The 288,358-nt window shown below is 46.9% G+C and overlaps 1 protein-coding gene and 1 pseudogene across 8 annotated transcripts; both read right to left on the bottom strand.

The window, feature by feature from the left end:
* Positions 1–38,016: 38,016 nt before the first annotated feature.
* Positions 38,017–199,224, bottom strand: CTIF (cap binding complex dependent translation initiation factor). Of its 8 annotated transcripts, none has more exons than XM_088653133.1 (13): positions 199,033–199,224; positions 144,885–145,097; positions 143,711–143,794; positions 138,946–139,068; positions 136,028–136,101; positions 134,722–134,826; positions 128,456–128,531; positions 105,029–105,105; positions 87,990–88,431; positions 84,606–84,905; positions 50,527–50,682; positions 42,043–42,096; positions 38,017–39,915 (listed from the first exon to the last, which is right to left on the bottom strand). In XM_088653133.1, exons 2-13 carry the CDS (start codon positions 145,062–145,064, stop codon positions 39,700–39,702), a joined length of 1,887 nt encoding a protein of 628 aa, XP_088509259.1. In that variant the 5' UTR covers positions 145,065–145,097; positions 199,033–199,224; the 3' UTR covers positions 38,017–39,699. The 8 variants fall into 8 exon arrangements, with proteins under 8 accessions (XP_088509259.1, XP_034956870.2, XP_034956866.3 ...); XM_035100979.3 differs by having other exon boundaries at positions 84,606–84,935; XM_035100975.3 differs by lacking the exon at positions 199,033–199,224 and adding an exon at positions 198,746–199,021.
* Positions 177,367–177,504, bottom strand: LOC148684479 (U2 spliceosomal RNA; annotated as a pseudogene).
* Positions 199,225–288,358: the final 89,134 nt, after the last annotated feature.

Consider the following 288,358-nt stretch of genomic DNA (forward strand, 5'->3'; position numbering starts at 1 on the left):
AAAAAGACCCGGACTCAACTGAGGTGATAAGTTTCTTAGTCGGAGCACCTGGTTGGCCACGTACGGCCCTCGTGAGAAATAGGCTTTCACTCCAGCTTCTGGAGATCCGACATCAATCTTTTCCTGTTGGTGACAGTAATCTTGCTTTGTACTGAGGCTCCAGTGTAATCAGTACTAAATCTTCTAATGATATACTGCCATTCAGTAAATTATAGCACAGCTGGGGCTCCCTCGGTGTAGCTCTGCTGAGCTGTAATTGCAGGCTGCAGTAAAACAGGCAAAAACCATGTAACTTTGGGCTGATAAATCACCCGCGAAAAATGCTTGAACTGTCAAGTGCTGATAATAGAACAGGGTCTATAATGTTTCATGTACCATGAGGGAGAATGCTAGGATGAAGGGGGAAAGTGTTCTTGCAATTTGATGTGTGTGTGTGTGTGTGCATTTTGTGATCTCGACAGAAGCCAGAGGCTTTAGTCCGTCTCCGAGACAAGGCAGGAGGTCTTCCGTAGGAACCGAAGGCGGCTGTTTCACTAGGTGGTAACTCTTCCAGATGGATATGACCTGTTGATTCATTGCCTACCAAAGTGTGGGATCTCCCAGGAGACGTTCAAGGGCCAGTTGACAACCGTATTTCCTGAAGTGGAAAAGGAACCATGAGGCGATATTCTCTCTCTCTCTCTCCATCTCCCGTGCCCTCAACCACCTGCCTCTTTCTAAATTCAATCCAGGGAGTTGTACTGGATGCCAGCTTCTTCCTCCTCCTCTTTATAGTCTCAGTATTGTCTTTGTAGAAAGCAGTAGGGATGAAGATGGGTCACAACTGGAACTAATACAGTCATACCTCAGTTTAAGTACGCTTCGGTTTGAGTACTTTCAGTTTAAGTACTCCGCGGGCCCGTCTGGAACGGATTAAGCCACTTTCCATTACTTTCAATGGGAAAGTTTGCTTCACGTTAAGTACGCTTCAGGTTAAGTACAGACTTCCAGAAAGAAGAAGACACCTTCACCCCAATATGGTTCCCCTTCATCACTTACACAGCCCAACAAGACAATGACAAATACCCACCGTCAGCATACAAATCAATATGGTTAAACTAATCAAAAGCACCCACCCACCCCCACTCACACAAGAAACCAAAGACCACCACAGCCATCCACAAATGAATAATCACACCCTATGCCAATCCCCGACCTCTCTCACCAACGAAGGAACACAGGTGAACAACAGAGAACTCACATAAACAACGCTGACACTGAACCCCTACATATATCAAGGAAAACAGAAACATAGACACCCCCCTCTTCTTCCTAATGTCTCAACAAGCAAGATTGATATGTAACAATGGAATAATTATGAGACACTGTATTACCTTTGTAAACCAAGAAAACCCTCAATAAAAATTAAAAAAAAAAAGTACAGACTTCCGGAACGAATTGTGTACTTAAACCAAGGTACCACTGTACCTGAAGGAGCGTCTCCACCCCCATCGTTCTGCCTGGACACTGAGATCCAGTGCTGAGGGCCTTCTGGCGGTTCCCTCACTGCGAGAAGCCAAGTTACAGGGAACCAGGCAGAGGGCCTTTTTGGTAGTGGCACCCGCCCTGTGGAACGCCCTCCCACCAGATGTCAAAGAGAAAAACAACTACCAGACTTTTAGGATACATCTGAAGGCAGCCCTGTTTAGGGAAGCTTTTAATGTTTAATACTGTATTTTAATATCCTGTTGGAAGCTGCCCGGAGTGGCTGGGGAAACCCAGCCAGATGGGCGGGGTATAAATATATTATTATTATTATTATTATTATTATTATTATTATTAACGCTGTCTTCAATTCCCTCAGGGTCCACCTCGTTCCACCCTTCCAGTCCCAATGGACCCCCGTCACCATCACTGGTCTAGAGGTAGGTCATGCTGAAGGAATCCAACCTGCCATGTTCTGATAGTGTGAATTCACTTTTATTGTCTATTGTTATTTTGACAAACCTAGACAGCATCTTAAAAAGCAAAGACATTACCTTGCCGACAAAGGTCCGTATAGTTAAAGCTATGGTTTTCCCAGTAGTGATGTATGGAAGTGAGAGCTGGACCATAAAGAAGGCTGATCGCCGAAGAACTGATGCTTTTGAATTATGGTGCTGGAGGAGACTCTTGAGAGTCCCATGGACTGCAAGAAGATCAAACCTATCCATTCTGAGGGAAATCAGCCCTGAGCGCTCACTGGAAGGACAGATCCTGAAGCTAAGGCTCCAATACTTTGGCCACCTCATGAGAAGAGAAGACTCCCTGGAAAAGATTGAGGGCACTAGGAGAAGGGGATGACAGAGGATGAGATGGTTGGACAGTGTTCTCGAAGCTACGAACACAAGTCTGACTAAACTGCGGGAGGCAGTGCAAGACAGGAGTGCCTGGCGCATAGCTGCCAAGTTATCCCTTTTTTAAAGGGATTTTCCCTTATGCTGAATAGGCTTCCTCGCGAGAAAAGGGAAAATTTGGCAGCTATGGCCTGGCGTGCTATGGTCCATGGGGTCACGAAGAGTCGGACACGACTAAATGACTAAACAACAACATTGTTAATTTAAGCTTCAAGCTGAATCTTAACTTTATCAACCGCTCTGTTTGGTGAGTACCCACGAAACATGTACCAGTGCTGAGACCATCTTTCCTCCTTGGACGTAAAAAGCTTTCAATATTATAGCCTTGATTATTCCGCAGTGGCAGCCACAACATACTTGAGGTAAACCAAAGTTCTTCCAATGTCTTTTCTTCCAGCATACAAATGCAGGACAGAACAGTATCTCCTCATTTTGAAAAAACATCCCTTTATACTTTGGGGGGGCTGTCAGGCAGCAGTATAAGCAATGGCGATTTTTATTTCATTTTTCTTACATTAACCAGCAACCATAGTTGTAGCAGCAACAACCGTAGTCATGGCAATTTACCTTTCTCCAGCCAAGTATTATTTCTGTAATATCTTTCTGCAAAGATATAATGATAAAATCACCAGACGTGATATTTTACTGTCATGGCTGCTGTTGCTGTTCTTGTTAGCAATATCAATACTTAAAAGAAGGAGAGGAGCAGGCAATTCCTTGCAGGACAAGCCAAGTTTGTTTGGCCAAAACTTTGGAGAATGAGCCCTGGGGCTAGACTAGAGGCATGTGATTCTGGAAGTGCCATATTGTAGGGCCGGCAGGTCCTTTCATCTGACGATAGATCTGAATGCTTGCAGCCTGAAATGCACAGCAGACACTTGTTACCGGTACATAGTGATGGCGTTTCAATAATGCAAATAAATGAGGATGAGGATCAATCAATCAATCAATCATGTTTATTTCATTTATCTCCCACCATATTTTCCAGGGAGCTCAAGATGGTGTAGATGTAGAAGATGGTTTCCCCCTTCCTAAATTAATCCCCATGACAACCTGTGTTGTAGGTTAGGCTGAGAGGCAGGGCCTCGCCCAAGGTCCCCCAGTGAGCTTCATAGTCAAATTAGGATTTGAACCCTGGACTCTTAGGTCCTAGTCCAACACTCTAACCTAGGCATCCCCAAACTTTGGCCCTCCAGATGTTTTGGACTACAATTCCCATCACTCCTGACCACTGGTCCTCTTAGCTAGGGGTCATGGGAGTTGTAGGCCAAAACATCTGGAGGGCTGAAGTTTGGGGGTGCCTGCTCTAACCACTGTACCACACTGGCAATCAATCAATCAATCAATCAAGGCTTGCTGAAGTCAGAAGGCACCGGGAAGTCCTGCTGTGTTTTTCCTCATCCTGGGTAGCAGCTGTAGTTACAGTTAGCTAGCTGTGCTGGTCTGACGTAGTCGAAACAACATAAAAAAATTCCTTCCAGTAGCACCTTAGAGACCAACTAAGTTTGTCATTGGTATGAGCTTTCGTGTGCATGCCCGAAAGAAGTGCATGGTATTTGAAGAAGTGTGCATGCACACAAAAGCTCATACCAATCACAAACTTAGTTGGTCTCTAAGGTGCTATTGGAAGGAATGTTATTATGTTGTTTTGGGTGGCAGCCTGTGAGGAAGAAGCATTTGCAGGCAGGGGTCCACAAATTCAATTGCTAGAACCAGGAAATATTAGGAAAAAGCCACTACTGTAGCTGGTTGCAGGAGATGTTTCTAAACAGTTGCTGCCAGCCCAAGGAGGCAGAAGGTGCCTCTTTCAAAATGGCCCCAGGCTTTGTCTTGTTGCTGGATGCAGCAGCACTGGTGTCAAGGAGAGGAGGTAGAATTCTGCTGCTTCTACCCCATCATTGTCTGCAAATATGACATGAAGGTTGGCAACAGCAACCCTGCTGTGTGGGAATCCCTTGCAAATGACCGCAATGCCTAGAGACATACAAGTTGTGTATCCACAGCAGTGACCAGAGGAGAAATGATCTCTGGGAGGAGCGCAGAGTGGTGCGTCTGCAGTAGCACAACAACCAGACGCCTTCATCTGCCCCAGCTGCAACAAAACATGTCTCTACACAACCACAGCAGGTGCTGTAACCTTCCAACAGTTTGACTTCACTCACAAAGGCACACTCTTCTTCCATCGTCTCCCGAGACAGACGGATGCCAGCAACTAGGTTGCATGTACTAAGAGAAACACTTACATTGCCTCTGAGGGGCAGGGGGCAAGAAAACTGAACCTCACTGACCACTGGAAACAACATTTGTCTACCAAACGCAGCCAAAATGTGTGGACCCCTCTTTGGGAGGGCTTTGTCACCAGCAGAAGGTCACATACAGACTAAACCCAGGCAGTCAACTGCTGTCTCTCCCTCAAATTCTTGCCAGTGCCTCTCTCGCCCTGGAGAACAGCAGGAGGAGAAGGCAGACAGGCTTATGAGCACAGAACATTCTCTGTAATAATTATCATTAACGGACATAGTGCAGGCCTATAGCACTTGTTACACACCAGGCCAGACACAACCCATCATTTGTGCACGGAGGCCAGAAAACCCCTCTGTTTGCACAACAACAGCAGCAGTCATTATGAAGATGTTTCTTGTCAGGCAGGGAGCAAAACCAGAAGTTCATTAAGCAGTGCCTCAAGGTCATAGCTCACAAAAGCCATCCCGGCTTCTGATTTGATCCTGGAATGTCCCTATTTCCACCACCAGTGCTGCTGAGCTTGGAGAGGAGGGTGAACGGCCGCTTGTCTCGAGTGGCGGCAGCTGCAGCTGCGAGGGAGCAACCCGTTGCCCCTTCATGGCCACCGCTGCCGGCCTCCTCCCTTGGGCAGCTCGTAGTGACTGCTGGAGAGCAGGTGAAGAGGAGGAGAGGCTGCCACTATCGAGGCCCTGCCCTGCATGGCAAACTGGCTCTGAGGGGCAGGCAGAGGGCAGGACCGCTCTGGGTGGGAAGAAAGGGGGAGGAGAGAGCACTGAGGACACACACACACACACACACACACAGTGGTACCTCAGGTTAAGTACTTAATTGGTTCCAGAAGTCCGTACTTAACCTGAAGCGAACTTTCCCATTGAAAGTAATGAAAAGTGGATTAATCCGTTCCAGACGATGAAAAACACCCCCTAAAACAGCAATTTAACATGAATTCTACTAACAAGATTATTGATCCATAAAATGAAGGCAATAATCAATGTACTGTACTATAAAATAAATACCGGTAAGACAGTATTGTAGATGGGAAAAAAATTAACATTTACAGTGGTATCTTGGGTTAAGTACTGAATTGGTTCCGGGGTGCCATTCACTCCCCAAAAAGTACTTAATCCAAGCGACGATAGTGCACATGTGCGAAGCACCAATAGAGCACTTCTGCGCATGCGTGGACTGTGCAGATCGCTTCTGCGCATGTGCGCGTGGCGGAACCCGAAAGTAAACACTTCTGGGTCCGCGGAGTACTGAAAGAACTCAAACTGAAGTGTACTTAAACCGAGGTACGACTGTATATATAAAGATACGTTGTTCATCTGCGTCTACTCTTACCCCTTTCTAAAATTTATTTATTGGTGTGGGTTTCTCTTTTTGTAAATCTATCAAATAATAAAATAAACGTGGTATTAAGGGTTTTTCCTTAGAATGGTGGCGTGTCCTGTGTCCCATTGATGTTGTGGTGGGGGCACCTGCCCTTCTTCTGATAAGAAATGCTCTACAGGTGGGGGATGAAAATGGGGGTGTTTGAGGAGGGTCAGTTTGTGGAGTTGGTGTGTGTGTGAAATGTCCCTATTTTCATCCGAGGAATGTTGGAGGGTATGCAATGGGCCGACTCAGTAGAAGGCAACTTCCTACGGAGGCATGTGCTTGGCTCTGTGGATCACGAGTTGTGATGGCCTGAGGCGGCGCCGACAAAGCCTGTGCGGTGGCTTGCAAATTTCGACAGAGATTTGCCGCAGAAGGGAAAGTCAGATGAAGGATTAAAGGAAGAGCAGAGAGAATTGCCAAGAGTGAGAAAAGGAAGAAAAGCTTCGTGTCCATGGAGGCTGCACTCATTCCGTGCCAAGAGAGCCCCGCGATGGCAGAGTCTAATGCCATAACATTCAGGCACAATTCTCTCCTAAGATGAAAACAACCACTAATATTCCTTGTGAGAGACATCTCCATAATTACTGCTGTTATTATTGTTGCTGCCGTGCCTCTCTCTCTCTCATACACAGTACACACACTCTCTCTCAGTCATCAGACAGGCTGTGGTGCTCTTTGATGATCGGCAATGGCGAGGAGGCGAGGCAAAGTGCCTTCAAACCATCTTTGTATTAACGTCCCAGAGACTGAGGTTCTCATTATGTCATCTGCCCCAACTCCCTTGGCAAGGAAGCTTGTTTTCGCACTGGGTTCCTTGCGGAAAACACGAAGGTAGGCGGAAACACAAGCTATCTTGGAAAAATCTGCTTCTCCCAAACGCACAGTTGCTGGTTGAACCGTAATTTGGGGTGGGGATTTGCGGGGCAGAATCCATGGCCATGTGAAGGGCTAACCATTCCTTCCTGCCTGTGGCATCTCCCTTGGCACTCTTCCCTCCAAGCTCTTCTTTCGCCATCCCAGCTGTCTGTCACTTGGCCGGTAGGATGTGCTGGTGAGGAACTCCAAAAGAAAAGGCTTGGGGGATAATTGGCAACTGGGTGAAGAATTAAAGCATCGCCTTCCCACCTTCTGATTCTTCTTGCAAATGAGGTGAAAATGGGGCTGGAAATGGTCTGGAATGGGAATGGGATTTGCTGCAATTTTTTTTTGCCCCCAATCAGGAATGGAACTCACGCAATAGCTATTGTATTCACTGCCATGTGCTTGCAAACATTATGCAAATAATGGCTCTATTTTCTGCATTATTTTGATTGAAATGACTTCTTGATGGGCCCTTCTAGCTCTCTCTTTACTTGAAGCCAAACTCAGACTGGACAAAATTTTGCACAACATTTGCGTATTATATATATGCATGCATATGTGCTCTCTCTCTCGCTCTCTCCTCACACACACACACACACACACTTGTACATTGCTTTTCATGAAAATAATTATTTTCAAACAGAGGGTGCCTTCGAACAGAGGGCTTTCTCTGACAGCCCTTCAAACAGAGGAGGGCCCTCTCTAAAATAGGACACACGGCCACCCTAGCAGCAAACCCCCACTTATAAAAACCTTCCATTGGCGCCAGTGCTTCAAAGGTGGTGGCGGCCAAAGTCACCCACTTTTAATTCTCAGCACGTCCATTGTTGGTTTGGAGCCCCCAAAATGTTTTTTCCCATGAGGGAATGCAGCCTTTTAGGCTGTTTAGGTAGCTGGGGAACTACTGCAACTTTTAACACGAAAGGGTAGCAAAATGTTATTTAGTTACTGTTGTTGCATTTTTACTCTCAGAGACAAGCTCTGGTGCGGTTCTCTGCATCAGGCGGCAAAATAACTTGGCCGGCGTTCGGCTCTGTGAACCTTGATGTGTATTCCTATTTCACCTCAGGTGAAACAAAATGTCCTGGGCGCCATCTTCCTTTCCCACCATCTGACAAGGCCCCCCAGGCCTAGCCAAAATGGCTGCCAGCCGAAGCGCTTAGCTCCACACAAAAGGTTACCACCGTAGATCGGGCGCGTTTCATTATGACCTGCCCTTTCCCTCACCTGGAGAGTCTGAATGGGAGACAATAAGCGAAGCCTAGCTAGTCTCCTTTGTTTGCAACACCATCTCCAAACAAACAGGCCTTTGGAAATTTCCCACGAGTGACTTTTGCTGAATGAAAGAAAGTGAGGGATGATATTGCAAGCAGGGAGACATCAAAGGGGAAAGCGACTCTCCTCTCAGCCTGTCTGTGTCTGCCATCGGTAATGTGCAGGGATCATCTGGGCAGAAGCTTCACGTAATGACAAAGGATGTCTTAGGCCTTCCAGGAGTACTTCACACACCCCCACCTGCCTCTCTTGTCTGGCAGGAAAAAACGCTCTGACAACTGACAAGCCTCCATTTAATCATTTAGCTTTAATTAAAGGCAGTTGCTGTCGCAGCAAAACCTTTCACTGGAACTTGTGAACTGAATGAGACCTCTAGGTCCATCTAATTCAAGATTGCCTCTTCTGCCAGGGTCTCAGGCAGAGGGGCTGCACACACACCGTATGTTTAAAGCATATTTAAAGTACCCTACCCACTGAATAAGGGACGCAGGTGGCGTTGTGGTCTAAACCACTGAGCCTAGGGCTTGCTGATCAGAAGGTAGGCGGTTCGAATCCCCACGACGGGGTGAGCTCCCGTTGCTCAGCCCCAGCTCCTGCCAACCTCGCAGTTCGAAAGCACGTCAAAGTGCAAGTAGATAAATAGGTACCGCTCCGACGGGAAGGTAAACGGCATTTCCGTGCGCTGCTCTGGTTCGCCAGAAGCAGTTTAGCCATGCTGGCCACATGACCCGGAAGCTGTAAGCCAGCTCCCTTGGCCAGTAAAGCGAGATGAGCGCCACGACCCCAGAGTCCGCGACTGGACCTAATGGTCAGGGGTCCCTTTACCCAGCAGCGGAGCTTCATTCGGAGAGCAGGCACGCTGCCCCCAGGTATGTGGCGCGCGTTCTGGGGGCGGGGCGTGCATTTTGGGGGTGGGCAGTTGCGGTGGCACCCCTGGGATCGCGCCGCCCGGGGGTGCCCTTCTCCCACCACCCCTATCTTCCTACACCCCTGCCTTTACCTTTACCTTTACTACAATGTCAGAGAGGGTGAGATTGCTGCCGAGCGATACCAGTGACTCTGTGACTTAAAGGTGGCTTTTTATGCCGTGTCACCTAGGAAGATTAGGAAGAAAGAGCTGGGTGGGCTAGTGGTCAATTGCAAAGGGGACTCTGAGATCTAATTTGCGCATTTTATTTGAGAATCACTTTTTATTTTGTGTAATAAGGAATTTTGGTGGATTTGATCATGGTTTTACTGCATATGTAGCCGTTCCTCCCTTCTTTGGATGATGCCGTGGTCTTTGGCTAGCGCTATAAAAGTTTATGTATGTATAAACCTGTACTGTACTGATGCTTATAGAACAGCACAGGGAATAAATTATGCAAATGAGCGTCTGAATGAATGAATGAAATTCCTCCCTAGGAATAATTCCCAAAGGGAATTAACATGCAGCCATCACACTGAGCAGGCAAAAGTCCCAGCAAACTGAAATGATAGATATTCAGCAGCTGTCGGTGAAAGACAAGGTAGGTGATACATTTGTTTAAAGGGCAAATTCAATGGGTGTTTGGTTTTTTTATGCTGTCCTCAAGATACAAGAGAAGCTTCTCCTCCCAGTGAAAGCTGTACATCATTGATAGAACCTTAACTTCTATAACACCCTGAACGCCTCTGAACAGCAAATGCTGTTGGGTCAAGCCCCAGCGAACTGGAAGAGCAAGGCCACCAAAAACATAATTAATAAGTGAAAAGGTAATTGCCTCACTTTTGAGCTGCTAGAATCTCTTCCTCCCTGTGCCGAGTGTCAGAATAAAGCTGCAGTGGTTCTTCGGAGTTAAAACTGAACATTGACGATCCTGTGGAAGATCATACAGAAACAGAACGACTTTTTTAAATAAAAAAATCTCCCATCACCCCCATCACTGGGCACTGCAACTAAAACGAGGCTTCCAAATATGGCTCGCTGTGCAAAATCAAGCAACAAGACAGTCCCTGCCTCCAGGCTGACAATCTGAACTGACGTGACACAAAAGGAAATGGGTTGGGAGGGAAGAGGAAGTGAACAAACTTGGGCAACGTACCCTTTCTTGGGCAGGCAATTTTGTTTAGTGCCTAAAACAGTCCGGCACCTGGCTTTAGATCCCACTTCTGACACAAAAGGGGGCTTTAGGCAAGGTGTTCTTTCCCCAGTACACTGATTCCCAACTTCAAAATAGGACCAAGGAGGCATTTTGCTGAAGCTGTGGGAGCATTTGCAGGAGATGACCCTAACCCTTTGTTTGACTTGGAAATGCTTCCCGTCCCCCTTCTCCTGGGCATTGGGGTTGGGGACAGGGTTTAGGTTGTTTTTGTTTTTATTATGCACTAGCTGGCCCTGCACGCGTTGCTGTGCGTTAGTCTGTGAAATAGAGGGTAGTAGCCCCCTTCAGATCCCCCTGAGCCTCAGAGTCCCCCTGAGTTGAGGCGAGATACTGTGGAGAGGGAAGGTTTCATCCCTGTGTCTCCCCCCCCCCCTGTTCTGACTCAGTTGATGATGTCCTTATTTGGTTTGTGGGTGTGGTGTAGATTTCACAGGAAGGGAGGGGGTGTAGGAGGAGGAGCTGAGGGAATAACGCCACTTGAGGGCGCTGTTTGACTTGGTGGAAAACCAGGTATATATCTGCCCAGGTGTGAGATTTGAGGGATTTTCTTTTCCAACAACGCTCGGGGAGTGGCCTGGATCGTTGTGTCAAAATTTCAGGACGATCGGTCAAGCGGTTACGGAGAAAAGTGGGACACACACTTTCATGATTTTTACATTTTTATATATATAGATTTTGTGTTTTTATATTATGATTCTATGTTGTAACCACCCTGAGACCTGTGGGTATAGGGTGGTATACAATTTATTATTATTATTTTATTATTATTTACTTTTAAGGACTCCCTCTCCTGTAGTGCTCCAAAATCAGAAGGGGCAAAGGGTGGGCATTTTCCTGGGGGTGGGGGTGGAAGCATTTGCTTGGGAGAATAGATGGACATGGAAGAGGCATGCACCTTGCCCCATTTCTCAGTAACTTAGCAGATGTGGGGTTGGGACTGTGCTGTAGCCAAAATGCCTTGATAGGTCCTAATACTGAGCATAAATAATGTGCAATAAAATGGATACCTGGAGAGGCTCTAAGTGGGATGCTGGCAGAGAGAAGCTCCCCTTCATGCTCAGAAGAGAAATTTAACAGGGCGGGTCGGGGCTCTCCATCCCTATCTTGCCAGTACTCTATTTTGATTTTTGCACTCTAGCAACCTTAGTGGGCTTGTTGACAACGCTGTGTTAGGGGTGCAAGGGGAATTGTTACACCATGCTTAAACTCAAAAGGTTACGGTTCTTTTTGTATAGCCAGGTCACCTGAAGACAGAAACTCCCTTTGGATTTTGAGAGGCACACACACAGAATCACTCTCGCTCCCCCCCAAAGCCTGCGAATGCTTAGGAAATGTGTCATCATTTGGAGACAGTCTGCCCGAACAGCCCTTTCACCTAAGTGTTCCTGTTCAAGGAAGTGTCAGGCGGCCCCTCCAGCACATTCCTTAAAGATGCTGTCAAATGGCTTTAAAAAAACAACAACCCACCACCCACCCAACCTACTGTCCTTTTGCAATAAACTTTCAAAAGATTGCTGGGCAGTGTAGAAGACAAAGAAACTGTTGGAGGTTTCAGGTGATTACCAGTAAGATGGTATCTGCTTGAGAAAGGCAGCTCTAACTGCACTTATAACAGGCTTACTTGCCTGTCCCTTTTAAACATTCCTAGGGGTTCTGTATCTGAAATAGGGAAATGTTACCAGACAGAATATTACACACACACTTTCTAGAAATGACGGTGCTTGGCTGAATCACCGCTGGCTGCTCGACCGGAGGGTAGCAGCAGCGACATATTTTTGGGTTCATGTCTTAAGACTACTTGGACTACTGCAATGCGCTCTACGTGGGGCTACCTTTGAAGGTGACCCGGAAACTACAACTAATCCAGAATGCGGCAGCTAGACTGGTGATTGGGAGCGGCCGCCGAGACCATATAACACCGGTCCTGAAATACCTACATTGACTCCCAGTACGTTTCTGAGCACAATTCAAAGTGTTGGTGCTGACCTTTAAAGCCCTAAATGGCCTCGGTCAAGTATACCTGAAGGAGAGTCTCCACCCCCATCGTTCAGCCTGGACACTGAGATCCAGTGCTGAGGGCCTTCTGGTGGTTCCCTCACTGTGAGAAGCAAAGCTACAGGGAAGCAGGCAGAGGGCCTTCTTGGTAGCGGCACCTGCCCTGTAGAACGCCCTCCCATCAGATGTCAAAGAGATAAACAACTACCTGACATTTAGAAAGCATCTGAAGGCAGCCCTGTTTAGGGAAGTTTTTAATGTGTGACATTTTAATGTATTTTGGAAGCCACCCAGAGTGGCTGGGGAAACCCAGCCGGATGGGCGGGGTACAAATATTATTATTATTATTATTATTATTATTATTATTATTATTATTAAGAACGTAAGAAAAAGTCCTGCTGGATCAAGCCAAAGGCCCAACTAGTCCATCACCTTAGTCTCTCTGTGGCCGATGAGATAACACTCGCCCCACTTGGCAGTAAAACAAAGGCATAGTGGGCAGTAGCCATTGATAGCTTTATCTTCTGTGATAATGGCCATCGTTAATTGCTAGCAGTGAGCCATCATAGAGTGAGAGAGCTCCCACATCACTGGTTGTCAACTGAATACTTTCTCCAGTACTGGGTTCCGCAATTTAAGGAGGATGTTCTAGGGCTACCATACGTCTAGAACTTCCCGGATATAGCCGGGATTTATCTGTTGAAAATGGCTGACTTTTCCAAAAGCGACCAAAACGCCCAGGAAAACCCGGGTGTATGGCAGCCCACATCGGTAATGTTGGTAACTTTCATGGAATATAGCCCCCCTCAAAAAAATCCTTTTTTTATAAATGAAATTATTCCAATAAAGTATTTTTTTAAAAGGGAAGTGTTGCTTCTTTGTGCCCTCACGAACTTCCCAGAACAATTCGTCTGGCCCCTAGGAATTCTGGCCTCGATGAGCTAAAAACATCAGAGGAGCCTCTTTGTAATATATTGTTATTGGATTTTCTATTACAGCAGCTATTACATCAAATCAAAACCACAAAACTACAAAAGAAAAACAAAACAACAGAGTACAGAGTTGAATACAGGAAGAAGACAATGCTACCTCATAAACAAGCATCCTTAGCTACGCATAGCTGCCAAGTTTTCCCTTTTCTCGCGAGGAAGCCTATTCAGCATAAGGGAAAATCCCTTAAAATAAGGGATAACTTGGCAGCTATGTAGCTACGGCCATAGAGGATGAAACAATTATTTTAGAGAGGGAGGATCAGCCTGGTATTATCATGTTCTTTTTGCGGGGAATGGCCTTTCTATTAACACCAGCTGTAGTCACATGGGCATGGCCAAGGGGGCCACAAATATTACTGAAAAGCATTGAAAGGACTCAAATATCTGAGGTTCTGCCCCCCCCCCCCACAATGTCCTATTTACCGGGTATTTTTACCCGTGATTTCCCAAGAAAAGCTCAACAACTTTGGCTTCCTTTCCTAACAAAAATCCAGGCTACGCCTATGCGTAGTCATGTGTTGAATAGAAGGTTGCTAATCAATAACAAAGTGGGCTGTATTTGTCCTTCCCTGAGCTTTTTAAACAGCTACTCCGCTTCTCTGAGTCAGTATAACCTCTTTGGATTAGACTAAGGGGCCAACTGGTACAGCATCTCGTTCTCTCTGGCCAAGCAGATGCCTCTTCTGGGAAGCCGACAAGCTGGACATGAGCACAAGCGCACTCTAACCAACTGTGATGTCCGGCGACTGGTATTCAGAAGCATAGCACCTCCAGCAGTGAAGGCTGAGCGAAGCCACTGTTGGCATGGACCGATAGCGGACAAGGCGTTTCTTATGCCCAGCCAGTAGACTAGAAATCTTGACACCGCTGAGATAACGTGCCGTAGTGGGCCCAAGCATTTTTGCCACCTGAAGCAAAGACCTAACAGCAAATCCCCACCCATGCTTTAACAAATGTTAATGTACCCTTGTCCCGAACCACACGGTACCTGCCGGCAAGTCCTGCTGGTGTACATCTCACGGTAGATGCTAGCGCGTAGCCCAAAGTCCAGTCAGGTCATGTTCCAGCCTGCAGAAGGACAGTCCCACGGCATTCACGACATGGTCCAACCAACCAACACAGGAAGTTGAGCAGACACAGCATCGCAGCTCTGCATGCTGATTGCAGCATCTGGACTGGATGAGGCCAGTGACCCTCACCTGTTCAGAACCTACTCCAGCTGAGGAATCACTCACTTCCTCCCAGAGCTAGCGAGCCCCACCTGGCCAGCTAGGGAGCTGGGCTGTGGGCACTTGCCTACCTCTGCCACCTACAGCATAACTCCCTATGTCTCAGAGCCTGCCGGGTTTGTGGAGACAAGGGCCTCTCTGGCTCTGGTGATGGGTCCTGCTGCTCCGGTTCCTGTGCGATGACCCCCATTCCCTCACCATCTTCTGTCGCCCCGTGAGTAGTTTCTACACCCTCCTCTCCATCTCCACCCCCAGTCATACCTGCCAAGTTGCTGTCAGAGAAATAAGGGACCGGGCCGGAAATAGCAGACTGGAAGTAGCGCTGTCGCCATTTTGGAACTGGGCGGAGCGTGCTCAGAAGTGACTTTTGATGCTGCTTTGCCCAGTTCCAAAATGGCCGTCGCGCCAGAAGTCGCACTGCAGCCATTTTGGAACTGGGCAGAGCAGCATCAAAAGTCGCTTCTGAGCATGCTCCGCCCAGTTCCAAAATGGCCGCCGCGCCAGAATAAACCGAGGAAAAACAAAAAAATCCGTTTTTTCAGCTAGGAACAGCTGGAAAAACGGGGATTTCCCGGGGAATACGGGAGACTTGGCAGCTATGCCCCCAGTTTGCCATGGTGTGTCCTGGTCCCAGCTACACCCCTCGCCAACATCCCTTTCCTCCTCCCTGCTGTCCTGCAGGTTCATGACAACCATTCAGATATCACTGTCTGCCTTCACCTAGGGCTTGTCCACATTTAAGCATGATTTAGCTGTTAATCCACAGCAATTTGAACTAGATGAAAGCCGTCCAGGCCCCCCACAGATTTGAACCTGTGTACAAGCAGCAACTTGCGTCTTTCCCATTCATACCAGTAGGTATGCCCTTTTGAGTTTGTCCCAACCTTCTATTTTTTATTATTATTCTATTATGCTAATTAAATGCTTACAATGCTTTTTTTTTGTTTTGTTTTAAAAGTCTCAGCCCAGGAAGGGTGCAAAACCACACCGTCACACAATTGTAAATTCCCATCACAAAATTGCTTGTAGGTTTTTTTTAAAAAAACAAAGTTTTTTATTAAAGATTTTTTTGTAACACAAATCAAACAAATAAGGAAAAGTACACATAGCGGGTCCACTTTCAGTGCAGTCTTTTTCACTCTTTGATACGAGACATTATTGTCTACCTAGACTTTGGGGGGAAAGAGGGGTGAGAGGGAGAGGATTGGTGGCTGGTGATATTTTCATTCTATTACATAGCGTTTGTGCAAGGGTTCTGTGTCCGTGTCCCATGGGTAGGTCCTTTATTTATATAGTTATTTGTTTTTATTGGCGTTGTGAGAGATTGGAGGGTCCAGGTTTTGGTTGGCTGTGTTCAGTTGGTTGCATTGTGGCTTCTTTGTATGTCGGCGGGGTGGGTGGGTTGTTGTGCCAAGTTAGGCATATTGAGTTGTTTGTTGTTGTGGAGGCGGGGTAGGTCATTGTCTTGTTGCTGCATATGTGCTAAAGGGGAACCACACTGGGGTTAAGGCGGCTTCCTTTGCTTGTCACCATGCTAGTTTAAGTCAGTTGGTTAATTTTGCTTGTACAGTTTTCTGGTTTTGTGCAAATCTGAGGGATTACTTATTGTCTACCCTCCTCTTTCGAGGGACCCAGGTGGCGCTGTGGGTTAAACCACTGAGCCTAGGGCTTGCTGATCAGAAGGTTGGCGGTTCGAATCCCTGTGACGGGGTGAGCTCCCGTTGCTCGGTCCCAGCTCCTGCCAACCTAGCAATTCGAAAGCACGTCAAAATGCAAGCACGTCAAAATGCAAGTAGATAAATAGGAACCGCTACAGCGGGAAGGTAAACGGCGTTTCCATGTGCTGCTCTGCTTCACCAGAAGTGGCTTTGTCATGCTGGCCACATGACCTGGATGCTATACGCCGGCTCCCTCGGCCAATAATGCGAGATGAGCGCGCAACCCCAGAGTCGGTCACGACTGGACCTAATGGTCAGGGGTCCCTTTTTACCCTGCTCTTTCAGGAGCAATGGAAACAGAAGCACAAGTGAAAAAGATGAACGGAATTGTAAATTCTTGGCACACACCTTTCATATCAATTATCTGTGCAATATCTGGTGTAGAATTTTTTTAAATGTGGTTTGCATGTGCAGCTTTCTGGTTTTGTGCAAAACTGAGGGTTCAGAAGTAAAATATATATGTTTAGGTACATGCAGGGAATATTTATTTGCACAGCCAGAAAATAAATTAAAGCATTGAGGAAAGGGGAGTAAAAGGAAGTGACGACTGATCCACCCACCCTAAAACACCAAAAGAAATAATGTGCAACCCCAAGTAGAGCGGTTTGGAGCCTGATTTCCCCAAATTTATTACCGCCGTGTCAGATAAATCTGAACTTAAAGGGAGAAAGCATCAATATTGGTGCTGCTTGAAGGTACCAGCATGTGGACTACACAGATTAAATAAGAATGGGAAAGCAAACAGCTGCAAGCACACAGTAAACTATGGTTTGCAAAAGCCCCTAGCCTTTGCTCACGAAACCCGTCACTCCTGAAACAGGTCGTTTCACCCCTAAAGGATGTCAGGGCTGCCGCTGATAATATGTGTTATTAGAATCATCACCAGATATATGATTTTTACCAGCCCTTGCAAGTTTTGTTCCGCTGGGCCAATATGGCTACCTGTTTGTTTGTTTTTCAATACTGAGGAACTTTGGCAGCATTCCTGCTAATTAGAATAATTAGCTGGGGGTGCGGACGGAACAGGTTCAGTCGAGGAAGCAAAGAATCGATTACAGGAAGTAATCGTTAAATGTCACCTTTTGCAAAATAATATTGCAAAATTATGCAAATCGGTTTGCGCAATAATTATAGCTATTCCCCACCTCGGGCAATATATACTTCGAAGTTTGTCCTCCTCCAAGCTATATGGTATGTGTATAATTACCTTGTAGACATGGTATTCACATAAGTTTCCTGCTCGGTTACAGACACTCACACAAACATAATCACTCTTATCTTCCTGGTCCTCTCCCACACTTTTATCATTAAACTACATAGGCATTAATATTTTTTCCCCCAGGCCATCCGTTCTGTTTTTTTTAGGAGTGCAGTGAAGGAAGCTGCCTCATACTAAGTCAAGTATATAGGAGTATAGCATCTAGATCAAGGGAAGTAATAGTACCACTGTATTCTGCTCTGGTCAGACCTCACCTGGAGTACTGTGTCCAGTTCTGGGCACCACAGTTCAAGAAGGACACTGACAAGCTGGAACGTGTCCAGAAGAGGGCAACCAAAATGGTCAAAGGCTTGGAAACAATGCCTTATGAGGAACGGCTTAGGGAGCTGGGTATGTTTAGCCTGGAGAATAGAAGGTTGAGGGGTGATATGACAGCCATGTTCAAATATATAAAAGGATGTAATATAGAGGAGGGGAAAAGGTTGTTTTCTGCTGCTCCAGAGAAGCGGACACGGAGCAATGGATTCAAACTACAAGAAAGAAGATTCCACCTAAACATTAGGAAGAACTTCCTGACAGTAAGAGCTGTTCGGCAGTGGAATTTGCTACCAAGGAGTGTGGTGGAGTCTCCTTCTTTGGAGGTCTTTAAGCAGAGGCTTGACAGGCATATGTCAAGAATGCTTTGATGGTGTTTCCTGCTTGGCAGGGGGTTGGACTGGATGGCCCTTGTGGTCTCTTCCAACTCTATGATTCTATGAAATGTTTGGTCAATCCACTCAGTGTTGTCTACAGACTGGCAGCAGCCCTTGGTGCCACCAGATGGGTCTCCCTCAGTTCTGCCAGAAGCCGCTGGGCACTAAACCCAGCACCTTTTGCATGCAAGGTTGAATGCTGTGCCACTGAGCTAAGGTACCACACGGGCACCGTTAAGGTGTGGTCTGTCTCATTCCACAAAACTCACACAGGCTGCTCAAAACTGCAAGAAAACGCCTGCAACCTAGTTTGGTTACCCTAGGTGAAAATTGATTTTGCTCCACTTCTCCCACCCCAAAAGCTTCTATAAAGGCATGATAGGGTTTCGGTTTGGGTGGAACTGCGCCTTCTCGCTTCAAAGGTATTCCCAACTATGGCTATCTCATATGTCTATCTAGCTCAGTAGTGTCTGCTCTGACTGGCAGCAGCGCCACAACATTTTATCACAACACTCCATCACTCCATCACTAGTGACTAATCCTTTCTTAACTGGACATGCTACTTGCCCCACACTTCAGACCTTGCTTGGTAGAGGTTCTCTCTGTGGGGCACTTTCTCTAGCCCCCCGCCCCCCCAATCCTGCCATTCCAGCCAGCTGCCTGAGCTGCCAATTAAGTTGGACTAGACCTTTACAGTTGCCAAGAAATCCCAACTCCTACAAAAACTCAAAGACTTGAGTTCGAAACTGGATATGAAAATCTAAGGCAACAAATAGTTAGCATAAATTCATTCATTTGCACAAAAATATCCTGTATTATTGCAATTTTGAACAAGCCTCCTATGCATGTTTGGAGGAATGGAACAGATTGCTCCGTTAAGTTGAGGAATGAGGGAGGCATCCTGATCTGCAAAGATGAGTTTGATGGTTAAAATTACTATTTCGGTTGCTGCAGCTCCCGAACAGTCCTGGGCTTAAGATCCAGACAGCGGTAGCTCTATTTTCTTTAGCCTGACCTCCACATTTATAGAGAGATGACTTATTAATGGTGTTAGTGGCGGATCAAACATTACTAATTGATGCAGCCAATTTGTTTCCTCTGAATCAAAGTTTAATCAGGAAAGCTGGCCTCGAGGATTTCAAACGAGAGAAAAGGGAGAGTGTGTGCCAAGGGCTGAGAGAGACAGAGAGAGTGAGGGACTGCCGAAAACCAGGAGGATATCTATAATGGAGGAGAAATGTTTGCTGCTCTGAGTCTAGTGCAAATGCAGAGCTTGGCTGCTTCAAGCCTTTCACCTGGTGGAGACAGGACTGTCTCGGCCTTACATTTGCCAAATGCGGTGATGCACAAAGTAGGACACTTTTGCCCATGCTGCTGGCCAATGACAAGCCTTAAAAAGCTACCTTGGTCACAAGGTGGTAAGGGCAAGTCTTTCTTCAAGGAGAAATATATCAAGCAGAAGGAAGAAGTTGGAAGAGAGCTGCTCTTTCCCACTCCCCCTTTCAGCTGGTCAACACCCTTTCTTATTGCTAGGGACGCGGGTGGTGCTGTGGTCTAAACCACTGAGACTCTTGGGCTTGCCGATCAGAAGGTTGGCGGTTCGAATCCCTGCGACGGAGTGAGCTCCCGTTGCTCTGTCCCAGCTCCTGCCAACGTAGCAGTTTGAAAGCATGCCAGCGCAAGTAGATAAATAGGTACCGCTGTGGCGGGAAGATAAAGGGCGTTTCTGTGCGCTCTGGTTTCCGTCACGGTGTTCCGTTGCGCTAGAAGCGGTTTAGTCATGCTGGCCACAAGACCTGGAAAGCTGTCTGTGGACAAACGCCAGCTTCCTCAGAGCACTGCAACCCCATAGTCGCCTTTGAGTGGACATAACCATCCAGCGATCCTTTACATGTTTATTATTATTATTATTGCTTGGAGATCTTTCCACTCCATGGATGGGGCAGGACCAAGACCCATTGCGACTTTCCTTCCCTGGCCTCTAAAGGCAAAGGGGCAATGGCATAGCTGTCAATTTTTCCCTTTTCTCGTGAGGAAGCCTATTCGGCATAAGGGAATTTCCCTTTAAAAAAGGGAGAACGTGACAGTTATGGGCAATGGCCCCTCCCTCTCTCGCTGCTCCTCAACCACCAAATCCTCCACATTGTCCTCTGGTGGCAACTGCCGCTCTAACTCTGAGCCGGTCAGGATTGCAGAGCTCATGACACCTTTTATTTTATTTTTAATGTGCATTTGTAGCCGATTCCATGGCTTTGATGTATGTTTTGCATGCACTTAGCTGTGTCACGAGGTGATAAATTTGTACATGTGGACTGATTCCAGTCACTCGTGCACAATCGCTGTTTGCTGAGGTCTGGAACAGATGTAAATTTTCCCAAGAAATGCTAACAGCAATATTAAGTATAATGGCTTCCCGTGGTGCCAGCCCTGTAAATAAAGAAGAACAGGTTGCACTATTCTCCCCGCAACCCCAGCTGTTGAGCAAATGATGCAATAGGTGGCCTGAGACCCAGCTGCCTGTCCCTACACCCAGGCATGAACAAAGAAAAAGGGGTGCAACTCTTGGGAACCTCCAGCCTGTGCCCATATATGTTGACATGTGGGTCTTGGTGGGTAAGGAAGGATGGCAAAAAGCCGAGGGAGGAGTTGACTGGAGGCAGAGCCAACATGGTATGTTATTTATATAGGGGCTGCCAATTTACATGGTATTTTACAGTGCGCCAGGTATAGTAGGTAACCAGTATTGAACTGCAGAGATGAAAGAGGATATCATTAACCTCCTCCAATATTTTTTGGCAAGGGGCATACCTGACAAGTTGCTGTCGGAGAAATAAGGGACCAGGCCGGAAGTAGCAGGCCGGAAGTAGCGCTGCCGCCATTTTGGAACTGGGCGGAGCATGCTCAGAAGTGACTTTTGATGCTGCTTTGCCCAGTTCCAAAATGGCCGCCGCGCCAGGAGTCTCACTGCAGCCATTTTGGAACTGGGCAGAGCAGCATTAAAAGTCGCTTCTGAGCATGCTCCGCCCAGTTCCAAAATGGCCGCCGCGCCAGAATAAACCGGGAAAAAACAAAAAAATCTGTTTTTTCAGCTAGGAACAGCTGGAAAAATGGGGATTTCCCGGGGAATACGGGAGACTTGGCAGCTATGGCAGGGGGCAGTGCCCCCCAATATTGAGGGGGCTGCACCCCTCCATGCTGGGCACCCTCCATGCACCCCATTGCCAGCCTCTCATGAACCAGGAGGCGGCTCGGCTGTGACGAGTGCAGGAGATCTTTGCTTCGTTCAAGGAAGCGCAGAGATTGCCCTCCATCCATGGCATCAAGTGACATGTCACGTTACATGTCATGTGACCATGATTGCACCCCCTCAATGTGGGGGCAAGTCGGCACCCCTGAGTGGTGCAATGTGTCGGTGCATCTGGCTGTTAACCAGAAAGGCGGCTAGTGGTTGGAGCCCACCCAGAGATAGCTGTGGGCAGGATTTCCCCAATGCAGGGGACATGAAGACCTTTGAGGTGCCTTCAGACTCTATGATTCTACGATTCTGGGAGCCCAACAGAGCAGGATTGATGCGGGGGAGGCACAACTTACTTCCCTAGTACTACTCTCTGAGTACCCCAGGAGGAGTAACTCCACCACTTCCAAGGTTGCCCCATCTCCTTGACTTAGAACCAGGGTGGAGTGGGAAACTGAGGTCTCTGGGAGCTGCATGGCCCTCTTTAGACCACACCCCTCACCTGCTCTGCTTCCTACTCTCCTGTCTTTTTGCTTGACTGGAATATGTCCTTGAACTGTGACCATGCCTCTTGCTTGCCTATACAGAGGACAGAGAGGGGTGCAGGTTGTAGAAACTAGCCTACTGTATAAAGGTAATATGTATAGCTATTGCTCCACCCACTTTGGCCTCTAGCACCACCCATCACTAGTATTTGGCTCCTGGGACCATGCCAAGAAGGGAATGTAGCCCTCAGGCTAAAAAGCATTCCTCACTCCTGATGTCAGGAAGCCAGCCAGCAATAAATCACACAGTGTATGTAATGTTAACTCTTTATTAGAAGAAGCAAGGCCTTCTCAGTAGCTCCTGTGAGTCAGTTGTGGAGGCTGTGGATCCCTGCCTTCCCACAGCTCCTTCTCTCCCGGGTGCTTCCCAAGCAATCTGAGACTATGCCAACGTACCTGTCTTTGCTCCTCCCTCTTCATACCTCTTCTGGTCCTGGGAGACCAGCATGGGAGGGGAGCTTGTCGCAGCAGGAGGAGGACACCCTGGCTTCTTCACCAGCCTGATTCATATCTGCCTCTTGGCCCCGCTCCTCTCTTATTTCAGCTTCTGGACTTCTTTCTGCCACAGACTCTCCCTGCTCATAGGGTTCTGTTCCCTCTTCAGCTTCCTCCCAGGCTTCTCCCTCTTCTTCCTCTGACTATTCATCATTGTCCCACCACCACTCCCTGGGCTCTGAGCCTTCTTCCCGTGGGGGGTGTCCCCAGCTGGAGCCTCCCACCATTCCTCTGTGTCTAGCAAGTCCTTGACACCTGACTTGGAAGGCAATTGCTTGAAGATGGTGCCCCAAGGCCAATGTGACAAAGAAGCAAGCTTGGCCACAGACAATGTCTCTATGCCAGTTGTCCTCGGTGGGGCAAGAGAGATCCGTCAGAGGCTGAGCTCCTGGCTCATCGGCTGTGACCTCTGGACCGTCCAAGCGCACGCAGCATCTTCCTTCTCCAGGAAGATCTTTCCCTGCAAGCCTGCAAAGCACTAGCAAGCCCTTTCCAAAGGGAGTGGAAGGAGCCTGCCTTGTTGTGCGCTGCTCCGCAGTGACAGTAATGCACAGGATTACAGAGCAAAGATAGATTTTACTGGAAAGATGAAAGGAAATTGCATCTTTAATAATTTAACTTGGGCAGTTTGGAGGGAGCCGCCAGGTTGTGGTCTTGGTGCCGTCAGAAAAATCCCACCATCTGTTCCTGGAAATCTGGCTGGCTCCACCACCCAGCCAGAAAGACCACAGGAGGCTCTGTTTTCTCATTAAAAAGGGACAGTGAATACTCCACCGTGTCTAGACCAGGGTGAAAGGTTAAAACGCTGCAATCCCTGGAACATGTTAAAGTGATATCCCTGGCCAAAAGGGAGGTGGGGGAAAGATATGATAGAAAAATGTAAATGAATAAATAAAACTAATCTATAGAGCTGGAACCGACACAGGCAGATAAGAGCGGTTCTTTCTGTCTCCGTTAATAACTGTCGAATCCTCTTTTATCTTCCAATGCTGCTACTTATGTTTGAAACTGCACGTTGCTTTATGGTCTATGCGTTGTGAGGTTAGTTCTGTTAGCTGCCCTTTGCGCCTGTGGAGATGAGTCTGAGTTGGTCACTGGCAAAGGTGACACCTGATCCTGAGCGAACCACAATTTCTCCACTTGTCTTTTTGAGTTGTTGCGGAAGCCTAGTCAAAACGTCTTCCTTGCACTGCATAAAAGAAAAGAAAAGAAGGCCTACTTTTTCCATAAACCTTCCCTCTGAATAGATGAGTTACAGTGATCAAGGCAATATGAAAAAAGGTAACTAACAGAAATGGTTTGTCGACAGCAGCACACACCTCTTGCTTGTAAAAGGATGTTTTCAGATATTGTGGCCACACAAACCAGCTCTTTCTGCATCACAGACTACAGATGGCTAAAAGCAAAGTGTCTCCGTGACTGAATACAATTTCTCTTGTCAAAACCTTTTTGAAAACAACATCTCTTGGATCACCCCTATTCACACGCCTGGTGATCCTCTGAAAGAACTCTAAAAGGTCAGTGAGGAAGGACTTATATTTGCAGAAGCCATGCTGATTCTTCTTCAGCAAAATATATCCTTCTGTGTGCTGTATCCTTTAATAATGCTTTCCTCCAATTCACCTGAAAATAACATCAAGCTAACTAGGCCTGTAGTTTTCTGGATCAACCTCAGATCCCTTTTATAAAATAGGCTCTATGGCAACCATTTCCCAGTCCTTCTGGGCCTGGTGATTTGCCTGTCTTTAATTTCTCCATAAGGTCTGGACCTTCATCTTTTGTCAGTACCGTTTGCTTCAGTTCCTCAGACTCCATTCCTGAAGATATATTTGCCATTCATCTTCTGCAGTGAAGTCAGATGCAAAAACAAACATTCAGTGCAGTGTCTTTGCAATCTTCTGTGATTATTTTCTGTTAGCACATATTTCATTCTTGCTATCCAATGGCCCAACTGCCTCCCTAGCTAATCATCTGCCTTGGATATATTGAAAAGTTTTCTTTTTATTGCTGGTCTCAATCAGGAGCAGATGGTGTGGTTGGTTGGCAGTGCTCACCTGAACTCCCGGTAATTCACTGATGCCTACCAGGAGGGACAGTGGGAGGCGCCTGGCGGTGGAAAGATCTGTGCTGTGCAGATGCACTGGGAGGAGTGGGTGGCGCTGTGGTCTAAACCACTGAGCCTCTTGGGCTTGCTGATCAGAAGGTCGGTGGTTCGAATCCCCGCGACGGGGTGTCCCAGCCCCTGCCAACCTAGCAGTTTGAAAGCACGTCAAAGTGCAAGTAGATAAATAGGTACCACTCCAGCGGGAAGGTAAACGGTGTTTCCATGCACTCTGGCTTGTGTTGCGGTGTTCCATTGTGGTTTAGTCCTGCTGGCCACATGACCTGGAAAGCTGTCTGTGGACAAACACCAGCTCCCTTGGCCTGAAAGTGAGATGAGCGCTGCAACCCCATAGTCGCCTTTGACTGGACTTAACCCTCCAGGGCTCCTTTACCCTTTTTACCTTTACTGGGAGGAGCATAGGATTGGCTGTCCCTGCCACTTAGCTCCTCCGCCTCTCCTCATTGGGCAAAATGTTCATTTTGTGAAGGAAGCCTTTTTTTCTCAGATAGCTTTCTTGGTTCTTCTTGTTAACCTCTTAGACTTGGTGGTACTTGCGATATACATTACAGGTGAGCTTCGAAGATCATGGTTTTGAGTAACCCCAAAGCACTCTGCAAAGTTTTGACCCTCTTGAGTTTCCATTTCAACTTTCTTCCCCCCCCCTTCCCTCATTTACTTGCTCTTCGGAAGTGAAATGGGGCTGTGTGTTGGACATTTCCAGCAATTTCCCCCTTACCTGTAAATTAAATTTTATTTGGTTATTGTTTCCAGTCTATTTAATACTGCTTACGTATTGCACTTGTTCCTGGGTCCCACTTGGCATTAAGTGCAGGGTCGCTTGCCCTCTTGCATCCATTTAGAGCAGGCACCCCCAAACTTCGGCCCCCCAGATGTTTTGGACTACAATTCTCATCTTCCCTGACCACTGGTCCTGTTAGCTAGGGATCATGGGAGTTGTAGCCCAAAACATCTGGAGGACCGCAGCTTGGGGATGCCTGATTTAGAGTATCTAGAAATGTTCTCTTCTTTATTGCAACCAGAATATGGCATTTATCCAGCGAGGATAACTGAAGTCACCTTTTACTAAAAACACTTCTTTCTTTGGATGTCTCTCTGATTTCATTTTCCACCTGAAAGTCATTCTGATAACATTCCCGGGACTAAATATTTTTGGAACTTGGCGTAGTCACACACAATGATTCCATGGAGGAGTTTGTCCCCATTAGATGATGATGGCAGACGGCTACATTCAGTGCCTTCCTTGGACGTGTCTGCAGTCTACCGTCTCCTACAAATGGTCCTTGAGATAGTTGGGAGGTTCTAGCAGAGCAAAGCGGCTGTTGTATTTCCTTGACTGAAGACCAATATGCTCCTCCAAATGGGATGGCAAATCCTCTTCCACTGAGCACACGACTTCTGGAGGGATGCAAATGGAGTTGCGAGGGAGGCAGGGGACACATACCTGCCAAGTTGCTGTCCGAGAAATAAGGGACCGGGCCGGAAGTAGCAGACCGGAATTAGCACTGCCGCCATTTTGGAACTGGGCGGAGCATGCTCAGAAGTGACTTTTGATGCTGCTTTACCCAGTTCCAAAATGGCCGCCGCGTCAGAAGTCGCACTGCAGCCATTTTGGAACTGGGCAGAGCAGCATCAAAAGTCGCTTCTGAGCATGCTCCACCCAGTTCCAAAATGGCCGCCGCACCAGAATAAACCGGGAAAAAACAAAAAAATCTGTTTTTTCAGCTAAGAACAGCTGGAAAAATGGGGATTTCCCGGAGAATACAGGAGACTTGGCAGCTATGAGGGGACATCCAACTTGCCAAATAACCCTCACATTCCAGAGTCTTTCTAGTTTGTTTGATATTACGTATTCTCTCCCAGGAGCATAGAATTAAATCATTTCCAGCATGGTTCTCTCCTTTCTATCAGGCTTCTGCTGTGCCCAGGAATCTAACCTCCTATGGCGTTTTAGGTGTGTTGGGGTGGGTGGGTTATTGGTTTATTTTTATTATGTATTTTGTGTTCTCATTTTGTATTTTTATGTTGTGAGCCACCCTGTGATTTTCGGATGAAAGGCAGTATACAAATTTCAACAACAACTTCCCCTTTAAAACAAGGCACATTAGGTTGGTTTTTTTTAATATTTGCTTTTATTGTTTGTAAGTCACTTTGAGTTCTGTTTTTTTTTAAAGTGACTAATAAATGTAATTAATAATACTGACAACTTCAGGGTGCTCAATTCAAGTTTGTTTGGCGCTTGTGTGCAACAAACCTGCTTCCCCAAAAGATTGGACATTTTCTGATAAGGAAAGTGATGGGAAAATGCATTTGCTTGATCGAGGGGTCAGCAAACGTTTCCAGCAGGGGCCCGGTCCACTGTCCCTCAGACCTTGTGGGGGTGGACTATATTTTGGAAAAAAATATATGAACGAATTCCTATGCCCCACAAATAATCCAGAGATACGTTTTAAATAAAAGGACACATTCTACTCATGTAAAAACACACTGATTCCTAGACCGCCTGTGGGCCGGATTGAGAGGGCGATTGGGCTGGACCTGGCCCCGGGCCTTAGTTTGCCTACCCATGGCTTGATGCAGGCACCCCCAAACTTCGGCCCTCCAGATGTTTTGGACTACAATTCCCATCTTCCCTGACCACTGGTCCTGTTAGCTAGGGATCATGGGAGTTGTAGGCCAAAACATCTGGAGGGCCGAAGTTTGGGGATGCCTGGGCATCATCTAATCTCTGCAAACGAGTCAATAAACAAGCTGATGGCAAGTGACCATAGAATTCCTCCAGAAAAGACAAGGCCTACTTTCCCACCATTCTGCTGCAACTCCCCTCTTCATAACAGTAATGTGTGGTACTTCATCCATGCCTAACAGATGGGAGGGGGGGCAGTGTTGCAGTGTGAGGGGAGCATCTCTGCTGTTGTTCACCCTCCTTTAAAAAAAACGAAATAAGGGATTGAGTTAGATATCTGATCCACTTTCAGTAAACATTTGTACCGATTAGCTGATTGGAAGGAATATTGGGTGGGTGAGATGAAGTGCTTGTCCACACTTTGTCCCATGACCAGAAAGCGGGGGTCCAACCTTTGCCCTCCTGATTTCCACAGGAAACCCCACTCTTTAGTGAGAAATCAGGACAAAGAAAACCCAATTGCTGTTTGCTCTGATTCATCCCTAAACTGGGGGTTTTCTGGGGGTGGAGAGTGGAAGGGCAAATGGATGTGTGGACATTGGGCATAACCAGGATCAATTTTTTTGGGGGGGGGGCAGAACCAAGCTATCTGCAATGTGACTGGTTCGTTAGTTAAGTATTTTTCTTATTTACTTGATGGGGGGGCAGTTTCCCCCTGCCCCCCTTGGCTAGGCCCATGGGTGTGAATGAGCCAAAATCAATCCTCCCCAAAAGGATAACCTGGAGAATTCCAGCTTTGCATATTCAATGTCGGCTGCTGAAGCTGGCTGGGTTCATAGGACCCTAGGGCCAGGGGTGTGTGTTTTTGCCCTCCCCATAAAATATTTGAGGGGTTCTCCCCCCAAGTTGCTGGGCATTGCCATTCATATGGTGTGTGTGCACCGCATCATGTGATCGTTTATGTTGGGTGGGGCTTACCTGCCCCCTTCCCAATATTTTGTTCAAGTTGGCTAGGTAAGAACCCAGTGCGGAGAGCATTTGTACTGCCCCTGGCTTGACTGGGGCGAGTGTGTAGAAAGGGCACAGATTTTTTTTAGCATGGTTGCAGAGAGAAAGGAGACAAAGCATGACAGAGACAAAAAGGATGTGAGCGCTGGATGTTCCTTCTTTGATGCTTAGAAGGGAAGCAATGCCAACACTGAAGGAAAAAAACGCATAGGCCATGAATAGGATTACGTTTTTTCCCCCAGAGTCACCACAATGACGGCCTTTTCCTTGAATTCCATCCAATACCATGTTTAATATAATAGATCACACAGATTAAAGGAAAACACTTCTGAGCAAGAATGATTGGTTTCTTTTGCACGCAGAAACACAAAGTGCTTTTTTCTTTTCAAATGCACCTGGGCGCATGTTCAGAGATGCTCAAGTGTGGGAGGGGAACATTATTCCTGCTATTGTATTCCTCTTTATGGCCCAGTTTAGACATTCACTGAATCACAGGGCAGCACTTTTCCTGCACCTGCTCTGTCTTCAGGCATGTTTGAACGATCTCCTGCAGGGAGAAAAAGCCTTCCTGTTAATGGAGACATCCCATAACCAGGAGGAGGCTATATGCTGCCCAGTTCCTTCAGGTTTTCTGTGTGCAGGTTGGGAGAGCATTCAAATGTGCAAATGGCCTCCTGTGGCTTGATGTGATGCGGTCCAGGAAGAGGAATAGTTTTGATTCATGTATGGGCTCTATTCAGCCCTGCCAATAACACCCAGCATTTAACGGTTAAGAGTTTGGGGAGACCAGGGTTCAAATCCCCACTCAACAGTGAAGCTCAATAGGTGGCCTTGTGCCAATCACTCAACTGAACCTACCTCACAGGGTCGTTGTGAGAATAAAATGGAGAGCGGGAGAATTATATACATCACCCCTTGAGCTCCTTGGAGTGAGGGGGGATTTATTATTATGTAATAATGCCAGCAGTAACAGTAATGATTTGGGCTGGTTCAGGGAAGCCCACTGCAAAATCAAATCAAATTCACAGATCGTGCTTGTTTAAAGCCCTAAATGGCCTCGGTCCTGTATACCTGAAGGAGCGTCTCCACCTCCATCATTCTGCCTGGACACTGAGGTCCAGCACCGAGGGCCTTCTGGCGGTTCCCTCGTTGTGAGAAGCCAAGTTGCAGGGAACTAGGCAGAGGGCCTTCTCGGTGGTGGCGCCTGCCCTGTGGAACGCCCTCCCAACAGATGTCAAAGAGGAATACAACTAACAGATTTTTAGAAGACATCTGTTCAGGGAGGCTTTTAATGTTTAATAGATTATTGTGTTTTATTTTTCTGTTGAAAGCCGCCCAGAGTGGCTGGGGAAACCCAGCCAGATGGGTGGGGTATAAATAATAAATTATTATTATTATTATATAAATGGTGGCACTTCTCTGCCTGCCAGAACATACCTCTGTGATAGAATTGGAGAGTTGGAAGGGACCCCGAGGATAATCTAGTCCAATCCCCTGCAATGCAGGAATATGCAGCTGCCCCATACGGGGATCGAACCCACCACCTTGGTGTTATCAGCACCATGCTCTAACCCACTGAGCTATGAGTGACCCAATATCTAAGCTGTGAAATTCGGCATCATTCCCACCAAAGGCAGACTGGGAGTTGTAGTTCATTGAAGGTCTTCTCCCAGAAAAAAAAAAGCATTCTCATGTCCCTGGGAGAAGCATAGTGGCCGCTAATGCGCAACGCAACTTGATTTGGCCACTTTTAAAAGTGAAAAAAAGGGTTCCATCCAGACCCAGGGTAGGGTGCATTCCTTACCACTGCCCAGAAGCCAACAGGGCAGCCATAAGGATTTGGGATAGCACATATGGTCCCTGAGAAACCCCCGCCCCCAGTGGAAACTTCAGCCATCTTAAATGTAATAATGGTGCACCAGAAGTGATGGATGGATGAGGAAAGGACATGTTGGGATGGCCTTGAAAACGTAGCTTTCAAAGCCACCCACGCTGCTTTGTTTTCTAGCTTAATGGGGCTTACTCCATGGTAAATGGAGATAGGATTGCTGTCTAATGCTGTTTAATTGTGTGATGGTTTCGGTAGCATGCTCAGCCCTCTCCACTGCAATTGAAAGCGACTGTTGTAAATTTCTGTCTGTGTTTCGTGTGTGGTTAGCATTTAAAGACTGGAGTCGCTGGAAAAAGCATATGGATGCTGCTTGCTGGATCCGGCACACAAATGAACAATACAGTCCGTTCCAGCTGTTCTAAAAGTAAAAAAAAATGGCTCCATCCAAACCCAGGGGTTTTGTCCTCCCCCCCCCCCTGTAATGGCTTCCTTTCTCCCATTCTTCATTCCAAGCCAAACAAAATACGCAAGTCCTTTAAGACCACCAGAACTGATACCACATATCAACAGAGATGGCAAACTGTCGAGCTTGAAACTTTTATTACTCAGATGATGTATTTTATAGCATACAGCGGTTCGGGATGTTCCATAAACAAAACTGAATTGCCATGAAGAATTGTCCTCTCCCTTCCCTTAACAGTCTATTAAATGTTGGAAATGACGGGAGCGCTTTCTCCCCAGCCGCCTTCCTCTTATTACAAACATCTAAGTCTCCCCAGTTCCAGGATGTTTTGTTTTTTTTAATTTTTTAATAATATTTTTTAAACAAAAGCACTTAAAAAAACCCAAAATATGATAAATGATTAAATTAAATGTTGGTTTTCAAACAAAATAAATACATTTTTTTTGCAATTAAAAAAAATCGTTAATGTAACTCTGTGTTCTAAAGAAAACCACTGCTTCATACTTTTTGACACAGGATTTTGATAGCTTAAATGTTAACTTATTCTGCAGACCCCAGATATGTATCCAGGTTGATAGGTAGGAGTATTAATGATTAGCCAGTTTAAGAAAACAATTAGCTTTAAATAAATTAAAAACAACGACACCAGACATATCCATGGGGTGGGGGTGGAATAAGAACCAGGGCTGCAATCCAACGCATACATTTTGCGGAGGTAGACCCCATTGTGCTAAGGATCGCAACAGAGATGAGTAAGGATGCTCACATGATCACTTAAGCTACCGGTGTGTTTTTTTGTCCTTATCCAACAGGCAGGCTTTGAGGGAGACCTGCCATTTCACCTGGTCTTCGCCGAGTGTCCTGGATTTTGATCGAGATGCGGTAAGAACTTTTGCTCAGCACTGCAGCCGAATGGAAAAGGAACACACACACACACCCCGCCCCAAAAGGTTCTGCATTTGTATTTCACGCCAATAGTGTTCCTGTGTTGCTATCTCGTTCTGGAAAGGCAAAGGGCTACTACTGCCCGTTTCCCCTCTTGAGAAGACCTATTTGTTCCTACTCCGTCCCCAGTCAATGACCACATACCACCCAAGCGCATGGGAAACATTTTATTGCTTGAGCCAACTGCACTATGTAGCCTGCTCACTAGTGAGAGGGTGGGTTGTTCCAGCCCTTGGATCAGAGTGCAGATAGCCTAATGGCTGCCCCCAAAATAGAGAATTTAAGAAGTCCTGATATACGTGACCCAGTGTTGTGAGATCATAGGGAATAAAAAGGGGACTCACCACCCATATATATTATGATTATTATTTTTAAAAACCCCCATCAAAACCCTTGAGCAGAGAGCAATATTAAACCATATTAATTTAACCCTGAACTGGCACAATTCACACGAGCGGCTCAGGACTGTGATCATGCTCCCATAAAATCTTTAGGACGAGTGGAGGAAACTCGCTTCTCCCTGTTCATGCAAACCCACTTGTCAAACGAAAGGGTAGCTAAAAGCATTCCAGAGTTTGCCTGGTGTGCATTAGCTGGTCCTGTACTTGAATTCTTCTGAAACATTGCGGTAATTGTGAGAACAGAACAAGGGGTGGCCTTTCATTCCAGATTAGCATTCAGAGTAAAGAAGACAGTTCCCTTAAGAGTTGCTCTGTATGAGATTCCCAAGGGAGGGTTGCTACATAAGTCTTAAGATCCTTCAGTGAAAACAAACAAACAAACAAACTGGGGTTGGGTACCACCATAAAGTGTTTACAAAGAAATAAGCTGTTCCGCTCTACCACAATATGCTGAAATATCAATTCATTCCTGGTATAGAAAGGAGAAGGCCAGGCCAATCACTTAATTTTCTCCTGGGCTGGCAGACTTTTACATTTTACCCCCCCCCCCCCCAAAAAAAATCACCATGCTGTCACACTCAAGCGTGACCAAGAAACAAGGTTCGAGAAAGAGCTGTGAAGCAGGTTTGATTCTCACCGAGTCCCCAGGGACAGAGGCCAACTTTAGCCCACCCCCCTTGTGCTATCCCCAAGTGCACTTCTTCCTTGATCCTACAGAAGTCAATAGAATTGGTTGCCCATCACTCTTATGGGAAATTACATTACTGTGCCACTAGCTAAGGCAGGCATAGGCAACCTTGGCTCTCCAGATGTTTAGGAACTACAACTCCCATGATCCCTAGCTAACAGGGCCAGTGGTCAGGGATCATGGGAGTTGCAGTTTAGTGGGGTTCAGTCATGATATGTAAGTGTAAATGTATGCAATGCTATCTGGCCCTTTATCCAAATGCAGCTAATATTCACAGAATTGTAAAGTTGGAAGCAACCCCAAGGGTCATCTAGTTCAACCCCCTGCGATGCAGGAATCTCAACTAAAGCATCCATGACAGAGGGCCACTCAGCCTCTGCTTAAAAACCTCCAAGGAAGGAGAAACCACCACATCTTCTGGGAGTCCGTTCCACTGTCTAAAAGCTCTCAGTGTCATAAAGTTATTCCTTTTGTTTAGTCGGAATCGCCTTTCTTTTAACTTTAGCCGTTGGTTTGGGTCCTAGCCTCCAGAGCAGGAGAAAACAACCTTGCTCCCTCTTCCATGTAATAGCTCTTTAGATATTTGAAGATGGCCATCATATTTCCTCTCAGTCTTCCCTTATCTAGCCCAAACATACCCAACTTCCTCAACCATTCCTCATAAGGCTTGGTTTCCATATCACTGATCATCTTGGGTTGCCCTCCTCTGCACACGTTCCAGCTTGTCATTATCCTTCTTAAATTGTGGTGCTCAGAACCGGACACAGTATTCCAGGTGTGGTCTGGCTAAGGCAGAATAACAGAGCAGTACAATGGCTTCCCTTGATCTGGACATTATACTTCTGTTGATGCAGCCTAGAATAGCACCAGCTTTGCTTTTCTGCTGCTGCATCACACTGTTGACTCATGTTAAGCTTGTCGTCCACCAAGACCTTCAGATCCTTTTCACATTACAGTCATACCTCAGGTTACAGACGCTTCAGGTTGCGTCTTTTTGGGTTGTGCACCGCGCGAACCCAGAAGTACCCGAACGGGTTACTTCCGGGTTTTGGCGCTTGCACATGCGCAGACACGCTAAATCGCACTTTGCGCACATGCAGAAGCGCCAAATTGCGACACGCATGTGCGTAGACGCGGCACTGCAGGTTGCGAACGTGCCTCCCGCACGGATCACGTTCGCAACCCGAGGGTCCACTGTAGTAAGACCCTCACATCTTATATTTTTGCAGCTGGTTATTCCTGCCTAAGTGCAGAACCTTACATTTGTCCCTGCTGAAAGTCATTTTGTTATTTTGGGCCCAGTTCTCCAATCTGTTAAGGTCATTTTGAATTCTGACTCTATCTTCTGTGGCATTAGCTACCCCTCCAAGTTTGGTGTCATCTGCAAATTTGATGGGCACCCCCTCAATTCCTTCATCCAAGTCATTTATAAAGACGTTGAACAACAACGGGTCCAAGATAGAACCCTGTGGCACCCCACTTGCCACTTTTTTCCAGGATGATGAACCATTGATGATCTCTTTGGGTTCAGTCAGTCAACCGGCTACAAATCCACGATACAGTTACCTTGCCCAGTCCATGTTACCAGCTTCTCTGCAAGAACATCATGCGGAACTTTGTCAAAAGCCTTCCTGGATGGTGATGTAGCTGATTTATTCCATATTGAGCTTGGCAGAGGCATCTCAACTAAATAAGAGATTGTCTTGCTGGAACAGCCCAAAGTTGTTCTACTGCAGGGTTCTGTCTATAAAAGATACTACAAAGATTCTGTCTCAGAGAAGCTCAGGGAAGGAGGGCATTGAGGTCTAATGCTTTCCCTTTTGGGCTTGCCTGCAGCACCTGACATTTCTGAGGTATACTGCAACTGCAAGTGGAGGTTCCATTTACTTGAGGAAAAGCACCCCCCCCCATGCATGCACAACGAATATTATCTGAATCAGCCCTTGGTGGTGGTTGTGGTTGTTGTTATATTTTAAAAGCAACAACACACCAACAATTTGTTGATGTCTGAGGGCTCAGGAGAAGCCGTTTATAATTTTTACCAACGTTTAGATTTCCACAGATGAGTGGAACAATCAGAACATCAGATTAAATAATCAAGACACTGGCTGAAATTAAAATTGGAGGATGCTTACATATAAATTAGTCATGGAAGGGCACTGGGACACACCGCTATCGGGAGATGAACACAGATGTTGCCCACTGGAGGCCGAGGAGGAAACCCAGGACTACAGAAGGAAGTAATTGGACCGAATCCATTAAGGTTGCGTATCTGGGTCCACGGCTGCTATTCAAAAGCAATCTCTATTAAAGGCCATCCCTGACCGGAGCTTTCATGGCTGGCGGCAGCAAAGCACTTTAACAGAATTACCGTCATGCGGCTTTTGCTTTCCCTCTTCATAGTCCAAGAAAATTGCAAGTGATTAAGTGAAAATTTAGGGCTTTCGAAAGGCAGTAAAATATAGGTCTGCACTGGGGTAGGCCCTGCCTCTGCCCTCCATTTAATATTTTTCATAGGTCAAACGGAAAGCACTGAATGGAACAGAGGAGGAATGCTGCACTTCCATATATGACACGAGGCAGTTTGTGGCCGGATTAATTCTTTGTTGTGTTCTACCTCTTTGCTCCCTTCCAATTAAAGCAGGAGAAGAGATTCTTCCATTTGCTTAAACCAAGAAAGAGTGCACAGGGTTGTAGTTGGTTGTTGTTGTTTTTGGGCAATAGTGACGGGTGGAAAACAAGTTTGCAAGGGCCACCGAGGCTGAAATTACCTCTAAAAACTTGGGTGTCACACAGATTAGCAGGTGTTTTGGGGCAGGCGGCAGCGAAGTGGCAAACAACTGGGAAAGCGACCCCAAATTGCAGCTCAACAAGGGCGATGAAGGCTGATGCCCTTCGCGAAGGCCCCAGGCCGCCTCAGAAAGTCTCACCACGAGGTTTCAAACTGGGAGCCTACATGTGGCAAATCTTAATTTTAGGGTGACTTGCAGTGAAACAGCACACACACTTCCCCTGTCCTCTGCTCCCAGTTGAAGAGCAAGGAAGACTGCCTGCTAAGAGTTAGCAGTCGATGGTTTCCTCCCCTCCTCTATGAATTTCTCTTATCCTCCCTTCTAAGCGAATGGCCCTTGCGGTATTTTATGGCTGCGGGAGCTCCCAGCCTCTCACTGTTTTCGGGTGGGATCCAGCCTCTCACTGTCAAATTCGTGGTTGCACAAATGTTGCTGGTTTGATTTCCTTGTGCGGCTAACCCACTTCTTTCTCACCAGGAAAATGACAAGGAAGTGCACTGATATGTTTTATCAATGGCTGCCATAGCTGCCAAGTCTCCCATATTCTCCGGGAAATCCCCGTTTTTCCCAGCTGTTCTTAGCTGAAAAAACAGATTTTTTTTGTTTTTTCCCGGTTTATTGTGGCGCGGCAGCCATTTTGGAACTGGGCGGAGCATGCTCAGAAGCGACTTTTGATGCTGCTCTGCCCAGTTCCAAAATGGCTGCAGTGAGACTTCTGGCGTGGCGGCCATTTTGGAACTGGGCAAAGCAGCATCAAAAGTCACTTCTGAGCATGCTCCGCCCAGTTCCAAAATGGTGGCAGCGCTACTTCCGGTCTACTACTTCCGGCCCGGTCCCTTATTTCTCGGACAGCAACTTGGCAGGTATGATGGCTGCTGCACCAAGGATTGGCAGGTGCAAGCATGCCTCTGCCAGTCCCTGGGAAGCAGCTGTTGGAGAAAGCCATTGCCCTTTGCCTTCTGCTTGTGGTCTTCACACAGGTTTCTGGGCGGCCAACGTGTGAAATCGGCTACTGGACCAGATAGGCCTTGGGGGTGTGAGCTTTCGATGCAGAAAACCTGGTTTAAAACCAGATTTGCCACTTCTTTAATGGTACCCCAAAATTTGCCACTGACAGTGAAGTTCCTCACCCAGTCTAGCAGCAAAGGGGTGGGCCCTGCGAGATTCTTTTACAGAACTACTTTCCCCTTGGGATGTAAAGACTAAAGCCATGACGGTTAAAAACAGGTTGATTGAAGTCTGCAATGGAGATGTGCTCATAGCTAACTTCTAGGTTGGGACGTCCTCACTTTAGGTTTCTCCCTATGATGGTGCTTGAAAAATCCCTGAGCTTTTGGTGGAACTGGAAGGACTGGGGGCCCAATCCACTGGATGCCCAGACTATTCCAAGGAAACCAACACCACAATATAAGGGTCTTCAGGGGGATCAAGCCCTTGGGCTAATACAGGGCCGGTCCAGGAGGAATGTCTGCCCTAGATCCTGAATCCTCAATCCTGTCTGTGCTGTTGAGACAACTCCTGTGTAGTGGAACCAAGGTGGCCTATGCATGCTTGATCTTTTACGTCGGTCCATTTAAAAGTGTTGGTGTTGACCAGGCACCCCCAAACTGCGGCCCTCCAGATGTTTTGGCCTACAACTCCCACGATCCCTAGCTAACAGGACCAGTGGTCAGGGATGATGGGAATTGTAGTCCAAAACATCTGTAGGGCCAAAATTTGGTGATGCCTGGTGTTGACCCTTAAAGCATTATATATGTCCGGGGACTCCTAAATCTAAAGAGACACCTTAACCTTATATGAACCTGCCCACACCTTGAGATTGTCAACTGAGGACTCTGTGTGCCACCTCCGAGGGAGACCTAGAAGGTGACAACGAGGGAACGGGCCTTTTCTGCAGCAGCTCCCATTGATGGAATGCTTTCTGCAGGGAGGCTCACCTGGCACCAACTTTGCCACCTACCGGTGCCAAGCAATGGCATTTTGGGTTTTCTCAGGTATCAGGACAGCCCCAATGACTGGAGGTTTCCATTGTTTTCACCACTGAGTTTTATTCTTCTTGTGAATCGCTTCAGGGCTTGTTGTTGTCGGAAGGGATTCACAAATCCAATAAACTGAAATGTAAACCTTAACCACGGTTAACAACATGAAGTGCCATGACTTGCACCAGGCCTCATCCTGCCTCACAACTAAGTTTGATACTGTTATCAAAAGGCCAGCAGCCATTTCTGCTGAGGAGTTCGTAACTCCCTAACTCCTTACAGACATCTGAAGGCAGCCCTTTTTAGGGAAGCTTTTAATATCTGAAGGACTATTGTATTTTAATATTTTGTTGGAAGCCGCCCAGAGTGGCTGGGGAAACCCAGCCAGATAGGTGGGGTATAAATAATACACCATCATCATTATCTAAAAACTTCATCTCACACAGAGAAAGAATCCTCTTTGGGTGGCTTATTCATTCAGAAAACTGGACTTCTAGAGTGGGAGAAATAACCAGTGGCAGGTTTCAGCTAAAACCCCATGGCTCTACAACACAATAAGTATTGGGGAAATAAATATTGGGTTGTATCTAGACCCACTGAAATTAAAGGACATGGCTAACTTAAGTCGATCAGTGTCAATGGGCTTACTCTGAATATAACTCATACTGGATACAACCCATAAAAATGAAACTCCTCTTGTCAGAACACAAAAGCCTTCCTTCCTTCCTTCCTTCCTTCCTTCCTTCCTTCCTTCCTTCCTTCCTTCCTTCCTTCCTTCCTTCCTTCCTTCCTTCCTTCCTTCCTTCCTTCCTTCCTTCCTTCCTTTTTCTCTCTGTCTCTGTCCAAAACTTCAAATACTGTACCACATACATACATACATATCTCCTCCTATTTACTGGCTTCTAAAGAACAACTTCCACCCCCCTCTTCCCACCCTGATTCCCTTTCTCGTTTCTAGGCTCAACTGTAAGGGGCCCCGGTTCAACTGCGTAATTAGGAATAAGACTGGACTTAAAAAGCCGTTTGTAAGCAGGAAAAGTGTTAACACACAAACCCCAACACAAAGGCTGAGCTGCTTCTCGATTAGCTGACAAATGCCCCCCCCCCAACCTTCAACTTCAACAGATTAGCTGCAGACTGACCGTTTCTGAAATAATCTGGCGCACCGCTCTGAATTTCATTTAAGCTATGCTCCTGTGCATGATTAAGGACCATCCACGCATTGCAACTGCTGAGAGAAACACCAGTGTTTCTTGTACTGAACTCTTAACATGTGGATATCCTCTGTCCCCGTGCACACGCTTCTTTAAACACTTGTGTACACGGCAATTTAATGATTTCCACACTTTTGTATGAAATCACTGTTAGACGTTCCCTCCAGGAAACTGGTACCAACACTGGTGTATTCTGACAGCAATTGCAATGTGTGGATTGGATTTGAGCTTTTATCTGGAAAATAAGTCCCGGTGAAATCGCCATGGGATCAGGCTGTTCATGTGAACCCACCGGCAAGAGGTTTTGTGGCTATAATACTTCTAAAGTGGTTTTGGGGTTGCGCTCCCGCTACTTCTGAAGTCCTCAAGCGACCCTCCGCTTGCGTCGTAACATTATCTTTGCTTCTCAAAACTCAAGATAGCAATTTGTCCGTCCGTTTGTATATATAAGATATATGCTATACATAATGTGCATAAAATAATACACCAATGAGAAAAAGAAAAGAAACAATACCCAGTGCAATTTTTCTTTTTTGGGTGGGGGGCAAAAAGAGAGAGAATTTTATCCCCTCTGAATGTCTAATCTGGAATGGGGGTTTCAGGGTCGGATGCAAGGGGGACGGGGACAGGAGGAAAGCGAAGGAGACAAAACCGTGAAGACAAGAGGAGTAGAAGAAAGGAGGGGGGGAAGAATGGGGGCGTCTCTTTGCCTGACAAAAGCTGTCAATTACCAGTGTCTGCTGTGGAACGTGTCTGCCTTTGTCCCCCCAAAAGACATCTGCTGCGTTCTGCCTCCTGCCAGTTGGTCACTGCAAGCCAGGAGGCGTCTGGTGAAAGCCATCCCTGCTTGGCTCTCCGCGCTCCCTATTCAAATCCGCCGTGTTCTTTCTCGAACCGAAACAATGACCCGGCGGGATGTGGAGCTGAATGAGCAATGGGGGCGGGATGGAAAAAAGGGGAGCCTCGGAACAAAAAGGGCAGGCACGGAGGGAGTGGGGTGGCGATGGCACTTGAGGACACGGCTGAAAAGAAACATGCTTCGCCCCCATGAACATATTCGTAAGCATGCTGGGAGTTTGTCGTCTTAGGTATCTTGACCACAAAAGGTCGCTGGGTCCTTTCCCTGGTTGCTGTAGCTCAGTTCCTTGCCCAAATCCTTTCTTCTCTCTCTCTCTCCTGTTGTGTTTTGCTTTCTGTTTTGTTTTTAAAGTGCGTGTCTTCCTCCTCCTGGCTCTCCACCAACCCCGCCTCCCTCTCAGGCTGTCAGTTTCTGGATTGTCTTGTTGTAGTACTGCGTGATGGGGGGAGTCAGGGGGTTCCAGTTGTTGGCGTGCAGCTCAATGACCTCGAGGAGGAGGGACCGGGTCAGCATGGACTCCGAGGGGCACAGCATCTTGTCGCGGGCAATCGCCAGGAGCTCCATCATCATCTCGGGCAGCTGCTCCTCCAGGAGCCGGCCGGTGCTTTGCAGCTGTCAAGAGAGAGAGAGAGAGAATGAGAACGGGGGTCAGATGCTGGGCGTCAAAGAGGCCCTGCCCTGCCCTGCTGCCACCAAGTCCACCTTCTCTCCCCACCTGGGAAGAAAGGAGGTGGAGAAGGGAGCCTCATCTCGTTTTGCTTTTCTTCGGGCAAGCTTATACATTTCGCACTGCCAATGAACAGCCAGGCTAAGTTCAAACAAACGGCTGGTTTTGGTGTACAAAGTCCTATATAGCTTGGGACAAGGATACCTAAACTATCATCTCATCTCTTATATACTGTGCTCTGCCAGAGAGGGCGTCCTGCAGATATTTAGTTTATTAATTCAATTTGTATACCACCCTTCATCCGTAGGTCTCAGGGCGGTTCCACATCATAAAAATACATGATAAAAGAAGACCAAAACAAACCAATGACACCCCTCCCTCCCTCTTTAGGAGGTCCAGTTCAAATGATAACAGAATACAGCCTTTAGCATGGTGGCAACTCCTCTCTGAAGGCAGATGTTTCCTCTGTTGTCTAGTGAGAATCTGCTAAAGGCCTTTTTTCAACAAGCCTTTTAAATGAACAGTTCTATCCCATTCTGTATCTGCATTGGTTTTGATTTTTTTTTTAATTGACTCTAAAAAGTATAAACATACAAAAAAAAACACCCCCAAACACAATTCAAAATCCAAATATCATGATTACTCTGCATATCCTGACTTCCCCCCACCCCTTCCATGGGTCCAAATGATAATGTTTACAACCGCATATCAATACTTGTCCAAATTTTATCCTTCCAAATTATCCATACTTTCTGTTACTTTACAAGTGGTGTTTAAAATCCTGCTAATGTTTTAAACCTGCTTACAATGGTCTTGTAAATACATTATAAACATTCCTTGTGCTGGTCGAGAACCGTAACAATAAATTAACTAACTAACTAACTAACTAACTAACTAACTAACTAACTAACTTATAAACATTCCCCATTCTTTTTTAAAGTTCTTGTCCTCTTGATTTCTGAGCTTTCCAGTTAATTTTGCCATTTCAGCATAGTCCATCAACTTGGGTTTGCCATTCTTCTCTGGTTGGGGTTGTTTCTTCTTTCCATCTTTGAATTTGTTATTGTATGAAAAACCATTTTAATTGTGCTTAAATGCATAGCTGTCAACCTTCCCTTTTCTTGCTGGAAATTCCCTTATTCCAGCGCCGTTTCCTGCTGCTATCCTGGATTGTTAGATATAAGTGTAGACTGTTCCTGGGACAGGTGAGGCTGCTGATACCTTATTTTCAAATCCAAAAGTTGACAGCTATGCTTATATGTGAGACAGTTTTAATGACTGGTGCTTTTATTTTTAAGCTCCCCCCCCCAAGTGTGCTTTTATAGGAAGAAATTCATAAATGGAAATAAACAAACAGTGACATTATTTTGATTCAGATCCTGCCTTTCAAATGCAACATCAGGGCGGCTGGACACAGCAACCCTATGGCCCTATTTGGATATTTACTCTTGCAGGATTACAATTTATTTTATTTATGGCAGTAATACCCAGGGTCATCTTTAGCATATGCAGGGTGCAAAGATCCGCCCAGCGCCCCCAAATTTAGTTTAGCCGCCCCCAAATTAACTTTCGTTGAGCTTCTTTTGTTGGGAGGGGGAAAGCCAAAGTTGTTGACCTTTTTAGGGGGGGCAAACTCAAAGTTATTGAGCTTTTTTTTGGAGGGGGTCATTCATCTGTAACAACGACACAGCTGAAAAAACTGCTTTTGTTTCTTGACTCGTCGGTACTTTGGCTCAATTGCTTTTCACTGCCGCCAATTCAGAGGGTATACAGTAGCTGTACATTTGGCACCTGGGTGCCCTGCATCCCTTGCACCCCCGGTAAAGACGGCCCTGGTAATACCCCACCTTTTTCTCCAAGCAGCTCAAGGTCTTCCAGGTCCCAGTCTATCCACTACACCATGGGTGTGTGTGTGTGAGAGGTGCAAACGATTATTGGCCAGGCTCTCCCCACCCTCTTTCCCATCCATTGACTGATTTTCAACCATAGAGAGACCAACAGAAAAACCAAAAAACCCCAGGGGGGCCAATCTCCTGGCCTGCATCTCAAAATGAAAACGTCAGTATTCGTACCTCCATTGCACAGCAAAGGACAGCGTCTTCCTTTATGTCCTGAGACTGCAACAACTGTAAAAATACAAGAAAGCAAAAAGATGCCACTTAGAAAACCCTGCCTTGTACTAGATATTTTTCTCAGCTTTCATATTAATCCGTCCATTAGATTGGGGGTGGGTGGGGAGTACCTGCGGCCTGCGGGAGACTGTTGGACTTCATCTCCCATGAGCCCCACCTAGAATGGCCAATGGTCAGGGAGGATGAGAGCTTAGTCCAGCAATGTCTGGAGCAGGCATCCCCAAACTGCGACCCTCCAGATGTTTTGGCCTACAACTCCCATGATCCCTAGCTAACAGGAGCAGTGGTCAGGGATGATGGGAATTGTAGTCCAAAACATCTGGAGGGCCAAAGTTTGGGGATGCCTAGTTTGGAGGGCTACAGCTTCCCCGTCCTTTAGACCAGCTTCCCGCAACCTTGCACCCTTCAGAATGAACAATAGTCAGTTGTCAGGGACTGGCTGGAACCCTGAAGAGTGGGGCACTGGGAGAAGTGGGGGTTGGAGACTGACTTGGAAGAAGAGGGTCAATGATCTGGGGGAGCCTGGAACAGCCCGGAGGTGAGAGGCAGAGGCAGGAGAAGCTGCAGGATTGGAGAGTAAAGAATGGGTGCAGGAGGAGAGAGAGATCAGGCTGGTGTAGAGTCAAGGCATTCCACACCTCCACCTCCACTGTCTCCTGGGACCAAGAGAGGATCGGAGCAGGGGCAGGTTACACACAGGCACAGTCATCGTCTGCTTCCACGCAGCTTGCGTGGGCAAGATACATAAGCTGAGGTCTCTGTTGCGGCAACTGTTGCGGCAACTTCTTGAACACCACAGTTCAAGAAGGATATTGACAAGCTGGAACGTGTCCAGAAGAGGGCAACCAAAATGGTCAAAGGCCTGGAAACAATGCCTTATGAGGAACGGCTTAGGGAGCTGGGTATGTTTAGCCTGGAGAAGGAAAGGTTAAGGGGTGATATGATAGCCATGTTCAAATATATAAAAGGATGTAATATAGAGGAGGGGAAAAAGTTGTTTTCTGCTGCTCCAGAGAAGCGGACACGGAGCAATGGATTCAAACCACAAGAAAGAAGATTCCACCTAAACATTAGGAAGAACTTCCTGACAGTAAGAGCTGTTCGGCAGTGGAATTCGCTACCAAGGAGTGTGGTGGAGTCTCCTTCTTTGGAGGTCTTTAAGCAGAGGCTTGACAGGCATATGTCAAGAATGCGTTGATGGTGTTTCCTGCTTGGCAGGGGGTTGGACTGGATGGCCCTTGTGGTCTCTTCCAACTCTACGATTCTATTCTCTATGATTCTAACTGCCTCAGCAGGTGCATGCCAAGGAGTAGCTGAGAGACGTAGGATGGATGGATGGACACGCCTTCCCCTAACTTAATAAGTGCACTTTTGACAATAAATAGCTAATTCCTCACTCTGGACATTCCCTGACAGCGCCATGATAGTCAGAGATGGTGGGTATTGTACTGCAAAACACGCCGAGGGCACCAGGTTGGGGAAGGTTGCTCCAGACCTTCCCTTCCCCATGGCTGTCTTCTTTGTCCACCAGGGCCACCCAAATGTCTCTGGGAGGACCCCAGGCAGGGCAGGCTGGAGACAGCCATCTCTCGCTGCTTGTCTCTTCTGCCTTTGAAGGAAGGAAATACCGGGAGCCGAGTTAATCTCCTTCATCAGGCGAGGAGCGGCCTTTGCTTTTGGAGCTAGAATAACACTGTGCAGAAGATTCCTTGGCATTCCATGTGGGAGAACCACCCAACCGGCAGACTACGTTTCCTGGCTGTCTGAAGCTGCACTAACTTTGTGAGAAGAGGATGTGACTTCATCCGAAGAACTCTGGGAAACATAAAGCACGAGAAAGACGCACACACGACCCGGGTGCAAGAGAAGGCATTCTGAAAGCTCCTCGCCCATCAAGTGATAGGGGGCTCAGTCTGTTTCCAGGCATCCCCTATGGGCAGTGCTATGCCATCCATGTTTATATTTCTCAGGAGAGGACTCTGGCAGGTCACCCCAGAGCAAGGACAAGGAAAGGGAAGTGATGAAAGCAACACCATGTGAGTGACAAAGCCTTTTCCAAGGAGATGGCATTCAGCCTCACTCATCATTCTTATTGCTTCCCCCCCCCCCCAAATATTTTAACTAGACCTGGAAATGGGAAGAGGGAGGGCATTTCCTCTGCCAGCTGGCACGACATTCCTCTTCCAGGAGCGGCTCACTGTGGGTTTACCGGTGGAGCTGAAACAGTAGCTGATCTGCAACGCTTACAGATAAAATAGCTGGTGTTGGTGCCCTTGGCACTGCAGAAGGGCCAAGCTGCCATGTCTATGAGAGGGTCAAATCCTGCCGCTGAGCAAATTACAGAGAGGAGTTCTGTATAAAGGTGCTGGACAAGCTGCTACCACACTGAAGGTTGTCTACCCTTAAGGAGGCAGTGATGTACCTCCTGTTTAAGATGTCTTTCCTGACTCCAGAATTTTGGACAACTATCGGCTAGTTGCAAATGTCTGCTTTGGGGGCAAGTGCTCAAGAAGGTGATGGTGCTTAGAGGAATATATTAAAAATACTAATCTGCCAAAAATAAAGGAGGAACAATTATTGATTCTAAATACTGTATCCAAATAACAGCTCAAGAAGTTTTAGAGGTAATAAATTGGACAAAAAGTGGTAAGTCTCCAGGGCCAGATGGACTAACGGCAAAATATGATAAAAAGTTAAGTGAACAATTAGTGAATCCATTGAAAGATGTGATGAATGAGATTTTAAAGGCAGGTGAAATCCCAGGAACATGGAAGGAAGCTTATATAACAGTAATTCCAAAACAAGTTGGTTGGTTGCATTACAGACAATTAAATGAAATGTTTAAGGAGGATTACAAAAAAGAAGTGTGCATGCACACGAAAGCTCATACCAATGACAAACTTAGTTGGTCTCTAAGTTGCTACTGGAAGGATTTTTTTTTCCAACTATGCCAGACCAACACGGCTACCTACCTTTAACTTAAAAAAAAGGGCTTAGCTATACAATTTCTAGATTTCAAAAGGAGGTTATAGAAGATGTGAAACTACTGAAGAAAGCATACAGCATTCTGCTAGAATGGGAAACGAAAGACAAGGAGGTCAAATCAGTTATGATCAAATGGGCGCAAGATATAGGACATAATATACAATTTGAGGATTGGGGGAAATTGTGGAAGGAAGGTAATGGTGCTTCAACACAAAGGGAAGCCATTTCAGTCTGTTTCCGGGCCCAGTTTTGGCACTGTGATAGCCTTGGGTGTTTTGCTTGAGGACCTTTGTCAGGAAAGGGAGAGCACATGCTTTTCAATATCTAGGTGAAGCTGCTGAGATATGTCCTCAGAGGATCTGGAACAGGGAGGAACCAATATGCACTGTTTCTCTGTTCCACCTGAGGCAGGATAGCGGCTGGATGTGGGCCAATAACCCCAAAAACCTGAATCTAGGAAAGACAGGCGCTATGGGCTGCAGGTCTTTGGGTCCATGATTTTGAGGTGGTTTTCCAGATGTGATTGAGCTCCTCTTGAAAGAGCAGGTACACATCTTGGGGTTGCTCCCTGATCCAGCTTTGTTGCTTGAAGCTCATGCAATTTCAGTGGCAAGGAGTGCCTGCTTCCAGCTCTGGCTGATCTGCCAGCTCCAGCCACTTTTGCCTTACCCCCCCTCCCTCCAGCTCCAGAATCAGAGAAGGATATATTTGAGCATTGTGGGATTCTGTCCTGCATTTGTGGCCACACAGCAATCCACAGTGCAGAAGGCAAGAGGGGCAGCAGTCTGCACCACGCGCCGTGAAGTCTCCAGTTCAAATCCTACCTCAACCATGAGCTACTAGGTGGCTTTAGTCAGGCTGTTCTCTCTCTTATCCTCAGCTTTTCCACCTGCACTATGGGGATAATAATATTGGGTATTATTTAAAAAGGGCCGTTGCAAGGATTCCTGAGATAATATACATGAAGCGCTTTGAAAAATGTAGCATTTTAAGAATGACGATGTTCAGTTTTCTAGTATGAAATGGGAGGGGAGGGGGAGGGGGAGGGAATCTGACTGTAGGGGACGTTTCTGGTTTAATGCTACAATGCCAAGGTAAAGGTAAAGGGACCCCTGACCATTAGGTCCAGTCGTGACCGACTCTGGGGTTCAGGCGCTCATCTTGCATTATTGGCCGAGGGAGCCGGCGTACAGCTTCCGGGTCATGTGGCCAGCATGACTAAGCCGCTTCTGGCGAACCAGAGCAGCACACGGAAACGCCGTTTACCTTCCCGCTGGAGCGGTACCTATTTATCTACTTGTACTTTGAGGTACTTTCGAACTGCTAGGTTGGCAGGAGCTGGGATCGAGCAATGGGAGCTCACCCCGTCGCGGGGATTCGAACCGCCAACCTTCTGATCGGCAAGCCCTAGGCTCTGTGGTTTAACCCACAGCGCCACCCGCGTCCCTACTTCAATGCCAAACAGAGCAGTAATTGTTTTTGAAACTGTTTTCAGGTTGGTGGTTTTTTGTTTTTGTTTTAATCAAGTGTATAAATCTTGTGAAATGAAAAAAACAAACAAACACGAAACAAACAATCAAACAAACAAATAAAATTTTCAGCCTCTGGGCTGCTGTGCCAGAGGAGCAGGACCCCCTCCCCACAACCCATCTCACACGTGGTGGATGTCTAAGTGACAGAGGGCCTTTTCAGTGGTGGCACCTAAATGGCTGGAACTTCTTCCCAAGGGAGACTTTCCTGGCCCCATCATTTATAGGAGGTTAAGAGTGACCAGCTCAGCTCCTTAGGGACTAATGGTGGTAACAACTAGGCCATGGGTGTGTGGCCTATACATGGATTGGGAAATCATCTTTTCAGAGGGGAAGGGCCATAGCTCACGGATGCAACCTCTGCTTTGCATGCAGGAAATCCCAGGTTCAGTCCATTGCATCTTCAGGTGGGACTGGCAATGACTCTTGCCTGATGCCCTTGAAAGCCATTGGCAGTCACTCAAACAATACTGCGCTAGATAGGCCAATGGATTGATTGGTCTAAGGTAGCTTCCTAAGATACACGCAGCAGTTTCAGAGGGCTTTTGGGAAAGCAGATAATTAATCTCTCCTATGCCCCACACCTCATTCTTGCAGTCCTCTAAACTGCAACGAGCTTTTACAGTATTGCTGTTTCGGCTGTGATTTAAAAACAAAAAAACACCAACTAAACAAACCGAAGTCTCTTGGGTAGCTGTGCTCTTCGTGATAAGTCCTGCAAGGCTACTTTTCCTTTATTTGAAACACTGCATTGTTGCGGTGCTCAATGGCTGGGATTAAACACACTCCCATAGCTTTCTAAGAATGGAAGCAAACATGAATGGAAAAAAAAGTTAAACAAAACACAGATGAAAATGAAATGACTCAGGGAAACGCTTCCTGGGGCTAGATCGCAGTTAAACTGTCTGCCTTTAATAATATAAAACTCACGAGAGCTGAGAGGGTTAGTGCAAATATTCCAAAAAGTTTTTTTTTTGCTGCCTCTTGCAAACTTTAAGAAGACTCTGCAGTGAACTGGTGGCAGCAATGGCCTGTGGGTTAACTAGCAAAATGCCTGTCCTCATCTCAGCATAGGGATTCCTATGCTTCACCACTCCTTAGCCACCTTGCCAATTCCAGCCCGTTTACTCTGTCCAATATAACATCACAATATTGCAACCTGGGAGTCACCCCAAATTAAATTATGGAACCCTTTGCCACAGGATGTGGTGAAGGTCAGCTTTGAGGGCTTCAAAAGCGGATTCGAGAAATTCATAGTGCAGAAAGATCTATCAGCGGCTCCTTGTTTCACTTGGCTAAGTGAAACCCTCCGAGTTCAGCAGCAGTAGAGCCCCTCAAATGAGCTTCTGGGGAACATCAGTAAAAAGAGATCCGCTGCACTTAGGTCCTGCTTCCCATTGGCAAGGAGCAGGATGCTAGGCTAGATGGCTCTCTGGCCTGATCCAGTCTCATCTTAACGTTTCTAAATGTGTGTGAGAATAATGGTAAGAGTGGAATTCAACCGTCGGCAAAAGGATTTCTCCTTGAGCGACAGAATTTTCTTCCCTTCTCCCAGCCTGCCCCGTAAATCTGCCCTATTGCTTCCAACAATCCCCTGGAGCAAATTTGGGGACCATGGCAGGAATCTCTCCCAATCCTACCTAGAGATGCCAGGGATGGAGCCTGGGACCTTCTGCTTGGAAGGCAGATGTTCTACCACTGAGCTATGGCCCACCTTCTCTAAGACGACGAGGGGGTGGGGGAGAGAAGGGGAGGAAGTCCTTTGTTTTGCAAGTGGAAGTCGTTCTATCCGAGTAATTATTGAGCGGAATCCTGCCCTCAGCCCTGTCTCAGGCTCCTTTCCTTGCTGCGACAGGAGACTCGACTGAGCCGAACGTTGGGAAACGGCTTTTGCACAGTAAGCCTGCAGGGCTTTTGTTTGGACCAATTATATGGTCCCTGCTGCTGTTCCTTCGTCTCCTGCTCTCCTTCCTATGGGCTCCCAGATCGCTGCAGTGCTGCAGCAACAGCAAAATTACGGTTCGGTGCAACTCTTAAATGATACAGCCTCTCCGCCTAGCATCCCTGTTCCCGTTAGGGCTCCTGAAATATTACACTGGAATACTAAATCCACTGGAATACTAAAGAAATGGGAGTGCCTGATCACCTCATCTGTCTCCTGAGAAATCTCTATGTGGGACAAGAAGCTACAGTTAGAACTGGATATGGAACAACTGATTGGTTCAAAATTGGGAAAGGAGTACAAGGTTGTATATTGTCTCCCTGCTTATTTAACTTATATGCAGAATTCATCATGCGAAAGGCTGGACTAGATGAATCCCAAGTCGGAATTAAGATTGCTGGAAGAAATATCAACAACCTCAGGTATGCAGATGACACTACCTTGATGGCAGAAAGTGAGGAGGAATTGAAGAACCTTTTAATGAGGATGAAAGAGGAGAGCGCAAAATATGGTCTGAAGCTCAACATCAAAAAAACCAAGATCATGGCCACTGGTCCCATCACCTCCTGGCAAATAGAAGGGGAAGAAATGGAGGCAGTGAGAGATTTTACTTTCTTGGGCTCCTTGATCACTGCAGATGGTGACAGTAGCCACGAAATTAAAAGACGCCTGCTTCTTGGGAGAAAAGCAATGACAAACCTAGACAGCATGTTAAAAAGCAGAGACATCACCTTGCCAACAAAGGTTCGTATAGTTAAAGCTATGGTTTTCCCAGTACAGTGGTACCTCGGTTTATGAACACAATTGGTTCCGGAAGTCTGTTCATAAACTGAAGCGTTCATAAACTGAAGCGAACTTTTCCATTGAAAGTAATGGAAAGTGAATTAATCCGTTCCAGACGGTCCGCGGAGTAAGCGTTCATAAACTGAAGCAAACTTTCCCATTGAAAGTAATGGAAAGTGGATTAATCCGTTCCAGACGGGTCCGCGGAGTACTTAAACTGAAGCGTTCATAAACTGAAGCATGGGTGTAATTGGTTCCGGAAGTCTGTTCATAAACTGAAGCGTTCATAAACTGAAGCAAACTTTCCCATTGAAAGTAATGGAAAATGAATTAATCCGTTCCAGATGGGTCCATGGCGTTCATAAACCGAAAATTCATAAACCGAGGTGTTCATAAACCGAGGTTCCACTGTAGTGATGTATGGAAGTGAGAGCTGGACCATAAAGAAGGCTGATCACCGAAGAATTGATGCTTTTGAATTATGGTGCTGGAGGACTGCATGAAGTTCAAACCTATCCATTCTGAAGGAAATCAGCCCCGAGTGCTCACTGGAAGGACAGATCCTGAAGCTGAGGCTCCAATACTTTTGGCCACCTCATGAGAAGAGAAGACTCCCTGGAAAAGACCCTGATGCTGGGAAAGATGGAGGGCACAAGGAGAAAGGGATGACAGAGGGCGAGATGGTTGGACAGTGTTCTCGAAGCTACGGACATGAGTCTGACCAAACTGCGGGAGGCAGTGCAAGACAGGAATGCCTGGCGTGCTATGGTCCATGGGGTCACAAAGAGTCGGACACGACTAAACAACTAAACAACAACAACTAAATCCACATCCATTTGCCCACAATGCTTTTCATGTGTATCCCTCCATGATAATCATTCCAAGGCAACTCTCGAGAAGGGACAAGTCAGGGCTGGGTGTCCTTCCTTCCTTCCTTCCTTCCTTCCTTCCTTCCTTCCTTCCTTCCTTCCTTCCTTCCTTCCTTCCTTCCTTCCTTCCTGTTGGTAGAAGCCCTTTGTTCTAAAAATAAAACAAGGGAAACTGGCGGAGAAAGGGCTGCACAGGGCTTATCAAGCGTTAATAAGGAAAAGGTGAGGGGGTGGCAGTCTGGAAGCTGCAAAACGGGGGCCCCATTGTCAAACATGCTGTGTGACTCGTCACTGGCTGACCCTGGAGCCGCCTTACCTCCCTGAGGCAGGTATAGATGGGGCAGACGAGGACTCGGAAGGGCTCCGCAGTGCTGCTCCTCATGGTGCCAAAGACCTCACAGAGGAAGGTGATGAAGCCCAGCCAGCGCTCCACGTCGCTCTGCTGCAGCTCTTCCCGCACGGTGAAGTCTTTCTGCAAAAAAGAAGAAGGGGAGGAAGAGACAGGGCTTCAGAATGCGGAGAGGCAGATCTCTTCCATTACAAGGTCCCAGGGGCAGGTTGCATTATTAATTCTTCTTTTTATTAAATTCATAATCAATTCATTAAATTTGTATACCGCTCTATACCTGCAGGTCTCAGGGCTGTTGCAACATAAAATCACAACATAAAGACACAAAATGAAAAACAACAACTCCTTGGAAGATTAGCAGAGCGCATAACGTGTGGGAACCGAAGCAAAATGGAAAGAGTTGGACCAGGCTTCCTCAAACTCGGCCCTCCAGATGTTTTGGACTACAATTCCCATCATCCCTGACCACTGGTCCTGTTAGCTAGGGATCATGGGAGTTGTAGTCCCAAAACATCTGGAGGTCCAGAGGTTGCCTATGCCTGAGTTGAACTATGCATCTTGCATCTTGGTGCCACATCAAAAGACATGTTATCTACGCAAAGTTTTCCGGGGAGCAAACGGGAGAAGCAGTAAGGGATAGCACAGTAAGGTTTACCACTTGTTTAATGAAGCAAGATCATCTCAGCAAAGAAATCCAGAAACTGAAGCCTATAAATAGGACAGGTGTGTCTTGTATGTACAGGTGAGTAGGCCCAACAGTGGATACAACAACTCCATCTCTCTGGCAGCCTCCTGACCTATCCCTAGTCCTCTTCCTTAGAAATCCAACGGCTGCCCCTGAAATCCCCAGCTTCTGAGGTAAAGCTTATTGTTTCTCTCTTGCTTCCTGCAACCATAAAGGTAAAGGGACCCCTGACCATTAGGTCCAGTCGTGACCGACTCTGGGGTTACGGCGCTCATCTCGCTTTATTGGCCGAGGGAGCCGGCGTATAGCTTCCAGGTCATGTGGCCAGCATGACAAAGCCGCTTCTGGCGAACCAGAGCAGCACACGGAAACGCCGTTTACCTTCCCGCTGGAGCGGTACCTATTTATCTACTTGTACTTTGAGGTACTTTCGAACTGCTAGGTTGGCAGGAGCTGGGATCGAGCAATGGGAGCTCACCCCGTCGCGGGGATTCGAACCGCCAACCTTCTGATCGGCAAGCCCTAGGCTCTGTGGTTTAACCCACAGCGCCACCCGTGTCCCTCTCCTGCAACCATGGACCACATCAATAGGTTTTGAAAGCTGCGAAGGGTCCCGTGATTTCCAAGGCATGATCCACCCCATGGATTCCGGATTATGATTTAGGCAGCAAAACAAAACAGCTGTGCTAAAGCAAAAAAATTAAAAAGGGGGGCAGAAAAGCCATGCATCCATTTGTGTGGGTTTATAAAGATTTTTGATCCCGCCCTGTCTCAAGAGCCGCCAGTGGAAAAACGCTTTAAGACACAGAAAAACAGAAGAAGGAAAACTACCCTGAACCCCACCAGGCAAATCCCAGGGGATGAAAGCCCCTTGCATGAGAGTTGCTCCCGATGGCTTCATTCCCCCCCCCCCCCCCATGGAAATACACGATTCACACATGGAAATACACCTTACACACATACAACAAGCACCACAGGAACGCATCCCTCTATGAAGATACGCCTCATACATAGTAATTAAGCTTCAGAAAATCTCTGTAGGTTGGGGGCTCCCCATCCCTGTTCTGAACCAACAAGTTGGAGAAAAAGCCTATTGTGTTAATTGGAAACGGATTCCGAGTAAGTTTTGGTAGCACCGCATTTCTGATTGTGAAGACTTTGGGCACAGGGGGGAGGCAGCCCCGACATTTTGATGGGATTCCTCTAATGCCACCCCTTAGCCCATGGGAAACTGTAGGGCGAAGATATACTACAGAGCTGCATAAAACAATTCATTTGCTAGGGCACACAACTGGCACTTGGGCAACGTGGGTTTGCTCTAAAATGTGGAAAGGTTACAAACTCGCACAACACACAAGCATATTTTAGGGCTGCGTTCTATCCACGTGTTTTGACTTTTCAGCTGAAAGCATCAGGGCTCAGAAATGCCAAACATAGGCAGGATTGTGTCCTTGATTTGGTATTTCTTTAAACTCTGCTTCCGAAGGCAAGTCCCTATACATATATATGATCTGGAAACCAAACCTTTAAAAAGTGCAAGGCAGGCCCGCTTTTCATCTTAACTAACAAATTCTGGGAGATTTTATGTTTTGACTACGGCCAGAGCAATGGGGTTTGTTGCCAGCTCAAAGGCTTCAAATAGAAAATGCACCTCTCCATATTTATCACTGGCAATGGGCTGCCATTAGCTGTAAGTAGTTCATGCTGGGTGCTTTAAAGGCTGCTGTGAAGCTGGCCAGATAACTAAAAATATGTGAACTATAACACACCGGTGATCCTTGCTGGCTTTCCGTTATTTTAAGCTCTTATTTTAAGCTCTCCTCGATGCCAATAAATCCCTTCAAAGAAAACGTTCCTAATAATACAGTTATAAAAACTCCCATTTCCCTCGATGGCTATAAGAAGGGTCCAGATAGGACTTTGAGAAACTGCATGTCTAGATGTCTGCATGTGCATATATTAGCAACGAGGAGTTCACATTTTAAAGCAATCCAACCCAGCCCTCACTTCCGGGACTTTTATGTGGATCAGAATGCCATGATCAATTAAACTACGCACTTCTCAAAATCCTGTGATGTTGTTTGGGTTAAAATAAATGCATAGAAAGACACAGTAGGTAGGAGCTTGGTTTCAATCTCAGTAGCGATGCCACACGCGTATACGTTGCCTCAATAATCCATAGAACAACCTTGTAAGGTAGGTCGGTACTATTACCACTGACATCAGAAGAGCTCTGCAGGGTCTGAGCAAAGGTCCTACATCAGTGATGGGCAACCTTTTGAGCTTGGTGTGTCAAAATTTTCCAAAAAACTGAGCATAACTCGGGTGGTGTGTCACTTTGAGGAAAAACCCCATAATTTAGTGATATTTATAGTTTACAAAACAGAGATGTATAATTGTAATATATAACTGTATTTAATAAACCAAAAACTAATTATTTAACCAAACCAAACCAAACCAAAAACCCCTTATTTATCACAAAGTGCCCAGAGTCCTTGAGCTTTTTTGGGGGGAGCTGCTGACCAAAGTTTTGGAAGTTTTTTGGGGTGTGTGTGCAAAAGTTGCTTTGCTTTTGGGGGGGTTATGCCCCAAAGCTGCTGCGCTTTTTTTGAGGGGCAAAGAGAACAGAAATAAATGACGAATAATACCTTCGCTGGAACTAACACACAGCTACCAGCAACAACAACAACAAAAGGATCCGGGTTCCAACAGCGGAGACAAGCTGTAGCGTGAGGAGGAGCGGGAGAACAAATGGGGGGGACGGACGACAACAGAGCGAATGGGCCAATGGGGCGCGTGCCAGCAGTGAGGGCTCTGTGTGTCACGCCTGACACGCGTGTCATAGGTTCAACATCACTGTCCTACATCCTGTTTCCAAAAAATGGGCAGCCAGAGGTTTTCTGGGCACCCACAAAATATTGATTGTTATGGCGGAGTATAGTGGTTACTCTAGCCTTGTAAATAGGCCCACCAAATTTACTGGCCTGCAATAATAATAATAATAATAATAATAATAATAATAATAATAATAATAATAAATTTTTATTTATACCCCGCCCTCCCCAGTCAAAACCGGGCTCAGGGCGGCTCACACCAATAAAATTACAATAAAACATAAAAAAGCAATCAATTAAAATACAGACCAAAATACAGTATTAAAATTTAAAATGCAGCCTCATTTCGAGTAGTCCACAAATTCAAGCCATGAGGGAGGAAAAACACTGTCCGCTAGCTTGCTGGAAGCCAGCAGGAGAGGGGCAAAGCTCTTGGCCAACCTCCTCACTTGCCTGAATGGAGCTCCATGCTGCTGGGCTAGAGCTTAAACGCAAAGCTAGTTTACTTTTCTCCCCGTTGGCGTAAGCACCCATTCACTTAAACAGGAGGAAGGAAAGGATGCCGTTGGGAGAAATGTGTGTGTGTGTGTGTGTGTGTGTGTGTGTGTGTGTGTGTGTGTGTGTGAACCTGCTCTCACTGACCCCATCCATTGAAAACCAAGCCTTGTGGGATTTAGCCAGCCTCTCTCCCCACAGTGTCCCATGCATGGTCTCTTGGCCATGCGAAGAGTGTGACAGAATGCTGGAAACCGGATTGTATATATAGACAGGCAGATATAGATGCCAGTCAAGAGAAATTTGTGCATGTCATGAATTCATGCGTGCAGAAATCCGGTCATGGTTCTTATTACTGCGGTTGCTTTATACAGCAGATTCTCTATGGCCCAACTGGCCACGTCACAAATAGCTCAGCCCGGCAGCCTCCGCTTCATGGTGCAAAATCCCCCTTGCTGTTAAGTTTCCCCGCCACCCCCACATTTCCCCCCCCTTTCCTTAGAAGCCCAAGGGAGGCAGCTGGAACTCCCGGGAGGCCTCTCTGACAAGTTTGTGTTGCGGTGTGAAAAGGCAGCCTGCTGCCAGATGTTAACAGAGCCAGGGCTTGGATGCTTCGCAAGGGCGGCAGGAGGAAGTGGGCTCGGGGCAGGCCGACGAGGGCTTTGGGGGGTTCCTGGATGGGGACCCCACTGTTTAGAAGCCTGTCTCACGTGTAGGTGGTAATGGGCTCGCGACACCACCCAAACAGGTTTGCAAGGAACTGCGAGTTCACAGCAATTTGTCAGACAAAGAAATCAGGGAAGCAAATGCTATACGGTCCCACCTTGGAAGTCAAACGGAATCCGTTCCGGAAGTCCAACTTCCAAAACATTTGAAAACCAAAGCGCGGCTTCTGATTGGCTGCAGGAGCCAACTCATTTCCGGGTTTGCGGCATTCGGGAACCAAAACATACGAGAACTAAGCTGTTTGAAAACTGAGGTATGACTGTATATAGGTGTGTCTGCCTTCTGTCTTTATTTAGTTATCGATCGATCGGGATCAATCTATCCATCCATCTCTACCTGTGCACACACAAACCCCAAAAAACTTCAACTCGGCCCCATTTTGAGACAAGGTGCCCTTCCACAATGCTGGTTTGTAATTTGCCCTGTTGTGTTGTGGGAAGGCATTCCAGCAGAAGCGGAAGGTGGCGATGCAGCAGAGGGGCGATTCCATGCCAACGGCGGACAAAACTGTTCCTGGATTGCATCACAGGTGACTGGAGGTGTGGGAATCATGTGCTTGAATGCTCTTTTGTATAATATAAAACTGCCCTCATGTGCCGCTCCTAGGGATCTGCGCGGGTCTCATGCAGATGAAGTAAGATTCACTCGTTTGTGGGGAGACACCGTTTTCCACAACAGGCACTAAAATGCCTGAGGCAGGTCCTGAGGGTTGCGGAATCTACCTTGGATGAAGCGTGGGCCATACTATTTGCTCCCAAGACGTTCAGATACTCAGCAACAAAGGAGGAATGAGAAGGGGGAAAAAAAAACCCCAACAACATACTGTAAATATAAGCACGTGGGAACAGCTAGATCAGGCCAGTGATTCATCTAGTCCAGCATCCTGTTAGAATCATAGAATCATAGAGTTGGAAGAGACCACAAGGGCCATCCAGTCCAACCCCCTGCCGAGCAGGAAACACCATCAAAGCATTCTTGACATATGTCTGTCAAGCCTCTGCTTAAAGACCTCCAAAAAAGGAGACTCCACCACACTTCTTGGCAGCAAATTCCACAGCTCTTACTGTCAGGAAGTTCTTCCTAATGTTTAGGTGGAATCTTCTTTCTTGTAGTTTGAATCCATTGCTCCGTGTCCGCTTCTCTGGAGCAGCAGAAAACAACCTTTCACTCTCTTCTATATGACATCCTTTTATATATTTGAACATGGCTATCATATCACCCCTTAACCTTCTCTTCTCCAGGCTAAACATACCCAGCTCCCTAAGCCGTTCCTCATAAGGCATTGTTTCCAGGCCTTTGACCATTTTGGTTGCCCTCTTCTGGACACGTTCCAGCTTGTCAGTATCCTTCTTGAACTGTTCTCATAGTGGCCAGATGGATACCTATGAGAAGCCCACATGGAGGACCTGAACACAACAGCCCTCCTCTCCCTTCCTGCAGTTTCCAGCAACTGGTATTCAGGAACATTGCTGTTTCCAATAATGGAGGAAGAACATGACCACTGGGTTTTCCGTTTCGTCTTAATTGGAAAGCCCATATAATCTTTCTCTCTCTCCAAAGGGCCCCGGAGAAAACTTACATGCACATCTGCGAAGGAGCAAGCTGGCTACTGAACATCTCCAACACCCTCTTTTCGACTCCCAAGCGCCTTCCTCTCTCATGCACGAACATGCTCGCTACGTCTTCATTTCAAGGCAGAGGTGCCAAGGAGTCTGGTGGTGGGTGCATTCAGGTCAGCAAAAATTGAGAGCAAGGGAAAGTAAGGGAGTGGGGCTCTGCGAGTGTCGGCATTTCCCCTCGCAGCCTTCTCGGCAGCCGCGGGTCTTTCACAGAAGAGACGTAACCCGATGAGGAATGTGCACAAGGACGTTCCTGTTGAGTGCGTCCACCATAGCTGCCAAGTTTTCCCTTTTCTCGCGAGGAAGCCTATTCAGCATAAGGGAAAATCCCTTAAAAAAAGGGATAACTTGGCAGCTATGGCGTCCACCACACACCGCTTGCACCCACTTCGTATTTTGCGCCTCTTCCTTCCGTTTGCCCTAAGCTCAGCTTAGGAAACTGTCCTATAATGACCCAGACCCTTGATCCATGCTAGTAGCTCAGTGCTGTCTGCACCGGAAGTGAGCTGCCCGTGGCCTCCTGGAAGCTCCAGCCAGCATGGCCAATGGTCAGAAATGGTGGGAGCTGCAGCCCACAACGTTATGACAAGCCCACCCTTGGTCTACTACACTGGCTAGCAGTGCCTCTCCAGACAGGGGACAATGCCAGCCCTACCCAGATATTGAAACATAGGACCTTCTGCATGCAAAGAACAAAGAATCACAGAGTTGGAAGGAATCCCCAAGGGTCCTCTAGTCCAATGCCCTGCTCTTCTACTGAGCTATGGTAAAGTTAAAGGACCCCTGGACGGTTAAGTCCTGTTGAATTTGACTATGGGGTGCGACGCTCATCTTGCTTTTCAGGCCGAGAGAGCCGGCGATTGTCCACAGACAGCTTTCATGTGGCCAAACCGCTTCTAGTGCAACGGGACACCGTGATGGAAGCCAGAGTGCACGGAAATGCTGTTTACCTTCCCACCACAGCGGTACTTATTTATATACCTGCTAGGTTGGCAGGAGCTGGGAAAGAGCAACGGGAGCTCAGCCTGTTGTGGGGATTCGAACCGCCGACCTTCTGATCGGCAAGCCCAAGAGGCTGGGTGGTTTAAACCACCTTTACCCATGGGGAAAATTTATAACCTATCTTAAAAACCATTGTAAAAAGTTAAAATCGTTATAACACTTGTACTGTGGTTTAATGGTGAATTTTGGATATAATGGAGATGCAAAAGATTTGGATTATTATAAAAGACACAGGAGGGAATTGTTCACAATAGAAACCCACAAAGGGGAGGAGGGAAGTCCAGGAGATTCTTTGGAGCAGGGACCCCCAAACTCGGCCCTCCAGGTGTTTTGGGACTACAACTCCCATCATCCCTAGCTAACAGGACCAGTGGTCAGGGATGATGGGAATTGTAGTCCCAAAACATCTGGAGGGCCGAGTTTGGGGATGCTTGCTTTGGAGTTTTGTTTTTATGGTGTATTCTGGATATGTAATTGTGAAACTTTGATCTGAAAAACCAAATAAATAAAGAATAAAAAAGAAAGCAAGCTGTCAGTGGTGACACCTTAACAAAATAAAATAAAATAAAAATAAACCACCTTTACCCTTTGTTACTAGAGGTGGGAATGACTACATAGCCAGAGTGGTAGTAACTAAGCATGTCATGAAATCTGAGGTGCTGTGTGAAATGGCAGACTCTGTTTAGCTGCGGTGACAAAATGCTACTGCAGGTCACATCCTCTGTGAATTCATCTAATGCTGCCTTAAAGCCCCTGGCTCCAGTTACTGGCATGACAGCTAGTTGTGCAGAATCAGCTGGCAGCTTCGGGTGGGAATGCCGGTAGTGTGGAAAGGACCCCATTTCCAGTTCCAAGTGCGGAGCCCAGAGAAGCACCAGGTAGTGTGGTGTAGTGGTTAGAGTGAAATATAGGGCTGCTGCCTTTAAAACAGTTGTAGCCAATCCCTCATAGAACTACAATTCCTAGCACTCTTAAACTACAGTTCCCAGAATTGGGTGTGTGTGTGTGTGTTTTAATGTGCTTTAAAAATATGGTGTTTACGCAGCCTAGGTTCAAATCCCCACTCACTCATGAAGCTCCCCGGGAGAACTTGGGCTGATCATTCTCTCCTGGACTAACCTACCCCACAGGGTTGTTTTGAGGAGGAAATGGGGAGCTGGGAGAACGAAAGTCGGGTGCAGCCCTTTGGTAGGATACTTCAAGATTAGGGTCCATTGTTCCTGACGGAATTTGTACGTTGCTGCAATTCAACTGCATCTCTGAATTGCAGTGTTCGAAACTCCCTTTGTTCTAGGCGCATTTTGCGACAGGGAATTTTATTAGTGCGAGCAGTTTCTGAGCTCTGGGAGCAGGACTGTGCCTAAGATTTCAGATTAAAACTGCAGAGTGGAAGGAAAGGAGGACCTCTTTCTGCCTTCCCACTTCCAGCTACTCTCTGAAGGCTAGATAAGAGACCCCTCTTAAGAATATTAGGGGGGCGGGCAGGGGAAGGACTAGACCATGTGAAAAATTAACATAACATTTTAGCTGCAGTTCATTCATTTTCAGCGCTTTGTATTCTTGTGATTAAAAAAGCGCGCCTTAAGCTGAAACTCAATATATAATAGATTTCGAAGATAAAAGTATGTACATGTTTTATTATGTAAATGATGTAAAAAATTGTCCTTTCCTTAGATGAGCAATCTGAGAGGGTGTGAACTTAACCCACAATACAGTAGCTGATGTAATAAGGGGATTATAAATTGATGCATCATCATCATCATCATTACATCATCATCATCATCATCATCATCATCATTATTATTATTATTATTGGTTCCGCTTGGCTTTTGGTCTTTCAAGAAGAATGGGGGGAGGGGAGGATGAATATAGGGTAGAATATTAGACAATAGATACAGTGGTGCCTCGCTAGACGAATTTAATTTGTTCCACGGGTCTTTTAACGAAAAATTCGTCTAGCGAATCCCATAGGAATGCATTGAAATTTTTTTTATTTTTTTTTTGCCCATAGGAACGCATTAATTGAATTTCAATGCATTCCTATGGGAAACCGCGATTCGCTAGATGAATTTTTCATAAAACGAATTCGTCTAGCGAGGCAACCTCCGCTCGAAAAATCCTTTTGTTAAGCAGGGCATTCGTTAAGCGAGGCACCACTGTATCTTAAAGTATAGTTTCTCTGTTGTACAATATTAAGTTAAAGGTACACATTTTCAATTCAATTCAATTAATGCGTTCCTATGGGCAATGTTCTTGCTAAAAAGCAGCAGTATTAAAAACATTTTGTTTGACTTTGGGGGGGGGGGAAGCGCTCCTTGACGTTCCGTTGTCGCGCCCATAAACCTAGGTTTAAGGTGCCATTTAGCTCCCAGCTTTCAAGTCTCCGTTTCTAACACTGCTGAACTACCTGCGGTGGCTGTAAAATATATATTGCACCAGCGCATTTGACAGGTACGGAAGATGCATGCGTGAAACAGCATTAGGAAGCTCTTGTCTTGTTTGTTCACACATTGATGCTTGCACCGAAGGCCGAAAAGTTTTGCAATCCGAAAAAGCAGGAGAGGATGTAACCAGAAGCGGCCGTGTCCCCTGTCTCATGCAAGCAAGAAGGCAGCGGACACCACGAGCTGGAGTTTGCCAACAGACCGCATTCTTCCTTTAAGCTTCACACTCGCAGGGTGTCCATTTTATAAGGCCGAGGTGCCGAGGAGTCTATGGGGAGCCGCCAAGTTTGGAAAGAGAGATGCAAGAGGATCTAAAAGGGTAGAGGGGGAGGGAGAGAGGGGTGGGGATGGAGAGGGAATGTACGATTCATGTGCACTTATTGGGGGGGTCCCCCCTTCTTCCTCTTCCGATACTTTTACGATCGACCGCAAGCGCAAAAGGTCAGCGATGTCAGCCAGTGCCGGATTTACATATAAGCTAAGCAAGCTATAGCTTAGGGCCCCACTCTCTTGAGGGCCCCCAAAAAAATTTAAAGGAAAATAACAACCGGATATACATTTCCAAAATAGAAGATAAAAAACAAATAAACTAAAACCTACATACAGCAACAGTGTTTTGTGCTGTGTAGGCTCCTATGGTGTAAGTAATGGGCCCCCAATCTTTTAAAGTTACAGCTTAATAATTATTTCACTTTGATAAAATACATATTTTTGTTATGTGCAGATGGCTTTAGATATCTATTAGGTCCATAAATTACCATATAGCATATATTCAACACAAAAAACAGAGACAATTTGTTGTTGACAAAGGACAGCTGGACATATAAAGGGCCCCATTACCTTCAGTAGCTTAGGGCCGCATCAGACCTAAAGACTGAGTGCAGGGTAGGGGCGATGACCTAGGTTGCGGTCACCACAAGGGAATATAACAACAACAACAACAACAACAACAACAACAACAACAACAACAACAACAACAAAAATATTATTTATATCCCACCCATTTGGCTGGGTTTCCCCAGCCACTCTGGGCGGCTTCCAACAAAATATTAAAAGTATAATACAGGCACCCCCAAACTTTGGCCCTCCAGATGTTTTGGACTACAATTCCCATCATCCCTGACCACTGGTCCTGTTAGCTAGGGATCATGGGAGTTGTAGGCCAAAACATCTGGAGGGCCAAAGTTTGGGGATGCCTGGTATAATAAAACATCAGACATTAAAAACTTCCCTAAACAGGGCTGCTTTCAGATGTCTTCCAAAAGTCAGCTAGTTATTTATTTCCTTGACATCTGATGGGAGGGCGTTCCAGAGGGCAGGTGCCACTACCGATAAGGCCCTCTGCCTAGTTCCCTGTAACTTGGCTTCTCGCAGTGAGGGAACCGCCAGAAGGCCCTCGGAGCTGGACCTCAGTGTCAGGGCTGAACGATGGGGGTGGAGACGCTCCTTCAGGAATGTCTATCCGCCAGAGGGTTGGACTAAATGCCCCCTGGGGGCCCCTTCTGTCACTACAATTTTACGATTCTACGGTCTCAACTACCTTGCTCGACTGCTGCTTGCTCTTACAACAATTCACTTGCCACAGTATGAAAGGAGGAGAAACACACGCAGTCGAAATGGAAATGGTATTAACTATGGACTAAGGCAGAGGTTTTTAAATTGTGGTTGCATGTGGCGCCCAGAAATCTTCACGTAGTCACAACTGGACCTGCGCCAGTAGCAAAATGCGCCTGGCACCTGGCTAATTTTGAACACTGGTTGCATTAGTTTACTTTTCAACAGCCTGTCTCTACTACACCAAAATGATGAGCAGGGCCGGATCAATATTTGGAGGCTGGCTAGTTTAGAGAACAAAAGGCAAGTTTTGCCTGGTGTGGGGAAAGTGGGGAGACCTTTTTCTCCCTCTCTTGTATAATACTAGATCCCATTGCCATCCAATAAAGCTGAATGGTGGGGAATTCAAGACAGACAAAAGGAATTACTTCTCCATCCGACACCCAGTTAAAACTATGGAACTCGCTTGTGATGCCAGCCGACTTAGGTAAAGGTAAAGGGACCCCTGACCATTAGGTCCAGTCGTGACCGACTCTGGGGTTGCGTGCTCATCTCGCATTATTGGCCGAGGGAGCCGGCGTACAGCTTCCAGGTCATGTGGCCAGCATGACAAAGCCGCTTCTGGTGAACCAGAGCAGCACATGGAAACGCCGTTTACCTTCCCGCTGTAGCGGTTCCTATTTATCTACTTGCATTTTGACGTGCTTTCGAACTGCTAGGTTGGCAGGAGCTGGGACCAAGCAACGGGAGCTCACCTTGTCACAGGGATTCGAACCGCCGACCTTCTGATCAGCAAGCCCTAGGCTCAGTGGTTTAACCACAGCGCCACCTGGGTTGCTGCCAGCCGACTTAGGCAGCACTAAAAGGGCATGAGACAAATTCACAGAGCGTAAGAGGATAGCAATGGCTTCCCCCAGGATCAGAGGCAGTATGTCTCCGAATACCAGTTGCTAGGGACCAAGGTAATAAAACATACCTGCACAACTGCATTGCACTCAGGCTGTACTTAGGTGTATACCTGAGTGCGTACACACCAAAGTCAAGATGCATATACTCAAGAGGTTGGGGCAATCTGAGCAGGCTGAAAGCAAAAAGTAAAGTTACCATAACTTCCGTCATAGAGCTTCAGTATGCTGATGACAACATAGTGTGCGCACGCTCAGAGGATGGCCTCCAAACCATCCTAAATATATTTGCGGAAACTTATGAAAAGCTTGGCCTATCACTCAACATCCAAAAAACCAAAGTGCTGCACCAACAAGTACAAAACAACCCCTTCTGCAGCGCCACAAATCCAACTCAGTGGTGTAACGTTGGAAAATGTTGATCACTTCTCCTATCTAGGCAGTTACCTTTCCACAAAGGCCAACATTGATGTCGAAATCCAGCATCGCCTGAGCTCTGCGAGTGCGGCTTTCTCCCGATTGAAGTGCAGTGTTTGAGGACCGGGACATTCACAGGGAAACCAAAATGCTTGTTTACAAAGCTATTGTACTACCAACCTTACTGTATGCTTGTGAAACATGGACCACTTATAAACGCCATCTCCAACTCCTCAAAAGATTCCATCAATGGTGTCTCCGAAAATTTTTACACATCACTTGGGAAGACAGGCGAACTAATGCCAGTGTACTGGAAGAAGCAAAGATCACCAGTGCTGAAGCAATGATTCTTCAACATCAGCTTTGTTGGACTGGTCATGTTGTGTGGATGCCTGATGGTCGTCTTCCAAAGCAACTACTCTATTCCGAACTTAAAAATGGAAAGCGTAATGCTGGTGGTCAACAAAAGAGGTTTAAAGACTCTTTCAAGGCAAATCTTTAAAAATGTACCGTAGTATAAACACTAACCATTGGGAAACACTGGCCTGCGAGCGCTCCAATTGGAGAACAGCCTTTACCAAAGGTGTCAAGGGCTTTGAAGACACTCGATCTCAGGACGAAAGGGAGAAACGTGCTAAGAGGAAGGTGCGCTTGGCAAATCCACACCGTGATCAACTCCCGCCCGGAAACCAATGTCCCCACTGTGGAAGGACGTGTGGATCCAGAATTGGCCTCCACAGTCACTTACGGACCCATTGTTAAAACCGTGTTTATGGAAGACAATCTTACTCAGATACGAGTGATCGCCAAAGAAGAAGAAGACTCAATAGGTTTAACTTCCTCCCTGAAATCTTTTAAAGCAGAAGCTTACCAAGATAGAACTGGCCTCTCCGAGGCACCATTTTGGAAGAGGCTTGGGATAAGATATTGTAGTGAGACGGTTCTGGGCGAGAGTCAACAATGCTCCTAGGTGCATTCCATTCTCAAAAGCAAGAAAGCAAAGCTCAAATAAACCTGCCACAATTCTCCTTTTTAAAAACTACTGCAGTTTTATTGATACAGGAGACCCACTCTTTGTACTGAAGCAAAATAATTGGTGTGCTTTGCACGTATACCTAGTACTGAGGCCCGTTTAATTGGTTGTAGCTATCGTCACTGAATCAATGAGCTGGTGACATATGCAGGTACCTCTGAGGAATGCTCAGAAATATGAGAGGTGACACCTGCAACTAATGTCCGCAGAGGTAGTAAGTCTTGCGTCTGGGCTGCAGCACATACACACACTTTCGTGACAGACTGTGCTTCCATGCAAGAAATCCCCTGTACATTAGAAAAGTAGCACACCAGGGAGAAGGGGCTTGGCCTAGGTTTGTCCCTGACACACTAGCTTTCTAATTGCGGGGAGCTGTTTTGCACGGAGGAGGCATTCAGTCATGTTGTGCTCCCACCAGCACCCCGAAGTGGCTCAGCCCAGATGCAGAAAACAAAGGGAGTCGATGGAAAGACCAAAGCTGTAGATATTTGAGGCGGTAGGGCTGTGCGAGCAATTGTAGACTCGTTTCTAAATTCTTTTGGTCGCGAAATGACAGAGGGGAAGAGAACGCAGCAACTGTTTAGTCTGCGAGGGAGCGGGGGCTGACCCAGGAGCTGGGAACATGCTGCTGTTTGGCTGAGGACTTGAGAGCAACCAGTTACACCTCTTTCCATTCTTACTGCTCCGCTTTGCTTCATCTTGCCTTTGCTTAGCTGCCTCTCTGATGTGGCCAAGAGCCATGCAAGGCCCTGCCATTAGCCCCCCTCGGCAAAGCATGATCCCAGGGCAGGGGCGAGGAAGCTAGGACTCTCTTCTGACTCCCACCAATCCCAGCCAGCACAGTCAATGGTCAGGCAAGGTGGGAGCGAGGCAGGACCGCATCAGTCTGCAGGAGGAAAGCAGCAATGCTTGCCTTTGGGTTCCCGGCTTCCCGGCCAGCCCCGCCAGCAGCTGCGACCTCCAACAGTAGTTTGATATAGAGACATTAGCAAGCTGCGAAAAACCTCCACTCGCTGACTTCTGCACACCAAGCGCGTTGTTCCAAGGTTCTCCATTCTCCACCCAGGCAAGTTCAAACTGTATTAACGGACCCAAATATACAGAGATGCCATTTCCAGCTTCCTCACGGCATCTGCCTGCCAATGGGGTTGAAAAATGCACGCTTCGGAAAGGAGATCAGGAAAAACTAATATGGACATAATATTCGATGGAGAAATAAAGGAACAATGGATGAAAATTAAAACCTCACACAGGAGGAAGAAAGGAGAACTTCACTTGCGAATCTATGAATTTACAAATGACTATATGTGTTAATACGAGTTGAAGTCAATCACTGTAGCTGTGGCATAAGAGATTTTATCAAGAGTGGATTGCATTTGGTTTGAGCAGTAGTCTGGAGGCAGAACTAAGGGGAACCAGACCTTGAAGTACAGCGCGTGGGAGGCCACATAAATTTTATAATTGGCTATGTAACTGATTTGTATTTGAATTGGTTGTTGTTGTTTAGTCGTGTCCGACTCTTCGTGACCCCATGGACCAGAGCATGCCAGGCACCCCTGTCTTCCACTGCCTCTCGCAGTTTGGTCAAACTGGTAGCTTCGAGAACACTGTCCAACCATCTCGTCCTGTGTCATCCCCTTCTCCTAGTGCCCTCATAATATGGCAAATATTGGACTTTTGTAATTAAAATTAATTTAAAAAATAACGAAAAAGGGAGGGAATGCTTGCTTTGGGATGAAATTGGGAGAAAAGAGTGTTTTAAGAGAATCTGTAGTGGGGTTTTTGTTTGAAACACGCATTTAACACAAATTACTGTGAGTTGCAAGAAATAAGCACAGAAGCTCTAAAACTGGGGTGGGGGGTGGGACCTTGTGTTTGCGGCCCCAAAGTGCTCCGCTGGCTCTTTTATCCAACTCTCCATAGCTGCAAGCTCTCCTGAGCACCCGGCTATCACTGCCAGAGTGTTTCTGCGTCTCCCAAGCTCTGCTTGCCTGGATAGGGAGAGGCCCAGGCAGGGTGGGTGTGTCGAAACTAGCCTACTCCACAATGGTGACTGTCACCTTCATTGCTCCACCCACTTTTGCCTCTGGCCACTGGCCCACCACTGGGAAGTAGCCCTGCAAAAGCTCCCCTGCCTCTCCTTCGAACCCTGGGCGGGTGGGGTAGCGGAGGCTGCCCCTTCCAGGCTCCCCTAAACGGTTCCCGCCACGTGGATACGCAAAAATTCAAGAGAGCAGGGTCTTCCAAGGAGCTCATCACCTTGCCATTTTCTGCCTCCCCTGTAGGAAGTCACCTGCTGGTTAGTCCCACTGGGTAATACCGTATCGGCAGGAGTTTTATTATCTCTGTGGTGGCTCCGTGGGACACAGTCCGGCTTTCGCTCGCCAGGGCGGCAACAGGCACAGCGTGCTTGCGGGCCGTGTGTTTGCAAAGCGATTCCAGGGGGAAACTTAATTAGCCGGTGTTCCTGCAGAATGCTTTGAATTATGCAAGCCATCTTCATTACTTTGGGTTAAAAAAGAAACCGCTCGTGCGGTTCAGACCTTGGTCTACATGCCAAAACGTCAAGCTGGATCAAATTATTGCCTCCACCAATATTATACATGCTTCCCGCCCCCCCTCCACCCCCCTTTTAAAAGCAAGGTTAATAGAGAAAAAGGCTGGGTGTTCATTAACAGCAGTCATGCTTCTTAGCTAGGCCAGAAAACACACACACACACACACACACACAGAGAGAGAGGGGGGGAGAGAGAGAGAGAGAGAGAGAGTCCGCAATGCATCCACTTCCCCCAAAAAGGTTTTCTGTGATCGGTGCATTTTAATTTCCACTTTATAAAACAAAATTCATTGAGGAAGACACTTGCAAAACACAGCACATGTTGAAATGCTTGTTTCAAGCCTGTAGCAGAGGGGGAGTGCAGTGTGTGTGTGTGTTAAGTGTCGTGTGTTTGTGTCCAGCCAGGCCCTAAAGCATAGGCGCCATCTACAGGTGGCTCAGGCCTCTACGAAGCTTCAAACATGCCACGTTATCAAGAGTGTGCACTTAGAATGGGCAAATCTCAGCTTTAAAGGCTGAATTGGAAGGAATGCTGGCGGGTAGGTGAGCAAAAGGGGAAAGCTAATGCAAGCAACCAATATATACGGTATATATGTATTTTTAAAAGCAGCCCACCTTCTCAATGCCAAATGATGACAACAAACAGCAAAGTGACTTATGGCATTGGGTTTGGATGGAGAAAATGCCATTGGGCTTCAGAGCTCCTGGGAAAGTCATTCCCCTCTGCCTCGCCAGTTTTGCTGGTTTGGTGTAATAAAATAATGCTGTCCAACTGATATAATAATAATAAACGCATGTCCAACTGAAGAGCAGACCCACTGAAATTAATGGAGCCAAGTCAGCCACGCCCATTAACATCAATGGGTCCACTCTGAGTAGGACTAGCATTGGATACAACCCTATGCTAGTTTATTGAAAGGTAAAAAGGTAAAGGACCCCTGGACGATTAATTCCAGTCAAAGGTGACTATGGGGTTGTGGCACTCATCTCGCTTTCAGGCCAAGGGAGCCGGCGTTTGTCCACAGACAGCTTTCCGGGACATGTGGCCAGCATGACTAAACCGCTTCTGGCAAAATGGAACACCGTGACGGAAACCAGAGCGCATGGAAACGCCGTTTGTTGTTTACCTTCCTGCTGCAGCGGTACCTATTTATCTACTTGCACTGGTGTGCTTTCAAACTGCTAGGTTGGCAGGAGCTGGGACAGAGCAATGGGAGCTCACCCCGTCGTGGGGATTCGAACCGCCAACCTTCTGATCAGCAAGCCCAAGATGCTCTGTGGTTTAGAGCACAGTGCCACTCGTGTCTTTTTTATTACATTACACCAGGGAGGCTGGAGAGGGTATAACTCTTAAGAGCACAGTCCCAACACATACCTGCCCTGGAGCAAGTCTCACTGAACTCAGTGGGACTTGTTTATGAGAGTTGGAAAGGACCTCGAGGGTCTAACCCCCTGCAATGCAGGAATCTCAACTAAAGCATCCATAACATATGGCCATCTAACCTCTGCTTAAAGACCTCCAATACAGGGGCCCCCACAAACTCCTGAGGCAGTCTGTTCCACTGTTCCACTGTTGAACAGCTCTTACTGTCAGAAAGTTCTTCCTGATGTTTAACACACAGCATCAATTGATGGAATCAGCTGAGACCCTTGGCCAGCCTTGGCCAACCCCCCTCCTTCCCAGTGTGCAGATTTTGTGCATGTGTGTGTTAAGATCATGGGATCCTATGCATGCACTCATGTGCTCTACTGCCAGTGTCACAGCTTAAGGCACCCCCCAAATTGTGGCACTCAAGAGAGCACCTTGGTACCTGAGCCTAGCTACCTGGAGGATCCCTGGGTCCTCTTAAGTACCACGGGGACACATTCTCACTGCCCTATTAATGGCTTTCAAAAGGGCAGTGCTCCTCTTTCTCCTGGGAAAGCTGCAAGTGATGACAGGAGCCCCTCTTGACCAGAGGTGGCAACCGACGCGCTTATCTGAGAATCTATGCTTGTCCTCCACACGAGGCGTTTGCAGCTGGAGAAGTGGCTCGGGCCGCCTTCTTCTCCTTTATACCGCAAGCCGCTGAAAATAGATCGGATGCAAATTGGTCTGGGAAACTTCAGCCTTGCTTTTGTTGATGGAACCGGCTCAAAGGAAGTGGAGCAAAACAGGCCAACAAACTCTGTGGGCTGTCGAAGGTCTTCCCTCTTCTGAGACTCTGCATTTCAGGCTTGCAGGCACAAAACAAACCCTGTTGTCTCTGCAAAGGATAACGACCCATTCTAGGGTGGTTTTCAGACCCACAGGACAGGGGTAGGCCTGCCATAAAGCAATCATTTCTAATGTAGCCTTTTTAAAAGTCTGAGGACCTTGCTGGGAAGGGGCTAGGGGCCACCCATAGGCTGTAGGTGTAGCAGGAACGGGCAATGGGCAGGACCAACGCCCCAAAGTGGGCGGGAATAGGTTTTTCTCTTTCTCTGCCACGCTCCATCTTTCACGCCTTTCCTTCTCTTTCTCCCACCTTCCGCCCCTTCTCAATCTAACCATTCTCGCTTTCTCTGCCATTGTTGTCAGAAAGGTACAGGGAGCCACACAAAGGGAGGACTGGGCCACATGCAGCTCATGGCTTGCCCTCCTCCGATTTGCACGAGTGTCCTCACCAATGGTGAGATCACAGCACCCTCACACGAAAAGCAGCCACCTAATATCCACCTCCATCACCCTCTTAAGCTTTTGGCCTCCAAGTGTTGCAGGAGAAGATCCCAGAAGGCAGCTGGCAAAGGATGAATCCTGCAGCATTGAGCTATGGTGTCTTATTAGGAGGTGAGAATGCAGGTGTTGTTTGGTGCGGGAGGTGAGCTTTAGGGGAACTTGGGCGCTGCTAACAAATGTACTGTGAACTGGTAATTGTTGTTGTTTTTGTTGTTTAGTCTTGTCCGACTCTTCGTGACCCCATGGACCATAGCACGCCAGGCACTCCTGTCTTGCACTGCCTCCCGCAGTTTGGTCAAACTCATGTTGGTAGCTTCGAGAACACTGTCCAACCATCTCGTCCTCTGTCGTCCCCTTCTCCTTGTGCCCCCCATCTTTCCCAACATCAGGGTCTTTTCCAGGGAGTCTTCTCTTCTCATGAGGTGGCCAAAGTATTGGAGCCTCAGCTTCACGATCTGTCCTTCCAGTGAGCACTCAGGGCTGATTTCCTTCAGAATGGAAAGGTTTGATCTTCTTGCAGTCATCCCACCTTTCTTCCAGTATGGAACCCAAGGCAAGCGTACACATGATTTTGAGGCAGCCTCCTATCCAGGCCTATCTGTCACATGCAACTTCCCAGGCCTCCCTCCAGACCACACCCACTTTTTCAAAGCCACGCCCCCTCAGGGGTCCTGCTTTACACCCTGAATGTCTTTGAACTCTTCACGATCTGTCCTTCCAGTGAACTCTTCACGATCTGTCAGCTTCATGATCTGTCCTTCCAGTGAGCACTCAGGGCTGATTTCCTTCAGAATGGATAGGTTTGGTCTTCTTGCAGTCCATGGGACTCTCAAGAGTCTCCTCCAGCACCATAATTCAAAAGCATCAATTCTTCGGCGATCAGCCTTCTTCATGGTCCAGCTCTCACTTCCATACATCACTACTGGGAAAACCATAGCTTTAACTATACGGACCTTTGTCGGCAAAGTGATGTCTCTGCTTTTTAAGATGCTGTCTAGGTTTGTCATTGCTTTTCTCCCAAGAAGCAGGCACCTTTTAATTTCGTGGCTGCTGTCACCATCTGCAGTGATCAAGGAGCCCAAGAAAGTAAAATCTCTCACTGCCTCCATTTCTTCCCCTTCTATTTGCCAGGAGGTGATGGGACCAGTGGCCGTGGAACTGGTAATACACGAAGTGAACCTGACTGTTAATCTTCCTGCCAAGGTCCAGATGCAGAAGAAACTGCTCCAAGAGCCATGGCATGCTATTGGGTCATCAAGAGCAGCGGGACCTCGGATATGAGGCTGGAGCTGGCTCCTTTTCCAACTCCCTAGGCTTGCAAGTTCTTACTCTGTCTCTTGGTCCAAACCTATGGCATTCTGTGAAAGGCACTTACGCAACACTCTTGAGTTGTGGCACTGTTTGAACGCCACTGGTGGTGCACGTGTGGGCAAAGGAAGAGCATAGCAGGGGATGATGATGGAAGAGTGATGGCAAGATTGACTAAGCCAAGGACTAGGCTTGCGTGGCGCTGTGGGTTAAACCACAGAGTCTAGGGCTTGCTGATCAGAAGGTCGGCGGTTCAAATCTCTGCAACGGGGTGAGCTCCCGTTGCTTGGTCCCAGCTCCTGCCCACCTAGCAGTTCAAACGCACACCAAAAGTGCAAGTAGATAAACAGGTACCGCTCCGGCGGGAAGGTAAACGGCGTTTCCGTGCGCTGCTCTGGTTCACCAGAAGCAGCTTTGTCATGCTGGCCACATGACCTGGAAGCTGTCTGCGGACAAACGCCGGCTCCCTCGGCCTATAGAGCGAGATGAGCGCCGCAACCCCAGAGTCGGTCACGACTGGACCTGATGGTCAGGGGCCCCTTTACCTTTTAGGCTTGCTCAGAGCTATTTTGCTTCTTTAGGCAAATCAAAGCAACAAATCTCGCATGACGGCAGATAGGTTTTCCTGCTCGCTGCCTCCGTATCTTGCTCCCAGCAAATGAATGGAGAAATGAGCAGAGCTCCATTCATTTGTACTAAGCTAACTAGGGAAAGCGGGCTCACGTTGTCTCAAGGGTTTGCAGTAGGGCTGTGTCACCCTTAGAAGATTGCCCCAGGCAACTCACTCTGCAGCCAGCAGGGTTGCACCAAGAGCCAACACATGCTCACCCAACCTCCCATCAATTCAACACTGCAGCCACCAAACAGATGCCCTCGGGTGCCAATTTCACCCCCACCCCCGCTGTGCACTGCCAGTAGCACACTCACAAGAAAGACCCCACTCACAAGATAAGATGCTTTTGAACAGGAAAAAACCCAGAGAGGAAATCATTTTGCATCTTATTTATGCAATGTGAAGGGACCATCTAAGGATAGCCGGCTCTTTCCGGCATTAGTTGTCTGGTGCCAGGATCTGGGATTTCCCAACGCTGCAGCCGGTTAACACCGGCAATAAAACTAAAAGGTTCAAGTTCAAGAGATTCTAGCAGACTGACCTGGATTTAAGACAGCCTTGTTTGGGAGCAGATGGCCTTGCAGACTTAATATGCATTAGACTGGCTGAGTCCTTCAGCTGGCAAGATTCAGGGCTCTTTTCCTGACTTGGGGCAGGATGCCACCCTTTGAATGACAATGCAATCTGCCCCAGGCATAGGAAAAGCCAACTGGACAGTGACCCAGGATTGGGTTTCAATGGGAGGGGAAGAAATAGCCTGAATTTTGTGCACCTCTTACAACTATTTCACATCGAATAGGCACCAGCAACATACTGGGATCGGTATGCAACACAGACATGATGGCCTTCCTTGCGCAGGAGAGGTCAGGCTGCTGTAGTGGGCACAATGTCCAGAACTGGGGACCCAAAGGACACAATGTAAAGCTTCAGAGTGACTGCATGCAGTGTTGTGCCGTGAGTTGCCAGCGTCCGGGGAAAGGCAAGTATCCTTGGCACGCCCCAGCGATTGGCTGGAATGTAGGGGCAATAGCTAGGCGACCTTCCAGAGGTTGCATGCGAGCTTCACAAAGGCTAGCCACAGTGAGATCCTTCTTTCAGGCTTCCCATAGGCATCTAGTTGGCTGGATTAAGTTGGACCTTTGGCCTGATCCTGCAGGGCTCTCTTCTAAATGGCTGAACTGGCAAATGGCAGCTTATATCTCACTTTCCTCCTACCGTGTCGTTGGCATTCGTCTGTCCCAAGAGACAATGGAGTGCGCCTCTGGGAGTGAAGTCAAACCGAAGTGGGCTCCTTGAAGCGCAAGCCTGGGCAGCATTTCTGGAAGTCCTGGGCTACCCAGATGACAAGACCCCCCATATCAGCCTCAATGATATGGTCCAAAGGAAAGCAGAGCAACACATTTGGCACCAGCTTGACTGCAGGAGTTGCCAGAAGGAGGCGTTCACAGGCATACAAGGCGCTATCCAACCGTCTCAGGGACTCTGCTTCGGATTTGTGTAGGGTTTACTCCTTAGCCTTTTCTTCTCCTGAAGCTGTCCCACAAGGCAGCAGTGGAGGTACAGGACCAGAGTTTTCCTTCTCCTAGATGGGCTACCTTCCCAGGTGGATGAACCCCATCTGCCCCACACTTCCTTCTAAAACACATGCAGAAGCCACCTTCTTGGACCCACTCTTGGTCTCCTCCACTCGATCCACCATAGCCTGTCTTCACATGCAGAGGAAGTCCCTAACTCACTGAGGGTTTAAGACCCACCAGCTACCCTCACCTGGTTATCCTACCACACAGCAGGACAACATCCCAGTCATGCTAATCTGGCCATGCCTCACCTTGCTGGGATCTAGCGCCCCTTCTCTGTTCTGAGCACAATGGGCCTTGCTCCGGACTCCCTCTTTGCTGCCTTATCCCCAGAGGCACCCAAGGGAGAGCATTACATAACACTGCAAGGAAACTTTCCGTGGCTGGACGTTGCCAGGATTCGCCCTCCCTTTAAACTCCCCCCTCTTTGCCCAAGCCAGCAGGTATAAGCAGCCTGTTCCTGAGAGCGGCTGCCGGGCGTTCTTGCCTTAGGCCGAGATTCAGCACATTGCTAGTTAGCATGACTGGGATTCTCTCGTCTGCCTGCCTGACTAGGCAGGAATCTGCCCAGCCACCCAGGCTCCCCCCCCTCCTCCCACGCTGGCTCGGGGTGACGGAAAGGATATTCACATTAGCCGCTCAGACGGGCCCAGCCCGAGAGGTGCCGCTGCTCCGCTTACACACCGGGGAAACTTTGTGGAGCCATGTGGCCAGACACTTAATATGGGCTTCTCCGATAGCTCGCTTTATCTGCATGGGACCCGGCGGAGAGCGGCTCCCGTAACATTAACAAAACACAGCGAGGAAAGCCTATCAGGAGATTAGGGAAGAAAAATATGCAAAGGCGGGCTGCTTGGCCAGACTTGGTGGGCTGTGGCAGAACATTCCCAGCTCTGAGCGAGGTCGTGTCGCAGCCGGAGGTGCCTATAGCCCTAATTGATTCCAAGCTTTCATTTTCACCTGCCTCTTTGGGCAGCCGTCCAGAACCCCCTTCTCTTCTCCTCTCTTGGCACCCCTCCTCTCCTCTGCCCCCATATCTCATGTCTCAAGGGTGGAATTTGGGTGATTGCAGACGCTTGCACACCCTGACTACCAAGGCGTGTACAAGATAAACACATCGCTACAGAATTACCCGGAGACGCTCAAGGGTAAAGGAACAAATCCCTGGTACCAGGCCGAGCCCAGGAACGCAGTAAGCTGCAGGATTTCATCCCAGTCCCCCCCCCTTTTAAACCGTCAATTATATCTATAACACTTTAATGTGCTGGGCACCTGGTGATTCTGATTTTGTTCAGTCACACAACACCCCTGTGAGGGAGGGCAAATAGGAAGCGTTTCTGTGTTTCACGGCTGGGAAATGAAAAACCAAGGGGATGTGACTTTCCTAACGTCATCCACAGAATTCAGGGCTAACCAGGAAGCCGAACCTGGCCCCAATGCTCTGTCCAGGCCACCAGGATGGACTAGATGCCCCTCAGGGACCACTTCCTACTTCTACGGCTTCTTTGTGGCCTCCCAAAAAATTTAGGGCACAGTCCATTGGGAAGCTACATCAATATGAGTATACTATAGCACCTAGATCAAGGGAAGTAATAGTACCACTGTATTCTGCTCTGGTCAGACCTCACCTGGAGTACTGTGTCCAGTTCTGGGCACCACAGTTCAAGAAGGATACTGACGAGCTGGAACGTGTCCAGAGGAGGGCAACCAAAATGGTCAAAGGCCTGGAAACGATGCCTTATGAGGAACGGGTTAGGGAGCTGGGTATGTTTAGCCTGGAGAAGAGAAGGTTAAGTGGTGATATGATAGCCCGTTGCTCGGTCCCAGCTCCTGCCAACCTAGCAGTTTGAAAGCACGTCAAAGTGCAAGTAGATAAATAGGTATCACTCCAAGCGGGAAGGTAAACGGCGTTTCCGTGCGCTGCTCTGGTTCGCCAGAAGCGGCTTTGTCATGCTGGCCACATGACCTGGAAGCTGTACGCCGGCTCCATCGGCCAATAATGCGAGATGAGCGCCGCAACCCCAGAGACGGTCACGACTGGACCTAATGGTCAGGGGTCCCTTTACCTAGCACCTAACGGTATATAATGAAGGCACCAGCCAAATCTCTTTGGGGAGAGCGTTCCACATACCCGTTCTCACGTTGCCACCTTCTGGGCCTCTTGCGGAGGAGGCACACAAAGAAGGGCCTCAGATGATGAAACTAAGGCTCCATAGGTCAAAACCAGCACTTCAAACTGGGCCCATAAACTAACTGGTAGCCAGTGCAGTTTGCTCAAGATCAATGTCATGTGCTCAAACCGTCTTGCCCTGGTGAGCAGCCTGGCTGCTGAATTCTGCACCAGCTGAGGTTTCCGAACCATCTTCAGAGGCAGCCCTATGCATAACATGTTGCAGTTATCTAACCTAGAGGTTACCAGAGCATAGATGACAGAAGCTAGGCTCTCCGTGTCCAGATTGGGGCGCAGCTGGTCCAGCAGCCCAAGCTGATGGAAGGCATTCTGGGCCACCGAGGCCGCCTGAGCCTCAAGCTATGTACCGGCTCCTTGTTTACAATGGTACCACAACATTTTAAATGCATGGTGCGAATGTGGACACGGCGTTAACGGCCGAACAACGAACGAAGCTTCCGAGTTCACAAAAGGAGAGAACTCTTTAAATCGTACTCTTGGTAACTTGCAGGAAAACTGAATCTCTAAAAAAAGAAAAAAAAGCATGGACCATTGAGCAACGGTTTGTGACATGCGATACTTCGCCAAGCGCTGGTGGGTTTTAGCATCGAGGAAGATATGGCCGAAGAGAACATTCTGGATTGTTCTGTAACCTGCTCCTCGCATGCCTAGAATTCCAGTGTGACTCGGGCCAGCTCTGATTACAAGGCTGCGCTCCCTACAGGAATTTGCTGCCTGCCACTCAGGTAACGCTGCTGCACACTGAACCTAAGGGAGCTAAACACTATAAGGCATTATGGGATGCCTGGCTAGGCTGTGCACATTTGTGCAAAGCGCACTTTGTTGTCTTAATACTGGTTAAGGGTCTTTGGGTTAACCCTGGGGCTTGCCGTGCCTTTCTCATGTACTGTATTCCCCAACTTGGCGCCCTCCAGCTATTTTGGAATGCAATTCCCATCAGTCTGACCATAGAGAACCACACACCCAGATAAACTAGACCAGCAAGCCAAGATGAGAAGTGTGAACAAGGGCTATATGTGCCTTTACACAACCTATGTGAACTGGAAATCTCAACAACAGCTCTGCAAAGTGGACTGGTAGTATCCCCATTTTACAAATGGGGAGGAAGAAGCTGAGGCAGGAAGAATAATGGATTTGTGGCTGAGGCAAGATCTGATTATTATTATATTTATTAAATTTCTATACTGTCCAAGGATCACAGGGTGGTTTACAATAGAAATTAACAACTAAATGATATTTTGGGCTGATGATGCCATCAGGAACTATCCTCTTCAGTTTAGGACACCTTAACTGCAGGACCAGGAACCCAGGTGGCGCTGTGGGTTAAACCACTGAGCCTAGGGCTTGCTGATCAGAAGGTCGGCGGTTCGAATCCCTCTGACGGGGTGAGCTCCCATTGCTCGGTCCCAGCTCCTGCCAACCTAGCAGTTCGAAAGCACATCAAAGTGCAAGTAGATAAATAGGAACCGCTACAGTGGGAAGGTAAACGGCGTTTCCGTGTGCTGCTCTGGTTCGCCAGAAGTGGCTTTGTCATGCTGGCCACATGACCTGGAAGCTATACGCCGGCTCCCTCAGCCAATAATGCGAGATGAGCGCGCAACCCCAGAGTCAGTCATGACTGGACCTAATGGTCAGGGGTCCCTTTACCTTTAACTGCAGGACCATCACAGCAAAGCTGCTAAAATCTCATGGACATAATGAGGTGATAATAATCCATGATTTCATTGTTACTCCATCCAACATGAAACATAGGCTTTCAGTTAGATTCAAACCCATCTTTGGTCTGTGGAGTTTCTTTTAAAGTAATCGTTTCATTGCATTACAAGAAAAAATAATTCTGCATGCTTCATCTGAAGGAGAGTTCTGGAGAACTGGAAAGCTTGTTCATGTGGTGGCCTTTTAGTTGGTTGAGACAAATGTGCCAATTAACTGTGATCTTCTCAAGTGGACCAAGACAACTACCTACCGCTTTTGCGCAGCCTGTAAAATAAGCTTTGATGAAAACTCTAAAAATCTATAGAGGTTCCTCTCTGTGAGAATTTCCCGATGGGAAAACCTAGCAAAACCAGGCGGAAAACAATGCACCTTGAACCCACCCCCTTGGTTGGACATCCTGCCTTTGAAGAACAAAGCCTTCCATTCAGGTAGAAAAGTATCCTGGCTCCCTTGCTACGGTTCGCAGCTTGCAGGATAGCATCAAGGACAGCTGCGCGGAAGCCATTTTGACTTCCTTTGCTGGATTCTGTCCGGCAAGTGGTGCATTTGACCTTCCTTCGTAAACTCCCGCGAGATACACAGATGAAAAGCATTCTGCGATTGTCGGGTTTTTATTATTATTAATAACGCTACTACAAACCAATCACCTGCACACAATCCTCAGGGGAGTGATTCTCAATCTGTTACAGCAGATAACTGTTCACTCACCAAAATAACTCATCAGACCTTGATAAATGATGGAGACTTCCACAATCCCCCCCTCCCGCCCTCTTGTGGAGCACAAATCATAAACCATAAAAACCTCGACACTGAGGGAGAAGGAAGTTGTAAACCCTACACTACAAAGTTAAATGCGTTTGCTTGTCTGGGTCCTTTAATGAAGCTGTTCCATTTCTATTTTATAGCTTTGCATTTGTAAATACTGTATTCATATCCACAGGATCCAAGTTCCTGGCAAACGTTTTGGTTCAAGGCCCGATCCAAAGACAGGTTTTTTTAAATGCCTGAGGCAGGAGTCACAAATGTTCTACAACCTCCCAATTCTCATTTTGGAACCTCTAGTGCCCCCATGTCGATTTATAGGAGAAGGAAATAATTCAGTTTTTAATTGCCTCAGGCTTTAAAAACATCAAGCATCAAAATCACGTCTGTCTACTTTAAGATGAGATATAGAAACACGTACATTGAGATAAAATGTGCATTTTAATGCATTTTATGATAAAAGTAATTTATGAATTTCTGTGTGGATTTTAAATCAATCAATCAATCAATCAATCAATCACAGTTTGAAGTGGAAACGGGAAGGAATGGACTTAATAAATGAAAACATGTGAACTTGACAGGGTCCAGAAACAGACCGATAGGGTATGGCATGAATTATATCACGCGCTACTGTGGAGGGAAATTACACAACCCTCAGCTGTCATATTTGGTGATGACAACCTTGTCTTTCCTCATTTTACATTTAGTTTGTCCCTCCGAGGATATGAAAGTTTGGAGAATGGAACAGATGTTAGAAAACTGGATTCTGTGAGCTGTTCACTACTAAGTGAAGAGGGCTTGCGTACCAGATGCTGACTGGCAATATTAATGTTGTTGTTGTTTAGTCGTGTCCAACTCTTCGTGACCCCATGGACCAGAGCACGCCAGGCACTCCTGCCTTCCACTGCCTCCCGCAGTTTGGTCAAACTCATGTTGGTAGCTTTGAGAACACTGTCCAACCATCTCGTCCTCTGTCGTCCCGTTCTCCTAGTGCCCTCCATCTTTCCCAACATCAGGGTCTTTTCCAGGGAGTCTTCTCTTCTCATGAGGTGGCCAAAGTATTGGAGCTTCAGCTTCACGATCTGTCCTTCCAGTGAGCACTCAGGGATGATTTCCTTCAGAATGGATAGGTTTGATCTTCTTGCAGTCATCCCACCTTTCTTCCAGTATGGAACCCAAGGCAAGCGTACACATGATTCTGAGGCAGCCTCCTATCCAGGCCTATCTGTCACATGCAACTTCCCAGGCCTCCCTCCAGCATAGCTGCCAAGTTATCCCTTTTTTACAGGGATTTTCCCTTATGCTGAATAGGCTTCCTCGCGAGAAAAGGGAAAACTTGGCAGCTATGCCCTCCAGACCACACCCACTTTTTCAAAGCCACGCCCCTCAGGGGTCCTGCTTTACACCCTGAATGTCTTTGAACTCTGGATGGATGGAGACGGATCTGTGAGATGCCCACAGAAAATCAGCTCTCACCTGTGGCTCCTAGAAGGTGTCAGCATGTGACAGTGGCCACACCTTGGGAACGCCTTTGGCTGGCTGCCTAGACCAGGTGAGGGTAGCCAATGTTAGGAACTTCCCCTGCATGCAAAGACAGGCTAAGGTGGATCGAGCAGATGAGACCAATAGTGAGTCCATTGGTCAAGAACAGGGGCCGGCGAATTTTTTAAGCTGCGGGCTGGTCCACTGTCCCTCAGATCGTGTGGCGGGCCGGAGAAGCGGTACTGGGGGAGGGGAGCTGGAAGAAGAGGCGAGGGGGGCAAGTAGTCCTCCTCCCCACCCCCTGCCACTGCGCTTACCTTCCCAGGGGCTGCCGCCGCCACCACCACCGCCACTGCTGCTGCTTCTCATGGGTAGGCAGAGCGAACTTGTCCACTGCGATGTCTGGCCCACAGGAGCACCAGGGGGCGGCGATGGAGGGAAGATGGGCAGCGCGAACGGGCTAGCTCCAGTGAGGGGCTGCTTAAAATGGCACTCAGCCATCTTAGTCCAGTCCCCTTCCTCCTCTAGGCAGGGTGGGGAGAAGCCAGGAAGAGGGAGGGAGGAGGAGATGCCGCTGTGTGGGTGTGTGGAAATGGAATGGCGCAGCCCGAACGAACAGAATCCCCACGCCAAACCACGGACAGTCTGCGGGCCAGATCCTGAAGGCAATTGAGCCTGATCTGCCCCGCGGGTCTTAGTTTGCCGACCATGGTCAAGAAGGTGGTTTATGTAAGTGCTGTAGAGGGAAATGAGGGGTAGATGGGGCTCGTCAATCTGGGAAGATAGCCCATCTAGGTGAAGGAAATCTCTGGCCCTAAACCGCCGCTGCCTTGCGGGACATCTTCAGGAGAAGAAAAGGCTAATGAGCCTATACAAATCTGCAGATGGTTGGATGGTGCCTCCTTCTGGCAACTCCTGCCACCAAGCTGGTGCCAAGCATCTTGCTCTGCTCTCCTCTGGATCACATCAGTGAGCCCGAGGGTGGGCTTGTGCCATCTGGGTAGCCCAGAAACCCCAAACACACTGTCCAGGCTTGCACCCTTCGGTGCTGCTAACACAGCCGTTTGACTTCACCCCCGGAGGCGCACTCCATTGTCTCTCAAGAGGGATGGATGCCGACAACAGCACAAAGCTAAAATTTATATTATGTTCCTCTGCCCTCGTTCGCTCCTGGTCTCTCCCACCCCTGGCAATGGTGGCCCCCAGGAAGTTGCTCAGAAGAGAATGTGTCCCTTCGGCTAAGGAAGGTTCCCCCCTCTCCAGCTTCAGACCATATCTTGGGACATGTCTCCTTTTTCACGCCCTCTTGTCTTGCGGCATCCCGGTAGTGTCAATAACTTCATACGGATCTGGCAGTTTTAGTGCTTCTCCCCTGACCCCACCTCCTCTCCCGAAAGGTATCACATCCTTCTGTTTGATGTGTTGTTAGGAACGGTTGCTAAGGAGAGAAGGCTTCTGTTACAATCCCAGTGATGCCCTCTCTATTAATATACTTTGCTATGCATACCTCAGAAGCAGACACCTCTCGGTTATAAAGAGCACGCGGATTTCAACAGAGGAATACTTTAACTTAGGTTACATACCCAGAGCTTGCAGGCAAGCCAATTATCGCCCCTCCCTCCCTCCCCACCCACAAAAACACACTCCGGCCAATGCAACTACTGGTATTTATAACAATGGTCGCCAGAAGACTCCCAGGGGGAGTATCTTTCAAACTCCACAATCACAGGTCTCCCTCCCCCACGTTCTTAGAAAATGGAATGGATTGCCGGTTCTCGATGGGGTTACACTCCCTCGAAGGAGCAGGCACTCGGCTTTGCTGCCACTGGAGGTGGCCTCAGTGGCACCAAGTGCCTTCCATCAGCTTCGGCTGGTGGCCCAGCTGCACCCCTGTCTGCACAGGGATAGCCTAGCTCAGGCATCCCCAAACTGTGGCCCTCCAGATGTTTTGGCCTACAACTCCCATGATCCCTAGCTAACAGGACCAATGGTCAGGGATGATGGGAATTGTAGTCCAAAACATCTGGAGGGCCGAAGTTTGGGGATGCCTGGCCTAGCTTCTGTCCCCTAAGCTCTGGCAACTTCTAGGTTAGATTACTGCAACACATGGGGCCACCTCGGAAGACTGTTTGGAAACTTCAGCTGGTGCAGAATTCAGTGGCCAGGTTGCTCAGATATAATGGGTTTGAACAAATGACACCCATCCTGGCCCGACTGCACCAGCTGCCAATTAGTTTCTGGGCCCAATTCTGAGCACAGCACACCGTGTATGATGGCCCACTATCATGTGAGTGAGGGGGACACACACCCTTTTTCAACTCAAGGGCTTCTTTCTGTCATGGCCAACCTTTCTGAGGGCCACATATCATAGGTGACGGACAGACGCCACTCTCCATTCTCCAATCAGGCAAGGAAGAGGCATTTTCACAGTTTAAGGAGGAGTAAAGGTAAAACAAGAGCACAGCAGGGCCAGTGAAGGTGACAGGAGCCAGCCAGTCATAAATCACACTGGACAAGTTGGAGTTAACTCTTTATGAGCAAAAGCAGGATCTAATAAGTACAACATCTCATCTCTGCCAGGCCTTTGCCCAATGAAACATTTGTGGAGAGACTGCCTTCCCACTGCTGCTGAAATCCCCTCCTCTCCAGGGTCTTCCCCAAGCAATCTGAGACTGCACCTCCATGAAGCTAACTTCTCCTTCGCCCTCTTCAGGCCTCTCCTGGTTCTGGGGACCAGGGGAGAGGGAGCTTGTTGCGGCAGGAGGGGGAGACACCCTGGCTTCTTCCCCAACCTGGCTCACCTCGGCCTCGCCTCTCTCCTCCCTTGCTTCCACTTCTGGTCTTCTCTCTGCCACCAACTCTCCCAGCTCCCTAAGCTCTGTTACCCCTTCAGCTTCCGCCACCTCCTCCTCCCAATCTTCTCCCACTGACCACTCATTAACATCCCACCACCAATTCCTGGGCTTTGAGCCTTCTTCCCTTGGGAGCTCCCCAGCTGCTTCCTCCCACCATTCCTCTGCATCCAACCAGTCCGTGGCAGAAGGGTCAGGCTGGGTAGGGCTTAGAGGGCCAGGCGGACAGGTCTGGGGGACCGCACGTGGCCCCCAGCCCCCCCAGCCCTGCCAGTGCTTGAGTGTGTTAGGCCCTCTGATGAAGCTTGCTGCGAGACTGGTTCTTGCCAGCCTGCCTAAGCCTTTGCAGCCATTTGCTTCTGAGTCCACAGGGCCTTCTTTAAAAACACGAGCATCTGTTAGGCCCATATGCGAGGGGTTCAGGTCCAGCATTCCTGCTCAGTGGCTGGGCTGAGAATTCAGAGGCTTTAGCGGTAATGAGGAAAGATGCTTATCCCTATTTATCACACCCTTGCACAGCCTGGCGACATCAGGCTAAAAAAGGTCCTTCACCCTTTGGGGATAATGCACAGGGCCTCCGCAGAGGCTTTATCCTGAATTCAATTCTGCCTTAATCCCTAGTGAGAAGGCGGTGTGAACTTAACCCCTGCTGCTGGTTCCTCCTAGCCAAAGCCTGTTTGGTGTTTTATCAGGAAGTTGGCAACAACTCACATTGATGACTGTTTTATATTCAACCTGGAAATGCTGGTGATTGAGGTTCCACCCCCAAAACCCACGTTCCCGTAAATTTTTTAGCTGCCTTGTCTTGAGGCACGTTTGGCTTTGTGATAACCCTGCCAGGTAGGTTTGGCCGACAGAAGCAGTGGCTAGTCGGTTGCCATCTCTCCAGCGCAGGAACTTGAATCAGGGTCCCCCCTGTTCACCTGCTGCACTACATGGCTCTCGCAGCTGCAAAATGACAGCTGTCACAGTCAGCACTGAACCTGGCATCCTGTTTTCTGTAGGGATCCAGCCCTGTACGGCTTTCTCCCGACTGAAGTGCAGAGTGTTTGAGGACTGGGACATTCGCAGGGAAACCAAAATGCTTGTTTACAAAGCTATTGTACTACCAACCTTACTGTATGCTTGTGAAACATGGACCACTTATAAACGCCATCTCCAGCTCCTCAAAAGATTCCATCAACAGTGTCTCCGAAAAAATTCACACATCACTTGGGAAGACAGGCGAACTAATATCAGTGTACTGGAAGAAGCAAAGATCACCTGTGTTGAAGCAATGATTCTTCAACATCAACTTCGTTGGACTGGTCATGTTGTGCGGATGCCTGATGATCGTCTTCCAAAGCAACTACTCTATTCCGAACTTAAAAATGGAAAGCGTAATGCTGGTGGTCAACAAAAGAGGTTTAAAGACTCTTTCAAGGCAAATCTTTTAAAATGTAGTATAAACACTGACAACTGGGAAACACTGGCCTGCAAGTGCTCCAATTGGAGAACAGCCTTTACCAAAGGTGTCATGGGCTTTGAAGAAGCTTGAACTCAGGAAGCAGGGGAGAAACGTGCTAAGAGGAAGGCACGCTTGGCAAATCCACACCGTGATCAACTCCCACCTAGAAACCAATGTCCCCACTGTGGAAGGACTTGTGGAATCAGAACTGGCCTCCACAGTCACTTACGGACTCATTGTTAAAACCGTGTTTATGGAAGACAATCTTACTTGGCTACGAGTGATCACCAAAGAGGAAGAAGAACCAACACCAATAATTTTTAGATGAACTCATTGTTGCTTGATCCCCAGCATGGACAAGACATATATTCACTGTATACTCAGAAGGGTTTGAAGAAACTAGGCTGACCATTCATGGCTTCCTCCAAAGAATCGTGGGAAACGTAGTTGCAGGAGTGTGTTGAGAATTTGGCATTAAGACAAACCCAGTTACGATCGTTGTACACACAGTGTATCTGAAGAAGTGTGCATGCACATGAAAGCTCATACCAATGACAAACTTAGTTGGTCTCTAAGGTGCTACTGGAAGGAATTTTTAAATTTTGTTTTGACTACGGCAGACCAACATGGCTACCTACCTGCACCTTCGGAAGCCGCCTGTCTGCTGGGCCCTTCATCCTCAGGGCAGGTATCCAAGGCTACCTAGCCTGCCCTGCCTTCCCCAAATCTATGGAGGCCGCCCATCAGTTCAAAACACAAGCAAAGTCCAAAAACCACAGAATCCGCAGTACAGATCTACCTGGTCTTACAGTGAGATGAACATGTGCCTTGGAGAGATCACACAATTGCTAAAGCGGGCATTCAAAATAGAACGGGACGCGGGCAGCGCCTATAAAATTATATCAGTCCGTCGTAACCATGAAACACTCGTGTAAACAAACACAGAAATGCTGCCCTGTGTCCCCCCTGCCCTCTCTCCCACCAATTCATTTTTCTAAAATTAATTGGGTGAGAATGGAACGAAGGAGGCAGCTCAAGCATGGTCAGAACGGATTTCTCTCTCTGTAAGCGACGGCATGCCAGTAGCAACAGCAGCAGCAAAGGGAGAGGCTGCGATTTGTCTGGTTACCTGTAGCATGTTGAGTAGGAGGCTCCGGAACTTGGTGCCTTCCACCATGAAGAGCGCCATCTTGTCGCAGAGCTTGGCGGCCATGGAGGCAAAACTGCGGTCCGTCACGGCCTTCTGGTAAATGGTCCTAACAATCTCCCCGAGCATCTCCTCGGAGTTGGTGGAGTTCTGGGCCTCCTCCATGAAGTTGGTGAGCTTGGCGTCCACCCCGCCGCTGTTGTTCCGCATGCTGTTGAGAATTTCAATTAGTTTGTCCATTTTGTTCTTTTGAGGGTTGGTGGACTCCACGGCCACTTCGTCCTGATCCGTGAAAAGGGAAAGACAAGGCATCTGTTATGCAAGGGAAACGTGGAGCGGGGGTGGGGTGGGGGGCGGGAGAAGAAAAAGGGGGGAAAGAAAAAGAAAAAAAGACAGATCAGCACAGCTGCACCAAGCAAACGACAAGTTTGGAAGCATGGAACGAAGCCTATGCAATTAAAGTTTACATCAAGCATACTGCGAAAAATCCGAAGCTGCGGTGGCGAGCACCTTAAGTTTTAACTGGGGCTTGGACGCAACACCCGAGGGCGTGTCTACACTGCACACTGAATCCCATGTAACTGTCTCAACTCAGTTGGGGCAGGGGCATGTAGCTCAGGGGCTAGATGCAGAAGGTCCCAGGTTGTATCTCTGGCATCTTCAGGTAGGACCGGGAGCAGGGGCAGAGGAAGGGGGGTGCGGTGGAGGCGGGCCGCCCCGGGTGTCACCACTGAGGTGTGGTGACAAAATGGATGGCAGCACTCACCGCGGGGCCTGCAGTGTGCCCGAGCCACGTGTCTCTCCTGGGAGAGACACGGTGGCTTGGGCATGCGCAGGCTCCGTGTTGCCCAAACAAACGCTCTACTTGCTGCCTGCCCCCCAGCTGCAGGGCGGCTTAGTGGGAGGGGGCAGGAAGACTCCTTGGAGGCCCAGCGGAGCGTCTTGCCCTGGCTGGCCCCACCCCTGGGCACAGGGCACATGCGCCGCCCCAGGCACCCGTTTGGCTTGCTCCGCCACTGATTGGGAGACAACCTTGTCTGAAACCCTGGATAGCCACTGCCAGTCAGGGCAGACAATTTGGAGTTTGATGGAGCAATGGCCTGACTCAATATAAACCATGTGTTCCTATGCTCACCAAGCAACCAACTAGAATGGCTAGGCTCAGATATGCTGAGCTTCAGAAATGGAACAGCATGAAGTGCCTATAGGCTCCTTTTCTGGGAATGAATCTTAAGGAAACCACAGCAATCAAAAGACAAACTTATTCCAAGCAAACATCTGCATGGGCCTCCAAGTCCAAAACTGTGCAGCCAAATGGGCCACTTTTTAAGGATGGGAGCTCTGTGCTTTTAACAGCCACCTAACAGAAAGAATTGAAGGAACACAGTTCTCCCAAGATCACCAATGAGATGCTGTTGTAAAGGCACAGATGTTGAATTTCTGCCTCATGTGGCAGACTAAGTATCAGGAAAAGCTTTCTGAAGGAAAGAGGTGTTGGCAGTGGAACAGACTCCTTTAGGTGGTACAGACACATTGTCCTTGGAGTTTTTTAAGCAGAGGTTGGATCTCTCATGGATGCTTTGGTTGAGGGAAATTAGCACAATAAATACTATCTTTCCATAGCTGGTTTCTGGGCACATGTCTGTGGAAATGTTTTTAAACAAGAGGTGATAGATAGGGGTGAATATATATATTGTTTTGAAGGTATTAGTCCTCATAGGCAAAAGCAACAAACAGCATAGAGTGACACCTAGTGGTAAGACGCGGCATTAGAGGACACTGCGCTGGACCCGTTAAGGCAGAAAACCAATGACATATAGCGACACCTAGTGGCAACAGCCTTCCTAATGCAAAGAGAAGAGAGAGGGCAAAGGAAATTCCGCAACAACCACTTTTTTCTATAGGATCAACCTTCCCTGAGTTCCATAGGACTCAACTCTGAACATAAAGCACATACCCTGGAAAAACATATCAGTGGTGTCATTCATATATATGTATATGTATATGTATATGTATATGTATATGTATATGTATATGTATATGTATATGTATATGTATATGTATATGTATATGTATATGTATATGTATGTATATAGCCCATGTGGGTTTGAACACAATCCATCACAGACCTTTGTGAAGATGAAAAATATACCTGCGTGATGAAAACAATACATGATGTTCCCAGTAAGGAGAACTACTAAAATGGACACCCCAGGTTGTGGCTTGGAGCCACAATATTCAGAGATGTCTGTACTGCAGGATGCTTATTGCAACTCAGGGGAAGGGTTGGTTCGCTGTGCTTGCAAACCTGGGCTTTGTGGTTTCTCAATTCCAATCCACACTTTCCCTCTCCTCCTTCTCCCCCCTGCCCATGGCTTCCTTCTTACTTAGCCTTTGCAGCATGGAATTCCTTCCCTTGCCACTGGGATAGAAAGACCCCAAGCTCTGGCTCGTGCCCATGCCAGCATCACATTAGGCTGGCACAGCAGCACCCCCACCACCCACATAATGCATAAAGGGGCCCATTGTCTGTGGGTTATGCCAAGGTAAGCCGCCTAGGGAAGGGCTGGGACGGGATTTGTTTGTCTGCTAACCTCCTGGCTGTGGGTGCTTATTTTTAATCTTCGTGGAGAAACAGGAAGTTGCTGCGTTCCCACTACACTGCGGCCATATAAGCGATGATGATAATGTCAGTGAACGCAGAGCATTTATGCAGCTAAGAATCCACAAACGCGACTCTCACTTTGAACTGGCAGGAGCTGCACGGCTCTCTCTAGCTGCTTCCACCCTTTCGCACAAGAAGTGGCTCACTTTGCTTTTTTTTGGGGGGGGGAGAGCAAAGCATACACCTGCAGTGTTTCTAGTCCTCATGGTGCGGAGTAAAATATGCATGCGAAGCCAGTTCTAAGAAGGCGTCCGGAACCAGCAAAGGCCTCGCTGAGAGCTCCAGAGATTGGAGGGCAAGGGATTTTGCCCCGCCCCTTTCTCCAAACAGCTCAGCCCTCCCTTGTGATAACTGCTGGGCATATAAGTGCACACCTACATAACAGCAGGGGCAGCAGCTTTGTCCCACTTTGCTGCTTGAGGCAAAACAGGAAGAGCTTCCTTGCCCGGCTGCTGCTGCTGCTGCCGCCACTGCAGGCCGAGAAGTGGGAGCCAATTTCGGATGAGATCCTGCCCAAAATTGGCACCGGTGCCAGCGCTGCTTCTCCGCCAGTGGTGGAGGCAGCAGGGCAGGTGGGGCACCTGCAGGAGCGCCACTCCTGGGGCTTCCGCCGCCCAAGGCAGTGGCTTCCCCCTACCTAACGTCTGGGCTGGGGGGGGGGGGGCTGCCTTTCAGTTTCCTTCAAGGGGCAAGGGAGTCACCTTCTCTTTTAGCCTCCTGCGTAGTCTGTCTTTGGAAGACTGGAGCAAGTTGATTTTGGGCCTCTCGCTTATCCGCTCGTGGAGGCTGTCTTTCCGCCTGCTCTCCGGGTCCTGGATGTACTGCGGCGACTGCCTGTCCGTGGCATCGCTGCCGCGGTGCACCTCGAGGGGGATGTGCACCGTGCAGACAGAGGCGTCCTCGATTTTCAGGTTCTCAGTCTCTTTGGCATTTCTGTGCGTCTCCTTGTCGTTGGGCGAGTGCTTCTGGTTGTGGTGCCACCGCCGGTTCTGGCTGTAGCCGTGGTGGCCGGGCCGGCCTGCGGAGTGTGGCGCCTGGCCTCCCTGCGAGGGCTTCTGGTGTTCCCTGTTGTTGTGTTTGGCGGTGCTCTGTTGATGCTCTGGGTGCTGCTGAGACTTGTTTCCCCCGGGAGCCCGTTGCCTCCTGCAAAGACAACAAGCAGAGGGGTTATTGATTTGGTCCTCTTCCTCTTCCTCCTTTTTTTATCTTTTAAATGCTTAATCTGTTAGCACATACCCCCCCCCATTTGTAATTACATAAATAATTTTTCACATTACCAAAACCTCAGTATAGATACCTTAAAAAAAATCAATCAAACTTTTTTTTTTCCTGGAGGAACAATAAAACTCCCAGAACATTTCTAATAATAATAATAATAATAATAATAATAATAATAATAATAATAATATATTATTTATACCCTGCCCATCTGGCTGGGTTTCCACAGCCACACTCTGGGCGGCTTCCAACAGAAAAATAAAACACAGTAATCTATTAAACATTAAAAGCCTCCCTGAACAGGGCTGCCTTCAATGTCTTCTAAAAGTCTGGTAGTTGTTTTCCTCTTTGACATCTGTTGGGAGGGTGTTCCACAGGGCAGGCGCCACCACCGAGAAGGCCCCCTGCCTAGTTCCCTGCAACTTGGCTTCTCGCAACGAGGGTGTCCGGGCAGAATGATGGAGGTGGAGACGCTCCTTCAGGTATACTGGACCGAGGCCATTTAGGGCTTTAAACGTCAGCACCAACACTTTGAATTGTGCTCGGAAACGTACTGGGAGCCAATATAAAGCTAAGCAGGGTCTGGTATGGTTTCAAATGGGATGGGAGAAGCACATGTCGAGATTCCTGAATTGCAGGGGGTAGGACTAGATAGAACCTGGGGTCCCTTTCCAATCCTACAATTTTATGATTCTATGAACTGAAGATAAAGAAGTGTAAAGAAATAACAATTACAGCAGGTTGAAAGCAGCACAAGCTTGGACATTATCACCGAATTTTTTGCTCCAAGCATTATAAAAAACACCCGTTTCCCCATAAACCTGTTCATATGTACTCTTTTATAATAAGGTAGCTTAATCATAGTTTGATGGACCAAATCTTCTCGATTCATTCAGATATAGTAGGAATATATATTCTTCCCCCGTAACAATTTTTAGCTATTATAATCTTAGCCGCAATTCTAAGGTGAAGCATTATTTCGTGATCATTTTCCATAATATCATCTTTTAGATAACCAAGCAGAAATATTTTAGGTTCTAAGGGGATACGGTGTCCTAATATATCAGCTATATCAGCCTGAATGGGTTTCCAGAATATTTCCAATGGATGATAATTCTGGAAGATATGCATGTGATCTGTTTTCTTTTGGTCCTTTTTGTACCTGCACCTGCATTTGGGAACACCCAAGGGCTTTAGAGCAGGCATCCCCAAACTTCGGCCCTCCAGATGTTTTGGACTACAATTCCCACCATCCCTGACCACTGGTCCTGTTAGCTAGGGATCATGGGAGTTGTAGGCCAAAACATCTGGATGCAGTTTGGGGATGCCTACTTTAGAGAAACATCTGCTGCCCAGACATTAATGACAGAACTCTATACTGACAAGCAGTGTATGGGCTTTACTCATTTATTTATTTTTTAAAAATACCCATCTACTGCAATTTCATTAATAATAATAATAATAATAATAATACAACTCAGGACAGTGTTTCTCAAACTTCGGTCTTCAGCAGTTGTTGGACTACAACTCCCATCAACTCTGACCGCTGGTCCTGTAGCTAGGGATGATGTGTGTTGTAGTCCAACAACAGCTGGGGACCCAAATTTGAGAAACATTGACGTAGGAGGTTGGAAGGCACAGAAGCTAGGAGGGTGGCAGGGCAGTTTTCGGTGGTGCAGCCTCATCTATGGAGCACTGTCCCCACAAATGACATCTCAAAACGCCAATTGAAAACGTTCTCGTTCATTTGGGCATCTGGCCTGTGATTTACTGGCCTGTGATTTATTCAATCCTGGGTAACACCCCCTCCCCTTTAGAGATCTGTTTGTTGTGCCTATGCTGTCGTTGTCATCCTTGTTGTTTTCAAAACAATTTATTTTGTGGAGGCGTCCTATCCTCCAGATCAGAGGAAGGATGCGGCAGGGGAAAAAACACTCGACAGGCAAACAAAAAGACAAACAAACAAATTGGCACCCCAGAAAACAAGATATTGCAGCAACAGGTCTTAATGTGGCAGCAATAGCCCCCCTCTGCCAGATATCATTTATTTCATTTGTGAATCGCTCCCCCCCCCCAAAAAAATCCTGAAGCGATTTAACAATAAAACGTACCTAAAAACGATTTCAAGCTCAACACATATACAGATTGTATCCTGTTCTCTCTCTCTCTCTCTCTCTCTCTCTCTCTCTCTCTCTCTCTCTCTTTTTCTTGGCGTGTGGGGTGGAGGAGGAGGATGTGCTTTAAATGTACGGAGCGTCTATAGCCTGGGACAAAACTCTCCACTCAAGTGGCTTGTTGGGAAAAGGAGAGGCTTTCGTAGATGCCAAAAGGATAACAAGAGCCTGTCTGATATGGGGTGATACATGCAGCGGCTACTTGCACAGGAACTCCTTATAGAGAACTCCTTATACTCCTTATAAGGAGTATCCTGGGCAAGAAGCTGTATTGGCGCCCCTCCTGCCCCCTTGGCAAGGAGAGCGCCCAGATGTCACGGGGCTCCCTAGCTAAAGAAACGCACACGGCAGATAGTTAACTCTGCATTGTCAAAAGCGGACACTTACAGTCGTTCCTACGACTCCAAATAACCACAGACGCCAGACCAGCGTGCTCACCCAATACCTTCTCGGGCTCTGCCTGCCTGTGCCTTTGCCGCCTGCGGGCAATTTGAGCCGGTGCAATGTGTTACCGGAGCTCAAAATGTCTGAAACCGGTATCGCGATCTGAACGCTATACTGGTTTCAGACCATTTATCAATATATTGCCCAGTTCCACTCAGCCCTATCCGAAGACACTGGGGATTTGAACCCGGGACCTTTGGCATGCAAAGCACGCACCCTCGACTAGAGAGCTACAGCCCTTCCCTTCCTGCAAAAGCTTGAAGTCGCAGCCCACCCCTAGAGCCTTTTGTTGTCGCCTAGATAAAATCTAGTACAGAAGTCAACGATCCAGTTTTGCCAAACCCTGCGAACGAGGCAGATCTCTGTCCAGTGTTGCCATAACACAGTAACTACCTCCGAGCACTACAATTGCTTTTACAACCAGAACGGCCCTGGGGTTAGGCCACCGTAATGACATACCCCTTACCACATAGATTGCATCTCTTATATTTATTTAAATCTGGGGTAAACCTACAAGCAAGTTATAACCCTAAAGTGAACAGTGGCTTTAGGGCTGCGATCCAAGCCTGCTTACTCGGGAGCAAGTGTCACTGAGATCAGCGGAAGGGGCTTCCGGTAAAATCTGTCCGTTTAAGGGTCTAATATATTTTGGTTAGAAGAAGAGGCTGATTGATGTACAGTGAATTAGACTAAGTCACTGCACCTGTGCATTTGCAAAGATGTGGAGTGCTTGCTCTCTTGCAGTACACATTTATTCGAGGCCCGAGAATGTCCAAGGACCATGTGGCCATTTCGAATGGGTTTGCAAAAATTCATCCTATCATCGCTTCTGTGTGTGCACCCCTTATCTCTTGCCTGTGTTCCCAATTTCCCTGCCTCTCCATCTAACTCTTCCCTTTTGGCTGTCTCATATCACAACCCCTGCATTCCCCTTCCTGGCTCGTGTAGGCAAACGGGGGCCCATTTACAGTCATAGCCCACTGACCACAGAGACTATGTTGGTGGAGCAGAAATACCGCCTTGTAAAAATCCAGCATGGATGCCTTCTCTGACACCCACGGTGCTCGGCCCAGTATACCTGAAGGAGCGTCTCCACCCACATCGTTTCTGCATCATTATGCCTCGTACTTACGGGACCGCCTCTCCTGGTATGCCCCACAGAGGACCCTCAGCTTCACAAATAGTAACAGCTTAAGGGTCCCAGGCCCTAAAGAAGCCAGACTATCCTCCACAAGGGCCAGGGCCTTTTCAGTGATGGCACCGACCTGGTGGAATGCTCTGTCCCATGAAACTTGATCTCCTTCCGCAAGGCCTGTAAGACAGAGTCATTCCGCCTGGCCTTCAATTTAGCCTGATCTGCCATCCCTTTTCCCTTTCCTTTTTTTATGAAGAAACCTTTCTGGGTCCCCACAACAAAATTTTCCCTGGTCTCCTTGCTGGCCTTAGCAGGACTAACTTGGCCAGTTCCATTACTTTCAATGGGAAAGTTCACTTCAGGTTAAGTACGCTTCAGGTTAAGTACAGACTTCCGGAACCAATTACACTCATACCTCGGGTTAAGTACGCTTCAGGTTGAGTATTCCGCGGACCCGCCTGGAACAGATTAATCCACTTTCCATTACTTTCAATGGGAAAGTTCGCTTCAATTTAAGTACTCCATGGACCGTCTGGAATGGATTAATCCACTTTCCATTACTTTCAATGGGAAAGTTCGCTTCAGGTTAAGTTCGCTTCAGGTTAAGTACAGACTTCCAGAACCAATTGTGTTTGTAAACCGAGGTACTACTGTACACCATAATACTACACATTTTGCATTGCAGAGGTCTGAAAAGTTAAGGGCATTTCCCTCTTGTCCCTTGCAAAAGGAAGCTAAAGGGGGGGGGGGAGAGAAAGAGATCTGTGCCTGCAAATGCAGCCTAAAATGGTGTCTTGCATCCTTTCACTGATCTTGAGACACCACAGATTTCCAAAAAGGGCCCATTATTGTCAGTTGTAACTCAGAAGATTTATAATAATAATAATAATAATAATAATAATAATAATAATAATAATAATAAATTAAGGAAATTGAAGGCCATTTAAGTTACAGAGGAGCCAGGATTTGGTGCATCTTTGAACTGTCTTCTTTTCCAGAGCTTCCATGTTATGTCGTCTGTTTCAAATTGCATTAATTAGAGCTGTGAGCGAATGGCTTCTCAAAAGTCTCCGTCCTGTTTGCAAACAGAGAACAGAGAAACCGGGAAGCCCTTTTCAACAAACTTCTTCAGGGATTTTTTTTTAATAAAAAGTTTCTTGGAAATAGCACAACTTATTTCCTTTCCCCCCTATGGTGGTGGAGGCTGCTGCCTATTGGAACGGGTAGGGTGGGAAGCTGGGAGGCCAACAGTAGGTGGCGCTAGAGCCAATGATAGGTAGAGGCAACTAACTCTGGTTTTCTTCCCATTTTCCTCCCTGCTGAATTCTACAAAGGCAAAACTGAGACCAGGGAGGAGGAAGCTGACAACTCATGCCACCTCCTAGACTGGATACAAGTAAGATGCAGAGAGGGATGGTGCCATCACATTGCTGACAATTTCATGGCATCATGACCTCCTTTTCCTCATTACAGGTGGTAGCCGTGTTGGTCTGAGTCGAAGCAAAATAGAAAAATTACTTCCTTTTTCTCAGTAGTTCTCAGGGGGGGGAATGTCTCCTGTGAAATTTCAGCTCAGCTCTAATTAAAATAGTATTTCAAAGCTTCAGTGCTTTCTTAAGCGATCACGCCGTTTTGCAAGGGGAAATCCCAATTAAAATCTGATTAAACATTTTTCACCTGCAGCTAATGAGCTGATCACAACATGAGCTGGTTCTGTTTTGGACTGTTTTGCTGGAATTCCATGTACAGGAATAGGAATAGGTCGCATTTTAACCACAGACAACTGTATATAGTAGGGCTTGCCGATCTCGTTTGTCATTTAACTCTTCAGACTCTTGAAAGTCAATCATTCCCAAGGCCTGAACGATAACCACGATGCAGAAATTTCCAAAGGAAATGGAGCTGCAGGCCAACAAGAGAGGTTCTAATTTCTTCAGGGCCTTGTAAAACCAGGGGTCTCCTCTCTCTGTGTTGACTAGCCAAGCACCCATTGCCATGAACATAGCTGCCAAGTTATCCCTTTTTTAAAGGGATTTTCCATTATGCTGAATAGGCTTCCTCGTGAGAAAAGGGAAAACTTGGCAGCTATGGCCATGAAATGCAAAGTTTGTGGGTAAGGAGCACTTGTATATTTCAAGGGGGCTGAGAAGATGCAGCAACACATGGCACCCTCCTCTTCTGCACAGGCTCATCACTAGGAGGCAGGTTACACACGGGAAGAGGGTGGTAGTTCAGCGCTTGGCATGCAGGAAGGTTGATATAAGTAATACTGAGCTGGAAGTATCAACGGCTTGACTCAGTATAGGGCAGCTTTCCCCATGTTCCTAGAAGGGAGGTTTTGCCCCTGCGGCAACAGTGACCTCTAGTGGCACCTAGTTGCCATTCATTTTTACGGAGCAAAATTAATTTGTGGGTTTATTTATTCGTCTTTTAGAAGGCATAGGTTTGCTTTTCTGCCTATCAAGCCAGCTGCCTGAGGAAAGAGCTGTGTTTGGAAGTAGCAGCCCAGATCTCCTGATCAGGAACACCTGAATCTGGCTTGGTGGTAGAGGTGGCAGCGATTCTCCCCGACAGTTTGTTCATTGCCAAGGCAGAGTCAGACAATCTCCAGAACCTGACTTAGCGTCAGGTAAGCGGTGAGGCCCACAGTGGTTTCTCCCCCTAAAAATATGTTTAGGGGTACTCTCATTTTCCTAATCATATTGAAATACCTCTAGGCCAAACTTAGATTCACAAAATATTTAGGGGTATGCGTACCCCCAGAAAAAAAGCACTGGGTGAAGGAGTTCATTCTTTTGTTCTAAGAGAGTTTCATTTAAAAAAAAAATTCCTCATTTTCAATTTTACAATAATTTCACAAAACAATATAACCAAACCATAATCATAACTTTGACTTCCCTCCCCTTCCATGGTTCATTGTTGTTTTTATCTTTTACTGCTGCGTATATTAGTTACTTCTTCTTTAATCTTAACCAATTTATAACTCATTTACCATTTCCCCCTTTAATTATTCTAATCCTGCTAACGTTTTTAGCTGTTTGCAATAAACTTTCAAATAATCCACAATTCCTCCCCATTCTTTCTTAAAAACTTCTTCCTGATCTCAAGCTCTGTTAAGTTATCCATCTTGGCATATTCCATTAATTTTGTCTGCCAGTCTCCCTTGTAGGGGCTGTATCTGCCTTCCATTTCTGGGCATATACCATCCGGGCCGCTGTAGTTGCATACATAAATAAGTTCCAATTGTTTAAACAAAGATGGGCTCTCCAAAGCCCACATTTTCAACACGTTCACACTGCTGTCTCAGCGATGCCTAAAAGGTAAAGGTAAAGGACCCCTGGATGGTTAAGTCCAGTCAAAGGCGACTATGGGGTTGCAGCGCTCATCTCGCTTTCAGGCCGAGGGAGCCACTGTTTGTCCACAGACAGCTTTCTGGGTCATGCGGCCAGCATGACTAAACTGCTTCTGGTGCAATGGGACACCGTGATGGAAGCCAGAGCGCATGGAAACGCCATTTACCTTCCCACTGCAGCGGTACCTATTTATCTACTTGCACTGGCGTGCTTTCGAACTGCTAGGTTGGGAGGAGCTGGAACAGAGCAATTGGAGCTCATCCTGTTGTGGGGATTCGAACCGCCGACCTTCCGATCAGCAAGCCCAAGAGGCTCCGTGGTTTAGACGTCAATGCTGGCTTAGTCATGTCTGCAGTTTGGAAGATGGCAGGATACCCAAGGATGTGCTCTACAGGAGCTGGCTCCCGGCACCAGATCAACTGGCAGACCAACTCTGCGTTACAAAGATGTCTGCAAACATGACATGACGGCTGGCAACATTAACCCAGTTGTGAGTTGAATCCATTGCTGACAACCGCAGTGCCTGCATCTGTAGCAGTGACCAGGGGAGGACTGACCTCTGGGAGGAGTGCAGAGAGAAGTAACTCTATGGCGCAGCTGTAGCAGCACAACCGGATGCCCTCATCTGCTCCAGATGCAACAAAACACGTCATAGCAGGTGCTGTGACCTTCCGACAGTTTGACTTCACTCACAAAGGCACACTCTTCTTCCATCGTCTCCCGAGACACACGGATGCCAGCAACTAGGTTGCATGTACTAAGAGAAACACTTACATAGCCTCTGAGGGGCAGGGGGCAAGAAAACTGAACCTCACTGACCACTGGAAACAACATTTGTCTACCAAACGCAGCCAAAATGTGTGGACCGCTGTTTGGGAGGGCTTTGTCACCAGCAGAAGGTCACATACAGACTAAACCCAGGCAGTCAACTGCTCTCTCTCCCACAAATTCTTGCCAGTGCCTCTCTCACCCTGGAGAACAGCAGGAGGAGAAGGCAGACAGGATTATGAGCACAGAACATTCTCTGTAATAATTATCATTAACGGACATAGTGCAGGCCTATAGCACTTGTTACACACCAGGCCAGACACAACCCATCATTTGTGCACAGAGGCCAGAGAACCCCTCTGTTTGCACAACAACAGCAGCAGCAGCAGTCATTATGAAGATGTTTCTTGTCAGGCAGGGAGCAAAACCAGAAGTTCATTAAGCAGTGCCTCAAGGCCATAGCTCAACAAGAAGATCTGTAACTGGAACCAGGAGCAATGATAAGAGGAAGGACCAGAACTCAGACACAGAACATCTGCTTTGCATGCAGAAGGTTGCAGGTTCAATCCCTGGGATCTGCAGATAGGGTCAGGAACACCCCCCCCCTGAAACTATGGGGAACTACTGCCAATCAGTGGAGACAATACTGAGCTAGACAGACCAATGGTTTGACTCGGTATACAGCAGCTTCCTTCTGTTTTTCCCTGTCTCCATTTCTCTCCACTTAAAAAATAAAAACTCTTTATTTTTAGATATTTAGCCATTGGGGGTTAGGATGTGTCTTCTCAATCTCTGCAAAGTGCCATGCAAACAGATAAAACAATCACGTCGACACAGGAGCAGGCAATTTGTGAATACTACTGCGATTCACAAATCTTAGTTAAGCGAAATATTTAACTTATATACCAGCCATAAGAACAAGCAATCATCTTTCTGAAGCTTGGCTTCGACGATCCCCACCCCAGTCTCAGGAATAATTCCCCTCTGGAGAAAATAACGTGTGTTATTTTAAACTTTTAAAATAAATAAATAAATAAATGCAGAGAGATTTGTTTTACTTTGCAAAGAACAAATTTGCGCTGACCTGCTTAAAATGTGCTTCGCTGGAGGAAGTGGCCATTAGCCTTCGCTGGTCAGTGGCTAAAACTGTCCCCCGGGCTTGTGTGCCAAACCAACCTTGTCCGTCAAAATTGTATTCCTTGGCACCCGGAGGAGGTCAGACCTCCTTTCTGTGGCCAACTGGCTCTTAACTGTCAAGACTGAGCGCTTGTGTTTGGCTAAACGGAGGAAGAGCTGACCTGTTTTCTGTGGTAATGGAAGGAATTCGTGCTTAGGTTGTTTTTTATAAAAAAAATGGTTGGCTTGAGTTTATGAGACACTGGACCGTCTTTTACCAGAAAACTGGTTGGAAAATCAGGTGAGGGAACATTCCTCTCTTTGACAGCCTAGCAGGAGTGTCTCCGTGTTACATTGGAGCAGACTGAGGGCAGGTACCATCCCCAAGTCTGCAATTTCAGGAGCAACATGTCTGAGCTCGTAGATCAGAACATCACTACTGCATCATTGTTAATTAACCAAAGGTGACTAATTTTAATGGTATTATTGTTTCTATCTTTTCTTCTTGGGAGAAAAGCAACGGCAAACCTAGACAGCATCTTAAAAAGCAGAGACATTACCTTGCCGACAAAGGTCCGTATAGTTAAAGCTATGGTTTTCCCAGTAGTGATGTATGGAAGTGAGAGCTGGACCGTAAAGAAGGCTGATTGCCGGAGAATTGATGCTTCTGAATTGTGGTGCTGGAGGAGACTCTTGAGAGTCCCATGGACTGCAAGAAGCTCAAACCTATCCATTCTGAAGGAAATCAGCCCTGAGTGCTCACTGGAAAGACAGATTGTGAAGCTGATGCTCCAATACTTTGGCCACCTCATGAGAAGAGAAGACTCCCTGGAAAAGACCCTGATGTTGGGAAAGATGGAGGGCACAAGGAGAAGGGGACGACAGAGGACGAGATGGCTGGACAGTGTTCTCAAAGCTACCAACATGAGTCTGAACAAACTGCGGGAGGCAGTGCAAGACAGGAGTGCCTGGCGTGCTCTGATCCATGGGGTCATAAAGAGTCAGACACGACTAAACAACTAAACAACAACAATTGTTTCTATCCATGTGTTTACAGGGTGTTTTTTCCCCCACTGGTTCTTTATTGTGTTTAATGTATACATTTTTGGTATCTATTTAAAAACAAACAAACACACGCAGAACACAACTCTGGCATCCTCTCTCCACCCACAGCATCACTATGGCAACTACGGCCAGCAATGCTTTTAAATGCACATAGAAGATGATGGCATTTGCTATGGTTTAGCACCCACGGGCTACTGTCCCTATGCAATGTGCCTTCTGAGAGTGCCATTGTGAGAGCCTAATTTTAAGGCTGCAATCTTACAAGCAGGATTATATTCCCCCCCACAATGTTCTTTTACTTTATTTACAACACAGTCCTCAACAACTCTTACATACAAACAAACCCACCACCATTGACAATTTAATTTTCAAAATTAAACTCCTATCCCCTTACACAAATAAAACTTAACATAAAAATAAATGACTTCCTTTATCCTGTAAATGGCCTCCTTATTTACTTCTTGTAAACTGTTTCTTTCATATGTGATTCTTACAATTCTTCCTAATTATGACTTAAAAAACCACAAAGTCTCCTGTGGAAATTAATCAAAACAAGTCAAGGTGTATATTTTGGGGTACTGTGTGGTAAAATATTCTCTGCATTTTCCCCATTCTTTTTGAAATTCTTGTCTAGGTTGTCCCTAATTGTCTCTGTTAATCTGGCCAATTCAGTACTGTATAATCTAATAATTTATCCTGTCATTCCTTTTTTGTTGGCACAAATTCTTTTTTCCAAGGAATATATTTCTGAGTAGACACGCAGAGTCTACACAAAGCATGTGAAATTTGCTCTGAAATCGTGTAAAATACGGGGCAAAATAGCATATTAAAAAAACTGGAGACCAGATAAGCATAGAATAATTCATTTCACCACTTCCTTGTTCCGTTCCGTACAGAATTTTTACATTATTATTCTGTGTCATTGGGCGGCTAAAGTTCTTCCACTCTCGCCGAGTTCACAAAGAGACCTGTCAACTTCTTCCGAGATCAAATGACCGGGCACCGGCTAAGTTTACTTTAAAATTATTCCCCCGCATGCCCCTGCTCACATAATCCCAGCTGGAGCCCCACAGAGTCACAACCTAGACCCTTTCACCCTTCACAGTTCTAAATAGTCTATGCATTTAAACTATTTCCCTGCCCCTCCCCCTTTTTTGTTACAGCTGTTTTTATTTACATCTCCATGAATCTTTGACCCAGGGCAATGAGCCATTCCTCTGTAGTCTCTTTATTCCCCATAAAATATTTTGCAGTAGGACTTGCAGTCAACAAACAATGGCTGTTCCAGCATCAGCCACAGTAAGCTCCTTCAGGGGCTCTCAGGAAGGATGAACTAATCCCAATTTTCCATGGCATTTGGTTACTTCCGACTTGCGGTTTTTGCAAAAATGCACGTCAAGCTCAGAAGCATACACCAAGCCCTTCGAGTGTGAGATCATCGTAACTCGTTCCCCCACATGGATCCATCACAAGAGATGTACAGCCGAATATGCGTCTAGTTGCTACAAGTCACAGTCAAATCCATCTTTCATTGCCCCTTTCCCCAGGAGAGCACATTTCTTCACTTGCCTTTTGAAAATTTCCCTTCAGACAATCTGCCTTCTGCTTTCCTTACAACCACTGGACTAATGCTGCACAGTATTTTATGACTGACCCATCTCTGCTGTCATTCTATGACATCACAGCAGCTCAGCAAATGGGTGAGAGGAGGGGCTTACAGCAATTTACATTTTCCTTTTGGATTCACAGCTGTCCATGGGGGCGCAGGTTAATTCTGTGTCCAGGGCGGCTGCCCACCAGCTCCATCTGGTACGCAGGCTGAGACCCTACCTGCCCGCAGACTGTCTCGCAAGAGTGGTGCATGCTCTAGTTATCCCCCGCTTGAACTACTGCAATGCGCTCTATGTGGGGCTACCTTTGAAGGTGACTCGGAAACTACAACTAATCCAGAATGCGGCAGCTAGACTAGTGACTGGGAGTGGCCGCCGGGACCATATAACACTGGTCCTGAAAGACCTACATTGGCTCCCAGTACATTTCCAAGCACAATCCAAAGTGTTGGTGTTGACCTTTAAAGCCCTAAACGGCCACAGACCAGTATACCTGAAGGAGGGTCTCCACCCCTATCGTCCAGCCTGGACACTGAGGTCCAGCTTCGAGGGCCTTCTGGTGGTTCTCTCACTGAGAGAAGTAAGGTTACAGGGAACCAGGCCAAGGGCCTTCTCGGTAGTGGCGCCCACACTGTGGAACACCCGCCCATCAGATATTAAGGAGAAAGATATTCCAGGGAAAGATGTCGAAGCGATTTTCCCACACCTTACCAGGCCAGACAGAATCTCATAACTACAAACACCTCATGAGCTCACTAAACTACACTATGTAAAGGGGGTGCTGCGAGGCGAAATGGACATTTTCTCAGTACCTCCTCTTCTTTGTAACCGTACCCACACGGCAGGTGAAAAAGCTGAGATTGAGAGAGTGTCTCGTCTAAGGCCACACAATGAGTTTGGGGCAAAGGTGAGATTTTTTTTTGGGGGGGGGACACAAGGACTGCCCCCTCAGCCACAATTCCTCCCGGCTGCATTTGAGGGAAGAATGAGATGGTGAGGCAGACTCCACTGGCCTGACCGGGGAAAACTGCCATCTAGCTCCCAGAACTGCCTTTGGTCATTATATAGTTTGCTGTGTAACAAAATGAAATAAATGAAACTCTGGATATACTGAGGGGAGGTATGAAAACACCTATTATTATTATTATTATATTTTATATTATTATTATTATCATCATCATCATCATCATCATCATCATACCACCCTTCATCTGTAGATCTCAGGGAGGTTCAAAGCATAAAAATACCAGATAAATAAACCGCAAAATACATATTAAGAACAAAAACAAAAACAAGCCAATAATCTCCCCCCCCCCCCACCTACAATGAACTACCTGAATACGCTTATTTTCCTCTTTCCCACCCTATTCCTTTTTTCCCCTTTTGTGTGGTGTCTCTTAAGACTTAAAGTCACTATTAAGACTGGGCGATATCTGGTTTTCATCCTTGTGATAGATCACTAGCTTAAGGAGTACTGAAGGTATTAAAAAACGCAGTCAAATGTATCGCAGCTACAAAAGGCTTTGGAGCAGCCTGTATAAACTTTAGTTTGGAGGTCGTGCGATTTGAGGTGATCCTGTCCCATTCACTTACTAAGTGCAGGAAGATGAAATGTCCTGAACTGGTTGTGTTCAAGTGTTTGTCCAGGGGCTTTGCAGATCAACACAAGAACCTTGGGCCTGACCCACTAGTACAGTGATGGGCAACCTTTTGAGCTTGGTGTGTCAAAATTTGCCAAAAAACTGAGCATAGCTTGGGCGGTGTGTCACTTCGAGAAAAAAACCATAATTTTGTGATATTTATAGTTTAAATAACAAAAATGTATAATTCTTTCCCCTTTTTTAAAAAAAAGGAAAAGGGGGAGGAAAAAATTATTGCAGTTTTTTAAAAAAATAAAAATTAAAATTAAAAAGGGGGGGAAATAAGGCAAAACCCAGAGGTTTTTCCCAGTGGGACTCTGGGCTCAGGCCTTCCTCCAACAGGTTTGCCGCTGGAAAGGTGGGCTCGGGTTGGGCCTGTGCCTCCTCGTGGGCCTCTTCAGCCCACCTCTCCGCTCACTCGGCCATGATTGCACGGCGGCGGGGCAACAGGGAAGGGGTTTCAGCTTACTTGGGTGTCTTGGGCGGCGAGGTGGCAGCGGTGGCAGCAGGGAGGTCGGGGTCGGGGTCCTCCTCCCTCCTCCAAGGGCCTCCTCCTCTCCCTTGAGGCGGGGGCGATGGGGACAGCAATGGAGCAAGCGGACCCCTGTTCTCCTTTGCCTTGTTTTCCCTTCTTTTCTCCCACCTTTCTGTGGGGGCGGCGGCAGCGGGGCTTCCTTTTTCCTCCTCCGGTCTCCGGAGTGCCTCGAGGCCGCCTGTCAGGTTCGTGGGGTGGGGGTGGGGTCCAGCAGCTCCCCGGTTGCTGCACTGTCGGCCCCCAGTGTCCAGGCGGCGGCGGCGGTTTCAGTGGCTCGGGAGCCCGTCCGGCAGCTCCTGCAGCGCAGGTCACTTTCAGGAGCTCCGCAGCTCCGTGCCAACCACCACCTTGCCTCGCCGGAAGTCCACAAGGCCCCCAGAGATGCGTCGCCTGCGGCATTCTGCCGCCGGCCAGAAGTGAGGCCTCGGCATGCGGCCTCGTGTCACCGAAAATGGCTATGTGCGTCAGTGCTGTCACGCGTGTCGTAGGTTCGCCATCACTTGGCACAAATGTTACAGGCGAAGTGTCGCATGCTGCCAGCAATCTGACCCCATGAACAGTGTAGCCACTGAGAATCTGCACCAATCCTGCGGCGCATGTTTCCTCAGAAGCCCCCATGGAGTTATTCCTAAGTAAGTGTGTACACTTTGCAGCTTAAATCAACGAATTAGAAAACAAGCCCTCCAAACTTTAAAAACAAAACAGAACAAAAATGGGAGAAAAACAATTATCTGGAGGGCCACCAGGTTCCCCATCACGGATCTTACTGAGTTCAAAACATCCATGAGCAACATTCCTTTGTTAAATAACAGGATTACAAACATGTCCCTAACTTTCCAGTAAGAGTCTTGGTCAGGTGGGCTTCCTACTGTTAGCTTGGCTTTACACTTAAATGCTCAAGTGGAGCTAGCGTGATTTTGGTTTGGTTTTTAAAGATGTTTAATTGGCTTCACATCCTGAGAAAATGGCGCCCTGCTTTCCACTGAAACCCTTGGAGTAGCTGTTGTGTTGCTGCTGCTGCTGCTGCTGTTTTTTAAACAGAAATGTTTTGTAAGCTGCTGGTGACTGACTTGCTTCATTTCCTTTGCTGCTAATTGGGTCACCTGAGATTCTCGTGAGCCCACATAGACAATGGTCAAGGATGATGGGAGTCCAGCAACAACAGGAGGGTCAAAGGTTCCCCGATTATGGGACAAAATGCTCCCCTCCTTTTCCTACATGGTCTCCAACACTCCTTGCAGGTCTACTGGCCCAGAAAAGCTGTTTCGAGAGACACAAGGAATTGAACTTTCCCAAATTTTCTTTACTGTTGCCTGGTCTTTCAACCCTGATATTGTTCGGAAGCCTTATACCAATGCCGTTCCAGACATTCTGTTCACTGCCTTTGGCACTCAAGCCAGAGCTTCCGTCCTTCAGCTTCCCTCTTCATCCTTTGGCTCTCGCTCTCCTTTATCCAGTCCTGTCCTACTTGATGGCTCGCTAAGCCAAACCATGAACACACAAGCCTGTGAGCTCTGGGAAGAGGAGAGTGTGGCTACTATGCCTGACAACAAATCCTAATTAGAGGATTCTTTTGCCCCATCTTTTTGTGCCTGCCAAACAGGCAATGCCATGCTTATGATATTTTATTCTTTTGTTAATTATGCTGTTTTAAATGTGCATTTTATATTTGACTTCACTTAGCAAATGTTTTCTTTTGAAATGTTTTAAGATTTTAAAAACTTTTTATGTTAAAATACGTATTCTGTAGTTGACCTCCTTTGTAACGTTTTATTTTGAAATCTTTAAGATAATATTTTAGTTTTCCGCTAATTATGTTGCTTTGACTGTATACTCTATATTTGACTTTCTTCAGATTTGTTTATTGATGTTTGATGGATGTTTGAATATTCTGTAAACCACGTTGAACTTTTTCTTTAAAATATACACTAAAGCGGTATATAAATGAAAATAATAATAATAATAATAATAATAATAATAATAATAATAATACTTTGCCCAACTCCACTTGTTTTGCTGCACTTTGCTAAACCATGCCTTGGAATGAACACTTGGAAAAGCTCAGCTGGTAGAACATGAGACTCTTAATCTCAGGGTTGTGGGTTCAAGCCTCAAGCTGGGAAAAAAGGGGGTTGGAATGGATGACCCTTGTCACCCTTTCCAGCACTACAATTCTTCTATGTCTTTTGAACCCAGGCTCACAGTTTGTCTTGCTCCAGGCAAAACACAAGCTGCTCATGCATTTGTACCAAAGCCACGGTCTGGCTTATCACGATGTGCAAACCAGGCCAATAACTCATCTGTCCCCTTACTTGGCCATGTACCACACCTTACCCATCTTAAAAAAAGACCTTGCCACAAGAAGCCATGTTGAATACATGCCACTTGCAACCCTCCAGGACAGGCCTCCCCAAACTGTGGCCCTCCAGATGTTTTGGACTACAATTCCCATCTTCCCCGACCACTGGTCCTGTTAGCTAGGGATCATGGGGGTTGTAGGCCAAAACATCTGGAGGGCCACAGTTTGGGGATGCCTGCTCCAGGACTTCCATCTTTGGGTTGCTTTCTGCAGACTGAAATCTCAACGAACACCTGTGATTTTAATGTGTACAGGATTTTCGTTCTTTATGCAGATAATAAACACACAAAAAGCATCGCCCGTTCAAAAAGCATTTTCCCTACCTCCGGTCATTCCTCCTCCTCCTGAACAATTTTTTGGTGTGTGCGATTTCAGCTTCGTGTGGCAGCGGGTGATAACCCTGGCAGAAAAAGGAAGGGGGAAAATAAGACAGTCATTAATTCAAAAAGAGGAGCCAGCAACACTTAAAGCTCATAAGAGGCAGGATGCTGGCGCTCCCAGGCTCTTACGATGTCCTTGTAACAGACTCAAACGCTGGCTTGAATGAATCATCCATTTCAACTTCCTTTGAGCTGCTAGAACAAAATAAACTTATTGTGACTTGGGGAGGAATCTCACACTGCTCAACACAATCAGCCTCATTGTTATGCAACTATCCGCACGTGAAAAAGAAGTTGCACCAAAAAGGTTTAATATCATCACCTTCTACGCATCCAAAAAGGCTACTCTTTTGGAATTCACCCAAGAATATTATTTATACAGCACTATCATGGTACTTCACTAAAATCAAAGAGGGCCATGCCTTTTGGATCTTTCAGCTAGCCCTCTGAATGACACAGCTCACCGAATGGGGAGAACCGAACCTCTTTGCTAGAGTTTCAGCACCAAGAAAGAGGAAAATGCAGGCTTAGCAAACTAATACTTTTAGATGCTCCATCAGTCAAGTGTTCACTGTCATATGACCTTTATTTGATCATTTATTAAATGTATAAATAGCTCAGTCACTAGAGCAGGCATAGGCAAACTCGGCCCTCCAGATGTTTTGGGACTACAATTCCCATCATCCCTGACCACGGGTCCTGTTAGCTAGGGATCATGGGAGTTGTACTCCCCAAACATCTGGAGGGCTGGGTTTGCCTATGCCTGCACTAGAGCATGAGACTCATAATCTCAGGGTCGTGGGTCCAAGCACCATGTTGGGCAAAAGATTCCTGCATTGCAGGGGCTTGGACTAAATGACCCCTGTGGTCCCTTCCCAACTCTACAATCTACGATTCTATGCTCCTTCTTCCCAAAGGGCAGCAAACACGTAAGCAATAAAATATATCAAAACATCTAAGAAGGAACCCCTCAGCTCCAATACAGATGTAGATCGGGAAGGATATGCACAGTGGTGCCTCGCAAGACGAAATTAATTCATTCCGTGAGTCGTCTTGTATTGCGAAAATTTTGTCTTGTGGTTTTCCAATGTAAACAAATCAAAGGAAAAAAAAGAATGCAAAAAAATCCGTCTTGCGAAGCACAGCCACAGAAAAATTCGTCTTGCGAGTCAACAAAACGATCGCAAAACGCTTTCGTCTTGCGAGTTTTTCGTTGTACTTTAAAAGGCTTGTTGAAAGTTAAGGCTGTATCTGCCGGAGCTCAACAGGGATTAGTTGATTTGATTTATTATACCGGTACTTCTCTGCCGCTTTTCATTCAAATGAATCCCAAAGCGGCTTGCAAATGATAAACAACAACAACATGATAGATTGAACATCACAAATACAGCATGTCATACGGGATAATTAACAAGCCATCGGTGAAGCAATTATGATCTATAAAGAAACTGTTAACAAAGGAGCAACTAAAAAAAAAAAAAGCCAGCTAAAGCAAAAGTCAGATTATATTATTAAGAAATCAACACAGCATTTATAACATATAAAACAATATCAACATTAACAAAATAGTAACCAAAAAAAATAAACTAGGTGTTCATACACCTACTCTCCACACACCCCTGACTTGTAAATCTTTCGGTATATTCATCTCATTAATATAATATGGGTTTATACAGGGTGAGACAATATTTTAGGTATCCTGGGTCACAAGTTGTACAGGGTTTTATACACATCAAAACCAGCACTTTGGACTGAGTTGGGAAAGAAACACACACACACACACACACACACACACACACACACACACACACACACACACCTCTTTTAAGTTCTATGACGTGTTTTGCTGCATTAACATGCTGCTTACTGCCTTGGCCTTTGGGCCAAAAAATGCTACATAAACAAACCACAACGTACTTTATGGCAATCCCGAAATGCAGAGACTGGCACTACAAGTCTATCCAGTACCAGGGTGTTGCAAGGTACTTGAAAGACTTGGGGCACGGCACAGATTTCCAGATGCAAAAAAACGCAGATGCAAATTTAGGCCACTGTTCGGGGGGGAGGGGGGCACTCTCGTTCCTGATTCCAGGGCTTACTTCTAGCCATGTGCACCCCAAAAGGATTTTCTGGTCACAATATTGAATGGGCTACTGTAGATTGACAGAGGCAATTAGGGGTCAAACCAAGCCAAAATTCCAAAAAGAATGGGTAAAATGTAGAGAATATCTTAAAAAGCAGTGCCCTCAAATTAATACTTGGACTTGTTTCGATTAACTTCTGCAGAAAAATCTAGGGTACTTAAGTTAAAAACAGAAAGAAAAAGGAGTAATAATGAACTAAAAAGGAGAAAGTTTACCAAAAACGAAAAAAGAACCGTGTAGAGGATGAAGGAAGTCAATTTGAAGAAAAGAAGAACTGAAATATGGTACATATATATTATTATTTGTTTTGTGTAAGTTTTCGTACATTATCATGTCTTATTTGTATTTTGTGTGTGTGTTTTGTTGTTGTTTTTCTTTTGATTCTGTACTATTATTTTCATGTTTAGTTTGGCAAGTGTGTGCGTGTTGTAAATAAACTCAAAGGATTTTCTGGTCACAGTACAATGTGTGTGGATTGGATCCTCTGCCCCAATGCTTGCAATCGCAGACCCAAATATCTGTTTTCCCCTGTGCCCATTTCATCCTCCTCACAGCAACCCCAGGGACAGGCAAGGCTGCAAGGGAGTGCCTCACAGACAACCAGCAAGATTCACCTTCACCCAGTTAAGTTCATCCACTGGCCGTTTCAGATGCTGGGGTGGCTAGAGGAATCAGCAATGCGCTCTACAGGGCAAGCGGCCACCCTGCGAGCGAGGGCAGCTTTCTCTCATTTACAACCTTCCGGGGGCCACAAGGCAGCGGCAGGTGTGTCCGGACAGGCAGAAAGCAGCACGGCCTTTGTACAATTGCAGCCATGCAAAAGAACAGAGGTTTCTGCGCAGTCCCACGCATCGTCACCCCCTGTCCAGCCAAGCAAGGAGGGAATATCACAGTTCAAGGACACGTTCTATGTAGTCAAAAGCACTAAAGGAGGGCAGAGGGTAAGGCTGCAGAAGGAAACAGCCTGCAGAGAGCTCTGAGGACCAGGTACAAAAGCCTGGGCATTTGGCCTGCGGGCCTGAGGTGACAACACCCAGCCCTCCCGCTGTAAGCAAAGTCGTTTTTTTAAAATTAAAAAAGAGGGGGGAGAGGCGGAAGGTATTGGTCCTGCTGCAAAAGACAACAGGGCACAAGATGAATTTTAACAAGGAGAAATGTAAGGTACTACACTTGGGCAAAAAAAAATGAAAGGCACAAATACAGGATGGGAGACACCTGGCTTGAGAGCAGTACATGTGAAAAGGACCTAGGAGTCTTGGTAGACCACAAACTTGACATGAGTCAGCAGTGTGATGCAGCAGCTAAAAAAGCCAATGCAATTCTGGGCTGCATCAATAGGAGTATGGCATCTAGATCTAGGGAAGTATTCTGCCCTGGTCAGACCTCACCTGGAGTACTGTGTCCAGGTCTGGGCACCACAGTTCAAGAAGGTTACTGACAAGCTGGAACGTGTCCAGAGGAGGGCAACCAAAATGGTTAAAGGCCTGGAAACGATGCCTTATGAGGAACGGCTTAGGGAGCTGGGTATGTTTAGCCTGGAGAAGAGAAGGTTAAGGGGTGATATGATAACCATGTTCAAATATATAAAAGGATGTCATATAGAGGAGGGAGAAAGGTTGTTTTCTGCTGCTCCAGAGAAGCGGACACGGAGCAATGGATTCAAACTACAAGAAAGAAGATTCCACCTAAACATTGTATTATTATTTCTTTCTTTCTATATATATTTAAAAACTCAATAAAAATTATATGAAAAAAGGGAAGAACTTCCTGACAGTAAGAGCTGTTTGGCAGTGGAATTTGCTACCAAGGAGTGTGGTGGAGTCTCCTTCTTTGGAGGTCTTTAAGCAGAGGCTTGACAGGCATATGTCAAGAATGCTTTGATGGTGTTTCCTGCTTGGCAGGGGGTTGGACTGGATGGCCCTTGTGGTCTCTTCCAACTCTATGATTCTATGATTCCTGGACCCCTAATCCAATAGGGTGCTTAAGATCATAGGAAGCTCCCTTACCAAATGTCAAGACTATTGTCCCCTTCTGCCCACTATTGCCTGCAGTGCCTGTTTAAGCCACTTAGTTAAACTGCGGAACTCGCTGCCACAGGAGGCCGGCAATGGCCGCCAACTTGGATGGCTTTAAAAGATTAGACAAATTCATGGAGAAAGGTGCTATCGGTGGCTGCTAGACACCAGGGCAGCACTGCTTCTGAATGCCAGTTGCTGGACACCATGGGAGGCGAGAGGGCTCTTGTGCTCGGGTCCTGCTTGCTGGTTTCCCCCACTCGGTCCAGTATACCTGAAGGAGCGTCTCCACCCCCATCCTTCTGCCCGGACACTGAGGTCCAGTACTGAGGGCCTTCTGGCGGTTCCCTCATTGCGAGAAGCCAAGTTGCAGGGAACCAGGCAGAGGGCCTTCTCGGTGGTGGCGCCTGCCCTGTGGAACGCCCTCCCATCAGATGTCAAAGAGAAAAACAGCTACTAGATTTTTAGAAGACATCTGAAGGCAGCCCTGTTTAGGGAGGCTTTTTAATGTTTAATAGATTATTTCATTTCATTTTTCTGTTGGAAGCTGCCCAGAGTGGCTGGGGAAACCCAGCCAGATGGGCGGGGTATAAATAAAAAATTATTATTATTATTATTATTATTATTATTATATAATGAAGGTGCCAGGTGAGCCTTCCTGGGCAGAGTGTTACAAGGAGCCACCACAGAAAAGTCTGAACTTGCTGCCAGCATTTCACAGTCTGTGATTTACACCTGCAACGCTCCCCGCCTCTTAGAGCAGGGAACCACTGGTCTAGAGAATACAGTCGTGCCTTGGAAGTCGAACGGAATCCGTTCCGGAAGTCCGTCCGACTTCCAAAACATTCAGAAACCAAAGTGTGGCTTCTGATTGGCTGCAGGAAGCTCCTGTAGCAAATCGGAAGCTGCACTGGATGTTCGGCTTCCGAAAATTGTTCGAAAACCGGAACACTCACTTCTGGGTTCCGATTGTTCGGGAGCCAAGGCGTTCAAGATCCAAGGTACAACTGTACTAAGCAATGGTTCGACCTGCAATATGGCAGCCTCCTGTGCCCCTAACACCAGTGAACAGAATAAGACACACTGGACTCCTGAGAAGGTCTTTGCAATATGCAAACCTTTCCCGCCATTGCTCCATCATAACAACAGGCTATTTCAACCATCCCAAACAGCTCTGCATAAAGGGATGCTGAAATATCTTACGGATTTAGAATACTCCAGGACTTTGTTTTGCAGGAAAGAGAGAGAGAGAGAGAAATACGCTAGTGGCTAGAACAAATGAAAAACTTTCAGGAACCCGGTGTTGCTTGCAGGAGGCAGGGAGCCGCTACCTTCCCCACTGTCAGACTCACCGGCACCCTGAACTCAGCTGCCCTTTCAAACGTTATCTCAGGTACGAGGGAGCTGCTTTGTACGTGAGCAGAAGCATTTAAATGACTTGGGCGGGTGCTAGCTGCGTGGGAGAAAATATCTAAAGGGCACCTCAGTACCCGGGTTTCCCTGGATACTAGGCTGAGAGAAACACAGTGAAGTGGGCTGCAGGAGCCGGGAACAAAGATCTGTTTTGCTACCATTCTTGCCCGAGAATGCAGCTGTGATAGAATCATAGAGTTGGGACCCCGAGAGCTATCTAGTCTAACCCAATGCAATGCAGGAATCTCAATAACATTTCAGCTCTAATGACCACCAACGGTGATTTTTATTCAAGTCCCACATTGCAATTTTCTCCTTTATACAGTGGAACCTCGGCTTTGGAGCGCCTCGGAAGCCAAACGATTTGGAACCCAAATGCCGAAAACCTGGAAGTAATTGATTCCGTTTTCAAACGTGCCTCGGAAGTCAAACAGCTTCTCCAATTTTCCCAATGGATTTTGCCAACCGCCCATTGATCCTTGGTTGTCAAACGGTCTTCCAGAATGGATTACGTTCAAAAACCGAGGTTCCACTGTATATCCAACAACTAAGATTTCATTTCAGGAATCTGATGAAGTCTTGCAGGAGTCCATGACAGCTTACGACGTAATACATTTGTTAGCATTTATTTTGCCATGAGCCTCTTTGTTGTTTTTACACAACGGTATACATTTTGCTCTGCGGTCTGTGAAAACCAGCATAGCCCTCGATAATTTGATCTATGTTATCCATTTATCACCCTTCATCATGAGGACTAGAAACATCTCTGTTTTCGTTTTAAACAGAAAGCCAGTCTCTTTCCATTTCTCTGGAAATTCCTTAGTCACATAAAATTATTTGTGTTCCCAGAGATATATGGCTACCCAACTGCAGTCAACGTCAGTTTTTAGCACCTTCAGTTAGTGCCCTGGGAACAAAGATTCTCAAAGCATGTGGCCTTTAGATACTGGCTAGAAAGTGAATGAAACCAGAGGTTTTCTTCGTACCAAATACAGGGGCCTGGATTCAAGCCTTCAGCCTCTCTCTGGGTCACAATTGCTTGCTTTGGTGTACTCAAAACGGCAAAGGTTGCATAACCTACTTTAGGAAGGAGTATAAAAATAACTCACAAAAGAAAATCCCTTTTGTTAGAAGAATCAGCCAGTCAATGCAAAAAAATCAGTTACAATCTGATCTAGGAAATCCAGAGTTCTTTTCCCATGTTACGGCTGGGAATGGAACAATACCTTGCAAGTGGATGTGACCGTAATTGTTTTAACTGATGTTATTTTAGTTTTGTTTGGGTTTATTGCTTATTTGTATGCATTTCCTGTACCGGGGGTCACATTTAAAAACAGACTCTAGTATCAGGGTACCTGCGCACTGTCCACAAAACAGGAAAGAAACCACGGTTGGCAAAATATTGGGTGCATCAAAATAACATGGAGCCCGTAAGCCAAATGATTGGGAAAGCCAACAAAAGGCACAATTTTAGAAATGAGCATTGCAAAAAGCGTAAAAGCATGTCCCTGTGGCAGATAATCATTCCTGAGTCCGCACCAGAAACTTTAGAAGTGCACAGGAAGGCTCTGAAAGAGAACAAACCCTCTACTGCAAAGGAAGCCCAAGTGAGTCCAATGAGATTTATTCCCAAGCAAAGTGAGCACAGTCTTGCAGATTTTAAAAAGGTCAGACTCATACAGGTCAAGTTGCATAAAGAAACTGTCAATGGGTACAGAATTCAGCATGTGTAGACTCTTGTCTCGATAGTTTCTTAAAAAGCAAGTTTCTAGTTCTCAGGACTACAAAAATGAATGCAAAGGGAGTTTGGGCAAGAGTGGCTGCAGAGACCGATACTGGACAGACACGTTTTGTTGCAGCTGGGGCAGATGAAGGTGTCCGGTTGCGCTGCTGCGCTGTGATAAGAGCACACCTGATGTTGCCTTTGTCCATTCTTGTTCATGCTGCCAGTACCAAAGTGGCCTGTGCGGTTGTCCCATGTGTGATGATCGTTCTCAACTCTGGCGTTGAAATCTCCCAGCAGGAATAGGTGTTTTTTGAAGTCTGGGAACCTCCTGACAGCTTTGTCCAGTTCCTTGAAAAACTGGTTTTTGGTTTGTATGTCAGAACACACAGTGGGAGCGTAGACGCTCAAGATGTTAACCAGACCAGAGGTGGTTGAGAGGCAGAGGGAACGCAAGCACTCTGAACCCTCGGTTGGCGGTTCTATTGCAGGCAGGAGGGAGTTCCTCGCTGCAAAGCCTGCACTGTCGATGTCAAGCGTTTTCACCCAACGGTCAATTGCATCATGGACACGTTCTCCTCTATCAAGGAAAAACCCCAAGTGTCCTGGAGACATCCAAGGCCAGGCCATGGACACCAGCTGCACTTGGTTTTCAGCAGACAATCGACACTGAACTGTGTTCGTGTCACAGAGAGCTACCCCAGTGCTGACTGCGCATGCGCAAGTACATACACGCAGGTGCAAAAACTGCAGGGCTCAGAAGTGCATTATTGTGAGCCCAAGGCAGAGTGAATTCTGGATTTCAAACTGCGTTTCTCATTACAATGCCGGCCAAGTGCTGATATCTTTTGCTGTCTGTTTTTCCCCCTTGTTGTTGTTTAGTCGTGTCCGACTCTTCGTGACCCCATGGACCAGAGCGCCTACACCTGCATTATTTTAGTCTGCTGGAATCATTTTTATTCAAAGTGTTGGTGCTGACCTTTTAAGCCCTAAACGGCCTTGGTCCAGTATACCTGAAAGAGCGTCTCCACCCCCATCGTTCTGCCCGGACACTAAGGTCCAGCTCCGAGGGCCTTCTGGCGGTTCCCTCGCTGCGAGAAGTGAAGTTACAGGGAACCAGGCAGAGGGCCTTCTTGGTAGTGGCGCCCGCCCTTTGGAACGCCCTCCCATCAAGCTTTCCAATTTTTAGAAGACTTCCCTCTTTAGGGAAGTTTTTAATGTCTTATTCTGTTTTTAATTTTCTGTTGAAAGCTGCCCAGGTGGGCAGGGTAGAAATAAATTATTATTATTATTATTATTATTATTATTATTATTATTATTATTATTATTATTATTATTAGAACCACCCTGAGATCTTTTGATGAAGACCTCTATATAAATCTAATAAATAAAAAAATCAAAGACGATCTACACCTGTGTTGAATTTTAGACAGATTGTTGCATTTCAGACAGCTTTCAACATTTTTTTCATGATCTGTAGATCAACATTCCCCAACCTGGTGCCCTCTAGGTGCCAGCTGACTACAGTTCCCATCCTCCTCACAATGTCTTGCTGGGACTGATGGAAATCCAACAACATAGGGGAGACTGTGATTTACTGCTTCTAAGATGTTGCGAGGAGCCGCCTTGAAAGACATCCTATAACCACATAAAACAATAAATTATAATTATAGCAGCAGATTCCCACTCTACCAAGAGGCCTTCTATATTTGCAGCTCTGGTGTTTTGGGATTTTCCATTTTCTCTTTGCCTCCCCTCCAAAGCACGTCTGGGTCCCCATAAACTTGTTCTCTTCTCTCTAGCCTGCACGTCTTGACGGCTCAACTGTCCTGGCTTGAATGAAGAACTCTGCTTTGTGGGCATATAGGAAAACACTTAAAATAAAAATTAAAAACCCGAACATTTAAAACAAATGTGTCGGTTTGCATTGGGGTGACACCAACGCTTCTCCCGTGCCCCAGAGGCGTCACGTTACTGATTTTTGCTCACCGGTTGCGTGAACTATATTAGCCGTCCACAAGGTTGGGGACAAACCCTGATACTTGCCTTGCTCCCCGTGCGTCACCACCAACTGATAAAGCAAAGGAAGATCTCCCACTAGCTAAAGAAGGCTGGAGGTTAATATAAATTCCGTGGGCTTGGCGGGGGAAATGGAGTCAAAGGCTCGACAGCAAACCACATTCTCTTTGTCTGGCAGCAGCCAGCTTCGTGGGGCTGAGTTATTGAGGAAGTTCGGCGAGGGCTATATTTGTTCCAGATGCACGTTTCCATTAACCTCTTGAAGTGGTGCTTCCCAGAGAGGAGCCCGTTCTTCATGCTTTGCTTTTCATTTTCATTTACACAATGCCGGAACAAATAACTTTAATCTTGCCGGGAGAAGTAGAGGGGCTTGGGCACGGGGGAGGGGAGGAGGGGGTAGAGATAAAAACCACCACGTAGGCGCCCAGCTCCAGAAACCAGAAATAGAAGAGAAGACTTCGCAAAAAAAGAAAAGTGTTGAGGCAAAAGGCAGGGGAAAAGGAAGGAAGGAAGGAAGGATAAGAACACACACACAGCATTTGCAATCAACCCTCTGCCTTAATTTTGTCTGAGACAATGTGTGTGTTTTTGTATTCTATTGGAAGCTGTCCAGAGTGGCTGGGGCAACCCAGTCAGATGGGCAAAGTACAAGTAATAAATTATATTATTATTAACTTTGGATTCTTTAGAAGTATATAAAAATATTTAAAAAATTGTCCAGTAGCACCGTAAAGGTAAAGGGACCCCTGACCATTAGGTCCAGTCATGACTGACTCTGGTGTTGCGGCGCTCATCTCGCGTTATTGGCCGAGGGAGCCAGCGTACAGCTTCCGGGTCATGTGGCCAGCATGACTAAGCCGCTTCTGGAGAACCAGATCAGCACACGGAAACGCCGTTTACCTTCCCGCTGTAGCGGTCCCTATTTATCTACTTGCACTTTGACGTGCTTTCGAACTGCTAGGTTTGCAGGAGCTGGGACCGAGCAACGGGAGCTCACCCCATCGTGGGATTCGAACCGCTGACCTTCTGATCAGCAAGCCCTAGGCTCAGTGGTTTAACCCAGAGCGCCACCTGTGTCCTGAATATCTGAAGAAGTGTGCATGCACACGAAAGCTCATACCAATAACAAACTTAGTTGGTCTCTAAGGTGCTACTGGACAATTTTTTAATTTCTTTTTATATACTTCTACTGCGTCAGACCAACACAGACCAACTACCTGAATTTGGATTCTTTGCAACTCTGCTGAGGATGCCTGGAGTTACGCGTCTCAAACCAGGCATGGTCACCTGCCACCTGAGTGCTGCACCCCAGTGGAATACTGCAATGTGTTCTATTTTATCATTTTATTATATTTATTTGTCACACCACCAAAAAAGCTCAAAATAATGACCCATAAAAAGGATAAAAAGGAAGAGAAAACCACCTAAAATGCACAAGCAGTATCTAAATCAGGCATCCCCTAACTGCGGCCCTCCAGATGTTTTGGCCTACAACTCCCAGCATCCCTAGCTAACAGGACCAGTGGTCGGGGAAGATGGGAATTGTAGTCCAAAACATCTGGAGGGCCGAAGTTTGGGGGATGCCTGATCTAAATGAAAAACAGGTCCGACTCAACCCTATCCCCCTAAGAGATATGCAGAAAAATAAGATCCAAAGGTCCGAGGGGAATAAGAACGTTTTTGTCTGGCACCTACAAAAATGATGGGGGCAGCATTGCAGCAACAGGGAGCCATCACTGAAAAGGCCGTTCTCATGTCTCCAACCTCTGCACTTCCCTTGAACATGGAGAAGGGTCACAGGTGAGGAGGTTTTGTGTTGGTTCATGTGGGAAGAGGTGGCCCTTGAGGTACTGGGGATCCTGAGCCAAATATGGCTTGATAGGCCAAAAGCTATACTATGAATTGGGCCCAGAAACTAACTGGCAGCCAATGCAATTGGGCCAGGATTGGTGTTACGCCCTCTGACTTTCTTGCCTCGGCGGCTGTTTCCGAACAGTCTTCAACGGCAGCCCCACACATAGTGCACTGCAGTAATCTAACCCAAAGTCATGCCTCTCAAATCACACACTGCTTTGCTTGCACCTCCGAACACACTGGCGCCTCCAAGCGGAAGCTTAGATGGCTTTCGCTGCTCGGCCGGCCCTGCGCGAGTGAACAATCTTCCCGAAATCCCCACCCAAACAAACCCTGACAAGAGGAAGCAAAGCAAACGCCTGAGGCTTCCTAGAGGAAAAGCTATTCTAACATGCTTTTCAAAAGAACGATATTGCGCTAGGCAGATGACTCCAAGCTCTCTTGCTCTCTCCTCTTACCGAACATGGTCTCCTGCCTGGGGTGATTAAGGAAAGGAGGTTCTCGTAGAATCACCTAATTGCCTAAGATGGAAACGTCCTCAATATTCACCTTGAATGGAGAAGTTACTCAGCGGCTGGAGCTGAAGGCCATAGCAACAAAACAACATAACAACAACCGGAATTACGTGATAATACACACATTTATCTGAATGGTCCTATCCTGTACATATTTACTCGGAAGCACGGCGCACTCAGTCCCAGGAGTGTTGCTCAATGTGACCAAGGTGTTTTTTATTTTATTTATTTCGCCCAATTTATAGGCTGCTTGATAGATGTTGTTGTTTAAAAAACAAAACCCACACACCCTGAAAGCAGTTAAAAAAACCAAACAATAAAACTATTACTAAGAAAAATTAACAACAGTAATCAAAGACGATAATTAAGTCAAGTTAAAATAAACAGATGTTATTATCGGAACCTGAATATAGCAGGTTCCCTTATGACACCGGGAAGCAAGTGCATGGCAGCTTTTACCAGTCGTAGAATTGTAGAGTTGGAAGGGACCCCCGAGGGTCATCAAGCCCAGCCCCATGCAATGCAGGAATTTCAACATGCAATGCCCCTCCAACGTGAAACCATACCGGACCCTGCTTAGCTTCATAAAAATGCTAGCTGTTTTATTCTTCATTTCAGAGCCTTCACATCTCTGATACCCACAACAGCTATATAAAGATAGCCAGATAGCAGGGCTGGGTGCCCTTGCCATTCTAGGAGGAAGAGCGAGGGCATTCGTGGTGAGTTCTGGCACTTCTTTTTCTAGAAAAATAGCGCAGCCAGAGAGCATTACAAGGAAGACACAAGCGGCACTGTGGTCTAAACCACCGAGCCTCTTGGGCTTGCCGATCGGAAGGTCGGTGGTTTGAATCCCTGCGATGGAGTGAGCTCCCGTCGCTCTGTCCCAGCTCCTGCCAACCTAGCAGTTCGAAAGCACATCAGTGCCAGGGCGCTGTGGTGGTAAGGTATGGCGCTTCTGTGCGCTCTGGTTTCTGTTACGGTGTCCCGTGCGCCAGAAGTGGTTTTGTCATGCCGGCCAGATGAACCCGGAAAGCTGTCTGTGGACAAGCGCCGGCTCCCTCGGCCTGAAAGCGAGATGAGCGCCGCAACCCCAGAGTCGCCTTCAACTGGACTTCACCATCCAGGGGTCCTGTAACTTTTTACCTTTGCAAGGAAGAATAATGCAAAACCCCAACCAACAAAAAGAGTCTTGTTGCTACAACCCCATCTCACTCTTGCTGTCCATTCTACCTGTCCACTTCCTCACATGTTGTCTCTATTAACCAATCCCTCCAACACAAAACCTCTCCTATTCATTATGACCCACTTACAAAGAATCACTCCCCATCTCTGAAGCACTGATGGGCTTCCTTCAGGACCACCTAATACTCCTCTACCATCTCTCACCCGGGAGGGGTCTGGAGCAGGCCCTCCCCCCTTTTTTGGGTGTGTGTGTGTGTGTGTGTGTGTGTGTGTGTGGAGCCCATAAAACTACTTCCGGTTTTCTCACTTCCAACTACACAGAATCACAGAACTGTAGAGTCGGAAGGGGCCGCGAGGGTCTTCATCCAGTCCAACCCCCTGCAACCCGGGAATCCTTTTGCCTGGAGAGAGATAATCATCGTTACATGCATGGTTTTCACTTGGGTGGGTGGGGGAAACTCCTCAGGGTGCGGAAGGCAATTCGGAGCCCAGAACTTGACACAGAAACTGGCGGCCACGATGCGAGCACAAAATGGCTCAGCCAAACTCGGGCACGCAAAATCTTTTTTTCTTGTCTAGCTGTAGAGCAAACCCGGTCCTGGCGGGTTGGCATCGCCTATGTTTGCACTAGGGTGTGAGGCAAAGCGCTCCCAGGTTACTCATTAAATGCAGGTCTGTGTGTGTGTTTCAAGGGATGTGTGGAGGAGGCCAAGGTGGAGTTTACCTTGCATATCCTGTGATATACAATAGACGCTCCCCCCCCCTCTGCATTTACAGGATTTCCCAGAGGCCCACATACACTCCCCACAGGAGAGCAGAGGGAGGGGTGGCATTTCCCTCGCCCTCCCCCAACCTCTGGTTCCCTACAGATTGTGTCAGGCAGCACGTACTTAAGGCCTGGCCGTATAGCTCTGTGAAAAGAGGGAACTTGCCCTTTTCGCGGCAACTTCCTCTCCTGCGAGAAAGCCTGTCTCCAGGAAAGCCACTCAACCTCTGAGGAAATCCTTGGCTCCAGCAACCTAAAAAGGTTGCAGCAACGTGTTACGGTGTCCATTTACATGGAGACGCTTCCCAAAGGTTGATGTTGGCCCAGGGCCACCTTTTGTCAGTTCAAGTAAACCTGTGGACGGGGATGGGGTTACGTGCAAAGCACGACGTGGAGAGGGGGGGGGGGAATAAAAATGTTTCTGTTTTGTAGAGCGATGTCTTTGGCTCAGTCAATGTATAGACCGTAGAATTGTAGAAGGGACACCAAGGGCGATCTAGTCCAACCCCCTGCAATGCAGGAATCTCAGCTAACGCATCCATGACAGATGGCCATTGAACTTCTGCATAAAAACCTCCAAGGAAGGAGAGTCCACTAGCGCCCGAGGGAGTCTGTTCTTCTGCTGAACAGCTCTTACTGTCAGAAAGTTCCTCCTGATATTTAGTTGGAGTCTCCTTTCTTGTAACTTGAAGCCATTGGTTCAAGTCCTACCCTCCAGAGCAGGAGAAAACAAGCTTGCTCCATCTTCCATGGGACAGCCCTTGAGATATTTGAAGATGGCTATCCTATCTCCTCTCAGTCTCCTCTTTTTCAGGCTAATCATACCCACCTCCCTCAACCGTTCCTCATAAGGCTTGGTTTCCAGACCACTGATCATCTTGGATGCCCCCCTCTGCACATGTTCTAGTTTGTCAACGTCCTTCTTAAACTGTGGTGCCCAAATGGGTGAAAGGACCTTTCCCACGGCTCAGGGGAGACTCGTGTTTTGAATGCCCCACTCAATAAAAGAGCAGAGAGCTAGCTTCTCAGGGAGAGGCTTCAAGGCTAGCCTTCTCCCTGACCTGCTAGCTTTCAAAGTGCAATGGGATTCTCCGGTCTCCTTCAGCATGTGGAGTCAATGCGGTAACGGTATTGGACTTCACCATACCCAACAACTGGCCATGCTGACGGGGCACCACTTTGGATAGCCCTGTCCTGCTAGGATAGCACTCAAAACGTACCATGCCTTATTTGCAGTCTGAAGCAGCACAACCAGGAGTGAGGAACTGGATCTGTATGGCGGACCAGATCTTTGTCTTCTCCACACATGCCAAAAAAAATGACAGGCAGGTGGAAACTCTCTGCTAGCTATTATCAGCCGAAGAGGATTAGGGACCAGAGTGCAAGTGGTTGCCCTGACTGGTCCAAGCACCTTGCCCACATAATAATAATAATAATAATAATAATAATAATAATAATAATAATAATAATAATAAATTATTTGTACCCTGCCCATCTGGCTGGATTTCCCCAGCCTCTCTGGGCGGCTCCCAAAAGAATATTATAAGCAAGGTAAAGCATCGAACATTAAAAACTTCCCTAAACAGGGCTGCCTTCAGATGTCTTCTAAAAGTCAGGTAGTTATTTATTTCCTTGACATCTGATGGGAGGGTGTTCCACAGGGCGGGCGCCACTACCGAGAAGGCCCTCTGCCTGGTTCCCTGTAACTTCGCTTCTCCTGAAAGAAGAATCACTTTGAATTGCGCTCGGAAACGTACTGGGAGCCAATGTAGGTCTTTCAGGACCGGTGTAATATGGTCTCGGAGGCCACTCCCAATCACCCATCTAGCCGCCGCATTCTGGATTAGTTGCAGTTTCTGGGTCACCTTCAAAGGTAGCCCCACATAGAGCGCATTGCAGTAGTCCAAGTGGGAGATAACCAGAGCATGCACCACTCCTGCTAGACAGTCCTTGCCTTGATTGCCTTGGGGTGCTGGACTTCCAGAACCTTTGAAGGCTGTAGGTTATTCCAGTCTCCTCCCAACGCTCAAAACTGGAGGCCTTGGCAGACTAGAAGCTCCTGCAGCTTCTAATATCTCTGCTAAATCACACACCAAAACCACATGTAGAGGAGATGCAGGAGGCTCAAGAGACCGACGGCTTTGTTTGGTGTAACCAAGAACAATAATTTTTAAAAATCGCACTGGGCCAGTCCAGACACCCCCCCCCCCAAGTTATGTCATGTGCCTTTGCTCTATTCTCTTAGGTCTCTAAGGCAGCATGGATAAATCTCACAATGGAAGGAAAAGGGTGTAGGAGAAAGGATCAAGTCGCTGACCCCTTTATTGTTTTTGGGCCAGAAGATAGCTTCCTCCTGGCTTCTGAACTGCCACACTGAGAATATTTTCCAGCCAAGTCGAGCCATACAGAGTCACTTTCTGATTCCTCCCCTTGCTGTCGCCTCCCAACCCGGTTTGGCTGAGCCACGGGGAGTCACAGGGTTGAGGCCCATTCACAAATACCTGCCAGATATCACGTACTTTCCCGCCCGCAGCCCCAAACACACGCAGGCAGACAGAGCCAGGAAAGGAACAGAAATCTAAGCAAACTAAAAGGAGTTTTGAATGGGTTGGTGGAGAGAAATTGTGGGGGGCGGAAGCGGGAGACTCCCAGACTGGCGCGTCAAGGTTTGAACTTGGGGGGAAAGGAATGTGTGTGCAGAAGGAGACACAGGCCGCGGGGGGGGGACCCCACCAAACACGAAAATGAAATCAAGTAAGGTTCGTATTTGCTGGTAAAGGAATAGCAAGAGGTATTTTTCAAAAAAACACAGGGCAGAATTGTATAATGATGTTTTTAAACCGAGGGTCGCCCTGAGCGGCCGACTGGAAAAACCCAAAGTGCCATGTCGCCTTTTAATTGCTAAACCAAGCATTTTAAAAAAAAATAAAACCACCACAGAAAAACGATGATGTGATTGCAAGGAAGGCTGTTCTTCACACACTGATTGGCTTATTTTCACAGTTCAACCACGCATTGCATTTCAGCTGAATTTTCCCATTTATGTTTGGCAGGAAGATTCTGCCATTTCGTAAGATTTTGTGGGTTTTTTTTGTATTTCACAAATGTATGCTGTAGAACTTACATTCTGCTGCCCCCACCAGCCACAAAGTTTTTCTGTACCATTTCATCATTAAATGGCCCCAAGTTTTAGCATGATGAGAGAGGCAGATAATCTCCTCCCTAGTCATAAGGCTTAATGAGATGAAGTGCATGCATGCTAATTGAAGCAAATGTGCCATTTAAATGTTACATGATCAGAACAATTGCACCCAGCTTGCGTGACTATTTCCCTTGATCTGGACACTATACGTCTGCTGATGCAGCCTAGAATAGCATTAGCTTTTTTTGCTACTGCATGACATTGCTGACTCAAGTTAAGACCTCTAGATCAGGCATCCCCAAACTTCGGCCCTCCAGATGTTTTGGACTACAATTCCCATCTTCCCCGACCACTGGTCCTGTTCGCTAGGGATCATGGGAGTTGTAGGCCAAAACATCTGGAGGGCCGCAGTTTGGGGATGCGTGCTCTAGATCCTTCTCACACGCATTACTGGCAATCCAGGTGTCCCCCATCTTATATTTGTGCAGCTGGTTCTTCCTGACTAAGTGCAGAACCTGACATTTGTTCTCCTTCGGCCTGAAGCGAGATGAGCACCGTACCCCATAGTCGCCTTTGAGTGGACTTAACCGTCCAGCGGTCCTTTACCTTTACCAACTGAAATTCATTTTGTTACGTTTGGGCCCCGTTTTCCAATCTGTTAAGGTCATTATGAATCCAAACTCTGTCTTCTGCGGCATTAGGTTTCATCCTTCCCAATGGCACAAACCTAAATTTCTCGTACGCCCTTGACACGTCTGGAAAATGCTGTCAATCTGGAGGCGACCTTAGCAACCAAGGAAGTTTCTGAAGTGATCCATTCTTATATGACAGCAAAAAGCTGCTTGCCCCTGTCTGCGTCAAATTAGGCCCATTTTAAAATGCAGGCCGCGTGAAACAACACACACAGGAGAGCAACTTTGCTCAAACCAGCTTACTTGCGAGCATAGAGCATTAGCACGTTTACATGGGCCCTGCCCCACATCTCTGGTGCGCTACCAACGGACATCTTGCGTCTCCTAGTTTGAACGAGGCACGTGGAGCCCCACACACTCCTTAGATGTCTGGCGTTTGTTAAAATTGGGCTTTAGTTCCACACACTTGAGAGAGAACACAAGATCCCAGACTGGAAGGGAGCACTTGACAATGGCTCCTAAGTGATTACCTGCCTGCTGCAGACAGGAAGCCAGCATTTTAAGAACTTCTGGTCTCCTATATTGTATTGGTTGCTATTTTCATAACATCAGAGGAAATGCTTAAGGGGGGGGGGGGCGAAAAAGAAAAAACAATGAAAAAAACAATGGGGGATTCAGTGAGTTACAAACCCATTTTTAGTCTCAACAGGAAACATTAACTGGTTAAGTACCAAACAAAGGATGACACATTAGCGCAGGACTTAGCAAGCAGCCCAAAGTTTAAGACGCTAATATTAGGCACCGCCAAAGAGGGAGAATGACTTTGATCATAGCTTTAAACAACAACAAAAGTTCCCCCCAACTTTTTCTACTAAAGCCAGATCTAAAGCAAATTTAGAGGGTCCTGATCAGGCGTAATGACTGTGTAGAAATGTACGGAAGCTAAAAATAAGTTTGATAAAATTTGCAAAACCGTTCACATGCTTCCAGTTTTGTGCTGGTACCGTGTTTCCCCTTTTTTAAGACACCGTCTTATAACATTTTTTCCTCAAAAAAACACACACCGTGTCTTATTTTCAGGGGATGTCTTATTTTTATTATAAAAAAATTCCTTCAGTAGCACCTTAAAGACCAACTAAGTTTTTATTTTGGTATGAGCTTTCGTGTGCATGCACACTTCCTCAGATACATGCATGCACACATACATGCACACATACATGCATGCATAATGGCTGGGAGCCACAGATGGCCTTGCCTTCTACAAATTTGTCTACTCCCATTTTAAGATCATCCATGTTGGTGGCCATCACTACCTCTTCAGTGAGCAAATTCCACACTCTTAACTAAGTAAAGAAGTCCTTTTTCCCCTGTCTGTCCTGAATCTTCCAACATTCGGTTTCATTGGATGTCTAGTGTTATGGGAGAGAAAAACTTCCCCCCTGTGTGTTTCTGTGCAGAGAGCAGCTAAGTCAGTGGTTCTCAAAGCGTGTGGCAGGAGAGGATGACAGGAAGAGGCAGGAAGATTCAAGGCCAATCGAAGGAACATTTAAACATTTCAGTGTAGCGTAGCTATACAACCAGAAAAGAGTTGGCCGTTCTTCTATCTACAGTTCTCCACGATTTATCATTGTGGATTTTCAACTTTGACAAATATGCAAGATCAGAGAAGAAAAAAGAGGCTTATTTGTGTTGATGAGATAAGAGGGTTTCTTTGTTTTTTGGTCTCAAATTAGATCCGATAGAAATGAGATTATCTGGCAAAATCAAGCTCACCGCTCTCATTGAATTTGTACTTAAGCTACATATGTAAGAGGTTCGTTTATAATTTTATTTTGGGAATTATTCATGTTCTCATGTAGCTGGATGCCCCGTGATCATACGATAAAGTAATTGCGTTCTGTGGAACAATTAATCAAGCACCATTAGGAGTTGGGTTTTTTTTTGTTTTCCAGCATATTTCTATTCAATAAGAAATTTGGAGCGGTGCAAGCAAAGGTCCAGCGCCAAGGGCCTTCTGGCGGTTCCCTCCCTGCGAGGTTACAGGGAACTAGGCAGAGGACCTTCTCTGTAGTGGCACCCGCCCTGTGGAACTCACTCCCACCAGATGTCAAGGACATAAACAACTACCCGACTTTTAGAAGACATCTGAAGGCAGCCCTGTTCAGGGAAGCTTTTAACGTTTGCTGTTTTATTGTGTTTTTAATTTTCTGTTGGGAGCTGCCCAGAGTGGCTGGCGAAACCCAGCTAGATGGGCAGGGTATAAATAATTGATGATGATGATGATGATACAATAATAATCTGTAGCCCTCCAGTTATTGCCAAATTGCAACACCCATCATTCTTGACCACTGGCTATGCGAGGTGATGCTTGTGAGTGATGGAATAATTTCAGAACTCTGCAAGCCTAAAGATTCACTGTCTCTGCAGCCTAGAGTCTGTCTGTCTGTCTGTCTGTCTGTCTGTCTGTCTGTCTGTCTGTCTGTCTGTCTGTGGAATCTAACTTTCTTGATATAAGGCAATTCACCCACTCCCAGCTGGAAGCAATATGGTCCAAGCACAGTGGCCAGCCATTTCTCTAGAAAGCTTCCCAGTCAGGAGGGCAGGACAGGCAACGAGAGGAGGGGCAGCCAGGTGCAAAGCTCTCCCTCTCACACATACACACGGATGACAAACAGCGTGCATGCATGCATGCAGGGAAACCCACAACAGCTCTGGCTTTCCCCCTCCCGAGAGCCAGGATCACAGCAGGGCACTCGTGCCAGGCTGGGTCCTGACTCTGCAGAGCAAGGCTCCTTTTGCTCGGGTAAGCCTGAAGTCAGCCGCGACGACTTCAGCGGGAAGAGCGTGCGCCCTGACCCTTGTTCAGGATGTTGTATAGAAAGGCTGCTGCTAACACATGCTATATTTCACTATTTGGGGAAAGCGACACCGGCAGTTTCCTCTCCAGAGAGCTCTCTTTAGCTGGGGGTGGGGGGTGGGGGACGACTCTCTGCCAACATCAAGCCGCCAGCTCACCACAGCGCCCTCTGCTGCAGCCTGGGGGAGGTGCACCCTTTAAAAAAAAAACTTTCCCAGAGGATAAATTGCAAGGTGAATTTATGGCATGCTTTTGTGGGGAAGGGAATAATCAGTGCCGGATTCACGTATAAGTTAAACAAGCTATAGCTTAGGGCCCCACTCTCTTGGGAGCCCCCCGCTCAAAAAAAATCACTATTAATATACTTCTTCTTAATTGTATTTCAGTTCAACAATTACTTTGATAAAATAAATCATTTGTTATTTGCTTGAAAGGCTTCTGAAGAGACGACCTGTTGCACCCTCCCCATTTGAATAAATAAATGAATAAATAAATAAATAAATAAATAAATGCATTCTTGTAATCTTTGCGTACGATTCCAAGCACACTCATTTTTGGGTCATACTGCACATTCTGTAGAACGGAATGTAACTCTGACATACAGTGGCAGGATAAGTCACAGTGTGGGTTTCTGCTGCCACCTCCTGGTTCCCGATAAGAAATGCATCCAACTCAGGGTTTCACAAATTCTGGACGTCCATTGACTCCTTTGACAAGCTTATAAAATTATCATCAAGCCCAGCCCAGATTCTTGGGAAATGTAAAGAAAGCAAATTCAAGAAATATCAATATATAACCAACACGGTTTACTCACCATTATTAGACAGCATAAAAGGCAAAGAAAAGAATTTTGCAGTATGGTCTGAGAATATTGTATTGTGGAATTGTTTTTATAAAATACAGTTTCTCACTGCCCTTTATTTCTGAGGCTCAGAGTTCCTAAATACATACCAGTATTTTGAACCTTCTAAACTTCTTTTCCTCCACAGGCCATTTTGAATCTCCTTTTGCTCTCTCTCCCCTCCCCCCCCCTTCTACTGACCCCAGTGAGTCAACATTGACCATTCTGGGAAATGTTGCCTTACTCTAACAGTCTTGGATGGAACTGCATATTAATAATAATAATAATAATAATAATAATTTATTATTTATATCCTGCCCATCTGGCTGGGTTTCCCCAGCCACTCTGGGCGGCTTCCAACAGAAAAATGAAATAAAATAATCTACCGGTATTAAACATTAAAAGCCTCCCTAAACAGGGCTGCCTTCAGATGTCTTCTAAAAATCTGGTAGCTGTTTTTCTCTTTGACATCTGATGGGAGGGCATTCCACAGGGCGGGTGCCACCACCGAGAAGGCCCTCTGCCTGGTTCCCTGCAACTTGGCTTCTCGCAACGAGGGAACCGCCAGAAGGCCCTCGGCACTGGACCTCAGTGTCCGGGCAGAACGATGGGGGTGGAGACACTCCTTCAGGTATACTGGACCCAGGCCATTTAGGGTTTTAAAGGTCAGCACCAACACTTTGAACTGTGCTCGGAAACGTACTGGGAGCCAATGTAGATCTTTCAAGACCGATGTTATGTTATGTGGTCTCGGCGGCCGCTTTTTTTCTAGAAGAAAAGCACTTCTAATTGCTATCTGGGCTGTATCAATTCTGATTGCAAGTGGGGGCACACATGGCTAAATGTTCCTTCCTACAAAAAAGGTCCCTCCACAGAGAAAATCTAGCATGTTTGGCCAAGCTAAAATACTTATTTCTTGACACACTAGCTTTCCATCCTCATCTGGTTTAGCCGGCCAGTTGAAGTCGTTCCCGGAATGTGACCACTATCGTGGGCCGGCAACTTCTAGGAGCCACAGTTGAGAGCGGAGTGCACATATGCCTTGCTGTAAAAAGAGAAAACCCTAAACTAGTGAAGAACAGCATAAAGCTACTCCTATAAACCTGCCATCGCTATTAAGATCACGCTTTTGGTGTCATATGACATCATTTCCCTTGCAGGATGAAAAAGGAGGCATGGCTTAACCTCTCCACAGGCAACATAGTCAAAGAAGAATAGAGTTTGAAGGGACCCTGAAAATCATCTAGATCAGGGGTCAGCAACCTTTTTCAGCCATGGGCCGGTCCACCGTCCCTCAGACCATGTGGTGGGCCGGACTATATCTTTTTGGGGGAAATGAAAGAATTCCTATGCCCCACAAATAACCCAGAGATGCATTTTTAAAAGGACACATTCTACTCATGTAAAAACACGCTGCTTCCCAGACCGCCCGCGGTCCGGATTGTGAAGACAATTGGGCCACATCCAGCCCACGGGCTTAGCTTGCCTACCCCAGGCCTGTCCCACTGAACTGTGGGGTTTTTTTCAGGGGGGCACCTAGCCCTGGCACTCGCCCCCAGAGCCCTGACAGCCAGAATCGTGTCGTCCTTTACTCAGACGACACAGGGCGCGCCGCCATTCATTCCGCATCAGACCGGAAGGTATGGGGCAGTATTTCAATATGAGTAGGAAAATGAGAGTACCGCTAAACGTTTTTTATTAAAAGAAAAAAAGCACTGCTTTTAATAATATATCATGCCCATACCTCTGTGGAAAATATTGCAGACACGATATAATTATACAAATCACTTTTAAAAAACAATTTTTATTAAAAAGCAATTACTTCCTGATAATTTTCTTTTAACTCACCAATGACTCTCAGTCCTCACACCTGTGTGAAAAATGACCCTGTGCTCCTCTGAGTCCACAACTAAAGGGCAGTATAACTACCCCTTATAACTGATTTCACCCCTGCCTAAAACAGCCCAGTGATGTGTTTGGTGCAACCCTTTACACTGATGTACATGGGCTTCATTCTGCAAATACCAAATGTGCTGTGTGTATTCTTACATCAAACTCAAAAATCCACAAATGCAATTTAGACAATAAAAAAAGCCCTTTACAGAACATAATGCTCCAATGACAGCAAGGAATGGTTCTTGGCCTGAATGGCCAGAGACCTGGCACGTTTCAGACACAGTTGGGAGCTTGGGGGCTGAACGGCTCTCCTGTTTGTTTGTCAAGCAGACAGAACAAGTTGTACAAAGCAGGGCTGGGAAAAGACTCACCTGCCAGGCTGGGAGAACCTTCCCTATGTCGTTGAGGTTGATTCCATCTCCGTCCTCGCTCTTCCCTTTTCCAATCCTGAGTCAGGGACAGACAAAGGGGCAAATGAACACCATGCGCAAAAATGTGTTCATGCACAGGCTGGCGGCTCATGGCTTACAAAGGAGTGACAAACAACACAAAACAAAACTTGAACTTGTATCATATGTGGTAGACTTGTAATAAGGTAAAGGCATATTGGAAAATGATACATAAGGATTTGAAGAAAATGTTTAGGTACACCTTTGTTAAAAAGCCGGAAGCATTTTTATTGGGTATTGTGGGTGAAGAGATACCAAAGGGAGATTTTTTTTTAAAAAAAACCTGTTTAAGTATGCAACAACCGCAGCAAGAATCCTTTTAGCCCAAAAATGGAAACAAGAATACCAATGAAGGAAGAGTGGCAGATGAAGATGATGGACTTTGTGGAATTAGCAAAGCTGACTGGAAAAATCCGAAACCAACGTGATCAAGCTTTCTAAAAAGGCTGGGGTAAAAGCATACGATATCTGAAGGACCATTGCAAGCAATTATCAACACTACAGCAGGGTTATAAGAAGACTTGTAATGATAATGGTCACTACCCTTTTATATTTATTTAAAATTTGTGATATTCTGAATGAGTGAAACGTAAAATGGAAAATGTATAAATGCTACGATATACAAATGAATTTTGAAAACCATGAGGCGGGAGGGAGGGAAGTCGACAGGCTCGTATGAGCAAAAGAAGTCAACACAAAGATGTGTTTAAATATCATAAAATGGAAAATTAATAAAATATTATTTAAAAAACCCACACAAAACCAAACTCAGACAGGTGTTTCTCCAAACATGGTAAATGCCGAAAAATCTTTCTTCTTCTCTCCGCCCCCCTCCCCCGCCGGTTCCAATTTTCATTTCCATGTCTTAATAATCCATCTTCCTCATCCACCAGGCCTCTGGCTGATCAACATTCAATACGCTTTTAAATGTGAGGTGGGGGGGGTGTTGTTCGTTCGCTTGTGTTATTTCTATTATGTGTTTTGTGGTTTTTATATAGACTTTTTTGGACACAGGTGGCACTGTGGGTTAAACCACAGAGCCTAGGGCTTGCCGATCAGAAGGTCGGCGGTTCGAATTCCTGTGACGGGGTGAGCTCCCGTTGCTCGGTCCCAGCTCCTGCCAACCTAGCAGTTCGAAAGCACGTCAAAGTGCAAGTAGATAAATAGGTACCGCTACAGCAGGAAGGTAAACGGTGTTTCCGTGCGCTGCTCTGGTTTCACCAGAAGCGGCTTTGTCATGCTGGCCACATGGCCTGGAAGCTGTACGCCGGCTCCCTCGGCCAATAACACGAGATGAGCAGCGCAACCCCAGAGCCGGTCACGACTGGACCTAACGGTCAGGGGTCCCTTTACCTTTTATATTGCCTTTCTATGCTGTGAACCGTCCCGCCCCTGCCCCCGAGATCTACAGACGAAGAGCAGTATACACTCAGATTTAATAAATTAAATAAACAAACTTCGCTTTCAGCTGCTGAGATGCGTACCAATGTCAACATTGTGACGCATTCCCTTCACAATAACACATTCCCAAAAGAAATCATGGCAGCTCCAGAGAAGAATAATAAGCAGAGAATAGTAATAAGCAGGTCTATGGTAGAACACAGAGGCAGCTGCAGTTTCATAGAATCATAGAGTTGGAATAGACCACGAGGGCCATCCAGTCCAACCCCCTGCCGAGCAGGAAACACCATCAAAGGATTCTTGACATATGCCTGTCAAGCCTCTGCTTAAAGGCCTCCAAAGAAGGAGACTCCACCACACTCCTTGGTAGCAAATTCCACTGCCGAACAGCTCTTACTGTCAGGAAGTTCTTCCTAATGTTTAGGTGAAATCTTCTTTCTTGTAGTTTGAATCCATTGCTCCGTGTCCGCTTCTCTGGAGCAGCAGAAAACAACCTTTCTCCCTCCTCTATATGACATCCTTTAATATATTTGAACATGGCTATCATATCACCCCTTAACCTTCTCTTCTCCAGGCTAAATACACCCAGCTCCCTAAGCCGTTCCTCATAAGGCATCGTTTCCAGGCCTTTGACCATTTTGGTTGCCCTCTTCTGGACACGTTCCAGCTTGTCAGTATCCTTCTTGAACTGTGGTGCCCAGAACTGGACACAGTACTCCAGGTGAGGTCTGAGCAGAGCAGAATACAGTGGTACTATTACTTCCCTTGATCTAGAGGCTATACTCCTATTGATGCAGCCCAGAACAGCATTGGCTTTTTTAGCTGCTGCATCACACTGCTAAGTTTGAGTTAAAGAGTGCTGGACTAGGACTGCTAAGTTTGAGTTAAAGAGTGCTGGACTAGGACCCAGGAGGCAGCGGTTCGAATCCCCAAGGCAGCCACGAAGCTTGACTGGGGTGACCTTAAGTTTACTGCCTCTCAGCCTTACCCATCTCACAAAGGTAGAAGAACCATTTATACCACCCTGAGCTCCTGGCCAAAAAAGGTATGGGTATGAGCAGTGATGGGGGAAGCCGCTCGGGCACCCAGAGCAGCAAACATGACGTGCACTCGGGAGCGGGGTGTTGCTACATAGTGCGCATGTGTGGCAACGTCCGTACGGCGCTGGAGCGGTGCTGCCACGGTGGGGTGCCGCCTTGTCACCCCTGGAGACCTGGCGCCGGGAGCGCACCGCCCCCACACTGCGACGCCATTGGGTATGGGTGAAATAAATAGCTTAGCAGGAAGGGGAGCTTATCACACACAGAGAGATGCCTCCATTCAATGCACAGAGCCCAGCAAAGGTATGCACAGTAGGGCCTTTATGGCTGCTTTCCCTTAAACAGCAGAGACAAAAATATTCCAGATGAAGCACAGAAGCAGCAGCAGTGGTGGACACATTTAAAGGTTCATCTGGCCCCTTCATTACATTTTTTAAAATAAGAAAACATCTCTTTCAGCAAGTTTTCTGGAGGAGAAGTTGGGTAAAGAACTGTTAAATGAACTCCTGCGGTTGGATTTCGTATGGAAGCGACAAATAACTTAAGGCTGCCTTTCTTCTATTGTAACTTAAGGAGTGACAGGATTGTATTCAACCTGCTTTACTATTTGCACTGATGTACATGACTCTGGGGCCCTGTAAGCAAGCAAATAAATAAGATCTACACTGCAAGCTTACACAACTTCCCCTGAAATTATCCTGGGCACTGTTTGGCCAAGTGATGCAGCTTCTCTGTTAAAGACACTTTCGCCCCCACCACCAAACTACATTTCCCAGGAGTCATTGTGGAAATGGGGAGGGGTGAGGCTTTTTAGCAAGTCCCTTTAAATCTAGAGTGTAGAGATACCCGTGGAAACATGTGCACCTATTTGTAGCCTGCACAAAAGGTCAGGAAGGCTTACTGCAATCTCTTTAAACAGCAAGAGTCCAACCAAAATAAGACGGCTGGGAGTTTCAATGCCACATGGACCACATATTTGCAGAAAAGTGTGTTCTGCTGTTATTCATCATTAAACAATGGGCAATGTGGATTTCTATGGAACTCATGGTTATAACATAACACAAACCAGAAAGACCGAAACCTTTCCCGCTGGTTGCATGCTTCCGTTTCTTTCGGAATAAAAACAGAAATTGGATTCAATGGCATTTCTTCGCAGGATTAACACTTGTTGACCCAATGTCTTTGATGTGAAAGGATTCTAAAAACCCATCACAGGATGAGACCTTGAAGCAACCACCTGCTTAACCTGTTGTACCTTAAAGTTTCAGTAGCACAAAAGAATCCTATATTCTATATGAAAGGCTGCGTGCGCGTCACAATTCTGCAGAAGTACAGGACAAAGCACAAGGTTGTTGTACCAGGTGCGAAATTTAGGTGCTTGAAAAGTTCACACCTTCCATTTCAATAGGATTTTCTAAACAGGTCTCTTGCTTCCTAGCTGCTTGGAAATGTGTTGGAACAAATTGCACAGGGCGGCCTTGGGCAGTTCGACAATGTCCACCCTTCATTTCTCCCTCTTTGAAACGGGATGTGGTACAGTAGTGCCTCGCAAGACGAATTTAATTCATTCCGCGAGTCAATTCGTTTTGCGAAAAAGTCATCTTGCGAATCGCGGTTTCCCATAGGAATGCATTGAAATTTCTTTTTTTGCCCATAGGAACGCACTAATTAAATTTCAATGCATTCCTATGGGAAACCATGATTTGCAAGACGAATTTTTTGCAAAACAAATTCGTCTTGCGAGTCACCATCAGATTGCAAGACGCATTCGTCTTGCGAAAAATTCGTCTTGCAGGGCATTCGTCTTGCGAGGTACGACTGTATTCGTCTCATAAGGCAGTGGTTGCGACAACCAAAGAGAGCAAATGTCTTTCACGCTTCTCCTTTTTTTCTTAAAACAAAAGGCACGTAATACTTTACCTCTGCTAATGTTATCACCATCCCCTAATACTGAACTCGGGTTGTCTGGCACCCTACTACCAGTCTGGATGCAAAACAAAATTAAGGAAGTGGTTTCTACAGTCAAGGGGAATTCCCCGGGAATGCAGAATTACATTGGTTAGCAAGTTAGAAGACAATTAAAAGAAACCCCACGAGATGAAACCTTCTCAAACGGTCCAACAAGGATCTACGCTAAACAAGTTTCTAGCACCTGTGGAATGTTGTGGGTGTCAGTGGTGTGTGTGTGTGTGTGTGTGTGTGTGTGTGTGTGTGTGTGTAGGAAAATAGAGGGGAGCTTGTATTGTTTGAACCCCAAACAATGCAGTGTCTCATGCGAGGAGGATTAGGGTCCGAATGCCTTGAGCCCTTCTCTGCCCATGATAAAAGGGAGGTTTCAGGAGCAGTGGAAAGTAAAAAAGGATACCCGTACTTCTTCCCTTTCTGCATCTCCAGAAACCACCCTCCGTCAATTATATGACCATGTTCAAGCCTGGAAGCACAGCTAAAGAGGACTGGATGGGTGGTGGGAAATAATGAATTGTCTTTCTCCTGAAACCACTCCTTTTCCTCTATGAGCTATAAACCAGGGGTAGGCAAACTAAGGCCCGGGGGCTGGATCCGGCCCAACCGCCTTCTAAATCCGGCCCATGGACAGTCCGGGAATCAGCGTGTTTTTACATGTTTAGGGAAGCTTTTAATGTTTAACAGACCATTGTATTTTAATATTTTGTTGGAAGCTGCCCAGAGTGGCTGGGGAAACCCAGCCAGATGGGCGGGGTATAAATAAATTATTATTATTATTATTATTATTATTATTATTATTATTATTATTATTTATGGGTAGAATAAATACTGCCAACCTAGCAGTTTGAAAGCACGTCAAAGTGCAAGTAGATCAATAGGGACCGCTCCGGCGGGAAGGTAAACGGCGTTTCCGTGCGCTGCTCTGGTTCGCCAGAAGCAGCTTTGTCATGCTGGCCACATGACCCGGTAGCTGTCTGTGGACAAACGCCAGCTCCCTTGGCCTATAGAGCGAGAAGAGCGATGCAACCCCAGAGTCGGACACGACTGGACCTGATGGTCAGGGGCCCCTTTACCTTTTTATGAGTAGAATATGCCCTTTTATTTACAATGCATCTCTGGGTTATTTGTGGGGAATAGGAATTCATTCATTATTATTTTTTTCCAAAATACAGTCCGGTCCTCCACAAGGTCTGAGGGACAGTGGACCGGCCCCCTGCTGAAAAAGTTTGCTGACCCCTGCTCTAAGCAAACTCCTGCCTCGAGTTGCGAACACCTTGCGCAGGAGCAGTCCTCTTAGAGGCTGCTGACTCACCACAAATGTGGTTAAGGGTCCCCCACTTGTTACGGCTATAGGAATCCTGGAAGCAGTCAACCAAGCTGGATAGTTCAGGAGGGAAGAGAGATGTTGGACTTGTGTCCTGTCATTGAAGGAGAAGAGGGCTATCGGAGGCTACTAGCTGGAGGAAGTGATGCTTCTGAATACCAGTTGCTGAAAACCATAGGAGGGGAAACTGTCGTGGTGCTCACGTTCTCCTTGCTAGTTTCCCATAGGCATGTGGGGTTGGTCACAGTGAGAATGGGATGCTGGGCCAGATAAGCCATTGGCCTGATCTAGCAGGCTATTTTTATGTCCTTCTCATTTGGTGGCACCTGGTTGGTCAGTCACTGTGTGACGCTGGGCGAGATGGGCCTTTGGACGACCCAGCAGGGTTCCTCTTCCAATGGCCTTTGGGTTTTCTGCCTCCCAACCAGAAAGTAAGCAAAGTCCGGCGCCCTACTCACCCTTCTCTGTCTATGTGTGGGAGAGGATGCTTGGGGGTGTTGCGGAGCTTTCTGTGGAATTGTGTGAAGTCAAGTTTTTCAGGTTGCAAGTCCCAGGTGGCACCGCTAGGAAGAAAAGAGAGGGGATGAGACACAGAGCAGTTGAATCGCACGCACGCCACAAAATGATTTTTTTAAAAGTTGTGCATGGATCTACTGAACAGGGCACTTGGGAGTTGAATGAACCACCAACCTCATGTGCTTTTATTAGACTACAGTGGGTGAATGAGGACTAGATGAGCATAGGCATTCGTTCATTGGTGCCTATTTATTTTGCAGTAGGTACCACCTTATAAGTAAGGGACCCAGGTGGCGCTGTGGGTTAAACCACTGAGCCTAGGGCTTGCTGATCAGAAGGTCAGCGGTTCGAATCCCTGTGATTGGGTGAGCTCCCCAAGCAAAAAAACCAAACCCTTCCATTAAATGACAACAATTAATTTGCATCTCGTAACCCTAAGAGAAAAAGGACGCGGGTGGCGCTGTGATTTAAAACACTGCGCTGCTTGGACTTGCCGATTGGAAGGTCAGCGGGTGAGCTTCTATTGTTTGGTCCCAGCTCCTGCCCACCTAGCAGTTCGAAAGCACGTCAAAATGCAAGTAGATAAATAGGAACCGCTACTGCGGGAAGGTAAACGGCGTTTCCGTGTGCTGCTCTGGTTCGCCAGAAGTGACTTTGTCATGCTGACCACATGACCTGGAAGCTGTTCGCCGGCTCCCTCGGCCAATAATGCGAGATGAGCGCGCAACCCCAGAGTCGGTCACGACTGGACCTAATGGTCAGGGGTCCCTTTACCTTTACCACCTTTTAAGTAGCATTTGCTTTGGTGTGAGAAGTGGAGGTTGCTTCTTCTAAAAACCTCCAGGTGGCAGGTGGCATCTTAGAATAACTTCTATTAACAGAAATAGTGAAGAGTTTTCCAAAAAGGTATCTTGCCTAATTGATTAGGGCATCTTATTTTAGTCCCCTGCCTCCCTGCACGCACACACACACACAAAAGCTTTTGAGGCAATCTGACTGATTTTAATAATCAACTGAAATGTTATAGCCCATAAAGGCAAACATCCAGCTTGTTGAAACAGTATTGGGAAGATGGCCTGGAGCTGGGAATTTTACGTTTGCTTCCTCCCAGCAACCCTCATCAACCAGAATAGATATTGCAACTGTAACGGTAGAACCTTGTAATAGCAGTGAGATTAAAAGGTTTAGAAGCAAGCAGAAAAAAATAGCAGGTAACTGGTAGGGTGACATTTTAAGAGCTGAACTGACCTGAAGGACTCGAGAGTATTGGCTGCCCAGATATCTGTTCCCAGCATGTCAAGGGAATTGTCTTTGTTGCCGTTCTAAAAAAAAAAAAGGTGTAAAATCTTCATTACTTTCAAGCAGAACGACACGTCTACCATGAAACTTGCCTTAAATAACGGAGAGTGGTTTCAGATTACCAATTTACTGAGCATTCAGCAATATTTGCTTGCACAAAGTTTGCTTATATACAAATCTAATACATGAAAATAATAGCTGAGCATTCACCCTGGTCTTCTTGTGAGATGTTTTACAGGTCTTCACGGTAGTCATTTCTTCGCCCCACTCTTCTCAATGTGTTTCGCCCCCATTACTTTCCAAATTGCAAAAAATAATAATAATAACAGTCTTATTCCTTTCCGTTGCTGGGCTAGGGCGCCAGGGCGCATTGATCCAGTTTAGCTGTGCAAACTTGAATCCCTTTCATAAAATAGCTCAGATGGTCTGGAGGCAATCCTGACATTGCTGAATCTCAGTTCCAGACAACAGTGTGAGCCAATGAAACTGAGATGTGTTTGGACAGTGAATCGGGAATAAAATTGATAAATGGGTTGTAACTGAAACCTGCCCCAGAGTACATATTGCGAGAAGCCAAGTTGCAGGGAACCAGGCAGAGGGCCTTCTCGGTAGTGGCGCCCGCCCTGTGGAATGCCCTCCCACCAGATGTCAAAGAGAAAAACAACTACAGTGGTGCCTCGCTAGACGAATTTAATTTGTTCCACGGGTCTATTCTTATAACGAAAAATTTGTCTAGCGAATCCCACAGGAATGCATTGAATTGTTTTTTTTTTAAAAAAATTGCCCATAGGAACGCATTAATTGAATTTCAATGCATTCCTATGGGAAACCGCGATTCGCTAGACGATTTTTTCGTAAAACGAATTCGTCTAGCGAGGCAACCTCCGCTAGAAAAATCATTTCTTTAAGCGAAAATTTCGTCTTACAGGGTGTTCGTTAAGCAAGGCACCACTGTACCAGATTTTTAGAAGACTTCAGAAGGCAGCCCTGTTTAGGGAGGCTTTTTAATGTTTAATTGATTCTTTTGTTTTATTTTTCTGTTGGAAGCCGCCCAGAGTGGCTGGGGAAATCCAGCCAGATTGGAAGATGAAGAGTTAAAACAGCAGATCACCCTAGCGAGATCAGGGATCTTTCCCTCATCCCTCACCCCCCCCCCCCTAACCAGAAGCAACCATATAACTGCAGGCCTGTTATTCTCCAGCAGGTGACGCTTAAAACAGATAATCAGCAATAAGTTCTGGCTGAAACAACAGTTGTAGCTGGAAGTTTCTCATTCAGACAATCATCCTTTTGATGGGCTCACAGTTTGGAGGCTAACACAACACCTAGCTTGTCGAGACAATAGAAGCTGACAACACAACAAACTAACAACTGACAACCCTCAACAAACTAAACACAGTCCACAAGCAAAGCACAACGGCTAATGAGGGCCAACTCCTCTTGTCCGTGTGATTTATCAGGTGCTGACAGGCTTCATTACCTGGGAGTGACTTAGGGCTGTGCAAATGGTGTGCTCAAGGGTTACTCAAATGATACCCACACCTTCCCCTACATTTTGGTCACAGAAGCCGTCAGCATTGCAGCTGTGGCAGTCACATTCCCTCAGGACGCTGAGCGCATGTGGACATAGTCAAACTCTCATGATGCCCAGGAGAGTCTAAAAACATGGGGCGCCACCTATTTGCAAGAGCGAAATCCCCATATAGCAAAATACTGGGCTCAAGAAGTGCACCCTTCATTATCGCTTGGCTTGCTAATGGTTTGGAAATTTTGAAACTGGACTTAACGTAAAAGTAGACTTATGGGTTGTTGTTTTTTTTAAAAAAGATCCAAATCTGTAAACCTATGCTATCCACTCAAAAGAGTTGGGGGGTCTCGCTAGCAACTATTCCAGATCTCTGTTAATTCTATTGAAGAAACATAATTCATTTTTGTTGGTCGAGTTCTTGTTCTTCTGCGCGGATAACTTTACTTTGCAACTTACACCATGTGATGCCGTTATGTTTTCTTTTCGTGTCCATTTTTTAAAAAACCAAATCAGTAAAAGAGAGAGAGAGAGACAGAGCCTGGAATTGTATGAGTAATTTTGTTTTTCTGCTGAAAAGAAAGGCGGTTTCATTTTTCAGGCATTAAGGAACTGCCTTTTCCCCCTCATAACTGTCACCCATCAGTGAGCACCCTCAAAACCACGAAGTTCCTTCTCCTGCTTGCATGATGCAAAACTCTAATTCTTAAAAAAATGTAAAAAATGTAAAAGGGAGCTAAATTTTGGGTCAACCTAACAAATTATAGCTTTTCATATAAAGATGTGTAATTTACTATCAAGTTGTAGGAACGTGGGGTGTTATAGCCACAGGACGTGGGCCCTTTTTGAGGAGTGAAGCCTAGCTCATTCAACCACAGACTCTATGCCACACAGATTACATCCACACCACACATTTAAAGCACTATAATACCACTTAAAACAGAAACAGCTCCCCCCAAAGAATCCTGGGAGCTGTAGTTTTTTAAGGGCGCTGAGTGTTGCTAGGAGACTCCTATTCTCCCCTCGCGGAACTACAGTTCCCAGAGTTTCCTGGGAATAGACTATTTGTTATATCACTCTGGGAACTGTAGCTCTGTAAGGAGGAACAGGTGGAGGGTCTCCTAGCAATGCTCAGCACCCTTAAACTACAGTTCCCAGGATTCTTTGGGGGAAATGTTTATAAAGCGGTGCGGCGGTGCTCCGAATGCGTGGATGTGGCCACACACACACCGAAGACTCATGTCCTTGCAGGATGAGGCCTGCAATGAACAGCCACCACCAGACGTCTCTTCCAGCTTTCCTAGTCTTGTCTTCCACCACCAGCAAAACCACTAGAGGATACCTTGGTTGAGTGACTGAACTGGCTGCTTCTCCCTCGGCCGCCAGACTTTGACACAGACCCATGCCTGGAGCCTGAACTAGGCTGGGATCCTGAGCTGCCACTGCTGCTGTGATCCCACTCTTCCTGGAAACATCAAAAACAACAACTCACTTTAGTTAAGGGCAACTTATCAAAGCTAATAAATGCCCTTTTTTTTGTAGGGCAGGAAGCAGGTGGGAGAGAGTTGAGCCTGGGGTGCCTAGAGACAACTGCACACCTTGGCTATTTGAAACCCTGCCTGCCCAGTAGCTTTTGCCAACATGGTGCCCACGGCTGTGCTTGCTGAGAATGCTGGACATTGCAGCCCAAAATATCTGGAGGGCAGCAGGTTGGCAAACGCTGCTTTGAAGAGAGTATAAACCCTTTCATGTGTGAACATCCCTGAAGGTTCCATACAAACAGCCTCGACGCCACGGGGAACGCACATCAAACAGGAATGCTGCCCACAAGCAGACACATTAATCTATGACACCAGTAAAAATGACTCTACTTTTCAAAGCTCTCCTTGTTCCGGTAGGCAAAATGATAACACAGTGTGCATATGCCTTTAAACAACACCTTTGCATTCATGAAGCTGAGACCATTTAAAAACATAAAGACATAGCAGAACTCTGGTGTACACACAGTACTCAGCACATACGTTTTCGAACTGCAGTGATGGGATGTGTAGTTAAAGTGATATTGGGAGGGTACTGGCTGTCCAATTCTTGCTTTGGGGGGGGGGGGAGAAGTGACCCAGGTGGGGTATGGTGCCGGTTTTAGAAGTTATGCATGGTATGAAAAAAGTCAAGAGGATTAGAGAAGGTGCCACAATAGTAGAACTTAGGTCTCCTGATGAAAATGGCTAGCAGGAGATTCAGGACAGACAAAACGAAATACAGTGGTCACCTTGGTTCTCAAACGCTTTGGTTCCCAAACGCTGAAAACCCGGCTGACGGCTATTGTTTCCAGGGTGCCTGTACCAATCAGAACCTTACCCTTGGATTTCGAACATTTCAGAAGTCAAACAGACTTCCGGAACAGATTTAAGTTTGGCGCTTTTGTTTTTGCTATTTATTTTGCGTTTTTGTGGCTTTTCCGGTGAATTTGTTTTTGTGACTGTGTGGAACCCAGTTCAGCTACTGATTGATTGATTGACTTTGTGACTGTGGAAATGGATAAACGCCCCCCATCCAAACAATGACTATCATCAGCTAAGGAAAAAAAATAATTTTTATTTTTATCATCTACAATACTGTCTTATTTATTTTATAGTACAGTACATTGATTATTGCTTTCGTTTCATGGATCAATGGTCTCGTTAGATAGTAAAATTCATGTTAACTTGCTGTTTTAGGGGTTGTTTTTAAAAGTCTGGAACGGATTAATCCGTTTTGCATTACTTTCTATGGGAAAGCACGCCTTGGTTTTGAAACGCTTTGATTTTGGAACAGACTTCTGGAACAGATTAAGTCTGAGAACCAAGGTACCACTGTATTTATTTGTGGAACGTAATATATAGAATTTGCTGCCAAAGGCTTAGATGGCCTAGAAAAAATAATAACAGTAATAGACAGATGGAGGATAGATCTCTCAGAGGCGATGCACAATCACAAATAAGCCTAGGGCAAGGAGCCCTATCTCTCAAAATGATGATGGACTACAATTCACATCATCCCTGCTCATTGGCTATGCTGCAGGGGCCAAAGTGAGTCTGAGTCCCACAACAAACGGTACCTATTTCCCGCGTGGAGCTACAATTCTCCGTGTGGTTTAACAGCCAAACCCACTTCCCAGGAAAGTCTGGGAATTGTAGCCCCGTGCGGAGAATAGGGGCATCCTAACAGCTCTGAGCACCAATAATAAACTGTACTTGCTGCAATTCTTTTCCGGGAAGCTGTGACTGTTTAAAGTGGCGTGATATCGCTTTAAATGCATAGGGCAGATGGGTCCCAATAATAACAACAACTTATTATTTGTACCCTGCCCATCTGGCTGGGTTTCCCCAGCCACTCTGGGCGGCTTCCAACAAAGATTAAAATACATTAAAATGTCACACATCAAACACTTCCCTAAACAGGGCTGCCTTCAGATGCTTTCTAAATGTCAGGTAATTGTTTATCTCTTTGACATCTGATGGGAGGGCGTTCCACAGGGTGGGTGCCACTACCGAGAAGGCCCTCTGCCTGGTTCCCTGTAGCTTTGCTTCTCGCAGTGAGGGAACCGCCAGAAGGCCCTCGGCGCTGGACCTCAGTGTCCGGGCAGAACGATGGAGGTGGAGATGCTCCTTCAGGTATACTGGACCGAGGCCTTTTAGGGCTTGAAAGGTCAGCACCAACACTTTGAATTTCAAGACCAGTGTTATGTGGTCTTGGGGGCCGCTCCCAGTCACCAGTCTAGCTGCCGCATTCTGGATTAGTTGTAGTTTCCGGGTCACTTTCAAAGGTAGCTCCATGTAGTGCGCATTGCAGTAGCCCAAGCGGGAGATAACTAGAGCATGCACAACTCTGGCGAGACAGTCTGCTGGCAGGTAGGGTCTCAGCCTGCGTACCAGGTGGAGCTGGTAGACAGCTGCCCTGGATACAGAACTGACCTGCGCCTCCATGGACAGCTGTGAGTCGAAAATGACTCCCAGGCTGTGCATCTGATCCTTCAGGGGCACAGTTACCCCATTCAGGACCGGGGAGTCCTCCACACCAGCCCGCCCCCCGGTCCCCAAAGAACAGTACTTCTGTCTTGTAAAGATTCAACCTCAATCCATTAGCAGCCATCCATCCTCCAACCGCCTCCAGGCACTCATAAAGGACTTTCACTGGTTCTGATTTAAAAGAGAGGTAGAGCTGGGTATCATCCGCATATTGATGGACACCCAGCCCAAACCCCCTGATGATCTCTCCCCTGGTTTGTGTCCTTTCCTACGATCTGTTTCTCCTCTGAAGTAATCATATCTATTACTGTAGCTCTGCCCTTCCCAAATACAATTGCCTTTACAGTCATGTTGTTGTTGTTTAGTCATTTAGTCGTGTCCGACTCTTCGTGACCCCATGGACCAGAGCACGCCAGGCACTCCTGTCTTCCACTGCCTCCCGCAGTTTGGTCAAACTCATGTTCGTAGCTTCGAGAACACTGTCCAACTATCTCGCCCTCTGTCGTCCCCTTCTCCTTGTGCCCTCCATCTTTCTCAACATCAGGGTCTTTTCCAAGGAGTCTTCTCTTCTCATGAGGTGGCCAAAGTATTGGAGCCTCAGCTTCACGATCTTAGGTATGCTTCAGGTTGAGTACTTTCAGGTTAAGTACTCCGTGGACCTGGAAGTGTTTACTTCTGGGTTCCGCTGCACAAGCAGAAGCGATCTGCGCGCTTCACTCATGCGCAGAAGTCCTCTATCAGCGCTTCGCGTGCACACACACTATCGCTGCTCGGATTAAGTACTTTTTGGGGTGCAAATGGCACCCTGGAACCAATTAAGTACTTACACCGAGGTACCACTGTATATCCAGCTCCCCCCCTTTCCCAAATTGCAGTGGGGGGGGGAGTGGGAGCACTTAACCCTTTCCTCATGGACAATGGTCCCACTGCAAATTACCTTTCCCCCAATAACTGCGGCTGGAGAAAGGAGGAGTGATGATTCGGATGCAGTCTGGAAAGAGCTGCTTTTCCCCTTCCAGCTTCAATCAGAACAGCAATGATTTGGCATTGCTAATTCTTCCGCATCTGGAAACACCCCGTTAGGATGCTTGGCAAAAGAGCTAATGAAGTTGGAGAACTTTGCTAAACCTCAACAAAACTAAGCAGCCCGACGAAGTTTGCAACCCAGCAGCTCAAGTTTGTTCATTTAGTTCAGGCATCCCCAAACTCGGCCCTCCAGATGTTTTTGGACTACAACTCCCACCATCCCTAGCTAACAAGAGCAGGGGTCAGGGATGATGGGAATTGTAGTCCCAAAACATCTGGAGGGCAGAGTTTGGGGGTGCCTGATTTAATTGATAAGATTTATATACCCCTTGATTGCAAAAACTCTAAAAGTGGCTTACAGAGAGTTAGCTCACAAACAAGCTAAGGTTTATGAAATACTGTTAATAAAAGGCTATTTTGCACTGCTGCAAGGTCTTTGTTTTGATTTAGTTAGTTTGGCTTCTGTAGCACAGTAAGTACAGGCATCAGAGTCCAAGCTGTTCCCAATAACTTTTCATGATCTAGCAAATAGCTTCGAAAGCAAACTAAGGATAACATAGACAACACTGGAAGATCACAACACAGAGGAACAAGCAGCTTTCAAAACTGGCTCCCACCAGTGCTATTTTGCTAGAAAAAGAGGTGCCAGAACTCACCAGGAATGATTCTCCTATAATGGCAATGGTGCCCACCTGAGAGGTGCCGGACGTGAGTTCTGGTGAGTTGTGGCTGTGGAAAAAAACTCCTGCCTCCCACCCAGTTCAAATGGCAGAGTAGGGTAGTTGAAAATGAAGCCACCTTCTTCAGAAGCCACCTTCTTATTTTTTCAGAAGGATCTCCCAGAAACAAAATTTCCCGAAGTCTTACATTGCAACTGAAAATTCAGATGGATTTAAGAGGGAAGGTTTGTGTGCAGTTGCCAGCAAGAACCCAAAGCCGTGCTTCAAAATCCTTTTGGGGAACATTATTTTAAGCTGTCAATGAACCTCAAGTCTTGGAGGTGAAACCTTGAGGCAAGGAAGAAAGCCACAACACACACACACATTTCCAGCGGAAGGTTCCTGTTTCCCTTACCTGGTTTTGATTATGAGGTGCTACGTTCTTGCCTCTCGAGGAGGAACGATTGCCTTCTACCTGTTCATTGCAGTCAGCTGTCCACTGAAAAAAAGAGAGAAAGGGACAGAAAGGTGCCACGTGAAACAACTGCTTTGAGGGAGCCCTGGAAAGTCAGTGCTGTAAAACTGGAAGGAGAACAACTTCACAAAGAATTTTGTTTGAGCTTGAAACTGGAGATTGAAGGGGAATCTATGCAGAAAGTTACTGCCCCACAGAATTATTTATTAGCCTGCCAGCCCACAGGTCAGCCACTTGAGGAATATCGATAGCCTAAAATTGATAGAGCTGCAGGGAATGGATAAAATTAAACAAGGGGGTGGATTGGAGCCCCCCCCCCAAAAAGCTGGTTTCCCTGCTCTAGAGGCATCGGTGGTTCATGTTGGACCAGGACCAGGGTTCAAATCCCCACTCGGCCATGAAGCTCACTGGGCGACCTTGGGCAAGTCACTGCCTCTCAACCTAACCTACCTGACAGGGTTGTTGTTTTGGGGATTAAATGCTGAGGGGGAGAACTACGCTCACTACCTTGAGCTCCTTGAAGAAAAAGTTGGGATATAAATGAAATAAATAATACAGCTGGAAGAGGAGCTTCACACGGGGGTGGGGGAGAGCTGTACACCACCTTGAGAAAAAGGTGGGATATTGTTGTTGTTGTTGATTAAATGTGTATACCATCCTTCATCTGAAGATAGCAGGGCCATTCGCGACATAACATAAAATACAAATACAAACGAGAAGAAAACCAAAAACAAGCCAATAACCTTCTCCTACAAATACATTTATAAAAGGCATTTAAAGAGGAACGTTTTTGCCTGGCGCCTAAAGGTGTATAATGAAGGTGCCAGGCAAACCTCGCCGGGGAGAGCATTCCACAAATGGGGAGCCCCTGCAGAAAAGGCCCCGTCCTCGTGCTGCTGCCCCTTCGGAGCTCTGGCTGAGGAAGCACACAAAAAGGGGCCTTAGACGATGATCGCAGGGTCTGGGTCAGTTCGTATGGGGAGAGGATATAAATGCCATTCATCATCATCATCATCATCATCATCATCATCATCATCGCAAATGTCACCTGATTTGTTGTACTCTCCCCACTGCACCTTACAGCCCCCTGTCCAAGTCGCCCACCTGTACGCACCTGCGAGACATTAGACTGTGTTTTCTCGCTCTCCCCGTCCCCTTCTGTCTTGTCCGTTAGTAAGCCTTGGACCTGATACTCCAAAACGTAGCTGTCAATGAAACGCTCCAGCTCTTCGATTTCCTGCGAACGGTTGCTCCCTGCCTCAGATGAGGCAGAAGCCGCAGAGGAATTTTCCATCACTCTGGATAGGGAGCCAAGATCGGAAGGGGCCTAAGGGCAGGAAAGAAGGAGAGAGAAGACATGGTTTTTACGTATGTGCCAATATTCGCATTCAAAAACAGAGAAGACTGAGGAACTGCTCACTTGCACTCCTCAAAGCCTGTTAGAATTTTAAAGGACCTCCCCGCTCCTCTGCATCAGCCTACAAATATCACAGGGCATTGATTAGACTTTTATCCAACTTCCTTCACCCACCCCCAAAGGAGCCTACAACACAAACCAGCAAATACAACACAAAGTTTAGAAAAAGTCCATGGGGTCACGAAGAGTCGGACACGACTAAATGACTAAACAACAACAACATTTAAAAACGACCAGTCAAATATCCTCACATAGCTGAGAACTGGGAACTGTCATTTCTTAAGGGCGGATCACTAGGACGCTCCTATCCGCCCCCCATAAACCGCGTTCGAAATCCACCAGGTGCATTTTTGCACCTGTCGGCCCCTTGCGACCAAGTGAAGATGCCTGGGTGCTGGGATGTCTCCACCATCTGTAGGTGCCTGCCTGGGGATTCTTGGACCTGGGCTGTTCTCACACACCAACAATGCATCCTTTAGAATTTTATTTGTGATATTTCATCTGCAGAATCAGAACCAATTTCAGGAATGGGGGGGGGAGCCATATTGAAAAAATATGACGTTCGAGCCGCCTGGCCCCAAAATGGCAACGAGGCATTCCATTTTGGCGATTGCAAGGAGACATTTGTTTCCAACGCTGCACATAACTATGATTCCCAACGTCCTCTGGGAAGAAAGACTGATGCTTAAACCCCTTTAAGTCAGTGGTGGGGGTGTGCCCCTTAAGCTTAGATTGGGGCGTGGATATCGGGGCACATGTTGCGGTGAGACCTGGCAACCAGACCCTGTGTCATGGGTGGGAACATTAGAGCGGCCACAACACCCTACTGGTGGTCCCTTGATCTGGGGTGCAATTGGGTCAGAGGGATGCCAATCGAAGTGATCGAGGGGCCACTATTTAACCCGGTGCACGTGCCCTGAGCTTCCTCTTTTGGGCTCAGTGCATCAGAAGACCCGCCCACCTCTCCCTATATTTAGGGCTTGCACTTGACCTTGCTATGCCGCCGTGTGTCACCTGTCGTTGGGACTGGGGCATGGCTGATTGGCTGGTGCCACTTGGGTTTCGCCTGCCGCATAGCAAATCGTCACAACTTGTAAGGTTGCGGATAGGCTCTGGTTCAGGTGGATAGGGGTGGCAGGGTGCCTAGCCAACCCTATGCTTGGATATTAGGGTGGGTCATAAAAAACTTTTTTTGGAAAATGTTTCCTCCCTTGATCTTATATCAGGCATATGGTATAAACACTACGAGTGATGAAAACATAGGAATTTGACTCATTTATTCTCAGTATGTTAAATTGTGAAGTAATAAACATAAATTTTAGGTTTTATGTAGAGCAATAATAGTTGCATACTATTATTTTCTGCAATATTTATTTATTTAAGATAAAAAATGTTGATAATTTACATGAAATACCAATGGTTTTGAACAAGTTATATGGAACAATTAAGCAAACGGTGTACTAAACAAGTAAACATAAACAATAAAACACCACTCATGTGTTGCTTCAAAACATCACATTATACTTAATTACTTAGGTATAAATTGTACTAAATGCTTACAATTTGAAATTTGACCATGTTTATACCATACGCCTGATATAAGATCAAGGGAGGAAACATTTTCCCAAAAAAGTTTTTTATGACCCACCCTATTGGATATTCCTTTAACAAGGAACACACGGATTCATGGTTGGTCAACCCTGCGAGGGGTTGTGCCCGTGCCTGAGGCCAGGGGGACGTCTGGGTGGTGGACATAGCATGTCCCCAGCTTTCCGCCATTCCAGGTGTTCACCCTTGGCTGACCTATGTTAGTGCCCTGGGTCAGCACTACCTGCAATGGTGCAGGGAGCTAGTCGAACCAGAGCCTATGCAACCACTCACGTGACTGTAATCAATAAAGTTGCGGCCTAAATTCTGCCCAAAACCAAACCAAAAATTTGAGTTGTCTGAATTTATTATCTCCACACGCAAATTGTATGAGGAGCAGACCGTGATGTTGGTTTCACACAGCGGTATACCAGTGATCAAACCGCTGCGTTCCTGAGTCCCTCTGCTAGCGGCGCAACTTCATCCAGGGGGTACTGCTGGCAGAGGGGTTTGAAACGCAGCTGTTTCACCAGCAATACACCACTGAGTGAAACCAACATCTGCCCTCATACAGCACAGAGGAAGAAACAAGTTGCAGGTGGAGGAGGGGGAGGCTTCTTCTACACCACACCTGAGCGAAGCCTGATGCTGCTGAGGAATCGGGGCTCCCTCAGCTGGGGTGGGGGGGGGAACCCTCCCACCCCCAAGGTGAGCAGGAGCCTGGGCCAGCTGCATTGGCCCTAGCCTATGAGGCAGTTGGGGGGGGAAGGGCCCCAGCTCTGGCGGTGAGCTCTGCAACGGCTTCACCCTGCGTCTAACTGGCTAAAGCCATTGCATCTTGTTTCAATAATAATAATAATAATAAATGTATTTATTTCTACTCCACCCATCTGGCTGGGTTTCCCCAGCCACTCTGGGCAGCTCCCAACAGAAAATTAAAAGCACAATAAAATGTCAAACATTAAAAACTTCCCTAAACAGGGCTGCCTTCAGATGTCTTACAAAAATCAAGATAGTTGTTTATTTCCTTGACATCTGAAAGGAGGGCATTCCACAGGGCGGGGGCCACTACCAAGAAGGCCCTCTGCCTGGCTCCCTGTAGCTTCGCTTCTCTCAGTGAGGGAACCGCCAGAAGGCCCTCAGAGCTGGACCTCAGTGGGGGTGGACTGGGCCGAGGACGTTTAGGGCTTTAAAGGTCAACACCAACACTTTGAATCGTGCTCGGAAATGGTATATCGTGGTATATTCTTCAAACCGTGATGTCTGGCTTGTGATGCACTGCGATGTTGAAAATCGAACATCGCCCAGCCCTACGCCAGACATACATGAAAGAATTAAAATAGCACAGGTGTTCCTCTTTCGCACACCTTCAGCACCCTTGAGGGGTGGTTCCATGAAGCAAGCCATTATTAGCTCCTTCCAATCTGTGCGAGCATATGCTTTGAGCCCTGTGGCAAGCCAAAGATGGCCGAACAAGAGACCCAATTACCAAGGTCAGCTAACAATGGGAAATCAAAAAGGCTCAGCACCGGGCGAGGCAAAGAAAAGAGGCGACGGCGGGGGACACATTTAGCTCTTCGAGCGGAGGAAGCCAAGAGATTCTTCCGAGCTCGGCTCTGCAGCGTTGCAGGCGGACCCCCGAAAGAAACGAAGCTGCGACAAAAGGTTTTGCTTAAACCTCCACATGAAAGTGCAGTCCATTGTAGTTCCCCCTGCAACACGACAATGGAGAGAAGCCGTTAAAGGCCGCCACTCACCAGGGCTCTTATTGCAGAACTGACAGATGGACAATGCCAAGCCAGGCATGACATATGGGAACATGAATAAACACGGCACAGGGGGTGACGGAAGAGTAAATAATTAACTGGTTCTTAGAGGATAGCGGGACAGAATGAACTGCTGACTCCGGAGTTGGGACTGCAAATGGTCCAGATTCGGGTTTTGGCTCATTGGCCGTCTTAATTTTTTTAAAAACAATGTTAATAACTGGGGATAACTCAGGACAGCATCAATTCTCTGGAACTCACTGCCTATTGACATTTAGGCAGGTGCCTTCATTGTACTGCTTTCAATGCCTGCTAAAAACTTTTCCTTTAAGACAAGCCTACCCAGACATGTAATTTTATTATGTACCATTGTGAGGGGTTTTTTAAATAATAAAAAATCTGCTAGTTTGTTATCTGTTTATTAGGTCTGCTGCGACGTAAGAGGTCCCCACCTTACGCCTTTTGTTTCCAAACCTCTCAAATTATAAAAAGCACTAATAGGGATTTCTGAGGTAACACTAAACCTCTCCACTTTTCCCTATAGCCTTATTGTAATCCCCCTATCCCTTGTGGGTTTTACAAATAAAATGAGAGTACTTTTCCAGCCTGCACATGGCCCGGTATCTTCTTAAACTCTGGGGTGAATATGAGACTATTCTCAGTGTACACACCAGTAAGGGGTTCTCCTCACTTGAGCTTTCCCCACTGTGAAGCTTTCCTACCTCCCGAGGAAACTTTGTGTCACCCTTGAACCAGTCTCCCTCTTCCTCCCCCTCTCGGTGCACTCAATGGACAACAAACTATCCTTTCTGCTTTAGATAGGTGTTTTGTCCTTTTAATGAGTATCCCCACCAGATGAGCAATAGATACCTCTGCTGGGAAGATCACTCCGACGATAGTTTAAATGGCACTTTAACTTAACATTTAATGTCTTAAAATCTTAACGATTGCGTTCAAGTTTCATGTGTACAAGCATGTGGTTTCACTAGAACTCTTCTTGTTAATCATATAATTACAGACCTAACCAATTCTTCATCTACACCTACTCTAGTACTGTAACCTACTCCACAACCTCCCACATGCTCACGCTCCCAAAACCCTCTCTCCTGATTTAACGGCTACCCATCCTCTTTAAACCCGCGGCTGTTCCGCCCCTCATGGAATGGAATGCCGTCAATCAACTAAGAGGCTGGGTTTAACACTTAACACCCTGGAGTTCTACTCAAGCCAGCCCAATCTGTCACATCTGCCATTTCTAATTGCTACTTTAAGCATTTCACACCATTTCATGAAAAACACTGATATTTTTTTTAAATGATGAAGTGGTATACAAATCATGCTAAATATAAATAAATGCATGTTCTGAACATAAAGGTGGTCAAAATCATTGTACAAGGCAAAATGGCCCTCCTAGCCCAGCCGGCACTCTTGAGTCCAGGGACCAATCTGGAGTCCGCAAGCACAGAATAAATGGTAACAGAACTACTGTGCTTTGTCCCCAGCATCTGATAATCCTGGGATGGGGAACCTATGGACCAGCGTTTGAAATTAGCCAGGCGCCAGGCGCATTTTGCAACTGGGGACTGTTAGAATGCTCTTTGAGAAGTCGTGTCGCCATGTGTGGCAACTGAAACACAAGAATAAAATTGCAACTGGACTTTGTTTTTGCGTCCATTTCCTGGGTTCCTCAAGCCAAACAGCTTTTCTTTCCTACACTGCTGTAGGCCTCCCATCGCCCCAGATCATTGGCCATGCTGGCTGGGATGGAGTTGGGAGTCGAGGTAATTGGTGGGGTTCAAATCCCTGCTCAGCCATGAAACTCACTGGGCGATCTTGGGCCAGTCATTGCTTCTCGGTCTGCCCTACCTCCCAGGGATATTATTGTGAGGAGGAGGAGGAGGAGGAGGAGGAGGAGAAGAGGAGTAGTAGTAGTAGTAGTAGTAGTTTGGATTTGATATCCCGCTTTATCACTACCCGAAGGAGTCTCAAAGCGGCTAACAATCTCCTTTTCCCTTCCTCCCCCACAACAAACACTCTGTGAGGTGGGTGGGACTGAGAGACTTCAGAGAAGTGTGACTAGCCCAAGGTCACCCAGCAGCTGCATGTGGAGGAGCGGAGACGCAAACCCGGTTCCCCAGATTACAAGTCTACCACTCTTAACCACTACACCACACTGGCTCTGGAGAAAGTGGAGAGAGTAAAAGATGCATGGACACCACACCTTGAGCTCCTCAAGGCATCCTTGATTTATAACATAAACATATTGGTTGAAAGAAAGCATTGTTTGCTCAATAACAAGCTTGTCACCTGTCAACTACTGCTCTTTAAACCGATCCGTGTTTTCTGCAAACTCGTGAATGTAGCCTTAGAGTTGACTTGCATACTCGAGGAGAGATTTTTGCCTGAAACCCTGGAAAGGCTGCTGCCAGTCTGAGATGACTGCATGGAGCTAGATGGACAAGTGGTCTGACTCTGTCTAAGGCAACTTCCTAAGTCCCTCTCTCCCTCTATGAAGGCTCGAAGAAAACCTTTTTAAGTAGGTTGTCTTCCGTTTATGAAATCTGAATTCGGGAAAGGCTGGTTGAAGGCTTCTCCACTGACACACAGAGCTGCCCATTTTGCAGAATTCTCTCTCAGCCATAGTTAGAAATCAGCAGGACCAGATCTGGCAATGGCAGGTCTTGCTGCAGCCTCCCCGCGCATAAGAGATCGGGTGGAGGCATACCCAGATAAGATGCAATCAAAGCAGAAAATGAAAAGAGCATCTCTCTCTCTCTCAAGCGCTTCCGCTCAGGGGCAGTAATAACATCCAGCGCTAACCTTTGAATAACTTAACTGCATGGAAAGGAGTTTCCCGGTTAACTTTTAATCCCCTGAAAAACACAGGTTTATAAAGGGAAAGGCCAGCAGGCCCTTAAAATATACCGCTACCAGCAGGCACCATTCTGATTACTAAAAAGTATCTCAGTCTTCCATCAGCTCCATTTGTTCCCCAAAACACACTCCAGATTTAATGCAACAGCCAGGGACAAACTACGAGGTGAGATGCTTTTGTGTGAGCAAATGCCGTGTGCCCGCCTCTGGTGTGGAACGGAGTAGAGGCACAGCAGCTCACAGCCCGTGTTTAATCCAGGAAGTGGGGGAAATGAGTAGTGCCGCTTCCTGCCAGCCTGTGCAAATGATTTCAGTTTCTAATGTATATCCCAGCATTCTTGTAAGAACACAATGCAAGGAGGCCTGCCCCCGTTATTTACTAAAGTTTGTTTCTCAAACTTGAGTCTCCAACCGTTGTTGGACTACAACTCCCACCACCCCTGACCACTGGTCCTGCTAGCTAGGGATGATGGGAGTTGTAGTCCAACAATGGTTGGAGACTCAAGTTTGAGAAACAAACCTTAGTAAAGAACGGGGGGCAGGCCTTCTTGCATTGTGTTTGAGAAACAGTGCTTAGTGAACCAGGTAGGGCTGGAAGTTACCCCCGCCTGAAATCTTGTAGGGTTGCTCCCAGTTAATTCGGATGACACTCAGCTGCAGAGACCAATAGTATGACTCTGTATCAAGACCAATGTTTGAAATTAGCCAGGTGCATTTTGCACCTGACTATCTGACATGCGACCAAGTAAAGATGGCTGGGCGCCAGGAGGTCTTCACCATCTGGAAGTACATGCCATGAGATCATTGGACCTTGACTGTTTTCACACACTAATATCACATCCTGTAGAAATCTATCAGTTATATTTTAGCTGTACCATCAGAATGAATTTCAGGAACCAAAATGCTTCATCTGTATATACTGGGCAGGAACAGTGATCAACCTTATACAGTGGTACCTCGGTTTAAGAACAGCCCTGTTTATAAACTATTCGGTTTATGAACTCCACAAAACCAGAAGTAGTGTCCCGGTTTGCGAACTTTACTTTGGTCTAAGAACGGAATCTGAATGGTGGAAGGGCACCGGCGGCGGGAGGCCTCATTAGGGTAAGTGCGCCTCGGTTTAAGAACGGTTTTGGTTTAAGAACGGACTTCCAGAACTGGTTAAGTTCCTAAACCGAGGTACCACTATAGTTATTATTGTAGCTTGTCTTCACTTACTCTCCCGCCCCCACTGCCCTGCTCACAGCTGTGAAGAATATCCCTGTGTTATGGTCCATGTCACCATTAAGAAAAAGAGGTAGGAATAGGCCAATATATATGGGAACTGTCCCTGGATCAAGTGACCTTTCTTCTTTAAAGTTCTCAAAGCTCTTAACCTAGCTCAAGGTTGTCATCTGAGCTAGCCAGATGTTTTAACTGAGAATCAACCACAGTCAGACCATCATTAGAAAAATGAAACTTTAGAGCCACCTTGTCCCAAAATGTTAACTAGACATTCCGTTTTGGTGACCATAACCTTTGGTTTAAGGAGCCAATTGGTGTCTAGCTAATATATCTAACGCTGAATTCAAGACCCCTTTCTATGCAACGTTCTGCAAATAAAGCAAGTGCTGTACCCACAAGCTATGGTCTTGTCTTTCATTCTGGATAGGCGTGGGGGACCTTTGGCACTCCAGATGTTCCTGAACTACAGCTCCCATCAGCTCCAGCAAGCATGGCCAGGAATGGTGGGTGATCATCAATAATAATTTATTATTTATACCCCGCCCATCTGGCTGGGTTCCCCCAGCCACTCTGGGTGGCTTCCAACAAAATATTAAAATACTGCAACCCATCAAACCTTAAAAGCTTCCCTAAACAGGGCTGCCTTGAGATGCCTTCTAAAGGTCTGGTAATTGTTGTTCTCTTTGAGGAGGGCATTCCACAGGGCGGGTGCCACTACCAAGAAGGCCCTCTGCTTGGTTCCCTGTAACTTGGCTTCTCGTAGCGAGGGAACCGCCAGAAGGCCCTCAGCGCTGGACCTCAGTGTCCAGGTAGGACAATGGGGGTGGAGACCCTCCTTCAGGTATACTGGACCGAGGCCGTTTAGGGCTTTAAAGGTCAGCACCAACACTTTGAATTGTGCTCGGAAACGTACCGGAGGTTCGTACTGGAGCACTTTGAATTGTGCTCGGAAACATCTGGAGGTTCTCCACACCGGCTCTAGAAATTTGGAGGCAGGAGCTATGGTGAGGCATACAAGCCAAGAAGTTACCTTTCACATTCAGGAGTTCATGTGAGAAGCATTGCCCAAGTTGTTCCACAACAATCCCTCTGGAGTCACTTCCCCCTTAAGCTCTCCTGCCACACTTCAGTCCCCGAGAAGAACTTCCAGCAATATCCCAAGCAGCCGTCTTGCTATGCTTTAGCCTCCGGTTCCTGGCTTGTATCTTTAGGTTGTAAACTCTCCTGCCAAGGTAACATGATGGGATTTGGCCTTAGCACACCTGGGCTTGCTGTGAGGTGTCAGATATGCTTAAGAAAGAGGAATGCCAAGATATAATCAGGGCTTGTACATGTTCAGTGCCAAAAGAAAGAAAGAAAAATATCCCAAGCTCTGTGTCAAGAAGAAAGCTGAATTCCACAACCAGGAAAGTTTTCGAATTATGCAATGAACAAATGTGGTTTGCAGTTTTTCCTGCACCCAGATTCAGCTTTTGAAAACCGGGCTACTAATTTAAACAAGCCATGTTGGGAGAGGAGAAGGCAGGGATATTTTGAAAATTTCTCTATTAAATTTCCGTCAAATAATGTTGAGCTTAAAAGCAATCGTTGCCTCTGCCTGAAATTCTTCCCCCACCTCTTGCACCATATGGTGGCAGCACCAAAAAGTGTTCTCGCTGTCACGCTATGGGTTTTGTTGCATGTTATGTTTTAAATTTGACTACTTTGCTCTGGATGTCGCCCAGAGAACATGCTTGTTAGGCGACTCCTAAGCTGAATTAATGATGATGATTAGAAGTAAATGAGCCGGTGGAAATTAACATGCTGCCAAGCTGAATGGGGATGGGAATATGGAGGCGAATCTAATCCTTATTTTTTTTATAAAAAAAAATCAGACATTTTTGGAAGGCTTTGATCATGAAGGAGGAAGGTCTGAGAGGAGGAGGTAGCTTGGGGGATCTGAGAATGTGCTTTGCATGCAGGAGAGTCCCAGGTTCAGGCTTGAGCTGTAATTCCTCTAAGCAAAGATGCCAACCAACATTATTAAATACTGGGCAAGGTGTTTTGAAGCAGTATTCGAAATTAGCCAGGTGCAACTGCAACCACACTTAGATCTCTGGACACCAGTTTGGCCTCATACATCTACACCTGGCTGGCCTTTCTTAAGCAGGTAAGCTTGTTTATCAGTATTTATATATATATAAATGTAGGCATTGCGTGTGGAGGTCACAGCCTTTCTCCGTAACTGCTGAACCGTAATGTACCAAATTTGGCCACAACGTTCCATGCCCATCAGGGAGGGATCTGGCACAAATTTTCCCCCCAAAAACCACACCTTTCACACCTAAAATAATGATTAAACACAAAAAGTGGCGCCCAAATTAGACGTCACCACCAGAAGCTCTGAAGACTCCAGCAGCATCCAATAGAAAGGCAGATCGCACCCTGCCGCCTCCAAAGCTGTGCTGCCAGATGACACCACAAAATTCCACAGCAACCAACTGAAAACAGTCCTTTTGCAGCAACAAGGCCCAGCTTTTTCAATAGGCCGCAGCATTGCCAAGCAGGGAAAACTGAGTAGGCTGCACCATTCAGTAGGCCACAGGCAAATACAAACAGAATAGGGCCTTTCACAACGGGGGGAGGGGTTCACACGGATGGGGCACAACAAAGGGAGGGGGGAAACACATAACCATGGGGGGGAGGACCCTGAGTCAGCCAAAGCAGTGGGGTGGAGGTGGGTTGGGACAGGGAAAACTGAGTAGGCCGCAGCATTGCCCAGCAAGGAAAAATGAGTAGGCCTCACCATTGGCCAGTAGGCCACAGGCAAAAACCAAACAGAATATGGGGCTTTCACAGTGGGGGGGGTGGTCACAGGGATGAGGCACAACAAAGGAAGGGAGGGGAAACACATAGTCATGCGGGGGGAGGAAGAACCCTGAGTCAGCCAAAGCGGGGGGGGGGGGGTTGGGACAGGGAAAACTGAGTAGGCTGCAACATTGCCCAGTACATAGCTGCCAAGTTATCCCTTTTTTAAAGGGATTTTCCCTTATGCTGAATAGGCTTCCTCGGGAGAAAAGGGAAAACTTGGCAGCTATGGAACAGTAGACCACAGGCAAAAACAAACAGAATATGGGCCTTTCACAGGGTGGGGGAATCACAGGGATGAGGCACAACAAAGGGAGGGGGAAGAAAAACACATAGCCATGGGTGGGAGGTAGGACCCTGAGTCAGCCAAAGCAGTGGGGGGTGGGGACATTTTCAGGAACACGCGTGTGGGGTGTGTGTCTTATTTTTGAACCTTACAGTAGGAGAGTCAGGGTTGGGACAGGGCAGGTGAGGGGACTCTAAAGGGAGACTCTGAAGGTCCATTTAACAGAAAAAGGTCCATTTAACACAAAAAACCCACAGCAACACATGGCCGGGCCAGCTAGTTAATAATAATAATAATAATAATAATAATAATAATAATAATAATAATAATAATATATATTTTTATTTATACCCTGCCCATCTGCCTGGGTTTATTGCATTTCTATCCCACCTTTTTCTCCAGGGAGTGTATGGTCCACCTCCCTTCCTCAGTTAATCCCTACAACGATCCTGTGAGGTAGGTTAAGAGGGCTGTGACTGACTCCAAGGTCAGTGAGCTTCATGATTGAGTAGGGATTTGAACCCTGATCTTCCAGGTCCTGGTCCGGCACTCCAACCACTACACCACCCTGGCTTCCTAGAGTTCTTCTTCCTATGGGGCAGCTCCATAAATTGAGTTGATAAATAAATATGGGGAAAACTAAAGGAGAGAAGGATCTGAAAGCATTTTCCTTGAAGCTTGACTTCCGTTTTATTCTGCATTGTTTTATTTGATGCTTTAGTGTGGTGCAAACCGCTTTGAGAATTTTTTTCTTTAAAATATAAAGCGGTGTAGAAATGAAATGAATAATGATAATAAACTTCATTGCAAAAAAAGAAAAGAAAAAAAGGCACAGATACATTCCCTTGTGGCGACCGTAACCTAGGTTTAAGGTGCCACCTGGTGATTAGCTTATATATATAAATTTCTAACAATGCTGAAGTCCTGACTTTAGGAGTTCACAGCGCCTTGCACCTGATGTCATCGTGATGTCAGGGAGCTGGCTATTTGCAGAGCCAAAAATGTCCACCACCCCTGCTGTAAAAGGCAGATTCTTCATATGCTCAGACAGCAATGCCAAGAAGAGAGACGTTAGGAGTGTAATAGCACCAATCAATCACCGAAAGGCTGGTGGCTCTTTCATTTAATTTAACATTTCTAATCTGCCCATTGCCACAGTCAATTGCAGGACAGGGTCTGATAAACTCAAATTAAAACAATAAGCTAGTCGAATTGTATCAAGGCAACAAGAAAAGTAAATAAACCACAATTTCAGAACTACGTCCTTCTAGCCCAGATGTGGGGAACTTTTGGCACGCCAGGTGTTGCTGAACTACAACTCCCATCAGCCCCAAGGGGGCTGGGAGTTGTAGCTCACCAACAACAGGAGAACCCCAGGTTCCCCACACCTGTTCTCACCTGTCCTGGACAAGTGAGTGGAAACAGTATTTGATCCCCTGCTAAATTTGCCCGTTTGCCCTCTGACAAAGAAATGACCAGTCCATAATTTTAATGGTAGCTTTATTGTAGCTGTGAGAGACAGAATAACAACAGGGGAAACCCCCAGAAACCCAGAAGACAAAAGTCAGAGATTGATGTGCATTGTAATGAGTGAAATAAGTATTTGATCCCCTATCAACCAGTCAGATGTCGGGCTACCTGGTATCTTCACTGTATGTAACGAACTGAGATTAGAAGCGCCTGCTGTAAGGGAGAGGTCTTACCTGTAATCCCAGCTCGTTACAGTACCTGTACAAAAGACACCTGTCGGCAGAAGCAATCAATCCAGCAGATTCCAAAGTAGCCATGACCAAGACCAAAGAGCTATCCAAGGATGTCAGGGACAAGATTGTAGACCTGCACAAGGCTGGACTGGGCTACAAGACTATTGCCAAGCAGCTTGGTGAGAAGGTGACAATAGTTGGTGCAATAATTCGCAAATGGAAGAAACACAAAATAACTGTCAACCTCCCTTGGTCGGGGGCTCCATGCAAGATCTCATCTTGTAGAGTTGCAATACTCAGGAGAACGGTGATGAAGCAGCCCAGAACTACACGGGGGGAACTTGTCAATGATCTCAGGGCAGCTGGGACCATAGTCACCATGAAAACAGTTGGTAACACACTACGCTGTGAAGGACTGAGATCTTGCAGAGCCCGCAAGGTCCCCTTCCTCAAAACAGCACATGTACAGGCCCGTCTGCAGTTTGCCAATGCACATCTGAATGACCCAGAGGAGAACTGGGTAAAAGTGTTGTGGTCAGATGAGACCAAAATCGAGCTCTTTGGCATCAACTCAACTTGCCGTGTTTGGAGGAGGAGGAATGCTGCCTACGACCCCAAGAACACCATCCCCATAGTCAAACATGGAGGGGGACATATTATGCTTTGGGGGTGTTTTTCTGCTAAGGGGACAGGACACCTTCACCGCATCGAAGGGACGGTGGAAGGGACCATGTATCGTCAAATCTTGGGTGAGCACCTCCTTCCCTCAGCCAGGGCACTGAAAATGGGTCAAGGATGGGTATTCCAGCATGACAATGACCCAAAACACACGGCCAAGGCAACAAAGGAGTGGCTCAGGAAGAAGCACATTAAGGTCCTGGAGTGGCTTAGCCCGTCTACAGATCTTAATCCCATCGAAAATCTGTGAATGGAGCTGAAGGTTCAAGTAGCTACACATCAGCCTCAAAATCTTACTGACATGGAGAGGATCTGCAAAGAGGAGTGGGACAAAATACCTCCTGAGATGTGTGCAAACCTGGTGGCCACCTACAAGAAACGTCTGACCTCTGTAATTGCCAACAAGGGTTTTGCCACCAAGTACTAGGTCATCTTCTGCAAAGGGATCAAATACTTATTTGACTCATTATAATGCACATCAATCTCTGTCTTCTGGGTTTCTGGGGTTTTTCCGGTTGTTATTCTGTCTCTCACAGCTACAATAAACCTAACATTAAAATTATGGACTGGTCATTTCTTTGTCAGAGGGCAAATTGGCAAATTTAGCAGGGGATAAAATACTCCCCCCCTCACTGTAAGTGTGTGGACACCATTTTAACGAGGTACAAGATTTTGGCAAGAAAATGGAGGAACCGAAGCAAAGGGTGGCAGGCCACAGCATGCAAGACGATGCATGCTTCTCCCATGTTACAAAGAGATCAGAAGATTTCCCAGTGGAAGTGACCAACAGCATGGCTGAATGTCTGAATGTTGGTGTGGCAATGAAGGCTGGTATATTTTGAAAATGGAAAGCGTAATGCTGGTGGTCAACAAAAGAGGTTTAAAGATTGTCTTAAGGCAATTAAAAAAAAAAGTAGTATAAACACCAACAATTGGGAAACAGTTGCCTGCAAGCACTCCAGTTGGGGAACAGCCTTTACCAAAGGTGTCATGGGCTTTGAAGACACTCGAACTCAGGACGCAGGGGAGAAACGTGCTAAGAGGAAGGCACGCTTGGCAAATCCACACCGTGATCAACTCCTGCCCAGAAACCAATGTCCCCACTGTGAAAAGACGTGTGGATCCAGAATTGGCCTCCACAGTCACTTACGGACTCATTGTTAAAACCGTGTTTATGGAAGACAATCTTACTCGGCTACGAGTGATCGCCAAAGAAGAAGATTTTGCTAGTATTCCAGAAGCACAGAAGCAGCATAAGACCTGGGCTGGTTCTCAGGCAGGCCCTGAGGTTTACCGGTATGTGTGTGGGACTGGGAAAGTGAATGGCCTCCTGCCAGCCATATTGGAAAATGGCACGTCTGCCTCCATCAGGCAGGGGAGCCATTTTGGCATGTACCCCAACCAGAAGGAGGCTGAAAAAGTAAGGATGAGAATCTGAAGGGCACAAGAGGTCAAGGGCTGGCCGAGACCATGAGATGATCCCTATTAGGAGAAGGTGTGAGGACAACATATGGGAATTTAGAAAAGCCATAGGGTCATGGCAAAACATGGCCAATGAAAGTGGGGGTGGGGGTGGGGCGGGGTGGGGAATATACATGGTTTGATGAGAGAAATACTTTTCTCTATCCCCTTATCAGAATTTAGATTGTAAGCATCTTTGAGGCAAGGTCTGCTCTTTTTTTATGTCTCTCTACAATGCACCCTAAAAGGTAAAGGTACCCCTGACCGTTAAGGTCCAGTCGCAGACGACCCTGGGGTTGCGGCGCTCATCTCGCTCTTTAGGCCGAGGGAGCCAGTGTTTGTCCATAGACAGCTTCCGGGTCATGTGGCCAGCATGACTAAGCCGCTTCTGGCGAACCAGAGCAGTGCACGGAAACGCCGTTTACCTTCCCGGCTATTTATCTACTTGCACTTTGATGTGCTTTTGAACTGCCAGGTGGGCAGGAGCTGGGACCGAACAACGAGAGCTCACCCCGTCGCAGGGATTCGAACCGCCAACCTTCCAATCGGCAAGCCCTAGGTTCTGTGGTTTAGACCACAGCGCCACCCACGTCCCTACAAAGCACCCTACACACCGGTAATACTGATATTCATAATGTCATGTCACCCTAGTATCCGTTCATATATCCAAAATGCTGGTTGCCAAAATGGATGCAACACAGGGCAAAACTAGAAGGAAGTTTATTAGGCAATCTGAATGAATTCATGAATATGTTACATATAACAACAGACTATTAGCAACACACACACATTCTAAGATGGAATGGTTAATTAAAATATGGCATGTCACCAAACTGAAGAGACTGGCAGTGTGTGTGTGTGTGTGTGTGTGTGTGTGTGTGTGTGTTTTAATGTAGAGAACAGTTTCTTTAAAACATTGTTCTTATGTGATATGGGGTTCTTTTGGTATTAGCTGGCAGAAAACTGACGGAGCTGGAGGCATCTTTTACATGGTAAACACTTCATTTGTTGTTTAATGACTCTGCATATTTTATAGGTGCTTGTTTGTATTTTAGCACTATTGCACAAATTTCCTCACATCGAACAGGCTGTGTTTGCATTTGCTTTTACTATGCAAAAAATATTCCATATAAGGAAAGAATGACGGGAATTTCCAGACCCAGTATTTTTTTTTTAATGAAAAATGCTGAGAGGTAAAGGTAAAGGTACCCCTGACCATTAGGTCCAGTCACAGACGACTCTGGGGTTGCAGTGCTCATCTCGCTCTTTAGGCCAAGGGAGCCGGTGTTTGTCCACAGACAGCTTCCGGGTCATGTGGCCAGCATGACTAAGTCACTTCTGGCGAACCACAGCAGCGCACGGAAGCGCATTTACCTTCCTGCTGGAGCAATACCTACCGTATTTATCTACTTGCACTTTTGACGTGCTTACGAACTGCTAGGTGGGCAGGAGCTGGGACCGAGCAACGGGAGCTCACCCCATTGCGGGGATTCAAACTGCCGACCTTCTGATCGGCAAGCCCTAGGCTCTGTGGTTTAACCCACAGCGCCACCCGCGTCCCTTATGCTGAGAGGTAATGAGCTTCACTTTTGATTGCAGGCATGGCATAGAGAAGGGTAGAAGTTGGGGCTATGGCATCGATAATTTTTCCAGGGTGGTCTGAGTTCAAAGTAAAACAATGGAAGAGTTGGATCGGGTTTGTTTCTCACAGAAAAAAAAGTGCCTGTAGATATTGCCTCATATCTCAATAAATTTATTTATTTATTTTTTTAAAAAAAGGAATACAGTTGTATCTTGATTCCCGAACACATTGGTACTCAGATGTTTTGGCTCCTGAATGCTGCAAACCCAGAAGTGAGTGTTCTGGTTTTTGAACGTTCTTTGGAACCTGAACGTCCTACCGTATGAGGCTTCTGATTGGCTGCAGGTCTTTACTGCAGCCAATCACAAGCCACGCTTTGGCTTCCAAACGTTTTGGAAGTCGAACGGACTTCCAGAACGGATTCTGTTCGACTTCCGAGGTATGACTGTACGGAGATTACGGTTCATGGAGGGGGAACCTGCCCTCTTGACCTCCCCTCTGTCAATGCCCATGGGTAGGGAATTTAACCCCTTCCAAAACTACTATTAGACCTGCTTAGGAGAGCAAACATAATACACACGCCTGCCTTTTTTTCCTGTGCAGTTAAGAGTTGCTCCTGGGACGAAAGATGACAAAAATAAGGGGAAATGTGTGTGTTGGGTGGGGTGGGGGTTACATTCCCCTCCCCCATACTCTTGCTTTGATTTTTTAAATTATAGCAGAGCCTTCCACTGCTTTAAGTTAAAAAAACACTACAAAATAAGTGTAGGGAGAATTGATCATGGATCTCCCATGTGACATCTGTTTGGAGCCCCAAGTGATATTGTTTGCCTCAACCAGTATCAGCATTTTGCCAGTAAAAGTAACGAGATGAAAACGACTGCTCTTGACAGTGTCATCTAGCTGACTGAGCAAAAGAAAATGGAGAGGGAGGGAGGGGGAAAACAGGCTGGGGTGTGTGTGTCTTTCCAAATCCAGCTGGCAAAATGCTTAGCGCTGCAAACTGGTTCAACTGCAACACAGTCCTCCAATATAGGTATGGTTCTACTTGGTCCTTGAGCTCTTTCGCACAACCCACAACCCTGCTCAGAGATCACAGACCTCTCCTCCCAAGCTTTACCCCCAAAGGTTACAGCCCCTTCCAACTCTACAATTCAACGTTTCAGGAGCAGAGTGCCCACTCTGCGTACAGGAGGACCCAAATTTAACCCCTGCCACCTCCAGTAGAAAGGACTTGAGACGATAGGAAGGATTTCTATCAAAGGTCTTTCAGAAATACTGCCAGCTATCGCTGTGGCACCAGACTTGATCAACCGTTTGTCCAATACAGAAAAGGGTGATCAAAATGATCAATACCAGTTGCTAAGAACTGCAGGTGGGGAAAGTGTTGTTGCATCCAGGCCTTGCATGTGGTCTTCCCACTGGCCTCTGTGAGAGCAGATGCTGGACTTAATGGGCCTTTGGACTTCCCTCAAGGTTCGCCAAGCTCAATCCCCTAGAGGTTGAAAGTAGGCAAGCCTAGGCAAACCTTTGTAAGAGTCAAGCCCTTCTCAAGGGAGAAGAAACCCATTTGGAATACAGGAATTGGATCTCACTAGTAGAACCTTGAAGTAGCAAGGGAGCTTCCACATACCCTGTCATTCATTTTACAAGCTTCTCTGAGTTAGGTCCTCCAGAGAGATGAGGCTGGGAAGTGAAGGCAACGTCGCCTCAGACACAGGGATGAGTCAATCTCGTCTCAGCCATTAGCAGTCCCTAAAGTGGAAAACAGTGCTGCATCCATGCCAGACTGTCTCAAAAATGCTTGATCTCTGCATTGCAAGAGACTCCATTTGGTCACAGAGCAGCACTCTGAGACCTTTGACTACCCTACAAAGGTAACTCTAGCTCCCCAAGCAAAAATCCAAACCCTTCCATTAAATGACAACAATTAATTTGCATCTTGTAACCCTAAGAGAAAAGGGATGCGGGTGGCGCTGTGGTTTAAAACACTGCGCCGCTTGGACTTGCCGCTTGGAAGGTCAACGGGTGAGCTCTTATTGTTCGGACCCAGCTCCTGCCAACCTAGCAGTTTGAAAGCACACCAGTGCCAGTAGATAAATAGGAACCGCTTCAGCGGGAAGGTAAACAGCGTTTTTGTGTGCTGCTCTGGCTTCGCCAGAAGCGGCTTAGTCATGCTGGCCACATGACCCGGAAAAACTGTCTGCAGAAGCGGACAAACGCTGGCTCCCTCGGCCAGTAAAGCGAGATGAGCGGCGCAACCCCAGAGTCGTTGTCACGGGTACCTTTACCTTTTCCTTTTAACCCTAAGAAAGGCAAGTCCAAAAGGAATAAAAAAACCACACGCCTTGCTCTGATCTAGTAGAGCTCTTCCTTTCGAGAATAGTATTCTGCTCTCACAGTGGCCAACCAAATGTCCACAAGTAGGACATGATCCCCAGCTACTGGTATCCGGAGGTTTTGCACCTTTTGATACCGACAGTAGTTTACAGCCACCATGACTAGAAGGCTTGTACTCCATGCATTTGTCAATGGTAGATGCCATCTGCATTACGTATACTGTTTGTTAAGGGCGCTGAGAGCTGTTAGGAGACCCCTATTCCCCTCCCAGAGTTCCCTGGGATGATGAACTGGTTGTTTAACTACTCTGAGAACTGTAGAATAAGGGTCTCCTAAAAACTCTCAGCACCCTTAACAAACCACAGGTCCCAGGATTCTCTGGGGGAAGTCGGTACTGTTTAAAGTGGCATGATACTACTTTAAAGGTATAGTGCAATTTGGGGCCATAAAATCATGCCTGTTGGGGGACATCCCTACATCTCGCAGCAGCAAATTGTATACCGGTAGTTTAACTATATGCTGCAAGAAGTACCTTTTTTGGTCTGATCTGAACCTTCCAACATTCAGGTTGACTGGCTGGGCCCCAATTTCGAAAACCGGGAGACATGGGCATACCCAGCATGGGGCAGGGGGGCAGCTGCCCCCCCTAGAAGCAGGGCAGCTGGAGAGGACAGGCAGGGATGCTGCCTGCTGTGCTCCGCCTCAGCCTGCTTGGCTGAAGCGAAACGGCAGCAGCGGCAGCGAAGCTGCCTCCATTGAAAAAAACCTGGACCTGGACTAACTTCAGCCCACACTCCTTCAAGTCACAGCGAGCACAGCACAGAAAGTGCTGCCCCACAATGCTCTGCGGCACCTCATTTGCATACATTAAAGGAGCCATTAAAGGAGCGGGCGAGGCAGGAGTGCAAGCGTGGGTGGCTCCGTGTGCTGCCTTCCAAATGGCCCCCTTTCCTCTGGGGGGCGTGGACGTTGACCATGCCTCCTGGGGGGATCCTGGCCACGTCATTGCCAGCTAGCCAATCAGGTGGCTGGGGGCGTGGCTGGTGTGCCCCCCCTAGCTTTGATCCTGGGTACGCCCATGCCGGGAGAAAAACTTTCTCCATATCATAAATGATTAGTTGCTCTAGCTCAGCTGTGGAGAATCTTTGGTCCTCTCGAGATGCCACACAATGAGTCAACACCCTTCACTGAATTGTCCACCACGACCCCAGGATCTCTCTTGGTCCCAGTTAACTTACTGCAGGAGAACTTCTCCTTAAAAGGGCAATTTTACCATGGACTCTGGTCAGTCAGGCCTAGAACTCATTACCAAACGAGGCCGAAGCCAGGTAGAGATCCTTTCTTGTTGGCCAAGGATAAAAGAGCATCTGGCTTTGAGCAGACAGTGGCTGGTGCAACTGGACTCATTTGATGGATCCTTGCAAACTCTTCCTTGCCTTTGCAAGCCAGGCCTTCACCCAATGGCCTCTGGCTCCTCCAGCCTCTGGGCCCAGTAGCAAGTCTGGATATATACATGTAGGAATGCAGGTGGGATGCAGGTGGCGCTGTGTTCTAAACCATTGAGCCACTTGGGCTTGCTGATCAGAAGGTTGCGGTTCGAATCTACACAACGGGGTGAGCTCCTTTACTCTGTCCCAGCTCCTGCCTACCTTGCAGTTTGAAAGCAGGCCAGTGCAAGTAGATAAATAGGTACCACTGTGGTGAGAAGGTACCCTGCGTTTCTGTGCACTCTGGTTTCCATCACGGTGTTCCGTTGCGCCAGAAGCGGTTTAGTCATGCTGGCCACAGCTGTCTGTGGACAAACGCCGGCTCCCTCGGCCTGAAAGCGAGATGAGCACCCCAACCCCATAGGTGACTTAACTGTCCAGGGGTCCTTTTACCTTTTTTACCTATACATGTAGGAACATTTCCCCAGTCCCGGAACAGCAGCATCAGTGGCCGATGCTGCAACAAAGACTGGATGCATGCAGGTGCCAGAGCTGGAAAAAGTAAGAGTTGGTTCCTTGCCTTAATAGTTTAGTCCTGGAACTTCACTTCCTTCTGTATCGGCAGATCAGACCTCTCTTAACACATCCTGCCTTCTAGAAACCAGGTGTTATCTGTTTAGAGATGTGGCATATTCAGAGACCGTAGCAAATCAGCTTCCGATACTATGTGCAGCAGGGTTACCTTCAAAGCCCTCTGGCCAAGCAATGATGAGAAATTAAATTATCTTCTCCGAGCAAGCAATGCAAGCAATCACTTGGCACCAGCCACATCTCTCAGAAATGCAGAGAGTTCAGGGAACGAGCAGGGGTATTTCATACACGGAAATAATTCTGCATGAGGCCAGGGGTGGTGAGGCGGGCAAGAAGCCCCAGGTCACGTGACCGCTTGGGAGACCTTTTGCAACCTAAGCTAATCCCCCCTTTACAAAGCCTAGGCCGACAGCCCCAATAGCAACTGGGTTTTTGTGCTTTCTTTCTTTTTTTGCTGTTGTTCCTGCACACAGACCCGCGGCTGGTATTCAGAACACATTCCAGAGCCGACAGCCAAGCAAAACAGCAGTGTTGCCTGAGTGCAAGTCTCTGTGTATGTGTGAGTGCTTGCGCATGCCTCACGATAGGCATACCAAGGAGACAAAAATAGGCTGCGACAGCCGTGCCAAAGATCCTAGTGATGCTCTGCAAAGTTTCAAGTTGTATTTCTTGCATGCAGCAGTTTTCCCCGTTTCCATAACCAGGTACACCTATTTCCCTTTCTGCATCTTTGGTTTGGAGATTTTCCCTTTGAGCATGCACATGCGCACACACTGTGGGACAGAGAAGAAGCCAAAACGGTGTTCGTTTCAATATATGGTGTGGGGTATATAAAATCATCCATTTTTTTTAATAAACAAAATTCCTTCGACTAAAAGTGGTGTTTTTTTCCTTTGAAGTCCCCCAGAATAGATGACCAAGCCAGATACTTTTTATTCACCTGGAAATTCCGGCTGACGCCCATCAAATACTGCTGATATCATTTCATAGGAATCACAGAAGCAGGTAGATATAGCTAGGTGAAAAAATATTAGGAAAATAGCTCTGCTATTCTTTGCTTCTTCTTTTTTTTTAAAAAAAAACCAAACAAAAACATGGGGCTACAAAACCTTCCAAAGGTTTGACTTCAACCCCAAAGGTGCCCTCCTAAATTGTCTCCCGAGACACACGGATGCCAGCGGCAGAAGCAAAGTCAAAAGTTCCTCAAAGCACACCACAAAAAGCCCTTCAGCCTACAGCGGGCGAGGAACCCTTAAGCAAAAATTATTAACGCCAAACTGGTTCTTGGCACATAGGGGTTTTGATACGCAGTTGGCTAAGGCCTTTCTATAGACGGCTTTTAAAGCAAATTTGCGGAGGGCAGATTTATCAATGGGTGCATGTTCCAATGCCTAATCCAGGCACCCCCCAAACTCAGCCCTCCAGATGTTTTGGGGCTACAATTCCCATCATCCCTGACCACTGTTAGCAGGGTCCTGTTAGCTAGGGATGATGGGAGTTGTAGTCCCAAAGCATCTGGAGGACCGAGTTTGGGGGTGCCTGGACTAATCAGAAGGGGAAGGTGCCTAATTCAGTGGCAGGGAATCTGCTTTGCATGCAAATGGACCTGGGTTCAATTTGGGCTCCTGCTTCACCTTGCAACCATCTTGGTGGTCTTTCTGTCTCCAGGTGAAGACTTGTCTTTTCACTCTAGCCTTGTCAACAAGTCAAATGTTAACACCTGCGCTTTAGCTACATTTCGGTTGTTATCACAGCGTCTAAAATGGTAGCGTTTTATCTGCAAGCCACCAGGAGAACTCGTGTTTTTACAGGCCAGCCGTATCAATCAATCAAATAAATGACTACTTCTCTGCAGAGCTTTGCTTCTGTCTTTTGCATTCCACATGGGCACTTGCTCCCGGATTCCTACTGCCATTCCTGCTCTGCTTCCATCAGCTGCCTTGAAAATCAAGCGAATGAAGAACAGATGGCTGCTTGTCCTCTAGCGTGAAGATGAATCAGGGCCAAAACTGTGTTTACTTTCCAAAGGAGGTGCTTAGCTTCGACTTAAGAAGGAAAAAGAAATCAAAGTGATGCTTCCTTGCAGGACTGAGACTTAGGAGGATGGCAGGATCGGAGCACAATAAGGGGGGGGTGCGCTTGTACCAGGATCAGACTCATTTGTCCATCCAGCCCTCCCCCCACCCTGGTAACTTGACCAATCGCGGTGAGGAGCTAGGTGGAGTCATAGATCTAAAAAAAAAGTGTAGACCTGCACACACTGGCCAGCTTCTGTTTTGACTTGAAATGTTCGTTTGGGGCTTTCTCAGAAGTACGTAAAGGCAAGAAGTTGGTGGGGGGAGCGCCGGCTCACAATGACACCAACCTGAGAGGTGGCAGAATTGCTCTCCGGCTGAAAGGGGGGGGGGAAGCACTGGAGAAAAGTCCAACAACTTTGAGTTGCTTCAACACCTGGAGGCATTTAATGAGGAGTCTGATAGCCAGCTAGTCTGATAGCCACGCAAGTTAGTAGCTATCACCACTTCCTGCGGGAGAGAGTTCCACAGATTAACCTGCTGGCGTTCGTGGCCGTGCAGCTATGTGGAAGCAGCTCTCTGAAAGGCCCGAAAGCTGCCAAGCCACGCTTTCCAAGCCTGAGAGCTCTTGAATCCAAGCCATTTGGAAACTTCCCACCGTTCCCCCACCAGCTCTTATCAGCAGAGTTCAGGGAGGAGAGCGGCATTAGCAATCGGAACAAAGCTCTCGTTCCAGGCATGTTTTCAAAACAGCCCTGCTCCTGCCACACGCTCCCCATGCGCGTCTCAAAACTGGGCACTCGTCCCAAGGCTTCTGCAGGGTGACCCACGCTTTGCTTTCCGACTCTGCCGGCAATCGCATTTGCAACTCTGCCGCAGAGACCTGGCAAAACCACCCCTGCGCCTCCTTCTCTCTATCCACAACAGAGCAGGTAAACGCAGGCTCACCTGTTGCCAGCTGTTCCCAACAGCTGTTTAATGCTACCTGGAGCATGGTGAAAGTTTGGAACACTTCCATAAAAGCAAAACTCTTTCGAGCCTTAATTCCAAGCGCCCCAAGGCATCCCGGCTCCACTATCTGCCAGAAAGAAATTAGGTGCAGTTGTTGTACATTAGAAAAAAGAAGCACTCCCCAATTAGGCTTGTTGTGAGATACAGCACTTGTGCCAGAGTTCCTCCTTTTAAAATAAAAGCCAGGGGGAAGAGATGCCAAGGGCCTTCTATGCACAACAACATGTTTGTATTGCTGAGTTTCTATCCCTGTCCTGGTACCCAAGACGAGGCAATGCAGAATGTCAATTTTCTTAATATTTAGGCCTACTTTGATCATGGTATGCACAAACACACACAGAAGGTTTGTTGTGAACCTCCCTGAGATCACCAACATCATACTGCTTCTATAATTCGATTTTGCAACTTGCTCCCACAGGAGGCAGGAGTTGGCTTTAAAAAGATTAGGCAAATTCATGGAAGAGAGGGCTATCAGTGGCTACTAGCCATAATAGCTGTGCTCTGCCTCCACAGTTGGAGGCAGCAAATAATAATAATAATAATAATAATAATAATAATAATAATAATAATAATAATAATAATTTATACCCCGCCCATCTGGCTGGGTTTCCCCAGCCACTCTGAGCTGCTCCCAATAGAATATTAAAAACAGGGTTGCCTTCAGATGTCTTCTAAAAGTCAGATAGTTCTTTATTTCCTTGACATCTGATGGGAGGGCGTTCCACAGGGCGGGCGCCACTACCGAGAAGGCCCTCTGCCTGGTTCCCTGTAACCTCATCTCTTGCAGGGAGGGAACTGCCAGAAGGCCCTTGGAGCTGGACCTCAGTGTCCGGGCTGAACGATGGGGGTGGAGACGCTCCTTCAGGTATACTGGGCTGAGGCCATTTGGAGCTTTAAAGGTCAGCACCAACACTTTGAATTGTGCTCGGAAACATACTGGGAGCCAATGTAGGTCTTTCAGGATTAGTCTCGGCAGCCGCTCCCAGTCACCAGTCTAGCCGCCATATTCTGGATTAGTTGCTTTTGAATGCCAGTTGCTGGAAACCACATGAGGGGAAAGTGATCTTGCGCTTGGATCCTAGTTGTTGGTATCCCACGGGAATCTGGTTGGCCACTTTGAGAACAGGATGCTGGACTAGATTGGCCATTGGTCTGATCCAGCAGCCTCTTCTTACGTTATTATGTCCCATTAGCACTGCTCCTTGCACAATGGGGAATTCCTCTCCTTCTCCTCTCATACCACCCCCAAAATCTTTTCTGGGTTGTTGTGGCTACTCTTGAGTAACAACCCTCCACATCTGCTTGTCTGTGCATATTATTCACAGTGCACAGAGTCCATAAATCATGTCTGCCTCAGTCTGAGTCAGAATCTCGCAATGGCTGCTTTCTGTTTCGCGCCCAACATAACAGCCTGGGAACCCCAAAGCACCTCCCCTTGCTCCTACGGGGAGCCGTTCGTCTTAATTCAGGCGTTGGGGGAATGGCCTCCCTTCTGACTGTTTGCCGGTCCCTTCCTCCACCGCTCTCTCTCCCTCCCCTTGGAGCAGGGGCTCTATGAGGCTGCCAGAGCCTTGAACCTCCCTTTCTGTTTCCTGGCTCTTGTAATCTGATCCTGTGCTTGACTTACTGCTCTGCGAGGAACTCGACCTGATGAGGGGGGGCCTGTTCCCTATAAGCCTTCCCCCTTACACCCCCCAACCTTCCGGAGCAGATGGAGATGGGGTGGCCCCATTGCACAGTTGGAAGCCATTGAGCAAGCAGGACTTTTTTGGATGTAGCCCATATAGATCAATGGCATCTATGGGCACTACAGACTCTCCTGGCATATCTACGCATTCCCGACTGATATTGTCTTTGTATCATTTTAGGCTGCTAGGACTCCCCATACCCACCACCCCCCCAACCCCAGCAATGGTAGTTGCTAAACATTTCCCGTTTCAGATTATACGTCTTCTCAAGGACTTATCTCCAGAGGTCCTAGGGAGAGACGAACCAAGTAATGACTGCAATGAAGAAAATGCCAATCATGATTATCGTTGAGAGCCGTAATAATTGCACACCATTGTGAATAATACACCTAAAATTAAACTTTCTACCTCAGGACACCTAGTAGTCCAGCTCAGCAAATTCCCCACGACGAGTAGCCCTCGGGCAAACTGCCATTGTTCAACCTAATCCACTCGACAGGGCAGTTGTGGGGATGAAGTGGGAATAACCCTAAGCGATCTCTACCCCATGGAGCACCGTAAGCGGAAGGGCAAAAGTACAAAGTCAGGTCTGGTGCATTTCCCATTACACAAAGTTCCTGCAATGCGCAGATCCTTGCAGAATTTCACACTTCCAAAAAAGGGGGGAAGGCCTTATTTTTCTCAATCTCCTGGTCCGCTGCAACTTCAAATAAATGATTTTCGCCATACATGTTCAAGTAGGGTTGAAAATGGGTTTTCTGGAGATCTGTGATGAAAATCTGCTTTCCTGGGGAAAATATGCTTGCTTAATTAATTTTGTACGACAAAATAATGGGGGTCAATCAGTTTGAGTCACTTTTTTAAAAAATAAGCCAAGATGTCTCCAACACTTCAGCAGAAACTGCACACATTAACTACTACCGGTATTAATATTGTAACTAACAAAACCCCATGTTGCAGATCCTGGATTGGTCACAAGGTCAGACGAGATGACCCCTATGACTCATGCCAATTCTAAGCTGCTATAATACTACGGAGCCAGGCATGGGCTCAGCTCAGAGTTTTCCCCACTTCCCATGAAACGACATCATTACCATCCTACCAAACAGAGCACCTACATGGGAAGGCAACCTTGCCAAGATCCGTATCTTCTTCAGCCAATCCTGGCCTCCCCCTTTGGTACTAAAAAGATCACCAAGCCATTGTCCAAGTCGCTGCTGAACCGGAAAGTATATAATAATAATAATAATTAATTATTTATACCCCGCCCATCTGGCTGGGTTCCCCCAGCCACTCTGGGTGGCTTCCAAAAAAAATTAAAATACAGAAATCCATCAAACATTAAAAGCTTCCCTAAACAGAGCTGCCTTAAGATGCCGTCTAAAGGTCTGGTTATTGTTGTTCTCTTTGACCTCTGGTGGGAGGGTGTTCCACAGGGTGGGTGCCACTACCGATAAGGTCCTTTGCCTGGTTCCCTGTAACTTGGCTTCTCGTAGCGAGGGAACCGCCAGAAGGCCCTCGGCGCTGGACCTCAGTGTCCGGGTAGGACAATGGGGGTGGAGACGCTCCTTCAGGTATACTGGACCGAGGCCGTTTAGGACTTTAAAGGTCAGCACCAACACTTTGAATTGTGCTCGGAAACGTACTGGGAGCCAATGTAGATCTTTCAAGACCGATGTTATGTTATGTGGTCTCGGCAACCGCTCCCAGTCACCAGTCTAGCTGCCGCATTCTGGATTAATTGCACTTTCCGGATCACCTTCAAAGGTAGCCCCACATAGAGTGCATTGAAATAGTCCAAGCGAGAGATAATTGGAGCAAGCAACCCCTCTGGCGAGACAGTCTGCGGGCAGGTAGGGCCACAGCCTGCCTACCAGATGGAGCTGATAAACAGCTGCCCTGGACACAGAATTGACCTGTGCCTCCATGGACAGCTGTGAGTCCAAAATGACTCCCAGGCTGCGTACCTGGTCCTTCAGGGGCACAGTTACCCCATTCAGGACCAGCGAGTCCCCCAAACCTGCCCGCCTCCTGTCCCCCACAAACAGTACTTCTGTCTTGTCAGGATTCAATCTCAATCTGTTAGCCGCCATCCATACTGTGTTCAGCTCTGAATTGTCAACTCATCCTCATCCCGAAGAGGCAAGGACTAACATTTCTTAAAGAGGACATAACAGAGTCCAACACCTAAGAACACTTGCTTGTTTTTAACGCTCCAGTATCCTTTTCCACGTGAGAAAATTGCAAACAGGAAAAGCTAGAAAAACTTAACAACTGATGGGGGGAGTCAGTACAGCAGAGAAGCTCCCATGTCCTCGGTAAAAGACCATGGGCTCGGTGGCGGAATATCTGCTTTGCATGCAGAAGGTTTGATCCCCAGCATCTCCAGGAAGGACTGGGAATGGTTCCCTATCTGAAATCCTGGAGAACCACTGCCAGTCAGCTAGAAGGACTGTCTCAGGGTCTGACACAGTATAAGGCAGCTTCCGATGTCCTAGTGGTCCGGTTGAGAGTTGAAAGGCACTGAAGATGGAAGAATAAACTCTGAACCAGAAGACACTGTACAGATGGCCCAAGAAGGCTCAAAGCCCAGGAATTGGTGGTGGGATGACAAGTGATCAGAGAGAGAGAAGGAGCAGCAGACTGGAAGGAGGTGTTGGAAGCTGATCAGGTAACAGGGTTTGGTGAGAAGGGGGAGTCGGTGGCAGAGTGAAGTCCAGAATCAGAAGTGGAAGCAGGGGAGGATCGAGGCCAGCAAGCAGAGATGAGTCATGTTGGTGAAGAGGCACAGGTGTCTCTCCCTCCTGCTGCGAAAAGCTCCCCTCCCCCCTGGTCTCCAAGAACCAGGAGAGGCATGAAAAGGGCACAGAAAAAGTTAGCATCATGCAGGCACCGTCTCGGATTGCTTGGGGAAAACCCTGGAGAGGAGGAGACATAGGCGACTGTGGGGAGGTGGGGACCTTTAGACTTGGAGGAAATGAGTTGCTGTGCTCATTAGGCCTGACCCTCCTGTGTAGATCCTGTTTTGCTAACAAAGAGTTAACGCTAGCTCGCTCACTGTGATTTACTGCTGCTCGCTCCTGTCACCATGCCACAAAACCCCCAATTTTTTCCCACTTAATTGGGAAACAGACTTTCCTGGGGAAGCATTATGCATTGAGAAACAGAAGGATGCTATCTTATACCACTGGCACATCTAGTTCCATATAGTCTACACTGAATGGCAAATAAAACACAGTCCTATGTAGAGATATTGGGGATTGAAACTGGTGTCTTCTGCATAAGAAGCAGATGCTCTGCCACTGAAGTGCCTGGACAAATTTGTAAATCTAGAGAGAAATCAGACGAAAGTAATTAGGTCAGGTTGAGATAAGTCTTTGTAAATACCCGCAAAAATGGCAAGTAGGGCCCAGAGCCCTTTATTTATTTTTAATTAAAGCTGGAAATTCAGCAAAGGGGCCTGGAATATTCTCAAGGGCTTGAGTTGACTACAGCTCTGGTGACCACGAATTCCTAGGGAGCGGAAGAACCTTCCTCTTAAAAGGGAAGGTGACAAGGATGCAGAATATCTTGTCATTTCTCCCAAACCAAGCTAAGTCTCAGTAACTGTGCTTTGTTAAAATTAACCTTCCTACCAAAACAATTGGCCGTGTGGGCCTAAATACAAAGAGCAGGTGACAAGGCTGGGCAATGCAATCAGTCTATATCACGACAAGGGGTGCGGGAAGAAGCGTAATTTGATTTAGTTTGCATTTTGATGACAAACTACAGAATTTGCACTTCTTGAACCAATATGTGAACCCAAACACGGCTAACCTTCAAAATTTGCATTTCTCCCAATTTTGCAAATCAGTTTTCTTACTGAACAATGATTATTAAGAAGGCATTTATTATGGAGAAATGTGCACACACAAAAATTGCACATATCAGTGGAAATAACATCAAAATGCGTGATGTTAAGAAAAATTGCTTTGAAAAAATGTTCGCATCCGTCAAAACTGGATGCAGAAGTTTCTTAGGAGAAATTTGCACTAAAATACCAATGAATTTCCCCAAGGATTTGAAAATTGCAATGGAAAGATGCTGAACTGAATTTAAAATTGGAAAAACGAGAAACAGAGCGGAACCCAAGTTTGCAGATCTTTCCATCCCTAATCAATATTCACTTTTCAAAAAGTCAGCTAACCGAATATTCAGGTTGACCAGCTATGCAAAGGCCAGTAGTCATTTTTCCATTAAGCCATGTACAGGAGAAACTCGGAAAATTAGAATATCGTCGAAAAGTGCATTTATTTCAGTAATGCAACTTAGTGTTTTTTATATTTCTTTTAATTTTTACAAATGCTTTCTTTTGGAAATTCCACAGTAATAAAACAAATAGTTACAATAATACAAAAATAAACATCGCTCTTACATTTCATTAATTACATTCCATTTATAATTGATCCGCCTAACGACAAATAATTACAATTACAACAAATAATATCTTGCTTTGCATGCATCTCATATATTGGTTTCACCTTTTAAGTTGCATTACTGAAATAAATGCACTTTTCGACAATATTATAATTTTCCAAGTTTCACCTGTATGCCTTACCTCTGACTGACCACCTCTCCCCTCCTGGCCAAAACCCCGACACCCATTTATTTTTAACCATCCTACCTGCTCTGTTATGGATTTTTTTAAAAAAAAAATGTACCTACCACCTCCATAGCTATAATCTTCTGTAGGTCTGCAATTTTCACTCCACAGATTATACAGCCCAATCTACTATAGCTTTATTTGCTTAAATTAGCAGGCCAGCTTTAACTGGAAATATTTTTTTAAACCCCCCCCCCCAGAAGAGCTATAAATGAAACTCTGCTCTTGATGCATTTCTAGCAGCAAGAAATACAGTTCCCCCCCCCAAAAAAATAAGCAGCAACTTTGGATCATTAAAGCACAAGCTACCTTACATTTCCCTTAATATCTAAAAAAATGCTGAAGTTTTGGCAATACAAAAATTTACCTAAACTTAACTGATTAGCTAGTTAAATGACTAATGATTAATCACTTATTCTTTCATTGGTTGGCAGCCTATTTAGCTCTCTTAACACCAAAGCCGGCTTCCTTTCCAAACCTCTAATTAACCGCTGTTCTCTGCACTCATTATCGGTTTCCCACCAGCCTGGAGGAACAGTCAACTCTCAGCTTCTCCAACCCATTCAGAGTTGGCGTTTTGCTGCACTGCCTTATTTTAACTGGCTAATCAAACATTTTGTCTCATTTGACATTGCACCCACCTAATCTTTCACTTTAAATAATGCGGTGATTAGGCATTCCCGAGCCTTTCCTTGATTCTAGAAAGACCCTGTGTGTGTGTGTGTGTGTGTGTGTGTGTGTGTGTGTGTGTACGACGTGTGCATGCAAAATTCAGAATGCAGAGAAACAAATGACATCAAAACACAGAAGATTGCCAAGCACAGGTGATTTCGCACTGGGTAATATTCACCCAGAGCTTGCGTAGGCAAACTAAGGCCCGGGGGCCGGATCCAGCCCAATCGCATTCTAAATCCGGCCCGAGGATGGTCCGGGAATCGGCATGTTTTGACATGAGTAGAATGTGTGCTTTTATTTAAAATGCATCTCTGGGTTATTTGTGGGGCATAGGAATTCGTTCATTTCCCCCCTCCAAAATATAGAACAGCCCCCCCACAAGGTCTGAGGGAGGGACAGTGGACTGGCCCCCTGCTGAAAAAGTTTGCTGATCCCTGACCCAGAGGAACACACAACTGTATAGCTGTACAACGCTCACTTATATTTGCCACACATGCTTGCAGGCTCGTGATTTAGCTCACTTGCCTAGTCATGAACCGTTGACCATTTCTGCTGACCAAGGGGCTCAGCGAGCCCAGAGGGTGAGAACGGGAAATAGCAGGGCATATCTGATATCTCTGCAGTCTACCATCTCTCAGAAAACTAACCCAAATGTCTATATGTCCTCTAAGGAGGTGAAAGCTACAGAATATTGGCTGAGCAGGCAGGACTCTGAGACATTTTGATGCCGTCAGCCGACGCACCAGTCACATCCCTCATCTCATGATTCCAGCTCTCCAGAATAAGCAACCCCAAATGGGGGGCCTGCATCCCAAGTTTAACCAGCCCACCGTCGCTAGGTTCTGCAGCAGTTTAAGTACGGTAATCACTTGCGTCCATTAGGTGGGACTTTAAACATTACCAACATATTAAACCACCTCATACAGACTCAGGCATTAAGAGCAGAGAGCAGGAGTGATCAAGATGGATCACCCCAGGTAGTATATGAAAGACTGACTTAAGTACGTTTCCGAGCACAGCTCAAAGTGTTGGTGTTGACCTTTAAAGCCCTAAACGGCCTCGGTCCAGTATACCTGAAGGAGCGTCTCCACCTCCATCATTCTGCACGGACACTGAGGTCCAGCACCGAGGGCCTTCTGGCGGTTCCCTCGTTGCGAGATGCCAAGTTGCAGGGAACTAGGCAGAGGGCCTTGTCGGTGGTGGCGCCTGCCCTGTGGAACGCCCTCCCAACAGATGTCAAAGAGGAAAACAACTACCAGACTTTTAGAAGACATCTGAAGGCAGCCCTGTTCAGGGAGGCTTTTAATGTTTAATAGATTACTGTGTTTTATTTTTCTGTTGGAAGCTGCCCAGAGTGGCTGGGGAAACCCAGCCAGATGGGCAGGGTATAAATAAATAAATAAATAAATAAATAAATAAATAAATAAATAAAACCAATAATAAATTATGCAGACAGCAGCAACAACAACAACCCGAAACTATACTACCACAAACACACGGAACAGAGGAATTATCGTCAAAGATACTCCTTAGGTTCAGTTCATTCCACATAGCCAAGATACATGATCAGCAGAACAATGTGGTGAGCTCCTTTCGCTAGATCAGGGGTCCCCAAACTAAGGCCCGGGGGCCGGATGCGGCCCAATCGCCTTCTAAATCCGGCCCGCTGACAGTCCGGGAATCAGCATGTTTTTACATGAGTAGAATGTGTCCTTTTATTTAAAATGCATCTCTGGGTTATTTGTGGGGCATAGGAATTTGTTCATTTTTTTTTTTTCAAAATATAGTCCGGCCCCCCACAAGTTCTGAGGGACAGTGGACCGGCCCCCTGCTGAAAAAGTTTGCTGACCCCTGCGCTAGATGGTACAGTCATACCTCATGTTACTACACTTGATCTTAGCCAAAAGGCCGAGAAGCGATAGCTCATGTTGTGTCCACTTCAGGTTGCGTGTTTTCATCTTGCGTCCTGCGGCAACCCGGAAGTGCCAGAACGGGTTACTTCCGAGTTTCGCTGCTTGCGCAGAAGCGCCAAATCACGCTGCGCCTGCGCAGACACGGCACTTCAAGTTGCAGGCTTCTCACGTTGCGGACAGGCCTCCGGAAAGGATCCTGTCTGTAACACGAGGTACCACTGTACTGTAATGTAGGGGAGTCCAGTCCATGCTTTGTGTGTGTCCCTACTCACCAGAGTCTGGAGCAGTTCCAATCCAGGTCTTATAGAAAGCCCTGGAGACCAGTCCCCGAGGCAGCTGAGGAGATGCCTAATGTTTAAGTTTCTTCTAAATAAAATTGTTTTGGGCACCATCCTTCATGCAAAAGGGTGCATGTTACGGGTACCACTTCCTATTGCTGTGTGAATTCTGTGACGGAGAATGGACTCTAGTTTAGGCGTCACCTTCTATGTGCAACGAGCCTTTTATATGGGGTGTGACGCATTCAAGCATGCGAGGTCCCCACACTGAAGTCTCGAAAGGGTTCAGCCAGGCAATCCTGCACAGTTCGGGTCTTACTTCCCTTGTGGGGGGCAAGTCAACAGTTAACATAGGGGTGAAACTCTGTGGTCTCTGCAGTTAGGCTTTGTGTACTGGATGAGGGACTGACAAGGCGACAAAGCCAGAAAACCTTTTGAAGGCATGGTTAACAATGCTGGGAATTCTGAGTATGGATTCCAGAGCTCCTGACTCATTATGAGACTCCCTGGATGAATTGCTTAAGCTTTTCTTAAAATTCACCTGCAGGTAACATGAATATTCAGCTGGCAGTCATCAACCATTCCAAAATCTGGTATCTATATCAAACACAAACTCTTTCGGAAAGCTACCTGTGGACTGTGCCTGTTCCCCGCTAAACTTGTTTGATGCTATCTGGCAGAGAATAGCTTCACTGTATTCAGTAGGTCCGGTCGACCAACTCCCCAGGGAGATAATGTGTTGTGTTTTGGAAAACAGGTTATTCTGGGGCAAATGGAAATCTCTCCGAATATCAAAAGGTCTGTTCAGACATGAGACCAGACATGGCACTTTGGAAACATGCCTTGTGCTAATAACCAATGGTCTGGGTTTTTCAGAAAATTTAGAATGATCTGCATAGGGTAATTTGCATTTTAAAAAAATCAGGTAGTGTAACGAAATATTCTGATGCACTAGGGAGTGATCTCATTTAACATGTTTATTTTACTTGTAAACGCAGTGAAAAACTGCCACGCTCGTCTAACATTGTATTTGCAGCTGACATCTTTCACAGACTAATACACTTATAAAACAGAAAATTTCCTGCAGAAAAAAGAAAGCGCTAAAAAAATTTCCACCCCACCTTACTGGCTCACACTTTCCCTCTGATTTAAGAGCAAATCATGATTTGCAGTGTCATCTGAGCCAGGCAAACTATGGTTTGCACAAGTCGAAGTATGCCCAAATCAGATAGGACAACAATATTAGAATCATAAAGAGAAACTGGCATGAGAGGGAGGAGATGAGCACAAAGCTCATTCTCAATGCCAAACCATGGTTTAGCCTTACATCTGGCACCACAATTCCAGCACCTTTCTAAAACCTCTGCTAGCTTCTCCCTTCCATCCATCTCCTAGAATTCTAGCAACAATCAAACACCCGTGGGTAACAATTACCACCTGCGTAGTTCCTATTCCGATTTTCTGGTGTGGGTAATACTGGACTGAATTTGTGTGTATAATATTTTTTATTGGTTTTACAGTTTAGCTTTACATTCATAAAAAAAAGAAAAATACAACCGACAAATATATAATTCTCCGAATTCTCAGACTTCCACCCTCCCTTTTGTGGGGTCTGCTAATAAATCATTTTCACAGCACATCATATTATCCTCCATTTATACTGGGCTGAATTTGTGAAACAGTACAAAATAACAGGATTTTGAAAAAGAGCAAGCGAAGAGCCGATTCTGAAACTGGGGGACCAACAGCTGTATCTAGACATGAGCTGAATTTCCACGAGCTTAATTTTATATTGAGAAGTGGGAGAGTGAACTGTATCCCCTAGCTTGAATGCCTTAGCTCTCAAGGAAACTTCCCACCCAAGTGAGCTTGGGTTCGTTGCATACATGTTAAGTCCTCTCCTAGCCAGTGAGACCAGCATTCAAATCTCCCATTATTCTAGGCACATCTTACGACAGGGAATTTCATTAATGTGAGCAGTTTCTGAGCTCTGGGCTCAGTACTGCACCTAAGATTTCAGATTAAGACCTCAGAGTGGACGGAAAAGAATACCTTTTCCTGCCTCCCCACTTCCAGCCACTCTCTGAAGACTGGCGAAGGGACCCTCATAAGAATATTAGGGGGGCAAGCAGGCAGGCAGAAGTATGGCTTTGTTTTTTGCAGTCTTCAGATGAGGACTAGACCATGTGAAAAATGAACATAAGATTTTAGCTGCAGTTCATTCATTTTCAGCTTTGTAAAAAACCAAGATCATGGCCACTGGTCCCATCACCTCCTGGCAAATAGAAGGGGAAGAAATGGAGGCAGTGAGAGATTTTACTTTCTTGGGCTCCATGATGACTGCAGATGGTGACAGCAGTCACGAAATTAAAAGACGCCTGTTTCTTGAGAGATAAGCAATGACAAACCTAGACAGCATCTTAAAAAGCAGAGACATCACCTTGCCAACAAAGGTCCAGATAGTTAAAGCTATGGTTTTCCCAGAAGTGATGTATGGAAGTGAGAGCTGGACCATAAAGAAGGCTGATAGCCGAAGAATTGGTGCTTTTGAATTATGGTGCTGGAGGAGACTCTTGAGTGTCCCATGGACTGCAAGAAGATCAAACCTATCCATTCTGAAGGAAATCAGCCCTGAGTGCTCACTGGAAGGACAGATCGTGAAGCTGAGGCTCCAATACTTTGGCCACCTCATGAGAAGAGAAGACTCCCTGGGAAAGACCCTGATGTTGGGAAAGATGGAGGGCACTAGGAGAAGGGGACGACAGAGGACGAGATGGTTGGACAGTGTTCTCGAAGCTACCAACATGAGTTTGACCAAGCTGTGGGAGGCAGTGGAAGACAGGAGTGCCTGGCATGCTCTGGTCCATGGGGTCACGAAGAGTTGGACATGACTAAACAACAACATTGTTATAAAAAAGCGCACCTAGAAACACCATTGTGGCACCCATAACCTAGGTCCAAGGTGCCATTTAGCTCCTAGCTCTCATATCTCAGTTTCTAACACTGCGTGAGACAGATGAATATCCTGCCTTAGTCCAGCCCCGAGTCCTGACTACAGACAATCACATTAGCTTGCAAGAGTGGGAGCTCACAGGGGAGCATAAAAAGACACTCTGCCTAAGCTTTGGTTCAGGTGCTGAGGGATCATCCTGCAATAATAAGCAGTCAACGTTCAGCACCGGCATCCATTCCATTCCATTACCTCCAAAGGCAGGCGGACGCAAAACAGGCAGAAAGCACAAAGAGATTCTGCTCTAGCCAGCAATTTCCAGTCCATCAATCATCATCTCCCCACAGACACATGTGAACAAAGCACACACGCCCGCCCCCACCCCAAACTGAAATGTAACAGCGACTCCTCCTGCTTCGAAGAAAGAAATTAATTCCTAGAAGGAGGGCATGCATTGGCTCAAGGAATCTCAAGTTGGAAAGCCAGATTTGGGTAGGGGTGGGAGGAGCAGGAGGAAGAGACTGGCGCTTAGCAATCTTCTTAGAACCAATATGAACTAAGGTTGGCTATTCTTAACACAAAAAACTGCCTTACACTAAGTTGGGCTTATTGACTATTGATTGGTTACTTATTCCATTTATATACCACCCATCATCCAAAGATCTCAGGGCGGTTCACAATATAAAAAGTACAGGGTAAAAGCACGAAAATAGATAGTTAAAACAAAAACAAACCAGGGCCAAGAGAACCTTTCTTAAGCCTAAGGGCCACATGACCTTGTGGGCAGCCTTTCGGGGGCCACATGCTGGAGATGGGTGTAACCAGACACACAGGAGGGTGCAGAGCTGGGCCAGTGAGAACTGCAGTCTGTTGTTTGTGTGTACAGCCTGGGTAGAGTCTCAGGAGCCAGACAGGGAGCCCTGAAGGGCCGCATTACCTTCTCCAGACCCCAATTCCCTCCCACTGGTGACAGGAACAAAAGTTCATTTCCAGTACTGAAGACAAATTCCAGGCCTAAGAGTCCTTTTATTCTGTGTCTGCCCACATTTCTAAGCCCCTATTTTGCACTTGGCTCCATCGGGTGGACCTCGAAGCTTTACGAAAGAACAAAGTAAACCCCATAAACTCAAAGGCTGCCCGCTGCTGCCCCAAGATCTCAGAAAGCAAGACTGGGGGTGAAATACCCTCTATCAAGGATTGTGGGATTTTACTCGTGCACAGCGCACGGCAGGGGTCCTCAAACTTTTTCAGCAGGGGCCCGGTTCACTGTCCCTCAGACCTTGCCGGGGGCCAGACTATATTTTGAAAAAAATAATGAACGAATTCACACTGCTGGCACCAATCAAAGCCCAGCCCCCTTCCCTCGCAGGGCAGGGAGAAGCAAGGAGGAGGGAGGGAGGAGGCTCCGCCGCTGTGTGAAGGAGAGGGAAAGAATGTCCGCGCTGGCCGATTCCCGGACCTTCTGCGGGCCAGATTTAGAAGGCTATTGGGCCAGATCTGGCCCTGGGTCTTAGTTTGCCGACCCATGGCGCACGGTTCCTCCTCTAATGTTCAAAACAGAATATACGTGGCAGCAAAGGTTTCTATCAGTATTTCCTGCCTTATCAGCAGGGGCAACAGTTATGGCTCTGTGGTAGAAGGTCCCCAGTATCTCCAGGTATGGCTGGAGAAGATTCCTGATCTGAACCCCTACAGAGATGCAGCGTTGCAAATAGAAGGGAGCTAGATGGACCAGTGATGTACTGTGTCAGTATACTGCTCCCCAAATTCAAGCTGGTGTGTGTGTGTGTGTGTGTGTGTGTGTGTGTGTGTGTGTAGAGCTTGCTTTCTCTGGGATGCATTAAATTCCATGCACTAAAAAAAAATAATGCAAACCATCACAATCCAGTATGTGCAACACTGAGATACAGGAGGACATATGGCCCCCAGAGTTCCATTCAGAAATCGGATACAACAGATTTCCCGATTGTTCTCCGCAATGAAAAACAGTGGCTTGCACAGCACAATTCACCCTACGGCTAGATAGTGCATTAAATGTGGTTGTTGTTTTTTTAAAAAAAGTTTCCTCCCCTCCAGAGCTCACACAGTGGACAAAACGCTCCCAAAACGCCAATCTCCCACCCCAGATCATGAGCACAGCAAAAGAACACGAAGTGAAGGATCTGTGATGTGTTAGAGGTGTCCTTGTCGCCACCCTTGACTTTTCTGAAGTTGGACATCGGCAATGCCAAGAGATAACCAGGGTGATGTATACCGCCTGTCAAGAAAAAGCACGTGCTATGACCCAAAGTAACCCAAAGTTGGCACCGAGAAAAGCAAGCTGTTGTAGTATCAATAAAGTTTTCCGGTTTGGCAGGTTTTAAGGTTACTTTGGTGACGGCCGAATGCCCTGATGATAGAAAAAGAAATGAAAAGCGTTCACTGTAGTAGTTATCACAAGCACAGAGCCCTATGACCCTGTGACATATTTGCATATAGATTCTAATTTTTGTGAGGCTCCTGCATTGCATGGGGTTGGCCCGAGATGCCCCTTCCAATGCCAGAATTCTGCGATATTTCAATATTTGTGAGGCCTTCCAGATCAGGCCTCAGACTTTAGCTGGGCAACAGCCTTCGGTGTCTCCCTTTCTCAATCCTACGCTTGTAAACCTACCGTCTTTCCCCTTTTTTAAGACACCGTCTTATAACTTTTTTTCCTCAAAAAAACACAGGGTGGCTTACTTTCGGTGGGATGTCTTATTTTTTTTATTACCGGTACAGTTTTTACAGCTCAGGGCGCTGGCTCAGGGCGCTGCTCGGTTCTCTTGAGTGCTCGGCGCTGCAGCAGCCACTGGTTCCGGGTGGCGGGGCAGCAGGCATCCTAGGCCGGGCCAGGCGCTCCGCCTGCCGCTGCAAGGCGCTCCAAGCTCCTTGGCCAGGCCAGGCAAGGAAGAAGCAATGAGCCCAGCGGTGGCGACAAGCACAGAAGCGGCAGGGCGGCGATGGACGAGAAGGCGGAGCGCGGGGATGCAGCCAGCAAGGCGGGAGCGCGATCAGCTGTTAAGCGGGGCTCTTGGAGCGCCACTTCAGAGCTGATCGCACTCCTGCAGTGCCAGCTGCATGGAGTGACTCTGTGAGTGGAGGTGCCTGTGGGGGTTGGTTTCCGCGGAGCGGAAGTATGGCTTATTTTGGGGGTATGTCTTATATTTCTCAAATGCTTAAAAACCCTGCCATGGCTTACTTTCTGACTACGTATTAAAAAAGGGGAAACAGGGTACCTAGTCCCATTCTTTTTCACTCTCTGCTGGCTTCCCTTACAGACTTTTGTTCCACCAATTTAGATGGGATTCTTTGGGACAGTGGTTCCCAATTAGCTAAGTACTGCAGACCCCGTTTATCAAAAGCCAAGCCATGGACCTTTTGAAAACTATGGTATCTCTATGGAAGTTTTTTTGCTATGTGAATGGTACCACAACCCTCTGGGGTCCACGGACCACCAATTGGGAGCCACTGCTTTTTTGGGGGGGTGGTCATGTGCTTTAAGGTCCCATCTGTCCTATATATCTAAAGGACTGTGTCCAGTTCTGGGCACCACAGTTCAAGAAGGATACTGACAAGCTGGAACGTGTCCAGAGGAGGGCAACCAAAATGGTCAAAGGCCTGGAAATGATGCCTTATGAAGAACGGCTTAGGGAGCTGGGTATGTTTAGCCTGGAGAAGAGAAGGTTAAGGGGTGATATGATAGCCATGTTCAAATATATAAAAGGATGTCATATAGAGGAGGGGGAAAGGTTGTTTTCTGCTGCTCCAGAGAAGCGGACACGGAGCAATGGATTCAAACTACAAGAAAGAAGATTCCACCTAAACATTAGGAAGAACTTCCTGACAGTAAGAGCTGTTTGGCAGTGGAATTTGCTACCAAGGAGTGTGGTGGAGTCTCCTTCTTTGGAGGTCTTTAAGCAGAGGCTTGACAGCCATATGTCAAGAATGCTTTGATGGTGTTTCCTGCTTGGCAGGGGGTTGGACTGGATGGCCCTTGTGGTCTCTTCCAACTCTATGATTCTATGACTGTGATGCCACCTTAAACCATCATGGCTTCCCCCAGAGTTTAGATGAGGCCCTCAAGAGTCCTGGCAGTTGGGTTACAGAAAGTCTGGGGGGGTAACATTTGACCCCGTTTGAAAGTCCCCATCCCGGTCTCATTTATGTATTTAGAAGAAGAAAAAACTCTTTTCTAATTCTCAACCCCAGGGTTGGTTGCAAACACGTTACAAAACATTATCCTGCATATTGCAAGGGTGGAGACTGAGGCTTTTCTTACTAGATCCTTACCTTTCCAATCTGCCCAGTGAGCCAACTTTGGCAGGTGCACAGAACCGACCTGCCTGTTAGCCGCAATTATCCTGTGACCTATTTTCCCTTGGCCCTGCAGTTTGAAATCAGCCGGTTGCCGGTGCTTGAAAAACTCCTGCGCGCCTCTGCATTTCGCCAATTAGCAAGTTTATGGCTGAAGAGAGATTTGAACCTGGGGTTTCTCAATTGATAGCTTACACTCTTTTGAGTACGATACTATACAGGTCTCCTTAAGAAGCAAGCCCCGCTTGATTTCCGTAGAATTTCCTCCCAGGTAAGCGTGTACAGAACTGCAGCCAGACACACCACGCCAGACCTACCACAAGAAGCAAATACACAGAAACCATTTATGACACTAGCAAAGGTCAGAAATGCCCAGGAATCAGGCTTATCACCAAATCTGTTTGTTTTGCTGCGTCAGAGGAGGAGAGTCCCTGGGATGTCAAACAGGAGACAGTTGGGGAAGTTCTCTGATATGTGGACTCCTTGCAGAGATCTATTTGCTTGGATATGTCTGAGAATTGGAGCCTGCTGGATGGAGAAAATGTCCCAACTAGCCTACAATCCTGATCGTAGAGCGGCCAACCAGTTTATCTTGCCCAGGGCAAACCAAAGTGACTTAGAACCCAACAAACAGACAAAAGCCCCACGTAGATACATTAAAATTAAGAGGAAAAAGAAATACAGGGGTACCTCGACAACCGAACGACTCGACTTCCGAAGGTTTCGACTTCCGAAGTCAACAACCCCGGAAGCCTTTTCGCAGCGTGTGCAGTTGGCGCGTGCGCAAAGCGCGAAATCGCGTTTCGCGCATGCGCAGAACGGCCACTTCGAGAACTGAAGACTTCGACTTACAAAGATGGCCACTGAACGGATCGTCTTCGCAAGACCACTGTACAGTCAAAACATCCCACCCACCTCTGAAAGGTCACAGATAGTTAAAGGTCAAAGGCCTGGTTACAGGTAGGTAGCCGTGTAGGTATCTGAAGAAGTGTGCATGCACACGAAAGCTCATACCAATAACAAACTTAGTTCTTATTTTGTTTCGTCAAAGGCCTGGTTACAGAGGGAAGCTTTTGCCTTGCGCCTGAAGATATACAGTATTGATAGCACCAGGCGAGCCTCCCTGGGGAGAGCATTCCAGGGGGGGGGCACTGCAGAAAAGGCCCCGTTTTCCTGTTGCCACTCTCCGAACCTCTCGTGGAGGCTGTACACAAAGAAGGGTCTCAGATGAGGATTGCAGGGTCCTGGTTGGTTCACATGGTAAGGGGCGGTCCTTGAGGTATTGCGGTCCTGAGCCATGTAAGGCTTTATAGGTCAAAAACAGCACTTTGGAATTGGGCCCGAAAACTAATTGGCAGCCAGTGCAAGAGGGCCAGGTTTGGCGTTATAGGCTTAAAAGTGTCTTGCCCCGGTGAGAAACCTGGCTGCTAAATTCTGCACCAGCTGAAGTTTCCAAACAGTCTTCGGAGGCAGCCCCATGTATAACGCGTTGCAGTAATCCAACCTAGAGGTTACCAGAGCATAGACGCCAGAAGTTAGTCTATCCTACGGGGCACAAATGGGCCAACAGCCAAAACTGATGGAAGGCATTCTGGGCCACCGAGGCCACCTGAGCCACAAGCGACAGCAAGGGACGCAAGCTGCGTTATCTGCTCCTGTCCGATGCCTGCAAACAGGACCTGAGTTTCCTGTGGTTTCCAGCAACTGGTATTCAAAAGCATCCGTGCCTCCGACCATCGAGGCAGAGCATAGCCATCGTGGCTGGTAGCCATTGATAGCCTTGTTCTACGTAGCTGGTCTGGACCACCAACCATTCCCCATCTTTTCTCTCCATTTATTATGATTCACTTCACATTGCTTAACTGCATTTGTTTGTTTCTGGAAAACTCAATTAAAACAACAACAACGAATTAGAAAAACAGGAGATAATAGGCAGTGAATTCCTCTATATGAGTAGACAAGGTTTTTTTGTTTTTTGTTCTGCTTTAGATTAGCCAGTTCTCTTTGTTACATGTCACTGAACTAATTCTTTAAATATCGGTCAGCCAACTGATCACAGGGTTGTAGTTTTTCTAGTGAAACCTGCGCTCCGGAGATTCTCCACCATCTGCAGCTAACACGCAATTTTCTTTCTTCCAAGGCTCTTCTTAACCTTTCCGTGAAATTATATTACAGGACGGGGAGGGCATAGATCCAAATCTTGATCAGAGATTCTTTGTGGAGCTCTTGATAGGTCAAGCTAACTATCCAGATGAAGCAGAAGAGGGTCAAAGTTTAGCGAGCTCATCAGCCACATTTTTAACCATCCTCAACGAAAGTAGAAAAACACACAGAGATAAGTGCTGAATGAAAACCGGGAACAGCGGGAGTGTGGCCTTTAATTAATCCTGCAGACCAACTAGGCTCAAAATCCTACATTATAGGAATTTCAGCTGCCAGGAAATCCATTTCAGGCTTCCTCCAGTATCCCCCCACTCAAGAAATCTATAGATTCTATAAAAGCTTGTGCTGCGTTAAGTTTTAGTCTTTAAATGGGCCACAAGACTGTTTTTTGCTGCAGCCAACCCTAAACTGAAATGGAGTTGTAATTCACAATTCCTGCAATGTTTTCAGCATGCAAAGTCAGAACTATAAATCCCATTCTTCATGTTATTAAGAAGGGATGACAATGTCCAGATCAAAAGAAGTGACCCTCCGGCCTGGAGGCCAAATGTGGCCCTCAAAGCCCCTCAACCTGGCCCTCAGGAGTCTCCCCAGGCCACACACCCTCCTCAGCCTACAGACATTACTGGCCCTGCTCCACACCCTGCTCAAAACTTCCGGAAATTTTACATCTCTATGCTAGACCCTGCCAGTGTTCCTGCCTTCAACCTGCCTAGCTTTTCCTGTCTTGCTTTCCTGCCCGCGCTTCTGACCTGCCTTAGTTCCCGACCTACGTACCTGTTCCTGACCTCACCTGACGCCCTGCCCTGCTCCCAGCTTCGGCTACTTCAGACTGTCTCGACCCCAAACCTTTGAACCACAGACCGGACTTTGACTACGCCTCTTGGGTAACCCTTAGGGACCAGCACAGAACATACTGGTGGGGGTCAGTCAGACTTGTCCACATCAACAGACCACAATAACTGGAGGGGGGGAGAGATCCTCTAATAAGCCAGGATCAGACAGCACTCTGAAACACCCATTGGCAAAGGCACATTACCTCGACCGCTTTGATCTGCAGAACTTACACTTTTACAAGTTCCTTACAATGTTTGTTTCTTTGTTCTGCATCGGTGAGGTGTCTATCTTTTAGTGCGACATGATCAGACTAAAGGGGTTGATGTGCCCATTGATCTACACACAGATAGATCTCCTTCCAAGGCAATGGGAAGTCCAGGCAATGGAAACTGTTTAAAACAAAACAAAACAATTGAGAACTGCACAGATAATGTTGTGTTACGGGGTGGCCCACAAATGCCAAAAATATAAATAACTAAAAAAAACTGGCTATGCACCAACAGAAACCTGCAGCAGAATCTAAGATCTGATATTGAATTGCTTGAAGGAGGTCATAGCGTGCAAACCCCCCATTGTCCCAGACTGTGTCCAAAAGGACTTGTGTGTGCAGCAAAACAAGTTTGGCTACTGCTCCCTAGGAGTCAGCTTGCAACGTCTCTTGCCAAGGGGCTAATCGCAAGAGGATGTGAGTGTAATAATGTACAACTTGCAACCTGAACCTGGTTATGCTTGGAGTCAGTTCCATTCAGGCTGACAGAATTAACTTTCAATCTGCAGGGTTGAGGTTGCAGAGTCGAGAATGCATAATTGCACGCTCTCCAAGATTTGATCCCTTTTATCCAGACATCCCCAGATTTCTAAGTAGCCAAATCACATTTCTTTCTAAACCAAAACTGGAGGGTTGCCATTTTAACTACAAATTAGAGCCTTTTTTCTTTTTTTTAAAGAAGAGCATGTGTAGCTAACAATTATTTTAGGAGAAGCCTCTTGCTGGGGGTGGATAACTCTACAGCAGCTCTGCAAGGAGGGCATCACGACTAACGCTCCAGACAGTGCCAACACATGAAATGCAAGTCCAAAATGTCTGAAGGGCACCAGCTTGGGGAAGCCTGCTGTGAAATGAACACTGACAGATCAACAACAACAACCTTAATAATTTCAGCACATATGATATTGTTAATGGATGAAGTGCCCTCGTATTGCTGGAGGTCTATTCTGGCTGGCTTCCAGAGTTTTGAGGAATGCACATCTCCCCAGGGAAGTGTGTTTGTGTGAGCGCACACATTTTCGAGGAAAGGTTGTCAGCATATTTGCCTTTTATTTATGTGCAGTTTATCCTGAGCGTTGAGATTTTTTTCGCCATTTGTTTTGCACAACGTATACGCATCTCCAACTGATGCCCAATCCTACTACAGGATGAGTCATTTCCCACACAAAACTTGCACTCGGAGCAGCTTGCAATACAGTACAGTCGTACCTTGGATCCCGAACGCCTCGCGAGTTGAACATTTTGGCTCCTGAACGCCACAAACCCGGAAGCGAGTGTTCCGGTTTGCAAACGTTCTTTGGAACCCGAACATCCGACACAGCTTCCGATTGGCTGCCACCCAGAGCAGACCAAACTGGGCAAGATGGACACACTTTTGACCTGCTGTAAATGCACAGGAACTTGCCTTACACCAAGTCAGGCCACTGGTCTGTCTATAGCTCAGTACTGTCTACACTGACCGGTAGCAGCTCTCCTGGGTTTTAGTCAGGTGACATTCTCAGCCCCACGTGGAGGCGTCAGGGATCGAACCTGGAACCTCTTGCGTGCAAAGTATTTGTTCTACCACTGCCCCACTGAGCCTTTCCCCATGGAAAAGTCACAGGAAGACAGCTATGTTTCTAAGAACAGCCTGCAGCCAAGAGCAATTTGTTCAAAAGAAAGTACCTTGGTTCTCATCTGTGTAATGATCTACTCCAGTTTTCCCCAACCTGGTACCCTCCAGATCTCTGGGACTACAACTCCCATCAGGCCCAGCCAGAAGTGGGGAAGGATGATCCCCAGACAAGGTAAGAATCTCCATCTGATATTTGATGGAAAGTGGCTGGGGAAACCCAGCCAGATGGGCGGGGTATAAATACCATTATATTATTATTATTATTATTATTATTATTATTATTATTATTATTTATTACTGTATGTGCAGCCCACCAATTGTCCAAACTTTCCAGCATCCTCTGAGAAAGAGACTGTGGCTTCCACCTGGAAGGCATGTTTGATGCAAAGTCAGGAAAACTATCAGCTACCTTTCAAGCTGTATAAATACCGGATAGCACTCTCTTCAGAGCAGACAGCATGAGTGCGTGTTTGCTGTTCAGCCAAGGGCAACATAACTAACCTGATCGGATTGCATGATGCAAGCTGTACCCTTGGACCCAAAGTTCAAAATCCTGCATGAGCTTTTGCATATCTAGATGGCAGGAACTGCTGCAACTTACAGAGAACTTTAAAAAAGGAAAGGTGTTTCTCAGCCTTCCTCCCCTACCCTCCATGACAAAGCAGGTTGGAAATCAGAAAAATAAAGACTTTCCTGGACTGTATCCCTTCAAACCGCAGGTGTTAGTTTTTGTTTTTTCTCTCTCTCCCTGTGGAAGAATTCAACAACACACTACTGCTTGAACCGCTGAAAGGCAGCTCCGAATGCAGAATACCCCCATGATAAGGAGATGCACTAACTTCCCTGGTGGGTGGCTGTTGGCATCCGTCTGTCTTGAGACACAAAGGAGTGTTCCCCCGGGGGTGAAGTCAAACCGCCACATTAGCATTGTGACCTCTCTGGGGCACAGGCCTGGGCAGTGCGCCTGGAGGTCCTGGGCTGCGCAGACAACAAGAACACACACCCACACCCACACCCTCGCTGATGTGGTCCAAAGGAAAGCAGAGCAATGCGTTTGGCACCAGCCTGGCTGTGGGAGTTGACGGAAGGAGCCATGCAAGGCACCATCCAACTGTCTTAGGGACTCCACTCTGGACTTGGGTAGAATTTACTCTAGGGCTGGACAATGTCAGGTTTTCAACATTGTGATGTATCACCAGCCAAACATCACAATCTGGCGATACATTAAGTTGATAGGGAGGAACAAACCAGGCAAGCTTCCCAGATTCGGGTAATCGCCTGGGTGATGGGCCATTAATAGAACAAAGGAAATGGGTGGGGCTCCTTCTCCAACTCTTAAAAGATCAAAGCTGGAGTTTGAGAGGGTCAGAATTTGCTGTGAGGTGACCTAGAGGGCTGCAGGCTGGAACGCCAGAAATCAATACAACTTTCCAAGGAATACAGAGAAGTAAATCACAAACTAAATACTTCTGTATGTGGTTTACAAAAATTCATTAACAGTAACGTACAAAAATTCAAAGCCTTCTAAAGTCTTAAATGCTATTTACAATGCCAAAATAATAATGACATACGCAACTCAATGCAGTGGTACCTCAGTTTTCAAACGTAATTCTTTCCGGAAGACAGTTCGAGTTGCAAAACGTTTGAAAACGGAAAACTCAAAACTGAAATCAATATGGAAGCCGCATTTCCGGTTTGTCTTCTGAGATGCATTTGAAAACCAAAGTACTGCATTTACTTCCAGGTTTACGGCGTTCGAGTTCCGAAACGTTCATCAACGGAGACGTTCGAAAACCGAGGTACCTCTGTATTGAGTTGTGTATGTCATTATTATTTTGGCATTGTAAAAAAAACCAACCCATCCAGATATTCTTGCAATAAGTCCAAGACAATAACTATAGGTGTAGTTGTTGCTGGTGCAATTCCAGCACAACTCCAACAAAAGATAACTGGATTTCAATCTGTTTTGTGAATCTTCTTCTGGTCAGCCCGAAAAGGAACTATGCAACGGCAATTCAATGCTCAACCAAATAGGTCAGCTCCATCCTTGAAGAGATACCAGTACATTGCTCTTTTTGAAAAGGCTGCAATTATGGGAGAAGCAAGACCCTCTTGGAGTGTTAATGATGTGAACCCCTCCATCGTAGGCTAAGGTTGTACAGTGGTACCTTGGGTTACGTACTCAATTCGTTCCGGGGTGCCATTTGCACCCTGAAAAGTATGCAACCCGAGTGTCCATTTTGCGCATCTCTTCTCAGAGATGGAGCGTACTGAGTAACAGGCAAAAGAGGCACAAAAGGATGGTTGGGAGCACTGGAGGCAGTGTTCATTTCAATATACTGTATAATGCTTTTCTTTTATCTCAAGTTTAAATATCTAATTGCGTTCACACAAGGACCTGTGAAGAATAGAAAGAATGTTCGTCAGAGTTTCCCAACATGCAGCCCTTCAGATGGTGACAGGAGGGGGAGTCGGACAACACCCAGAAATGCATCAGGTGGAGGAAGGAAATATGACTCCCCACCCCACCGACACTCTCCCCAAATTTACTCCAGAAGGTGGTAGTTGTTGGGGGACCCCTGGAACATAGCTGTGGAGTAGGAAATATTTTGTTTTCGACATGTTATATATCAGGCACGTCCAACAGGTAGATCATGATCTACCAGTAGATCACTGGATGTCTGTGGTAGATCACCGGTAGATCAGTGGCTCCACCCAAAGAAGCTAACAAACTTTGGCTCCCCTAAAAAAAGCTCAACATCTTTGCCCTGCACCCCTAAAAACAGGGCTTTTCTCCCCCCCCAAAAAACTCAACAACTTTGACCTTTTTCCCCCTAACAACCTGAACCACCAAAAACAGGGTTTTCCTTCCTAAAACAGCTCAGCATCGCTTTCCTCCTCCCTGAAGAACAGGCATCCCCAAACTCGGCCCTCCAGATGTTTTGGGACTACAACTCCCATGATCCCTAGCTAACAGGACCAGTGGTCAGGGATGATGGGAATTGTAGTCCCCAAAACATCTGAAGGGCCAAGTTTGGGGGTGCCTGCTAAAGAAGCCCAACAACTTTGACCTGAACCCCCCAAAAGGGGGTAGATCACTGCCAGCTTTTAACTCTGTGAGTAGATCGCAGTCTCTTGGAAGCTGGCCACCTCTGTTACATATAAACATCACACAATACTGATATAACACCATGTCTGAAACAAGGATGGAGCTATGGAGAGGCACTGACTAGCTTCACGGTTTTTCCCGTATCATGATTTTTTTTTTTTACATAGCACAGACCCCACACACCACGATTCACGATATACTGCCAGGTCAACAATTATGAAACCGATATGGACTTCTAACCGGTTTTGGATGATATGTCGCCCAGCCCTACTGGGGGGGAGTGCAGAGAAAGGAGGTTCCATTCTGCAAGCAGGAATCCTCACGCCGATTGAATGTTCACTTAGCACTACACTGGTTTTCCCCATATGCAAATTTGCACTGATTTATCCGTTGATTCAGCCAAGACTTATTGGCACAGTTGGCTAAGATTTCTGCGATTGCGAGAATGCCACTGCAAGACGTGAGGGCTAGCAAGTGGAATGCGTGACCCGACTCCACTGAAAAGCGTAGGCTTGGAGGAGACACCTGTTAGCTCTGCAATGTCTGTATTCCACATATCAAAGTTGACCCACAACCACCCCATCCCGCTGCTGCAGTCAACAAGCTGTGAGATCTCTAGAATGTGCATGGCCCCACACTTCAGGCCCCTAAGTGTGTGATATGAAAATGGGTAGAGGACATTTCCCCCATTCCAGAGAGGAGTTTTGGGACAATGCTCCCAGCACAAATAAACTACCCTGTGATCCTCAGATGAAAGACGATATAGAAATGTAATAAAATCATTAAATAAACAAACTAGGCCTGCAGATTCCACACACTTTCACTACTTTCCCAGTCAATGGGTCTCCTGCAAATACCTCTGCGGACGGCCTCCTTCTGATACCGTACTAACAGGAAGTCTGTCCCCCCCACAGTATAGGATCCAGGCCCTTAGAATTCCCTCCCATTGAAAGTTGGGGTCGAGCTCTGTCGTCTTTTTGGCACCGACTTGAAAACTTCCTCTTCCAAGGAGCCTTTTCAGGACAGGGCTTTCCAGGTCTGCATCTGCATTGCAATAGTTTTAATGATGTTTTTGTTTTAGCACTTGTTTGCTACCCTGGGCTCCTATGGGAGTAAAAGTGGGATTAAAAAAAAAGTAAAAAAATAAAAATAATAGACAGGATTTCAGTGGTCAAACATATGACTCTCCTGCAAGAGGTCCCTGGTGCATCACCAGCTAAAAAGGGCCAGGTATATCTAGTGTGCGGGACACCGGTGGCGCTGTGGTCTAAACCACTGAGCCTAGGGCTTGCCGATCAGAAGGTCAGCGGTTCGAATCCCCGCGATGAGGTGAGCTTCTGTTGTTCGGTCCCTGCTCCTGCCCACCGTAGCAGTTTGAAAGCACATCAGAGTGCAAGTAGATAAATAGATACCGCTCCGGCGGGAAGGTAAACAGTGTTTCCGTGTGCTGCTCTGGTTCGCCAGAAGTGGCTTGGTCATGCTGGCCACATGACCCAGAAGCTCTCTGCGGACAAATGCCGGCTCCCTCGGCTTATAGATCGAGATGAGCGCCGCAACCACAGAGTTGTCCGCGACTGCACCTAACGGTCAGGGGTACCTTTAGCGTTACTTTATATCAGGTGCACGGGGGGGGGGGGCCTTCTCGCCCTGAGAAACTGAAGAACTGCTGCCAGTCAGAACAGGCATCACTGGGCTAGATGGACAAATGGTCTGACTTCGCGAAAGGCAGTTTCATTTACCACCACACAAATCCTCTCCCTGCGACAAATAAGGTTGTTTCCATTTCATGCAAGGTATTTTGGAAAGAAGTAGTTCCATTGGCTGAACTATGACCTGCGGAGGAACATTATGCAGCAATGCATCCTGTGGGGGCACCAGATATGTGAAATCCCCTCTTCTCCGATGAGTTTTCAGGACCTACTGCTTAGAATTCCTCTAATTACTAAGGGTTGGTTATTCCTAGCTTTGTTGCAGTATATTTATTAGAAAGAGTAGTTGAACTTTTATTTTGTTTTAAAATATTTTAAGATCTTGTTTTTATTCCCGTCCCATATAGGTTCACCCTCAGCGCTCCCCAACCTGGTGCATTCTAAATGTTTTGGACTACAAAAGCCATCATGACAGTGCTGACTGCAGCCGATGGGAGTTGTAGTCCAAAACAGCTGAAAGGCACCAGTTTTAGAGCAAGAATGGTACAGAAACGTTTTAAATAGAAAAAGAAAACAGCAAGGTCTACATTGGCTTTCCCAGTGACATCCGTGTCTGGGGCTACAATTGCAAGACTGCATGCACACTAGACATTTAAAGCATGCACACACACACAAGCATTGTGGGAACTGTAGTTTACGCCTCACAGAGCTAGAGTTCCCAGTTCTGGATTCACGCTGAGAGCAATGTACATAGCTATCTTTGCTATCGCTTAACCATGGTATTGTTTAGATTAGGTGTAAGATGCCAAATATCTTATTATCACTCCTCTGATGCTAATTCCCCTCTCTCCTTCCTAATCACCGTTACCGTAAGTGTCACCTTAAGTACTGACCTCACCTACTGTAAAAAGTTTGCCAGGATCTCTTAGCCAGAATTTGCTAACCAGCACCAAAACGCAGCTTTAAACCAGGGTTAGGCCTAACCATGGTTGGTGATGTCAATGCAGTGATTAACCATCTTTAAACCCATGTGTGAGAGGGTTTTTTTTGGGGGGGGGGATTTGCAAGCTAAAAGGTCTACTTTGAACTCAAAGGTCTGCTTTGAAGAGAAAGCCAGGGTATGGCTTACCATGACTTCACAAACATGCTGGTTTCCGAGGAGAAAATCAGAGGTGTTTTGCTCTTCCCCGGTTTTCTTAGGTCAGTGTGATATGCTTGTTTGGCTTGGTGTGTCATCCAAACCTGGGATTGTGGCCGAGGTCTCACCTCCTTTACCATAATCAGAGGACAAGCCTTGGTTATATACCATATTATGATTATATCCTATTGCCAAATGCAGCAGTTTGCTCTAGAAATAGCAAACACACACTGTGCTCTGTGCCACCCCAAAGATTTGCTAATGACACACAATCCCACTGCAAAAGGATTCATGAAGCAAATTCTTCCTGCATGTACTTCAAAGGCACACTAGATAAATCACTGCATTTCACATAGGACAAAATTACTTTTCTGTACAAGTTTCTAGCTCTCATTGAGCGAAAGTGCACTTTGAACGAGAAAAGGGAAAATGGTTTGGTCCTAAAATACAGTAAATGCTAGTGATCCGAGCTCCATTCATTTTTCTTAGCAGAGTGCCAATTTACCCACCTACAAGAACTTGGATGAAAAGAACAGCAGTTTGCATTTCCGATTCAGAAGCCCACCAGACTACCGAGAAGCAGCAGTATCCAGCCGTCAAGATATCGGACATTTCGGCGCCTGATTTCACAAACCTGACACCACGTCGAGGTAAGCATCTCTTAAATACAGCAGATAAAAAGCAGGGGCAGCTCTTTGCAGAGCTGCTGGTGCTTTCGCTAAATGCAAAGATCTGTTTCCCGTGAAGGAAGCTAGAGGAACGGAAGGACTGTGGCAGAAAGAGAGAGAGAGAGAGAGTCTTGCTCTCTGATCTAACTGCCCCCCCCACAATCTGTTCTTCCCCTCAATACTGCAGCAGGCGCTTCCACCATAAACTCATGTGCAGAAAGCTCTTACGTAGCACAGGCTAGGAGAAAGAGCCCCCACCCCACCCCACTCACTTTCCTCCTTCTGGCCTTTGGAAGCATTTATCCTTCCCCATAACTAAGAATTGCAGGAATGATCACTAGGAGTTGTGCCTTGTTACAAGATTGAGGAGTTAAGGGCAGCAGATACAAAAATCACCCCAAAGCACCAGAATAAAAACCACTGCAGGAAAAATATATTATTTTTTAAAAAAATGGACCGCACCCATAATGTGCCTGAAAGCTGATCCAGCCTAGGATTGCTCCCCATTATCAATGCAGAGACGATGGATCTTAAGGCTACCATTCTGAGCTCACAAGCCTGGGGTAACCACAGCTGAATTCAATGGGACAATGCAGGAAATGTCACCAATGGCAAAGCACCTTAGCCTGCTCTATGATAGTACTAGGAGACGATGGTCTGGGCTGTTCTGTTCTTATCTATCGCTCAAACCCCTTTGGTAACAAGGCGGCGTGAGATTAAAAAGCGATATCAGGGATTTCGGAATGGAGATGTTCTTGCCACGTCAAGAATTAACACTCAAAATGAGGCCACCGGCTTCCATGCAAACTAAATCTAATTATTTTAATGGAAATCTGCTAGATTTTTTTGATATATGGGAAAGGAATCCAGCTAAGGATATGCCCCAAATCACATTGTCACCCAACAAAGCGTCGTGTAGAACTGCACTGCCTTAACATAGTGTGCTGCCCGCAAACACACACACACACACACACACACACACACACACACACACACACAAAAGGATACCCTTTGGCTCCCTTAAAACCCGGATAATCTAAGTTCTGCATTTTAATAACATGACAAACCTGAGTATCTATCAATGCATGACATTTTGAGCGAAACAATCCAAGCCCTTGCCCGGTGTGTGTGGAGGTGGAATCGGACAGAAAAATCTGTGTATAAAGCAGCAAGGGCCACTGGGCAGCTGAAAAGGATTACAATAGCCTCTGAACAATTAATCCTGTATTAGGGAGGAGGGAGGGGAGGGAGGGAGATGACCTCAAGACAACATCATCAATGGAGGAGGGTTATGATTCTGGAGGACTTTTTAACACAGGAAATCCTGGAGAGATCACCAATCTTTGATTCCACCTCCCCCCCCCCCAATAAAAACACCCCCCCCCCCAAAAGACATACGCAGTTGCATAATATTCGCAAAAATCTAATTACACACATGCTGTCAAGGATTTATAGGCGAGGAGATATTAAGGGGGTGGGGGTGGGGAAGAGTCCTTTTACTACACACAGCGCAGCTTGTGAAAAATTACAACTACGAGTAACATCCATTCTATTTCTCTCCCCGGCCAAATTCTGACAAGGGAGCCTATCTGTGTGTCTCGGGAGAGACCGTGCCGGAATGATGCATTTCATAAAAGGGCTGAGATAAAATGCCACCAGGCCCGGGCTGCAAATCAGCAAAAAAAGACTTTCCCTGACATAAATTGCATTGGCTGGAAACGAAGAGGTGGAGGGGAGAGAGAGCGGGTGGGGGGAGCCGACATGAAGGGGGGAGGGAGGAGAAAAGAGGGGTGGGGGAGTTGAAGTCTAGACAACATGCAATCGACACGCACATATCCACGCAGAAGGGGGGTGAGGGAGAGAAGGAGAGAATCACATGGGACCGATGGGGGGGGGAGAAAAGAAAGCAAAATAAACTCAGTTTTGGCCTATGCAGACGCAGGAGGAGAAGAGGAAGCTGGGGAAAGAGAGCTACCGGCTCTTCCTATTTTGATCTGAAGCAGAGATTCCCTCCTCCCCCCCCCCCCCGCAGAAAAAACGCAGGAACACCTCGCCACTCGGTCAACGGCAGAGCGGTTGCAAAACAAAGGGGAGCCCCGCCTCGCCCCGCCTGAGTTACGAGGGTGTCACGCAGCCGCCACAACAAGAGGGGAGAGACCACAAGCGCCCTTCGCCTCCTCTCCTCTTCCCCGCTTTTCCCCGGGAGAAAAAGCCACGACAGGGTTCCACCGCCATCACCTGCGCGCGATCCAAGAGACCCGACCGAGGAAACGCAGCTGGATCCAATGCGTAAAAAGGAGGATTCCCTCCTCTCCCTTTTATTGCAACGCCTCCGGGCTGGGGAGGAATTGTGGTGTGTCGGGCGCGCACGCATGGATATATATCAGCAGCAGTCATTTGCTGGCAATAGAGGCGCAGCGCGGATGCCCACAAAAGGACCCTCGCGCGCGCGCATTCACACAGCCCTACGGATAACCCCATAGCAGCCCAAACCCACAACAGCGCCTGATGATGATGATGATTACCTTTCTGGAGAGCCAAGGCTGGGCTGGAGAGGAGGAAGAGGGTGCCTCTGGGTGGATTCCGAGGGAGGAAGGAAAGGGGAAGGGGGGGTCAGATTCCTTCTTGGAGGTGCATGAGTTCCGACTGGGGAGAGCTTGGGAAGGTGGAGGCAGAAGGAGGGCTTATTTTCGCTCTTATTTTCCAGGCTGTCCAACGACACAGAAACCGGGCTCCTGTGACACAGGCTAAGAGAATGCAGGAATGTGACGTTCCCAACTCCTCCCAACGAGCCACGTGCATAGACTTTAAAAAAGAAAGGGAAGCGCTAAGCTTCCTGGGAAATGTAGTTCCTCTTCGAGGGGAGCGGAGGAGAGGAGAGGAGGGAGAGAGAGAGAGATGGAGGGATTGTATTTTGGACCTGCGCGATCGGACGCACCTGGGAGAATCTTTTTTTCCTCCAGGCGCTGGAGGTAATGGGGCACTTTATATTGTCCAGCTGTCCTTTGTCAACAACAAATGGTCGCTGTTTTTTTGTGTTGAATATATGCTAGATGGTAATTTATGGACCTAATAGGTATAATAATAATAATAATAATAATAATAATAATAATAATAATAATAATAATAATAATAATAATAATAATAATAATAATAAATAAATAATAATAATTAATAATTTATTAATAATTTATTAATACCCCGCCATCTGGCTGGGTTTCCCCAGCCACTCTGGGCGGCTTCAAACAGAAAAATAAAACACAGTAATCTATTAAAAAATAAAAGCCTCCCTAAACAGGGCTGCCTTCAGATGTATTCTAAAAGTCTGGTAGTTGTTTTTCTCTTTGACATCTGATGGGAGGGCGTTCAACAGGGTGGGTGCCACTACCGAGAAGGCCCTCTCCCTGGTTCCCTGTAACTTGGTTTCTCGCAACGAGGGAACCACCAGAAGGCCCTCGGTGCTGGACCTCAGTGTCTGGGCAGAACAATGGGGGTGGAGAAGCTCCTTCGGGTGTTCTGGACCAAGGCCATTTAGGGCTTTAAGGTCAGCACCAACAATTTGAATTGTGCTGGGAAATGTACTGGGAGCCAATGTGGATCTTTCATCACTAGTGTTATGTGGTCTTGGCGGCCACTCCCAGTCACCAGTCTAGCTGCCACATTCTGGATTAGTTGTAGTTTCCAGGTCACCTTCAAAGGTAGCCCCACGTAGAGCACATTGCAGTAGTCCAAGCGAGAGATAACTAGAGCATGCACCACTCTGGCAAGACAGTCTGCAGGCAGGTAGGGTCTCAGCCTGCGTACATATTGTCATGCAACCAGTCCTTGCAGAATGTAGGCACCCTATATATAGAAATGAGCAAACCAGTGATATTTTAGGGAGCAGACTAGCAGGCGGGGGGCATTACTTACACCATAGGAGCCTACATAACACAAAACACTGTTGCTGTCTGTAGGTTTTATTTTATTTGTTTTTTTATCTTATATTCTGGAAATGTACACCCAGTTTTTTCCCATTAATTTTTTTGGGGGCCCCCAAGATAGTGGGGCCCTAAGCTATAGCTTGCTTAGCTTATAAGTAAATCCGGCACTGCGATTGCGTCTCGTTGCTTAAAGGCACCCAAGCCTCTTGTATGTCCTGTTCTCTCAGGGCCACGTCCTTAGAAAGGATAATGAGAAAAGAGGGGCAATAGCCCAGGAGCCTACCTTAAAGGGCATTGTGAGGATGTGGGGCGGGGGAAGTGTGAGAAAACAGTGGCTTGCCTTGCGGGGAGAAGGAAGAAGCAGTGCAAAGCTCTCTGAAAATTGTACGGCCACATGGATTCTTGTGATTGCAGGGAGGGGAGTTTCTTTGCCAACAGAGGTGCATCTAGAATTATCACTCAGAGCAACACCCTCAGAAGGCAAGCCAGAAATGAGAACACATTTAGGTTTCCTGAAGTAATCTTGCAGATGAGGCAGCAGGCAGGGCTAGGCTATGGAACTGCTGATTCGTTCGTAAAGGACCAGATGCAAAAGAAAAGAGGACAAAGCTGTGGCCCCTGTTATAGTTGTGTAGGAGATACCTGCTGAAATTTCTCCATCTATGCAGCTATTAAAGGTGCAAGAGCCCTATCTCCGTTTGCATCTTGCTGGCCTGGCCTGTTGTTGGACCAAGACTAATATGCTGCATCGAACAGTTTAACCCAGTGCACTCAGAAGCTGGTCCCACTGGGGGCTCAGTGAGGCTTACTTTTCAGTAAAAAAAAAGTACAGTGGTACCTTGGTTTATGAACACAATTGGTTCCGGAAGTCTGTTCATAAACTGAAGCGTCCATAAACTGAAGCGAACTTGCCCATTGAAAGTAATGGAAAGTGAATTAATCTGTTCCAGATGGGTCCGCGGCGTTTGTAAACCGAAAAATCATAAACTGAGGTGTTCGTAAACCAAGGTTCCACTGTACAGGACTGCAGCCTGAAGGCACTACAGTGGTACCTCAGTTTATGAACACAATTGGTTCCGGAAGTCTGTTCATAAACTGAAGCGTTCATAAACTAAAGCGAACTTTCCCATTGAAAATACAGTGGTGCCTCGCTTAACGAATGCCCTGCTTAACAAAATTTCTGCTTAACGAAAGGATTTTTCGAGTGGAGGTTGCCTCGCTAGACGAATTCGTTTTATGAAAAATTCGTCTAGCGAATCACGGTTTCCCATAGGAATGCATTGAAATTCAATTAATGCGTTCCTATGGGCAAAAAAAATTCAAAAACAATTCAATGCATTCCTATGGGATTCGCTAGACGAATTTTTCGTTATAAGAAAAGACCCGTGGAACGAATTAAATTTGTCTAGCAAGGCACCACTGTAATGGAAAGTGGATTAATCTGATCCAGACGGTCCATGGAGTACTTAAACTGAAGTGTTCATAAACTGAAGCGAACTTTCCCATTGAAAGTAATGGAAAGTGAATTAATCCATTCCAGATGGGTCCGCAGCGTTCGTAAACTGAAAATTCATAAACCGAGGTGTTCATAAACCGAGGTTCCACTGTATTCCATTTTCATGGCTGGTAATACTTTTTGTTTGTTATTTATGCATCTCTTTCCCACACCCAACCCCACTTTCCTCCTAATCATGGTCCCAGGGCAAGTTGCAAAAATACCCCAAATAATGTAAGTACAATTTACATTCCTATAATAAACGAAGACCACAAAAAGCAAAGCACGACAAAGCAACAAGACAGCAGCAAGCAGGAGTGCCGGGGGAGAGAAAACATCCAGTCATCCAAAGGCCTAGACCAGCCTCTCTCAATCGAAGGCCATTAGGATGTTTTGGACTACAACTCCCAGCAGCCTTAGCCAGCTCAGCCTGGCTGAGGCTGATGGGGGTTGTAGTCCAAAATAGCCAGAGGCTGGCTGAGGTAAAGAGATTTGTCCCTAAGCTGTACAGTATATTGGAAACAGGTTCGACTTTTGACTCCACTGAGCTTCCTCCAGGGCAATCAGAAAGAGACCAGAGTCAGCTCAAAGATGAAAGAAACTGGAAGTATTTATCAAAGCACAGAAATGATGAAAATACAGAAAACTGACAGTAGCTGAAATGTTAAGAATGAAAGAAACGTGTGAATCAATTTCTAAATGGAAAGCTATTAGATTGGCAGTAGGGTTGCCACCTTTGGTCAGGCAAATTACGGGATGGGAATTTGCGGACACAACACTCTCATGACACCAAAGCACCAGTTAGGGCTGTGGCCTGAGAGCCAAAATAAGAGCCCAGAAGGCTGTATTAGGCCCAGGGCCTCACTGCTGTTCCATAGGATTTGAGCCTAAAATTCTCATGCTAAGCCTGGAAGGATGGTAAAGGTAAAGGTACCCCTGACCATTAGGTCCAGTCGTCACCGACTCTGGGGTTGCGGTGCTCATCTCACGTTATTGGCCGAGGGAGCCGGCGTACAGCTTCCAGGTCATGTGGCCAGCATGACAAAGCCACTTCTGGCGAACCAGAGCAGCGCACGAAAACGCCGTTTACCTTCCGTTTACCTATTTATCTACTTGCACATTAATAATAATAATAATAATAATAATAATAATAATAAATTTTTATTTATACCTTGCCATCCCCAGCAAGAGCCAGGCTCAGGGCGGCTGACATCAACAAGATCACAACAAAACATAAAAGAAAGAAAAACAATCGATTAAAATGTGATTTAAATTACAATCCAGATTTTAAAATTTTGGCGTGCTTTCGAACTGCTAGGTTGGCAGGAGCTGGGACCGAGCAACAGGAGCTCACCCCGTCGTGGGGATTCGAACTGCCAACCATCTGATCAGCAAGCCCTTGGCTCTGTGGTTTAACTAACAGCACCACCCGCGTCCCAGAAGGATAATAGCGCACTCCCAATAACACTTTTAGTTTAACATACAGTCAGTTTACAGAACAATACTATACACATCTTGAAATATACTCGGAGTCACGTAGTGATTTCATGCCTTTTATGGTAGCTCATAAACAGTGAATGGATTTTCCCTAAAACTTCAGTCTTTATATACATTACTAGTCTCATTCAGCCCGTTAAGAAAACGGGCGCTAGAGGTGCGACGGGGCCGCGTCCTTCCCTCCCTTTCTGCACTCGGCCGCCGGGCGCGCCGGGAACGCAATTAAACAAAGCGCTCTCCCATCGTGTCCCGCGGCTGAGCGCAGAGAGGGAGGGAAGGCCGCGGCCCCGCCGCTCCTCCCACAGGCCAGGTAGGGTTGTCAGGAGGCGGTGGCGGACCAAGATGGCGGCATCGGGCTCCGGGGCTGCGGCCCGCCGCAGCGGGGGCAGCAGGAGCCGGACCGGGCTCCTGCCGCCGCAGCCCCGGAGCCCAATGCCGCCATCTTGGTCCGCCGCAGCAGGGGAACGGGAGGCAGAGGGTTGAGGGGGGAGAGAACGTGCATGTGTGTACGTCCCGCCTCTTCATCCAGTCCCTGTGTCCGTGGGGCACATGCACATTAGCGCAGACACAGGGACACAGGGACTGGACGCAGAGAGACAAGGACTTTATTATATAGGACTAGTGGAATTCAGCCCATTTAAAAACGGGCGCTAGAACGCTGCTCTGTGCAGCGCCGGCATGAGACGGGGCTTCGGAGACCTCCGAAGCCCCGTCTCATGCCGGCGCTGCGTGCCGAGGCGGCAGGGGGGAGGAGCGCTTCTCCTCCCCCGCCGCCTCGCCGCGCACCTCCCGCATGAGACGGGGCTTCGGAGAAGGTCTCCAAAGCCCCGTCCCATGTCAGCGCTGCGTGGTGAGGCGGCGGGGGGGAGGAGCGCTTCTCCTCCCCCCCCCCCGCCGCCTCGCCGCGCACGCCAAGCCAGTCCCCGAGCCGAAGTGCGGCGCGGCGGGTGCTTTTCGCCGTTTGCCTCCCCCTTCGCTCCGGGAAGGCAAACGGCAGAAAGCCCCCGCCGCGCCGCACTTCGGCTCGGGGACTGGCTTAGTGGCGGCGGGAAAAAGGGGAGGAATTCCTCCCCTTCTTCCCGCCACCGCCAAGCCAAAGCCGGCTTCCCTTGGCGCCCGCTGCTGCTTCGGCTTCCTCGGGGAAGGCAAGCAGGCGGGCTGTCTGCCTGCTTGTGTTCGCCGAGGAAGCGCAGTCCCATGCCGTCGGTGCGCGGCAAGGCTGCCGGGGGGAGCGCTTCTTTTCCCCGCCGCCTCACTGCGCACCTCCAGCATGAGAGTGGGCTTCGGAGCGGCGGTTGGCGGAGCGGCGGTTGGCCGTTGTCCCTCCGTCCAATCCCTGTGTCTCTGGGGGACATGCGCAGTGACCCAGGGACACACGGGACAGCTTGGACGCAGGGACAACTTGCATATTATTATATAGGATTTACACAATGGGCCCCGTGTGATTGGCTGATTCTGCTTCCCTCCTGGAGCCTGATTGGGCTGCTCCTGCAGGCCAATCGGTTGTTGCATTCTAGGGTCCTACCAACGTAATAGGCGTACATAACACATCTACTCAGAAATAAGGCCCATTGAATTCAACAGAGCTTATTCCCAAACGAGTGGGTGCAAGATTGCAACCCAACACAGTGTTTCTCAAACTTTGGTACCTAGCTGTTGTTGGACTACAACTCCCATTGTTCCTGACCACTGATCCTGCTAGCTAGGGATGATGGGAGTTGTAGTCCAACAACAGTTGGAGACCCAAGTGTACTGGAAATATAACAAATTTGATTCGGAGTGACTTTGCTGGTCTTTAAATTTTTTAAAAAAGAAAGAACTTCTGAAACTGTTGGTTCCTGCTGTTCTTTATTTCAGGCCTCCTCATGCACAGCATTTTGTGGGCATGTTGCCATAGCAACCTCACACCTCTGGTGGGTATCAGTAGTTGGGGAAAATGCCCTTTTGTTCTGGATTTTTCCCTTTCAGACCTTTTGCCCAAATTCTAGCACTCTAATAGTACCACTGTATTCTGCTCTGGTCAGACCTCACCTGGAGTACTGTGTCCAGTTCTGGGCACCACAGTTCAAGAAGGATACTGACAAGCTGGAACATGTCCAGAAGGCGGGCAACCAAAATGGTCAAAGGCCTGGAAACGATGCCTTTTGAGGAATGACTTAGGGAGCTGGGCATGTTTAGCCTGGAGAAGAGAAGGTTAAGGGGTGATATGATAGCCATGTTCAAATATATAAAAGGATGCCATATAGAGGAGGGAGAAAGGTTGTTTTCTGCTGCTCCAGAGAAGCGAACACAGAGCAATGGATTCAAACTACAAGAGAGAATTCCACCTAAACATTAGAAAGAACTTCCTGACAGTAAGAGCTGTTCGGCAGTGGAATTTGCTGCCAAGGAGTGTGGTGGAGTCTCCTTCTTTGGAGGTCTTTAAGCGGAGGCTTGACAGCCATCTGTCAGGAATGCTTTGATGGTGTTTCCTGCTTGGCAGGGGGTTGGACTGGATAGCCCTGGATAGCCCTTGTGGTCTCTTCCAACTCTATGATTCTATGACCCACCCACACAAAACAGTTACTTCGCTCACCATGGGGTTGCCAGCTTTTTAACAGGCCCCTACAGCTGCATGCTTAAGAGTCGCTTGACGTGTGGCTGCCAGAAGCGAATATGGAAAACTGCTGGCAGGTCAATCCTAGGTATAGGAAGCCACAACAAGTTACCCCTATTCTAAACTGCACTTAGAAGCAGGGCTGGTGCCAGCCGATTCATCGAGCCAAGCAGAGGAAAATCAAACCTTTATAACAGAGTTTGACATAACCATCTTTTTGCCACTGTAAGTTCCACATTTGATCAAGCTGTAGAGACCGCATAACCCGCAAGTATGCTGTTATGGCTGCCATGATCTCGTGCAGTTTCATGTGGCAATTCCCCCCTCCCCAGAAAAAAGCACTTTTCTTGGAGCTGTGATCTCTGTGTTTAGAGCCCCCCCCCAGCACTTTTTAGGGGAGAAAACCATGGCGTGAAATTGCTCGAGAACACAGCAACTGAAATGGCCGCCGTAGTCCCACGATAAAAGATGTTGTCTGGGAATGTGATGTGCCAGATTTTGGCTTCCAAGTGCTGGAGGGTATGAGATGGTCTCCACCCCATCCAGCTCTGGCACAAATATAACTGCACCCCTTTTGCATCTAAAGGAAATTTGATCTCGCCTCGAGACTAAACTGGCTCCAGAGAAATCTGAGCGAGGTGGGAGGCAAGACAAGAGCTACTGCCATTTGTCATCCGCAGCATTTCAAACATGTAACTCGGTGCTAGGCAAGGCAGCATCGATTTTCATTAAAGACCAGCACATCAAGGGATGACTCAGGCTGTAGAAAGGGTACCATTTATTAGGCTACAGGCTGTCTGCGTTCTGCAGATTTGCACTGACTTGTAGCTTCCGGTGCTCAACATCGCTACCCCTGACACACTTTTTTTTATTAATGTTCTTGTCAGAGCCAAGGTGAAGCTCTTGCAAGGAAATAGACAGTGATCTGTTAGCAGTCTCCATCTCTGGACACCTTTAGTGAATGACAGATGGCGTTGTAAGTACTTCCAAATGACTGACTATAGAACGGTGGTTCTCAATCCCCCCCCCCCCCTCTGGGCCACACTTTTGGGATAAAAACTAGCTTGCGCCACACCAATTTTTTAATTGATAAGAAATACACTGGAAAACAAAAAGAAACAGCTCCTAGCAGTGCTTGATTTTTAACACAGAACACAACTACTTTATAATATGATCCCGAGACATCCAGAAAGTATAAAACAATGCAGCTACATAAGGACATGAAGATTCCCAAAATATTATTATAAACGGGTCTCTTGCATATGTACCTTAAACTCAATGAGAGGTATCTGAAGAAGTGTGCATGCACACGAAAGCTCATACCAAAATAAAAACTTAGTTGGTCTTTAAGGCGCTACTGAAGGAATTTTTTTATTTTGTTTCGACTCAGACCAACACAGCTACCTACCTCTAACTAGATCAATGAGAGGCGTGAGCTATACTGAAATGTTTAAATGTTTCTTTGATTGTCCTTGCATCTTCTCACCAAAGTTTCCATTAACTTTCAAAACAAAATACTTGACTTTCGGTTAGTTGTGAGTCCCCTACCTGTGTTTTCCAGTACTGTATAACCACTTTGCAGCTCCGAAAACATTTACACTACATGTGCATTGTGCTATGTTAGCAAGCAACATTAACAATACCTGCTTAACCAAATTCCTTGTCCTCTTAAGCCCCTTTGGTTTTCTCAAGATAGGAATAAAACAGGGGAGTTGCGGGTGAACAAACATAGGTAAAAGGTTAACTCTGTCAAGCTGTCCCTTGAATACAACTTAAAAACTTCAATAGGCCCCAGAAGCCTTCAGGTTACTTGCCAGAGTTCCACTTAGAACTCACATAGCCTGAGTTTTAATAAAGCTGTCTTTGCCATAGACAATGTACTTCCATGTCACTCAGAACTGTTCATGGAATAGGCAGGCTTCCTCAAACTCAGCCCTCCAGATGTTTTGAGACTACAATTCCCATCATTCCTGACCACTGGTCCTATTAGATAGGGATCATGGGAGTTGTAGGCCAAACCATAGCTGTCAACTTCCGGATTTGAAAATAAGGGATCAGCAGCGGTGCGGCACCGGAAATCGCTTCTGCGCATGTCCAGACATGCGCAGAAACGACTTCCGGTGGTGGCTTGGCCCGATTTTCGGTGCCCAGACATGGGCAGAGCAGCACCGGGAATCGTTTTTGCGCATATCCAGACATGCGCAGAAGCAACTTCCGGTGTCGGGCTGCCCGTGTCTGCATGTCTCGGCACCAGAAATCACTTCTGCGCATGCCCGGGCATGTGCAGATGCGATTTCTGGCAGCATTTGGCAAGTGAGCGAGCAGCCAGCCAGGAGCCGGGACATTTACGGGGTATTTTACAACCTTGGGTTGCAGCGGGAAACAGATTTAAATTTGGGGGTTTCCCGCCAAAAACGGGAGGATTGACAGCTATGGGCCAAACACATCTGGAGGGCTGAGTTTGAGGAAGCCTGGAATAGGGACTGAGCTCACACAGGAACATTTGTGTATTTGTACTTAATGGTAGAGCTCGGTAATCTCTGTGTTCTGCAGGTCTTAGTCGAAATAAAAATGGCAAATAACAATAGTGAACTGTTTTTTCTCTACTTGCAACCCTAATTATACAGAATCATAACAGCAATTGCCCACGGAGAGCTAAGTGCACACTTTGCTAGTTTAAAATGTGAACAATGCCAGTAATAGTCCCTCTGAATCCAGGGGTGTGTGTGAGAGAGATAATTCTCTTGCTTGCAAACTTCACAGTCAGGTGGTCAGGTGAAAGTGTTGGGCACTTCAGAGATGCTTAGAGGCAATTGCAATGAAGTAACAGGACAGCCAGAGCAAATGACAGGTTTAGGCGACCCAGGTGGCGCTGTGGGTTAAACGACAGAGCCTAGGACTTGCCAATCAAAAGGTCGGCGGTTCGAATCACTGCGACGGGGTGAGCTCCCGTTGCTCGGTCCCAGCTCCTGCCAACCTAGCAGTTCGAAAGCACATCAAAGTGCAAGTAGATAAATAGGTACCACTCCAAGCGGGAAGGTAAATTGCGTTTCCGTGCGCTGCTCTGGTTTGCCAGAAGCGGCTTTGTCATGCTGGCCACATGACCTGGAAGCTGTGCACCGGCTCCCTCGGGCAATAACGCGAGATGAGCGCCACAACCCCAGAGTTGATCACGACTGGACCTAATGGTCAGGGGTCCCTTTACCTTTACCTTTTATGTACATATTAGTGACTTCAAACACAGCAAGGTTGTCCCCCTCCCTTCCTGCCACTACGTTTCAGTTCACAATTATATATAGGTGTAAACAGCAGAGGGGACAAGGATGTCTGATACATGTTACCTAATTTGCTTTCACACACCTGCCCCCCTGCATAGGCGCCATCTAGGGGAGGCCGGGGGCACAAGGGCCCCCCCAAATTTTCAAGAAGGGAACATTTGCAGCGGCTGCCCATGCACTCTGTGTGACATGCTCACCTTAATCATGCAGCCCACATGTTATGCACATTCTGGCGTGTGCATCACACCTCAACACAGCGCATGATGTGTGCATGATGTCAGCACATCACATGGAGCAAGGTGGCATACTTGCCCCCCTCAACTCTTATTCAAGGAAGCTATCGTCTGCACCTGCCCAACGGCTGTCTCAAACAGACACACACCAGCTGAACCACAGCTTACTTTTTCAAATCAGATGGAAGCTGGTTTGCCGGAAAGCTCATCAATCAACAGTATTTCTCAAGGAACTACAGGGTAAAGATGGATTGTGGCTAATGTCAGGGATACTGGACTTCAAAGTCCAGCAATGGGAGCACATTGGAGCCGGAGTAAACAGTAATGTGTACACAATCTTATAAATTGCAGTTTGAAGGACACTGCCTTGCAATACAAGACAATGATAACACATAATACCAGATATTCAAAGTTTCTGAGCACACCAAGTAGAAAAGTTCTCCCCCCTGCAGAACTTGACAAATTATTTAATCAGTTTTGTGGCAGCCCCACACGTTTTAGCTCCACGGTAGCTGCAAAAAATGGGAGAGTGTTTTTCGTTTAATTGCCCTGACACGAGGATAACCAGATTTTATTATTTAAGACACTCTTTGTAGACTGCAAATCCTCCTGCTGCTTCTTCGTGCCTCTGGAGTTTATTGGTCCCTGGGAAAAATGCTAAATATGGCATTTACTGCTTAAGTGCTTTTTATGTTGGAAACAGAAAAATGCAGCTTTAGTGCATGTCTGCAAACTGACTGCTCCCCAAAGTGTCTGGCTTCGGAACCACACCATTTGTTTAAATGAGTGCATATTTTATGGACTTAAAATTGGATTTGGCCATCATTCGCTAAAGGAAGTTGAAAGCAGCATTATATATTGTTTGTATAAAACACAATAATACAGTATGGTAAAAATAAACAAATCTCACTCTTCGCTATTTCTTGTACTAACAGGTGAACAGTTGTCTCCCTATGTTTTCCAACTGAAAACTGGGCAGTCTGCACCTCATCCCAGGCGTAAAACACAACACATAATTAGTTTAGGGGATCCTCTCACACTACATGTAGGGTTGGCTGCTGGCTTAAGCCCTGTTCACGTGGAAAAGGGGTTGTAGATTGATGGCAGGGCAGATCCTCAGCATCTCCAGATAGGCTGCATTATACATTTAAAGCCATATCATACCACTTTGAACAGTCGTGGTTCCCCTCACAACCAGGAATCCTGAGAGCTGTAGTTTGCTAAGAGTGCTGACGTACCTTCCCCTGAGCCTGAGGAACCAAATGATTGTTGCCCTAGTAGTACAAGGCCTCCAGTCAACCAAAGGCTATAAAATCAAGAAGGGAGTGTCTTCAGGCCTGAGGGCTGGCCCTTTAAGAACCTGAAGTTCCACAAGGGGGTGGAGCCTAGAAGAGGTGCCCTGAAGCTTAAAAGCCCCCAGTCTGCTCTCCACCTCTGTGGGATCCGGTTGCTCACTTTGAGCTATCCGTGGTCCTGAAATGCCTTACCTATGGGCTCCAGCACCAGACCCAAGCATGACAGGATAAAACGAACAATGACTCATGCAGAAACAGAGAGAGGAGCTCCTTGGAGATAGTGTAATTCTTGCTCTTCCTTTTCTGCATATCTTTGGATTTTAATTCGGGGGGGGGATGAGCAACTACAGTTATCAGGAGTACAGGGAACACTGTTCTACAGTATACGGATTATTATAACACTATTGTGAAATCCCGTCATTTGGAGAGGCTCCCATTTAATTTTTAGCAATAACTTGTCTAGACATAATCTACAGCAGAAGCATCTTTATAAGGTCCTGTGTCTTCATAATTTGAAAGATATTACCGCTCTCATCCTCCTTTGTTCAGATGTCAGCTGAAGCTCAGTAAATCATTCATAACACATTCCATATCAGATGAATGGAGGTTCTCTTTCTGGGTGCAGTGCACCGTTTACAGTTTTATTGCATTTATTAATATAATATTTCAAAGCTAGACAGCTTTCTTTAAACATGCACACACACACACACACACACGCACACGCACACGCACAAACACACACACCACAGAACATAGATCAGAATTATCTAGGTATATGTTCCATTTGGCTGGGACTGATTAATGTTCATACAGAGGTTTGGTAATATAAAGTATCTTGCACATCCTATTTTTTGTCTGAAGGGGAAGGAAATGATACTCAAGGTCTGTGAAGCTCAGCAAGCCTTTCATAATTTTGATTTGATCTTACCAAGTATATCCTCCGAACAGTTAGATATGCACGGCCACTGTGCTGATGTGGTATTTCCTGTGCCTTACTCAAAACTTAGTTTTACCTGTGCTGTGGTTTATAAGAGCCTGCTAAGGAACTTAACTGGAAGACCCTTGTCTTAATACACCCATAATTATGGGGGGGGGGATTACACAGGGATGCCAACAAGATTTCCTGGGTCTGCTGCACAGTATGTGGACTGGGGTTACCACCCTGCAATCCGTTGGCAAGAACTGCTGCTTTATGTGCATGCATTAACTTAGCCTTGCCTACCTCTCAGGGCTGTTACAAAGATTAAAGGGTGGGGAGGGGGGGAGTGTAACATACACAACCTTGAAGTTCTGGGAAGAAAGGCAAGATACAAATATGTAATGAAGAAAGATAGAAAGGCAAGATACAAATATGTAATGAAGAAAGCCAAAAGAGCTGCCCCCCTCTACTTTAACTGCAGCATTTCATAGTTCTGATATTTACAGCAAAAAACCAAAATGAAATGAAAAACTTGCCAACACTGGGTATGTATATACACTGCAAATAATATTGTCGAAAGTAGTTGGTTATTGCAGAATAATCTCCCCAATTGCTGGGGCCTGCTGCAATTTGTGTGAATGGTGTGTACTGTTACAACACACATTGTAATTTTGTGCATAGGACATGGCATTACAACCCATTTTCCTGACCCTGTGTGTAAGAGAGAGCATCTTTTGTTTGTTGGTGCCACAGTTTTAGAGGGATGAAATCCTCAGAGCTGGACATTTGGCAGCATGAATGCAGAATCTTCTTTGGCAATCACTTGTAGCCAAGTAAGACTGTCTTCCATAAACACGGTTTTAACAATGAGTCCATAAGATCCACACATCCTTCCACAGTGGGGACATTGGTTTCCAGGTGGGAGTTGATCATGGTGTGGATTTGCCAAGTGTGCCTTCCTCTTAGCACATTTCTCCCTCTCAGCCTCAGTTCGAGTGTCTTCAAAGCCCATGACACCTTTGGTAAAGGATGTTCTCCAATTGGAGCACTTGCAGGCCAATGTTTCCCAGTTGTCAGTGTTTATACTACATTTTTTTAAAGATTTGCCTTGAGACAGTCTTTAAACCTCTTTTGTTGACCACCAGCATTACGCTTTCCATTTTTAAGTTCGGAATAGAGTAGTTGCTTTGGAGGACGATCATCAGGCATCCGCACAACATGACCAGTCCAACAAAGTTGATGTTGAAGAATCATTGCTTCAACACTGGTGATATTTGCTTCTTCCAGTACACTGGTATTCATTTGCCTGTCTTCCCAAGTGATGTGTAAAAATTTTCAGAGACACTGTTGATGGAATTGTTTGAGGAGTTGAATAATGTTATATTCAAATGTCACACAAGAAGCAGGGTGAGCTCCTACGAAACTTGAAGGATACAACCCTGCCTTCTCCCCCTGAAATAATTCTTAGCAGCATTGCCATAGTTATAAATAATAGAAGGAAATCAATCACATTGAACACTCTCAAATTGCCCCTGCTTTGTTTGTTTGTTTGTTTGTTTTTTGGCAATGTGCAGTCCAATCCTATACATGTTTACTCAGAAGTAAGACCCACGGTGGCCAATGGGACTTAGCCCTAAGGAAGTGTGCATAGCAGAGTGAAATAACCCACTCCCAGTAAAAGCTATGGGGCGGCTTGCAAATTCTCTGTGCGTTTGGCTGCATAACGTCACACTGGAAAGGTAATAAAGACAGGCGACAGCTCAGCATGAGGACCGTAACACCAACCTTCCTCACAAGATTGCTGCACGGATGATTGAGACAATGTCTGTGCAATGCTCTGGACACTCAAAAATGTCTCTGTAAGTGCTAAGAATTATTAATATCATCCATTACAGGAACCTGGCTTAGGCAATAGTTCAAGTTTCCCTGTGGACCTGTGTGTTGCTTGAAGCGAGATGCTTTTCGTTAAGCCGATGCCTAACTGCCCTCTAGTGGATAGTTAAACACAACCCAATGTAAAGACCTCATATTTAGAGTGAGTGGCAATGAACGTAAAATCTGCATCAATAATTTTAAAAGTAAGCCTGTGCAATGGAAGTTGACACCTAACCGGCCAACACATCTTGCATCGGTTCCCCCCCCCTTTCATTTTGTAGTATGGCAGCTATGCTATGCAATAAAATTCTTCTACATTTGTGTTTCAGGAACCCTTCCCTAATCTGGAAAAGATGCTATTTAGTCACAAAATTAAAAGACGCCTGCTTCTTGGGAGAAAAGCAATGACAAACCTAGACAGCATCTTAAAAAGCAGAGACATCACCTTGCCGACAAAGGTCCATATATTTAAAGCTATGGTTTTCCCAGTAGTGATGTATGGAAGTGAGAGCTGGACCATAAAGAAGGCTGATCGCCGAAGAATTGATGCTTTTGAATTATGGTGCTGGAGGAGACTCTTGAGAGTCCCATGGACTGCAAGAAGATCAAACCTATCCATTCTGAAGGAAATCCGCCCTGAGTGCTCACTGGGGGACGGATCATGAAGCTGAGGCTCCAATACTTTGGCCACCTCATGAGAAGAGAAGAATGCTTGGAAAAGACCCTGATGTTGGGAAAGATTGAGGGCACTAGGAGAAGGGGACGACAGAGGACAAGATGGTTGGACAGTGTTCTCGAAGCTACGAACATGAGTCTGACCAAACTGCGGGAGGCAGTAGAAGACAGGAGTGCCTGGCGTGCTCTGGTCCATGGGGTCACGAAGAGTCGGACACGACTAAACAACTAAACAACAACAACAGCAAAGACCGATCCTTCAATATTGGATATTCCCCTATTTGCAGAAGCATGCCAGGTGGCTATTGACTATTGTGTGCATCAGTCGGGGGCGGGGTGTGGAGGCAGAAAAAATGTGAATGAAAAGTGGCATAGAAATATAATAAATCAAAACAAAACGGAGAGGGAGAATGGGGCGTAACCCCCTGAAATCCTGAACATGAGAATCCAACCAGAGCTTGTTGCAAAAGACATACACAGGAAACAAAAGACTTTTGCATCCACAAATTTGTTCTGAGTACCAAAAACGAATAGAGCTCACAGTCTTCCCCCACAAAAAACCATTCCTGTTTACCCCCAAACCTGTTACAAATTTTCTTCATTTCAGCAGAAAAAGATAGGCAGGGACCTACTTGGACCAGGGAAGTCTGGCCACAGCAGTTCATGTGTTGGTTACTTCAAGGCTGGATTACTGCAATGCTCTCTAAGTGGGGTGTCCCCTGTGCTTGATCCAGAGGCTATAGTTAGTGCAGAATGCTGCAGTATGGTTGCTGACAGGAGTGAGGCCTTGTCAGCATAGAACACGTGACCTGCGCTTTGAGATCGTCACTGGTTGCCGATCTGCTACCTGGCCAAGTTCAAAGTGTCATTATTGTCACATGCCACCCAAATCTCCACAAGCAGTGTGTGGTTCCAGGCGTGTTTACCAGGGATTGTGTTCCCTTTTGAGACAATGAGGCACAGCGGAGACTGTGGGTGTCTTTATTATATATGGTTCTACAACCGGCATCTGGATGGAGAGATTGCAGAGCCTTCAGATCCTTTGAGGGTTTGGCTCAGTGGGGTAGCGTAGGCAGTGCCACAGGGGCAGTTGCCCTGGGCGCAAAATTCTTAGGGGCACAAAATTTCAAAAGAAAAAAGTAATTTAAAAAAATAGCGTACCATCTCCCTCACACAGAAAATCTCTCAATGTTTGAACATTCTCCACAGTTTTTCGATATGACAGGGCAAATACCGTACTTTCCCATCTATTAGATGCCTCCTATTTGGGGGGGGGGGAACTCAATTTGGGGGGACTGCCAACCTAGCAGTTCGAAAGCACGTCAAAGTGCAAGTAGATAAATAGGTACCGCTACAGCAGGAAGTTTCCATGTGCTGCTCTGGTTCGCCAGAAGCGGGCTTAGTCATGCTGGCCACATGACCTGGAAGCTGTACGCTGGCTCCCTCGGCCAATAACGTGAGATGAGCGCCACAACCCCAGAGTCATCTGCAACTAGACCTAATGGTCAGGGGTCCCTTTACATTTACCTTTTTAATTTTAAGAAAATGAGGGCAGATGGCCCAAAGTTGTTGAGCCTCTTCCTCCCCCCCCCAGCTGTGGGCAGGAAACACTCCCTAGATCCCTAGATTGGACGACCCCAGTTTTTTGACATGATTTTTGTGTCAAAAAACCTTGTCCAATACATGGAAAAATACAGTAAATGTTTTCAAGTAACAATGGGTGCCTCAATAGTCCCACTTCTTCCCTACCCGCCTTGTCTCCCACGAGGGGCACACTACTTGCCTTGTCCCGAGTGCTGGCAACCCACGCTATGCCACTGGTTTGGCTTGCTTGTTAAGGGTAGCATTAGATTCAAAGGACAGCAAAAAGTCATCCGCTGTACCTCTCTGTACCAACCTACCACCCCTTGCTCACTTGGATGTCCCATACCCCTGGCTTGCCTGGCAGCAAGTCAGTACGTCAAGTCCAGGGTCAACACATGTCTCAAAAGTCCAAACTAAAGTTCATTCTCACAGAGATTCTGGAGCATCTAAGCAACGTCCACCACCAGAAGCTAAAAGAATCTAAAAGAAGGGTTAGGGGCACTAAACAGATGTGGAAGAGCATAAAAGGTTAGTATATAAAAGACTACTAACCACCAATTTAGAGTGGTTCTGATGTGAATGTTTATTAAATCTATTTTGTGGCACAGGTCATCATCCGAATAATTTTGAGCACTGCTGTGCAGGGTTGGTATCTGAAAGCAGCAGGGAGGTATACAATTGTCTGATGCGCCCTGGGTACTTATGGAGTAGTGGGGAGAGGTAAAAGGACCCCTGACCATTAGGTCCAGTCGTGACCAACTCTGGGCTTGCGGCACTCATCTTGCGTTATTAGCCAAGGGAGCCGGCGTACAGCTTCCATGTCATGTGGCCAGCATGACAAAGCCGCTTCTGGCGAACCAGAGCAGCTTCCCGTCAGAGCGGTACCTATTTATCTCCTTGCACTTTGATGTGCTTTCAAACTGCTAGGTTGGCAGGAGCTGGGACCGAGCAACAGGAGCTCACCCCGTCACGGGGATTCGAACCGCTGACCTTCTGATTGGCAAGCCGTAGGCTCTGTGGTTTAACCCACAGCGCCACCTGCGTCCCAGAGTGGGGAGAGGAGGCTAATACAAATGTCTCTATAGGCACTAGAGAAGCACATGCTCTATTGTTTCTATTTGTCCAGAGTCACAAGGGCATTGCCAGGGCTGCCATTTTTGCCAACAGCAGGTGTCTCTTAATGAGGGCTCCGTGGGTATAAATGCAAGCTACAGTTTAGTTTTCCGGAAGTTGTGCTATAAATATATATATGTCAATCTGCCATGCATTCATATTCCAGTCTAGCGACTTTCATCAGAATTCTCTGGGCCTCCCTGTTGTTCTGAAATTGGCCGCAAGGGGATGCAAGAACTTGGCAAATATATTATGGCTGCTATAAAATGCTAGCAATCCGTGCTCATTGCTCTCAGGGGCTAGTTTGCGGCGAGTTCTTGTTATTCCCACGGGCTCACTTTCATTCTACCTTAATCCAGCCTTTCAGGTAAGTAGGAGGGGGAGAAATACCCACATCTGCTCACAAAATATTTTGATAGAGCATCTGTTTTACCTATCTTCATTTGCAACTGACCTGACTTTGGTGACAATGATAGTGCCGTTTATTACCTGCCCTTCACCTGCAGGTCCCAGGGTGGGTAAGGACAAGTTAAAATTCAGAAATAAAGAGATTTAAAAACACCTCACCTTCGCGAGAAGGAGAGCCAGTGGGATCCTGCGCCAGCCACCATCTCTTCAGCTGAGCCTACCTCGCAGGGCTGTTGGGGAAAGGATTTTTCTAGAGCCGACCAGAGCAGGTTGTGGTGTGCACATAGTTGGGGCGTTGTACAGTCGCAACAGCTTCTCTGGCATGTAGATGAGCCCAGAGTCTCAAAAAGAGTATGGTGACCCTTCTTCTGGGCGGTTGATTCCATGGTTAAGTCACTCTGACTGCCCAGTAGTTCCCCCCAATGTTCAGCTGAAACGCAAACCCTTTATAGTTCGCCTGTTTTTAATTGTTTTTAGACATTTTGCTCTTGTTTTTGATTCGATGTGTTTGCCGCCCTGAGCTCCTTCGGGAGAATGGGTGGAATAGAAATCCAGTAAATTGGATTTACGGTATTTAGTCCTGCTTTCTGGGGTGTTGGGGAGACTTGGATCTGCTCCTACTGAACTCATCCCCTCTCTGTTCTTGGGCTTTGACTTCCAGAACCAGATAACAGGATCACAATGTCCTGTATTAAGGGACATTTGGCCGCCCTGCCTGTGTGTGCTGTCCTCACTCCCTGTTCCTAATGCCTGAGGAATGTTCATTGATCCATTTAATACATCTCATAGATTTATTTCTTTTCCATCTCCCCTTGCAGCCTCTCCTGGAGGGTTATTTCTGTCCATCCTATAAAATGCACCATTTGAGTTTTTGTCGTCGTCCCCGCCCCCGTGACACCCTCCCCCTCCCATTTGTGTAACGCCACCCAAGGGTGCCGCTGTGGTCTAAACCACAGAGCCTAGGGCTTGCCGATCAGGTGGTCGGTGGTTCGAATCCCCGCGACAGGGTGTGCTCCCATTGCTCGGTCCCAGCTCCTGCCAACATAGCAGTTCGAAAGCACATTAAAGTGCAAGTAGATAAAATAGGTACCACTCCGGCGGGAAGGTAAACGATGTTTCCATGTGCTGCTCTGGTTTGCCAGAAGCGGCTTAGTCATGCTGGCTATGTGACCCAGAAGCTGTACGCCGGCTCCTTCGGTCAGTAAAGCAAGAGGCACCACCACTGAAAAGGCCCTCCTCCTCCTTACCTGTGCTATTATTCTAGAAGAAGAAATGCTGGAACTCACCATGAACCCTTGTTCTCTTAGAATGGCAATGGTGCTCACTTGAGAGGTGCTGGAACTGAGTTCCTGTGAGTTCCCCCTGAAAATGCCCTGGTTCCAGCTGGAAAAAAGCCCTGCACACACTTTTTATTTGCCTGCTTGCGCACACGCGCACACACACGCACGCACACACACACACACACACACACATACACACTTCATATGTAGAAAGAGTTCTTTTGTCACAAAAAACTGAATGGAGAGATCACATTCTTCCATGCCTGGGCCTGGTTTTGTTTTTAATATTATTATTTTATTAATTTTCCAATATTTACCCAATATTACCAGAGTTTCACCAATTATACAGATTCCAATCAATATCGAAATAATTCCAATTACTTCCAAATTTAAACCAGCATCGCTGTCTACTACATTTTGGGTCTCTCCTTGGATGTGTAGCTATGGGGTTGTCATGATGAGCTCTTGTACCACTAAACACATGCTTTTACTAAAATGGGTAAAAACCACAAGATAAACATTCCCCCCCTCTTCCACAGATGGCCTTATTGGACATTTATGATGATTCAGTAGGCAGAGTGACGTCTGAAGATCTAGTTACTGTGCTATTAGCAGCAGCAAAGTTGACAATTGAGAAAAGAAATGAAAAATAAAAACCTTGTATGTGAACTTATTAGAACGATGGCAGCAAGACATATGGAGATGTGAACAGATGGGAAATTTAACCCGTAGCCTTAAAGAGATGAGGAAAGGAACCAAATAAGAAAAATGTGTAGAAGTCTATCAATTCGTTGAATATGCCACTAAAAAAGAAAACAATTTTATGCCACCAAATACCAGTACTCACGGTGATCTCTGGGATAATGGTTCTGGATTAAATGTGACCCACCTCTCAGTGTAGGGTATAGACTTGTGTTTGTTGCTGTCTTTGTTATGCTTTGTTTAAATGTTTTTTAAAAATCCACAATACAGTTATTTTTCGAAGAGGACTTCTCCACCACTGCCATTCAACTATTGGTAATACAGTGGTACCTTAGTTCTCGAATGCCTTGGTTCCCAAATGCCAAAAACCCGGAACTAAGTGTGCTGGTTTTCGAACATTTTTCGGAAGCCGAACATCCGATGCGGCTGTTGGCTATTGTTTCCGGGGCGCCTGCACCAATCAGAAGCCGCGCCTTTGTTTTCAAACATTTTGGAAGTCAAATGGACTTCCGGAATGGATTCAGTTTGGCGCTTTTGTTTTTGCAATTTATTTTGCATTTTTTGTTTCTGAGGCTTTTTCGGTTAATTTGTTTTTGTGACTGTGTGGGGCCCAGTTCAGCTACTGATTGATTGTGTGACTGCAGAAATTGATAAAAGCCCCCCATCCAAACAATGACTATCATCAGTGCAGCTAAGAATTTTTTTTTTAATTTTTATCATCTACAATACGGTCTTATTTATTTTATAGTATAGTACATTGATTATTGCTTTCGTTTTATGGATCTATGGTCTCATTAGATAGTAGAATTCATGTTAAATTGCTGTTTTAGGGGTTGTTTTTAAAGTCTGGAATGGATTAATCCATTTTGCATTGCTTTCTATAGCAAAGCGCGCCTTGGTTTTGGAACGCTTTGGTTTTGGAACGGACTTCCGGAACGGATTAAGTTTGAGTACCAAGGTACCACTGTAGTGTAACTGGGATTTGGAAGAAACTAGATGCTAGACTGATTTGTTTGGGCACCCAGAGTTGAAGAAGTGACTTGTAAATGTTATCTTTGACAATAGTTAACTCTCCGCCATGTGCATTCCTTTGGCTGCGAAGTGTCCTTGACATGGCCTTTCCGAGGGGCGATCCTAGGCCATTCTATGTCACTCTGTTGGCCTGTCAACTTTTCAGGTCTCTGGCACACCCCTCTCTAGGCTCAGCTAACGGCAGCCAGTAACAGTTAGGATCCAACCAAGTTGTATGCTAAAAGGAAGAAACAAGAAGAGGGTGGAGAGGCTTCAGGTGGCTCCCTGACTCATGGTGCAATTCTCACTCCTGCCCTCTGGTCCGAACCTGCTATGGCAAAGTGCAGAATGGGGCCTGCCTGGGGGGGTGAGGCAGAGGGACCCCCTCCTGTTCTTTTCAGTTAAGAGTCTTATCAAAATGGGGGTGGTGGAAACGAGGGCCCAGGGAAGCCCCTGAGTAGTTGTGGAGCCTCCTTGGGGAAGGGCCATAGCTCAGTGGTAGAAATCTCCTTTTGCATGTTTAGTCGCTGGCATCTCCAGGTAAGGCTAATATGGACATTAGTCCAGATCAGCAGAAGGCAGCTTCCTATGTTCCTGTGTCTCAGAGGGAGTGACTGCTTGGATCGATCCCTGGAAACCACAAGGACGAGGTTAGCAAATCCTGCCTGAATAATCCCGGTTCCTTATGGACACCCTATGTCATTCCTGTTGAAGCACTAGGTTTGAGCATCTTTTGGAGACCACTTCGAGAGCCCCTTGAGGCTATAAAGCAGGATATAAATATTATGAGTGAAGGAATGAATACAATTTAGTAGGGGATTACAGTAGGAACAAGCAACTGTGTTGCTTAATGAGGCAAAGCAGCCTTTAGGATAAATGTTTGAGGAGACAAAGCAGCCTGGGCTGCTTCAGTGCTTTTTACATGTGTCTGCCACTAAAAACAACTGGGGAATTGGTCCAAAATATGGCTGCCAGATGATTTTCTGGCTCCAATTGACTGGACTATGTAATTCCAATTTTGCATCAAAGTAACTGGCTGCCTGTTTGTCTCTAGGCTCAATTTTAAGGGTTTCAAAGCTTATTCGAAGGAGCGTCTCCAACCCCATCGTTCTGCCCGGACACTGAGGTCCAGTACCGAGGGCCTTCTGGCGGTTCCCTCGATGCGAGAAGCCAAGTTGCAGGGATCCAGGCAGATGGCCTTCTCGGTGGTGGCGCCTGCCCTGTGGAACACCCTCCCATCAGATGTCAAAGAAAAAAACAGCTACCAGATTTTTAGAAGACATCTGAAGGCAGCCCTGTTTAGGGAGGCTTTTAATGTTTAATAGATTATTTTATTTCATCTTTCTGTTTTAAGCCACCCAGAGTGGCTGGAGAAACCCAGCCAGATGGGCGGGGTATAAATAATAAATTATTATTATTATTACTTTGCTTAAGAGACAGAGCCTTTTCAGTGGTGGCCCCAGAGACTCTCAAATATCACCCCTGAGGAGATCACCTCTGTGGTCTTGTTTTCACTCTAAGCCGAAAAGACTTTTCTTTTGACAGATTTTTCATATTCATTTTTCACGTTCCACTGCTGTTGGCCTTACAAACTATGTTTTGTATTGTTTTTACTGTGTTGTGGCCTGCTGCTTTTCAGTTTATTGTGATAGTTTTTAATTCATACTTTCACTTTCTGAAATATGTTTTCTGTTTTGTAGTTCTTACATGTGAAGCTGCCCAGAGGGCCTTGAGGGAAGAAGAGTTGAGCATATATTTCTTCCTTCCTTAGAGAACGTTGCATTCTGGCTAAGAGACAGCCACAAAATGGGAAACCTTCAGTTCAGATCTCATGCCTCAAGCAAGTCTCCCTTTCACTCTCAACAACCTTATCTATAATATGGGTATAATAATACTGACCACCCTTAAGAGCGTTTTTCTCTCTTTCTCCTCTCTCTCCAGTGATCGTTCGTAGCTGAGTAAGATTGTCTTCCATGAACATGGTCTGAATGGTGTATGAGTGTGGAGGCCAATTCTGAATCCACACGTCCTTCCACAGTGGGGACATTGGTTTCCGGGCGGAAGTTGATCAAGGTGAGGGTTTACCAAACGTGCCTTCCTCTTAGCATGTTTCTCCCTTTCCTCTAGAGTTCGAGCGTCTTCAAAGTCCACGACACCTTTGGTGAAGGCTGTTCTCCAATTGGAGCGCTTGCAGGCCAGTGTTTCCCAGTTGTTGGTGTTCATACTACATTTTAAAAGATTTGCCTTGAAGGAGTCTTTAAACCTTTTTTTGTTGACCACCAGCATTACGCTTTCCATGTTTAAGTTTGGAATAGAGTAGTTGCTTTGGAAGACAATAATCAGGCACCTGAACAACATGACCAGTCCAACGAAGTTGATGTTGAAGAATCATTGCTTCAACACTGGTGATCTTTGCTTCTTCTAGTACATGCAGTGGCGGAGGAAGAGGAGTGTGGGGGGAGCGTACCGCCCCCGGCAGCACAATCCTGGTGGGGTGCGGGCGGCGCGCCACGCCTCCAGGACGTGCACCAGCCCCGCCCCTGCCTGCTCTCCACCCCACCCCCCCGGTGCCGAAGCATGAAACTCTGCCACTAAGTACACTGGCATTAGTTCACCTGTCTTTCCAAGGTATGTGTAATTTTTTTGGGAGATACCATTGATGGAATCTTTTGAGGAGTTGGTTACTCCTGTTAAAAGGATGGCAACAATGTGATGTATGGGAAATGCTTTGGGTGCTCAATGCTATGTAGCATCATGATATGATCGGATATTGTGATATTAGCCCCAAGGGGTAAAATTGGCATGCCTGATGCGTGAGTCAAATTTACCTGCAATGTGATATACCTGGAGAGCCCAAAGCAGCCACAGTGCCCTGCCTCTTATATGTCTGATTTTGCATGCAAGTCTGGGAACCTGCAGAGCAGGAGCACATGCAAGGTAATTTTTTGCCCACATGAGTATCAGCGTAGCCTGATGGGGCAGCTCCTGCTGGAAGGGACAGAGGCTGCAAAGTGGGTGGGGCCATCTGGGCAAAACAACTTGCAATATTCCCAGATGGCAAATGATCCGTGGAAAACTGTCCACGTCACTAGTTCCTTGGGTTTTATTGCAAGCACCATCATCACATTTTTGGGTTGTTCATAATGTCCCATCCCTTGGTGTCAGGAATTTCCGCTTCAGTTTATGTGCTTTTAAATGCAGCGTTGCGTGTTTTTGTGTTTTAACCCTCTTGGTCAGAAGTGAAACCTTCCGGATGGAAGTCTTACTGAAGAACGGGATACCGCAGCCCTTAGAAATAGCACCAACAAGGAGGGGAAAGGTTGCGAGCAGAGGGTAAAAAGCAGGTGCTCAGATGTGTAGTTGCTGGATATGAAATTCTACTTTGTGACAATACCCTTTTTTGCTTTAATAAAATTTTATGAGTTTTCAAACAATTTAACAAATTCAGTTCAATTCTAGCACAATATTCCCTTATAATTCTGGCTTCCCACCCTTTATTCCGTGATGTTTCAATTCAGATCATTCATCTACTGCCATAAAAGTAATATTTCTCCAAAACATATATCCTACATTACATTCCTTTATCATTCCTCAAGTCCTGCTTGTGATTTCATTGGACTATAACATTTTCTCAGATAATTTGAAAAGGGTCCTTTCCCAAGTTGATGAGTCCCATCTGCCCCTCACTTCCCTCTACAGCACGTGCAGAAACCTTCTTCTTGACCACTGGACCCACTATTGGTCTCATCTATCTTCACATGCAGGTCCCTAACTCACCAAGGGTTTGAGACCCATCAGCTGCCCTCACCTGGTCTAGCATAGCTGCCAAGTCTCCCGTTTTCCCCGGGAAATCCCCATTTTTCCAGCTGTTCCTAGCTGAAAAAACAATTTTTTTTGTTTCCCCCCGGTTTATTCTGGCGCGGCGGCCATTTTGGAACTGGGCGGAGCATGCCCAGTTCCAAAATGGCTGCAGTGCGACTTCTGGCGCGACGGCCATTTTGGAACTGGGCAAAACAGCATCAAAAGTCACTTCTGAGCATGCTCGGCCCAGTTCCAAAATGGCGGCAGCGCTACTTCCGGTCTGCTATTTCCGGCCCGGTCCCTTATTTTTCTGACAGCAACTTGGCAGGTATGGGTCTAGTCAGCCAGTCAAAGCCTTTTCCCATGGTGTGGCCGCTTTCAGTGTTGCAATGTTGTCATGCCGACAGTTTCTAGGAGCCACAGGTGAGCTCTGAGTGCAGAGTGGACAAACTACCTCAGAAGGAGCACAACATTTCCCCCACCAGAGGTACTCCCCCCCCCAATGCTCCACACACTTCTTAGAAGAACTTCCTCCCAGGAGAACGTACAAAGGATTGCAGCCTTAGGACAGAGACTAAAGATCTGAGACTGTTTGGCTATCAATAAAGTATTCGACCCAGGAATTAATCTGAAAAAAAGAGAGAGAACATGGCAAGAATGGCCCAGTTCACACATGCGTAAGTGCCTCACATGAATGTCCCGTGCTTGACGACTCACAGCTGAATGTTCACTGGCTGTTTTGAGGTCTCATGAGAGTTGCATTTGTGCTGTCGGATCTGTAGCGGCTCATTCACACACGTTACTGAACAATCTGTTTCTGTTTATGCGTATGCACTTATTTATGCAATCCACGATTCATTCAGGTCTCATTATCTGACTGACTGATTAGGCTTGGCTACTGCTAGAAGGGGGAAATAATTTCCTTGGTACTTGTCAATGGCAGCCGGGTAAACTCGCTGACCCTTCAAGATCTCTCAGAATCCTATGATTCCATGACAACCGGTTGCCGCTGTTTCACCCTCATTAGAAACACTTCAGCAGATGTTCCTCAACAGCCAGCTGTGCTCTTTTACTTAAGCATATGGTCACCCAAAATTGGAATTCTGCTAAATTTACCCTTTGCAAGAGAGATGCGCTTGGTAAGGGTGGGAAATGATTCAGAGTCAGGAAGAGATATTTGACCTAGGAATCCCTCCAGACAGGGCTGCAATGTCTTGTCAGTGACTGCATGGGGCGTTCCTGGAAATGAAGACACAAAACTGCTTTGGGGATGGATCTTTGTCAAACCACTGGTCCACCTCGTCCAATATTGTTTCCATTGACTGAGACAATACGGGGCTAGGTAGACTCCAGGGGTCTCTGGCGGTGGCGGCGCCTCTCCAAATCGCATGGGAAACAGTTTAGAGTCCAGTGTTCCTCAACCTTGGTTCTCCAGCTGGTTTTGGACTAAAACTCCCATCATCCCTCTGGTCAGACCTCACCTGGAATACTGTGTCCAGTTCTGGGCATCACAGTTCAAGAAGGATACTGACAAGCTGGAACGTGTCCAGAGGAGGGTAACCAAAATGGTCAAAGGCCTGGAAACAATGCCTTATGAGGAACGGCTTAGGGAGCTGGGTATGTTTAGCCTGGAGAAGAGAAGGTTAAGGGGTGATATGATAGCCATGTTCAAATATATTAAAGGATGCCATATGGAGGAGGGAGAAAGGTTGTCCAGATAAGTGGACACGGAGCAATGGATTCAAACTACAAGAAAGAAGATTCCACCTAAACATTAGGAAGAACTTCCTGACAGTAAGAGCTGTTCGGCAGTGGAATTTGCTGCCAAGAAGTGTGGTAGAGTCTCCTTCTTTGGAGGTCTTTAAGCAGAGGCATATGTCAAGAATGCTTTGATGGTGTTTCCTGCTTGGCAGGGGGTTGGACTGGATGGCCCTTGTGGTCTCTTCCAACTCTATGATTCTATGATCCCTAGAATCTATGATCCTGCGCCACCATAATCTTCCTCCGTGCGTTCGCGCAGGGCTCTCCCTGGTTTCCTTCGGCAGGAGGCGAAAAGGCGTCTCTTTCGTGCGTGCAAGAAAAGCCCGGAAAGTCCAGACGAAGGCGGCACGCCTCCTTTCAGCTAAGCGCGAACACGCCAGCAATGCAAGCAGGAACTCCCCCAGTGCAAACAATCATAAAGAGCCCATCCCTGGCAGGCGGTTCTCCCCGCTCCTTTTTTTTTTGGCAATGAATTACGGGATCTCTCTCTCTCTCTCTCTCTCTCTCTCTCTCTCTCTCTCTCTCTCTCTCTCTCTCTCTCTCTCTCTCTCTCTCTCTCTCTCCGGAACGCATTTCATTAAGGAAACCCAGCGTGCTGCGTCTCAACGAATCGCCTCCCCTTGCCCACAATATGCAAAGAAAGCGACGCCAATGCCGGGTGCGCTGAGAGCTTTCCTTCTTTCCCAAAGGATGTCGGCCAATCTCTCAGTCTAACCCACCTCACAGGGTTGTTGTTGTTGTTGTGAGGATAAATTTAGGGAGATGCGCCTGCTGAATTAAGAATAGATAGGATTTTTGTGTGTGTGTGAACAGGTAAATGTTTAATGCCATCTCTGTACATATAGCTCCCTACAGACGTGAAATCAGGCCCCGCCCGACCTAAACGACTGTTAAAAAAGTTCTGGTGTTCGCTCAAGGGCGCGAAATCTCGCAGGGGTTTAAAAAGTATTATTTGGAATTAATTGGGGGTTATGCGGCAGGGTTGTCTGTCTGTCTGTCTAGCTGTCTTTCTTTGTGTATTTTGCACAGCATTACAATACTGTAAATCAGAGACCTTGCTGGACCAGACACTGAGCGTTCACTCACCTCTCCGGCTTCTGCCTTCTTAACACTCACCAGTCAAATACTCCAAGGGGAGCTCACAGAAGGTAGCCACGCCACTTCTGCCCTTTTTCTCCACTTGCTGGAACTCCGTGGTATACTGCCTTTGGCCATGGAGGTTCCACCTAGCTTACCATGTCTTACAGCCATTGAGCGGGCTATCTTGTCTCCCGCGATCTTGCCTGGCCGTGGAAGCCGCACGCTGCTGCGCTCCTGCCGGCGCGCGCCCCTCAAAGAAGCGCTCCCCTCTTTCCTTCTGCTCTGGTACCTCACCCGCTGCCACCGGCCGAATATTCTGACAATATACCCGCCTTGCCTTTGCCTTTGCCCTTGCCTTTGCCTTTGCACACTGGAAACAGGTGCCAGGGGAGTCTGAGCAAAAAGGACAATGGTTTGCAAAGAGGCGCTTTGGAAAGGCGCGGGGAGCGCTTCAATCTTTGTGTGCGTGTGCTTATTTCTTTTTAATTAAAGAAGAAGAAGCTCCCTCCCCGACGGAAAGGACAGAGACGACTAAAGCTCCTCCTCCTTCTCCTCCTTCGCCTCCAGCAACAGTTTGGCTCCCCAAGGAGCGCGCGCTGGAGATTCCCCGCCACGCCAAGTGGCTGCGCGTAAAGGGGGCGGCGGAGGAAGGAGGGAGCAGGCTGGAGACACCAGACATCCGGGCCCTTTGCACATTCCTGATCTCTCCCACCACCCCTCCTTTCCTAGCCCCTTTGCTGCAGCCGCCACCTCCACAGCCTGGAGAGAGAGAAAGAGAGAGGGAAGGTGGAGGACGCCAGCCAGCCAGCCAGCCAGCCGCTAGCCAGCCAGTCCTTCGAGGCTGCCCAAGTTCGGCGGCAGGTGCTGCCGCGTCCGCCTGCGCCAAGGCGCGCCGAGCCGCCCTGGGTGCCCAACAGTCGCTGTCACAGCGCGGGGAAGCGGACAGCAGCCGCGGCGACGAGGAGAAGAAGGCGCGCCTCCGCCGCGGCTGCCCAGGAGGAGCCGGGCCGAGAGGATTCTCCCACCTGCAGGCAGCCTCGCCGCCAGGTTGGTGCCTCTCCTTCCTTCTTTTCCATCCATCCATCGAGTCTCCTCTCTCTCTCTCCGCCCTCCTTTGGTCGGCGGTGGCAGCAGCTGCCGCCGATTTCCCCCGCTGGCGAGGGAGGGTTTCGTCGCAGGTCCGGGAAGGAGGGAGGGAAGGAAGGCGAGCCGAGCGCCGGGCGAGCGGACAGCGGCCACGGGCTCTGTGCCAGCCGGATCGGGGTTTGCGCACGGAGCTGTTGCGCGCAACGGTGGCGTGAGCGCACAGGTGGTTGGTGGGTTTCCCCCCTCTCCTATTCTCCTTTTCTTTCCTTCTTAAGAAGGAAGTTTTTTTGGGTGCAGTAGTTTGCCGAGAGAATCCGAGTGGATTTGAAATGCGCCCGCGTGGAGCGTTTTCCCACAAACCTTCATTCTCCGTTTTTGTTTGAATTTGCAAGGAAGCTGTCTCGTGGTGTGGAGAGCTGGCAAATGGGAAAGCCGTTTCGTTTGCAGCGCTTTTCGATGTGCGGCGCTTCTCTTTTCGACCAGACTTCACCAGCTTACCCTTTAAAAAAAAAACCACCCCCACCAAATTGACATTTCCCAAATAAAATAAAACCCAGGGTCAGTACTTAAAACATACTGCCCAATAATGAGAGGTCGGTAGATGTATCGCCATTTGCAGCAGGCAGAACCAAGGAAATTTACTGTATAGCCTTTCAGGAAAAACGACCCTCCAAAATGAGTAAGGGGAGGCAGGTGGCTGATTGTTCTCGGTACCCGTACCCGCAGTAGCAAAAGCCGGTATCGGATATTGAAAAAACGAGTTGGCTTTCCGTCTAGATTTTTTGTGTGTCCTCCCTTCATTTGGAGAACGATGGCTGAGCAGGAGGGGTTTTTCTGACATCGGTGGCTGTTTCCTTGAAAGGGACGACAGCCCTGTGAGGTAGGCTGGAACAAGAGAGAGGTTGTGTCATGTCTTCGAGGGCTGAGCAGGGATTTGAACGTGGGACTTCTGCGGTCATAACATCACTTCAGGGATGCCCTTCCGTGCACACTTACTTAGGAGTTCGTGCTACTGAGCCAATGGGACTTTATTTCTGGTAAGCTGCTACAGGATATCACTATAAAGGTGGGAGTTCTGGGCACACTTTGGAGTAAGCCTTATGACAGCAGGGCTTACTTCCATGTAAACATGGGGTGCATCAGGTTGCAATTTCACTGGGACCTCTTATTTTCTGTTCTTGAACGTTGTAAATTGTCAGATTGCCAGAATCTTCTTCTTTTTTGCCTCCTTCGCAAGCCAGCTTTTTGTTTGTTGTTTAATAAGATGCAACTTCATGCCCAAGGCTGCAATCCCACACATTCTTCCTTGAGACAAAAGTCCCATTTATCTCCAATGGGCTTACTTCTGAGTAAACATGGTGTAGGATTGCACTGAAGCCTAAGTGGATTTTGCCTATGAAACAGGTTGTCTAGGGAGTCCTGTGACCTTGTTATCCGGAGGCTTTGTATTAATGCCCCTTAGGGACATTTTATGGAATCTAATTGTAGTGTAGGGAGAACCGGGTAACAGGTAATTCTGGAAGTCTCTCATTTACTCCTAACAATGTGATCCTGTGATGTCTATTCAGAAGTAAGTCTCGGAACTCAGCGTGCATTCCCTAAATTTCGAGGAACGAAGAGAAACAATTGGAAAAACTGCTTATTTTCAATCACTCTCATCTTTGAAAAAGTCCCTTTGCAAATAAGGTCAAATGTTATCACAAGTGAATTATTACTGAGAATGTTTGATTTTTTGGGTGTGTGTGTGTGTGCAGGGCTGCAATCTGAAAAGGACAATTGCTAGGAAGTAGGTTGGATTGGGCTCAAACTGGCTTTTAACATATTTAGGCTACAATCCTATGCATGCTTATTCAGGAGTAAGCACCCTTACATTTAATGGGACACAGGATTTGGCTACATGTCGTGCCATTTAAGAACATTATCTATATCTATCTATCTATCTATCTATCTATCTATCTATCTATCTATCTGGCAGTAATTCACAAGGACATATTCAGCGACTACTGGTCACCATGGCTATGCAGAATCCCCTTGCTCAAAGGCTGAAATCTAGTTTTTATGGTGACACAGCTGGCTTCTCTGCATGACCTGTTTATTGAGCATCCATCTGGATTTGTTTGTGTGGAGGTTATATATCATCTGGTCCATGGATCATTTATCCCACACTTAGTGTGCATTTTCTCACCACTTTCCTAACTGCAAAAGATGAAGCTTTTTTAAAATAAAAGAAAAAGAAAGAAAAAACCTTTGGATTTGTTTCACCTGAGTGCCAGAGCACTTTAATAGCACAACCTACATTCCTGGCCTGCTTTTGAATTCCCACAAAATACTAATAGCCTTTTGTGGGAATTCAGTATTTTGAATTCCCACAAAATACTGATAGCCTTAGGGACGCAGGTGGCGCTGTGGGTTAAACCACAGAGCCTAGGGCTTGCCGATCAGAAGGTCGGCGGTTCGAATCCCCGCGATGGGGTGATCTCCCGTTGCTCGGTCCCAGCTCCTGCCAACCTAGCAGTTCGAAAGCACATCAAAGTGCAAGTAGATAAACCCCAGCGGGATTGTAAACGGCATTTCCGTGCGCTGCTCTGGTTCGCCAGAAGCGGCTTTGTCATGCTGGCCACATGACCTGGAAGCTGTACGCCGGCTCCCTCGGCCAATAAGACGAGATGAGCACCACAACCCCATAGTTGGTGATGACTGGACATAATGGTCAGGGGTCCCTTTACCTTTACCTTACTGATAGCCTAGGGGTGACTGGCATGAGATTATGATTGTCCATTGAGGGAACAGGATGCTGGACCAGGTGGGCTTTTGGTCTGGTCCATAAGGGCTGCTCTTACGTCCTTAGTCCCTTGCCTACCAAGAGCACGGTGTAGATTCTGGAACAGAAGCAGGTTCGAGTGCTGGCACCGGGGGGGGGGGGGGAAGTGTCCCCAGGTAAGTCCCAGCATTTCCCCCAGCCCCTTGCTGCTTCTCCTTTAATGGCTGCTGGCCTTACAACCCTCTTGGCTCCTTTGGCCAAAGGGAATTGCCATAGCTCAGTGGCAGAGAAAGGTCCCCGGTAGGAATGACCTGGAGAGCTACTGCCAGTTAATTTAGACGGTACTGAGCTGGGTGGACCAATGCGTTGACTTGCTATAAGGATCCTTAAGGGAAGGCTCGTAAACAGTACCAACAAGAAATACAGTGGTTGAGGCTGGAAGGTAAAGTGAGTAAGCAGGACATGGGATGAATGAAAGCAGTGTGTGCGAATGGGAGTAGCTCCCAAATTTAATTGACTACCAGGTTGTCTATTCCGAGCTAAGATGATGTGCTGGTACTCCCTTGATGCGCTGCCACAGCCTCTGCCAGCCATTTTTCTTTTAACTTGGTAGTATATTTCGGGAGATGCCCTTGCAAGACCTCTGGTGCTTAACATAAACTTGTCTCAACCTGGATTGCCTGGATTGTCTAGCCCCCGAGCCTAGTCTTACAAAGCCTCCTTTGCCATTGGGATTGAGCTGACTGAGCTGCATCTTAGCCCTCCCTCCCCTGGTTTAATGGGTTGCACTCGGGGTGGGGGGCTCCCTATCGCTTGGCTCGTTCCTCAGTGGGTGGCATTGGCAGGGAAGGATTGTTGAGGAGGTAGAGGCAATGGCCTCCTCCGTCAGATCATAGAATTGTAGCATCGTAGAGTTCGAAGGGTCATCTTCTCCGACCCCCTGCAATGCAGGAATCTTCTGCCCAAGGTAGGACTTGAACCTATGACCTTGAGATTAAGAGTCTCGTGCTCTACCGATTGAGCTACCAAGACGCTACTGCTGCTGATACTACTACTACCATTACAGCAAGGCATCAGGAGGAAGGTGAAGACCTTCTCCTTGTTTGTCTTGCTGTTGCAGCAGCAGTATTGCATCTGGCAGGGATGCAGAAGGCACTGCCTCCTCCTGCACCCACGCACAGAGACATACTGATGGCTCCCTTCCTCTTGAACTTTCCAGTCTACAGATGCCCCCTAGAGGAGAGCAGAAGACTAGCACGACTTCAGGTTGCAAACCTGTCATTGGAGTTTATTTACTTCTTAACTTACTCTACACTGCTAAAAATAAAATAAATCTCTACCCTAGTTGTGGGCCAAATAGCCAGGGCAGGCCATTCAGACTTCAGTCTCTCTCTCTCTCAGGTTTGGAAAAGTTGGTGTTTGTTTCTTTTTCTTTTCTTTTAGAAACGAGCAATAAGCCATGATGATGTTCAGTAGCAATATCCTTCCCTGGAGGTTCCTTATCACATTTACGGCTCTCTCTCTCCCCTTCCTTCCTGCGCGCTGCAGGTCCCTAAATTATAGAAAATAAAGACGGGAACAGCCCTATTAGGTCAGCTAGCCTGTCTTCCCTCCTAGCCAGAGAGGAGATTCTCCCCTGCGGTGCTCTTGAGTGCTTTCTCCTGCCAGTCAAAGACTACAGATCTTTTTTTCCTGGAGGGTTTTGGCCAGCTTGCTCTCTTATTCTCATGGAAGATAGCAACACCACCTCTGCTTAATAGCTTTTGCACAGAGCGAGAAACAATAGTTGAATGAGAACTCCTTTCTCAGTTAAGATAGCCTCCTAGGGTGCATTGTGGAAATTGCAATGCAATTTTTTTCACAGTATCTCCCTTTAAGACGCAGGACTGCTTGAAATTGATTGCAAAGCTTCCATAGACGTTAATAGGGGGAAAGGTTCAGGGCACTGCTGTGTGAACGAGAGGCAGACTTTTTAGCTTTTTTTTTTTTTTTTAATAATTTTTTATTGCACATGAATATAGCAAAAAATAATACATACACATACATTCATACCATTCATCATACAAGACAAAAACGAAAAATTACTTACACTAACATACCATACCTACACACATTACATTCCTACCTATAGAGCTATATTGCTAATATTATATTCAAATTTCTTGTCAAAGTTTAAAAGTCCAATAGGACAATTATGAGAAAAGCTCGATAGGAAGAGAAAAAGAATAATGGGCAAGCTAGACAGCACCAAAGACCTAACCTGAAATATTTTTTGGTTTAAAAAAAGGAAATTTAAAGAAATATCTCAGGAAGGGAGAATACAAGAAAAAACAAAAAGACAAAAAGAGAGAGAAAGAAAAAGAAAAAAAAAGAAAGAAAAAAAGAAAGGGGAAAGAATTTAAGAAAAGAAAGAGACGAAGGGGGGGGAGAAGGAAAAAAATCTAAAGTCGTAAGGGAGAGAGAGAGAGAGAGAAAAAAGAACAAGGAGTAAAAAAAAAAAAAAAGACAAAAGAAAGACGATTCAGACTGATTCAACAGTCATCTCTCAACTGAATACATTTCATCCTCTAACACTTCCACCGCGCTATACACAGGAGTTTACCCTTCAATATTTCTTATCCAGTCCTCTATTTACCACTCCTAGTCTCATTAACCTTCATACTTGATCCCGATCCCATAACCAAAATCATTATCGTCTTTTCACAAGTACTGTAAAGAATAAAAGAAAGTGAACATTCTACAATTCTTTTGAGCAATCCTGTACAGTGGTACCTCGGTTTATGAACACAATTGGTTCCAGAAGTCTGTTCATAAACTGAAGCGTTCATAAACTGAAGCGAACTTTCCCATTGAAAGTAATGGAAAGTGGATTAATCCGTTCCAGACGGTCCGCGGAGTAACCGTTCATAAACTGAAGCGAACTTTTCCATTGAAAGTAATGGAAAGTGGATTAATCCGTTCCAGACGGGTCCGCGAAGTACTTAAACTGAAGCGTTCATAAACTGAAACATGGGTGTAATTGGTTCCGGAAGTCTGTTCATAAACTGAAGCGTTCATAAATTGAAGCGAACTTTCCCATTTAAAGTAATGGAAAGTGAATTAATCCGTTCCAGATGGGTCCGCGGCGTTCATAAACTGAAAATTCATAAACCGAGGTGTTCATAAACCGAGGTTCCACTGTATAGTTATTCTAAGCACAACCATGTCCCATTCCCCACTCCCATATTCCTTAGATAATCATTGAGGCACTCCCACTGTTTTCTGATCTTGTTTCTAGACTTATTACGTATCAAATCTGTTAGCTTTGCTAGTTCTAGATATTCGCAGAGTTTGTCGACCCATTCACTTCTTGTTGGTGTTCTTGGTTCCTTCCAGGTTTTTGCAATAAGCGTCCTTGCCGCTGTTGTTGCATAAAGATATATGTCTACCTTATCTCGGGGAATATCACTATTTAGGATACCTAATAGATATGCTTCCGCTTTTTTCCCATATGCGATTTTAATTAATTTTTGGGTTTCCCGGTGAATCATCTCCCAAAATGATTTAATTTTTGGGCATGACCACCACATGTGGAACATCGTTCCAATGGCCTGCTGGCATTTCCAACATTTGTTGTTGTTGTTTTTATTTATTTTTCCTATTTTTGCAGGGGTCAGGTACCACCTATAGTGTATTTTCATAAAATTCTCTTTCAATGTATAACAAGCTGTGAAGTTAATTTGCTTTTCCCAAAATTCTTTCCACCTTTCATATTCTATAGGGTATCCTAGGTCTTGTTCCCATTTTACAATATATTTATTTTTTACTCCCTGCTCCCCTTCCTGTTCGTTTAACAGTCTATACATTTTCGAGAGGGTTTTTTCTCTGCTCTTAAGGATTTCTTTCTCAAATCTCGTCTTTGTTTCTCCGAATCCCCTGGTTCTAATATCTTTATCAAACGTTGCTTTCAACTGGAAGTATTCGAGCCATGATATTCCTTTTGCCTTAAGCTCTTCGTATCCTTTGAGCTTAATTTCTCCATTTACTTTCTCAGTGATCTCTCTGTAAGTGGGCCAGACCTCTCTCTTATAACATCTTAGTGTGGCATTGGCTTCCACTGGTGAGGCCCACCAGGGGGTTCTGTCTAAAATTTTTCTCTTGTTCTATTCCACACCTCCCACAGGGCCCTTCTTATAATGTGATTTTGAAATTCTTTGTTTTTCTTTCCTTTATCATATAACAAATACCCATGCCACCCAAAGATTTTGTTTATGCCCTCTAGCTCCAAAATATCAGATTTTTCTAACAACAACCAATCTTTTATCCAGGACCAGCACGCTGCCTCATAATATTTTGTCAAGTCCGGTAGTGCGAATCCTCCAATTTCTCTTGGGTTTGTTAATATCTCCGATTTCATCCTCGCCTTTCTCCCCTGCCAGATGAAATTCGTCAGGTCTTTTTGCCATTCTTTTAAATATTTATTCCCAATTATAATCGGGATGCTTTGGAATAAAAACAAAACCTTCGGTAGAATTACCATCTTGATCATGGATACTCTGCCCCAAATAGATAGATTCAGATGTTTCCATTTTGTCAATTTTTTCCTCACCTCTTTCCATGTCTCCATATAATTATCTTTTAATAAATTTGTGTTTTTGTTTGTTATTTGAATACCTAAATATTTAACTTTATTTTCTATTTTTATTTCTGTTATCTTTTCCAATTTCTCTATATCTTTTTTTCTCATATTTTTTGTTAACATTTTCGATTTATCTTTATTTAGTCTAAAGCCCGACACTTCACCAAATCTCCCCATCTCCTTTAGCCCTTCCACGATTCCTTCCTCCGGATTCTCAGTCATTATAATTAAATCGTCAGCAAAGGCTTTGGCTTTAAAACAATAAGCTCCCAACTTTATTCCTTTTATTGTTCTGTTCTTCCTAATTGCCACCAAGAGGGTCTCCAAAACTGCAATAAACAATAAGGGAGACAGGGGGCAACCCTGTCTTGTGCCTCTCTCTATACTAAATTCTTCCGTGATTTCGTTGTTTATAATCAGTTTTGCCCTCTGATCTCTGTAGATTGCTTTAATTCCATTTAGAAATTTGGGACCCAGTTCTAGCTTTTCACAGGTTCTTATCATGAAATCCCATGATACGCAATCAAAAGCCTTTTCGGCGTCTACTAGTAACATTGCTGTTTCTAGGCTGGGGTTTAAATCCAAATATTCTATCAGGTCTATGATGACCCTGGTGTTATCTTTTATCTGTCTCCCGGGGAGGAAACCCGCTTGGTCCTTTTCAATTATTCTATTTAATACATTTTTTAATCGGTTTGCCAATATCCCTGTAAATATTTTATAATCTGTGTTAAGTAAGGATATCGGTCTGTAGTTCTTAATTAATTTCAAATTCGAATCTCCTTTAGGTATCAATGTTATCAGGGCCTCCTGCCAAGACCTCGGTATTGTGCCTTTTTCTAAAATTTCGTTCATTAATTCTTTTAATCTCGGAATTACCAGATCTTCTAGTACCTTGTAGTATTTTACCGAGATCCCATCGGGTCCCGGCGACTTTCCTTCAGCCATTTTCTTTATAGTTTGTTTAATTTCCTCCTCTTGGATTTTTGCATTTAAATATTGATATTCTACTGCATTTATTTCTGGTAATTTATTTTGAGTCAGATAGTTCTGGATTTCTTTCTCGTCTTTCCTTTCCTCTTTATAAAGCCTATTATAGTAATTTATAAAACTTTCCTTAATTTGTTGTGAATCCGTTATTTCTTTATCTTCAACCTCTATTTTGTTAATTATCCTATCCTTTTCTTTTTCTTTAACTAACCACGCAAGCATTCTCCCAGGCCTATTGGCCTGTTCGAAATACCTTTGTTTTGTCCACAATATTTTATTTTGAACTTCTTTACTTATTATTTCTGTGAGGTGGTTTTGCAGTCTCTTGATATGTTGTCTTAATTCATCGTTCCCAGGGTCTTTTATTAAGTCTTTTTCTTTCTCTCTTATTTGTTTGTTCATTTCCATTATATTTTTCTCTTTCTCTTTTCTTACCCTTTTCATTTGTTGAATACTAAAACCCCTCATATAGGCTTTACTACCCAGACTTTTTAGCTTATTACGGACATAATTGCAACACCTCTGTAGGCCAATTCCTCTGAGCCATGTTAGGCTGGAACTGAGGAAAAGTTAGAGGAAGTGGGGGGGGAGGGGAGAGTTTGGCACGATCCATTTCCTAAGCTGAAGAGTTTTCTTGCAAATTTCCCAATTAGCCATGATTACGACCCATGAGGGACGCGGGTGGCGCTGTGGGTTAAACCACAGAGCCTAGGGCTTGCCGATCAGAAGGTCGGCGGTTCAAATCCCTGCGACGGGGTGAGCTCCCGTTGCTCGGTCCCTGCTCCTGCCAACCTAGCAGTTCGAAAGCACGTCAAAGTGCAAGTAGATAAATAGGTACCGCTCCGGCGGGAAGGTAAATGGCGTTTCCGTGCGTTGCTCTGGTTCGTGAGAAGCGGCTAAGTCATGCTGGCCACATGACCTGGAAGCTGTACGCCAGCTCCCTCGGCCAGTAAAGCGAGATGAACGTCGCAACGCCAGAGTCGTCCGCAACTGGACCTAATGGTCAGGGGTCCTTTTACCTTTACCTTTTTATGACCCTTCAAGAACAGGAGGGGGAGCTCTCATTGCATTTACCAATGCAGTGGTTGGAATGGGGAGGAGGAAAAAGAGATTGGATCAATTCGTTGTGGTTAGGTCTATCAAGGGGTAGTCGTCATAATAGGTAAAAATGGAACTTCCATATACGGTGGCAGTCTGTCTCTCAATACCAAATGCTGGAGTTGAATTGCATCAACTTTATTTCCCTGCCCATACATTTCCCAGCCACTGTTGGAATGGAAAAGGAGTGGGCAGGCTCGGAGAACGTGGAGATATTAATCAGAGAGACAAATATGCCCCAACTGTGGATCCCTCAATTGCCAAGCCAACACCACCCATGCACAAAAATGAGATATCAGCAGGCTTGGGGGAGAGACCCAAGGTTTGCAGAAGTAGTCCCCCCCCTCTAAGTGAGTAAGCTCCCCCACAAAGCAGCCCAGTGAGGTCTGAGCATGCTCAATGTCCCCAGAACGTTGGATGTTTTTGGGAGGGAGATGGGAATGGAAAACATGGGTGTGTGTGGATTGGAGTTGCCTGGAAAAGGGTATGGCTGGCTAGCTAGAACCCCAAACTTCACATTGGAATATTTTGTGGGAGGTGTTTGACCTCAGGGTTGTTGCTGTTTTTGGTTGCTGTTCAACCTGGAGAGTTCACAGGCTGTTGGTATTTCCGAAATGGACAGTTTTGCCAGTGTGCCTTCAGTGGGCTATTCACCTGCTATTTTATATTTTCTCGTTCCCGAACCAAGAGTAGGTTGGTGTTGGATGCAATTGGTGCCCCATGGATCCTATGTTGCTGGGATGTCACCACAAAAGGCTTTGGGGATCTCCAAAAATGGTTTTTTTGGGGGGGAAGCTCTCTCCAGAGAAACTCGCCTAGCTCCATCATGGCCAGTTGTTATTCGACAAGCTAACACATTTCTGTTTTCTCAGGTCTTTGGTAGTTAAGCTAACCTCTACTGTAACGCTCCTCTTTTATTGGTGTGGGGCTGGACTTGTCCGCATTGTGGTGTTGGATGAGCGTTTTAGGAAATCTGTATTGTACATTAAAAAAAAATTATAGCTTTTGATTTATTTTATGTGTTTGCATTTTATCTCGTAAAGTCACTTTAGGGCTGCATACACCATACATTTAAGGCACATTCTTTCCCCCTGAGAACTGTAGGTTGGGGTGCTGGGAATTGTAGCTCTGCAAGGGACAAACTACAGTTCCCAGGATTCTCAGGGGGAACCAATGCGCTTTAAATGTATGGTGTGTGCAGCTTGAGACCTCCTTTGTATAAAGTGACAAACAAATGGAAATAATAATAATGAGAGTAATACCTGATGAAATCTTAGTGGGGAACACAGGAGCACCCAAACCTGCCCCCTTCTTTACGTGACCCCCCCCTTCTGTTAGGATGTGTGTATGAGGGTGGGAATGATGTAACTTTAAATCTCTAGAGATGGCGGGTAGACAGGAAATATTGAGATAGAAAAGGAAATACTTCAGCTCTGTAACAAATGGCACTTGGCAAGCTAGGAGAAGGAGGATGCGGAAAGCAGGGGTGTGGGGCAAGGGAAGGGGAGGCAGGTGTTCCCAGCGAGTAGGGTGTGTCCCATTTTGTACTTTAAACTCAGCACTTGTGAGTGCTGCTAATTTTACAGCCCACTGGCGCAAAGAGGGATGCGATACTCCCTCTTTGAGTAAAGTGATGTTAAGAAAGCAGCGACCTGGTTTGCACTTAAAAAACAACAACTGGCGAAGGGATCCCTGATTCAACAGAAGTTTCAAAAATGTGCTGCTGTGGGGTTTTGTTTGTTATTTTGGGGGCTTTTATCGTTTCCTTGCACGGCATCGAAAGTTTTGTTCAACACCGCAGTATGTCGTATTGCATCTTGCATTTCTTGTTTTGTAAATGGCTTAGAGACCCATCCAGATGGGCAGGGTAATAATAATAAAATTATTTATTTATTTATTTTTTATTATTATTATTATTATTATTATTATTATTATTATTATTATTATTGAGACTGTTTTTCAGTATATAAATATATGAAATGAATAATAAGAGCTGAACCAGATTTCCTGTGAAGAGGGGCTTAAGTTGTGGAAACAAACCATCTTTTCAGGAGCTTGGAAGTGGCATTTCTGGGACAGAATTATCCAGAGTACCCAAAAGTCCTGGACTCAGTGTGGCCAAAATTGAGCACCTTTGGTTTCTTTTGCTCTCCCCAAATTATGCTGTAATCGATATGTATCATGCAAGACAGACTGACCAAAACAGCGAGGTTATCCGTCTCGCCCTGCCAAGTGGCAAGGAGAATTTGAAACATACACCAGCTGCCAATGTTTGGTGGAAGAGAAATCAGCCCTGCTTTCAGGGACGGAGCTATTCTCGGTGCACCAATTATTTCAAATATTATTTTCATTACACTGAAATATATACAGCCCTGAGGTTGTACCACAGATGCACCCGGATTCGCTAACTGGCCTTATCCGTAAAGACAGGGCCAGGTGATTCTTTCTTGTTGTTGTTTAGTCGTTTAGTCGTGTCCGACTCTTCGTGATCCCATGGACCATAGCACACCAGGCACTCCTGTCTTGCACTGCCTCCTGCAGTTTGGTCAAACTCATGTTCGTAGCTTCGAAAACACTGTCCAACCATCTCGTCCTCTGTCGTCCCCTTCTCCTAGTGCCCTCAATCTTTCCCAACATCAGGGTCTTTTCCAGGGAGTCTTCTCTTCTCATGAGGTGGCCAAAGTATTGGAGCCTCAGCTTCACAATCTGTCCTTCCAGTGAGCACTCAGGGCTGATTTCCTTCAGAATGGATAGGTTTGATCTTCTTGCTGTCCATGGGACTCTCAAGAGTCTCCTCCAGCACCATAATTCAAAAGCATCAATTCTTCGGCGACCAGTATTCTTTATGGTCCAGCTCTCACTTCCATACATCACTACTGGGAAAACCATAGCTTTAACTATACAGACCTTTGTCGGCAAGGTGATGTCTCTGTGATTCTTAGGAAGTCATAACACTTTCTAAAGGGGGAAAGCCCATCTCTGAAGGACTTCCCCTGCTCATCTTTGTGTACACCAGGCACCCCCCAAACTGCGACCCTCCAGATGTTCTGGCCTACAACTCCCATGATCCCTAGCTAACAGGACCAGTGGTTGGGGAAGATGGGAATTGTAGTCCAAAACTTCTGGAGGGCCAAAGTTTGGGGATGCCTGGTGTACATGGTGGAGGTTTTGCTTAGCTTATCTTAGCTTAGCTTTGCTTCCAGAAACAATCTCAGAGAGCCAGGACTGTGGCCTCACCAGCCAGGGAGCTAGCACACATGATATTCTTAAGGTAATTGAACATGTGCCAGCCTATTAATGAGTCAATGACCTGTTGCAAAACACCACCACCACAGCCTAAGTCAGGGGTCAGCAACCTTTTTCAGCCGTGGGCTAGTCCACCATCCCTCAGACCATGTGGCGGGCCGGACTATATTTTTTGGGGGGAAATGAACACATTCCTGTGCCCCACAAATAACCCAGACATGCATTTTAAATAAAAGGACACATTCTACTCATTTAAAAACACGCTGATTCCCAGACAGTCTGCAGGCTGGATTGAGAAGGTGATTGGGCCGCATCCGGCCCACGGGCTTAGGTTGCCTACCCCTGCCCTGAGTGTCTTTTCTTTGATACTGCCAAACTCATTGCCCGGATCTAATTCCCTGTCTGTTTGGGTTCTGGCAGTACCAGCACATCGTCTCTAGGCAGAGAGAATAAAGAACGTCTTGGACTGCTGCTTTTGCCTGCTTTGCTTTCTCCTTCTGTTTCCCTGTGCTTTAGGAGCACACGGGGTTAATTCTGTCCAGCAGCAGGAACCTCTTCTCACCCTTCTCCAGCTGTCACTGACACCTCTGTGACTTTGGCCCTCTTCCTTATTATCTCTCATCTCTGCCTCCTGGTTGCCTGGCAACACCCATCACTGTTGACAGGACTTCATTCTTACACACTACTTTTATATCACAAGCTCCCTCTCTTTTTATTGTTGTTAAAAAAAAAAGGGAGAAAAAGTTAAAAATGTGCTCATTAACAGAGAGGCTCGGGCTGCCCTTGGTGAGGTCAAAGGGCATTTGGTCCTTGTTTTTTTTGTTTTTTTAAGTTTTTGTCCAAATGAGGGGAAGAAACTGTTTCTGCACTAATGCTTTGCTACCGAAATAGATATTTGGGTTTTTTTGATTTCTCTGTCCCTGGAGCTCTGGGGCAGGTCACATTTAAAAATAAAGATGCAACACTGTTTGTCTTTAGATTATTAGATAACGTGACACGTCATCCATCGGTTGATTCAGACGTATCATTTTGCACAGACTTTCCCTGACCTGTAAAATTTGATCCTGTTATTACAGAATTCCTGTTTCTTCCTATGTTTATGATACTGTCTTATTTTTTAAATGCCTTATTGTTTTTATTTATGCTGTATTTTTGCATGCCGCTTGGAGAACTGGAAATAGAAAGTGGTTTAGAAATGCTTTTGAATTAATAAATAGATTATGCTGTCTTCCAGTTCCATAGTCACCTTAACCACTAGTCAAATGAACTATCCATGCCTTGTGTCCCTGAACAAGTCACACCCAGTGACCGTATGTCCTTAATGACACAGCTGATTTGTGTCCCTAGTGCATAGGATCCAACTCCTAGGGGCTGAGGGACCTTTGGCCCATCCCATAAAATATTTGGGGGGCTAGGCCCCCACAAAGTTGATGGGCATTGCCATTCAAATGGTGTGTGCATCCTGTGTCTTTTGATCGATTATGGTATAACTAGTGGTTTTCAGCCCGTTCAATAACGGGCGCTAGAATCCTGGGGTTCGGAGAAGCGCTTGCGCAGCGCTTCTCCGAACCCTGGGACCTGTCCTTGCTGTCGGCGGCAGGGGGACAGGAACGGAGGAGGAGAAAGCGCTGCTTTCTCCTTCTCCGTTCCTCTCCCGCAGCCGCCGACAGGAAGCAGACATCCCAGGGTTCGGAGAAGCGCTGCGCAGCGCTTCTCCGAACCCTGGGACCCGTCCTTGCTGTCGGCGGCAGGGGGACAGGAACGGAGGAGGAGAAAGCGCTGCTTTCTCCTTCTCCGTTCCTCTCCCGCAGCCGCCGACAGGAAGCAGACATCCCAGGGTTCGGAGAAGCGCTTGCGCAGCGCTTCTCCGAACCCTGGGACCCGTCCTTGCTGTCGGCGGCAGGGGGACAGGAACGGAGGAGGAGAAAGCGCTGCTTTCTCCTTCTCCGTTCCTCTCCCGCAGCCGCCGACAGGAAGCAGACATCCCAGGGTTCGGAGAAGCGCTTGCGCAGCGCTTCTCCGAACCCTGGGACCCGTCCTTGCTGTCGGCGGCAGGGGGACAGGAACGGAGGAGGAGAAAGCGCTGCTTTCTCCTTCTCCGTTCCTCTCCCGCAGCCGCCGACAGGAAGCAGACATCCCAGGGTTCGGAGAAGCGCTTGCGCAGCGCTTCTCCGAACCCTGGGACCCGTCCTTGCTGTCGGCGGCAGGGGGACAGGAACGGAGGAGGAGAAAGCGGCGCTTTCTCCTCCTTCCTTCCTCTCCCCCAGCCGCCGACAGGAAGGACGCGCGCACTCTCCCCCCCCGCCTCCTCCAACCGCCGCTCCTCACGGCCAGGGAGGGTTGTGAGGAGGCCTTCGCCGGCCTCCACCCCGGCGGGAGCGGCGGTTGGAGGAGGCAGAGTGGGGGGAGAGTGCGCGCGCGCGCAGTCTCTGCTGTCCAATCCCTGTATCCCTGGGGCACATGCGCAGTGACCCAGGGACACACGGGACATCTGGACGCAGGGACAACATGGACATTATTATATAGGATATATATTTTTATAATAGATTTTTTTAAAATTAAAGATTTCTTAATTTACAAAAAAATACATGCATGGTCTCTTTTTTCAAGTTGTGTTTTTTACAGATCAGTTTCATTTGTTGTGAGACATTCGTGTTGTATACAATGTTACCGTAGGTTAGGAAGAAAAGGGGGAAGAGGGGGAGGGGGTTGGGGTTGAGTGGCAATGCTTCTATTCTAATTTGTGTGTGGGGTTTTTTTTGTGTCATCGTCACTTTGTGTATGTTCTCTTTAATATTTGGTTGTATTTCTTTGGCAGTGAGAGAGGTTGGGGGTGGCCTAGGGTGTGGCTGGTTGTCTTTGATTGGCTGTAGTGAAATTTGTTTATGTGTGTGAGTGGGGTGTTTGGATCAGGTTAACCAGGTGGATTTGAATGCTGTTGGGTGATGTTGTTGTTGTCGTCGTCTTGTTGGGCTGTGTGATAAAGGGTAACTGTCAGGGTTGTTGTGACTACTCTTGAGTAACGACCCTCCACATGCTTGTCTTTCAGAAGTTTTTATTAGTGCACATTATTTACAGTGAAGTGAGCTGCTGGTTGCATGTCTTGTCAGTCCGAATCAGAATCCGGCACTGCCCCCTTTCGTGATCTGGACCAACATAAGAGTCGCGGGACTGCGAACCTCCTCCCCTTTCTCCTCCTCCTTAATTCTGGCGTCGGGGGGGGGGGGGAAGGTCTGCGTCCCGTCTGAGTCCCATCCTCTCTTTCCTCCTCCCTCTCTTCCTGCATGAGGAGCAGTGGCTCTTGGATGTTGCCAGAGCTCTGGCACTCCCTCTCCGTCTCCTGACCTTCCGCTTCCCACCCTTCGCTTTCATTATTGCTGGGAGATGGGCTGCTCCTGATGAGGGGGGCTGTTCCCTATAACCCCCCCTTACAGTAACCATACTGGGGTGAAGGCATCTTCTTCTGTTTGTCCCGTGTCAGTTTCAGTTTGTTGGTTGGTTTTTCTAATAAGGCTGTTTCCCATACTATTTGGTAGCATTGGCCTATGCTTGCTCCTGACAGGTCTCTCCAGTGCCTGGCTATGATGCTTCTGGCTGCTGAGAGTAGGTGGGCTATGAGCTCTTATACAAATCCATACAGCCTACTTTGTAACCACAAAAGGGAAAAGCAAACGGCTTCATTGTAACTCTTGAGCAACTAAACCAGGAATAGGAAATGTAAGGCCCAGGGGCCGGATGCGGCCCAATCACCTTCTAAATCTGGCCTGCAAACGGTCTGGGAATCAGCGTGTTTTTACATGAGAAAAATGTGTCCTTTTATTTAAAATGCATCTCTGGGTTATTTGTTTATATATATATATATATATATATATATATATATATATATATATATATATATGTGTGTGTGTGTGTGTGTGTGTGTGTGTGTGTGTGTGTGTGTGTATATATATATATATATATATATATATATATATATATATATGATATACAGCTTTATTTACACATTTATACAACCTGAGCATAAGATGGAGGAGCTAACAGGATTAACACATCAAACGATGTGTCGAAAGAATGTCGAGTACAGATTGGTGATGAGCAACATTCCTGTTCAGCTTCCTGCCTATAGGGAGGGAATTGATTCAAGTTGCCCACCTGTGATTTGGTGGTTTTTTTTTATAATGTAATTATTTTTATTAAGGATTTTCTTGGGTTACAAAGGTAGTGCAATGTCTCATATATATTTTTTTCTCCCATGTATCTGGGTTATTTGTGGGGCCTGTCTGGTGTTTTTACATGAGCAGAATGTGTCCTTTTATTTAAAATGCACCTCTGGGTTATTTGTGGGGCATAGGAATTTGTTCATCCCCCCCTATAGTCCGGCCCACCACATAGTGACCGGTCCATGTCTGAAAAAGGTTGCTGACCCCTGAACTAAACAATCATTCTTGTATGTCCTACAGCAATGTGAGTTTTTGACTAGCGTTGGCCATTCTTAGTGGTCTAAGTAAAGTCACAGAGCTCAAATCAGTCAGCTCTGATCACCGGCTCCCCAAAATTGAACCCTCCTTCCTCCCTGATGCTGCTGGGTTTTTTTATTAAAAAAACCCTCTAGCAGGCCAGAACAACTCTCCGCCCATCCCCAGTGCCGCCAGCTTAAACATCCTGGTCACCCAAGTCTCCTTCTCCACTGACTAAAAGTCATTGCCACCAATCCACACCCTTTCCTCTTGGCTGCAAACACAGGGAAATTGCAAGTTTTGCACCCTGTCTTGTTCACTGCGGTTCACTGCTCTCCACTCTGTTACAATCTCCACCCTCCTCAATAGCTTCTCTGCTCTTTTCAATGTTTGACTAGCCGAAGTCTGTTCTGCTTGATCATGGACACCGTTGGATACAAACTCCCATCAACGGCATCCAGTGTGCTCAGTGATCAGAGACGATGGGACTGTATACCAGCAACATCTGTAAGGAAGATGTCTGCCTTACAAAATGTATCTGCTCCTTCTTATCCTTGGCAATTGTGTACTGTAGTAGTTTCAATGAAGGGTTAGGGGTGGTACCTCGGTGTTAAGGGAATCTGCTTTGTGTTCCATCCCTGCCGTATCCAGCTAGTGCTGGGAGAGACATCTGATCAAGCCCTGGAGATTCGCTGCCAATTGCTGTAGCTAGATGGGTCAGTGGTTTGTCTCAATGCAAGTAACCCTTCCATGTTAAAGGGTTGCTGTGAGTCATGCCTGGACCCTCGTTGAGCGCAGGTTCTGTGTTTGACAAGCTTCACCAATAAACCATGGCTAGCTACTGCTTTGCTCATGGGATGCCAAGCGAAACTTGGAGGGAACAGACCTTTGGAGAAAACCATCCTTCAGTGGGTAGCAAACCTATGGAAAGGGCCTTCAGGACCAGGGAGAGCTCCCAGGGAAGGCTGATGTTGACCCAACAAGCTCCACAGCTCGATCAAGCCTTCTGTCTCCAAGAAGGGCCTGATGACTGCATTCCCCAAGCAAGGTGTTAGGGCGCCAACAGGTTGGCGTGCTGAAGGCAGCAGTCGGATGCAGATGGAGCCTAGGTCCAACGGTCCGGGTCAGGAACCAGCTGAAGTCGGGTATCGGCACTGGGGTCAGGTGAAGCCGAAGTCAGGAGCACTCCTCGTCAGTAACCAGCCAAGGTCAGGTATCAGTACCGGGGTCAGGAGGAGCCGAAGGTCAGGAGGGGTCAGGAGCAGTCCGAGTCAGGAACCAGCCGAGGTCAGGTAACAGTACCGGGGTCAGGGGAAGCCGAAGTCAGGTACACTGGAATCAGGAACAGGACAAGCAAAGACAACCATGTGCTTTAGCATTGCAGGTGCTGGCGAAGGGAGCAGGTGCTGGCGAAGGGACCACGCCTCTTATGAGCTGCAGCTGCCTCCAATTGTTCCCTCCGTTTCTCAGCTCTATGCTCTACAGCTGAGAAGGGAGGAGGGGAGGGGGGCCCACCGGCTCCTCTCCTCACAAGGGCCTGATTCTGATTCGATTCCTTCCTCCTCCTGTTCTGGTCTTCCCTCTTCCCTATCTGATTCTTCCTCTTCTGAGGAGTGCCGCCACCAGTCTTCTCCAGGTATGAATTCCTCCCCTTCCCCATATTCTCCCATGGCACCACTCCTCCTCAACTGGCTCAACCTTGACACAAGGCAGCTGATTCTTTGAATGCAAGGGTAGCAAAAGCGATGCCTTCCAGTGGCTGTTGGACTCTAACTTCCATCCTCCCCGACCATTGGGCTTTGCTGTTTCTCTACTGTACTGGCTGAGGCTGTTGGAAGTTGAACTCCAAAACATGAGCTTGGGGAAGGGCTGCCCGTATCTAAGAACTACGCTCTCAGGAATGACAGCATTTTCTTTCTCGTTTACCAGAGAGCAGTGAACGATATACGCCCTGGAAATGACATTGTTGACTGTTGATGATGCCAAGCAAATGCCTAGAAAAGGCGTGGGCAACCTTTGGCCCTCCAGATGTTGCAGAACTACAACTTCCACAATCCCTGGCCATTGGCTTTGTTTGCTGAATGGAATTGTAGTTTGGCAACATCTGGAAGACCAAAGTTTCCCCACCTCTGGTCTAAGCATTCAGTACGTCTTTCATAGTTCTTGGCATCTTCTGGTTGTAATCCCCAGAAACTCAGTTTGCAAACTGCTGGTTTACTAGAAATATATTGATAACTGGGTTGAAACACTTCAAATTGGAGCAGGGTTTGAAATACTGTAGTACAATGGGTGGGTTACCTATGTTGTTCAAGAAGTTAGATTATTTTTGAAAAATGGTCTTTCCCCACGTGTTAGAAATGTATCTGAAATGTATGCTGGTTTAATTTTGTAAAAAATGGACATACACCATTATAATTCCTTTTTTTGTGCTGACTTTGGGGTGTTGCCCTCTAACTAAGGGAGTGTTATTTATACCTCTCACTTCCTCATCTTCTGGAAACTTCCTGTCTCTTTGGCTTGTAAAGTGCCAAATGTAAAAATAATTGGGCATAAGTCCAATCTGGTGGAGTTTCCTCAGAAGTAAGTCCCATGGAATCGAATGAGGACAATTTCCTTGTAAAAGTGCTTAAGTCTGCAGCCTTGATGAAGTTTCATGAGAAGGCTGGACCTGAGCAATTTATGTTTAGATCTGTACAGTTCATCTCCTTAAAAAAAGAAAGACGACTGCGAGCCCCTTTAAATTGCCTCTGTGATGAAATCAAGAATCAATGTGTGCGCTTATGAGCCGCTGTTTATAACTGGAGCTCTTATTGCAGTGTGTGTGTGTGTGTGTGTCACATGTTCTCTTTCATAGTAATTGCCAGCTTGCTTCGATAGCAGCTCCTTTCTCCGGGCATCAAGGGGATTCTGTCCTTATCCCACAAATTAGAACTGTTAATTTATTTACATTATTTTCCGTGCCACCTTAAAACAGTGGTCCAGCGAATGGCTTGAGCGACATATAGACAATCTCTTTGAGCAATAATCATTCCGTTCAAAGCAACAAGTGGAAAAAACACATCAGTAATAAAACTGAAATGGTTGATTAAAAAATGAAGGGCATCAAAATATAAGCATACAGACGTACGGTTTTAAAAATGGAGAGCAGAGGGATAAAGATCCATAGAGCTGAACAATATTAGAACAGCAATGTAGTTCGAAAGGCCTGGGGAAATAAAAATGATTTTCTCGGGGGCTGAAAAGATATTGGAGTAGGTATCTTTGGGGCCTCCCTGGGATGGTTTTCCCAGGGAGTGTTGGTGCTGACCTTTAAAGCCCTAAATGGCCTCGGTCCAGTATACCTGAGGGAGCGTCTCCACCTCCATCATTCTGCCCAGACACTGAGGTCCAGCACCGAGGGCCTTCTGGCGGTTCCCTCGTTGCGAGAAGCCAAGTTGCAGGGAACTAGGCAGAGGGCCTTCTCGGTGGTGGCGCCTACCCTGTGGAACGCCCTCCCAACAGATGTCAAAGAGGAAAACAACTACCAGACTTTTAGAAGACATCTGAAGGCAGCCCTGTTCAGGGAGGCTTTTAATGTTTAATAGATTATTGTGTTTTATTCTTCTGTTGGAAGCTGCCTAGATTGGCTGGGGAGACCCGGCCAGATGGGCGGGGTATAAATAATAAATTATTATTATATTATTATTATTTTCCATATCTGGGGAGGGGGAGGCACTACTGCAATGGCCCCTTTGCTCTTCTACTAACCCAGCGTATCTCACTATGGCCCCGTCTGCACTATGCATTAAGTATCTTGCCACTTTAAGCAGTCATGGTTACCCCCAAAGAATCCTGGGAAATGTAGTTTGTTAAGGGCCCTGAGAGTTGTTTGTAGGCTCCCCAATCCTCTTGCAATCCTCTTCCCAGGGGATTTTGAGTACTGTGAGGTGAATAGGGGAAACAAAAGCTCTTTCTAAGCACAAACACATGGCTGTTCTTTAAAACAGTTTCTGGGATAGTGGATTTCCTTAAAAAACAAAACAAAAAAATCGACATGGACATCATGCCCATTGCACACACATATTTTTGGGGCAATATCTGACCTGATATTTGTGCATTCATAAGTGTAAAAGGATGGCCAGTTGGTGCCAGTCCTTACAATGGATGTGGGCAGGGGCAGAGGTTGCTGCTGCACTGTTGCCCTCTATATCTAACCAGAAGAAAGGCCACAGCTTAGTAGTAGGACACCTGCTTTGCATGCAGAAGGTCCCAGGTTCCATCCCTAGCATCTGCAGGTAGTGCTGGCTGAATTCCTAGGGAGAAACTGTGCAAACAACACTGAGCCGATGGTGTGATTCAGCATAAGGAATATTCCCATGTTCCTACTAAGAATCGAGAAGAGGTGGAGGCTGCTAGACTAGGGTGGCACTGTGGTCTAAACCACGGAGCCTCTTGGGCTTGCTGATCAGAAGGTTGGCGGTTCGAATCCGCACGACAGGGTGAGCTCCCATTGCTCTGTCCCAGCTCCTGCCAACCTAGCAGTTTGAAAGCACACCAGCCCAAGTAGATAAATAGGTACCGCTGTGGCAGGAAGGTAAACAGTGTTTCTGTGCACTCTGGTTATGTCACAGTGTTCTGTTGCGCCAGAAGCGGTTTAGTCCTGCTGGCCACATGACCCATAAAGCTGTCTGTGGACAAATGCCAGCTCCCTCGGCCTGAAAGTGAGATGAGTGCCGCAACCCCATAGTCGCCTCTCACTGGACTTAACCGCCCAGGGGTCCTTTGCCTTTACCTTTCAGTAAGAGAAATGGAAAAGCACTCACAGGGGTACAGATTTGTGTTTTTATCTGTGCTCTATGGTGAATGCAATTTCTAAACCCAAAAAATACCCTTCAGGGGCCTGCTTGCTGCGCATGCTCAGAAGCTGTGTCTTTTTTAAGACGCTTGTTGTCAGAAGGTTAAGGCATCATTGCCAACTGACTCTGTTGACCAGAGAGAGTTCTTATTCTCTGATACATGCCCCTTGGAAAACATCCGGTTTACGGACCACTTTATCACAACCCTTTTAAAAAGTCGTGACTTCCCCCCAAGAATCTTGGGAACTGCCCCTGTGCCCCTACTCTTCACCTCTTGTCTCAGACCTTCTGGTGGCAGGGGGAGGGGCTGGGATGAGGGGTGGGAGGGGCTTCAACGAGAAAAAGGACTGCCTTCTCCTCCTCCGTCCTACTACACCTGAGGATTCCTTGGTGGCACGGGGATCTTTGGGAAGGGGGTGGGGGAGGGGGAAGTATAATATATGTAAGAAAAATTGAGATAAGGATTGGAAACTTATGATAAAGGATATTGCTAAAGAAGGTTATAAACTGAAGATCAGGAAGGGGAAGTCTATAAGATAATGATTTGAAAAATGGATGTTTTAAAGTTTGTTTTTTATTTTTTTCTATGTTTGTGTTTGTTGGTGTATTTGTTATATTGTATGCTTATTTGCTTAATTATGTTTAAAAATCCAATAAAAATTTGGATTAAAAAAGGATACTGGGAACTGTTTGGAAACAGGGGTCTCTTTGGGGGTATATGACAGCCATCTTCAAATAACTGAAGTGCTGTCTCATGAAAGACAAGAGCAAGCTTGGCTTTTTTGCTGCTTCAGACAGCAGGACCCAAACCAATGGATTCAAATGACAAAAAAAGAAGATTCCAACTAAACACCAGGAAGAACTTTCTGGCAGCAAGAGCTGTTTGACAGTGGCTTCCTCAGAAGGTGATGGACCTAAACCTTCATTGGAGAGTTTAGATGGCCATCTGTCAAGGGTTCTTTATCTGTGATTCCAACACTGCAGAGGGTTGGACTAGATGACCCTTGGGATCCCTTCCAATTCCAGGGTGCCATCTTGGCATGAGGCACTACTGAAAAAAGGCGTTCCCTTTCTCCAAGAGGCCAAATTTTTTTACCAAAAATCACCACCGCTGCATATTTCTAAAGCACGCAAGTTACGTAGCACTGATTCATAATCAGATTCGGTGGTGGGAGCAAGGGAAAAGATGAGCAACTTCAGGCATGCATCAGGTGGTAACTTTTCCAAACACTCAGCACTGGGCATCTGTTGTGTTTTGCTGCAGTCACTGCCAGTCCTCCCTCTGACCTCAACAGGAAGAAATCGGGGCAGACTCAAGAGCCTTGGAAAAATTCATTCAAATGGATGGGTGATATATTTTTTTCCCCTGCTCTTTGCAAGCAAATATAACTCATTAAGGAGAGCTGGGCGTTTCAGAAAAAAGCTACAAAAAACAATATTGGAGAAATGAAACATCTAGCACTTCATGCAAGGCTCCAAATTTCCTGCACTCAAAAAACATAAAAACCTAATTTGGTGTCAAAGAACCCAACCTTTTCTTCTTAACCATTTATTTCATTATTAAATCACTGTCCCATTGCCTTTACCAAGCGCTCATGGTGGCTCACCACAACCACCATAAAAACACAAAAGCAAATAATGGCGCAGAGGCCGTTTCCATACTTCTTTTGGCAAAGCTGACTCCTTGCTTTCAAGGAGTCAGGCTTCCCAAAGAATCGGAAACTTACTGGCAAGAGCTATCAAGAAGCATGCAGAAAGGAGAAGCATTAATGTGCCACGGCCACCTCAGGATCAGTGACGGCCTCTTTGGTCACTGCTTTACAAGGAGGAAAAGACTCTTTGGAACATTGGAGTCATTTATTTTATGTACCTGTTTAAATAGTTTTACCCTATTCACTCGTTGAGATTCGAAGATTCACATAGCTGCCTTTTGTCCTAGCTTGGCGACATCACTTCTCTTCTGATTGGCTCCCCCTGATCTTGCTCACCACCATTACTATTTATTAAATTTATATAATATACATTTATACTAAATACTTTCAGGCCAGCTGCTAACCTGAGCAACAGGCTAAGTCTGAAATTGGAGCTGCTGTCATTCAAGGTGCCAGACCGAGTGTACAAACCCTAAATGGCTCTTGACCCAATTACCTAAAACAGCTCCTCCTGCAATCTCCACCATTTTGGTCCCTACAACCAGCAAGAGGGGGTTCAGGTATCTGCGCATTTGACAACGCTGACCCACGACAGGACCTTGTCATTTGAAGTTACCCATTGCTGGAATATGGAGAAAGCTAGAGAGTTCCAGAAGAACATCTACTTCTGCTTCATTGACTACGCAAAAGCATTTGACTGTGTCAACCACAGCAAACTATGGCAAGTTCTTAAAGAAATGGGAGTGCCTGATCACCTCATCTGTCTCCTGAGAAATCTCTATGTGGGACAAGAAGCTGCAGTTAGAACTGGATATGGAATAACTGATTGGTTCAAAATTGGGAAAGGAGTACGACAAGGCTGTATATTGTCTTCCTGCTTATTTGACTTATATGCAGAATTTATCATGTGAAAGGCTGGACTGGATGAATCCCAAGCCGGAATTAAGATTGCTGGAAGAAATATCAACATCCTCAGATATGCAGATGACACAACCTTGATGGCAGAAAGTGAGGAGGAATTAAAGAACCTTTTAATGAGAGTGAAAGAGGACAGACAGCGCAAAATATGGTCTGAAGCTCAACATCAAAAAAACTAAGATCATGGTCCCATCACCTCCTGGCAAATAGAAGGGGAAGAAATGGAGGCAGTGAGAGATTTTACTTTCTTGGGCTCCTTGATCACTGCAGATAGTGACAGCAGTCATGAAATTAAAAGATGCCTGCTTCTTGGGAGAAAAGCAATGATAAACCTAGACATCACCTTGCCAACAAAGGTCCATATAGTTAAAGCTATGGTTTCCCCAGTAGTGATGTATAGAAGTGAGAGCTGGACCATAAAGAAGGCTGATCACCAAAGAATTGATGCTTTTGAATTATGGTGCTGGAGGGAGACTCTTGAGAGTCCCATGGACTGCAAGAAGATCAAACCTATACATTCTTAAGGAAATCAGCCCTGAGTGCTCACTGGAAGGACAGATCCTGAAGCTGAGGCTCCAATACATTGGCCACCTCATGAGAAGAGAAGACTCCCTGGAAAAGACCCTGATGCTGGGAAAGATGGAGGGCACAAGGAGAAGGGGACGACAGAGGACGAGATGGTTGGACAGTGTTCTCGAAGCTACGAACATGAGTTTGACCAAACTGCGGGAGGCAGTGGAAGACAGGAGTGCCTGGCGTGCTATGGTCCATGGGGTCACGAAGAGTCGGACACAACTAAACAACTAAACAACAATTGTGGAACCCCATCCATGGTGATTTCTCTACGTCTGCCTCTTTATTAACTTTAAGGAGGGGTTTCAAAACATTCCTGTCCACCCAGGCATTTGATGGCTCAGATTCTGTTGCTGACAAACTTAACATTATGAGCTGTGAAAAGTAGGTGGTCCTTTTGAGACATTTTTACATGGCTTTTAGATGTTTCCAATTGTTTTTGTTTTATAATTAATTGCATAGTTTTATCACTGATGTGTTTGCTGCCCTGGGCTCCTTTACGAGGAAGGGGAGGGGATAAATTTAATAAATATCACCATGTTGCTCTTCTAGCTGGATGGCTGTTTTATTCTGTCCATCATTCTCCTGGGAGAAGAAAAGGCTAAAGAAAATTCGGAGTGGAGTCCCTAAGACAGTTGGATGGTGCCTTGTATGCCTCCTTCCGGCAACTCCTGCAGCCAAGCTGGTGCCAAACGTCTTGCTCTGCTTTCCTTTGGAGCACATTAGCAAGGCTGAGAGAGGGGTCTTGTCATCTGGGCAGCCCAGGGCCTCCAGGCACACTGCCCAGGCTTGCACCCCGGGGTAGGTCAGATTGCTGCTGCTAACACAATGGTTTGGCTTCATCCCCGGAGGCGCACTCCATTGTCTCTAGAGACAGACAGGTGTCAACATTCTGTCTGCCAGGCTATAAACTCATGCCCACCCCACAGTTTACTGAGATGGAGATGGGGCAGGTCAGGTCAGTGGGGGTGAGCTCTTTGGCGGGGCACAGTAACCAACCCAATCTGGTCCTGCCACCAAGGCACCTGTGCAGCCTCAACCACATTGCCAGCCTGCCCAAGCCCACTTCCAGCAATGCCAGTGTTGACATGTCACTACTGCAGCAGACTTGGAAGACTCCAACGTCCAGTGAGCAGCTTGGCTACAGACCTTCAGGTGTGGACCCTGAGCCCCAAGGGCCATCTAGTCCAACCCCCTGCAATGCAGGAATCTCCACTAAAGGCAGCCATGACAGATGGCCATCCAACTCCTGCTCCTGAACCTGGGGGCTCCCTCCTTCCCCCCCCCTCTTCAAAAATTCATGGAAATCCTCATTTGGTAAAGAGAATAAGATTCATTCTTACTTATTTATGAGAGAGAGAGAGAGAGCTCTAGCCTCCTCATAGAACTATAATTTGCAGGGTTCCCTGTCGAGAGAGATTGAAGATTAACCCAGGGTTTCCCAAATCTGTGTCTCTACCTGTTTTTGGACTATATTTCCATCATCCCTGGCTAGCAGGACCAGTGGTCAGGGAAGATGGCTCTGTAGTCCAAAAACAGCTGGAGACCGAAGTTTGGGACATCCTGGATTAAACTATGTTAAGAGTGCAATTTGGCGCACAGTCACCCGGTAGTGAGCCTCCATGTGCATTGCAGGATTTACTTCTGAGTAAACATATCAAGAGTCATGCTGCGCACCTTTAACAGCTCTCCCTCACTGGATCAGGGCAATTGCTTTTTTAATTCAAAAATTCTATTCGCACTTTTTTAATTAAAAAAAACTTGCATAACTTAACTGGGTTTGGAAGCTGGTTGTGCCGTGAAATTCTGTTACTCACTCCCAGTTCATGCTTCCCACCCAAAAGTATAATCATGTTTCCTAGCTAGAAAAGTGAAGCGGGAGGGAAACTATAAAAACACTTACGCAAAGGTCATAATAACAATCTGCAGAGATTTTTACAGCTGCCTCTCTCTTATTTGAGGGTTCCGTTTCGAACCATCTCCTACGCGTTTGTTATTTTTGACCTTTGCACATGCTTTTTTTTTTAAAGGGGTGGGGAAGGCGGGGGAGGGGGGAACCCACACAGATTTGGAAGTGGTTTTAAAATCCTGGGCCCAAATATTGAGACTAAAATTTATAAATATGGGCGAGTGCCTGGCCACGCAGAATAAGCAGAGTCATGGGCGTAGCAAAGCGGTACACATTTTTATTTTGTTTTGTTTCTTGCTCAATGCCCTTTTATTTGGCGAGGAGGGTGAGAGAGATAGAGAGAGAGAGGATATATCTGGACTATAACACCTTGATGGGCTTGAGGGCATCCTGAGCAAGTTTGCAGATGACACCAAATTGGGAGGGGTGGCTAATACCCCAGAGGACAGGATCACACTTCAAAATGACCTTAACAGATTAGACAAACAACTGGGCCAAAGCAAACAAGATAAATTTTAACAAGGAGAAATGTAAAGTACTACACTTGGCAAAAAAAAATGAAAGGCACAAAAATGAAAGGATGGGTGATACCTGGCTTGAGAGCAGTACATGTGAAACGGATCTAGGAGTCTTGGTAGACCACAAACTTGACATGAGTCAGCAGTGTGATGCAGCAGCTAAAAAAGCCAATGCAATTCTGGGGTGCATCAATAGGAGTATAGCATCTAGATCAAGGGAAGTAATAGTACCACTGTATTCTGCTCTGGTCAGACCTCACCTGGAGTACTGTGTCCAGTTCTGGGCACCACAGTTCAAGAAGGATACTGACAAGCTGGAACGTGTCCAGAAGAGGGCAACCAAAATGGTCAAAGGCCTGGAAACGATGCCTTATGAGGAACGGCTTAGGGAGCTGGGTATGTTTAGCCTGGAGAAGAGAAGGTTAAGGGGTGATATGATAGCCGTGTTCAAATATATAAAAGGATGTCATATAGAGGAGGGAGAAAGGTTGTTTTCTGCTGCTCCAGAGAAGCGGACACGGAGCAATGGATTCAAACTACAAGGAAGAAGATTCCACCTAAACATTAGAAAGAACTTCCTGACAGTAAGAGCTGTTCGGCAGTGGAATTTGCTAACAAGGAGTGTGGTGGAGTCTCCTTCTTTGGAGGTCTTTAAGCAGAGGCTTGACAGGCATATGTCAATAATGCTTTGATGGTGTTTCCTGCTCGGCAGGGGGTTGGACTGGATGGCCCTTGTGGTCTCTTCCAACTCTACGATTCTATGATTCTATGATTCTATGATTCTACCTCGAATCCTAGGCGCATTTCTGTGAAGCTACCACCAAAGTCAAATTCCCAAGATGAAAACCTAAATATGCTAAGGGTTAGAGGTGCAGAGGATTTCCCCACCCACACATTCCAAATAAAAGCACATGCCCCCTTCCAACATTTCTCCGATACAAATAGGAATGTCCTATTCTTTTATTATTGTTGTTTTGTTGCTGCTGCTGTTGTTATTCCCCATCCATCTGACTGGGTTGCCCCAGCCACTCTTGGTGGCTTCCAACATATATAAAAACATAATAAAACATCAAACATTGAAAAGCTTCCCTGTACAGGGCTGCCTACTGATGTCTTCGAAATCTTATAGAGTTACTTATCTCCTTGGCTCGGGGGTCACATAACTCCGTACCCTCCAACATTTCTCCAATGAAATTAGGCACGTCCTACCATAAGCTCCAACATTTCTCTGGTGAGATTAGGGGTGTCCTAATCTCCTAATAGAAGGGGAAGAAATGGAGGCAGTGAGAGATTTTACTTTCTTGGGTTCCATGATCACTGCAGATGGTGACAGCAGCCACAAAATTAAAAGATGCCTGCTTCTTGGGAGAAAAGCAATGACAAACCTAGACAGCATCTTAAAAAGCAGAGACATCACCTTGCCAACAAAGGTCTGTATAGTTAAAGCTATGGTTTTCCCAGTAGTGATGTATGGAAGTGAGAGCTGGACCATAAAGAAGGCTGATCGCCGAAGAATTGGTGCTTTTGAATTATGGTGCTGGAGGAGACTGTTGAGAGTCCCATGGACTGCAAGAAGATCAAACCTATCCATTCTTCAGGAAATCAGCCCTGAGTGCTCACTGGAAGGACAGATCGTGAAGCTGAGGCTCCAATACTTTGGCCACCTCATGAGAAGAGAAGAATCCTTGGAAAAGACCTTGATGTTGGGAAAGATGGAGGGCACTAGGAGAAGGGGACGACAGAGGACGAGATGGTTGGACAGTGTTCTCGAAGCTACGAACATGAGTTTGACCAAACTACGGGAGGCAGTGCAAGACAGGAGTGCCTGGCATGCTCTGGTCCACGGGGTCACGAAGAGTCGGACACGACTAAATGACTAAACAACAAAGGAAAAGTGGGACATTCCAGGATCAAATCAGAAACCGGAACGGAAAATAGGGATACTTGGAAGGGGTTGGACTAGATGACAGTAGGGGTCCCTTCCAACTGTACAATTCCTATGAAGGCATGCAGAATTTTGCATTCATATTTAAAAGATGTGCTTGCATAGGGAGAATCACAGAACACACCACAGTTCTGAATCTACATTATAAGCTGGAATCTACATTATAAGCATACAGACAAGCAATTGTGCCCCCTATTTGTAGGGAATATTTGACTGAGGTTTCTTTCTCTCTTTCTGGATTCCAGTGACTATAAAGCCCAGCCCGCTTCCTCAAACGTTCCATTCCATGTTCTTCCAATCGCAGAAAAGTTTGTTGTGACAGCTGCAGTGGAAAGGCAGCGATGGAAGCCATCTGTATTCATGGGGCAAAAGAGAAGGTCGCTGGGGGGGGGGGAACCTCTGCAGAACTGAGAATATCGCATGTGATTTCCGCCCCCTCCTGTCAACCCCACCACCGAAATAAACTCCTGTGGGTCCCTGCTTAATCAGTTCTTTAAAAGCCATAATCACCGGCTTCGGAATGGGAGAAGGGCAATCACAGAAATATCAACCCTAATTGAAGTTCGGGGGCATGAAATTTCCCGGGAAAACAACCTTTAAGGGATCGTTGATACACATGTGGTGACGGTTTAAAAGACACGATGCACATTCCTCCTCCCCGCCCCCACACTTGCTGAATGTGATTATAGCAACTCCAGCGACATGCATTTTTCATTCATTTTTATCATAATGTGCATTTTTTAAAAACAAAACAAAAACAAACCAACAACCCAGAATCATATGCAACATAATCAAATGTTTCTGGAAAACCCCAGGAAACCCGTTTTACCTTTAATACGTAGTCATAAAGTAAGCGATGGCAGGGTTTTTACGCATTTGGGAAATATAAGACATACCCCAAAAATAGGCCATACTTCCGCTGGCACCTCCACTCACCGCCATCCCTGCCGCTTCCGTGCTTGCCGCCACCGCTGGGCTCACTGCTTCTTCCTTGCCCGGCCCGGCCAAGGAGCTTGGAGCGCCCTGCAGCGGCGGGCGGAGTGCGTGAGCCAGCAGCCTCCGCCTGGCCTGGCCAAGGACGCCTGCCGCCCCGCCACCCGGAACCGGTGGCTGCTGCAGCACCCAGGCGTGGTGCTAGGGCTTTTTGCGCCCTAAGCAAAACACCTTCTGGCGCCCCCCATCATGACGCACACATGCACGCACACCGCTGATGCCCCTGCGTCCCCTCCATTGGCAGGAGGAGCGCGGGCCAAGGGGGGAGTTTGGCGCCCTCCCGCCTGTGGAGGGGACGCTTTGAGCTCCCCAGCGGCGGCGGCTGCTGCAGCAGCGAGCGAGCGGCAGCAGCAGCAGCAGCGCCCATAGCTGAAGGCTTCAGCTGCGGGCGCTGCCACCGCTTGCTCGCTGTAGCTGCTGGGGAGCTCACAGCGTCCCCTCCGTGGGCAGGAGGGCGCTGAGCTCTCATTTTGGTTTGCGCTCCTCCCGCCTGTGGAGGGGACACTGGGGGCTCCTCGGCGAGTGGGCGGGTGGGCGGCAGCGCCCATAGCTGAAGGCTTCGGCTGCGGGCGCTTGCTGCCACTACCGCTGCCGCTCGCTCGCTGCGGCCGCCGCCACTGCTCGCTCGCTGCGGCCGCCGCCACTGGGGAGCTCTCAGCATCCCCTTCATAGGCGGGAGGAGCGCGAGCACGCGCCTTGGGAGGGCGGCGGTGGCGCGGGGGTTTTGCGGGGCAGGCTCAGCAGCGCCCCCTCCATTTTCGTGCCCTAGGCAATGGCCAATCCGCCTAAATGGATGCACCGGGCCTGGCAGCGCCGAGCACTCAAGAGAGCCCAGCAGCGCCCTGAGCCAGCGCCCTGAGCCGTAAAAACTGTACCGGTAATAAAAAAAAAAGACATCCCATCGAAAGGAAGCCACCCTGTGTTTTTTTGAGGAGAAAAGTTATAAGACGGTGTCTAAAAAAAGGGGAAACACAGGTAATACAGGAAATGGCAAAATTAAGTCAGTGGCAAATGTAGACATATTTATATCTCTATAGATGATAGATAGATAGATAGATAGATAGATAGATAGATAGATAGATAGATAGATATGCCATTTTAAATTCATCAGTTAGTTGGCTTCTCAAGCTGTAATTAGAATGAGTCTCTACACCCTGAAATCTCTAGTCTGGCTGAACAGTGTTCTGAAACAGGCATGTAAAGGTTTGTAAAGGAAAAGGTACCCTGACCATTAGGTCCAGTCGTGGACGACTCTGGCGTTGCACGCTCATCTCGCTCTATAGGCCAAGGGAGCCGGCTTCGCAGACAGCTTCCGGGTCATGTGGCCGGCATGACTAAACCACTTCTGGCGAACCAGAGCAGCGCACGGAAACACCATTTACCTTCCTGCTGGAGCAGTACCTATTTATCTACTTGCACTTTGACGTGCTTTCGAACTGCTAGGTTGGCAGGAGCTGGGACCGAACAACGGGAGCTCACCCCGTTGCGGGGATTCAAACCGCCAACCTTCTGATCAGCAAGCCCAAGGCTCTGTGGTTTAGACCACAACGCCACCCACGTTTGTACTGTTACCCAATTCAAGCTAGTAATCCAGCACCCTAAATCTGTTTTAAAAGAAAACGCACAATTAATGGTTTCGAATCTTTTTGACCCAACAGTTTATAAGTGTTCTAAATATGGAAAAGAAATAAATTGAGTGGCCCGCTTTTAAGCTGAGGGGAAGAGAGCTGAAGGGCACACTTTAATTCCGGCTCTGATACGTCAGTGTACTGGAGAATGGGAAAGAATAATAACAACATTTCATTTTCATCTTCTGACAATGAGCGCTAATACCTTTGCCAGCTGTGCCTGTCTGCCCCCAGACCATGCCAACAAGACTCTTGCCCCTCACAGTTCTCCTTAAGAGTTAAAACAAAGGCAGCTGATTATTAGGTTTTTAATTAAAAGGCATTAGCAATAACCTCATGCTGATTTACAAGGCAATAACCTTGTCTCCAAACTGAAGTGCTTCCATTGGCAAAGTGCCACCAGTAAGCAAACACACACACACACACACACACACACACACACACACACACACACTATAAAAAGGCAAGATAGCATGGCCATTTTTGAGACGTAAAGCAGAATTAATATAATGTTCTGCTGGGAAACACAAGATCCTTTCTCACACTCCCCAGTTGCAATGCAGGTCCTGTGAGATGGAAGCCCCAAGAGAGCCGCCTGGAAATTTATATGAGAACTACTATTGCTAGAGGGTTGGACTAAAGCTGGGGAGTCCTGAGTTCGAATCCCCACTTGGCCATGAATCTTTTGGGAATTATAGGGACAGAACTACCTAAATTGTATAGAAATTTATTACAGCAGCAAGTAGATAAAAGCAAGTAGATAAATAGGAACCGCTACAGCGGGAAGGTAAACGGCGTTTCCGTGGGCTGCTCTGGTTCGCCAGAAGCGGCTTTGTCATGCTGGCCACATGACCTGGAAGCTATACGCCGGCTCCCTCGGCCAATAATGCGAGATGAGCGTGCAACCCCAGAGTCGGTCACGACTGGACCTAATGGTCAGGGGTCCCTTTACCTTTACCTTTTTACTACAGCTGCAAGAATGCTATTTGCCAAGAAATGGAAAGAAGCAGAAGTCCCAGCAAAGGAAGAATGGAAATGAGAACTTGTGGGATATGCAGCAATGGCAAAACTCACTGGAATAATAAGAAATCAAGATAACAAACTTTTTATAAAAGAATGGAAACAGTTTATTGAATATTTACAGATAAATTGCAAACAGAAACATTGGCAGAATTATTGTAATAGCATGCAGTTTCTTAACAGTATATATTTAAAGTAGATAATTAAAAGAGCAAATTAAATGAATTTGCATATGCAGTAGATATTAAAAATAATTTTTTATTATCTACTGCATATAAATAAATTTAAGGAACCGCAGAAAGAGTGGGAAGGAAGTCAAACTTTGAAGTGTCAAAATGATTGTAAAATTCATAAAATGTATAAATTTGAAAAGTATAAATAAAAACTTTTTAAAAAATAAGAAAAGAAGAAGCTCACTGGGTGACCTTGGTCCAATCACTGCCTCTCAGGCTAACCTACCTCGCAGGGTTCTTGAGAGCAAAACAGACAGGATGGGGAGAATGATGCATGACACCTCAAGGTCCTAAATGTGGGACCTTGTGCGGCGGCAAGACTGCTAATAGGCCAAAAATGGAAAAATGAGGAGGCACCTACAAGAATGGCAGTTGAAATTAGTGGAATTTATGAATTTGGATAGAATGACTGTTGCAATTAGGAGTATGCCGAAACAAATGTCAAGAAAGAAATGGGAATATGTTGAGGATTATTTTAAGAAAAAAGATATTAAAATGGAGCTAGTGATTTGTTTAGATTAGAGGATTACAGGGGAATTAAGAGGAAAATATGATAAGAAAGAAATATATGATAGGTTCATTTTAGGAGAATAGCAACGCAAGAAAGGAGGAAAATTTAAAGCGAAGCGATGTGTTGGAGTTGGGAAGTTAATTTTATTTATTTACAATGTTTAGATTTGTGAATAGTGACATTGTTTTGAAGGAGAATTTGCATTGGTTTTTTTGTAATGTTTTTAAAGTGAATTAATAAAGTTTCTTTTTAAAAAATGTGGGATAAAATGTAGACAGCAATGATTTGCAGCCAATTCCACGTCAAAAGGGCTTTAGGTATCAGAAACAATAAATTTTGGGGAGGGGGTGGATGGAGGAACTTTTTAAAAATAATAATAAACTAGGCAGGCTTTAGAAGGGACGCATCAAAGTGCAAGTAGATAAATAGGTCCTGCTCCGGTGGGAAGGTAAATGGAGCTTCCGTGTGCTGTTCTGGTTCGCCAGAAGCGACTTAGTCATGCTGGCCACATGACCCAGAAGCTGTCTGCACAGGGCAGTCTCGAGCAGGTCGCGCTCCCTGGTGCTGAGGGGCGGAGATCGCTCCGGCGCCCCCGCCCTCGCAGGGTGCAGCATGGTTTCCGCGCAGCTTTGCCGCGCAGCGCCCAGCCTACCAGCCCGGTGCCCTGGCACACCGCGCCACCGGGGATCTACCTAGAGCCGGCCTTGTGTCTGCGGACAAACGCCGTCACAATGGACAATTTCCCCATCATCACTGGTGGCAGAGAGAAGGAAAAAGTATGCAGCAATAATGTCACGATAAGGGATAGCTGACCAGGAGGAACAGAAGGGAAGAGCTTGATGTGGAGATGCAGCTGCGTATCACATGGAGGTCTGCTGTAAAAAAAAAACCTGGATCCCAGGGTCTGTTTGGAGGTGACGGCAACTCTGCTAGGTGAGAGCTGCCTGGTGCCTTCCAGATGTTTTTGACTGCAATTCTCACCAGCTACAGGTAGCCCTGGAGGAGCAGCCATGCAAAACATCTGGATGGCACCAGGCAGCGAAAGATGGGCCTATACAACACATAACGACATAAGAGGACTCTGCTAGATCAGGCCAATGGCCAATCTAGTCCAGGATCTTGTTCCCACAGTGGCCAAAAAGGTGCCTGTGGGAAACCCACAAGCAGGATCCACTAGAGCACTGAATTCTAGGCACTGGTATTAAGACCCATTGCAGTCTCCAACTGCCTCCAACACACCTTATAACAGGCACCCCCAAACTCAGCCCTCCAGATGTTTTGGACTACAATTCCCATCATCCCTGACCACTGGTCCTGTTAGCTAGGGATCATGGGAGTTGTAGGCCAAAACATCTGGAGGGCCGCAGTTTGGGGGTGCCTGCCTTATAACTAGTGGAGCGTTCTTCAGATTTCTCCATAAGCAACGAGGGGTAAATGCTATTTCCCTACCTGTATAAATGGGTAGTGTAGCACAATCAGGAAGCAAACAGCACCCGATTTCTGTCACCTTTGAGATGAATGGCAAGTGGTGCTTGTGACCTTCCCCTTTCTCATCCTCCCGCCTCTCCTCTTCCCGTATCAGCACAGAAGCCACTTACCTTGTTCGGTTTTTAATTGACAGAGAACATGGTCAGCGGCACACCGCTGAGAATTGATGCGGAAAGATGCGTAGCGAGTTCCCAAATGTCACACTCAACTGCCCGGAAGGCATGGAAAAATCGGCAGCTGCAGGAGGAAATAATTTGCAAAAACAGCCTCAAACACGCAGCTTCCGGGGGGGGGGGAGGCCTTTTCCTAGTTGCATGCTGTGATGGGAGGCACTTGGGCTGCCAACTTGCCTTCTGCCAACACAGAGCACAGGGAGCTGCCTTGTGCTGAGTGGGACCACTGCTCCATGTAGCTCAGTATTGCCCACACTGACTAGCAGCAAGATCTGAGGCCAGGATCTTTCCCTGTCCTACCTGAGATGGCGGGGACTGAACCTGTGACCTCCTGGCATGCAAATGAGAGGCTGTACCACTGAGCTACCTCCCTTCCTAGTAGACAGTCCTTAGACGGATGGACCAGAAGTCTGACCTATGAGGAGTGGTTGAAGGAGCTGTATATGTTTAGCCTGGAAAAGAGGAAATATGATAGCCATCTTCAAATATCTCAAGGACTGTCCCATGGGAGAGGGAACAAGCTTGTTTTCTCCTGCTCTGGATGGTAGGACTTCAAAGAAAGGAGATTCTGACTAAACATTCAGAAAAAACTTTCTGACAGCAAGAGCTGTCGGGAGTCGGTGGACTCTCCTTCCTTGGAGAGTCCAAAGGTTGGATGGCAATCGGCCATTGACACTTCAGCTGAGATTCCTGCAATGCAGAGGGTTGGACTTGATGACCCTTGGGGTCCCTTCCAACTCTATGATTCTATGACCTGATAAAGGCATCTTACATACTATGCTCGCATCTCCAGCGGATGATGTTCACAGGTGCATAGAGAAGCCCTGTAATGTGAGTGAACTACGACAGGCAGGCAGGAGGAACATCAGACATCTCTTCCTCCTGGGAGGAAACGACTTGTTTTTTCAAGATTGTAAAAAAAAGAGGAATAGATAAAGGACCCCTGGACGGTTCCGACCCCTGGACAGTTCCAAACAGTTCCCAGGATTCTTTGGGGGAAGTCACGACTTTTTAAAGGGGTGTGATAAAGTGGGCCGTAAACTGGATGTTTTCCAAGAGACATGTATCAGAGAATAAGAACTCTCTCTGGTAAACAGAGTTAGTTGGCGATGATGCCTTAACCTTCTGACAATCAATATATTTTTAAAAAATACAAAAATTGTCCAGTAGCACCTTAGAGACCAACTCAGTTTGTTCTTGGAATAAGCTTTCGTCTGCATACACACTTCTTCAGATATTCAGATATTCTAAGTGTGCATGCACACAAAAGCTTATACCAAGAACAAACTTAGTTGGTCTCTAAGGTGCTACTGGACAATTTTTGTATTTTTTAAAAAATATATTTCGACTGCGTCAGACCAGCACAGCTACCTACCTGAGTCTTCTGACAATAAGCGTCTTAAAAAATATACAGCTTCTATACGCTTCTGAAGGGTATTTTTTTGGGGTTTAGAAATTCCACTCACCATAGAACACTGCTAAAACCACAAATCTGTATGCCTGTGAGTGCTTTTCCATTTCTCTTACTGAAAGGTAAAAGGTAAAGGACCCCCGGGGTGGTTAATTTCAGTCAAAGGCGACTACGGGGTTGCAGCGCTCATCTCGCTTTCAGGCCGAGGGAGCTGGCGTTTGTCCACAGACAGCTTTCTGGGTCATGTGGCCAGCAGGACTAAACCGCTTCTGGCGCAACAGAACACTGTGACATAACCAGAGTGCACAGAAACACCGTTTACCTTCCCGCCACAGTGGTATCTATTTATCTGCTTGTACTGGTGTGCTTTTGAACTGCTAGGTTGGCAGAAGCCGGGACAGAGCAATGGGAGCTCACCCTGTCGTGCGGATTTGAACCGCTGACCTTCTGATCAGCAAGCCCAAGAGGCTCCGTGGTTTAGACCACAGTGCCACCATAGTCTAGCAGCCTCCAACTCCTTTCGATTCTTAGTAGGAACATCGGAACGTGCCTTATGCTGAATCAGACCATTGGCTCAGTGTTGTTTGCACAGTTTCTCCCTAGGAATTCAGCCAGCACTACCTACAGATGCAGGGGATGGAACCAGGGACCTTCTGCATGCAAAGCAGGTGTCCTACTACTAAGCTGTGGCTTTTCTTCTGGTAGATATAAAGGGCAACAGTGCAGCAGCAACCTCTGCCCCTGCCCACATCCATTGTAAGGACTGGCACCAACTGGCCATCCTTTTACACTTATGAATGCACAAATATCAGGTCAGATATTGCCCCATAAACATGTGTGTGCAATGGGCATGCTGCCCATGTCCAAAAAAATAAGGCTCCGTGGTTTAGACCGCAGTGCTGGAGTGTGTGTTATGCCCAGTGAAATTTTGCCCAACCTGAAATGGCAAAGTGTAGCAACCTAAATACCAGCTGTGGAAGTTTTAGTTTCCTCCTGGGTCTGTGTTTACGCTGATCATTCAAGAGAATGGGCCCGGGCATAAAGCTTAAATGGGCCAGTTCTCATTAGCTACCCCCTCAAGCCACTTTTAAATATAGGCACTGCCTTCTTATCCTTTAGGTCACAGGAGAAACCTGTCTCCATTTCACATTTTGTGTGGGTATTTCCCCCACCCCCTGTCTTTCCGCGCTTTCCGGTATGTCAGGCGGAGATGAACTGACAGCCCCGATTCTCTTCAGCGCAGGGTACGAAGTGGCACTGGCTGCTTGAGCAGAAGGTGAAATCTTGATGAGCACCGCGGTGAACCCAAGGGAGGCAAGGCCTGTTTTATTAATGAGAGCAGCTGCTGCCGGCTTACTCCTGCCGAGGAGTAGGAGGGAGGTCAGGCAGGTGTGCTCCGCGCTCAGCACCCCGTTCGCCTGCCAAGCTCCGCACTTTAAAAGACCCCCCTCAAACCCCCTTTGGTCCACATATCCACCTAACCTGCTGGCTTGGGAGCAAACGAGTGCAGGTCAGCAGTGGGGCCAGGGAGGGGGTGGGAGGAAAAGGGTCTTTGCAGCCAATTTCCCACTCAGCGCAGAGATCTTTGCATCTGTCACCATAATAGGTTCATCTGTTGCATTAGCCCGCGAGACTGATAGAATGATTTGTGAAATATACTCCGAGTCGCGTAGTGATTTCGTGCTCTTTATTGCAGCTCTAAAACAGTGAATGAATTTCCCCCCCAAACCTCAGGCTTTATATGCATTATTTACACATTGAATCCCATCTAATTGGTTGATTCTGTTTCCCTCCTGGAGCCTGATTGGGCTGCTCCTGCAGGCTAATCAGTTGTTGCGTTCTAAGATCCTACTGGCCTAATAGGCTGATTATCTGCCTCCTGGGGTCTGATTGGGTTGCTCCTGCCGGGCAATCAGGTTGTTGCCTTTTATGATCCTACCTGCCTATTGTTCTAGGATCCAAACTTAGTACAGTGGTACCTCCACTTACGAACGACTCGACAACCGAATTTTTTGACTTACGAATGGGAGTAATGGCCGCGCGCTTACGAATGTCTTGACATCCGAAAAAAACATGTCGGTTTTAGATAGGGATTTTTCGGCTTACGGATTTTTAGATAGGGTTGCTTCGACTTACGAAATTTTCCGTTTTCAATGCATTCCTATGGGAAATCACGTTTCCAATGGCGTTTTTCGACTTACGAATTTTCCGACTTACGAAGGTGCCTTCGGAACGAATTAAATTCGTAAGTCAAGGCACCACTGTACAGTGGTACCTTGGGTTACAGACGCTTCGGGTTACAAACTCCGCTAACCAGGAAGTGGTTGCTCCAGGTTAAGAACTTTGCCCCCGGATAAGAATGGAAATCGCGCGCCAGTGGCAGTGGGAAGCCCCATTAGTGAAAGCGGTACCTCAGGTTAAGAACCGTTTCAGGTTAAGAACGGACCTCTGGAACGAATTAAGTTCTTAACCCGAGGTACCACTGTACATAACAGTTTGGGACCCTGTTCATCAGTAAGTCGGACTCCCACCTGCCCAGACGGATTAACTAATTCTATCACCACGTTCGTCCGCTGCTGTCCTTCCAAGCACATAAGAAAAGCTCTGGTGGATTGGAATCTAGTCCAGGTTCCTGTTCTCACGTTGGCCAACCAAGATGCCTGTGAGAAGTCCACAAACAGAGCCTGAGCACAACAGCACTCTCCTCCCCAGAGGTATAACTGTGTGCTCTCCCAAGCCCACATTCCCAGCTTGTTCTCACTCCTGTCTCAGCAAGATCCCCAAGGATGTGCTCTACAGGCAGCTGGCTTCAGGCACCAGGCCCGCTGGCAGATCAACTCTGCCCTACAAAAATGTCTGCCAATGTGACATGAAGGATGGCAACATCAACTCTGTTGGGTGGGAATCCCTCGCAGGTGGCTGCAGCGCCTGGAGACAGACAGTTTGTGCACCCATAGACGTGACCAGAGGAGGAATGACCACTGGGAGGAGCACAGAGAGAAGAAACGCCATGGTGCGCCTGTAGCAGCACAACTGGGTGCTTTCATCTGCCCCAGCTGCAACAAAACATGTCTCTCCGATATTGGTCTCTACCAGACATCCCCAAACCGCAGCCCTCCAGATGTTTTGGCCTACAACTCCCATGATCTTTAGCTGACAGGACCAGTGGTCGGTGAAGATGGGAATTGTAGGCCAAAACATCTGGAGGGGCGGAGTTTGGGGATGCCTGGTCTCTACAGTCACAGCAGACACTGCAACCTTCCAACCGTTTGAGTTCATCCCCAAAGGTACTGAAATATACTCGGAGTCGAGAGTGAATTTCATGCTCTTTATTCAGCTCATATTCATCAAGGAGAAGAAGAGAAGACGAATGGCTCTTTTCCCAAAACCATCTGCTTATATACATTATTTACACAATGGGCCTTGCGTGATTGGCTACTTCAGGGCTACACCTGTGGGCCAATTATATTGTGGATTGACTTCTGCCTGCAGCCTGATTGGCTGCTCCTACAGGCCAATCAGGTAGCAGATTCACTTCTGCCAGCCGCCTGATTGGCTGCTCCAGCAGGCCAATCAGGTTGCGGATTCACTTCCACCTGGAGTTGGATTGGGTAGCTCCCGCTGATTCTGAATCCTATTGTTCTAGGATTCAGCTCAGTACATAACACCCCTCCCCTCTAAGTTCCAGTCCTGCCCGGGAAGTTGCATTCGTAGTCCCCAAGGTCTGCTGGCCGCCTCCGTGTGCGTTGTGGCCTGGGGTGTTCCTTGGTCAGGGGTTCTGGTTCTGGCTCGTGTTCCGAGGCTGCTGGCTGTGCCGGGGCTGTCTGGTCTGGCGCCACTGAACCACTAGGTTGTGACTCTGGTTCCGGTGTCCTTCCAGCCTCGGGGCGCCCCTCTGTGCCTACTGCTTCTGCTTCCCCTGCCCACCCCTCTCGCTCTACAGGCCTCACTGCCCTGCTGTCCCCTTGGGACCCCTCTGTCCCGCTCTCCTCCCGGGTTCCTCCTGGGAATCGTCGCCGTAGCTGGTCGCAGTGGCGGCGCCAACATTGCCCCCCTTCCGTTAGTACCTCGTATGACACAGGACCGGTCACCTTGGTGACTGTGGCGGGTACCCATGCTGGGCCTGCCCCAAAATTCTTTGCATACACTGGGTCCTGGGCCACAAATGTCCGGGGGTTCCTGCCTTTCCCCACCACTACCTCATCCTGAGCTCTGTCGGGGTGAAGTCGGTCCAGTCTAGTTGCAAGGCGCCGGCCCATGAGTAGTTCAGCTGGGCTCCGGCCCGTCGTTGTGCTTGGGGTGCTGTGCTGTGCTAGAAGAAATGCGGCAAGGCGGTATTCCCAGTCCCCTTGTGTTATGCGGCGGAGGCTGTCCTTGGTGGTCCGCACCATGCGCTCCGCTTGGCCATTGGTGGCAGGGTGGAATGGTGCTGAGCGGATGTGGCGGATGGCGTTCTGCGCTGTGAAGGTCTGGAACTCCTCTGACGTGAATGCGGTTCCATTGTCCGAGACGAGGGTGTCAGGGAGCCCGTGGGTTGCAAACAGCTTACGTAGTACCCGGATGGCTGCCGCCGTAGAAGTGGACGGTACCAGTGCGACCTCCAGCCATTTGGTGTAGGAATCCACCACTATGAAGAATGTTTTTCCCTGGAAGGGGCCAGCGAAGTCCACGTGCAAGCGTGACCATGGATGTCGGGCGGACTCCCAGGGCTGGACTGGGGCCCTTGGGGGATCCGGGCGGGATTCTTGGCAGGTCTGGCAGTGTTGGACCCAGGCCTCTATCTCTCTGTCAATCCCCGGCCACCACACATAACTCCTGGCAAGGGCCTTCATCCTCACTACCCCTGGGTGTGTCTCGTGTAGGGCTGTGAGGACCCTTTTGCGGAGGGGCTGGGGAACAACAACCCTGCTTCCCCATAACAGGCACCCCTTGTGGGCCGACAGTTCATGTTTGCGGTTTGTGTAGCCAGCGAATTCTGGCCCGGGGCTGCTGCTGGGCCATCCTCGCCACACCCAGTCCAGGACCCGGGAGATGACCCTATCTTTTGTGGAATGGTGCGCAACTTCTTGTGCCTGAATGGGTCGGTCGGGAAGCAGCTCCAGGGTCATAACCTCTTGCGCAGGCGCTGGGTCGGGGCCTGTTTCTGGTAGTGGTAGCCTGCTGAGTGCGTCTGCGTGGCCCATCGCCTTCCCAGGGCGGTGGATTAGTGCATACTGGTAGCCGGCAAGGAAAATTGACCACCTGAGGACACGTGGAGACAACACTTGGGGGGTCTGCTTCTCGGGGGCAAACAGGCCAAGCAACGGCTTGTGGTCAGTCACTATGGTAAAGGGCCGCCCGTACAAGAAATCATGGAATTTTTTTACGCCCTTCACGATTGCCAGACCCTCCTTGTCAATCTGTGAGTAGTTTCGTTCGGCTGCAGCAAGCGTCTGGGAGAAGTATGCCACCGGCACCTCTCTTCCATCCGGGAGTTGGTGTCCCAGGACAGCGCCGATGCCATAGGGAGAGGCGTCGCATGCCAGCACCACTGGCAGCCTCTCGTCGAAGTGTGCCAAGACCGAGTTTGAGACGAGCAAGTCCTTGACTGCCTGGAATGCGGCCCTTTGTCGCTGGCCCCACACCCAAGGGGCCCTTTTATCTAGGAGTCTGTGTAGGGGCTCCGCTACCGCTGCCTTATGGGGAAGGAAGGCATGGTAAAAGTTAAATAGTCCCAAGAATGACTGAAGTTCGGGCTTGCTCTTGGGCGCTGGGGCCTCACAAATGGCCCGTACCTTGTCACCGGTTGGATGGACCCCTTCTGCGTCCACCTTAAATCCCAGAAAGTCCACCTGCGGCACTCCCAGTAAACACTTTTCCCGCTTCACCTTGAGGCCCGCCGTCTGGAAACGGTGCAGGACGGAGCGGAGGCGGTCCTCAAATTCCTCTGGTGTGGGCCCGGCGATCAGTACATCATCGAAGAAGGGGGTGACGCCAGGAATCCCTTTAAGGAGAGAGTCCATTAGATTCTGGAATATGCCTGGTGCCACGCTAACGCCAAATTGCAGCCGCTTTACTCTGAATGCCCCTCTGTGCGTCACAATCGTCTGAGCCTCTGCTGTGGCTTCGTCCACAGGCAACTGTTGATACGCTTGGGCCAAGTCCAGTTTGCCAAAGATTTTTGACCCAGCCAGGGTGGCGAGGACATGGCTGACCACTGGCACTGGGTATGCATGGGCCGTGAGAGCCTTGTTTATGGTGCATTTGTAGTCTGCACAGATGCGGACCGAACCGTTAGGCTTGACGGGTGTGACAATTGGAGTTTCCCAGGGGGCGTTGGGCACCGGCTCCAGCACTCCTTGCTCCACGAGCCGGTCCAATTCCTCGTCTATGCGGGGTTTCAGGGCGAACGGGACCCGGCGGGCCTTGTGCCTGATGGGTCGTACAGCGGGGTCTAGCTGTAGGGCAATGGGGGGTCCTGTATATTGTCCCAATGCCCCATCGAAAACCCCTGGAAACTCTTTGCATATGGCGTCCACGTCCACTTGTAAGCTAGTGCGGTTCACCCCGGTAACGGCTAGCCCCAGAGGTCCAAACCATGCCAGTCCCAGTAAGCTAACGTAGGGGCCCTTAACTACCAGCAAGTCCAATTGTTGCTTTCGCCCTCGATATTGCACCCTGAAGGTCCCCACCCCCATTGTAGGGACCTTACGTTTCTGGAAGTCCCGGAGGGTGAATGGGGCCGGCCTTAGTTTGGGACCCCCATTAGGGCACAGTTCCCTTAATGTTCGGGCCGAGATTATGGATAGAGTTGAACCCGTGTCCAGCTCCATGCGGCATGGGGCTCCCTCTATCTGTACCTCTATATAAATTTTCTCTGTGCTGGGATGGGGCAACTGGAATACCTGGTAGTCCGTGATCTCCGTCGAGTTGCCTTGGTGCATGGTGCCGTGTGACCTGGGGCTCCTGGGTCGATCATCTGATGCTTGTCGACGGGTGAGTCGAGCCCGACACACCCGGGCGATGTGTCCCAATTTTCTGCACTGCCTGCACTCTGCGTTGCGGAAACGACAGGTCCTCCTCTCGTGGTTCTCCCCGCAGCTTGCACAGTTCCCTCCTTCTCGTCGAGGCTGCTGTGGTGTGTGTGCTGCTTGAGTGCGCCGCTGTACTCGGTGTACTTCCTCCCTGTCAGATTCGGATTCGTCGGTGAGGTCTTCGTGGTAGACCCTCGGTTGGGATGGCGGGGCCGGTCGTGCCTCTTGCGTTGACCTCTCGGCGGCTTCGGTTGCCAGGGCTTCCTCCAGAGCAATCTGGAACGTGAGGTCTTTTTTGGCGTAGAGGCGTCGTTGCAACATCTCGTCCCTCAGGCCACCGACGAGGCGGTCACGAAGCATGTTCTCCAACTCTGAGAAGTTGCATAACCGGGCGGCTTGGCGGAGGGAGGTCACAAACCCAGTTATGGTTTCCCCCGGGGCTTGCCGCTTTGCGTAGAAGGCATTTCGGCAAGCTACCACCGAGGGCTGTGGTGAAAAGTGCTCCTTCAGCCGTTCCATTATTGTTTTGTAAGAGACGGTAGCGACATCTCTAGGTGCAAGGAGAGCCCGGGCGATTTCAAACGTCTCCTCTCCACAGACGCTGAAGAATGTCGCCCTCTTCATGGCATCGTTGGTGACTTCTTTCGCTTGCAGGAGGAAGTTGAAACGGGCGGCGTACCCTTCCCAGTCTCCTGATGCTGGTTTGAATGGCAAGAAGCTGCTGTCGGTTGCCATTCTGGGTTCCTTGGGTCCTGGAGCTGAAACCTGGATGCACGGTGCGATGCAGCGGTGCAGCGGTACACTGCTCCGATCCCAAGATGGATGGATTCCAACAACTACTTCTGACAGTGGAGAGGGAGGATAGTCATCATGGAGAACAAGGTTCTCAATGGCCACTAGCCATGATGGCTTTGCTCTCCCTCCAGGGTTGGAGGCTGAAGAGAGCAGCCGTAGCAAGCAGGAGATGAGGTATGACCAGGGAAGAGTCCAAAGGGCTAAATATAGAGGCCTGGAGGGCCACACTCACCCCACAATTCCTGTTCAGTGTAAGCTTTCTCATTCCATCATTCTAGATTTATCCTCAGGACTTTTTCCCAGCACCTCTCAGGTGGGTACCATTGCCATTCTAAGAGGATGAGGTGGTGAACCTCTTTCCCCCAGAAAAACAGCACTGTTTATCCCCCCCCCAAAACAGCACTGTTTATCGTAGTATTGCCACTAGAGCAGGCATGCCCAACCTGTGGCCCTCCAGATGTTTTGGCCTACAACTCCCATGATCCCTAGCTAACAGGACCAGTGGTCGGGGAAGATGGGAATTGTAGTCCAAAACATCTGGAGGGCCGAAGGTTGGGCATGCCTGCACTAGAGGTACTAAGCTAAAGCTAAAGGGTAAGGGGCCCCTGGACGGTTAAATTCCAGTCAAAATTGACTATGGGGTGCGGTGCTCATCTTGCTTTTCAGACCGAGGGAGCTGGCGTTTGTCCACAGGCAGCTTTCCGGGTCATGTGGCCAGCAGGACTAAACCGCTTCTGGCACAACGGGACACCGCGACAGAAAACAGAGCGCACAGAAACACCGTTTACCTTTCCTATTTATCTACTTGCACTGGTGCACTTTTGAACTGCTAGGTTGGCAGGAGCTGGGACAGAGCAATGGGAAGCTCACCCCATCGTGCGGGCTCGAACCGCCGACCTTCTGTGGTTTAGACCGCAGCGCCACCTGCTCCCTCCAGCAGAGGTACTACCTCCCTCCTAACACTCATATCATGAATACACCTGCAGAAATACACACTCTCACTCACAGAACCATTATGGAGGGGGCACTAAGCTTCAGCCCCATCTCAGTTATGGGGATGGCAACACTGACTAACCTTTAATCACATTATTTAAATAATAAAGCCCTCTGAGTACTCGGGGAGAGCATTGCACAAATCCTATTACTGTTTCTTTCCTGCTTCCGTTCTTCGTTTTAATTGTCAATACCAATAACAGCAGGACACGGCTGTTTCTGACTTGCCTGGCCTTTCCCCTTTGCTGCAATGCAACCACCAGAGATCTCCCATGGCCGCCGGCAACTTCTTCTCTTTCGGCATCCTGGCATGTGAGACGGGGTCAGGAACCCTTGGATGAATCTTCTTCACAGCTTGCGTCTGCAGCTGTCTCGTTCTGCTGCAGAGTTTGGGGAGTTGATGCCTGAATTCTCATGGCGTCCAATCATCTTTAGCTTTTGCTTCTCTCTCTTTTGGTGTGTGTGTGTGTGTGTGTGTGTGTGTGTGTGTGTGTGTGTGTGTTTAAATCACTGAAGGACTAGATCGTACCCTTTAGATGGAAGGGTGGAAAACTGTTAAGGCAATATTGTCGTCGTCCCCTATCCCCCCCCCCCCAAAATCTTTTTTTTAAAAAAATCAAGTTGTTCTGCTCAAAGTGCCATGCTACCTTTCACGTTGTGTCAAACTCCTCACTGGACGGAAAGGAGTTGTTGTTTTCTTCTTCTTCTAAATTGTCGGCTGTATTTTCACTCAGCAAAATCGTCTAATAATGGAAATATGGGCGGGTTTCGCAAACAGCTTCTGAGGCGGTAAACCTGTTTCTCAGACTGTGTAGGCAGGGGCTTGTAGCTTTGAAGGTGCTTCGCTGCAAAATAAATAAATAAATTCCTGCACTCAGAAAACTAGCATGGTAGGGAGCACCATTCTTCTTGACATGCTAGCATTCTGCATGCAAGGATTTTTAGAATTATTTTTATGTTTTCTATGGGGGAACTATTCTAACATGTACCCAGCAGTACCCATCTGCAACTAGATCCTGACGCAGATTTGCATTCCTCATCTGGAGTGACCGGCAAAATCCTACACTGCTTAGTACGGGGCTTCAGGTGAAAACCGTAATTTTGGGGTTGTTATTATTATTAATTGTTATTATTATTAGATCTTGGGGTGGCTTGCAGAATAAAATACAGGATAAAAACAAGAAAATAATTGAAACAGCAAAACAATATCCCCCCTTCCCACAGACGCATTTAAAAGGCTCAAGTCTCAAAGGAGAGAACTCACCATGAGACGATTACAGTAAGTACCAGAGTTTTTAACAGCATAAAAAGAAGTGTTGGCAGGGCTTTTTTCTAGAAAAAGAGGTGCCAGAGCTTGTTGACCCCTTTGTTTAGGGGGAACTGCACCGAAAGTTGGTGAGCTTTTTTTAGGGGGAGCCCCCCTCCCCACATTTAATAGGCTGTATAATACTAATCACCCAAAGGCCTGGTTGAAGAGGAATGTTTTCACCTGGTGCCTAAAGACATATAATGAAGGCACCAGGCAAACCTTCCTGGGGAGAGCATTCCACAAGTGGGGAGCCACCACCAAAAAGGCCTGTTTTTGTGTTGCCGCCCTCCAGACTTCACGTGGAGGAGGCACACACAGAGTCTGGGACAGTGTATACGGGGAGAAGTGGTCCTTGGGGTATTGTGGTCCTGACCTGTTTGTCCCCCTCGCATTCCCCTCAGCTGTGAGAAGTTCAAGGAAGCTTTGGCAGGTCGCTGTGTAGCAGCACCTCCACCGTTGGAGACTGTAGACAAGTTCCTGCGGGTCACAGCTGAGGAGCGCAGTGCTGTGTTCAGGTCCTGCTTTCGGACTTGCTATAGGCCGTCTGGTTAGCTGCTGTGGAGACCGGATGGAGCAGCCACGCCCTTGCAAACAGCAGCTTAGACCCGGGCAACAGTTTCTTTAATAGTTTCAGCTGCCAGTCAGTGTTGAGAGCACTGGGTTAGATGGGCCCAGATGTCTGACTTGGTACCAGCCAGCCAACTTTCTATGTCCAAGAGCACCTGTCCGTCTGCAAACGGGTCAAAAACGCCCTGCACCACAGTTCCCCGCAAGGAGCAATTTTGGAACTCGGAAGTAAGATGGCATGGGGAGTGGCGGTTTCTGGCATCCAACCAAAGTGGCTCGCTTGGCAACTCGAGTTAATCTCCAGTGGAGTTTCTTGGTACCCACAGAGATAAACACTGCCAATCAAGGAAGTCCCCAAATGACACGCCACCTTATTTCATCAAAGCAATCTCAGAACCAGTTTGATATCTGACAGGGAAGCGAGGCAGTATCCTTTGGGAACGGGATGACAGACGGGGGGGGGGGTGTGCCACAAAAATAAAAATATAAAATGCCACAAAAATAAAAATATGTTGGGGTGGTTTGGCAGCATGTATATCTTAAAGTGCTTTGCTGTGTTTGATAGGTTTTGCCTTCACGGCAAGCCTGTGATGCTGGTAACGATTATCAGTGGCACAGCCAGATAATTTCATTCCCTGTGTTAATAATTATTATTAATAATAATAACCCGCCCATCTGGCTGGGTTTCCCCAGGCACTTTGGGCGGCTCCCAACAGAATATTAAAATCATGTTAACACATCAAACATTAAAAACTTCCCTAAACAGCACATATAAAGGGAAGAGAAGGGAAGGAATGAAAGAAAGGAGGAGAGGCTTCCCCTCCTCCGCTTTCTCCTCCTCCTCCTCCTGGTGGGCCCTATCTAATTTAGTTGCCTATATTTATTTTAAGGATTTTGCAGAACTTAGGTAAAGGGACCCCTGACCATTAGGTCCAGTCGTGACCGACTCTGGGGTTGCAGCGCTCATCTCGCTTTATTGGCCGAGGGAGCCGGCATACAGCTTCCAGGTCATGTGGCCAGCATGACAAAGCCGCTTCTGGCGAACCAGACCAGCGCACGGAAATGCCATTTGCCTTCCTGTTTGGAGCAGTACCTATTTATCTACTTGCACTTTGATGTGCTTTCGAACTGCTAGGTTGGCAGGAGCTGGGACCGAGCAACGGGAGCTCACCCCGTCACGGAGATTTGAACCGCCGACCTTCTGATCGGCAAGCCCTAGGCTCAGTGGTTTAATCCACAGCGCCACCCGCGTCCCTTGCTGAACTAACTTGTGTTTTAATGATAATAAACCACAGAGCCTAGGGCTTGCCGATCAGAAGGCCAGGACTGGATGCTTGGTAGTCCCATTCTGTTTGCCAGTAACTTGCAAAGGAAGGGAATGGGACAATTTCAGGGGAGAGAAGACAGGAAGGAGGGGCATGCTTATTAAGCCTTCCCCCACCCGCCATTTCCTTCTCTGCACCCCTCATCCTGCACTGTGCCTAGCCCTAGCCCTTTTTCCAGCATGAAATGGAAATGTATAAATAACGAGGCAAGAGGAAAAAGAGAACACTGGGACTTTTTACAGGAAGTTAAGATGGAAAGACAGTTCCAAGGGAATTTGTCATTTGCAAGGCAGATGCCAGCAGCTAAAATCCCATTATTGGCCTCAATAAAATTTTCTGTTCTAGGTAATTCTAATCAGCATGTGACAGAGGGTACCAAATTGGTGGTGGAAGTTGCATCAAGTTGCATGTGGACTGTAACACAATCTAGATATGCAATATGGAATGTGTTGATGCAAAACAAGTTTAGAAAGTCCCAGCGCTTCCAAGCATTTATTTTTATTTGGCTTTCTACAGCAGGAGGCGGGTATACGAGCCTGATGAACAATGGCTACATTTGCACGTAATATTATGCCAAACCGAGGTTTGACTTTGGCTTACAGCTCATGGTCAAGGAGGTGAGAGAGCTTAACCACAATCCCAGATTCAGATGACACTCTCAAGTTTCTCTCTTGCAAACCAGCACATTTGCTCAGTCCCAGTAAGCCATAGTTTGGCATACTGTCACGAGTGAACCAGGCCATTGTATAGAAGTAAGACAGTCACTGTGTGCAAATAGCAAACAATCTGTTTTTGTGAGCTGGTGTCAAATAATTATTTGGTAGCTGAACTGTTGAGAATTGGAGGCAAATGCAAGGAGAGAACATGGCGAACAACATTACTTGTTGCTTAAACTTATAGATTACATTGTGTGTAGCTAAGCAGATTTAAGAGTTGGGCAAGCTTTAGATTTTGGAGAAAACACAACACATGAAGGTATATGGACCCAATGCAAGGTAGGGTGGCCTTTAATCATGCTGCTATCACTGCAACCTTAGGAAATCAGAACTCACTGTAGATAGACTTCTTTCAGCTTTTATCATTTTTGAATGATTAATAATTTCTCTCCGATAACAATTTGAGGGTAATCTGCATCCAAGGGATAACCAGCTGCTGCAGAACTCCTAATAAGTTTCATAAAATAAATAATACAGAACTTCTGCTAGTGTTGGAAACGTAGAATTGTAGATTGGCTCCATATACCTTCGGGTATAGGATGGTATATAAATAAAATAAATAAAATAAAAATATTTCCATGGGTGGTAGATAGAACCCAAAGCACAAATATACTGGGCACAATTCAGGGATGCTTTTTATTATAAAAAAATTAGAATTGTTTCTTTGTGGTATAAGAAGCTATACATTTAGTATTTTTATTTGTGTACAGTGGTACCTCTACTTACGAATAACTCTACTTACGAATGTTTCTACTTACGAATGGAGCTCCGTCCGCCATCTTGGATGCGGTTTGGATAGGATTTTTTCTACTTACGAATTTTTAGATAGGGTTGCTTCGACTTACGATTTTTTTCTCTCAATGCATTCCTATGGGATTCGACTTACAATTTTTTTCGACTTACAAATGTGCATTCGGAACACATTAAATTCGTAAGTAGAGGTACCACTGTATAGGCAAAGTTCAAGCAAAGTAAGGCTGTGAATTAGTTTCGGAGATGATCACCGCTGCAAGGGTTTTGAAAGCACACACTGTCAAACAATGAGGAGCCTTTCTGTAAAAGAGGCCAGAGGAAAAGTTGTTGGACTACCAGGCGGTATTTGGTCAAACCAACTAATGATGTGAGGGCAAAATAAGAAAGACAGGAGAAATTGGCTTTTCTTTATTGGTCAGAGGGAAAATAGAAGACAAATCATACTGTTGCCTCATGTACTGTCATATATATATATATGTACACACAGTGGTACCTCGATTTAAGTACACAATTGGTTCTGGAAGTCCGTACTTAACCTGAAGTGAACTTTCCCTTTGAAAGTAATGGAAAGTGGATTAATCTGTTCAAGACGGGTCCACAAAGTACTTAAACTGAAAGTACTCAAACCGAAGCGTACTTAAACAGAGGTATGACTGTATGGGGTAAAGGGACCCCTGACCATTAGGTCCAGTCGTGACCGACTCTGGGGTTGCAGCGCTCATCTCGCATTATTGGCTGAGGGAGCCGGCGTTCAGCTTCCAGGTCATGGGGCCAGCATGACAAAGCTGCTTCTGGCGAACCAGAGCAGCACACGGAAATGCCGTCTACCTTCCCGCTTGGAGCGGTCCCTATTTATCTATTTGTACTTTGACGTGCTTTCGAACTGTTAGGTTGGCAGGAGCTGGGACCAAGCAACAGGAGCTCACCCCATCACGGGGATTCGAACCGCCGATCTTCTGATCGGCAAGCCCTAGGCTCTGTGGTTTAACCCACAGCGCCACGCGTGTCCCCGTAATATACTCAAAGGGGCTTCCCATACGGGTTGTTGCTGTTGTTTAGTCGTTTAGTCGTGTCCGACACTTCGTGACCCCATGGACCATAGCACGCCAGGCACTCCTGTCTTGCACTGCCTCCCACAGTTTGGTCAAACTCATGTTCGTAGCTTCGAGAACACTGTCCAACCATCTTGTCCTCTGTCGTCCCCTTCTCCTAGTGCCCTCAATCTTTCCCAACATCAGGGTCTTTTCCAAGGATTCTTCTCTTCTCATGAGGTGGCCAACGTATTGGAGCCTCAGCTTCACGATCTGTCCTTCCAGGGAGCACTCAGGGCTGATTTCCTTAAGAATGGATAGGTTTGATCTTCTTGCAGTCCATGGGACTCTCGAGAGTCTCCTCCAGCACCATAATTCAAAAGCATCAATTCTTCGGCTACCATATAATATTTACCATACGGGTATCCTTATTTAAATAACAAAATAAATGTTAGTCAGTTTTGCCATCCCCATAACTGAGATGGGGCTGAAGCTTAGTGCCCCTCCATAATGTTTCTGTGAGTGTGTGTGCATTTCTGCAGGTGTATTCAAGATATATGGGTTGTTAGGGGAGATGTAGTACCCCTGCTGGAGGGAAGCAGGTGGCGCTGTGGTCTAAACCACTGAGCCTCTTGGGCTTGCCGTTCAGAAGGTTGGTGGTTCGAATCCCCGCAACGGGGTGAGCTCCTGTTGCTCTGTCCCAGCTCCTGCCAACCTAGCAGTTTGAAAGCACCCCAGTGCAATAAGATAAACAGGTACCACTGCAGCGGGAAGGTAAATGGCATTTCTGTGCACTCTGGCTTCTGTCACAGTGTCCCGTTGCACCAGAATCAGTTTAGTCATGCTGGCCACATGACCTGGAAAGCTGTCTGTGGATAAACGCCGGCTCCCTCAGCCTGAAAGTGAGATGAGCGCTGCAACCCCATAGTCGCCTTTCACTGGACTTAATCGTCCAGGGGTCCTGTACCTTTTTACTTTACCTTTCTGTGGATGATATAGGAAACACAGATATTTCCCCCCAGAGTGGAATAATTATATTTAGGAACCAAACAAGCAAACTTCATTTCAGTAGCCCTAGTGGTTGCAAAGAACGTCTGTGAATATTTTGCTGCACAGTTTTCTCAAAAACCAATTTGCACCTTGTTGGTGCCCTTGACTGGCTTGCTTTCATCCCCCGCTAATGTTCCCAATGCCATTTGCGTAGCCCACACTTTTAAGAAGCGTTCGTAACATGCAGTTGTGTTGTCCCGAGACAAATATAGGGACTGGGATTCAAAGGTAGGCAGCCTGCCTTTCAGACAACAGAGCCATCAGAAAGGGTGTTGCCGCTTCCCAACATCCTCCTGCATAAATACTTGATCTGGTTGCATAGTAACCCAGTGATTGGGCACAATTTAACCTCCCCACCCTCCTCCTTTTTTAAACCCTGGGCCACCACAAATGTCTTGATTTAGCTGACCGGGCCTTTCACTTATAGGCTGCCCAGTCAACTGCATTCATTTAGTACTCTCCTTGCTTAGCTCAGCAATAAAATAATGTGTGATCCATTTAGGGACCGGGTGTGTGTGTGTTAGAGATTCGATTCAGTTTGCATTTCAAGGGGAACCTACCTATTCTGATTACAGGTAGGTAGCCGTGTTGGTCTGAGTCGAAGCAAAATAAAAAAATCCTTCAGTAGCACCTTAAAGACCAACTAACTTTTTATTTTGGTATGAGCTTTCATGTGCATGCACACTTCGTCAGATATGCCTATTCTGAGTTAACCTACCTATTCTGAGTTAACCTTCCCGAACTCAGAACGCCTTCAAATTCTCTGAATTTTGTAATCCAGCAATCTGTACGAAATCTCTACGGATTTTTTGGTGCAATTTTCCAGTAATCTGTACAGAACAATGCTCACAGTAGGGGAATCAGCTTTGCAGATATGAGTATAGGAGGAGAAACCACATGCAAGAACTATGCATCTTAGGAGAAATTAGCACTCGAATGCTGATGCACTTTCTCAAGAACTCCCCCCTCCTTTAATTGCAAACTGATGTGGAAATGTAGGGAGCTGAACTGAATAGTGGGGAATTTTGAAATGGAAATTGTCAAATTTGCCCACTCCCCTAAGTCTCACAGAAGTAGTTCTCTCTTGCTTGGCTGCTCTCCTGTCTTGTGTTTCCTTTGCAGAGGTGAAACTCTCACAAACCCTTCCGATGCGCAAATAAAGGGTTTTATGAACAGCTGCTACATTGATTCATAGAGAATGCATTCCCTGTGCATAAGGAGAACAAGGGGAGGGGCATGGGAAATGCATGTGTCAGTGGGAATGTCTGTCTTGCGCAATGTTAATCGATAGGCGGATGCTCTGATCCAGAGTTCAGTATGTGCCTCAGGGTGTGTGGAATTTCAACACAACCTAGTTTTGCTTTGTAGGTGGGGAAGGTCCATGCGCACATTGAAGCCCACCCGCCATAGATTCCCATGGACTGAGAGCATGAGCATGGGATTGCGCTTTGGAAATAATACTTAGCATTTGTACAGTGCTTTTGCATTTTAAGAGCTCTTTGCCTACGCTAGCCCTGTACATTTATTTATTACCTTTATACACCACCTTTATCTTCCAAGGGTCTCAGGGTGGCACACATGGTTCTCCTGCTCCACATTTCATCCTCACAACAACCCTGTGAGGTAGTGTCAGCCCAAGAGATGGTGAATGGCCCAAGGTCACCCAGTGAGCTCCATGGCCGAGTGGGGATTTGAACCCTGTTCTCCCAGGTCCTAGTCTGGCACTCTAACCACTACACCACACTGCCTCTCATGAAATGGCAATGTAAGCAGCTGATGCCCTCTCTCTCCTTAAAATTGTCAGCTGATGACAGACCTCCTTCTCTGCTCAGCACTGGTGTCGGCCTCCATTTGGGATATTTCTCAGGGAATTTAGGCTGCTGGAAATTCAGGCCCGAGTCCTCATAATGTTTAAAAATTATGGAAAAAGCCAAGTCTATAGGTGCACCAGGATAATTTATTGTTCTAACACAACCCATAGCTATCACAAGATTACGACTCTCAAGACTCAAGCTATAATGAGACAAAGGAAAGAGCTAGTCTGCTATGAAAGCAATCTAATGAAATCGGTTGAGAAAAACACAGAATCCTGTCAACCTGTTACGGGTGCTGACAGACAGATTCATCAGGAAAAAGGATGAAATTTGCTAAGCCGAGACTGGATTTCAAAAGGACTGTTTTGGTAGGATGCCAAAGATCTGAGCTGCAGATTCAGTGGAGCTGAGTTTTGGCATCAGCCTTATCTCGCTTGATTGCTGTGAGCTGGAGGAGCTCGGAGGAATCCAACTGAAGGGGATGGATAGAATTGGCCGGAGAGGTAGGTCAATGCCTATTCTCATAAGGTTGTCCCAACAGGCAAGGCAAGTGTGGAGCTGACAGCAAAACCACGAGTTGTGATTTTCAAGATTTGGACATAGAGGAGAAGCCAGCAGGAGGAGAATGTTGGATCCATGCTGAGATACTAAAATTGTGTTTTAGTGGTGTTCCACTTTTAAAATCAATTCATTGACAATTTTTTGTTTCATGTGGTATTTTAATACTGCATTTTTGTTTCATTTTGTGAGCTGCCCAGAAAACTCTTATTATTGGACAGCTGTATAATATAGCTGTTAATAATAACAACAACACCCCAATCTCCAAGCAGATGTTCCAGACGCTCACCCAGGGTTTGGTTTCCTCCAAATGAGGGTTAGGGGAGACTGTAGTGTCTTTAGGATATATGGTTTACTTATGCATATATAGAACCTGACCAGAAGATGGAGGGCTTCACGGCACTAACACCCCAAAACAGTGTCTAATCTTCATTCATCACAAGTTTAGGTGCAGCCTGGATGAAGCATGTCTCTGTCTCCAGCTTTGCAGCCTGCTTTGTGCTTAGCTCACACACTATTCTCCTATTGGTGTTCTATCTACCAGCCACATGGGGAAGAGGAAAGGCCTTCCTATCTGGCCTATGGCACAAAATAACTCCTTTGGAAAAAACAATAAAAGAAAAAAAATGTCCAGTAGCACCTTATAGACCAACTTAGTTTGCTCTGGTACAGGTATAAGCTTTCGTGTGCATGCACACTTCTTCAGATACACCCACGAAAGCTTATACCAGAACAAACTTAGTTGGTCTATAAGGTGCTACTGGACAATTTTTTTATTTATTTTTTATTTCAACTGCGTCAGACCAACACAGCTACCTACCTGAATCTAATAACTCCTTTGGTTATGCTATTCATGGCTCTTAAGTGGCCAGTAAAGGCCATTGTCTTGCAATTGCCTAGTTCAGCAACATACCCTCCAACATTTCTCTGAGGAAAATAGGGATGTCCTATTATTCCTTCCAGTAGCACCTTAGAGACCATACTTCTTGGTATCTGAAGAAGTGTGCACGCACACAAAAGTTCATACCAATGACAAACTTAGTTGGTCTCTAAGGTGCTACTGGAAGGAATTTTTAAATTTTGTTTCAACTACGGCAGACCAACATGGCTACCTACCTGTAACCATTGATAATAATAATAATAATAATAATAATAATAATAATAATAATAATAATAATAATAACCCCACCCACCTGACTGGGTTGCCCCAGTCACTCTGGGTGGTTTTAAACATACAGTCAAACCTAGGTTTACAACCGCCTCCATTTGTGATCGCTTCGGTGAGCGACCGCTGCGGATCCAAAGTGTTTACATCCGGGTTCCGCGGCGTCGGATGTGCAGATGCGATCTGCGCGATCTGCGCAGTGTGTGCACAGAAGTGCTCTATCAGCGCTTCACGCATGCGCAAATGTGTGCCTTCGGGAAGCGATTGCAAACCGAGGTACCACTGTATATAAAACCATAATAAAACTTTAAATGTTAAAAAACTTCCCTATACAGGGCTGCCTTGAGATGTCTTGTAGAGGTTGTATAGTTACTTATCTCCTTGGCTCGGGAGTTGCATGGCTCCATACCCTCCAACATTTCTCCAATGAAAATAGGGATTTCCTAAGGAAAAGTTACGGGACTCGGGTGGCACTGTGGTCTAAACCACAGAGCCTAGGGCTTGCCGATCAGAAGGTCAGCGGTTCGAATCTCCGCGATGGGGTGAGCTCCCGTTGTTCAGTCCCTGCTTCTGCCAAGCTAGCAGTTCTAAAGCATGTCAAAGTGCAAGTGGATAAATAGGTAGGGCTTTGGCAGGAAGGTAAACTTTTCATATGCTGCTCTGGTTTTTGCCAGAAGCGGCTTAGTCATGCTGGCCACATGACCCGGAAAAACTGCGGACGAACACCAGCTCCTTCAGCCTCTAAAGCGAGATGAGCGCCGCAACCCCAGAGTTACTCACAACTGGACTTAACTGTCAGGGGTCCTTTACCTTTACCTTTAAGGAAAACTGAAACGGGGACAGCTTCTGTAAATTGGAGACTGTTGTTGGAAAATAGGGACATTTGGAGGGTCTGCAGCAGCACAATCCTCTTTACAGATTTTCATCCTTGTTGGATACAGAAGCCACCCAAATTGGAAGGGACTCAAGGCATCTTGTAGACTGACCACCCTGAAATAAACCTCTGCCCCCAGTGCTTTTTTTCCCTAGAAAAAAAGGTGCAGAAATTCCCACCTTTTTGGGACAGACCCTAAGCTCTTTTTAAAGGAGCGCGCTAAAGTTGTTCAACTTTGTTTTAGAGGAACCCTGCCTGCCATAACAACAGAATAATGCTGGGTTGTTGTAGTGTGTGTGTGTGTGTGTGTGTGTGTGTGTGTGTGTTTGCAAACACCTGCCGAGTCAGGCATGTCCAACGAACCTCATTGTAATAAAGCAAACCACAGATTCTTTCTTTTCAAATCTAAAGATCTGATGCGATTCATTCCATAGAAAATGACACAGTTCGCCCGGAGCTTAAATGTACAGGGTAGGGTAGTTCTGCCTCTTTTAAGCTTTGTTAGATATCGGCTCTTTAATTTTTAAAAAGTCTTGTTGCTGCTGCTTTTGATCCCCGACAATAGTCATTTAGAGCATTCTGCTCGTCTGTCAGACTTCACCTCCCGAAAGCCACCCAACGGGATCCCGACAGAAGCAAATCTTTGTCTTCATATAAGCGCTGTGCTCCTCTTTCATCTGATGCGGTGCTTATAGGACAACAAAGGGATTAACAGACCAAGGAATGCTTTATGTATTAGCTCACCCAGAGAACCACGCCCTGGCTTGTCATAATATTGCTGATAATAGTTGGGGGGGGGCAATGTTCCTGTGTGGCCAACTCCCACCTTGCAGGGGAAGTTGGGAGCTGGGGGCATTTTGGGGCACTCTATCGAACTTGGGTCCAGGCCAACTCTAGTGCATAAATCTCAGCAAATACATGGACAAGGAAAAGGCTAAAGGCACAGCTGCTGAACTGTGCAACTATGGATGAGCTGAGATGTTGACCCAACAAGCTACACACACCCTGTCCCTTCCTTTTGAAGAAAGGGGTGGGCACCAATCTAAGCATGGCCAATGACTGGTGTCTCCGGTCCAGCCCTGTTGTAGGTTACAGAGGAGAAAGCTTCCTTATTCTACGGTGCAATGCCCAAGCAACGTCCATTAATCATGCCAGGTGGGCAATGTTTGCAAGCATAGGCTGATGGAACATTGGTTTAGGAGGAGGAGAAGATGCAACCTCTTTGTAAGCAGCTTTCATCGCAATTAATCCATCGAATCTTAAGAGCTGGAAGGGACCCAAGGGCCATCTAGTTCAACCCCCTGCAATGCAGGAATCTCAGCTAAAGCAGTTAAGCAATATATAAACACTGTTAAATAAAAATGAAATTAAATCAGCCTTCTTTTTAAAAGAATGACAACCCTTAGGAAGTGGCCAGTTAATTTTGCCACCTTCTCAAGTTAGATATAAGACCCAGGAGTCAATCTATCTATACAGGGATCCTGAAATGTATTCTAAAAGTGCAATCTAGTATCTGCCTGCTCAGACGTAAGCCCCACTGCATTTAGTCAGACTTACTATATGGCAGCAATGGGGAACCCTTGGATTGGGGACTAAATACATCTCCTCAATCCTCTCTGTCTGATCCTTGGGATTATTTCCACTTTCCACCCCTTTCTCCCCAGGCCACGGCCCTTACCAGCCCAGTTTCATACTGTTTCTGCCTGCCTGGAACATGTTCTCATACTCGGATAATGCCTTTCACTTTCCTAAATGGAGAACAGGGAGGTTTGCGTGAAACTCTTTGTTGCATCCAACGGTGAAATTTACATCAATTGCCCCGCCCACCACTGGCATATGGCCCCCGTACGGTTTCCCGGAATGGACTGTGGCCCTCCTTTCCCAGCCCCAACTAAAGTAAAGGCTGCTCATAAGTCAACGTTAGTAGACAGCGGCTACTTGTAAGATCAATCTGGAGGAGTGAGCCCCTTCTACCATGTCATGGGGGCTTGGGAGCAGATGGAGATCAAGGGGAGCCATGCAAGACACAGGAGAGCAGGCGAGAAGCCATTCACATCTCCTCTCTCCTCCACAAACACATTGCAACTGAATGTAGTGGTTTCTCTCTCCTGTCCGGCACAATCCCATTAGAGAGCACCTCGCAACAGGCTTTTCAATGTTCCTGCTTCCCCCCTCTCTCTCTATACACACACACACACGCCCCTCCTTCCTTCACAAGTCCAGGCTTTTCGCTCCCCCCCTTTTCTTCTCCCAGGTACCCATTATCTGTGCTTACAAGTCACGCGGGAGGTCAGCTTGGTCTATCAACAGCTGCCGAGAGAGATGCTTGCTCTGTTTGCCTTGTGAACATCCACTTCTGTGATCTCCGCATAGGCTTAGCTGAAAGGCAAGGTGAATCCTAGGTCTCCGCTTTTGTTTGGCACGCGGAAAACATCCCCGAGCAGCCTCACATGGGAAAGACGGCTGGTTGCCATTGCTGGTGTGAGTGAGTGTGTAAGTAATGCACAGCCGTTGCCAGAAACCGCAGGAGGGGCGGGTGCTCCTGTGCTCGGGGGTCCTGCTTGCTGTGGGGCAGGTGGAGATGTGGTTGGATCAGCTGCACAGCTCAGTTCCCCATGGGGAGCTCAATGGGGCACAGATTCCCTGCAGAAAGCAGCATTGCCAGCCATAGGCTTGGGACTTTTTAGAGTGTGTGCTGCCAAAGCCTCATGCATCCCGGCTGCCCCTGACAGCCTGGATAGCTGAGTTGGTTACAGCATGGTGCTGATAACGCCAAGGCTGCAGGTTCGATCCCTGTATGGGACAGCTGCATATTCCTGCATGTACAACATTCCACTTTCCACCCCTTTCTCCCCAGGCCACGGCAAAACAGAGAACTCTATAAGCAACCAAAAGCAACACACGGCTCCTAACAAGTGTTTCTGCAAATTTATAAACAAAAAGTATGTCAGAGTCACACATATAATGTAGAACGACAGTTTTTCCGGATAGTTGAACTGTCTCAATGGTGATTCTTCATCAGCTGACAATAAATCCAACTATTCTGGACAACAACCATACGAGAAATATGTAAAATAACCAAGCAAACATTAGAAATAACCCAGAACTGACCTTACTAAACATCTTCCAAGACAACAATGCCCACTTACACCACAAAGAACTCATAACCCACTTACTCTCAGCAACCAGAAACATCATAACCAGACACTGGAGAGACTTGTCAGGAGTAAGCATGGACCAATGGTACCAAATAGTATGGGAAAAATTAACCAATAAGCTGAAACTGACACGGGGACAAA

The sequence above is a fragment of the Zootoca vivipara genome, chromosome 10, assembly GCF_965207765.1.
Source record: "Zootoca vivipara chromosome 10, rZooViv2.hap1.1, whole genome shotgun sequence".
Classification (NCBI taxonomy): Eukaryota; Metazoa; Chordata; class Lepidosauria; order Squamata; family Lacertidae; genus Zootoca; species Zootoca vivipara.

Bases quoted from the DNA above. Each gene is read 5' to 3' on its own strand.
- CTIF (XM_035100973.3), bottom strand. From the start codon at position 198,988: ATGGGGTTATCCGTAGGGCTGTGTGAATGCGCGCGCGCGAGGGTCCTT. The intron at 143,795-144,884 runs GTGCGTACAGGT...TCTTTTTTTCAG, and splicing joins CACAGTCTAATGTCTCGCAG to TGGACAGCTGACTGCAATGA. The intron at 134,827-136,027 runs GTCAGTTCAGCT...TTTTCTTCCTAG, and splicing joins AATACTCTCGAGTCCTTCAG to CGGTGCCACCTGGGACTTGC.